The following is a 288,358-nucleotide window of genomic DNA, read 5'->3' as shown; positions in this document are numbered from 1 at the left end:
TTTTTATTATTTACAACGTTCATCTGACAGATTAGATCATGTGCTATTTTTATAGAGCAGGTTGTTACGGACGCAGGGGTACCTAATATGTTTACTTTTTTAAATTTATTTAAGTTTTCACAATAATATCATTTTTGAAACAAAAAAAATAATTTTGGTATCTCTATAGTCTGAGAGCCATATTTTTTTTATTTTTTTGGGCGATTGTCTTAGTTAGGGTCTCATTTTTTGCAGGATGAGATGACTGTTTTAATGGTATGATTTTGGGGTGCGAATACCTTTTTGATCGCTTGCTATTACACTTTTTGTGGTGTAAGGTGACAAAATTATGTATTTTTTTACACCATTTTTATTTCTTATTTTTACGTTGTTCACCTGAGGGGTTAGATCATTTGATATTTTTATAGAGCAGGTTCTTAAGGCGACGGCAATACCTAATATGTATACCTTTTTTTATTTATTAAGGTTTTACACAATAATATCATTTTTGAAACCAAAAAAACTTGTTTTAGTGTCTCCATAGTCTGAGAGCCATAGTTTTTTTTATTTTTTGGGCCATTGTCTCATGTAGGGGCTCATTTTTTGCGGGATGAGGCGACAGTTTGAATGGTACTATTTTGGCATACATACGACTTTTTTGACCACTTTTATTACCTTTTTTGGGAAGTAAGGTGGGCAAAATTTAAATTTTTATCATAGTTTTTATTTTTTATGCCGTTTACCGTGTGGGGAATGAAACATGACGGTTTTATAGATCAGGTCATTACGGACGCGATGATATATAACATGTGTAGGGAATTGTATTTTTTTATTTGTACTTTTTTTTTCACTTTTAAAAAAAAATTTTTTTTAGCCAGACCCACTTGGATCTTGAAGATCCAGTGGGACTGATGTCTGTATAATACAGTACAGTACAGTATATAGTGTACTGTACTGTATTTCATTTACACTTTGTCTGAACAGATCTCTGCCTTTAGCACAGATCTGTTCAGCACCATGGACAGCAGGATGCCTGAGAAGGCGTTCTGTTGCCATGGGAACCTTCCCCGTCTGCCACAACTGAGCAGATGGGAAAGGGGAGGGAGGGGGGTTCCCTCTGTGAACCCATCCTGTCCGGGGGCTGCAAAGGCACAGCAGCCCCCCGATGGGAGAGGGAGGGAGCTCCCTCCCTTGTTAACCTCTTCCATACAGCGGCATGGAAGGGGTTAAAACAGCTGACATCTGCACAGATGTCAGCCGTTTGAATCAGAGTGTCAGCAATGAGCTGACACTTTGATTCTACCGCTCGGTCATCCTGAGAATAAAAGGGGGGCGGGCGCGCGATCTTCCGCCCGCCTCCCTTTTATTCTGCTGTCCGCCTCCCGCACCGCCCGCAATCCTCCCCCCGCTGCGCCCGCAGGCACAAAAACACAGAGGGCTGCAGGAAGGGGGGTTAACTTTGAAATCCAGGCACTTTGAGGCTTCTGATCCCTGCGGTCACGGACCAACTGAATTGACCTGCGGTTTGTAGCGATCGGCAATGCGGGTGGGGGGGGTCACAGGACCCCCCTAGGCATTGTCACAGGGTTCCTGCTGAATGATTTCAACAGGCACCCCGTTCTGATCACTGCCGGCCGTGCGGCAGTGATCGGAAATACACAGGACGTACCGGTACGCCCTGTGTCCTTAAGTACCCGGACATCAGGGCGTACCTGTACGCCCTGTGTCCTTAAGGGGTTACTACAACTCCCACAATGCCCTGCTGTAAGCTGATAGCTGTAGGCTGTTCGGACATGCTGGGAGTTGTAGTTTTGCAACAGCTGGAGGGCCGCATGTTGAGCATGCCTGCTATAAACCACACAGCATTGTGGGAGAAACAACTATAAATAGGGAAAGTTAAATGACCACAATAGCAACACCTGGAGGTTAAGGGTGGGCCAGTACCAGAAACAACACAGACATCTATTGATCTACAAGGTAAACATGTCAAATTAAACCACGTTTTGCCAGTCTCAAAGATCTCCTGCCACTCACTGTCGCGTGGACATCCGTATGTCTCGGTACGTCCGTGACAACTCTTTACATGATAGAGCTTGCAACTCTGACACCCTCTTGACTGATGCAATTTCCACTAGAAATAAAACCTTCCAAACTTAGCAGTGCTTTTGAAAGAGGCCCAAATGGAGATTCAACCAGGGTCTTGAAGAGAATAGCCCGATTCTAGGCTGAAATAGGAGACTTAACTGATGGATTCGAATTGAGTAAAGCTTTAAAAAATCTCTAAAATGCATTATTGGACAATGCTCCATCTATGCAAGCATTGGCAGCCATGAAATCCATTCTTAGAGTGTTAGGTTTTAACCCAAACTAGAAACCTTCATGTAAAAACTGTAAATCTTCAGAAATATCAGGATTCCATACCATTCCGTTTCTTATCACACCAGACCTTAAACATTTTCTAAATTCTACCATACGCTTTATTAGTAGTCGCCATGCTGCCAGCATTGTTTTCACCAGCATATCTAACAAGCCCTTCCTCAGTTCTGAACCATAAGAGCGAGTCCTGTCCCAATTGTTGATGTAGCATATGGCGGAGATATTACCTGTTTGCACCACCACTGACTGGTTCTTGAGTATCCTGTAAATTAAGAGCTAGATATATAGATCCTAGCTCTATGATATTGGACCACAGATACTTCTCTTGTGGAAACCACTTCCCCTAAACCCAAAGAACGAAGAAGTGTGTTTCCCATCCGTTGTCAGAGTTACTGGAATAGCCAGAGCATCCGCCCTGTTCAATATTTCTCGGAATAAAGCCATCAAGAAAGATCTTCCCAAATTTCTGGCTTGATCATCACTAGACGAACCAAAATTGATAGATGCCAGTTTTATCCTGTAGGGATGATGTTTGCATTGTGCAGATGTGGGCTAATGCCCATGGTACAGCTTCTATAGATGAGGTCAGACATCCTAGAACTCTCCTAGTGGTCCTGACTGGCACTTGGTGATGGGACCTTAGATCTTAGATCTCACATCCACTTTGATTTCCTGGATCCACTCCTGTGGACAACCAGTTTCGAAAGTCTAACTAGAAACCTTCTAAATTTTGGGCTGTAGTTAGTGCCACGACTAACTTAGTAAAAACTCCAGTTGCTGATGATAAACAAAAGGAAAGGCACGTGAATTTAAGATGAGATACCATACCCTAGTGAGTGAAGGGTGTTATCGCAATTTATGTGATTCTCATCTCTTTGTGTGGTGCCAAATCAATTAGAAGTATAAGTATGCATATGCCATACTGCTTTCATAATGAGAGCAGACACACAAGTTGGTTTCATGGAAAGATCTTCTCATCCCACTGAGCAAGAGCACTTTATTCAAGTTACACTTACTTAAATAGCAGACATGACATCACAAAAGGGAGTAGTTTGCCAATTTTATCCCTGAGTTTCATTGGCACATTTAAAAATGGCAACCTAACTCCCCCTCCCCCAGTGACCTTAAGACAAAGAAATGCACATGATGCTCACACATCTGGTTTGCTGCCATCTTGTGGACAGAAAAGAGTAATACAGTACATATATATATATAGAGAAATAAAACCTCTCTCACAAGGGCTACCTGAGAAACCTGCGATGGGCACGTACTGATAAGCATCTCTGAAATCTATCTTGGCCATAAAATTGTCCTGCTGATGACTGTTTATGACAGAGCAGATATTTTCCATCTTTAATTCCTTCTAACAAGGTATTTGTTTAGATACGTCAGATCTATTATCAGCCTCTATCTCTCCTGTAGCTTTAGCACTGTATACACTCTTGAAAAAACTCCTGAAAATGTATTGGCAAGTGGTAAAGATTTTTCCGTGAAGTCCTGAAACAATTGACATATGAGGCTTTGTGAAGGGTTGATTCCTATTTGCCTTGGGGCAATTTCTTTATCCTGAGGGTGTAAACTTTCTGAATACAAGATTTTATCCATGTGTCTGATATAATCTCTGCACAATATGAGAAAAGGTTTTGTAATTGGATAGGGATTGGATAACCCCTTTAATGATGCTGTGATTCCACTGATGTGCACAAAACACAAGGTGAAAGCCAACATTCAAACACCATAGGAAGATGTCACACCTGTGCAGAGCTAAACCAATTCATTGAGATCTACACCAAAATGGCTACCTCCTGAGATGGAGACACTGCCTGCAGGCCTGAAGAAAATAACTCTGTGCTTAAAATTGCCAAACCAGCACTTCTCACAGTGACACATCCTGTTGCACACATTGATACTCTGCAGAGAACTCTTGCTGCCTATGAGAAACTCTCCAGGAACACTCTAGGATAAATCTCAACTCAATCCTCCCATGGGACACCCAATGGGGAAAAATAAACTCTGGAAAACACACTTCAGCTCTCTAACATGCATGTAACTCTGGAAAACACTTCCAGTTCTATAACATGCATGTAATTCTGGATAACACTTCCAGCTCTATAACATGCATGTAATTCTGTAAAACACTCCCAGCTATGAGAGTCAGGCTTTTTATATAGCTTAGCTACGACAGCCCTAGCCTTAATAACCATACTGGCCTTTACAGCAGCAGGAGCCTCTATATGTGTAAAACGGTTAGGGCAGCATTAAAGAGGACCTTTCACTTGTATAAACTATGTGAAGTGAGTATGCTGCCATATAGAGCTGCGCCCGGGGATCTCACTGCACTTACTATTATCCCTGGGCGCCGCTCCATTCTCCCAGGGTGTGAGCTGTGCGCTACGATTGGCCAGCGCTGCAGCCTAGGAGAAGGAGACGCCCACAGGACAAGGGAAGACCCGCCTACTATAACTTAAGGAGCAAAGGTATCGGAGCCTATAACGGGAGAACGGAGCGGCGCCCGGGGATAATAGTAAGTGCAGTGAGATCCCTGGGCGCCGCTCTATATGGCAGCATACTCAGTTCACATAGTTTATACAAGTGAAAGGTCCTCTTTAAAGCCCGCCCATTAGTGCCGGTGACATCACCGGGAACACTGCTAGGTGGAAGCCTCAGCCTAGCAGTGTCAAAATGTAAACATAAAAGCCCTTGCCCTGAAATTCTCTGATGCTTGTGTCAGAGGGACAACATATGGGAAGAAGAGGATATGTCCGGGTTCAGCTCTGATCCCGGAAAACCCCTTTAAAAACAATGGTGGAGGTGGTCAGTGAGCAGAACAATTATAATTTAAAGTGCAAGTGACTATTCGCCGGGCCTTGCTGAATATCCAGATGAGCGGTGAGGGTGCTCACTCCATCCTGTCATTAGACGCAGAAAAAGCGTTTGACAGGGTGGAGTGGGCATACCTCTGGAAAATAATGCGCGAGCTAAATTTGGGGGAAAAATTTATTAGATGGGTACAACTGCTTTACCAACATCCGAAAGTAAGGATTAAAATTAATGGAGAGACATCTGAATCAATAACATTGCAAAGGGGAACTAGGCAGGGGTGCCCTCTCTCCCCACTATTGTTTGCCATATTCTTTGAACCGTTGGCATGTAAGGTGCGATCAGATGATAACATCAGGGGGTTTGGGAGTAGGGGCGCTTCAGACAAAATGTGTTTATATGCGGATGATGTCCTGTTCTTTTTGGAAGGGGGGGCGACAACGGTTCCATACCTGATGGGAATTGTAAATCAGTTCGGCCAAATTTCTGGCTTTAGGGTGAATTGGATGAAATCGGTGCTGCTCCCAATCAGCTATGAAACCGGGAGAACGGATATTAATGTTAAAATACTAAAACCCACAGACGCGCTGGAATATCTTGGAATAAAAATTAGTGCGAGGATCCAGGAGTATATAGAACTTAATATTTCACCTCTGCTCAAAAGGGTTAAAAATAAAATAAGTATCTGGCAAAAATTACTGATAAGACAGGCAGATCGAATCGCCATTATCAAGATGATTTTGCTGCCGCAGATCCTTTATGTTACATCCTCCTGCCCTGTGTGGATAGGTGACCATCTTTTTAATGTATTCGAAGGATTGATAAATGATCTCATATGGGGAAAAAAAAGGGTCAGGCTTAAACAAAAATATTTATGGCTAGATGAAGAAGATGGTGGGCTGTCCGTTCCCTGCTTCAGAGGCTATTATTATACATCCCAGCTCCAGTGGTTGATGACAGAGGACGGCAGACTGCGTCATTTTCTAGTGGGCGAGTTTGCAGGTCTCCAATATAATATTTTTAGTGTCCTGGAAGCCGGGATATTAAAAATAAAGGGTAAGAAGTGCCCTATTAGTAATATGATGCACTTAACATGGGTGAACGTTAAAAAATTATTGGGTATAAATTATTCATTAAAGATTACCCCTATATGGGGGAATATAAACTTAGGCGAGTTTCAGAGGTTAGATGATTATGCATTTTGGGGAAAAAATGGTATTAAGTTTATTTCACAGATTAAGATAAAAGGAAAGCTTAGGACACTAGAAGAATTAAGGCTTAGTATAAAACTAGACACCCTCACACCTTTTAGATACTTTCGGTTAAAGCACGCATTTGACACCACTGAGAATTAAGAGTATTTAATTACCAAACAATCAGAATTTGTAGAATTTTGCTGTCTCAGTAACGGGACCAAAATATCAATATCACAGATATATAAAAAAAATCAAAAGGGGATTAGGGGGAGTGGTTAAGTTTAATAGTGAACGAAAATGGGCACTAGAAGTGGAACCTAACACGTTAGATTGGAGATGCATTTATAAAAGTATAAAAAGAAGCATAGTATCGAGTAACTTTCGACTGATACAGTTTTTTATTACCCATCGTACCTACATCACCCCCTGGGTGTTGAGTAGGATGTATAAAACAAGGGACTCTAGATGCTGGAAGTGTAGCATGGATAATGCGTATTTCACCCATTTGATCTGGTACTGCCCCCCTATTCAGGATTATTGGATTCAGGTTTTTCGGGAGCTGACCAGATCGACTGGGTGTTCCGCGCCACTGGAGATCTATATAGCGGTGCTCGGATATATCAGGAAAATAGGTCTCGACAGAGAAATTGAAATGAAATGGGCCAAAGGATTAATGTTGGCGCAGGTTGTAGTGGCTAGAGAGTGGGGGGCGGACACACCACCAAATATTGAAGAATGGAAGAACTTATGCGGGAGGGTGCATAGATATGAATATGCCTGTACCCAAAAATAAATAGGGAAAATAGAAATGAACAGTAGAAAAGAGGGGATTAAGGAGCAGGAAGGAAGTGGTAAATAAACAAATGAGATATGAGTGAAATCCCTGATATGAGATCATGAAATCAATTTCTTCTTTTTCTTTTCTTTTTTTGCAGTAACCATCAAGACAACCATGGGGGGGGGGAAGGGGGGGTTACATTTGCCTTTATATAGGTATGACATGAAAAAAGAAATAGGATTGGGATAGATTCCCGATGTTTAATGATAAGTGAGTAACAAATGTATGTGTATATTCAGGAAATATCATCAATTATGTCCTTTTGTATTATTGTCTATTTTCATGTTTTTTTGAATTTTTATATGCTGAAAGGGAAAAATAAAAATATTCTAAATAAAAAAAAAAAAAAGTGCAAATGTTTATAGCTAGAGATGAGCGAATTTATTGAAAATTTGATTCGGCTGGTTCGCCAAATTTTACCCAAAAATTTGCTTTGTGACGAATGACTTTGTCACGAAGTGCATTTTTTTGTAAGTAGTGGGTGGAATGAAAGGGGGCTGCGATAGCGCCGCCTCCGTCATTGTACCCCTTAGATGCTGCGTTCATACATGATCGCGGCATCTGATTGTCAAGTTTACAATAATTCAAACTTACAAAATCAAACTTACCACCTCCATTTGCTCGTGACAGATCGGCTGCCACCATCTTGCTTGCAGATCTCGTCCGAAAACCTGTGCGGCGCGAGATTACATCATCACGCGGCTGGCATGATGTGGAATCTTGCGCCGCACGCGATTTCGGCCGAGATCTTCAAGCAAGATGGAGACTGGCAGCCCGTCACGACTAAATGGAGGTGGTAAGTTTGAATTTTTTCATTTTTTATACTATTTCAGGTTTAATTCATTTGCTGACACAAAGCACGAGGGAATTCAGCTTCTAGGCGAATTGAATTTATCCTGAAATTCGCATAGAATTCCACTTTGTGGGATTCCATTCGCTCATCTCTATTTATAGCCAAGTCAGTAAGATTAAACAGATACACTGTGGTAATAAAATATAACTAGACCTGTGATGTACTCAAACCAGTAACAAAAAAAATATGGTAATGGATTGTAGAGTACAAAGGATTTGGTGCACGTAAATGCTGGAGAGTCCATGACAGTGTAACAAAAACAAATATACTACAATGGAGTAAAACATGCAGTAGCAAATATTACAGTATGTTACTGACCAGGAGGGTCAGTTCAAGACAAAACCACCACCGCGCCCCAAAACGCATTTCGTGGTCAGCTTCCTCAGGGGGTTCTGAGGTGGATGCATAATGGGGAAATATATACAGGTCCTTCTCAAAAAATTATCATTATTTTCTGTAATGTACTGATAAACATTAGACTTTCATATATTTTAGATTCATTACACACAACTGAAGTAGTTCAAGCCTTTTCTTGTTTTAATATTGATGATTTTGGCATACAGCTCCTGAAAACCCAAAATTCCTATCTCAAAAAATTTGTATATCATGAAAAGGTTCTCTAAACGAGCTATTAACCTAATCATCTGAATCAACTAATTAACTCTAAACACCTGCAAAAGATTCCTGAGGCTTTTAAAAACTCCCAGCCTGGTTCATTACTCAAAACCACAATCATGGGTAAGACTGCCGACCTGACTGCTGTCCAGAAGGCCATCATTGACACCCTCAAGCAAGAGGGTAAGACACAGAAAGAAATTTCTGAACGAATAGGCTGTTCCCAGAGTGCTGTATCAAGGCACCTCAGTGGGACGTCTGTGGGAAGGAAAAAGTGTGGCAGAAAATGCTGCACAACGAGAAGAGGTGACCGGACCCTGAGGAAGATTGTGGAGAAGGACCGATTCCAGACCTTGGGGGACCTGCGGAAGCAGTGGACTGAGTCTGGAGTAGAAACATCCAGAGCCACCGTGTACAGGCGTGTGCAGGAAATGGGCTACAGGTGCCGCATTCCCCAGGTCAAGCCACTTTTGAACCAGAAACAGCGGCAGAAGCGCCTGACCTGGGCTACAGAGAAGCAGCACTGGACTGTTGCTCAGTGGTCCAAAGTACTTTTTTCGGATGAAAGCAAATTTTGCATGTCATTCGGAAATCAAGGTGCCAGAGTCTGGAGGAAGACTGGGGAGAGGGAAATGCCAAAATGCCTGAAGTCCAGTGTCAAGTACCCACAGTCAGTGATGGTCTGGGGTGCCATGTCAGCTGCTGGTGTTGGTCCACTGTGTTTTATCAAGGGCAAGGGCAATGCAGCTAGCTATCAGGAGATTTTGGAGCACTTCATGCTTCCATCTGCTGAAAAGGTTTTTTCAGCACGACCTGGCACCTGCTCACAGTGCCAAAACCACTGGTAAATGGTTTACTGACCATGGTATTACTGTGCTCAATTGGCCTGCCAACTCTCCTGACCTTAACCCCATATAGAATCTGTGGGATATTGGGAAGAGAAAGTTGAGAGACGCAAGACCCAACACTCTGGATGAGCTTAAGGCCGCTATCGAAGCATCCTGGGCCTCCATAACACATTTCTGCAAAAGGATTCCCGACCAAGTATTGAGTGCATAACTGAACTTAATTATTTGAAGGTTGACTTTTTTTGTATTAAAAACACATGAGCTGTATGCCAAAATCATCAATATTAAAACAAGAAAAGGCTTGAACTACTTCAGTTGTGTGTAATGAATCTAAAATATATGAAAGTCTAATGTTTATCAGTACATTACAGAAAATAATGAACTTTATCACAATATGCTAATTTTTTGAGAAGGACCTGTATACCCAAAACATTAGGGCTAATTAATAAGGTGGGCTGTCCATTACAAAGTGGGACCAATGGGATAATAAGAATAGAATTTGGGGGCAATTGAACTAATGGTAGTCAGGGAAACATACCTGTACAGTAACTTTCAGATTGTTTTTTCCTATTTGATTTGTGTAGGTAATTTTCAAATTATTTGGGGAAAAATTGGTTCGGATGTTTATGTATTTGCTTTTGTTAATTATTTTCCCTAGATACATTCTGGATTTCCGTACCAGAGAAACCAATTGGCTGACACAGTTGACAAAGGTATTTAAGGACGCTACAAATGCCGGTGTGACCACCAAGCCTGATGTCATGGAGACACAGAAAATGCTGAAAAACATATAGAGAAGCAGGATGAAAACTTGGTAGAACAAGACAGCTTTAGAACAGTATTTTATCAAGAAATTAATTCCTAGAGGTCTTCGAGTCCAGGTATGCACCTCCTTTCCTCTTGATGACAACATTCTTAACAATATAACAAAATAATAGCAAAGACAGGTGCACTCTGCGGTCTTACTAAACCCTCAAACTGATTTTAAAATTGAGAGATTAGCCAACATGTCCTACGGTGTAAGACATGTCTGAGCCTGAGCACCGCGCCAGGGTTTCTCAAGTAGCTCGAGTCCTAACACTCACCTACCTGTGCCATGTGGGCAATACCAGGGGCCAGTGGGCAAATTACAGGAGCATGAGGCCGACTCACAAACAACTCACCAGTTACCTCCAGCATGTAACCATGCTAGCAATGGGAGGAGGGAGGAGTCTGCGAGTCCCACTCAAGACTGGCTGATATGGCCCAGGCCACGCAGGTGCACCTAAATGTAGCCTGTAGATGGAAAACAGGCACATTTAAATTGGAGTTTATAAACCTCCAGGCATCTCTATATATACAAACTGAAAAGAATGGCATGGTATTAAACAGGCAGGAATGATCAAACCCACATGCAGTTGTGCATATACAGTTCAGACCAAAAGTTTGGACACACCTTCTCATTCAAAGAGTTTTCTTTATTTTCATGACTATGAAGGCATCAAAACTATGAATTAACACATGTGGAATTATATACATAACAAACAAGTGTGAAAAAACTGAAAATATGTCATATTCTAGGTTCTTCAAAGTAGCCACCTTTTGCTTTGATTACTGCTTTGCACACTCTTGGCATTCTCTTGATCAAGAGGTAGTCCCCTGAAATGGTCTTCCAACAGTCTTGAAGGAGTTCCCAGAGATGCTTAGCACTTGTTGGCCCTTTTGCCTTCACTCTGCGGTCCAGCTCACCCCAAACCATCTTGATTGGGTTCAGGTCCGGTGACTGTGGAGGCCAGATCATCTGGTGCAGCACCCCATCACTCTCCTTCATGGTCAAATAGCCCTTACTTTCAAAGTTTTCCCAATTTTTCGGCTGACTGACTGACCTTCATTTCTTAAAGTAATGATGGCCACTCGTTTTTCTTTACTTAGCTGCTTTTTTCTTGCCATAATACAAATTCTAACAGTCTATTCAGTAGGACTATCAGCTGTGTATCCACCTGACTTCTCCTCAACGCAACTGATGGTCCCAACCCCATTTATAAGGCAAGAAATCCCACTTATTAAACCTGACAGGGCACACCTGTGAAGTGAAAACCATTTCAGGGGACTACCTCTTGAAGCTCATCAAGAGAATGCCAAGAGTGTGCAAAGCAGTAATCAAAGCAAAAGGTGGCTACTTTGAAGAACCTAGAATATGACATATTTTCAGTTGTTTCACACTTGTTTGTTATGTATATAATTCCACATGTGTTAATTCATAGTTTTGATGCCTTCAGTGTAAATCTACAATTTTCATAGTCATGAAAATAAAGAAAACTCTTTGAATGAGAAGGTGTGTCCAAACTTTTGGTCTGTACTGTATATACAGGGGAGCAAATCCTGCACTTGTGGCCCGTTGCTAATGACGATCCCCAGCAAAAATGCATAGAGTGGAGGATGCCCGCAGCGAACCACAAGTACCACAAGTTGCTTCTTGTGTAGGATGTCTATTGTGGTACTTGTGGTTCGCTGCGGGCATCCTCCACTGTATGCATTTTTGCTGGGGATCGTCATTAGCAACGGGCCACAAGTGCAGGATTTGCTCCCCTGTATATATATGCACAACTGCATGTGGGTTTGATCATTCCTGCCTGTTTAATACCAAGCCATTCTTTTCAGTTTGTATATATACGTAGTGTCCCACTAGGTAAATGTGGGGACTACACAAGGGTCAATTGGGCCACGTTGTTCTCCACCTCTGGTGGAACAGTGGCATTGTATTTTGCATCACATTTTAATGTGTATTGCTATGCTTTTATGTGCATATTTTCCCTGTTATCAGTGTATCAGGCCTGTTAGGGTGTAGTTCCACCTCCAAGACTGTAGAGGGAGCTAGGGAAACCCTAATATATATAGTCAGGTCCTGTTCAGGGAAAGAGGTCTGTGTGTAGAGTCAGAAGCAAGAAGACACCTTTAGCCAGAGAGAAGCTGAGGTGCAGGCTCTGACATGCAGCTAGACAGCCCAGGCTTCTAGTTGTCCCCAGAGGAAGAGTTACCTCCTGAAGAAACCTGCAGTTCCTACCAAGTACAGTACAGAGCAGAGCAGAAGTGTTTCCAGCCAGACAAGAGAGCTGAAGGGCAGAAGAGTCTATTCAATGCAAGGAGATATATATATACCTGAGGAAGTTTCTTTACCAAGGATAAAGCCAACAATAGGGCATACGGGCCTTGGGATCAAGACAGACAGGAGTTCTGAGGAATAGTGCACAGGATTTCTGAGGAAGAGTGCAGCCTGATCTGTGAGTGTTTTAACCCTCTGAGTATCTTGCAAGAACATTGTACCTGCCATTATTGTAATAGCCTGCTTGAGACTGCTTCTGTCATGTGGAACTGAACCTAAAGAACTGTAAATAGTTAATTGCTTCAGTAAACAAAAGTTTTGGTTCACTGCAAACTGTGTTCCTCACTTATTGTCACCGTGTGTCACCATTACCGGCACTGGCGTCACGAACTTAAAAGGGATCTTGCCACCGGCACATTAAACCTGCAACATCCAGGGCACCTCACCTAACACCGGCCTGGTCCCTATACACTGAGAGTGCCCCAGAGGACTTCTGTGCCAGCCTCTCCATCACTGCTGTATGCCTGCCCAGGCTCTCCTATAAACTGTGAGTAACCAAGAGCAACCCTCGTTTGCCTAATAACCGTGACCTCACCATCGCAATACCCTGTAGGGCTGTGTACTGCATATTTTTTCGTCACGAACAGGATGCGATCATTCCTACGCCATTGTGGAATATAAGCTGTGTGCTGTTATTGCCATAAAGTGATAAAGTGAAAAAATCTAGAATATTCGCGATTATGAATATATAGCACTATATTTTACATCTTTGCGAATTCTCGAAGTGCCGATATTCGCAATAAAAATTAGCGTTTAGAATATTTGGGATCAACACTAGAGTTGAGCGAACACCTGGATGTTCGGGTTCGAGAAGTTCGGCCGAACTTCCCGTAAATGTTCGGGTTCGGGATCCGAACCCGAACCGAACTTCGTCCTGAACCCGAACCCCTCTGAAGTCAATGGGGACCCGAACTTTTGGGCACTAAAATGGCTGTAAAACAGCCCAGGAAAGAGCTAGAGGGCTGCAAAAGGCAGCAACATGTAGGTAAATCCTGTGCAAACAAATGTGGATAGGGAAATGAATTAAAATTAAAATTAAAAAAATAAAAATGAACCAATATCAATTGGACAGAGGTCCCATAGCAGAGAATCTGGCTTCACGTCAGCAGAGAATCAGTCTCTTCATGCCATAGCGCATGAATCTGTCTTCATGTCATAGCAGAGAATCAGGCTTCACGTCACCCGCCACTGGAACAGGCCACTGTCACACATTTAGGCCCAGGCACCCAGGCAGAGGAGAGCGGTCCCCTAACAGAGAATCTGGCCTTATGTCAGCGCAGAATCTGTCTTCATGTCATAGCAGAGAATCAGGCTTCACGTCAGCCACCACTGGAACAGGCCACTGTCACACATTTAGGCCCAGGCACCCAGGCAGAGGAGAGCGGTCCCGTAACAGAGAATCTGGCCTTATGTCAGCGCAGAATCTGTATTCATGTCATAGCAGAGAATCAGGCTTCACGTCACCCACCACTGGAACAGGCCACTGTCACACATTTAGGCCCCGGCACCCAGACAGAGGAGAGGTTCATTCAACTTTGGGTTGCCCCGCAATATAATGGTAAAATGAAATTAAAAATAGTATTGAATGAGGAAGTGCCCTGGAGTAGAATAATATATTGTTAAGGGGAGGTAGTTAATATCTAATCTGCACAAGGGATGGACAGGTCCTGTGGGATCCATGCCTGGTTCATTTTTATGAACGTCAGCTTGTCCACATTGGCTGTAGACAGGCGGCTGCGTTTGTCTGTAATGACGCCCCCTGCCATGCTGAATACACGTTCAGACAAAACGCTGGCCGCCGGGCAGGCCAGCACCTCCAAGGCATAAAAGGCTAGCTCTGGCCACGTGGACAATTTGGAGACCCAGAAGTTGAATGGGGCCGAACCATCAGTCAGTACGTGGAGGGGTGTGCACACGTACTGTTCCACCATGTTAGTGAAATGTTGCCTCCTGCTAACACGTTCCGTATCAGGTGGTGGTGCACTTAGCTGTGGCGTGTTGACAAAACTTTTCCACATCTCTGCCATGCTAACCCTGCCCTCAGAGGAGCTGGGCGTGACACAGCTGCGTTGGCGACCTCTTGCTCCTCCTCTGCCTTCGCCTTGGGCTTCCACTGGTTCCCCTGTGACATTTGGGAATGCTCTCAGTAGCGCGTCTACCAACGTGCGCTTGTACTCGCACATCTTCCTATCACGCTCCAGTGTAGGAAGTAAGGTGGGCACATTGTCTTTCTACCGGGGATCCAGCAGTGTGGCAACCCAGTAGTCCGCACACGTTAAAATGTGGGCAACTCTGCTGTCGTTGCGCAGGCACTGCAGCATGTAGTCGCTCATGTGTGCCAGGCTGCCCAGAGGTAAGGACAAGCTGTCCTCTGTGGGAGGCGTATCGTCATCGTCCTGTGTTTCCCCCCAGCCACGCAACAGTGATGGGCCCGAGCTGCTTTGGGTGCCACCCCGCTGTGAACATGCTTCATCCTCATCCTCCTCCACCTCCTCCTCATCCTCGTCCTCCTCGTCCGCCAGTAGTGGGCCCTGTCTGGCCACATTTGTACCTGGCCTCTGGTGTTGCAAAAAACCTCCCTCTGAGTCACTTCGAAGAGACTGGCCTGAAAGTGCTAAAAATGACCCCTCTTCCTCCTCTTCCTCCTGGGCCACCTCCTCTTCCATCATCGCCCTAAGTGTTTTCTCAAGGAGACATAGAAGTGGTATTGTAACGCTGATAACGGCGTCATCGCCACTGGCCATGTTGGTAGAGTACTCGAAACAGCGCAACAGGGCACACAGGTCTCGCATGGAGGCCCAGTCATTGGTGGTGAAGTGGGTCTGATCCGCAGTGCGACTGACCCGTGCGTGCTGCAGCTGAAACTCCACTATGGCCTGCTGCTGCTCGCACAGTCTGTCCAGCATATGCAAGGTGGAGTTCCACCTGGTGGGCACGTCGCATATGAGGCGGTGAGCGGGAAGGCCGAAGTTACGCTGTAGCGCAGACAGGCAAGCAGCGGCAGGGTGTGAACGCCGGAAGCGCGAACAGACGGCCCGCACTTTATGCAGCAGCTCTGACATATCGGGGTAGTTGCGAATGAACTTCTGCACCACCAAATTCAGCACATGCGCCAGGCAAGGGATGTGCGTCAAACCGGCTAGTCCCAGAGCTGCAACGAGATTTCGCCCATTATCGCACACCACAAGGCCGGGCTTGAGGCTCACCGGCAGCAACCACTCGTCGGTCTGTTGTTCTATACCCCGCCACAACTCCTGTGCGGTGTGGGGCCTGTCCCCCAAACATATGAGTTTCAGAATGGCCTGCTGACGTTTACCCCGTGCTGTGCTGAAGTTGGTGGTGAAGGTGTGTGGCTGACTGGATGAGCAGGTGGAAGAAGAGGAGGAGGAAGCTGAGTAGGAGGAGGAGGAGACAGGAGGCAAAGAATGTTGCCCTGCGATCCTTGGCGGCGGAAGGACGTGCGCCAAATAGCTCTCCGCCTGGGGACCAGCCGCCACTACATTTACCTAGTGTGCAGTTAGGGAGATATAGCGTCCCTGGCCGTGCTTACTGATCCACGTATCTGTGGTTAGGTGGTCCTTGCCACAGATGGCGTTGCGCAGTGCACACTTGATTTTATCGGACACTTGTTTGTGCAGGGAAGGCACGCCTCTCTTGGAGAAGTAGTGGCGGCTGGGAACAACATACTGTGGGACAGCAAGTGACATGAGCTGTTTGAAGCTGTGTGTGTCCACCAGCCTAAATGACAGCATTTCATAGGCCAGTAGTTTAGAAATGCTGGCATTCAGGGCCAGGGATCGAGGGTGGCTAGGTGAGAATTTACGCTTTCTCTCAAATGTTTGTGAGATGGAGAGCTGAACGCTGCCGTGTGACATGGTGAGATGCTTGGTGACGCAGGTGGTGGTGTTGGTGGTACATCCCATGTTTGCTGGGCGGCAGGTGCCAACGTTCCTCCAGAGGCGGAGGAAGAGGCCGAGGCGGCGGCAGCAGCAGCAGAAGAGGCCGAGGCGGCAGCAGCAGAAGAGGTAGCAGGGGGAGCCTGAGTGACTTCCTTGTTTTTAAGGTGTTTACTCCACTGCAGTTCATGCTTTGCATGCAGGTGCCTGGTCATGCAGGTTGTGCTAAGGTTCAGAACGTTAATGCCTCGCTTCAGGCTCTGATGGCACAGCGTGCAAACCACTCGGGTCTTGTCGTCAACACATTGTTTGAAGAAGTGCCATGCCAGGGAACTCCTTGAAGCTGCCTTTGGGGTGCTCGGTCCCAGATGGCGGCGGTCAGTAGCAGGCGGAGTCTCTTGGCGGCGGGTGTTCTGATTTTGCCCACTGCTCCCTCTTTTGCTACGCTGTTGGCTCGGTCTCACCACTGCCTCTTCCTCCGAACTCTGAAAGTCAGTGGCACGACCTTCATTCCATGTGGGGTCTAGGACCTCATCGTCCCCTGCATCGTCTTCCACCCAGTCTTGATCCCTGACCTCCTGTTCAGTCTGCACACTGCAGAAAGACGCAGCAGTTGGCACCTGTGTTTCGTCATCATCAGAGACGTGCTGAGGTGGTATTCCCATGTCCTCATCATCAAGAAAAATAAGTGGTTGTGCGTTAGTGCATTCTATCTCTTCCACCCCTGGGGAAGGGCTAGGTGGATGCCCTTGGGAAACCCTGGCAGCAGAGTCTTCAAACAGCATAAGAGACTGCTGCATAACTTGAGGCTCAGACAGTTTCACTGATATGCATGGGGGTGATGTGACAGACCGATGGGCTTGGTTTTCATGCGCCATCTGTGCGCTTTCTGCAGAAGACTGGGTAGGAGATAATGTGAACGTGCTGGATCCACTGTCGGCCACCCAATTGACTAATGCCTGTACCTGCTCAGGCCTTACCATCCTTAGAACGGCATTGGGCCCCACCAAATATCGCTGTAAATTCTGCTGGCTACTGGGACCTGAGGTAGTTAGTTCACTAGGACGTGTGGCTGTGGCAGAACGGCCACGTCCTCTCCCAGCACCAGAGGGTCCACTAACACCACCACGACCATGTCCACGTCCGCGTCCGCGTCCCTTATTAGATGTTTTCCTCATTGTTCCCGTTCACCACAATTTTGAGAATGGCAAATTTGGGAATGCTTTTTCAACCCAGAACAAAAAGTCTGCTTTTACGGTCACTACAAATAACTTGACCAGCTAAAACTGTGCAGATTTGGTTGAATAGAGATGTGAGACCTGTTTTTTTTTTGCGCTGTGTGACAGTTATAGGTTTAATCACAGAATGACACTTCTATCAGCACGCTAGCGTGTGTCTTAGGTTTTTCTGAATGACACTATCAATACCTTCAATGTAAGATTTTCTTTTTGGGATAGATTTCAAGTAGGCCTCAAATACCACAAACTAGTTATTTTCAGAATGGCAAATTTGGGAATGCTTTTTCAACCCAGAACAAAAAGTCTGCTTTTACAGTCACTACAAATAACTTGACCAGCTAAAACTGTGCAGATTTGGTTGAATAGAGATGTGAGACCTGTTTTTTTTTGCGCTGTGTGACAGTTATAGGTTTAATCACAGAATGACACTTCTATCAGCACGCTAGCGTGTGTCTTAGGTTTTTCTGAATGACACTATCAATACCTTCAATGTAAGATTTTCTTTTTGGGATAGATTTCAAGTAGGCCTCAAATACCACAAACTAGTTATTTTCAGAATGGCAAATTTGGGAATGCTTTTTCAACCCAGAACAAAAAGTCTGCTTTTACGGTCACTACAAATAACTTGACCAGCTAAAACTGTGCAGATTTGGTTGAATAGAGATGTGAGACCTGTTTTTTTTTGCGCTGTGTGACAGTTATAGGTTTAATCACAGAATGACACTTCTATCAGCACGCTAGCGTGTGTCTTAGGTTTTTCTGAATGACACTATCAATACCTTCAATGTAAGATTTTCTTTTTGGGATAGATTTCAAGTAGGCCTCAAATACCACAAACTAGTTATTTTCAGAATGGCAAATTTGGGAATGCTTTTTCAACCCAGAACAAAAAGTCTGCTTTTATGGTCACTACAAATAACTTGACCAGCTAAAACTGTGCAGATTTGGTTGAATAGAGATGTGAGACCTGTTTTTTTTTGCGCTGTGTGACAGTTATAGGTTTAATCACAGAATGACACTTCTATCAGCACGCTAGCGTGTGTCTTAGGGTTTTCTGAATGACACTATCAATACCTTCAATGTAAGATTTTCTTTTTGGGATAGATTTCAAGTAGGCCTCAAATACCACAAACTAGTTATTTTCAGAATGGCAAATTTGGGAATGCTTTTTCAACCCAGAACAAAAAGTCTGCTTTTACGGTCACTACAAATAACTTGACCAGCTAAAACTGTGCAGATTTGGTTGAATAGAGATGTGAGACCTGTTTTTTTTTGCGCTGTGTGACAGTTATAGGTTTAATCACAGAATGACACTTCTATCAGCACGCTAGCGTGTGTCTTAGGTTTTTCTGAATGACACTATCAATACCTTCAATGTAAGATTTTCTTTTTGGGATAGATTTCAAGTAGGCCTCAAATACCACAAACTAGTTTTTTTCAGAATGGCAAATTTGGGAATGCTTTTTCAACCCAGAACAAAAAGTCTGCTTTTACGGTCACTACAAATAACTTGACCAGCTAAAACTGCAGATTTGGTTGAATAGAGATGTGAGACCTGTTTTTTTTTGCGCTGTGTGACAGTTATAGGTTTAATCACAGAATGACACTTCTATCAGCACGCTAGCGTGTGTCTTAGGTTTTTCTGAATGACACTATCAATACCTTCAATGTAAGATTTTCTTTTTGGGATAGATTTCAAGTAGGCCTCAAATACCACAAACTAGTTTTTTTCAGAATGGCAAATTTGGGAATGCTTTTTCAACCCAGAACAAAAAGTCTGCTTTTACGGTCACTACAAATAACTTGACCAGCTAAAACTGCAGATTTGGTTGAATAGAGATGTGAGACCTGTTTTTTTTTGCGCTGTGTGACAGTTATAGGTTTAATCACAGAATGACACTTCTATCAGCACGCTAGCGTGTGTCTTAGGTTTTTCTGAATGACACTATCAATACCTTCAATGTAAGATTTTCTTTTTGGGATAGATTTCAAGTAGGCCTCAAATACCACAAACTAGTTATTTTCAGAATGGCAAATTTGGGAATGCTTTTTCAACCCAGAACAAAAAGTCTGCTTTTACGGTCACTACAAATAACTTGACCAGCTAAAACTGTGCAGATTTGGTTGAATAGAGATGTGAGACCTGTTTTTTTTTGCGCTGTGTGACAGTTATAGGTTTAATCACAGAATGACACTTCTATCAGCACGCTAGCGTGTGTCTTAGGTTTTTCTGAATGACACTATCAATACCTTCAATGTAAGATTTTCTTTTTGGGATAGATTTCAAGTAGGCCTCAAATACCACAAACTAGTTATTTTCAGAATGGCAAATTTGGGAATGCTTTTTCAACCCAGAACAAAAAGTCTGCTTTTACGGTCACTACAAATAACTTGACCAGCTAAAACTGTGCAGATTTGGTTGAATAGAAATGTCAGGTCTATTTTTTAGGCGCTGGGTGACAGGCTCAACTTGCCCCTGATGTAATATATGGCCAAAAAATAACCACACTGTTGATGGTTAAATGCACTTGGGTGACACAGGCTCAGCCTGCAGCTGATGTAGTATATGGCCAAAAAATAATCAGACTGTTGATGGTTAAATGCACTTGGGTGACACAGTCTCAGCCTGCAGCTGATGTAGTATATGGCCAAAAAATAACCAGACTGTTGATGGTTAAATGCACTTCGGTGACACAGGCTTAGCCTGCAGCTGATGTAGGATATAGCACAAAATAACCACACTATCGATGGTTAAATACACTTGGTGATAGCTCGTGCTGGCGCACCACAAGTCACAAAATGGCCGCCGATCACCCCAGAAAAAAAGTGATCTAAAAACGCTCTGGGCAGCCTCAAAAAAGTGAGCAAGTCAATAATAGCACTTCAATGATCCACAGCTGCAGATCGATCACAGAATGAAGTCTTTTGGAGGAGTTAATCTGCCTAATCTCGCCCTAACGTCGCAGCTGCAACCTCTCCCTATACTGATCATAGCAGAGTGACGTGCGGCGCTACGTGACTCCAGCTTAAATAGAGGCTGGGTCACATGGTGCACTGGCCAATCACAGCCATGCCAATAGTAGGCATGGCTGTGATGGCCTCTTGGGCCAAGTAGTATGACGCTTGTTGATTGGCTGCTTTGCAGCCTTTCAAAAAGCGCCAAGAAAGCGCCGAACACCGAACCCGAACCCGGACTTTTACGAAAATGTTCGGGTTCGGGTCCGTGTCACGGACACCCCAAAATTCGGTACGAACCCGAACTATACAGTTCGGGTTCGCTCATCCCTAATCAACACTACTGTCTTCCGGAAAAGCATAAAGCACATGTTTGTGAAAAATGAAAATGTGACCTGAAAAACAAAGAAAAAAAAAGCCAAGAGTAACAAGATCTTTGGGGGGAGGGGGGGGGGAAATATTAGCATTTATAATGTTCCCCCCCTTCCCAAAGATCTTGTTGGTCACACACTGGCCCAGATTTACTAATCAAAATCTGTCTAAAAGTGGCACAAATTGGAGCAGTTACAGTAGTTGCACCAAGGGTTTCTACACTTTTTTCTTAGGCTACTTTCACATTAGCAGCAGCCTTCTCCGAAAGGCTGTTCCGGTGGGTGAACAGCCTGCCGGATCCGTGCTGCCGCTAGTGCACGCATGCTGCTGGAATACCGCTCCTGCCCCATTCACTATAATGGGGGCGGGCTGGAGGTTCGGCCGCACCACGGCCAACAAGCCGAGAGGCGGCGAGATGTTAACCTATAGGCCAGTAAGTTTAACATCTGTCATGGGTAAACTGTTTGAAGGTTTTCTAAGAGATGCTATGGAGTACCTCAATGAAAATAAGTGTATAACGTAGTTTCAGCATGGGTTTATGAAGGATCGGTCATACAGTCCTGATCAAAAGTTTAAGACCACTTGAAAAATGGCAAAAAATCATATTTTACATTGTTGGATCTTAACAAGGTTCCAAGTAGAGCTTCAACATGCAACAAGAAGAAATGAGAGTGAGACAAAACATTTTTTGAGCATTCAATTAATTGAAAATAACGATTAAACTGAAACAGGCTGTTTTTCAGCTGTTCCAAATTTTAGGACCACATGCCTCTAACCCCTTAAGGACTCGGCCCTATTTCACCTTACGGACTTGGCCATTTTTTGCAAATCTGACCAGTGTCACTTTAAGTGCTGACAATTTTAAAACGCTTTAACTTATCCAGGCCATTCTGAGATTGTTTTTTTGTCACATATTGTACTTCATGACACTGGTAAAATGAAGTAAAAAAAAAAATCCTTTTTATTTATAAAAAAAATACCAAATTTACCAAAAATTTGTAAAAAATTGCAAATTTCCAAGTTTCAATTTCTCTACTTCTATAATACATAGTAATACCTCCAAAGATAGTTATTACTTTACATTCCCCATATGTCTACTTCATGTTTGGATCATTTTGGGAATGATATTTTATTTTTTGGGGATGTTACAAGGCTTAGAAGTTTAGAAGCAAATCTTGAAATTTTTCAGAAATTTTCAAAAACCCAATTTTTAGGGACCAGTTCAGGTCTGAAGTCACTTTGCGAGGCTTATATAATAGAAACCACCCAAAAATTACTTCATTCTATAAACTACACCCCTCAAGGTATTGAAAACTGATTTTACAAACTTTGTTGACCCTTTAGGTGTTCCACAAGAATTAATGGAAAATAGAGATACAATTTCAAAATTTCACTTTTTTGGCAGATTTTCCATTTTAATAATTTTTTTCCAGTTACAAAGCAAGGGTTAACAGCCAAACCAAACTCAATATTTATGTCCCTGATTCTGTAGTTTACAGAAACACCCCATATGTGGTCGTAAACTACTGTACGGGCACACGGCAGGGCGCAGAAGGAAAGGAATGCCATACGGTTTTTGGAAGGCAGATTCTGCTAGACTGTTTTTTTTTACACCATGTCCCATTTGAAGCCCCCCTGATGCAACCCTAGAGTAGAAACTCCATAAAAATGACCCCATCTAAGAAACTAAACCCCTCAAGGTATTCAAAACAAATTTTACAAACGTTGTTAATCCTTTAGGTGTTCCACAAGAGTTATTGGCAAATGGAGATGAAATTTCAGAATTTAAATTTTTTGGCAAATTTTCCATTTTAATCCATTTTTCCCAGTAACAAAGCAAGGGTTAAGAGCCAAACAAAACTCAATATTTATGGCCCTGATTCTGTAGTTTACAGATACACCCCATATGTGGTCGTACGGGCACACGGCGGGGCGCAGAAGGAAAGGAATGCCATACGGTTTTTGGAAGGCAGATTTTGCTGGACTGGTTTTTTTGACACCATGTCCCATTTGAAGCCCCCCTGATGCACCCCTAGAGTAGAAACTCCCAAAAAATTGTCCCATTTTAGAAACTAAGGGATAGGGTGGCAGTATTGTTGGTACTAGTTTAGGGTACATATGATTTTTGGTTGCTCTATATTACACTTTTTGTGAGGCAAGATAACAAGAAATAGCTGTTTTGGCACCGTTTTTATTTTTTATTATTTACAACATTCATCTGGCAGGTTAGATCATGTGATATTTTTATAGACCAGGTTGTCACGGATGCGGCGATACCTAATATGTATACTTTTTTTTATTTATGTAAGTTCTACACAATAATTTCTTTTTTGAAGAAAAAAAATCATGTTTTATAGTGTTTCCATAGTCTGAGAGCCATATTTTTTTCAGTTTTTGGGCGATTACCTTGGGTAGGGTATGATTTTTGCGGGATGAGATGATGGTTTTATTGGCACTATTTTGGGGTGCGTGTGACTTTTTGATCGCTTGCTGTTGTACTTTTTGTGATGTAAGGTGACAAAAAATGGTTTATTTGGCACAGTTTTTATTTTTTACGGTGTTCATCTGAGGGGTTAGGTCATGTGATATGTTTATAGAGCCGGTTGATACGGACGCGGCGATACGTAATATGTATACTTATTTTTTTTTCCCTATTTTTTACCAATTTTTTTTAACTTTATTTGGGGAAAATGACGTTTTTGGTTATTTTTACTTGAAACTTTTCATTTTTGGGGGGCAAAACTTTATTTTTTCAACTTTTTTTTCACTTAATTTTTTGTCCCACTTTGGGACTTGAACTTTTTGGGGTCTAATCCTTTACAATGCATTCCAATACTTCTGTATTGGAATGCATTGGCTGTATGAGTAATACTGTGTGTATTACTCATACAGCTTCCGGCCTGTGAGATCCAGGGGGCTGGATCTCACAGGCTCTTCACCGGAAGGCAGAGCGATGACTTCCTTAGGCATCGCGCTGCCTTCCATGCCATGGGGTCCCCCCCACAGCCCCATGGGGACCCGATGGCACCGCCGACTACCGCCGCCCGCACAATAAAAAGCCGCAAACCGCAGGTCTGAATTGACCTGCGGTTTGTGGCGATCGCCAACACAGGGGGGTCACGGGACCCCCACGCGCATTTAGCCGTGGTGCCTGCTCAATGATTTGAGCAGGCACCGTGTTCCGATCACCGCCGGGCGGCGGTGATCGGAATTATAGATGACGTACCGGTACGTCATGGGTCCTTAAGGACTCGGGAAACATGCCGTACCGGTACGTCATGCATCCCTAAGGGGTTAAAGGCGATTCCAGGTGATATGGTGCATGATATTATCTATATCTGGGGTACAGGGCATTGTATTAGTTATGTTACAGTGTGGTACTATAGATTTATTATTGATTGTATATTGGTAGTGTACACCTGTGACATACTGAAAAAGTTAGAGTTCACTTGTCTCTTACAATGTGATTAAGAACAGCATGATTTGCTGCAGTGTGTACCTCTGTAATTTTGTGATTTGTGAGAGGGAAGGGGGTATGATATTTTATGTGGGCTAGTGGGATTTGTGTGCCATGGCTGCATTTCAGTATCAGTCTGGCCTGATTGAATGTTTCATGTGTGCAGTGCCATCACAGGCCACACGTTGACTACCTACTGTCCTGCCTCCAGTGCACTTTAAGCCTCCTGATGGGTAAATTTCTGCCTTTTGTTGGTCGCTGTAGTTTAGCTGTTTTTTCACCCTGCTTTTTGGTGATAAAAAGCAGGAAGAACCCAATCTAAAGTGTTTTTACTCCTTCAGGACCTCTGCCATACATGAACGGCAGTAGTCCAGGGTTTAAACATGTCACTCGCTCAGAAGCTGAGCAAGCGCTGTAGCTGCCGGGTATCTGCTTTTTTACAGAGCAGTCACCCAGAGGCAATGTACGAACATTCAACCCCTCTGATGCCATGGTCAACTTTCCTTAAAGGGGTTGTGGTAAGAACTGTCTTAGATTTCTGTTTAGGAGTATGGACTGCAGGAGAACATGCCTAATTTATGACGAGGCGTGCACTTCATCATAAACTAGGTGCATCCTCCAGAAGCACAGAGTCTTGATAAATCTCCCCAAAGATGTGCGATTTGTCTGGGCCTGGTCTGAGAGAGAGATCTTGACTAGCTACAGGAGTGGGGTTTGCACAGAAGGACAGGGTTGCAAAATAGTTGCTGGGGGGGGAGGCCCTCTACAAATATATGCTGTGGGCTGTTTTTGTATAGATGTTGTTTTTCTGAAAAATGACTATGTACCAATAGGTCCCTAAAATTTGGACTTCTACGATAGGTTTGCTCGGACCTGTGCCTAGAACTGTTCTTAATTCTCTATCGGATTGTAAAATGTGCTAGTGTCTTTTTAGTATACTGTACATTTCTTTTGTATACCCATCAAAGGTCCCAATGCCCCTGATTTTTGTTTCTTTTTTCTTTCCTTTAGATTCCAGAAGATCCTCACGTTTCATTGCTTTGGCTCTATTATAGGCCTTTTTTAAGGGATGACTAGGATAGCAACGTTCTCGGAACCTAGATAATAGTTCTCTACTCTCTAAAGCAGGCATTCTCAAACTGCGGCCCTCCAGTTGTTGTAAAACTACAACTCCCACAATGCCCTGCTGTAGGCTGATACCTGTAGGCTGTCCGGGCATGCTGGGAGTTGTAGTTTTGCAACAGCTGGAGGGCCGCAGTTTGAGGATGCCTGCTTTAAAGTAAAAGATTCCTCGTTTGAGCAATTTCGACGTGCTTTCAAATATTGTCCTGTTGGTATTCCTCTTTTTAGAGGAGGGGGATGCCACTTGATCAATGAAGGTAACTATTTGTTGATGTTGATCTCCTGTATATATCGGTACTTAATTTCCCATCTTTCAATGAGATTTTCAGATCTAAAAAAGAGATTTCATTTTTCTGTATCTCATATGTGTATTTCATACTGATTTTATTATTGTTCAAAACTTGTTTAATTTGTTTATAAAACCTTTCTTGAAATGTGAAATAATTGTGCTCTAAAATAAACTTCAAAAGTGATAAAACAAAAAATTGTATTGGTGAAAAGTGATGCTTTTCGTGTTAAAAAAATATTTGACCGCTTTTAATCCCAACTCGTGCTGTTATTACTGTACAAGGATTCAACGTCCAGGCTTGCTAGAAGTATGTTCTGGGAAAAGGTCATGTCATTGATTTTTAGTAATAGATCTTTAGTATCTTTTATATACAAGGGTAAAGAGGTGACAAAAGGTTTTATAACTTGATCTACATAATTGCTTATCCTCAGCGTTAAACTCTCATTTCCAGATACGATTGGTTTCCCTGGTATCGGTGTCTTCTTTTTATGTAACTTTGGGAGGGCATAAAAAGTCGGTACCGGTGGGTTTTAAATTTTTGAAAGGTGGATCTATCTTTGTTTCTAAGCCTTCATTTTCCCTCACCAGGATTTCCAAAGTCTCAATGCATTTATTCTCCTTCTCGTACATGTTTCTATAATCATGTTCAGAATGTAGGTGTGTTTTGTGAAGTGCCAATTTTCGTGCAAATAAATTAACATCCTTAATCCATGTAATTACTGGAAGGAGAAAAGTCACTATTATCACGTTCTCACCAACACCACAATGTGATAAGTTTACATGGATTAAGGATGTTAATTTATTTGCACGAAAAGGAGAATAAATGTATAGAAACTTTGGAAAGCCTAGTGAGGGAAAATGAAGGCCTAGAAACAAAGATAGATCCACCTTTCACAAATTTAAAACCCAAATCAAAAATGACACCTCCTTTTTCACAATATAAGTCCTCATGCACACAACCGTTTTTTTTTGTGGTCCGCAAGACGGATTTCCGTTGTTCCGTGATCCGTGACTGTTTTTTCTTCCGTGGGTCTTCTTTTATTTTTGGAGGATCCACGGACATGAAGGAAAAAGTCATTTTGGTGTCCGCCTGGCCGTGCGGAGCCGAACCGATCCGTCCTGACTTACAATGCAAGTAAATAAGAACGGATCCGTTTGACGTTGACACAATATGGTGCAATTGCAAACGGATCCGTCCCCCATTGACTTTCAATGTAAAGTCAGGAGTCCCTATTATACCATCGGATCAGAGTTTTCTCCAATCCGATGGTATATTTTAACTTGAAGCGTCCCCATCACCATGGGAACGCCTCTATGTTAGAATATACCATCGGATTTGAGTTAGATCGTGAAACTCAGATCCGACAGTATATTCTAACACAGAGGCGTTCCCATAGTGATGGGGACTCTTCAAGTTAGAATATACTGAGAACTGTGTAATAACTGCCCCCTGCTGCCTGGCAGCAGCCGATCTCTTACAGGGGGCTGTGATACGCACAAATAACCTCTCAGGTGCCGCACCTGAGGGGTTAATTGTGCGTATCATAGCCCCCTGTAAGAGATCAGGTGCTGCCAGGCAGGAGGGGGCAGACCCCCTCCCTCCCCAGTTTTAAATTCATTGGTGGCCGGTGCGGCCCCCCCTCCCTCCCTCCCCTGTATTTAACTCATTGGTGGCCAGTGCGGCCCCCCTCCCTCCCCTGCATTTAACTCATTGGTGGCCAGTGCGGCCCCCCTCCCTCCCTCCCCAGTATTATATTCATTGGTGGCCAGTGCGGCCTCCCCTCTCCCCCCCCTAATTAAAATCACATTCCCCCATCATTGGTGGCCAGTGCGGCCTCCCCTCTCCCCCCCTTAATTAAAATCACCTTCCCCCATCATTGGTGGCCAGTGCGGCCTCCCCTCTCCCCCCCTAATTAAAATCACCATCCCCCATCATTGGTGGCCAGTGCGGCCTCCCCTCTCCCCCCCCCTAATTAAAATCACCCCCCATCATTGGTGGCCAGTGCGGCCTCCCCTCTCCCCCCCCCCCTAATTAAAATCACCTTCCCCCACTTCATTAGTGGCAGCGGAGAGTTCCGATCGGAGTCCCAGTTTAATCGCTGGGGCTCCGATCGGTTACCATGGCAGCCAAGACGCTACTGCAGTCCTGGCTGCCATGGTTATTTAGCAATAGAAGCATTATACTTACCTGCGATGTCTGTGACCGGCCGGGCGCTCCTCCTACTGGTAAGTGGCAGGTCTGTGCGGCGCATTGCTTATAGCACAGACCTGTCATTTACCAGTAGGAGGAGCGCCCGGCCGGTCAGACATCAGAGGTAAGTATATTGCTTCTATTGCTAAGTAACCATGGCAGCCAGGACTGCAGTAGCGTCTTGGCTGCCATGTTAACCGATCGGAGCCCCAGCGATTAAACTGGGACTCCGATCAGAACTCTCCGCTGCCACCAATGATGGGGGAAGGTGATTTGAATTAGGGGGGGGTGATTTTAATTAGAGGGGGAGAGGGGAGGCCGCACTGGCCACCAATGATGGGGGGGTGATTTTAATTATGAGGGGGGAGAGGGGAGGCCGCACTGGCCACCAATGATGGGGGAAGGTGATTTTAATTAGGAGGGGGAGAGGGGAGGCCGCACTGGCCACCAATGATGGGGGAAGGTGATTTTAATTAGGGGGGGGAGAGGGGAGGCCGCACTGGCCACCAATGAATATAATACTGGGGAGGGAGGGGGGCTGCACTGGCCACCAATGAGTTAAATACAGGGGAGGGAGGAAGGGGGGCCGCACTGGCCACCAATGAGTTAAATACAGGGGAGGGAGGGGGGGCCGCACTGGCCACCAATGAATTTAAAACTGGGAGGGAGGGGGTCTGCCCCCTCCTGCCTGGCAGCACCTGATCTCTTACAGGGGGCTATGATACGCACAATTAACCCCTCAGGTGTGGCACCTGAGGGGTTAATTGTGCGGATCACAGCCCCCTGTAAGAGATCGGGTGCTGCCAGGCAGCAGGGGGCAGTCATGTACACAGTTCATAGTATATTCTAACTTGAAGCGTCCCCACCACCATGGGAACGCCTCTGTGTTAGAATATACTGTCGGATCTGAGTTTTCACAAAGTGAAAACTCAGATCTAAAAAGCTTTTATGCAGACGGATTAGCGGATCCGTCTGTGTGAAAGTAGCCTACGGACATGGATGACGGACGCGGATGACAATCTTGTGTGCATCCGTGTTTTTTCACGGACCCATTGACTTGAATGGGTCCATGAACCGTTGTCCGTCAAAAAAATAGGACAGGTCCTATTTTTTTGACGGACAGGAAACACGGATCATGGACGCGGATGTACAACGGTGCATTTTCCGAGTTTTCAACTGACCCATTGAAAGTCAATGGGTCCGCAGAAAATCACGGAAAACGGAACAACGGACACGGATGCACACAACGGTCGTGTGCATGAGGCCTAAAGGGACTGACACATTTGTAAACTTGGTCACACAAGATATACAAACAATGAAATTACAGAAAGACAGAATAAGATCTAATTTAGATATATCAGAAAGGGAGGCCCTGGAAAAGCTGAGAAAAAATGATGTGATTGTGATGAAACCTAGTGATAAAGGTGGGAATATTGTCATACAAGATAGACAGGATTATGTTGATATGGTCTTGAGATTATTGAACATATCAATTACTCTCAGGTAATGCCACTGAAAGATACTTATAAGAACTAAAACATCTATAGACAAATGCTAAAAGAGATAATCTGATTAGCAAAGATAAATATCAATATCTTTTTCATAAGAACCCACAGATACCGACTTTTTATGCTCTCCCAAAGGTACATAAAAAGAAAACACTGATACCAGGGAGACCAATCGTATCTAGAAATGAGAGTTTAACGCAGGGGATAAAAAATTATGTAGATCAAGTTATAAAACCTTTTGTCACCTCTTTACCCTTGTATATAAAAGATACTAAAGATCTATTACTAAAAATCAATGACATGACCTTTTCCCAGAACATACTTCTAGCAAGCCTGGACATTAAATCCTTGTACAGTAATATACAGCATGAGTTGGGATTAAAAGCGGTCAAATATTTTTTAGACACGAAAAGCATCACCTTTCACGAACACAATTTTTTTGTTTTATCACATTTGAAGTTTATTTTAGAGCACAATGATTTCACATTTCAAGTAAAGATTTATAAACAAATTAAAGGGACAGCAATGGTGGCGGTTTGTGCACCGACTTACGCAAATCTTTTTTTAGGGTGGTGAGAAAATCACATTGTTGTCACGGAGGAAATGTCGTCATATACCTGCCACATATTATATTGGGGCAGATATATAGACTCATCCTGTGTGAAGGAAACTGCACATTATTCCAGGAATTCGATCAAGTTTTGAACAATAATAAAATCGGTATGAAATACACATATGAGATACAGAAAAATTTAATCTCTTTTTTAGATCTGAAAATCTGATTGAAAGATGGGAAATTAAGTATCGATATATATAGGAAATATTTGAGAGCACGTCGAAATTGGAGAAATCATTTACTTTAGAGAGTAGAGAACTATTATCTAGGTTCCAAGAACGTGGCTATCTTAGTCATCCCTTAAAAAAGACCTTTAATAGAGCCAAAGCAATGAAATGTGAGGATCTTCTGGAATCTAAAGGAAAGAAAAAAGAAACAAAAATCAAGTGCATTGGGCCCTTTGATGGGTATACAAAAGAAATGTACAGTATACTAAAAAGACACTGGCACATTTTACAATCCGATAGGGAATTAAGAACAGTTCTCGTCACAGGTCTGAGCATAACCTATCGTAGAGGTCCAAATTTTAAGGACCTATTGGTACACAGTCATTTTTCAGAAAAACAACATCTATACAAAAACAGAAGGAATCTGCAAGAGGATCAATGCCCTGTGGGGATTGTTCCTTCTGTAAGTTTATTTTAAAGACCAAGTCCTTTGTGAATCCCAAGGATGGAAAGAGGTATGAGATAAAACCACTAATCACTTGCAGAACTCAGGGGGTAATCTATATAGCAAGATGTAGTTGCCCCAAACTGTATGTGGGAAAAACCATGCAAGAACTAAGAAGAAGAATATCAGGCCATCTTAGTGCTATTGAAACAAAAAAAGGACACATCAATAGCGAGACACATTAAATATTATTATTAAAAAAAATTCCACACTTTAAAATTCTGTGCAATTGAGAAGACATATCTAGGCCCAAGAGGGGAAACATAGATAAAAAAAAGACTGTTGCAAAATGAAGCCCGCTGGATCTATAAATTGAACACAATGAGCCCTATAGGACGGAATGAGGGCTATTCCTATTCAGCCTTCATAGAATAATCAGGGAGATTTCAATAATTCATCATCATAAATTGGAGATTCCTAAAAGTCTAAAATAAGCAAAGCCTAAAAACCTACATATATGAAAAACATATAAAAAGAGAAACAAACATTGTAGGATTTTGAGGGACATACTGTAAAAAAATATCTCCAACATAAAAATAGAAGAAAAAATAGGAAAGAATTTGGAAATCAATGATAGAAGGAGATATATACAGTGACTTGCATAAGTATTCACCCCCCTTGACTTTTTTTTCGTGTTTTGTTACATTACAGCCTTAAAGTATAACTGTCGTATTTTTTTTTTTTGGGAGTATTGGATTGTGGTGATTAATATCTCCTTGGTGGCCCTATTTCAACTTTTCACTGTGTATTCAATTACCCCTTAATTCCACATTTTTGTCCCCTGTACTGTCTACTTTTACCTGTGCTTAAAATAGGGTTGCTAGGCATAGTCCGTACTCTGTTGAAAAACGGAGGACGCAGAAGCACGCAGCGTGCAAGGTCAGAATACTGACAGCCAGGGACTGTAAGTAAATGATTAAAGCCAGGTCCTCCCCAGCAGCTGATAACAGTGCCTGGGCTGTGTGCACTTCTCCCTGTCCCTGCGCTTGGCAGACGCTCCCTCACTCAGCAGAGCTGGAGAAGTAGAGTTGAATCAGCGCACAACAGGAAAGGGAGATCTGCCATCTGCTCAGTGTATAAATGAAAGCAACATGTGGTAAGAGGACCCCTTTGTGATGCAGGAGATTAATCCTTTAGGGGGGAGGGCTCTGGTTACTGACTCTTTTGGGGGGCTATTGTTACTGGCTAGTGAGGGCAAGCGGGATTAGCCTCAGGGTGAGGGCAGTGGCGGCCATCTTAACTGAATAGTGAAATTGCAGTTTTATGCAGACTGGTTGCTAAGGGCTGAATCTTATTAAATATGGGGTAAGTCAGTTTAATAGTAACTGATTGTGGAATATCATGTTATTAGTAACTACATATATGAAAATTGAAAATAGGGTCTAAGTGTGACAGTTATCCTTTAAGTTCAATGTTTTGTTAATCTGAATTTTATGTGATGGATCAGAACACAATAGTCTAAGTTGGTGAAGTGAAATGATAAAAATATATAAATAAAACTATTGTTTAGAAATAGAAAACAGAAAATTGGCATGTGCGTATGTATTCACCCCCTTTGTTAGGAAGCCCATAAAAATCTCTGGTGCAACCAATTACCTTCAGAAGTCACATAATTAGTGAAATGATGTCCACCTGTGTGCAATCTAAATGTCACATGTTCTGTCATTACATATACACACCTTTTTTGAAAGGCCCCAGAGGCTGCAACACCTAAGCAAGAGGAATCACTAATCAAACACTGCCATGAAGACCAAGGAACTCTCCAAACAAGTAAGGGACAATATTGTTCAGAAGTTCAAGTCAGGGTTAGGTTATAAAAAAATATCCAAATCTTTGATGTTCCCCAGGAGCACCATCAAATCTATTATAACCAAATGGAAAGAACATGGCACAACAGCAAACCTGCCAAGAGACGGCCACCCACCAAAACCCATGGACCGGGCAAGGAGGGCATTAATCAGAGAGGCAGCACAGAGACCTAAGGTAACCCTGGAGGAGCTGCAGAGTTCCACAGCAGAGACTGGAGTATCTGTACATAGGACGACAATAAGCCGTACGCTCCATAGAGTTGGGTTTTATGGCAGAGTGGCCAGAAGAAAGCCATTACTTTCAGCTAAAAACAAAAAGGCACGTTGTGAGTTTGTGAAAAGGCATGTGGGAGACTCCCAAAATGTATGGAGGAAGGTGCTCTGGTCAGATAAGACTAAAATTTAACTTTTCGGCCATCAAAGAAAACGCTATGTCTGGCGAAAACCCAACATATCACATCACCCAAAGAACACCACCCCACAGTGAAACATGGTGGTGGCAGCATCATGCTGTGGGGATGTTTTTCAGCAGCCAGGACTGGGAAACTGGTCATAGTTGAAGAAAAGATGGATGGTGCTAAATACAGGTATATTCTTGAGCAAAACCTGTACCACTCTGTACGATACTCTGTAGGATTTCAGGCTAGGACAGAGGTTCACCTTCCAGCAGGACAATGACCCCAAACACACTGCTAAAGCAACACGAGTGGTTTAAGGGGAAGCATGTAAATGTGTTGGAATGGCCTAGTCAAAGGCCAGATCTCAATCCAATAGAAAATCAGTAGTCAGACTGAAAGATTGCTGTTCACAAGCGCAAACCATCCAACTTGAAGGAGCTGGAGCAGTTTTGCAAGAAGGAATGGGCAAAAATCCCAGTGGTAAGATGTGGCAAGCTCACAGAGACTTATCCAAAGCGACTTGGAGCTGTTATTGCCGCAAAAGATGGCTCTACAATGTATTGACTTTAGGGGAGTGAACAGTTATGCACATTGACTTTTTCTGTTATTTTTTCCTATTTGTTGTCTGCTTCACAATAATAATAAAAAAACATCTTCAAAGTTGCTGGCATGTTCTGTAAACAATCCATGTTAATTCTAAGTTGTGAGGCAACAAAATATGAAAAAGTCAAGGGAGTGAATACTTTTGCAAGACAATGTATATATATATATATATATACAGTACAGACCAAAAGTTTGGACACACCTTCTCATTCAAAGAGTTTTCTTTATTTTCATGACTTTGAAGGCATCAAAACTATGAATTAACACATGTGGAATTATATACATAACAAACAAGTGTGAAACAACTGAAAATATGTCATATTCTAGGTTCTTCAAAGTAGCCACCTTTTGCTTTGATTACTGCTTTGCACACTCTTGGCATTCTCTTGATGAGCTTCAAGAGGTAGTCCCCTGAAATGGTCTTCCAACAGTCTTGAAGGAGTTCCCAGAGATGCTTAGCACTTGTTGGCCCTTTTGCCTTCACTCTGCGGTTCAGCTCACCCCAAACCATCTCGATTGGGTTCAGGTCCGGTGACTGTGGAGGCCAGGTAATCTGGCGCAGCACCCCATCACTCTCCTTCATGGTCAAATAGCCCTTACTTTCAAAGTTTTCCCAATTTTTCGGCTGACTGACTGACCTTCATTTCTTAAAGTATTGATGGCCACTCGTTTTTCTTTACTTAGCTGCTTTTTTCTTGCCATAATACAAATTCTAACAGTCTATTCAGTAGGACTATCAGCTGTGTATCCACCTGACTTCTCCTCAACGCAACTGATGGTCCCAACCCCATTTATAAGGCAAGAAATCCCACTTATTAAACCTGACAGGGCACACCTGTGAAGTGAAAACCATTTCAGGGGACTACCTCTTGAATCTCATCAAGAGAATGCCAAGAGTGTGCAAAGCAGTAATCAAAGCAAAAGGTGGCTACTTTGAAGAACCTAGAATATGACATATTTTCAGTTGTTTCACACTTGTTTGTTATGTATATAATTCCACATGTGTGGATGCCATAGTTTTGATGCCTTCAGTGTTAATCTAGAATTTTCATAGTCATGAAAATAAAGAAAACTCTTTGAATGAGAAGGTGTGTCCAAACTTTTGGTCTGTACTGTATATATTTGGAAAAAAATTACCAGCAGCACCACCAAGCCAAAAAACAAGTAGAGAGGGTGCACTGTCCGAGTATGGTAACTGGTGCTTACCCACTAATACGAAATAAAGAAATCGGACTGCACTCCAGTTGAATCTTCAGTGAAAAAAGGATTTATTCACCCATAGGTGGCACAAGCGACGTTTCGGCTCGCATATGAGCCTTTCTCAAGCCGCTTGAGAAAGGCTCATATGCGAGCTGAAACGTTGCTTGTGCCACCTATGGGTGAATAAATCCTTTTTACACTGAAGATTCAACTGGAGTGCAGTCCGATTTCTTTATTTTTTATATATATATATATACACTGCTCAAAAAAATAAAGGGAACACAAAAATAACACATCCTAGATCTGAATTAATTAAATATTCTTCTGAAATACTTTGTTCTTTACATAGTTGAATGTGCTGACAACAAAATCACACACAAAAAAAATATGGAAATCAAATTTTTTTAACCCATGGAGGTCTGGATTTGGAGTCACCCTCAAAATTAAAGTGGAAAAACACACTACAGGCTGATCCAACTTTGATGTAATGTCCTTAAAACAAGTCAAAATGAGGCTCAGTAGTGTGTGTGGCCTCCACGTGCCTGTATGACCTCCCTACAATGCCTGTGCATGCTCCTGATGAGGTGGCAGACGGTCTCCTGAGGGATCTCCTCCCAGACCTGGACTAAAGCATCTGCCAACTCCTGGACAGTCTGTGGTGCAACGTGACGTTGGTGGATAGAGTGAGACGTGATGTCCCAGATGTGCTCAATTGGATTCAGGTCTGGGGAATGGGCGGGCCAGTCCATAGCATCAATGCCTTCGTCTTGCAGGAACTGCTGACACACTCCAGCCACGAGGTCTAGCATTGTCTTGCATTAGGAGGAACCCAGGGCCAACCGCACCAGCATATGGTCTCACAAGGGGTCTGAGGATCTCATCTCGGTACCTAATGGCAGTCAGGCTACCTCTGGCGAGCACATGGAGGGCTGTGCGGCCCTCCAAAGAAATGCCACCCCACACCATTACTGACCCAATACCAAACCGGTCATGCTGGAGGATGTTGCAGGCAGCAGAACGTTCTCCACAGCGTCTCCAGACTCTGTCACGTCTGTCACATGTGCTCAGTGTGAACCTGCTTTCATCTGTGAAGAGCACAGGGCACCAGTGGTGAATTTGCCAATCTTGGTGTTTTCTGGCAAATGCCAAACGTCCTTCACGGTGTTGGGCTGTAAGCACAACCCCCACCTGTGGACGTCGGGCCCTCATATCACCCTCATGGAGTCTGTTTCTGACCGTTTGAGCAGACACATGCACATTTGTGGCCTGCTGGAGGTCATTTTGCAGGGCTCTGGCAGTGCTCCTCCTGTTCCTCCTTGCACAAAGGCGGAGGTAGCGGTCCTGCTGCTGGGTTGTTGCCCTCCTACGGCCTCCTCCACGTCTCCTGGTGTACTGGCCTGTCTCCTGGTAGCGCCTCCATGCTCTGGACACTACGCTGACAGACACAGCAAACCTTCTTGCCACAGCTCGCATTGATGTGCCATCCTGGATAAGCTGCACTACCTGAGCCACTTGTGTGGGTTGTAGACTCCGTCTCATGCTACCACTAGAGTGAAAGCACTGTCAGCATTCAAAAGTGACCAAAACATCAGCCAGGAAGCATAGGAACTGAGAAGTGGTCAGGTCACCACCTGCAGAACCACTCCTTTATTGGGGGTGTCTTGCTAATTGCCTATAATTTCCACCTGTTGTCTATCCCATTTGCACAACAGCATGTGAAATTGATTGTCACTCAATGTTGTTTCCTAAGTGGACAGTTTGATTTCACAGAAGTGTGATTGACTTGGAGTTACATTGTGTTGTTTAAGTGTTCCCTTTATTTTTTTGAGCAGTGTATATATATATATATATATATATATATATATATATATATACCAAGGAAAAAAGGCGGCACTGGTACAAGATCAGTTGAAGTTAGGGTGCACGTCCCAAGGGGAATAGGCTTCTTACCCCAATGTATAAATCCAGAAAAACGGGCGGCACTCCAAGAGATAAAAGAAAGTGAACCTTTATTCACCCAGGTGGTGCAACGTTTCGGCTCTACACTTGAGCCTTTTTCAAGCAAAGATACAACTCAAATCACAACATTATATACAGGTGAAACAATTAGCATATCGACATGTGATCACACTCCACCCAGTGGGTGTGTTACAACTCATAACAATCAAATGTCAGCACAAAATGTAAACATCACAAAAAGACAGTAAATAAAGTGCAGATCAGTTAAGGAATGTATATAACATACATGTCATATATATGGTGACTGGAGGCACATGCCACAAATATCTGAACACGGATTGATCTGTCCGATCAGTGCAATATAATGTGATATATTGTATATACAGAAGGGAACGACGGAGATGAGGGGCGATCGAACAAACATACCAAGAGGGCGAGGTGGTTCCTGTCATGCCGCTGTTCGGCGTTGTTTACTATTCAGTGCGCAGACGTAGCGCAGCACCAATCAGGGATATGCAAGTCGCAGGCGTCCGGTGTCATCAGGCCAGGCTGCAGCGTCATCTCCCTCAGTCAAAACGTCTAGCCCCAGGCGCATGCTCAGTGGGGAGAAACCTGCTGACGGCGCCATCTTGCTTAAGGGAAAAGGATCACTATAACAAAGCATTCAGTGTAGTGCATCAGTCCCACATCATAACGGATATAGGCAACTCAGAAAGACAGAGGTCACCTGGTAACCAGGGTGTCCATCTGTATTTATCCAAGTGAAGCCCCATCCCGACCACGGAACCGCGGCCCATGCAGGGATACCACCAGGGTTACTGAGAGCCATCCTATCCGAGAGGGGTCTCCTCTTGTGGGCACACAGATGCCACAGAATGCAGATAGCGTATACATATCGTGTCGCCCAGGCTTGCTGTCTTGATCGACCAATCCCAAGGTGCTTGTAAAATTAAAAAACATACAAAATACACAGGGAAAAAAATACAACCATCATAAATAAAAAAACAAAAGGACGAGACGTCCAAAATAACCCTCTCCTATACGGTATGCCGCGATCACCCCAATCAGATCTGTCATTCCTCCTGTAGTGAAGTGTGAGTAATCTGTGTAGAGAACAGAAAAAAACATTATTATAATTTAAAGCAAGAAAAACATTTTTTGAGTTATATAACTCTCTTAGTGTATACACGTGACACCTACTGGCATCCATCGTGACTCAGGAGGCAAACCATCCCTACAGAACATCCCCAAAATTATACTCTACATTTAACCCATGGGGTTTCAGGCTGCCCAACCTGTGGATCCAGTTGAGCTCCCTACGCCTCAATGCCCTCGATCTGTCCCCGCCTCGTCTGGGCTGGGGAATATGGTCCACTATCCAGCATCTCAGGTCGCTCTCCCTATGTTTGAGTTCCGTAAAATGCTTGGACACAGGTAGGTCCAGCCGTTTTTTACGGATACTCAAGCGATGGTTATTTAGGCGTGTCTTAAGTTCAGTGGTCGTCTCGCCTACATATATCAAGTTGCATGGACAGGATAGTACATAGACAACGTGACTAGAGTCACAGGTTAGGTGAAATAAAATTTGGAAAGATACCCCAGTGCCAGGATGTATGAAATTCCTCCCCTTGCGGATGTATTTGCAGTTAACGCAATTGAGGCAGGGATAACAGCCCAAACCCAATTGCGCCAACGTGGTCTGTCTCAAGGATCCTTTTGAGCCAATATCCGCCTTGACTAACTGATCCTTCAAATTTCTGGATCGACGGTGGGAGAGAAGAGGTGGACGCTGAAATTCTGGGATGTCACCGAAGCATGAGCCTAGCAGGCCCCAATGCTTTTTTAGGATTCTATTAACTGAGGAACTATGCTCACCATATACAGAGATAAACGGAATCCTGTCCGCGTTGCGGACAGTTTTTCGTTTTGTCAGTAAATCCGCCCTTTCCAAATTGTGCACTCTGTTAATATGCTCTTTCAGCAATCGTTTGGGGTAGCCCCTATCCTGAAATTTCAGGGCCATGGAGCCCAAGGTCTCATCTAATTTAGTCTCATCCGACACTACTCGCTTGACCCTGAGAAACTGGGAGAAAGGCAATGATTGAATCATTTTCCTTGGATGGGAACTGTTGAAACAAAGCAAGGTATTAGTATCGGTGGGTTTCGTATACAATTCAGTATATAACACTCCTTCCTTGAGCACCACTTTGGTGTCCAAAAACTGGATCTCAGTCGTGGAGTGAATAAGGGTGAACTGCAGATCCGGATCATGGCTATTGAGAAAGCCATGGAAATCGACCAATTCAGCCTCAGAACCTGTCCACATGAGGAAGATGTCGTCGATGTATCGCCACCACCTCAGCACATGTCTGAAGTGGTGGGATAAAAAGACGACATCTTCCTCATAACAACGCATAAAGATATTTGCGTAGGTAGGGGCCACGTGAGACCCCATCGCCACGCCACGCTGCTGCAGATAGAATGTATCTCTGAACAGAAAGTAATTATACTGCAATATAATCTTGAGCAAATCAATGATGAATTCAGAGGCCTGCGGGGTATATGTGGACCCCATTAGCATTTTCTCCACTGCACGGATGCCCCTCTCATGCACTATTGAGGTGTATAGTGACGTAACATCGAATGATGCAAGTAATAATGGAGGCACCTGTGTTAAGTCAATGCCCTGAAGCTTGACAAGAAAATCAGATGTGTCTTGTATGTAAGAAGACGCACCTGTTGAAAAATCCCGCAGGACTTTGTCCAAGAAGATGGAAATGCCGCTGAAGATGGAGTCACTGCCCGAGACAATCGGACGTCCCGGGGGATCGATGAGGGTCTTGTGTATCTTGGGCAGCACATATAACACCGGAGTGACCGGATGTGCTACCTCAAGATAATCACAAAGACCCCCATCGATGATACCAGCGGTCATGGCCTCCCTCAGACATCTGCGTATGATATCAGTGATCTTGAATTTTGGATCCGAATCAAGGGCCCTGTAAACAAGCGGGTCCCCCAGTTGTCGCATAATCTCACTTACATACTTGTCAGTGTCCATCACTACGACCGCACCCCCCTTGTCCGCAGGTTTCAAGGTAAGGGTGGGGTCTGATCTGAGGGACTTGAGAGCCTCAATCTCAGAGGTGGTCAGATTGGGGTATCTGAAGTCCAGGTCACCACTGGAGGATGACCGGAGCTCAGAAATCCCCCGTCGGACAACACTGATATAGGCATCCACTGCTGGTTCATTGATAATTGGTACAAAATTGCTCCTTTGGAATAAGTTGAGAGACCCCATGGTGAATTCACTCATCTGGGGCTTAACAACTCTATCCTTTTTGTGAGACCATATTGTTAATTTAATACGGCGGAAGAAAGAAAATAAATTAGATTCCAACTCAAACCAATCTGTGCGTGAAGTGGGACAAAATGAAAACCCCTTTGAAAGAACACTCACTTGAGCAGGGGTTAACTCTTTGGAGGATAAGTTGACTACAGTCATTTTCTCCTCACTGTGTTCGTCTTGGTTACCATGGGTCGATTCTTGTTGCTCCGTAGTCTGCCTGGTCCTCCCGTGTCTACGGCCACCTCTCCTGATTCGTCGGTGCGTCTCTCCGGTATTTGTGGATTTAGGTCTAAAAAAGACTGCTTTTCATTTGAAGATGCCTGGGTCGTTTTCCTCCACCTCCTCACGTCTCGCTGTTGAGTATTGTGTTGTCTCTCAGTTTGCCAATTGTAGACATTTCCTTTTTTATAGTCCTCTGTGTCCCTGCACCACTTCGTTCTTTTACTCTCCTCCGATTCCAAAAAAAGCAGTCTTTTTTAGACCTAAATCCACAAATACCGGAGAGACGCACCGACGAATCAGGAGAGGTGGCCGTAGACACGGGAGGACCAGGCAGACTACGGAGCAACAAGAATCGACCCATGGTAACCAAGACGAACACAGTGAGGAGAAAATGACTGTAGTCAACTTATCCTCCAAAGAGTTAACCCCTGCTCAAGTGAGTGTTCTTTCAAAGGGGTTTTCATTTTGTCCCACTTCACGCACAGATTGGTTTGAGTTGGAATCTAATTTATTTTCTTTCTTCCGCCGTATTAAATTAACAATATGGTCTCACAAAAAGGATAGAGTTGTTAAGCCCCAGATGAGTGAATTCACCATGGGGTCTCTCAACTTATTCCAAAGGAGCAATTTTGTACCAATTATCAATGAACCAGCAGTGGATGCCTATATCAGTGTTGTCCGACGGGGGATTTCTGAGCTCCGGTCATCCTCCAGTGGTGACCTGGACTTCAGATACCCCAATCTGACCACCTCTGAGATTGAGGCTCTCAAGTCCCTCAGATCCGACCCCACCCTTACCTTGAAACCTGCGGACAAGGGGGGTGCGGTCGTAGTGATGGACACTGACAAGTATGTAAGTGAGATTATGCGACAACTGGGGGACCCGCTTGTTTACAGGGCCCTTGATTCGGATCCAAAATTCAAGATCACTGATATCATACGCAGATGTCTGAGGGAGGCCATGACCGCTGGTATCATCGATGGGGGTCTTTGTGATTATCTTGAGGTAGCACATCCGGTCACTCCGGTGTTATATGTGCTGCCCAAGATACACAAGACCCTCATCGATCCCCCGGGACGTCCGATTGTCTCGGGCAGTGACTCCATCTTCAGCGGCATTTCCATCTTCTTGGACAAAGTCCTGCGGGATTTTTCAACAGGTGCGTCTTCTTACATACAAGACACATCTGATTTTCTTGTCAAGCTTCAGGGCATTGACTTAACACAGGTGCCTCCATTATTACTTGCATCATTCGATGTTACGTCACTATACACCTCAATAGTGCATGAGAGGGGCATCCGTGCAGTGGAGAAAATGCTAATGGGGTCCACATATACCCCGCAGGCCTCTGAATTCATCATTGATTTGCTCAAGATTATATTGCAGTATAATTACTTTCTGTTCAGAGATACATTCTATCTGCAGCAGCGTGGCGTGGCGATGGGGTCTCACGTGGCCCCTACCTACGCAAATATCTTTATGCGTTGTTATGAGGAAGATGTCGTCTTTTTATCCCACCACTTCAGACATGTGCTGAGGTGGTGGCGATACATCGACGACATCTTCCTCATGTGGACAGGTTCTGAGGCTGAATTGGTCGATTTCCATGGCTTTCTCAATAGCCATGATCCGGATCTGCAGTTCACCCTTATTCACTCCACGACTGAGATCCAGTTTTTGGACACCAAAGTGGTGCTCAAGGAAGGAGTGTTATATACTGAATTGTATACGAAACCCACCGATACTAATACCTTGCTTTGTTTCAACAGTTCCCATCCAAGGAAAATGATTCAATCATTGCCTTTCTCCCAGTTTCTCAGGGTCAAGCGAGTAGTGTCGGATGAGACTAAATTAGATGAGACCTTGGGCTCCATGGCCCTGAAATTTCAGGATAGGGGCTACCCCAAACGATTGCTGAAAGAGCATATTAACAGAGTGCACAATTTGGAAAGGGCGGATTTACTGACAAAACGAAAAACTGTCCGCAACGCGGACAGGATTCCGTTTATCTCTGTATATGGTGAGCATAGTTCCTCAGTTAATAGAATCCTAAAAAAGCATTGGGGCCTGCTAGGCTCATGCTTCGGTGACATCCCAGAATTTCAGCGTCCACCTCTTCTCTCCTACCGTCGATCCAGAAATTTGAAGGATCAGTTAGTCAAGGCGGATATTGGCTCAAAAGGATCCTTGAGACAGACCACGTTGGCGCAATTGGGTTTGGGCTGTTATCCCTGCCTCAATTGCGTTAACTGCAAATACATCCGCAAGGGGAGGAATTTCATACATCCTGGCACTGGGGTATCTTTCCAAATTTTATTTCACCTAACCTGTGACTCTAGTCACGTTGTCTATGTACTATCCTGTCCATGCAACTTGATATATGTAGGCGAGACGACCACTGAACTTAAGACACGCCTAAATAACCATCGCTTGAGTATCCGTAAAAAACGGCTGGACCTACCTGTGTCCAAGCATTTTACGGAACTCAAACATAGGGAGAGCGACCTGAGATGCTGGATAGTGGACCATATTCCCCAGCCCAGACGAGGCGGGGACAGATCGAGGGCATTGAGGCGTAGGGAGCTCAACTGGATCCACAGGTTGGGCAGCCTGAAACCCCATGGGTTAAATGTAGAGTATAATTTTGGGGATGTTCTGTAGGGATGGTTTGCCTCCTGAGTCACGATGGATGCCAGTAGGTGTCACGTGTATACACTAAGAGAGTTATATAACTCAAAAAATGTTTTTCTTGCTTTAAATTATAATAATGTTTTTTTCTGTTCTCTACACAGATTACTCACACTTCACTACAGGAGGAATGACAGATCTGATTGGGGTGATCGCGGCATACCGTATAGGAGAGGGTTATTTTGGACGTCTCGTCCTTTTGTTTTTTTATTTATGATGGTTGTATTTTTTTCCCTGTGTATTTTGTATGTTTTTTAATTTTACAAGCACCTTGGGATTGGTCGATCAAGACAGCAAGCCTGGGCGACACGATATGTATACGCTATCTGCATTCTGTGGCATCTGTGTGCCCACAAGAGGAGACCCCTCTCGGATAGGATGGCTCTCAGTAACCCTGGTGGTATCCCTGCATGGGCCGCGGTTCCGTGGTCGGGATGGGGCTTCACTTGGATAAATACAGATGGACACCCTGGTTACCAGGTGACCTCTGTCTTTCTGAGTTGCCTATATCCGTTATGATGTGGGACTGATGCACTACACTGAATGCTTTGTTATAGTGATCCTTTTCCCTTAAGCAAGATGGCGCCGTCAGCAGGTTTCTCCCCACTGAGCATGCGCCTGGGGCTAGACGTTTTGACTGAGGGAGATGACGCTGCAGCCTGGCCTGATGACACCGGACGCCTGCGACTTGCATATCCCTGATTGGTGCTGCGCTACGTCTGCGCACTGAATAGTAAACAACGCCGAACAGCGGCATGACAGGAACCACCTCGCCCTCTTGGTATGTTTGTTCGATCGCCCCTCATCTCCGTCGTTCCCTTCTGTATATACAATATATCACATTATATTGCACTGATCGGACAGATCAATCCGTGTTCAGATATTTGTGGCATGTGCCTCCAGTCACCATATATATGACATGTATGTTATATACATTCCTTAACTGATCTGCACTTTATTTACTGTCTTTTTGTGATGTTTACATTTTGTGCTGACATTTGATTGTTATGAGTTGTAACACACCCACTGGGTGGAGTGTGATCACATGTCGATATGCTAATTGTTTCACCTGTATATAATGTTGTGATTTGAGTTGTATCTTTGCTTGAAAAAGGCTCAAGTGTAGAGCCGAAACGTTGCACCACCTGGGTGAATAAAGGTTCACTTTCTTTTATCTCTTGGAGTGCCGCCCGTTTTTCTGGATTTATGTATATATATATATATATATATAACATAGAAGATAATTTAGAAGTTGAGGAATTACTGTAACTAATAGAGAAATTTTTGAGGAATTATTGATTGAATAAATATATATAAAAAATCCTAAAATCACCTCATGATAAAATTTTTATACTCTTTCCAGTCATGAATTAATAATAAATAAAAAATATCATTTCATATATATCTGATAAAATGAATGTCCCAAACAAATGTGGGGATGGAATGATAAAAGAGTCCAAAGACATGCACATTAAATTGATAAGAAGAATGGACAAAGATAAAAAGCATGCGCAAGGTACCTTACAAAGGAATAATAAGCCTAAGTTCTAAGACATGTGTATAAGGAGGAGAGGAAAAGTGAAAAAGTCCGAAAACATGCGCTGAAACTTAAAAAGACATGAAAATTGGAGCACTCGGCATAGATGCTCCTAACCCCTGAAGACGCCACACAACTGGCGAAACATGTCAGGGGAGCCACTAGTTAGATCTTTTTAAATCACAAAGAACGTATGTGTTATAAAAGAGAGGAATTAGAGCAGATGATTAAATGTAGAATATAGATGTTTTGAGATAGGGTATATAGAGAAATCTCCAGTGAATTAATATCTCTAGCAAAATAAATACTACTAAGGCCACTTTCACACTTGTGGCAGAGTGATCCGGCAAGCAGTTCCGTCGCTGGCAAAACGTATGCCAACTGATGGCATTTGTAAGACTGATCAGGATCCTGATCAGTCTTAAAAATGCCTGATCAGTCAGAAAAATGCTTTGAAATGCCAGATTCGTCTTTCTGGTGTCATCCGGCAAAACGGATCCGGCATTTATTTTTTTAACCTTTATTTCGGTTTGCGCATGCACAGACTGGAAGGACGGGTCCGGCATTCCGGTATTTTGAATGCGGGATCCGGCACTAATACATTCCTATGGAGAAAAAAATGCCGGCATTCAGGCAAGTCTTCAGTTTTTTTTGGTCGGAGATAAAACCGTAGCATGCTGCGGTTTTATCTTTTGCCTGATCAGTCAAAATGACTGAACTGAAGACATCCTGATGCATCCTGAACGGATTACTCTCCATTCAGAATGCATGGGAATATACCTGATCAGTTCTTTTCCGGCATTGAGCCCTTTTGACAGAACTCAGTGCCGGAAAAGAAAAACGCTAGTGTGAAAGTACCCAAAGAGGGGACGATTGACCTATTTACAACAGACAATAATGTTGCAAAAGGAGAACAACTAATTGATAGACAAAGTGTTCTGAAAAAGAAACAAAGTTAATAGAGCTTCCAGGAGATTTACTAGTAAAATTAGGATATCTCTTTTAGTGTATAACTCAAATACATAACAGTTTAAAAATCTGTAGAAAAATAATAGATGGATATACCTACAGTGTACATACACAGAATATATATACTACTATCTCAAACATTCAGCAAAATATAAAAATAAAAAAACAAAAACACATATGAGCTTTGGATATTTTAATGTCACATTTAGGCTTTTTTAAAACATTAACACAAATAGTTTTATTTATTAGTATTTTTAAAGTGAAAAATAAAGGTTAAATTTTAGACAATAGGCTATAAACAGAATTAATATAGCCTATGGCTATTGAGACATGAGCATTTAAAATATTCTGGGCCAAAAAATGGGTCATTTTTTCAGGAATCAGAGGAAAATAGACTCAATCCTTCATCTTTTACAAATAAGCCACAATGGGGCTCGAATGAAGAACGTCAATGTCCTGTTGAGGATTCCGATGGTCGTCTGCAAAACACCAATTGGTGCAAATCTGGAAACTGTAAAACCATGCCAACATTGGAGGAAAGTTTATGCTGCCACGAGTACACCCAAATATCTTGATTATTGATAACCATCCCTTGTGTAACACTACATGAATTTTTTACCAGCAAAGTCATTGATTGCAATTAACTGGTTAAACTACAGTACGTAATTGAAAACGATGCCCAAATCACACAATGTGAATTCGAACTACATGAAAATCAGTAACAGTTTTTACATCTACTAAGTTTACTTACCAGCCTACTTTACTGCAAAATATGTCACCTTGTTCAATGTTTACTAATCAAGCACATAATTTTTTTTTAAATACAGTAAATAATTTGATGTTGGAATTGTGCCATGTGTAATTAGATGTCAATATAAATTATAATATTGTTGTATTGACTAATCTATAGTTTCATTTTTTTTATTATAATGAAAATAAACCGTGGGAGGAAATTCATGAAAAGCCACACTACCTGCGGCTGACTTCATCAGTTAATCTGCTGGCAGCCAAAGCTCATGATACCTGAATAAGCTCAACCGTCAAGCACCCCAGTCTGCCCTTGACCACGGCCCTGTCCACTCACTTTATGTAATAGTGGCGTGTGTGGGCTAAAACGTTAATGTGGTGTGTCTTTTGCATGTTCTTCAAAAGATGAGCCCCATTAACGCCAGATATCGGTTGTGAACATTTTATGAATCCTGCCCACTGTCTATTTATATAAAAAAAAATGTTATGTTACAACTTTTAAAAATTACAAATTTAATTTCATTGGACTTCATTAGTGAGTAAGCTTTTTAGTCAAGTTAATGACATGTTTACCATCATTGTTATGGTTCACCTCTCAGATTGTAAGACCAACTTTGGGTGTACGGTCTACTCGGACACCGTAATCGATTGCTTGTACCCACCTGCGCTGTAAATAAAATTTGCAACACCTTCTCTGACCCACATGGACAATATACTGGATTTCTTTGTTTTTCTCAAAACAGAGAACATGGAGCTCATAATTATAATTTTTAATATTTGGTTTATTTATTTTTTAAAAACAATAAAATGTATTTTTTTTCTTGAATGTAATACAGGTTTCTATTACATGGCTGTGTACACTATATTTTATTAATAACGCTACCATCTTCTATCACCATAAATAGAAGTCATACTGTAAAATAGACTCAATATTTTTCATATTCTCATATAACGATATATATAATATACAAAATCCAGAAATCACCATTGAAATGCTCATTTTCTCTTGAAAATTCTATAATATGTAGTATAAACAACACTCACTTTACAAACCCAAATTTCAATTCAATTTGAAATTGCTATCCAGATGTATGTACACCCTTTTTGTTTTAATAATATTTTCTGCTAAAAAAAATTGTACTTGAGTGCATATCACTTATATTTCATACTACATTTTATCGGTTGATGATATGTGTGTTGTTTATTCCTATTTATTATTATTTTTTATTGGACCTTTTTTGCGTGGATAAAGATATTATTTTCAAAGGAGCTGTTTTTAATTTATTTGAATTAAAACTAAAGCAAGAAATGACAACACAGGAAAAAGACTGTAAGATTTATTGAATTTTTGTGTAATATAACAAATGCATTAAATAACAATACAAATTTTAAAGAAATGAATGGTATAAAGGCTCTTTCATATTTGCATTTACATCTTTTCCAGCAGGGGAGCAGCCTGCCTGAGATGTTGTGATCTAGCAATCCCAAAAGCTAACTGACCAACGCCAGGCCAATTCACCATTATGGAGTCCTGTGGCGATCAGTCTGACACCCATGTAACCATTTCATTTTCCGTTATTCTGATCTGCCAGAATTTCAGAAAAAATAAAAAAATTTAAGGATTCTTAAAAAAAATAACTGATCTTGTGCATCAGTTATGCATATTTGACATCAGTTCAAGCCAATTCTGTCTCCGATCCATTTTTTCGATGTAAAAAAAAAAAAATTATGCATGCTTGAACCTTTTTTACCCATAAAAAAAAAAGGATCTCAGACTGTAATGGCTCAAAATGTGCATATCTTCGGATTTGAAGAACAGGAAATGAAACAGTGATGTGTACTGTCCCTAAACCATACCGAGATGAAACAGGATGAAAACCAGTGGACGCAGCAGTATTTGTCCAATCGATTTGTCAGAATATTAGCAGGGTTGATTGACAGCGGTCCCCATTATAGAGAATGGCATGAGACAGCGATGCGGTTTCTTCCAGCAATGACAGAATGCAGTCAAATCCAGCAGACTGTTCCCTTGGTAACAACCTCCCTGATTTTTGACCGCTGGTCTCAAACACACCTAAAACGAACAGTGCTTCTCAAACTCAAGAGAAAGTACAAACATGAACAGTAAATGTAGTTTTTTCATAGCAGACTATTTTATTCGAATTAGTAATATTCTAACAATAGCAACCTGTTATCAAATGTTCTTTAATAGTGTCGAAATTGGTGAAGTCCTTGGTATATCACAAATGAATGTTTTTTTCCCCTTTTTTGTCACATGGAAATTAAAATTTTAAAAGTATGAAACCTTTTAGTAGCTTAACCTAACAAAAAAAAAATTAAAAACTGAAAATGGGTTTGGTACTGTTAAATTAGTTTGTTTTTATCTGGTTTGGGGACAGAAGATATATTCGTTGGTAGCTCCGCAGCTTTAGGCCCCTTTCACACGGACAAGTTTTCCACGCGGGTGCAATGCGTGAGGTGAACGCATTGCAGCGGCACTGAATCCGGACCCATTTATTTCTATGGGGCTGTGCACATGAGCGGTGATTTTCACGCACCACTTGTGCGTTGCGTGAAAATCGCAGCAAGCTCTATATTGTGCGTTTTTCACGCAACGCAGGCCCCATAGAAGTGAATGGGGCTGCATGAAAATCGCAAGCATCCGCAAGCAAGAGTGGATGCGGTGCGATTTTCACGCATGGTTGCTAGGATGAAATTCTATTCACTGTATTATTTTCCCTTATAACATTGTTATAAGGGAAAATAATAGCATTCTTTAATACAGAATGCTTAGTATAAGGTCAATTGAGGGTTAAAAAAAAAAATTAACTCACCTCCTCCAATTGATCGCGTAGCTGCTGGTCTCCTGTTCTTTCTTCAGGACCTGTCAAAGGAACTGTGGAGACATCACTGTGCTCATCACATGATACATCACATGATCCATCACCATGGTGATGGACCATGTGATGAGCTCAGTGACGTCACCACAGGTCCTTTGACAGGTCCTGAAGAAAGAACAGGAGACCGGCAGCTACGCGATGAATTGATTAATTAATTAATTTATTTTTAGCCCTCAAGTGACCTTCTACTAAGCATTTTTCCCTTATAACCATATTATAAGGGAAAATAATAACATTTACAGAATTCTGAACCGGGTCTGGGTACCAAACATGCAGATTTTTCTCACGAGCATGCAAAACGCATTAAAACGCTTTGCTCTCGCGGGGAATAATCGCGCATGTTCCCACAACGCACCCGCATCTTTTCCCGCAACGCCCGTGTGAAACCAGCCTTAGGATGCCAAAAATGGATGAGTTATTTTCGGAGAAAATTCACAACATCTTCAAGAATCTCATTCATGAATTCCTGTGAGGTTGGCTTGTTGTCACGGTCGTGTTGTTGTTTGCCATGACACGTTAGCCATGCATGCTGGTTGCCTGGGGCAACGTGTTGTTTTTGCAGCATGTGTGTGCTTTACTCCTTTCTCATGGTTACTTCCTTTCTGGCTGGGTGTGGTCACTTGGAGCTATTTAGCCTGTGGCTGGTAGTCTGGGGTTAGTTGTACTCCAGATTCTGTTGGTGCTGGAGCTATGCTCCTGTCCTGGGTATTCCACCTGCCCATTCCTTGAGAGCCACCTTGTGGGACATCAATGTCTCCTCGTTTTGACCTTCCCTATTCTATGTGTGGTGTGGGTTATGTTCAGGGTTTGCGTTGTTATATCTAGATGCTCCATGTCTGGCCTGTCTTTGGTGTGTACGGTCCTGCATGGAATAGATGCTAGACTCTTCCCTGTCTGTCTGTGCCTTCGGTGAGAGGGCTCCAGGGTTCCCCGGAGGGGGAACAACCAGTCAGTGAGCAGCTCTGCCTGGGACCACCAGGCATCCTGTCTGCTTGGGGGTTCAGGCAGTTGCTGGTGAGTTGGTTCCTGTGTTTGTTGTTTTGTACTGAGTCCAGTACGGTGTTCCGGTACCAGTACATATGCATGGGTTCCAGTTCATCTTGGTGTGGACTGCTCGTGTGCCTTCCAGCAGCCATGGCAGATAAGTGACCAAGTATTCCGGTGTTCTTGGGTCAGTGGTTATTGTTGCCACTAGACTCTTACCTGCCCATCCAGTTTGCTTCTCTCTGTCATCTCTCTATGTGTCTTACTGTTGTGGTGTAATGTTCTAGGGGTCAGGTGGACCCACTGTAGGACATGACAGTAAGTTTTGTTGCTATACAAAAAAGGAAATGTGCTAGCACTGTCACGACCATGGTTGTGGTCGTGACTCCTTGGTTCGCATGCAGTTGTCAGCGGTTTGTTTTATGTTCTCAACCACAGGTGTGAGCTCCATATCTTGCCTCACGTGTGGTTGCCGTTGGCAACATAAGGTTGTTGGCAGTGGAGCGGCCTGAGCGCTTGCTAGGCGCTCGCTGTCACGGCATGCGGTTGCCTCTGTTAAAGTGTGGTTTTAGTGTTCATTTTCTATGTCTGGTGTGCACGAGGTTTATGTAGGTGTGCACTGTGACACTTCCCTTCACTTGTGGCTGCCCGTGGCAACGTGTGGTTTTGTGTACATGTGGTGGCAGTGTCTCGGCCTTCTGGCTGACTCCCAGGACAGGGTTGCCACGCATGTCGTTGCCTGCGGTAACAGCTGCAGTGTAATTGTTTATTGTACACTTCCCCTTTAAGTGACACTTACCTTGTTTGGTGATGGAAGGGTTAACCCCTTTCCTAGTGTGTGTGTGGGTGTGGCCGCTTGGGCTATTTAGCTTCCTGCTGGAAGGCAGTTGCCGAGAGGTACTTCAGCCATGCGTTTTGCTGGAGTCATCCTCCTGGTTCATATACCATCTTTCCAGTAAGGGCCACCCATGCGGTCATAAAAAGAATGTCTGATGTTAAGTTGATGTTTTTATGCTCTTGATATTTATTGCAGCTATGGATGTCCTGGTTACCTGTGTGTTTTGATGTGTGTGCTGTCTCCCTTGTGTTTGTGTGGACAGCGTATTTGAGCACGGGTTCCAGTCAGCAAGGCTGTGGCAGGTTAGTGTGGAACTGCTTGGTTCACCTGTCATATCCATATGTCTGTTTATGTTCCCCTTCTCTTTGCAGCTTGGCCAGTAAGACTCCTGTTCGTCCGTGCCTAGGAGGAACAGGTCGTCTTACCCTGCTCCTAGTTCAGGGCCACCCTGAGGGCTAGTAGGGACCCCAAGGTTCCGGAGTATGAGCCCTCCTACCATCAGGGTCGGCTCATACAGCTAGGAGTTAGGGTCAGAATTAGGGACGTGATAGGAGGTGACCTGCTCCCTAGTTCTGTCGTCCTGGCCGAGCAGCGACTACATCTTCTGTCATCGCACGGCTGAGGGTTTTCCCCATCCTCAGCCGTGACAAGCACACAGGTAAATCCACACGGTTGTTCATCTTTATTGGTCTTCAAAATAGAATCACGTACAGCATGTATCTACACCAACCACCATGGACGGTTAACATGTTTTGGACCTTACATGGTCCTTAGTCATAACCTGTTCAAAGTGAGTATCCACAGGAGTATATGTCTCCCCCCTCCCCCTCATTGGGTGGACAGGGTATAATTCTTTTTGGTCCGGTCGCTTGTTCGTTCATCTGGGAAGGAACAGGTCGTCCCTAGTCCTGACATTACTTCCAGTGATCATTAGGGTTAGTAGGGCCAGAGGTTCCTGTATATGAGCCCTCCTACCATCTGGGGTCACTCATACGGTTAGAAGTCAGGGCTAGGATTGGGTGGCATTAGGAGGTGACCTGCTCCCTGTCACCAGTGTCCAGGCCTAGTGTTTATTTCCGCATCCTTTCGGTATTCGGTGGGGAGTTTCCCCCCACTCCCCACCGTAACACTCGTACATAGCCTTCACCACCCATGCTTTACATCTCTTTGAAAATTCAACTCAATGTAAATTAGTGCCTTCAGGATCACATGCAGAGGTGGCATGTTTCAATACAGCCCTGACTTGATTCACATTTCTGTTGTGATCACGGGCAGCTAGTTGAGAACGTGCAATCATGGCGTAAATATAATAGTATATAATTCTTTTTGGACAATATTTTAGGCACACACTATGGAATATCTCGAGTTCACCTGTGTGACAGAAACAAGTCAGATGATTTAAATCTTTTAGGAGGCTTTTATTTTCTACAAAATTAGTAAGGAGATCCATAGCTGGTGAATCCTGTCAGCCACTTGGTGTTAGCTATTTTTTCTTTAGGAATGGTGGTTACTTTGTGGGTTCTGTCCATTAGTGTACATTGGTCATGGGATTCAGTAAAGATTTCCATCTCAGTATAAGCTGTTTACCATCTTCAACACAGGTTCGAGCTGACCACCACACATGGTTTTTCACTTCTTGTACCCAATGGGCTAAGATGGTATTTTATATCCTACTGATTATGACAAATGCCATACGTCCAACTGACGGTTCATCTGTGAATACTTTTCACAGATCAGCTTGCGTACAGACATATGTCGGTCTGTGGCAATAAGATATATGTCAATGCCCTGGTGTAAAAGGAAATCTACATTGTGTTGTAATCCAATTTTTTCAAGACCAACCAATGTTAGTGGGGGTAAACAAAAATGACCCAAGGTGTCCCCGGGACGGGTAAGGGACAGTGCCCACCCAATATAGCCACAGGGGATACACCAAAAGTATAACTCGGTAAAAGCTCCCGAGTGGAACAGCAGAAACAAATAGAAAGAGAGCTCATAGTACCAAAAATATATAAATTTTATTGGAACATATTAAAAATGACAAAAAATGAGTGAAGCTAGTACATAAAATGCCGTAAAGCAAGATGATGAGAGCGGAGAACAGAAAAGAGCGCCACCCTGGGAGGAAAAACACACGGATACAAAGATGAAAAAATATATGGTATATGATGATATAAAGCATGAGAAAAGAAAGTACTGGGTACAGTACCCAACCCATGAAATAAGTAGATGAATGATAAAACCATGAAGTGCCAGGTAAAGCAAGGTCAACTCATGCACCCCCAATGGCACAAAAATGCAAGCACATATAAGATGGAAGTATGTTGCATAGAAAGACCGAGTGCAAGTGAACAACAGGATCACATAGCCAGAGGGGGGCAGCAGGAGATCAGAGCTCACCTGAACAGACCGTGTGCAAAGAGACCCAGGGTGGCGCTACCCCAACACGCGTTTCGGTGTGCCTTCGTCAGGGGGTCTCCTGCTGCCCCCCTCTGGCTATGTGATCCTGTTGTTCACTTGCACTCGGTCTTTCTATGCAACATACTTCCATCTTATATGTGCTTGCATTTTTGTGCCATTGGGGGTGCATGAGTTGACCTTGCTTTACCTGGCACTTCATGGTTTTATCATTCATCTACTTATTTCATGAATGATAAAACATAAAATGGTGGATATATTTCTCTCTTGAGTATCTGTACTCTCACTTCAAGTTATTTAAGCACTTTATGATCTCTCTGAGAGGCATATCTGAGGTCTAACTAATAGCTCTGCTTCATCAACTTGGTTTGCAGTTTGCAGTATGCAATTGCTTATGATCTAGTATGAGCAGTTCGCAGTTTATATGCAATTTGTATGGAATCTGGTTTGTATGCTTGCAATTTGTATTTGCTATTAAATTTGCAATTGAATTTGGTGGAACTATTTTGGCCTCTTTGCTTCCATAAAAATACTGCTCTCAGTGGAGTGAATGTCTCTTCAGCTCCTGTGAATAATGATTCTAGCAGCTCCTGCTATGGGAATTCCCAGACAGGCTGTGTGTGAGGCTGGCTGTGATTGGTGAAAACTCTTGCTGTGTGAGAAGCTGGCTGTGATTGGTCTAGACTTCTGCCCAGCAACAACAGATTAACACTATGCTTTCTGTTGTTTCTGCTGTGTCACTGAGCTTACCTTACATTACAAAATGAATCTTAAAGGCATATTATCTTTTTCTGCTTCTGTGAACACAAAATATAACAGTTATATGACATCCAAAACATGATGCCACAGTAAATAACTCTGCTTTTTTCTTTAACACATAAACATAGGAACTGTATTAAGGTTATTGGCAAGTCTAGCTGTATACACATATAAGCTATACTAGCAACCTAGGACAGGTCTTAGCTGGCCAGCTACACTGGTTTGTAGGGCAACATAGTTACAGCTGTGGACATTGGATAAGACAGACACCATGAAGTGGAGGTTGTACAGTCGTGGCCAAGTTTTGAGAATGACACAAATATTAGTTTTCACAAAGTTTGCTGCTAAACTGCTTTTAGATCTTTGTTTCAGTTGTTTCTGTGATGCAGTGAAATATAATTACACGCACTTCATACGTTTCAAAGGCTTTTATCGACAATTACATGACATTTATGCAAAGAGTCAGTATTTGTAGTGTTGGCCCTTCTTTTTCAGGACCTCTGCAATTCGACTGGGCATGCTCTCAATCAACTTCTGGGCCAATTCCTGACTGATAGCAACCCATTCTTTCATAATCACTTCTTGGAGTTTGTCAGAATTAGTGGGTTTTTGTTTGTCCACCCGCCTCTTGAGGATTGACCACAAGTTCTCAATGGGATTAAGATCTGGGGAGTTTCCAGGCCATTGACCCAAAATGTCAACGTTTTAGTCCCCGAGCCACTTAGTTATCACTTTTGCCTTATGGCACGGTGCTCCATCGTGCTGGAAAATGCATTGTTCTTCACCAAACTGTTGTTGGATTGTTGGAAGAAGTTGCTGTTGGAGGGTGTTTTGGTACCATTCTTTATTCATGGCTGTGTTTTTGGGCAAAATTGTGAGTGAGCCCACTCCCTTGGATGAGAAGCAAACCCACACATGAATGGTCTCAGGATGCTTTACTGTTGGCATGACACAGGACTGATGGTAGCGCTCACCTTTTCTTCTCCGGACAAGCCTTTTTCCAGATGGCCCAAACAATCGGAAAGAGGCTTCATCAGAGAATATGACTTTGCCCCAGTCCTCAGCAGTCCATTCACCATACTTTCTGCAGAAGATCAATCTGTCCCTGATGTTTTTTTTGGAGAGAAGTGGCTTCTTTGCTGCCCTTCTTGACACCAGGCCATCTTCCAAAAGTCTTCGCCTCACTGTGCGTGAAGATGCGCTCACACCTGCCTGCTGCCATTCCTGAGCAAGCTCTGCACTGGTGGCACTCCGATCCCACAGCTGAATCCTCTTTAGGAGACAATCCTGGCGCTTGCTGGACTTTCTTGGACGCCCTGAAGCCTTCTTAACAAGAATTTAACCTATTTCCTTGAAGTTCTTGATGATCCTATAAATTGTTGATTGAGGTGCAATCTTAGTAGCCACAATATCCTTGCCTGTGAAGCCATTTTTATGCAATGCAATGATGGCTGCACGCGTTTCTTTGCAGGTCAACAAGGTTAACAATGGAAGAACAATGATTTCAAGCATCACCCTCCTTTTAACATGTCAAGTCTGCCATTTTAACCCAATCAGCCTGACATAATGATCTCCAGCCTTGTGCTCGTCAATATTCTCACCTGAGTTAACAAGACGATTGCTGAAATGATCTCAGCAGGTCCTTTAATGACAGCAATGAAATGCAGTGGAATTTGTTTTTGGGGATTAAGTTAATTTTCATGGCAAAGAAGGACTATGCAATTCATCTGATCACTCTTCATAGCATTCTGGAGTATATGCAAATTGCTATTATAAAAACTTAAGCAGCAACTTTTCCAATTTCCAATATTTATGTAATTCTCAAAACCTTTGGCCACGACTGTACTTCTCGACTTTTGTTGGTCACTGGTGTGAATTTGAACAACTAATTGGTCAGATGACATGATTGTTGTGCTTGTAGATGTCACACTGGTTTCTGTTGAGGCAGCGGCAGTAGTACAACATTTTCCTTTGTGGTATTGCCTCGTCCTGAGAAAGGCTCCTTTTTGTTTTCGTCTGAAAATTGCCTTACCAAAGCAGTTGTTGAATATATTATATTTGGCATGGATACATTTTGGGGGACAAGTTGGTAATAGGAAACTGAAGAGGTAATAGATGTGACTGTGATAGTGATTGTCATAGTGACTGTCATTATATTTTTTTGTGTTAGCTTGTGTTAGCAGTCACACAAAAGGAATCGTGTTTGTGGAGAGTGTGAATGTTTTATTGTATGCAGGCTAGTATTGGGCTGTGCAGCGGATTCAGAACTGTCTTGACAGACCGTTGGAAAAATAGTTAGGATGGCTTTTGCTAGCAATCTTCAACGGTCATCATGAGTGGCAGCATTATTTGCAAAATATAAGGAACACAGTTTATAGTTGTCATACAGTGTTGCTTTCAGGACTTTCTGAACCATTTGTTTAAGAGTATCGTTCTGATTGGCGAAGCCATTATGTTATTCTTTTCAAATCCCGTGGAAATGAATGGAGGATGACTGAATGGTCTTGTCTTTTGTGAGTGGTCTTGCAACCACGGACAAGACAGCATTCTGAATATAAGAATTTAAAGGGTTAGGAAAAAATAAGAGAATGTAACTGTAAAAAATTCCAGGCTATACACATCAAAAGACAACTTGTTCACACTAAAACAAAGTGCCCCACATGATAATATATATTTATAAGTAGGCTTAGCTATACTTCCCAAATTACCACAAGGTCACTTGTATCCATAAGTAGGTCCGGCTATACTCTGAAAATTACCACAAGGTCACATGTATCCATAAATAGGCCTGGCTATAGTCCCCACATGACCAGACCACAAGCCCACATGTATCCATAAGTAGGCCTGGCTATAGTCTCCAAAGTGCCCCACATGGTCACATGTATCCATAAGTAGGCCCAGCTATACACCCCAAATAACCACAAGGCCACTTACATCCATATATCGATCGGTGATCCGAGACACTTCATATATGAACTGCGTACCCATATATAATTCTTCCACTATGAAATAGCACTTAGAAATGAAAAACAACACAAAAAATAAAAAATAAAAATAAATATCAGAATCTAAGGATGTTCTATTATTAAAAATGTGCAATTATGATAAATATAGGGAAAGACAGTTGTGGGTGTATATATATAAGAGGATGATTTCGTAATAGTGGGTAGTTCTAACAAAATCGCACCAATGCCGCAGGAAGGAATGCGGTTTTTTGATAAGTGTATACAAGAGAATATGAATGGGAATACAGACAATTTTATGTATCAAAATGGAAGGCGATTGTGCTATTAATGTTTAATGTTTATGCAATTTTGTAGCTAGGATTTTGAAACATTAGCTTAAGAAAGGATGTGAGAGATCTTATTCATAAAAGAAATATAATTTGTACAATAAAGAGAATATATGGAGTAATCGGCAGTTTAAAATCCGCACCAGGTTTTGCGGAGCTAAAAAAAAAACACACAGCAGATGATGATAACCCAATTACTAATGGCTATATAAGGAGAGTCATATAGAAGAAACCGCAGCACTCTCCTGTCTTCAATTCAGTGGAATTTATTTCACCAGCAAAAAAATGCGACGTTTCGACCGTAAAGGTCTTTCTCAAGCAATTTTTTCCTATATAAGGAGAGTGAGAAGGGGGACAGATTACCACTGAGGAAGGGGTGATAACAAACCCCGAAACGCGTTTGGTGCAAAGACCCCCCTGATGGACACTGATACTATGTGCTGAAGAACCGCATATACCCGAATTTACCCTGATCAACTAAAGACCCGACGCGCATCTTAACAGGACTACAGCAGGAGTGCAACACGTGCACTTTCAAACAAAGTCCAGCGCGGAAGAAGGGAGCCAGTATACTCACCAAGCACCGGCTCTTATATTTACGGAGCGGCGCCTGGGAGTCAGAGAGGGGAACGGGATAAGTGCAACAAAGGTTCGAATATGATTATCGATTGTACCGGCACAGAAGCGGAGATTATCTAGGACACAGCCATCACAATCACAGCTGAACAGTGAGTACAGCGGGACGCCCACTACGAAATCACTGCAACTGACAGCTGTGTTTCGCTATTGTTTCTATTTGGAAGAGACTATTATTGCGGGGCCCATATACCGTAAAGGGACAGTCTCTCTGTATCACAATTGTACCGATTGGAGGGATATCCAGTAGGAGGACTTCCTTTCCCCAACCATCCAGGGGACAATTACCTTTTAGAACATTAGTTTTAGACATTTTAGTTTTAGCACCACGCAGCCCCATATATCCATAAATAGGCCTAGATATACTCTCCAAAATTCCCCACAAGCCCACATATATCCATAAGTAGACCCAGCTATACTCCCCAAATTACCACATGTAGGCCTGGAAGTGTCCCACATGGCCACATGTATCCATAAATAGGCCTGGCTATACTCCCCAAATGACCACAAGGCCACGTGTTTCCATAAGAAGGCCTGGCTATACTCCCCAAATGACCACAAGGCCACATATATCCATAAGCAGGTCCGGTTATAGTCCCCAAATGACCACATGGCCACATCTATCCATAAGTAGGCTTGGCTATACTCCCCAAATGACCACAAGACCATATGTATCCATAAGTAGGCCTGTCCATAGCCCCCAAAGTGCTCCACAGGGCCACATGCATCTATAAGTAGGCCTGGCTATACAGTGTAAAAAAGCATCATACTGTCACGGACGTACCGAGACATACGGACGTTCCCGCGACAGGTGGCAGGAGATCTGTGAGACTAACAACACGTGGTTTCATCTGACATGTTTTCCTTTTGGATCAAATGATGTCTGTGTTGATTCTGGTGCTTGCCACACCTTCTATCCCCAGGTGTTGCTATTGTGGTCATTTTACCTTCTCTATTTATTGTTGTTTCTTCCACTATGCTATGCGGTTTATAGCTTCTGTTAGACTTGTGGTTAGCTTGTGTTTGGTTCTCTGCTGAGTTCCTGGTTCTACCAAAGCTTCATTGAAGATAAGTGTTTCCGTTCCCTTTTGTATTTTGTTTTGATATATGTGTGTGTTGCCTTTCCCTGTTTGTTATTTGGCCTGAGGGAGACTCCTGTTCGTCCTTCCCTTTGGAGGAACAGGTAGACTCAGTCCTTATATTAGTTCCAGGGTCCTATAGGGTGAGATAGGATTCTAGGTGTCCGGTGTATAAACTTGCCTACCTTTGGGGCCTGTTCATACTGGTAGGCTGTCAGGACTGGAGTTAGGGTTCTCTCTAGGAGGTGTCCATCTTCCTTCCCTAGTTTCCAGGCTTTTTTCCGATATCCCCTTTCCCTCCTATGCTCGGTGTGGTATTTTCCTCCCACAAACGAGCATGACATTATAAATCGCCCAAACCGTCATTTTTGCTTGTTTCAGTACAGCCATCCTATTGCTGCACTGGATGTCTATGCAGGTAGCTGACCTCCGCACGACCGTCTCGCAGATCCAGAGACCACAGGCTGCTGGTCCTAGTGGTGGTGGTGGTTACCAGGCCTGTCTCGAGCCTAAAGTTGCCCACCCGGACAGATTCTCTGGGGAAATTGATCATTTCATTTTGTTTAGGGAGGCGTGCAAATTGTATTTTAGGCTACGTCCACACTCATCTGGGGATGAGAATCAGAGAGTTGGTGTCGTTATTTCGTTGCTTAAGGGGACGCTCAGTCATGGGCTTTTTCTCTGCTGACCGGATCGAAGTCTCTCCGGTCGGTGGATGAATTTTTCAAAGCTCTGGGTCTCATCTATAATGACCCGGATCGGACCTCCTGGCCGAGACCAAGCTACATAGCCTTCGTCACGGAGAGCGTTCTGCTGAGATCTATTTCTCTGAGTTTAGGAGGTGGGCTACGGATACTGAGTGGAACGATCCGGCTCTCCGTAATCAATTTTGTGAGGGATTATAAGAGAGGCTGAAGGACGCTTTGGCCTTTCATGAGAATCCTGAGTCTCTGGAAGTCACTATGTCTCTTGCAGTATGCATTGATAGATGCCTGAGAGAGAAATCTAGGGGCCCCCACTCTCAGGACGTACTTTTATTGGGCAGACTAGATGGGCCAAATGGTTCTTATCTGCCGACATATTCTATGTTTCTATGTACTATCACATAACGTATCGTATCGTCTTCCTCATGACACTTTGGGTGAAGATACTCCTGGGTTTATGTCTGGGGACAAACCCATGCAGTTAGGGGGAGCTACTCCCGGATCCACTTTTAAGCATTCTGGTCGTAGGAAGGGAGTGTGTTTTTTCTGCAGACAGAAAGGACATTTTATTCGATGTATGTCCTTGCATTCAGCCTCAAAAAGAAAAAAAAGGGAATGTTTAATTCCCATCTGACTCTTGGAGGGGTGGGAGGAGAGTCAGAAAATGTGTATTTGTCTTTGCCTGGTAGTACCTGATTTCTCCTGACTGCTGAGGTGGTGCGAGAGTCCAAGACTGTGGGGATTGAGGTGTTTATTAGTGTTGATCACGAATATTCGAATTTCAAATTTTTATCGCGAATATAGGTACTTCAAAAATTCGCAAATATTTCGAATATAGTGATATATATTCGGAATTTTGAATATGTGGTTTTTTTTTTAATCAGTACACATGATCCCTCCCTGCTTCTAGCTTGTGGGCCAATGAGAAGGCTGCAGTATATTTGACTTTGTTGTATGCAAATTTTTAAACTTACAACTATTAGACAAAGAAGATTATAGCACTATATTAGATAAATTGCTCTATATTCATTTTTTTTTTTATATTCGCTATATTGCTATAACTTCATTTTTTCTAATATTCGTAATATTCTAAAACAAGAATATATAGCAATATAGCGAATATTTGAAAAAAAAACGAATATAGAAGAATTTAGCTAATATAGTGCTATAATCTTCTTTGTCTAATAGTTGTAATTTTTTTCTCATCTGAAGTTCAGATTGGAAAAAAATGACAACTATAAAAAAAAGATTATAGCACTATATTAGCTAAATTGCTCTATATTAGTTTTTTTTTCGTATATTCGCTATATTGCTATATATTCTTGTTTTAGAATATTACGAATATTCGAAAAAACGAAGTTATAGCAATATAGCGAATATTCGAAAAAAAAAAAAGAATGTAGAGCAATTTAGCTTATATAGTGCTATAATCTTTTTTTTTTAATAGTTGTCATTTTTTTCCAGTCTGAACTTCAAATGAGAAAAAAATTACAACTATTAGACAAAGAAGATTATAGCACTATATTAACTAAATTGCTCTATATTCATTTTTTTTCGAATATTCGCTATATTGATATATATTCTTGTTTTAGAATATTACGAATATTCGAAAAAACAAAGTTATAGCAATATAGCGAATATTCGAAAAAAAAAAAAAACGGATATAGAGCAATTTAGCTACCGTATTTTTCGCCCTATAAGACGCACCGGCCCATAAGACGCACCTAGGTTTTTGAGGAGGGAAATAAGAAAAATAATATTTTGAACCAAAAGGTGTGCTTTTGGTGGGTTTTGAACTAATTGTGGTCTGTGGATGGCACACTGTTATGGGGGATCTGTGGATGGCGCACTGTTATGGGGGATCTGTGGGTGACGCACTGTTATGGGGGATCTGTGGGTGACACTTATGGGAGATCTGTGAGTGACACATATGGGGGATCTGTGGGTGACACATATGGGGGATCTGTGGGTGACACATATGGGGGATCAGTGGGTGACACTTATGGGGGATCTGTGGGTGACACTTATGGGGGATCTGTGGGTGACACTTATGGGGGATCTGTGGGTGACACTTATGGGGGATCTGTGGGTGACACTTATGGGGGATCTGTGGGTGGCTCTTGTTGGGGTCTCTGGATGGCACTGTTATGAGGATCTGTGTATGACAGTTATGGGGGGGATCTTTGGATGACACATATATAGCATCTTATGCTATGTGTCATCCACAGATCCCCTCCATAAGTGTCCCTGTGGTGAATGACCCTCAATACACGCTGGGGGCCGGCATCTGCTTTTATAATGACAGTGGGGCCCGTGCAGTGACTGTATTCTACTACACGGGCCCCGCTCACTGTATAATCCTATGTCTAATAGTTAATTGTATGTAATCACATAAGGAGCGCTGTGTATTACCGGTACTTACAACTACAAGCGCTCGCCTGCTCGGTAGGTAGCAGAGAGGAGGGAGGAGGGAGGAGGCAGGCCGGGAGGACGGACGCTGGCAGTGTGAGTCATACGTCATGCGCCCACGCCACCTGCTTCATTCATAAAGTGGGCGGCGCATGACGTATGACTCACACTGCCAGCGTCCGTCCTCCCGGCCTGCCTCCTCCCTCCTCTCTGCTACCTACCTAGCGGCGAGCGCTTGTAGTTGTAAGTACCGGTAAAACACAGCGCTCCTTATGTGATTACATACAATTAACTATTAGACATAGGATTATACAGTGAGCGGGGCCCGTGTAGTAGAATACAGTCACTGCACGGGCCCCGCTGTCATTATAAAAGCAGCCCCCAGTCCCGCCTCCCTCACAGCTGATACACCCGCCGCACGGCATCGCGGCGGGTGTATCATTGAAAACTCAGCAAAATCAGCAGAATTCGCCGTATAAGACGCACTGCTATTTTCCCCCCACTTTTGGGGGGGAAAAAGTGCGTCTTATACGGCGAAAAATACGGTAATATAGTGCTATAATCTTATTTGCCTAATAGTTGTAAGTTGAAAAATTCGCTATAAAATTTGCATTACGAAAATTTGCATGCTACACGGTCATTACCTTGTCGATTTTTAGAGTAAAAAAAATCGTAGAATATAACGAATATTCGAAATTACGACGAATATTCTACAAATTATCCGCGAAATATCGCGAATTTGAATATGACCCCTGCCGCTCATTACTAGTGTTTATCGACAGTGGGGCAGGGGTTAACCTGATTGATGCTCAGTTCGTCCGTATGCATGGGTTGTCTCCAAGTGCATTAGAGAATTTTTTTTTTTACATTTTTGCTATTGATTCTGCACCTCTAACTCAGAAGTGTTTATCTCAGATGGTGCAAAACATCCGATTAAGAGTGGGTGACTCATCAGGAATTCATCTCGTGTTTTGTGTTGGAGGGTCTCCCTGCTCCGTTGGTTCTGGGTTTACCGTGGTTAAGCAGACACAATCCAACCATCGATTTTGCAAGCTAGACAGATTCTGGATTGGGGTGATTATTGCGCTGACAATTGTCTGAATACATCTTTTTTTGCTCCAACCACTAAAACATTATCCTCTTTTATATTTGATTTTGCAGAAAGTGGATGCCAGGATTTACCTCCACATCGGGAATATGATTGTTCTATCAACCTTATTCCCGGAGCTAAATTGCCCAAATCTAGATAACCTTTTTGGACCCAAAAGAACGGCCATGAGAGTGTATATAACCGAGAGTTTGGCTAAAGGACACATAAGACCTTCCAAATCTCCAGTGGCAGCAGGGTTTTTCTTTGTTAAAAAAAAGGAAGGAACTCTTTCCGGGAGCTCATTCGGATTACTGTCCGTGATCCTTACCCCCTTCCTTTGATTCCTGATTTGTTTAACCAGATTGTCGATGCCAATGTGTTCTCCAAGCTGGACTTAAGGGGGGCATATAATCTAGTCAGGATCAAGGAAGGGGATGAATGGAAGACAGCTTTTAATACCCCAGAGGGTCACTTTGAGAACCTGGTCATGCCTTTTGGGTTGACCAATGCTCCTGCGGTTTTCCAGCATTTGGTGAATAACATTTTTCATCACCTGGTGGGGAGGTTTGTTGTCGTGTATTTGGATGACATACTAATTTATTCTCCAGACGTGGAGACTCATCAGGATCACTTTAGACAGGTATTACAGATCCTAAGAAATAATAAATTGTACGCAAAATTAGAGAAGTGTGTCTTTGCTGTACACGAGGTGCAATTCTTGGGCTACCTGCATCATCTTCAGGTTTTCAAATGGATCTAGAGAAAGTCCGTGCTGTATTGGACTGGGATCGACCCGAAAATCTGAAGGCTCTTATCCGGTTTTTGGGGTTCCCCAACTATTACCAAAAATGTATTCAGAACTATTCAACAGTGGTGAAACCCTTAACTGACATGACTAAGAAAGGATCGGATGTTTCAGTGTGGTCTGATTCTGCATTGTGAGCCTTTTCTTCCGTTAAGGAGTGCTTCTCTTCTGCCCCTATATTGGTGCAGCCGGATGTATCACAACCTTTCATTGTGTAAGATGACGGGTCCGAGGTGGGGATAGGAGAAGTTTTATCGCAGGGGCCCGTCACCTGATAAATGGCACCCATGTACATTTTTCTCTAAAAAAACTCTCTGCCGCAGAGAGAAATTGCGATGTTGGTAACAGAGAGTTTCTGCCCATTAAGTTGGCTTTTGAGGAGTGGTGTCATTGGGTGGAAGGGGTGATTCATCCGATCACGGTGTTCGCAGATCACAAAAATCTGGCTTACCCGTAGTCGGCTAAATAACTGAACCCAAGGCAGGCCAAATGGTCTATATTTTTCACCAGATACAATTTCATTGTCACTTATCGTCCTGGGGTTAAGAACATCAAGGCAGATGTCTTGTCTCATAGTTTTTCTGGAGGTGGTGATTTTGAAAATCCAAGTTTGATACTGTCGGAAGGGGTGGTGATATCCGCTCTATACCCTGACCCAGTGATGTAGGTGTTAGAGGCTTAGGGAGACGCACTGGAGTCTTGCCCCTCTAGCGAATGGTTTGTTCCATCAGTATTGCATCATAAGGACATCGGGACATCCTGGGGGTAGATCCACTGCTGACTTCATCTCTCGTAGATTCTGGTGGCTGGGGTTGCATAAGTGTGTTGAGGACTATGTGTCGGCCTGTAGTATCTGTGCACGAGCTAAGGTGACACATACTCGACCTTCTGGATCTCTCCTTCTGTTGTCCATCCCATGGACTCACTTGTCTACAGATTTTATTACTGATCTCTTTAGTTCATCTGGAAAGATAGTCATTCTGGTGGTAGTTGATCGTTTTAGTAAAATGGTGCACTTTATAGCTTTGCCTGGCCTACCTAATTCTAAAATACTTGCGCAAGTGTTTGTTGACAACATTGTGAAACTTCATGGCATTCCCTCTGACGTGGTCTCGGATCATGGGACTCAGTTGTGTCCAGATTCTGGAAGGCGTTCTGTACTTGGCTGGGGGTACAACTGTCTTTTTATTCTGCTTTTCATCCTCAGACTAATGGACAGACGGAGCGCACTAATCAGAGTCTGGAGACTTACTTAAGATGAGAACCAGGAGGATTGGGCCTCGTTTTTGTCTTTGGCAAAGTTTGCCATAAACAATCATAGACAGGAGTCCACTTGTAAGTCGCCGTTTTTTGGGGCATATGGGTTTCACCCACAATTTGGCACATTCTCTGATTCTGATACTTCTGGTATCCCTGAGGAGGAACGTTTTTCGTCATCATTGTCTTCTATATGGTGGAAAATTAATTTGATGAATATGGGCAACAATTATAAACATGTGGCTGACAGGAAACGTATGAATGGTCCAGACATAAGGTCATTTTGTGTGGCTGTCCACAAGAAATATTAAGTTGAAGGTTCGTTTTTTGGAAGTTGGGTCCAAGGTTTATTGGTGTCACGGCGGACGTGCACAGTATAAAAGATAATACACCAACCAGGCTCTGGACGAGAGACAGGGGAAGGGTCACCTCCTAGTTTATCCCTGACCTCTTTTGCAGCACTGCTCAGCCCACAGGCAGACCTTGAAGGTAGGTGTGCTGTGTCCTCCAGCCTGAACTGACAAAACCCTGAACTCCCTGGGATGGTGAAGTGGGGAGAAAGGAGCAGCCTGCTCGCACAGAACCTGGATGGGATAGATGACACCAATAACCAAACAAGAAATGACACTTATCTTCTGAGAGCAGGAACAGACAGCCAACCTTCCCTCCAAACTTCCCAGACCAAAATGATCAGTTTAATCCGCTCAGAGCACTTAGCTGGAGACCATTTAAACCAGAGGTCCTCAAACTACGGCCCGCGGGCCACATGCGGCCTGCCGAGGAATCTGATCCGGCCCGCCGGGTCTGTTTAACAGTTAACCTTTAAGCATGCTCAGGGCCTGCGCACCTCTGCTCTCCTCCTCTTGCGCCCTGGCTCCCTCCCTCCGATGTCAGCTCTGCTCCGGCGGTACGTGACTGCTCACTGACATCACTCGCCTGCTCCTCTCAGGCGACGCAGGTGACACTGGCGCGTGACCTACAGTGAGTGAGTTAGCGCCGCCGCCCGCCCGCTGTCTGCTTCTCATATCACCGCCCGGAGCAGAAAGAAGAAGCCTCAGGCTCAGGGACAGCCTGGACAACTGTGGGTGCGTCAGTGTGGCACTTAACATTTTAATATTAACAATGGGGAGACAGTGTGTGGTGGGCATTTTTTACAATGGGGGGGTGGCGGGGCCGATGCGGGGGACATGAAAATGGCGGCCACTTGTCTGTGGGGGACATGAAAATGGTGGCCACTGTGACAGTGAAAAAAAAAAAAAAAACGGGCAGTTAGCTGGGTTGGCATGCTCTCATTTCATACTCAAAGAGACTTGGATAACAAAATGCCAGTCTGCCTGTCAACAGGTCAGTCAGAGTGACACTTGGATAATGAAATATCAGGGTGCCAGTCTGCATTTCAATAGGTCAGAATCTGACCTATTGAAATGCAGACTTGCAGCCTGATATTTCATTATCCAAGTCTCTTTGGGAAACAATTGAGAGCATGCCAATCCAGCCAACTGCCAGTTTTCTTTCTTCCATGGGGCAACCATGATAATAAAATAGCATCCTACTTATATACGCATTTCCTTTTAGGCCCGTTATATAGGGAGAACCCCGTCCGTTATATAGGGAGAACCCCGTCAGGGACTGATCTTGTCTTCATAGAAAAGACTGCAAGAGGTAAGTGTCCACGTGGGGGGGCAGAGGCCTGTAAGTGGGGGTTCTGGTTTGGAATGGGTATATAAGCAGGAAGATCCTATTTTAGTGTCATGGTTGTCCCATGGAAAGGATCTTCCTGCTTATATAGCCATTCCAAACCAGAACGTCAACTGAAGTGTAAAATAGATTACTGATTAAAGGGGTCTCCTTGATAGAAATACTAAGATTTGATAAGCGTTTCCTTTTCAGTGTTCGGATTTAGAACGTTTCAATTTGGCCCGTTATATAGGGAGATATAACAGAAACCCATCAGGGACTGAGCTGGTCTGCATAGAAAAGCCTGCAAGAGGTAACTGTCCACACTGCCCCCATTGTCCTATAGGTGCAGGTCCCACCGCTGGGACCCGCACTGATATAGAGAACAGAGCCCCGAAAGTGAAGGAGGGCGCACTGCGCATAAGCAGCCGCCGTCCATTCATTTCTATGGGGCTGCCGAAAATAGGCGAGCGCTGGCTCGGCTATTTCCGCCAGCCTCATAGAAATGAATGGGAGCATGGGCAGTGCATGCGCAGTACACTCCCATTCACTTTCGGGGCTCCGTTCTCTATATAGGTGCGGGTCCCAGCAGTGGGACCTGCACCTAACGATATTCCCCTATTGTCCAAGATGGGAATACCCCTTTAAAAAATATAGTCCGGCCCTCCAATGGTCTGAGAGACAGTGAAGTGGCCCCCGGTTTAAAAAGTTTGAGGACCCCTGATTTAAACTAATGACTCCACCCAGTGCACCTGATGAGAGGCGGATCCAGCACGGCACCAAAACAAATACTAAACTCGTGCTGCTATCCTGGCCGACCTCTGCACATCGTCAGAATGGGGCATGACAATTGGTCCATATAAGATCACTGCCATTATTAATCCTGTAGCTTTTCGTCTTGAGCTTCCTCAGGCTCTGAAAATTCATAATGTGTTTCACAAATCTTTGTTGAAGAGATGTGTTGAACCTTTGGAGTCGTCCCCCTTGCCACCCGCTCCTGTCATGGTGGACGGCAGTTTGGAATTCCAGATCACCAAGATTATTGACTCTCGAGTTCTCCGTAGATCTCTTCAGTATCTTCACTGGAAGGGTTATGGACCAGAGGAGAGGATGTGGGTACCGGCATCTGACGTGAATGCCTGTCATTTGGCGAAAGCGTTTCACAGGTTTCATCTGGATAAGGTTGATCCTGGGTGCCCGGAGGTCACCCATAGAAGGGGGTACTGTCACGGACGTTCCCGTGACAGGTGGCAGGAGATTTGTGAGACTGGCAACACATGGTTTCATCTGACATATTTTCCTTTTGGATCAAATGACGTCTTGACGTGTTGTTTCTGGTGCTTGCCGCACCTTCTATCCCCAGGTGTTGCTACTGTGGTCATTTTACCTTCTCTATTTATTGTTGTTTCTCCCACTATGCTATGTGGTTTATAGCTTCTGTTTGACTTGTGGTTAGCTTGTGTTTGGTTCTCGGCTGAGATCCGGGTGCTACCAAAGCTTCATTGAAGATAAGTGCTTCTGTTCCCTTTTGTATTTTGTTTTGATAAATGTGTGTGTTGCCTTTCCCTGTTGTTTGTCATTAGGACTGAGGGAGACTCCTGTTTGTCCTTCCCTTTGGAGGAACAGGTACACTCAGTCCTGGCATTAGTTCCAGGGTCCTATAGGGTGAGATAGGATTCTAGGCATCTGGTGTATGAACGTGCCTACCTTTGGAACCTGTTCATACTGGTAGACTGTCATGACTGGAGTTAGGGTTTTCTCTAGGAGGTGTCCATCTTCCTTCCATAGTTTCCAGGCCTTATTCCGATACCCCCTTTCCCTCCTATGCTCGGTGTGGTGTTTTCCTCCCACACACGAGCATGACAGATACTCCCTAAGATGCTTCACATTCAACAACAATTTTTTTTTTATCACTACAGCATTAGAGACACTGTATCAATTATAATGCAAAGAAATGAAAGACCTGTTGCACAAACATAAGTACTAAAATGTTCCACCATCAAACATCCTGTGTACAGTACATTGTGAGGCAAGATGTTGAAACTGCATTATACAAGTAACTATTGTACTAATATTTTTTTGCCCCCCACACCCCACCACTTTTAGACCAGGACTACATGGCGACACTGTTCAAGTGACAGCTGTTGCGGCTAGGATCGCTGGGTAGCAGTAATTCCATGGAAATTAATGGGATTGTGCGGCAGTCGATCACAGCGATCCTGGCCGCAACAGCTATCTCGCGACCAGTGTCATTGTGTAGCCCTAGCCTTATGTGAAAGCCGGTCAATCAATGCCTCTTACCCCAAATGGGACAATACACATAGCAAAAACCTAAACGATTTTGCATACAAGCAGGGGCATAACTATAGGGGAAGCAGCTGCTTTGGAGCCAGAACTCAGAAGGGGCCCACCCAGGAGAACAACTAAAAGATTTTATTGTCAGGGCCCCCTCAACAGATTTATAAAATGACATTATATACAGTGACGCTATAGGAAATGGACGAAGCAGCTGCCAGGCCTCTTTTGAGAGAGAGCTCTTGACTGGCCACAGGAGTGGGGGTTGCACAGGCCCCATTCAAAAATATGCTGTGGGACCCATTCATTTCCAGTTACACCATTGCATACAAATATGTGATCATCATTGCTATAGTACCAATATACACATATATGTACTTATTATGGAAAATAAATAGAGATTTCTCATTTCAAGCCCATATACACTGACCTAAAGAATTATTAGGAACACCTGTTCTATTTCTCATTAATGCAATTATCTAGTCAACCAATCACATGGCAGTTGCTTCAATGCATTTAGGGGTGTGGTCCTGGTCAAGACAATCTCCTGAACTCCAAACTGAATGTCAGAATGGGAAAGAAAGGTGATTTAAGCAATTTTGAGCGTGGCATGGTTGTTGGTGCCAAACGGGCCGGTCTGAGTATTTCACAATCTGTTCAGTTACTGGGATTTTCATGCACAACCATTTCTAGGGTTTACAAAGAATGGTGTGAAAAGGGAAAAACATCCAGTATGCGGCAGTCCTGTGGGCAAAAATGCCTTGTGGATGCTAAAGGTCAGAGGAGAATGCGCCGACAGATTCAAGCTGATAGAAGAGCAACGTTGACTAAAATAACCACTCGTTACAACTGAGGTATGCAGCAAAGCATTTGTGAAGCCACAACACGCACAACCTTGAGGCGGATGGGCTACAACAGCAGAAGACCCCACCGGGTACCACTCATTTCCACTACAAATAGGAAAAAGAGCCTACAATTTGCACGAGCTCACCAAAATTGGACTGTTGAAGACTGGAAAAATGTTGCCTGGTCTGATAAGTCTCGATTTCTGTTGAGACATTGAAATGGTAGAGTCCGAATTTGGCGTAAACAGAATGAGAACATGTATCCATCCTCTGATGGCTACTTCCAGCAGGATAATGCACCATGTCACAAAGCTCGAATCATTTCAAATTGGTTTCTTGAACATGACAATGAGTTCACTGTACTAAAATGGCCCCCACAGTCACCAGATCTCAACCCAATAGAGCATCTTTGGGATGTGGTGGAACGGGAGCTTTGTGCCCTGGATGTGCATCCCTCAAATCTCCATCAACTGCAAGATGCTATCCTATCAATATGGGCCAACATTTCTAAAGAATGCTATCAGCACCTTGTTGAATCAATGCCACGTAGAATTAAGGCAGTTCTGAAGGCAAAAGAGGGTCCAACACCGTATTAGTATGGTGTTCCTAATAATTCTTTAGGTGAGTGTATATATCAAAGTTTCTTATAGTCACCTGTACTAATGATTTATGCAAAGCCTGTTGAAATGACAGTGATCATTTAAGAATTGTAAATTGAATTAGTAACCCCACCAAGGTTATGAAAGATTTTGGAGAAGTAATAAATTACAATCCCAAAATCATGGCTAAAGTATACTCAATCTTGCTAAATTAAAAGGTATTTTGGCAGCCAGGCAAGCTGAAGGAAAGCTGGGAATTATATCACTGTTCTGTTAATTATATGTAGCCAAGGCACTTTGTTGCATGGAGGAACATCAGTGTGTGAACACAGCAATAAGGCCCAGCTACATGGAACCATTTTCCACCACCAACAAACAATGATTTGAAAAACTGTTTAAGTATTTGATGGTCATTTCAAACCTTTGCAACTACTAAGGCTACTTTCACACCAGCGTTTCGGGGTCCGCCTGTGAGATCCATTTCAAGGCTCTCAAAAGCGGCCGCAAATGGATAAGTTCAGCCCCAATGCATTCTGAATGGATGCGGATTCGTTCAGAATGCATCAGTTTGGCTCTGTTCCGCCTCCATAACGCTCTGGAGGCGGACACCAAAACGCTGCTTGCAGCATTTTGGTGTCCGCCTGGCCGTGCGGAGCCAAACGGATCCGTCCTGACTTACAATGTAAGTGTCACGGAAGGTGTACAGCAAACTAGAAGACACAAAAGGAAGATCCGGCTGCCTGGATCCAAAACTAAGGAACCAAAGGGATAGCCCTGCAACAGACCTGGCTCTCTCCCTAAACTGCTCAGCCTATGCAAAATTCTCAATGGTAGAAGATCGCATATCCTCGTACCTCGACTGAATAACCCCTGAACACCCTATAATAGTGAGGGGACACGACCACCGGCTCCCTACACTTGATACGGAGGGAGTCAGGGTCTCCTGGGATCCAGCAAACAGGAAAATACAAATGAATAAACAAAACTTATCTGTAGAAGACTCAGTAGTAGCATCCAGCATGCATATACTCCAGGAAGTTGTATAAACCGCAAAGTGATGCAGTATGGGAAGGGATTTAAAGGGATGCAATCAGTGCAACTACATGACAGCTGAGAGAGGCTAACGAGATGAGAAAATGAAAGCAAAACAAAAGGAACCTCAAGGAGGAGGTTCTGAAGGAAGTCTGTCAGAGCTTCTCAGATGTCTAGTGGTGACAGTACCCCTCCTTCTACGAGTGGACTCCGGACACTCAGAGCCCATCTTCTCAGGATGGGACCTATGGAAAGCCCTGATGAGACGAGTGGCCTCAATGCCCGTCACTGGAACCCACATCCTCTCCTCAGGACCATAACCCTCCCAATGAACGAGGTACTGGAGAGAACCGCGGACAACACGAGAATCCACAATCCTAGAGACCCGAAATTCAAGATTACCATCAACCATAATCGGAGGAGGAGGCAAAGACGAGGGTACAATGGGTTGGACATAAGGTTTTAATAAGGACTTATGAAAAACATTATGGATCTTCCAAGTCTGAGGAAGATCAAGACGGTAGGCAACAGGATTGATGACGGACAAGATTTTGTAAGGCCCAATAAACTTAGGACCCAACTTCCAGGAGGGAACCTTCAATTTGATATTCTTAGTAGACAACCATACCAGATCACCAACATTCAGGTCCGGACCAGGCACACGTCTCTTATCCGCCACACGCTTATATCTCTCACTCATGCTCTTTAGATTATCCTGAATCTTATGCCAAATCGATGACAAAGATGAGGAGAATCTGTCCTCATCAGGTAAACCAGAAGACCCCTCTCCAGAGAATGTCCCAAACTGTGGATGAAACCCATATGCACCAAAAAATGGTGACTTATCAGAGGACTCCTGACGACAGTTATTTAAAGCAAACTCAGCAAGGGACAAAAAAGAACACCAATCCTCCTGATTCTCCGCCACAAAACAGCACAGATATGTCTCCAGATTCTGATTGACGCGATCTGTCTGACCATTCGACTGCGGGTGGAAAGCAGAAGAGAATGACAACTGAACCCCCAAGCGAGAACAGAAAGCCTTCCAGAATCTGGAAACAAACTGCGTGCCCCTATCAGAGACTATGTCTGAAGGAATACCATGCAATTTGACAATGTGATCAATAATTGCCTGCGCCAGCGTCTTAGCATTGGGCAAGCCAGGAAAAGGAATGAAATGCACCATTTTGCTAAAACGGTCCACCACCACCAGAATCACAGTCTTCCCCGAGGAACGAGGCAGGTCCGTAATGTAGTCCATGGACAGATGTGTCCAAGGACGGGAAGGAATGGGTAACGGAAGGAGAGGACCTGATGGCCGTGAATGAGGGACTTTGGCACGAGCGCAGGTCTCGCAGGCTGCCACAAAACCCTCAACTGACTTACGAAGCGCCGGCCACCAGAATCTCTGAGCGATGAGATCCACTGTGGCTCTTGCCCCCGGGTGCCCAGCAAGGACAGTATCGTGGTGCTCCTTAAAAATCCTGTGTCTTAAAGCGAGCGGCACAAACAACCTCCCAGGAGGACAAAGATCAGGAGCCTCTGACTGGGCTACCTGAACCTCTGCCTCCAATTCAGAATAAAGAGCAGAAACCACCACACCTTCAGCCAAAATGGGACCCGGGTCTTCAAAATTCCCACCTCCCGGAAAACAACGTGACAGGGCATCTGCCTTCACATTCTTAACCCCAGGGCGGAAGGTGACAACAAAATTAAACCTTGAAAAGAACAAAGACCATCTGGCCTGTCTCGGGTTCAGACGCTTGGCTGACTCCAAGTAGGCCAGATTCTTATGGTCAGTAAACACGGTAATAGGGTGTCTGGCTCCCTCTAGCCAATGGCGCCATTCTTCAAAAGCTAACTTGATGGCCAACAACTCCCTATCTCCCACATCGTAATTTCTCTCTGCGGAGGAGAGTTTCTTCGAGAAAAAGGCACACGGTCGCCATTTGGCAGGAGAGGGACCCTGAGACAAGATCGCACCCACACCCACCTCAGAAGCATCAACCTCAACTATGAAGGGTAGAGAAATATCAGGTTGTACCAAGATGGGAGCTGAAGCAAAACTCTCCTTGATATTAGAAAAGGTCTTACGCGCCTCTACCGAACAGGAGGAAAAATCTACCCCCTTTCTAGTCATATCAGTGAGTGGTTTAACAACAGACGAATAATTCAAAATAAACTTCCTGTAATAATTGGCAAAACCCAGAAAACGCATCAGCGCCTTCTGATTCTCAGGAAGCTCCCACTCAAGCACAGCGCGGACCTTCTCGGGGTCCATGCGAAAACCAGAAGCGGAGAGAAGAAACCCCAGAAATTGAATTTCTGGAACCGCAAACACACATTTTTCCAGTTTAGCGTACAATTTATTCTCCCGTAGGATGAGCAAGACCTGACGTAAATGTTCCTTATGAGTTTTGAAATCAGGAGAAAAAATCAAAATGTCATCCAGATACACTAATACAAATTTCCCCATTAAATGATAAAAAATGCTGTTCACAAAATGCTGAAAAACTGCTGGAGCATTCATCAAACCAAAAGGCATAACCAAATTCTCAAAATGGCCCTCAGGGGTATTGAAGGCCGTCTTCCATTCGTCTCCTTCTCTGACCCTGACCAGGTTGTATGCCCCTCTTAGATCCAATTTGGAAAAAACTTTAGCCCCCACAATCTGGTTAAACAGGTCCGGGATCAGAGGAAGCGGATAAGGGTCACGAATTGTGATACTGTTCAGCTCCCTGAAATCCAGACATGGTCTTAAAGAACCATCTTTTTTCTTAACAAAGAAAAAACCAGCGGCAACATGTGACTTCGAGGGTTGTACGTGTCCCTTTCTCAGACTCTCAGAGATATAAGCACGCATAGCGACCCTTTTAGGTTGGGAGAGATTGTATAAACGAGATTTAGGCAGCTCGGCGCCTGGGGTGAGATTAATAGGACAATCATACTCCCTGTGAGGGGGCAATTCCTGAACACCACTCTCAGAAAACACATCCGAAAATTCAGAGAGAAAAGATGGTACAGTCTTAGTAGAAACCTCTGAAACAGATGTCGTGAGGCAATTCTCTCTGCGAAAGTCACTTCAACCATTTATTTGTCTCGCTTGCCAATCAATGGTGGGGTTATGTTTAGTGAGCCAGGGTAGCCCCAACACTAGAGGAGTAGGCAACCCGTTTAGGACGAAACATGACACATCCTCAACATGAGTATCACTCACAATCAAACGGATATTGTGAACTATGCCCTTTAACGATTTCTGAGAAAGTGGAACGGAATCAATAGCAAAAACAGGTATATGCTTTCCCAACTTGCATACCTGGAAACCATGAGTTATAGCAAATTGATTATCAATAAGATTGACAGCTGCTCCACTTTCTACAAAAATCTCACAAAAAATATTCTTGCTCTCTAGCGCCACCCTGGCAGGTAGGACAAAACGGGAACTACAAGCAAACGGAAAACCTTCAATTTCCGCATCAACCTTGCCAATAGTAACAGATGGAACGTTTTTAGAGGATTTTTTTATTTTTGTTTCTTTATTACTGCCTGAATCTCCTAGAGGGACAAACATTTGCCAAATGATTTATACCTCCACAACAGAAACAAACCTTCCCATGAGAGCTGAATCCCCTATTGTCAGAGGCAAGCAAACCCAGCTGCATGGGCCCCTGCTCAGAAGGGATTGAGAGCGACCGAGACCCCTGTGCACTGAATGAGACCGCCGCACTGTCCTTGGACTGAGTATGACAGGAAGTAGTGATCTCTCCTCTCTCTCTAAGACGCCTGTCAATACGAACGGCCCGAGACATGGCAGAGTCCAAGGAGGTAGGTCTCTCATGAAAGGCAAATGCATCTTTCAATCCCTCTGAAAGACCATGGCAAAATTGACTTCGGAGTGCAGCATCATTCCAACCAGTATCAGCTGCCCATCTCCGAAATTCTGAGCAGTATATCTCTGCGGATTGTTTACCCTGGCATAAAAGACGTAGTCTAGACTCAGCCAGAGCAATACGATCCGGATCATCATATATCTGACCCAGGGCTAAAAAAAATTAATCCACTGAACGGAGGGGCCGTGCCCCCACCGGCAGCGAAAAAGCCCAAGACTGAGTGTTATCCCTGAGCAGCGAGATGATGATCCCCACCCTCCGCTCCTCATCACCAGAGGAATGGGGAAGTAAGCAAAAATTGAGTTTGCAAGCCTCTCTAAAATGAACAAAATTCTCACTACCCCCGGAGAACGTATCCGGAAGCGAGATCTTAGGCTCAGAACAAACTCCATGAACGCAAGCAGAAACTGTCACCTCAAACTGAGAGACAGTTTTCCGGAGATCTTCTACCTCCAGTGAAAGACCCTGCATGCGGTCAATCAAGGTTGAAACCGGATTCATACTTAAGGCGGTTTTGGCGGTTTATAATGTCACGGAAGGTGTACAGCAAACTAGAAGACACAAAAGGAAGATCCGGCTGCCTGGATCCAAAACTAAGGAACCAAAGGGATAGCCCTGCAACAGACCTGGCTCTCTCCCTAAACTGCTCAGCCTATGCAAAATTCTCAATGGTAGAAGATCGCATATCCTCGTACCTCGACTGAATAACCCCTGAACACCCTATAATAGTGAGGGGACACGACCACCGGCTCCCTACACTTGATACGGAGGGAGTCAGGGTCTCCTGGGATCCAGCAAACAGGAAAATACAAATGAATAAACAAAACTTATCTGTAGAAGACTCAGTAGTAGCATCCAGCATGCATATACTCCAGGAAGTTGTATAAACCGCAAAGTGATGCAGTATGGGAAGGGATTTAAAGGGATGCAATCAGTGCAACTACATGACAGCTGAGAGAGGCTAACGAGATGAAAAAATGAAAGCAAAACAAAAAGGAACCTAAAGGAGGAGGTTCTGAAGGAAGTCTGTCAGAGCTTCTCAGATGTCTGGTGGTGACAGTAAGGCCTCATGCACACGATCGTATTTTTTGGCGGTCCGCAAAAACGGGTTCCGTAGTTCCGTGATCCGTGTCCGTTTTTTCTTCCGTGGGTCTTCCTTGATTTTTGGAGGATCCACGGACATGAAAAGTGAAAAAAAAAACTAGGTCAAGTTTGCATTGAAAATGATAGGAAAAACGGAAACTGATCACGGACACGGATCACGGACGCGGATGACTATCTTGTGTGCATCCGTGATTTTTCACGGACCCATTGACTTGAATGGGTCCGTGAACCGTTGTCCGTGAAAAAAATAGGACAGGTCCTATTTTTTTCACGGACTGGAAAAACGGATCACGGACGCGGAAGCCAAACGGTGCATTTTCCGATTTTTCCACGGATCCATTGAAAGTCAATGGGTCCGCGAAAAAAAACGGAAAACGGAACAACGGCCGCGGATGCACACAACGGTCGTGTGCATGAGGCCTAAGTCAATGGGGACGGATCCGTTTGACGTTGACACAATATGGTGCAATTGCAAACGGATCCGTCCCCCATTGACTTTCAATGTAAAGTCAGCACAGATCCGTCTGACTAACAATTAGACTTAGACTTTTTTTTTTACATAGAATGCAGACGGATCTGTTCTGAACGGATACCATCGTTTGCATTTATAGGTGCGGATCCGTCTGTGCAGATACCAGACGGATCCGCACCTAACGCAGGTGTGAAAGTAGCCTTAGGCCTCATGCATACGACAGTTTTTTTTTGCGGTCTGCAAAACGGATTTCCGTTGTTCCGTGATCCGTGACCGTTTTTTCTTCCGTGGGTCTTCCTTGATTTTTGGAGGATCCACGGACATGAAAAGTGAAAAAAAAAACTAAGTCAAGTTTGCATTGAAAATGATAGGAAAAACGGACACGGATCACGGTCACGGATCACGGACGCGGATGACTATCTTGTGTGCATCCGTGATTTTTCACTGACCCATTGACTTGAATGGGTCCGTGAACCGTTGTCCGTGAAAAAAATAGGACAGGTCCTATTTTTTTCACGGACTGGAAAAACGGATCACGGACGCGGAAGCCAAACGGTGCATTTTTCCGATTTTTCCACTGACCCATTGAAAGTCAATGGGTCTGCGAAAAAAAACGGAAAACGGAACAATGGCCGCGGATGCACACAACGGTCGTGTGCATGAGGCTTTATGCGGTTGACAGTGATTATTTATGTATGCACAACTGATGTAGTACAGTGAGAACTTTTGATCTTTTGGCATGTTTAATTACCATTATGAGTGTACTAAGGCCTAAAACAGATGGAAAAAAGTTTTCCTCCATGGTACAGAAGAAATAAGGTAAACACAGTTGCAAATTAAAAAAGATGAATTTTACTCGACATACATGATATAACAAGCATGATATTTAAAACAGGTAACTGCCTTAGGTTACTGTCTCTCAATGAGGGAACAAGCTTAGTTAGAGGCAATAGGTTAATTTGGTGCATTGTCTCTTTAAGTGGCAAATTGCAAATAAAACTCAATGAGGGAAATTTATCAAGATTGGTGTATACATACGCCAGTCTTGATCTCCCTGCAATGGCGTGAGATGTGCCTAATTTATTAAGAGGCAGATGCCTCTTAATAAATTAGGCGCATCTCTGCCCTGCCATGTGCCAGTTGCTGAAGTCTACACCTGCTACAAGCCCCTCCCCTCTCACTAAGCCCCACCTCTTTTCTGAAGTGCTGAAAAACGTAAACAGTCACAAATTATAGTGCATATACGATGTGTGCCATAATCTGCGACTTGTTTACACCACTATTGGCATATATACATTGATAAATGTTTCCCAATGCCTTTAAAGTGGCTCTGTCACCAGGATCAACCGTATTAAACCAGACATACTGTCTGGTCGGGCTCATCATGCTGATTAAAATGATACCTTTCTTATGTCTGTATGCTAAACAGTTGCAGAGATATATGTGTTTTTATTTATATGCAAATGAACATGTCTCCAACTGGCACTGCCATGTTGCAGTGTCTTTGCCACTCTTCTCAGTTACAGTATGCCCTTCAAAACACACAGTATCACACACAGTCTGTCGCATAGTATTGTTTGCCCTCTCCTGGTAACAGGCCTGTGTCTTATGCTGCCTCATATCCTCTGGGATGCTGGGCTGCTCTGTGGCAATATCTATGCCCTGAGATGTTGTACTTATGATTATTACTAATGACCTCCACTGCTGGCTAGTTATACACAGGATTCATGCTGGTTTTTTCCAGCAGCAGCTTCCCAGCTCTGTCTCAGGCACTTCTGCATCTCAACATGTGTCTTGCCTTCACTTATCCTCAGAATAGATCATCAATATCAGATCAGTGTGGGTCCGATTTCCTGGCACCCTGCTGATCAGCTGTTTGAAAGGGTTGTGGCGCTCGTGCAGGTACTGCATCCTTTTCTCTATGCGATCTCATTTGTATCAGTGGTGCAGTGTAATTACAACTGTTCGTCCATTTCATTTGAATGGTAGAGGAAGGTATATTTACAATGCACTGCCTTTACAAGGGATACGGTGAGCAGTTAAATTGAAAAGGATGTAGCACTTGTATGAGGGCTGCAATCCCTTCAAATAGCTGATTGGCGGGAGTCAGATACCCTCTGATCTGATATTGAGGACCTATCCTGAGGATAGTTCATCAACATCATTCATCACACTGCACAACATTTGAGATAGGTAGAGTGGTCACCACAACTGGCTCAATGGTAACCCACTGCAACAGTGCTTTATACAAATTATACATGTTTTCTTGTAAAAGCAGGTGCACTTCATTTCAACTCTCTTAGGGCTTGTTCACACGACCGTGTGAAGCCCGTGCCCATGCTGTGGACCGCAAATTGCGGTCCGCAATGCACGGGCACCGTCCATGGGGCAGCTGCATGGGGATCGCAGACCCATTCCGCGATCCATCCGTTCCGCAAAAAGATAAAGCAAGTTCTATCTTTTTGTGGTGCGGAGGCACGGAACGGAACCCCAGAAAGCATTCCGTAGTGCTTCCGTAGTGTTCCGTTCTGTGCTTCCGTTCCACATCTCCGGATTTGTGGACCCATTGAAGTGAATGGATCCACATCCGTGATGCGGAATGCACACGGAACGGTGCACGTGTATTGCGGATCCGCAAATGCAGTCCACAATACGGCAACGGGCAGCACACGTTCGTGTGAATTAGCCCTTAGGCTCCGTTCACATGACTTTATTGAACTACAATTAACATATACGTTGGAAAAAAAAGGATGTAAACGTGTGGTACACTATGATTTTCCATCCTGCAAAGTTCAGCCAAAAAATGTATATGTTAATGTATACTTTTTTCACAATGAAACTCTATGGTGGATGCCACTGTATGGCATCTGTTAGAGGAATCTGTTTTACCTGTACGTTTTTTGTATACATCAAACGTAGAACAAAAACATGATGTGAACCCAGTCTTAGGGCTCGTGCACACGAACGTATATTCTTTCCGTTTCCCTTCCTTTTCTTTGCAGACCAAATGCAGAACAATTCACTTCAATGGGTTCGCAAAAACAACGGAAGGTACTCCGTGTGCATTCTGTTTCTGTATTTACGTTCCGCAAAAAAGTAGTGCATGTCCTATTATTGTCCGCAAATCAAGGTCCGAGGCTCCATTCAACTCAATGGGTCCGCAAAAAATACGGAACTCACACGGAACACATCTGTATGTCATCCGTATTTCATCCGTATTTTGTGGATCCATACTGTAGAAATGCTATGCCCAGCCCATATTGCTCATGTGTTTGGTGATTAATAAGTTACTGTTTTCGTTTCCGATCAAATACGGAAACCATACGGATATGTTTTGTGCAATAATGGAACGGAAAAGGACTTAAATCAGAGAAAAAAAACTCATATACGGAACAACGGATCCATGAAAAATTGAACGCAAAGCAACAACGGTCGTGTGCATGAGCCCTTAACATGTGCAGGAGGCCTTGATTTGGTTAATTAATGTACTTTCAGGTAGCGTCTGCTATTTGCTAGTTTAATTTAAACTTTGCTTCGGAAAAAAAATCACAGCACTCACCGAACTACAGGAAAAGAAAGATATAATGAAATAGCAACTCGAAAAGATGTTTCAAATTTATTGAATACAAACTATGGCATTATCCAGTTTCCATATGATGTAAGTCTTGCTTCACTGGACAAACCATAAGGGTACAGCCACATGATCAGGTTTCTGCATGCCGTTTTGGAAGCCAAAGTCAGGAGTGGATCAAGAAAGGAGAGAAATGATAAAGGACAGATATGACTTCTTCTTTTTTGGAATTCACTCTTGGTTTTGAATCTAAATAAGACTTTTGTCAAGAGATTTTCTAAATACCAAAATAATTTTGAGGAAGAAAACAATATTTAATCTCCCTAACCCAAGAAAGAATAAATGCATTTTTATAATGGGCTGATTAGATACAGGATTATCCCATCTGTTGTACAGGTCTACTAAAATAATATGCCGGCATCAAATGATGAAATCGAGTAACTAAAGACTTTCCCTAATTCAGCTGAAAGAAGCAGCATGTATATATCATTATGATTTCTTTCTGGTCCATTACATCTCTAGGAACTGCATGAAAACCGTGTCTGCTATTCTGCAGAGAAGCTAATATCCCACCTCATCCTAAGTACCAAATATTTAAGTCTGTGACAGTGACCTCTGCAGAGAAGCCAAGTATGAACTCAATCACTCATATGGTATAGGCAGCAATGAAGCATGTATAACTAAAATTATGAGGGATTAAATAGTCTTTATCTAGGCAAAAGTAGCATTCCATTGACTCTGATCAATCTGTAAGGGGAAGTGTTAAAAGAGTCCGCAAGATGTTTTCCTATAAAATTAGATATTAAACAATCCTGGCCACAAGGCATTCACATAACATGAGAAAATATGTTCCGTTCTCTAGAACCAAACATGTTGGTCCCTAGAAAACACATAACAGTTCCAGCCACAGCAACCCATAAAAGTGCTACAGTGCCTCACAACAGTCCAAATCATAGTGCATTCATAGCAGTGCCAGTGGTGCCCCTCAACTCTTAATTATGATTGGTTTAACAGCAGTGATATTCTCCTGCATGATAGACTGTGTCCTTTAAAGAAGTGATCCAACTAACATTTTTCTTCAGTGGTCCATTAGAAAGGTATGTATTATTTTTACTGCTGGTTGCATTTCTGAGTTATATATTTGTGAGCCTCAATGTCAGACCCATAGGAATAAAGAGAAAAACTGAGTTCTGGTCCACACATAAGATTATGTGTCAGTTGTAGAGTCAGAGTGCTGGTCACATGACACAGCTGAGGACCAGAAGGGAGGTTATAACTCACAAATACAGTGCCTGGTAAGAAATATACCTTCACTGCAGTTTACATCATGTACCATTCTACAGAATAGAGAATAAAAATGTTTGTGAGAGGGTTTCCTTAAACTAGCCATAGACATGAGATATTTTTCTGGAGATTCAGTTTTTTTAGTAGAGTTTGCAGTTATGTGTATGAAGAACCCAAGCATCAGATTGTCATCTCACAGTAAACTTAAGCCCCATTCACATCTCCATTAAGGAGATCTGGTTGCCTGATGTGGAGCAAATGAATACCGTTGCATGTCACGTGTTTTGTCAGGCCGAAACCTGGCATTATCGCCGAAAAGGGGATACCAATGAGAGATAAAACACAAAACCGGAACACAATATAATGCACAGTCTGTCACATAGTGTTGCTTGCTGCTCACCCTCTCCTGGTAACAGGCCTGTCTCTTATGCTGCCTCATATCCTCTGGGATGCTGGGCTGCTCTGTGGCAATATCTATGCCCTGAGATGTTGTACTCATGATTATTACTAATGACCTCTACTGCTGGCTAGCTATACACAGGATTCATGCTGGTTTTGTTTCCAGCAGCAGCTTCCCAGCTCAGTCTCAGTCTCGGGCACTTCTGCTTCTCAACATGTGTCTTGCCTTCACTCATCCTCAGAATAGGTCATCAATATCAGATCAGTGTGGGTCCGATTTCCTGGCACCCTGCTGAGGAAGCTGGAACGAAACACATGTCAGGGTCACTTGGAGGTGCCACTAGCCGGGTCTGTATTGTGTATATGTTGTGAATCATAGTTATCTAGGTGGGGGAGCCGCATGGTTGGATTTTGTATTTATTTATACTTGTTTCTCCATCCCACCTTTTCCACTACTTGCAATGCTATAACTTGATGTCTCGACGTGTTTTGTGCACTCTCCATGTGGTTGTGGTTGTCTTTGCCAATTTATGCATCTATTTATTTGTTTTATCGATTTCAATAAAGATATATTTTTGGATATATATTTTTGTATTATATTTTTGTATATGCTGAGTGCCTGGGTTTGTCCCATCTAGGTGCTATTAATGCCGGAAAGCAGCCAGAGCACTGCCGGAACTCATTGCAGTCAATAGTGATCTGGCGATGAAGTAAAGCTGTGATGGCTAACCTCTGGCACTCCAGCTGTGGTAAAGCTACGACTCCCAAGATGTACACTTGCTTAGCTGTTCTCAGAACTCCATAGAAATGAATGGAGCATGCTGAGAGTTGTAGTTCCACCATAGCTGGCGTGTCGAAGGTTAGCCATCACTGAAGTAGAGAATCCTGCAATGCCGGATCCTGCGAGATCCAGCAGGCTGCTCTGTGCCGGACACAGTCTGCACATAAATATCTTATGTCTGTAAAAATTAAAATGCCCATTTGCCCCAGAGCTATATTATGTCTATGGCCATATATATTCATATGTCCTGAATTGAAATGAGGGCCAACTAGAACATCAAGGCTTTTGTAACTGGGATTGTACATCCTGCTGCAATACTCAAGTCACAGCACTTGCTTTAAGTCATGAGCAAGATGAAAACTTCCTAGTTCTGTGTCATGGAGGGTGACGGACGGCTAGTGAGAACAGGAAGCGTGACAACTGTCTGTTACTTTCACTGTTATCTCTCTCTGTACAGCCTCTCCGACTGTCGCATATACTGTATAGGGGGCTTTTTTACTTCTAAAGTGGTGAGAAGAGGAGCAGTTTGCCATGTAACCCCAATCAGGTGTTCTTGACTTGAACGTTTGCCTGCATTTGTATTGTGGTTTGTGCCGGAGGCCTTGTTCAGCGCCTCCATTGTGTATTTAGTAAGATCCAACAAAAAGAATGGTGCTGCATGCATCATAGCAAAGGACAACTAATCCAGCAATGTGTTCTGCCAAGCACATGAACCACACAAACACACAATTCTAATCTCCCCATCTTTAGTGCAAAACTATATGAAAACTTCTTCAATGATTATTAGTATTAATAAAAATACAAATAACTAGTGTTGAGTGAATCAAAGTTAACAAAGTGGAATTCGATTCCAAACTTCAAGGAAAATTTGATTTGCAGCGAATCCGAATTTCGTGGCGATTCGAGGTATCGAATCAATTTTTTTTCTAAAATGACTGCTGCACATGTTACAAAGTGAAAGTAAGAAGCCTAGGAAGGAGGGATAACCCACAATGCCACACACACAAATTGCCTATCAGCAGCTAGCCAGCCCCTGTGATGTCACAGCCCTATATAAAGTCTCATCCTGCCCAGTGTCCTCCATTTTACTGTGATTAGGAAAGATTTCCTTTACAAAATATTACTATTGAGAAGTTCAGGGACAGCTAAGACATAGTGTAGGGATAAAATAGAGATGGTATCCACACTATGGGAGAGAGCAGAGGCTGATTGAACAGTGTAAAGCCTGGGTAATAGGAGCTATTCTATTACACCTTTCTGCACTAATTGGGGTTAAAAATCATTCTAATGCCACTGATTTTAGGTTGTTCACATTCTTTTATACATAAGTAAATCCATTTATCCTTGATTCTGTAATTAGGGTGAAATTGCGACCTGACACTACTGCTATTTTACCCTTACAGTTAATGTTAAAGTACAGTATGTCTGACAGACAGGTGCCAGGGCCTTCCAAGGGAATGGGCAGGGGCAAAAATGTTTGTGGAGTTGGCAGAAGTAGGACCAGAAAAAGGATGGGGTGGTAGCAGCAGTCGTGGCAATAGGCCAGGACTGCCAGTGTCATCCAAGAGATCATGCACATGAACTTTTTTTTTCCCACGTCCGCTCCGGGTTTTTTTTGCCGCCCGTATACGGAACCATTCACTTCAATGAGTCTGCAAAAAAAAACTAAAATTACTCCATGTGCATTCCATTTCCATATGTCCACATGGCCGTTTCGCAAAAAAGATAGAGCATGTCTTATTCTTGTCCGTTTTGCAGACAAGGATAGACATTGTTACAATGGATCCTTAAAAAAACGGATGCAAAACGGACGTCACATGGACATCATCCGTATTTTTTGCAGATTCATGTTTTGCGGACCCCAAAATACATACAGTCGTGTGCATGAGCCCTAAGAGTGATGCCTGTCATCTGCCTGTCATACTGACGCACAGTAACTGTCACCATCAGAAAGGACTAACTATGCATGTTGCTGCAATGCACAGTGATGTACACCGAGATACACGATCCCAGTAGCCGGGTAATCGCTAATTTTTAACGTGACAAATTAATTTGGATCGAATCAGATTTTAAAAAAAATAATTGGCGAATCATCTGAATCAAATTTTTGAAAACTTTGCTCATCACTAATAATAACCATTATCTTCATAAACATAGCAAAAAAATAATTTCTAACAACTTTTAACTAAGAACTTGTTGAACTTGTTGACTTGTTGATTTCTGTTCTCATTTCACCTAGATTTCAAGGTATAAAACCTAGGTCTGGCTCCAGGTTCATGTTTGCCCTTGGGCGATAAAGTATCAGTGGGCCCTCTTGGGATATTTTGCATTATGCACGTGGCAATGAAACTGCATGTATTATAGATGTTGCCAAATACAATAGACAAAGCATGCTACAGAGTGGATATATGTGAATCAGTCCTTGCGCCTACTTATTTTTTTTACCTACCCAGTGTTTTAGTCCCTCTGGTCTACTCACAGTTTTTACCATTTTTGCCTACATACACCTTTTTGATATTTTTTTTTTATAAAATTTTTTGCGGGGTATGTGGCCAAAAAACATAAATTTTTCATTGTGCACTTTTTTGTCCATATGTCTTTCACTTGTGATGCCATATGATACAGTGATACCAAAATGACACCAAATGGGGCCCATTTGAGTTAATGTGTCCCATCTGACACTGTACGGGTTCTTTGGGCCAGGGTGTCGGCAATTCCCGGTATTTTCATTGTTCTGCTCCCATGTTATAACGAGCAGAACAACTAAAAACAAAATGCAGATGTGAACCTTAGATTAAATAAGGCTCATAAGAAACATCCCTCCAACACAGATTTGGATCTACACTTAAATCCCTGAGTGATTGTAACAACATATGGGGGCCCCCTTTCTTTCCTAAAATCATATATCTTACTTGTTATATACTGCAGACTGGGAGAGGATTGCTGAGTTGGAGGCACATTGCCCCACTGTACTGCCGCACTTTATGCTTATGATGTCAATGTGCTGCCAGCCTCCTCTGACTAGCAGGTCAACAATAGTTCGAGTGGTTTTCGGACAGTTTCTGTTGCGCAGGGATGGGGTGAGCAGCTGCAACTCAGCTATTTATTTTATTTTATTTTGCAGTGAGGAAACGCATGCCTAGGGTATTTGGCACCTAGGGCGGATCCTTTCTATGCCACCCACCCCCTATACCAATACAGAAAAAAAACATATTTTTACATTTACATATCCCCCTGAGGCTCCCACATAGTATAATGACCCCCATACAGAATAATGATCCCAGTGCCCCCCACAAAGTATAGTAATCCCCAGTGCCTCGCCATACAGTATAATGACCCCCAGTGTCCCCCTGTCAGTATAATGACCACTCCGGTCAGCTCATCTCCCTGCGGTCCTTCTCTCCTCTGGCCCGATGCAGCAGTGAGACACATGTGTGTCATGACGTCACTGCAGGACTGGAGGACAGGAGTGCAGGGAGATGTGCTGCGGTTAGTGAATAAAAGGAGCGCTGGCTCCCCTGCGTTCCAGTAAGGAGCGCTTCCATCTGCATGTTGGGTCATTACGATTACAACGATAATACATTTATATACTTTTTCTTGTGTTTTAACCCCTTCAGGGCCCTGCCATTTTTCACCTTAAGAACCAGGCCATTTGTTGCAAATCTGACATGTGTCACTTTATGTGGTGATAACTTTTAAACGCTTTAACTTTTCCAAGCCATTCTGAGATTGTTTTATCGTCACATACTTCATGACAGTGGTAAAATTGAGTGAAAATATTTCATTTTTATTTATTAAAAAAATACCAAATTTACCAAAAAATTTTAAAAATTAGCAATTTTCTAAATTTCAATTTACTACTTTATGTTTGCATCATTTTGTAAATGACATTTTTTGGGACGTTAGAAGGCTTAGGCTACTTTCACACTCGCGTTTTGTGTGGATCCGTCATGGACGGATCTGTTCAGATAATACAACTGTCTGTATCCATTCAGAACGGATACGTTTGTATTATCTTTAACATTGAAAGTCAATGGAGGACGGATCTGTTTTCTATTGTGCCAGATTGTGTCAGAGAAACCGGATCCGTCCCTATTGACTTACATTGTGTGCGAGGACGGATCGGTTTGGCTGTTTGGCTCAGTATCATCAGCGTTTTAGTGTTCGTCTCCAAAGCAGAATGGAGACTGAACTGATGCATTCTGAGCGGATCCTTTTCCATTCAGAATGCATTAGAATGCAAACTGATCCGTTTTGGACCGCTTGTGAGAGCCTTGAACGGATCTCACAAACGGAAAGCCAAAATGCCAGTGTGAAAGTAGACTAAGAAGTTTAGAAGCAAATCTTGAAATGTTTCTGAAAATTTCCAAAACCCACTTTTTAAGGACCAGCTCAGGTCTGAAGTCACTTTGTGAGGATTACATAATAGAAACCACCCAAAAATGACCCCATTTTAGAAATGACAACCCTCAAGGTATTCAAAACTGATTTTACAAACTTTGTTAACCCTTTAGGTGTTCCACAAGAATTGATGGAAAATGGAGATGAAATTTCAGAATTTCACTTTTTTGGCAGATTTTCCATTTTAATAATTTTTTTCCGGTAGCAAAGCAAGGGTTAACAGCCAAACAAAACTCAATATTTATTGCCCTGATTCTGTAGTTTACAGAAACACCTCATATGTGGTCGTAAACTGCTGTACAGGCACAAGGCATTGCGCAGAAGGAAAGGAACACCATATAGTTTTTGGAAAGCAGATTTCACTGGGATCATTTTAAGTTGAAGACCCCCTGATGCACCCCTAGAGTAGAAACTCTAAAAAAGGGACCACATTTTGGAAACTACAGGATAAGGTGTCAGTTTTGTTGGTACCATTTTAGGGTACATATGATTTTGGTTGCTCTATATTACACTTTTTGTGAGGTAAGGTAACAAAAAATAGCTGTTTTGGCACTGTTTTTATTTTTGGTTTTTTACAATGTTTATCTGACTGGTTAGATCATATGCTATTTTTATAGAGCAGGTTGTTACGGAGGCGACAATACCAAATATGACAATTTTTTGGGTTATTTGTTTCAGTTTTACATAATAAAGCATTTTTTGGGCGACTGTCTAATGTAGGGGCTCATTTTTTGTGGGATGAGATGACGGTTTAATGGGTACTATTTTGAGGTGCGTTTGACTTTTTGATTGCTTGGTATTACACTTTTTATGATGTAAGGTGACAAAAAATGACTTTTTTGACACCGTTTTTATTTTTTACGGTGTTCATGTGTAAGGTCATGCGATGGCTTTTTTTACATCGTTTTTATTTAATTTTTTTTACTGTGTTCACTTGAGGGGTTAGGTCATGGTTGCTACAGACATGGCGATACCTAATGTCTACTTTTATTTATTTTTTTACTTTTGACACAATAAAAGCATTTTTTAAACAAAAAAATAATGTTTTAGTGTCTCCATGTTCTGAGAGCTATAGTTTTTTATGTTTTGCCCGATTGTTTTATGTAGGGGCTCATTTTTTGCGGGATGAGGTGATGGGGCATAGGCCTTTTTGAACGTTTGGTGTTGCACTTGTGATGTAAGGTGACAAAAAAATGGTTGTTTTAGCACGGGTTTCAGGTGAGGGGGTGGATCATGTGATATTTATAGAGCCTGTCGTTACGGATGCGGCAATACCTAATATGTCTGTTTTTCTTTCTATTTCTCTTTTTTTTTCAATTTTATGTTTTTTATTTTGGGAAAGGGGCTTTTTTTCTACTTGAAACTTTATTTTTTTTATTATGAAAAACACTTTTTATTTTTGTCCAACTCTGGGACTTCACCTTCTGGGGTACGATCCCCTCTGCAATGCATTACAATACAACCTGTATTGTAATGCATTGGCTGTCAGCTTTAATGCTGACAGCCTGCCTGTTAGACCCAGCATAAGGGGCTGGATCTCACAGGCTTCCGTAGAAGGCAAGCCCCGATGCCTATGGAAGGCACCTGTAGCCTCCGCAAACCCTCTGCATGCCGCGGTCAGCTTTGACCGTGGCATACAAGGGGTTAGTACGCCAGCATCAGTGTTTTCACCAATGCCGGCGTATGCAGCAGGGGCCCAGCTGTCAGTGACTGCCAGGTCCGTGTCGCTGATTGGGCGGGCGCAGCTTGTACATGTACGGCGCTGGTCCACCTGCGCCGTACTTAAGGGGTTAATACTAAAAAAATAAAAATATTGTAATTTTTTTTTCTTTTCATCACCATATTCTGACCCCTATAATTTTATGTCTACAGAGCTGTATGAGGGCTTATTTTTTGCAGGACGATCTGTAGCTTTTATTGACATTTTGTAGTGTGTCCGCTTATGGTGGATCCACTAGTCGGAGGGGAGGAAGAAGCTGTAGGTTTTCAATGAAACGTTGCAGCATTTCAGAGAAATATCTAGTTATTTGTAACCAGGGAACCTGCTGCTTAAGGTTTCCATTAAAAAGTACCTAAACTTAATTCAATAGTGTAGGTGATAATAGTGAACGTTGTAATATATTTTATTAAAGTGCCTGTTTCTACACTTATTCCCCCTTCCCTGCACTGATTACTATAGTCTGATACTTCTTTTGCATAGAATTGAGCATACTTTTTCTTTTCTAAAAGAAAACAATATCCCTGTGTGCGCCCCGTGGTCCAGCTGCAGCGGATCAAGGACCCATTCACTTTAATGGGTCCGCAATCTGGCCGTTCCACAAAAAGATAGGATATGTTCTATCTTTTTGTGGAATGGAAGTATGGGACAAAACCCCACGGAAGCACTCCGTAGTGCTTCCGTAAGGTTCCGTTTACTGCTTCCGTTCCGCATCTCCGGATTTGCGGACCCATTCAAGCGAATGGGTCCACATCCGTGATGCGGAATGCCCACGGAACGACACCCATTTATAGAGCATCCGCAAATGCGGTCCGCAATACGGCAACGGGGCGCACACGTTCGTGTGCAAGAGGCCTTAGCTGAATGTCCCAAGCCTGGTGTGAAAAGAACCTAACTCTCCAAAACATGTGCTTTATCAAGTTTTAAGGAATTTTAAAATATGCTCTTTTTTAAGCAATTTTTAAATATATGTCCTGAATCATGAATTGACAGAGGTGCTAATGATTCCCATTGTGAAATTCTGAGTTTCTCCATTTTTCAGGAAAGCAAAGAGAAACAGGAATGGTGAAATATTTTGGAAGCAACAGCTTATAGGGAAATGTTGCAACGAATGTCCTGTCTTAAGAAATCTCATTACTAGGTGTCATGTTGCTTAATTGCCACAGATCACAAGTCACCAGCACAAATAATCCCTTTATACAGTGGTGGATGGGATTTCATAGTCATTGGGGGTTACTTACAAAGACTAGCTTTTCACGCCGGTCTTTGTTTCCCCCTGCGCTGCTAGAGGATTTGATTATTTTAAGAAGAGCGCGCCTCGTCATAAATTAGGCACACTTCTATCTGTTCGCCAACATTTCCGCCTGTTTTCAGGACATCGTCCCGCCCTGCCACTCCTATATAGCGAGCACAGTGTAAAAACGCCAGTGCAACAAAATATTGTTGCACAGGTGTTAAAAAAATCGCTAAAGGGGTCTTGCGACTATTTTTACACTAAAAGCTGGCCTAAAAATGTTTGTAAGTGACCCCCATTGTTTCCTTCAAACTGTTGCACACTTGCAGAATACCTCACCTCTTCCCTCTTCTGCACCCTAAGGCCTCATGCACACGACTGTTGCTCTGGTCCGCATCCGAGCCGCAGTTTTTCCTGTCCGCATCCGTTGCTCCGTTCTGAGGCCCTGCAAAAAAAAATATAACATGTCCTATTCTTGTCCATTTTGCGGACAAGAATAGGCATTTCTACAATGGGCCGCCTGTTCCGTTCCGCAAATTGCAGAAGGCACACGGGCGGCTTCTGTGTTACGCGGATCGCAAAAAAAACGGAACGGTCATGTGTATGAGGCCTAAACATGTATGAAACAACAATGTGGAGGAGTTTAGCGAACTTCATGCTTGCGCAAAATTTGGGATCTTTTCCAAAAATTGGGCAGAGCAGGGCAGTAAGTGGAAAGTGTGGTGGTGCCCATAGCTGGCCACTGGTCAGGCATATTTACTATAATCTATGTCAGGAAACTAGCATACATCATGCCAGAAATGTACACCAGCTGTCGTGATGGCGTAGATTTCTGTTTTGACGCACTGACCTGCACATATGTGCCATAGTTATTAAGAGGCATGCGACCCTTAATAATTGTGGTGCAGCTGACGCCAGCAGGGAATAGATAAAGGCTGGAGTGCAATATGCTGGTCTTATAAATGTTCCCCTATGTGCCCCGTGGCTAATGCCATCCTCTTCTGCAATGTCGAACATAGAAAAACACTGGAGATGCTAAATGTATTCACGTTCACGGACAGTGTCGCTTTACGGTGTGTAGCATAATATCAGTGTATGTTAACTACAGAATCCATGGTGGAAATCCAAAGACTCATATTTCAGCTGTGGCTTTGCAGTTTGCATGCTTGGGATGGACCTGCGGATGCAGCGATATTGAAACGGTCTAATCTGCATATGACACCAGCTGCTATTTTGGCGCAAGAATGAACATGCTCATTCTTTTATTTTTCCACGACACGGATCTCCATTTAAATGGACAGTTATGTCAGGTGTTTTTTGCAGTGGATTTTGGCATGGAAAATGCTTTGTGAACATACTCTTAAACCTTATGCCTCATGCACACAACCGTGTACCGGCCATGCCCGTGCTGCGGACTAAAAATTGTGGTCCGCAATGCATGGGCATCGACTGTGTGCCCGCTGTCTGTGGACAAGGACCCATTCCCTTGAATGGGGTCCGCGATCTGCATCTGACGGTCTGCACCACAAAAAAGTACTGCACGGACAGAAAACCCAGGGAAGCACTTGATCCGTGCCTCCATTCCACATTGCACTGTATGTCCCAGATTGCGGACCCATTGAAGTGAATGGGTCCACATCCGTGATACAGTGCGCACACAGCCTGTGTCCATATATTGCGGACCTGCTTTTTGCAGCTCCTAAGTGCCTAGCTGAAAGTGAAAGTGAAAACAGCTTTCACTCCTGACTCGATTTCTAATGGCTATATCCTCTGATATAGTGGATATAATGCTGTGATTCTGGTATCGTTTGAAAGTTTGGAATACCATATTTCTAGTTGGTACTAATCCCAAGATATGAGCAGGTACAGCAGCCCTCCCCTCTTCAGTCTGGTTTGCTTTGGGCACTTGGAGCAGCAGAGTTAGGCCTATTGCACACGACCGTATGGCTTTTTCAGTGTTTTGCGATCCGTTTTTCACGGATCCGTTGTTCCGTTTTTTGTTTCCGTTGTGTTTCCGTTTCTGTTCCGTTTTTCCGTTCCGTTTTTCCGTATGGCATATACAGTATACAGTAATTACATAGATAAAATTGGGCTGGGCATAACATTTTCAATAGATGGTTCAGCAAAAAACGGAACGGAAACGGAAGACATACGGATGCATTTCCGTATGTGTTCCGTTTTTTTGCGGACCCATTGACTTGAATGGAGCCACGGACTGTGATTTGCGGGCAATAATAGGACATGTTCTATGTTAAAACGGAACGGAAAAACGGAAATACGGAAACGGAATGCATACGGAGTACATTCCGGTTTTTTTGTGGACCCATTGAAATGAATGGTTCCGTATACGAAACGCAAAAAACGGCCAGTAAACGGGGAAAAAAAACGTCCGTGTGCAATAGGCCTTAGGCACTTAGGAGCTGTTTTTCAGCAGAATAAAAGTGCTTTTCCTGGACATGGAATACAGACACAAAGTGCACACAGGTATGTCTGGAATGTGTCTGCAGTCTTCTGTGGGGCAGTGCTCTTAGTTATATTGGTGGAAATGATATTACAGACTCCCATTAAGCTAATTTTCTGAGCTTTGCTCCATCCAGGATTAATTTCTATATTTTTCGGAAACTCATCTATTCAGTTCTGTTCATAGTAACATGGTATAACGTTTCATGCATAGATCCGAAGAAAATGTGTTCCTGAATCTCCAATGGTAACAAACCCATAGTAACCACTAATACACCTTTAATTGGCGGTCACTAAGGGGCCTTAGGCTAGGCCACTGCTTTTTAAGGTGGCCTCATCTAAATGTTACACTTAGATTAGGCAGGGAATCGAAGAACAGGAGATAGCTGTCTTATGACATCCAGGCTCCTGCTCGAATGACCCAGAACAGCAGAATAGCCACGTTTAACCCCTTAGCTGCTGTGAACAACTGCTGCATCTAAGTGGTTAATAGGGATGGGGCTCCCTCTGTCACCCATTGGCATCCACACAAATGTGATTGAGGGGTGCCTTTACATGGCAGTCATGGGTCTAATGAAGGTCCCCAGGAAGGGTGGCAACTAGCTTCACCCCATAAAGCTGCACGTCCCAGGCCACGCCCACAACTCCGCTAAGTCATTGGCAGTAAAAGAAAAGAAAAAAGGAACTGGAAGATGGAAAGGTGAGCTGGGGGTAGGCTGGGAGTGCTTCTCTCCCCCTCAGTCAGCCACAGAGAGCCATGTCCGCCGGCTCCAGTGACTGCCTGGGAGTAACAAAAGCCTCAGTCAGTTTGTGGCTGCAGCTCACAGACAACACAATGCTGCAAAGCTACTGAAAGGGAGGACATCCATGCGTCTGTCCAGGCCCTGCGTCGGATGAGGACAGGGATCCAGAAAACCGGACTGTCTGGCCTAAAACGGGATGTCTGGCCACCCTATCCCCAGGTCAGCCTTCTGAGTATGCCTATTAGGCCATGTCTAGTTTTTTGTTTTCCACTGCATGATGCACTGTACTACATTTCGGGACAAAGTGATTAAAAACTAAAGGGTTGGTTCAGGCTTTAGTAGGTGATAACCTGTCTTCAGTGTAACCCATCGCTAGCTGATCAGCAGGGTCTGACGCCCCGCACCTCTGAAATTACACAACTCTGTTAACTTTGTAGCTTGTCACTGCCCTCCTGCCCCAACTGGTGATCGAGCTGCACCCCAACTACTGATCAGTGGGGGGGGGGTGCGGTGTCAGACCGCCGCTGATCAGCTAGTGATAGCCTATTATGAGGATAGACAATCACTAAGTGAAGCCTGGACAATCCCTGCAAATAAAATCCCTAAATGAAGAAAAAAAAATGAAAAAAAAAAATGACAGTTTTTTTTATAAAAAATATTTGGTATCATTTATCCCTCATGAAGAATGCAATAAAAAGCCAGAATTTGTGTTTTTTTTCTTATCTGGGACTGAAAAATGCAATAACACCATGGCGCCAAACTATGTCATGCCAGTTTTCTGACAGACGGGGAATATAAATGTCTCCTTATATATATATTTGGTATCCCTGTAATTGTACTGCCCCCACAGAGTAAAGTTATCATGTTATTTATGCCTGAATTTTAAAAGACAATGTGGGTATTGCTATTATTTTCAGTCCCCCTAGAAAGAGTTAATAAAAGTTGATGACAAATATGTTCCCCAAAATGGTGTCCTTAAAAACTACAACCAGTCCCACAAGGAACAGCCCTCATAGGCAACAATGGGAGAAAAATTAAAAGGTTTGGGCTCTTGAAAAGGGACAACGAGAAAAATGTTGAATATTGCTCACAAGCAGTCAATTCACATGCTGCAGATTTCTTTGTGGGGAGCCATGTGCTTGCCACAACCCAATTCATGTGAATGGAAGGGAGTTTCGGACATTGCTGGACAAATGTGGCGCATGTAAGGTCCACCTTGCAGCAGCAGGTCTCTCCATCTGTGTGTGCAGCAGCCAGCTCGCACTGCAGTCTGAGGTAACCAGGGGACCAGTGTCCGGCGCTCACAGGGAGGTGTGTTCTCAGCTGACAGCACATCGTCAGTCTCCGCTCAGCCGGCAGGTCGCCTTTTAAATGGAAGTGGCGGGCACGGGCAGATCAGTACGGGACATGCCAGGCTGCTGTCATGTTGCACTGGAATGAGGAAGTGGAGTGGAGAGGGGTGGGACTGAGACCTGAGCTCCATCCCGCGGCGCCTCTCAGAGCAGCACATGGAGGAGCAGCGGCAGGGGACTGGGAGAGCTGTCTACAGCCAGCCCGCGGCAGAGCAGGTAACGCGGCGCCGCGGAGGGGATGCCCTGCGCTCCACATCTGACTGCTAGAGTCTGTCTGTGGGGATGGGTGTATCCCCAGCCTAGTGCGCTGCTATAGCATGGGCTTATCCTGCCTGCACAACTTTTACTGCATGTGCAGGGAGTCACACAAGTGCAACATGTTCCCCAAATTGTATACCTCAGCACACCAACACTGCCTAGTGTACTGCAACTTTCTAATCTGTCTGTCTATCCATCCATCCATCTATCCATCAATCATCTATCTATCTAGCTCTCTATCTATCTATTACCTATCCATCCATCAATTAATTATCTATCTATCTATCTATCTTCTATCTATCTCTTTGTCTAATAATCGAATCATTTAATTATCTATCCAATATTTAGCTATATAATTATCTATCTATCATCTATTATCTATCATCTCTATCTATCTATCTATCTATCTATCTTCTATCTATCTATCTATCTATCTATCTATCTATCTATCTTCTATCTATCTATCTATCTATCTATCTATCTATCTATCTATCTATCTTCTATCTATCTCTGTCTAATAATCGAATCATTTAATTATCTATCCAATATTTAGCTATGTAATTACCTATCTATCTTGTAGTCACACACATAATGCTTCTACATATATAAAATAGTTTTTGTGCTAAAAGCAGACAGAAATATATCGCTGTCTATAGAAATATAATGGCACTGTACACACAAAGAATAATTTCACATTCCTTTTTATATCTACAAGTTGGAGGGGCTTTGGTGCCACCTTTTTCCTAGTTCTGAACTTGGTGTTTTTGAAAGTTTGTAGAAGTATATACTGTATGTATAACTATATATTAGTGATGAGCAGCATAGGCAATATTCAAATTCGCAATATTTCTTGAATTTTTCGCCACAAAGTCATTGTTTACTTGATTGCAAAAATCGCCGATGCAATATATTTGCGCTAAATTCGCGATTAGAATATTCAACACTATTCGCGAATACGAATATATAGCACTATATTCGAAATATTCGTGAATTCTCGAAGTGGCGATATTCGCGATTAAAATTTGTGATTCGAATATTCGCGCTCAACACTACTATATATATATATATATATGAAACACAAATATGGTTTACACTAGTGTGCACACGTGCTGATATACACGAGCACTGTACACGATTATGTATGTGTCTTATATACAGAGTTTTTTCCAATTCCTAACTTTATTCCAGTTAGTTTGTCCTGTTTTTCAGTAATTTCATTGACATTTTCAGATAATGTCCATGTTGTCCTGAATCCGATAAGATAAGCGTTAGCATTCACTGTCATTCCCAGATCGTTCCTAGTGTTCCTCTGTAAATAGACCTCTCCGCATGTCATTTGCTTATACACATAATTAGGTCAATTAATCTTAAAGTGATTATTTGACACTCTTCTACATGCGTTATTTCACCTGCTGACAAAACAAGCAGCAAATGCTATTTGGAGCAGGCATTACTACTTCTTACAAGTTTGTAGTTTACAATCCTGAAGGTAATTTGATGAGCGTGTAGATTAATTTCGGTTGCTTTATCATTTTGATTTGCACGTTGTTATCCTCCCCATAAATTCTTTTCTTACATTGTACACGTACAGTAACTTGTAGGGTTGTCTTAAGAAAGTTGCGATCTGATGATTTCAATATCGTTATCATTTCTCCCATTATCTTCACATTTTTCGTATGGAGGGGAAATGATAAGACAAGGTGACTTTTTGGCTGAAAAAGCGTTCTTTTCTTAGGAGTTATTCACAAGTGGGGATGCCAGTTCCGATATATTCTACCAGAAAAATCTTAAAAATAACATATTTACTTGCATACATTTATTTGCAGCTATACTAGAGCAATATGTGTGTAAAACCAATCTAGCAGGATAAGTAATATACCGTATGCAAAGCACAACAAAATAATATCATGACAAATAGAGAAATGGGGAACAGGGTGGTTTAAGGAAGTTGTGAAACGACGCTGGACAGATAAGAAAGTGCATTGAAATGAACTACAGAAACATACTGTGCTACTGGTCGTATATAGGAGCATCGCTGTCTTTACGGCTAAACCCAGGAACAGTGAATATTGTGGATCAGTTTTGTTTTTTTGTGACATTGAGGAGGAGACCTATTAGACCTTGATGAGTAAAGTTATAGTCTCTGTGTTTGCAGATGGTCGTCTGTCAGGGAGCAGGTCACTGAAGGGTATGCTCAAATATTCACCTACTTCTTAGGATTCATCATCGCAACAGCGTATGAAGTGAAATGTCTCACTTTTTTTTTCTTATACATTTACTAGATACAAAGTCAGACTGACCATAAATTTCCATAGTGTACCATCCTACAATATGAAACCATATAATGAAGCATAGTTTCCATGTACACTTAGCTTTCATCCACTTAACATATGTTCTTTCCGTGTCCGTTCTCAATGGGTCCGCAAAAAAAACAGAAGTTACTCTGCGTGCATTCCGTTTCCCTATGTCCGTATTCCCGTTCCGCAAAAAAAAAGAACATGTCCTATTACTGTCCGCATTACGGACAAGGATAGTAACTGTTCTATCAGGGGCCAGCTGTTCCGTTCCTCAAAATACGGAATGCACACGGCCGTCATCTGTATTTTTTGCGGATCCGTTTTTTGTGGACCGCAAAATACATACGGTCGTGTGCATGAGGCCTAAAAAAGATCATAGATATTATGCGTCAGAGGGTGTGGTGCCCCATCTAAATATCAGATTCCATATCTACCACCGGGGCACCTTGACTCTATTGTAAAGTTAGGAAAGTTTAGCAAGAGTGCTCATTTCTCTGAACTTCACATGGAATTGCTATTTCATTCAGTTTACTTTTATTATTTATGTATTACATATATTTATACAATATTTTCATATCAATGGGCTTCTTTACAGGTGTCAAGCTGTACCTTAGAAGAATTGTGTAAGAGACTATAGTAAGGATACAGCCACTTGGTCAGGTTTCTTGATGCAGTTTTGGAAGCCAAAACCTGGAGTGAATTCAAAAAAGAGGAGAAGTCATATATGTCCTCTATACTTTCTCTCCTTTCTTGGTCCACTCCTGATTTTGGCTTCAAATACTGCATGCAGAAACCTGACCGTGTGGCCGTACCCTAAGGCTGGGTTCAGACCTGAGCGTATTTGATATGCGCGTTTAACGCGCGTTTTTGTCGCACGTTTTTTGCAATAGTAAACGCGCGTTTGACGCGCGTTTGTGTGATTGACTGCAGTGTCCTATGGCCACAAACGCGCGTCAAAACGCCCCAAAGAAGCTCAAGAACTTGTTTGAGCGTAGGGCGTGAGCGTAGGGCGTTTTTCAGCGCGTTCAAACGCGCTGTAAAACGCTCAAGTGAGAACCAGGGCCATAGGGAAGCATTGGTTTTCATGTGTTGAGCGTTTTACAGCGCGTTTGAACGCGCTGTAAAACGCTCAAGTGTGAACCCAGCCTTATACTGTGATGATAATTGGTAGTATGGAGCTGTGCTAAAAATGAGACATGAAAACTTCCTTCTGGACGTTGGGAATGGGTGTCTGAATTGAGGGAATGTAGAGCAAGGACAGGGTACGGCCACACGGTCAGGTTTCTGCATGCAGTTTCCCGAGCCAAAACCAGGAGTGAAATCAAAAAAGAGAAGTCGTATCTGTCCTTAATACTTTATCTTGTTTATGGTCCACTCCGGATTTTGGGCTTTTAAAACTGCTTAAAAAACCTAAACATGTGGTCATAACCTAAGAAGAACATGGCATCATTAGATCTCTGAAGATCTTTGGACACATATGTGCCAAATTTCTAACACAAATGTGCCAAAAAGGTTGCCGTTTAATAGTAGATTCACTTATTAGTTTTTAACTGGATTTTCAGTACTTTTTTAGTTGTGGTTTTTGCACCTGTGTTTTTTTGCAAAACAAATACAAAAATTATCTGGGAAATACGAAATGCAGGACACACATGCATTATTTTTTTTGGCTGCAAGTGTTTTGTTTTTCAGTTTGGTGTCTTGCAGCATGTTGAGACAATGGCGCTTTACCATCCCCTTATCTGTAGGTTAAAAATGCCTGAGAGGATAAATAAAAGCGGCATCCAAATACCATAAAAACGCATGCAGTCTGCAAATAAAACACTAGTGGTGTTATGACTTTTTTTAGCAGAAAAAAATGCCAAAACAACTATGTGTCTTATAAAGGTTTTACACTTACCTTAATAGTTTTAAAATGAGTTAAAAAAAAGGTATCGGGCTAAAGGAGTTTTAAAGATGTAAAATATTAGTGTGAATATATGCCAGGCATTAAATGACATAAGACATAAAAAAGTGTCTAAAGTGCCAAATATATTATGCCACGTTCAGTTACATTCACTTGAATGGGGATGAGCTGTAATACATCAGACTGGTTTTCCTGGTCCTGGACGAGCATTTTAATATGACTTCATAGGTCATATATAGAATAAATATCAAATGAGTTTTAATAAATAACATTAAAACCTATTGGCCCACATTCACATAGTGAGTGCACCCAGATTTTGGTATAACTTGCTCCAAACTAGACACAGTTTGGCGCATATATGATTACAGAAATTATCTGCGCCTAGCCCAACAAGGCGGTGAGGCTTAAAGGGGCGCTCTAATATGCAGCATTTAGTACCCACATTCTGCCACACTTCTGGTGTCAAATCCTGTCTCAAAATAAGCCAACCAATATTTGGTATAGAGTCTGAGAAAAATGTCCATCTTTGCAGCCTGAGCCCCTGTGATAAATCCGGTGCAGGTCTGGACACCCTGCCTAAATTTATGTCATATTTAGGATTAGGATATCTGCTCCATTGAAATTGGGAAGAGATTTGGATGAACTACAATGCATCTATCCAGATGGATGCTGTTGCATTTTATTTGCAAACTAGGTACCGGCTGAGGTGCCATTTAATACTGTCCCAATAATGTCGAACCGTTATATTTCCTTGTATATTACACAGCCATATAGACATATAGGGAAGAACTAGTACTCCACTTTTACTGATCCAACTTTTACAAATGATTGTTTCTCAATGCACTATATAAACCATTAAATGGCTTCATTAAGGGAGAGTTCACATCACAGTTATTTGTCCGTTCTTCTGATCCATCAGAACGGAAAAAAAAAATGGATCCACTAAAAAAAAGTCATAGTTTATTTTACAGGATCCTGTTTTTTTGGTTCTTCTGACAGATCAGAAGAATAGAAAAATAACCGTGATGTGAACTCTCCCCAAGATGTACAACCTGTCCTGCAAAAAAAAAAAAATCCTTCATACGGCTGTGTGAGTAATAAAAAGTTATAACTCTTTGAAGGGAAAAACCCAAAAGTCTTCCCAAAAATGTCCTTGGTCCTTAAGAGATTAATATATTTCCATGATTTCCATGGATTATGTTCAACATAATCCATGGAATCCATGAATATGGTTCAGCATGGCAAGTTTGCTGCAGACAGTCGTGACTGTTCTGTACATCGGAATGTGGTTTGTATAAATCCACGCACATTTAGTTGAAGAATTTACTGCAGTAAATATGTTAGCACATCCTAATACTAAAATAAAATTACAGCTTCCCTAAATTGAGCTTTCAAAAAGTTAGGGAAGCTAAATTCTGTATAACTATAATATTAGAATTGCATTGTCACTACTACTACACACACCATGCCATATAAAAAAGAAAACAAATCATCAGGAGAAATAAAATGGCCGCCGTCCTATTAGTGCACAGAAAACCTGTCCTAATTACACAGGAGGACATGCTACTTCAGAGCAGTGAGCCAAAGAGCTGCCTCATCTTCTATGATCCTGAATACAGTTTAATATGATCTTCAGCTAAATCTCTGTAGAAATGGAGTTCATGAGGAGGTGTGAAGTACAGAGGGGAGGGTGGGGGTGATGTGGATAAGAAGCAGCAGCACTTGTTTGCATTCTCTATTACCACAGTCTGTCTTGTCTGTACTCTCTGTACTTCATGTCTCTTCATGAACTCCATTCCTACAGAGATTCAGCTGAAGATCATATTAAACTGAGGATGGGGCAGCTCTTTACTTCAGTGCTTGGAAGTAACTTGTCCTCCTGTATGATTAGGACAGGTTTTGTTTGTATTACTAGGATGGCGGCCATTTTGTTTCTCCTAATGATTGCTCCCTAAACAAAATGAGCAATTATAACTAATGAAAGGTATATGGGAATATATTTAAAATAAAGTAATTAAGTATTTTAATTTTCTAAATTCCCGGAGAACCCCTTTATAGGGCTTCTCTCATATCAGTATCAGATTGGTGGTGGTGGTGGGAATGGGGGGTCCGACAACTTGCACTCCCACTGATTAGCTGATTCACTTAAATGGGAGCTGAACTGCAGTACACTGGCTCCATCCACTGTTTGTTTTCAGCAGCTGCCGAAAACAGTTTATCGGTGGGGATATCAGGTGCTGAACCCCACTGATCTGAAATTGATGACCTTTACTAAGGATTAGCCATTGTATAAGGCCTCTTTCATACGAACGATATGAATTTACTCCGGATGCGTTCAGGGTGCGTTCAGTGAAACTTGCACCATTTTGCAAGCATGTTCAGTCAGTTTTGTCTGTGATTGCGTTCTCTTGTTCAGTTTTTTCAGCATGGGTGCAATCTATTTTGATGCGTTTTTCACGTGCGTGAAAAAAAAACTGAAGGTTTACATTACATACATCAGTGAAAAAGGAGAAAAATCTCTCTTTCAAGTAAAACTTAAAAGAAAAACTATGGGGTTCATTTATTAAGACTGGCGTTTTGGCGTAGAAAATGATGATTGGCGTGAGCGGGGAGAAGTTGCAGATTTGGTCTACAATCTGCACCAGAAATACCCCTAATCTAGGTGTATTTCTGTTTCATAAATGACCCCCTATATGTCTTTGGTATCAATGTAATTATACTCAACCAGAGAATAAAGTTATAATGTTGGGCCAGATTTATCATGACTCTGACAGCTCACTCCACTTTCACATATGGCTAAAGTCAGTTTTAGCCAAGTCAGATTTATGATCGGCCCTTTAAGACTGTAATAAATGTGGTTTGACGGTAGCAGTTTATCCGTCAGTAAACAGCTTTACAAAAGTCGCACATCTTTATGAAAAAGTCGCACGTTTTTACGAAAGTCGCATGGTCTATTAAAAAGTCTCATAAGATAAGCATGGTCCTCACTGGAGTGAAATTGCGCATTTTTTTGCGACTTTTTAAATAGTCCCAATAGTAAATCTGTCTAGAGATTCATTTACATAAGAAAACACGCCCACTTTCAGAAAACTGGCAAGCATAGTGCAGAGCAGAAAAAAGTTGCAAATTTGTGCGCAGTTTTAGCGTTTGGGACTTTTTTTGGGACTTTTTCACTCCATTATTCTGACCTGAGCTAATGATAAATCTGGCCCATAATGTTATTTCAAATTTAAAATGTAAAAACTCAGTGGTAGTCTTGCTATTTTTTTCCCATCGCCCTCAAAAAGAGTTAATAAGTAAGTTATTCAGTAAGTTATGTGTACCCCAAAATGGTTCCTTTCAAAAAAAAAAAAACTGCTAAGGCTCCTTTCACATGGGCGAGTATTCCGCTCGGATGCAATGCGTGAGGTGAACGCATTGCACCCGCACTGAATACCGACCCATTCATTTCTATGGGGCTGTTCAGATGAGCGGTGATTTTCACGCATCACTTATGCGTTGCGTGAAAATCGCAGCATGCTCTATATTCTGCGTTTTTCACGCAACGCAGGCCCCATAGAAGTGAATGGGGTTGCGTGAAAATCGCAAGCAAGTGCGGATGCGGTGCGATTTTCACGCACGATTGCTAGGAGACGATCGGGATGGAGACCCGATCATTATTATTTTCCCTTATAACATGGTTATAAGTAAAATAGGGCTGGAGGGGTTAAAAAAAAATAATAATAATTTAACTCACCTTAGTCCACTTGATCGCGATGCCGACATCTCCTTCTTCTGTCTACTTTGTTGAATAGGACCTGTGGTGAGCATTAAATACAGTTACAAGACCTTTGATGACGTCACTCCGGTCATCACATGGTACATCACATGATCTTTTACCATGTGATGGATCATGTGATGACCGGAGTGACGTCATCAAAGGTCCTGTAACTGTATTTAAAGCTCACCACAGGTCCTATTCAACAAAGGAGACAGAAGGAGATGCCGGGCCGCGATCAAGTGGACTAAGGTGAGTTAAATTATTATTTATTTATTTTTTTAACCCCTCCAGCGCTGTTTTACTTTGCATTCTGTATTCAGAAGGCTATTACTTTCCCTTATAACCATGCTATAAGGGAAAATAATACAATCTACAGAACATTGATCCCAAGCCCGAACTTCTGTGAAGAAGTTCGGGTTTGGGTACCAAACATGCGCGATTTTTCTCACGCGAGTGCAAAACGCATTACAATGTTTTGCACTCGCGCGGAAAAATTGCGGGTGTTCCCGCAACGCACTCGCACATTTTCCCGCAATGCCCGTGTGAAAGGGGCCTAAATCCACAGAAAAAAAAAAGGTTTTTTTAGCAATTGGAATGTGGAGATGAAAAAATAAATTGCTGTCACTAAGGTCCAAAACAGGTTGGTCACTAAGGGGTTAAAGGGATAATGCTGTCATCAAATTTTATTTTATTTTATTAACAACTTATATGTGAATTTTCTATGTAATTTTTGGGTGGTTGAAAGTCATATGATGTATTCTGCTTCCTGTCCTGGGTCTTAAACTTTCTCTTTGTTTGGACTTTTAGCACGGCAAACAGTCTCTCGGTTTTCCAGGACTTGGATAGTGATGGCCTATTCTTAGGATCAGTCATCAGTATTAGATGAGTGGGTCTGACACCCCCAACGATCATCTGTTTTAGGCAGCCATTGGCGTTGGAGACTATACAGTGGACGGATGGCTCCGTCCATTGTTTTTTGCTTTCTAGCGCCGCCATACTGCAGCTCAGGTTCCATTCACTGCAGAACATGAACAAAACCACTACACAGTTGATAGAACCTTGTATTTCTGGCTCCGTCCACTAGTTTTCGGTGCTGGTGGATTTCTGAATCAGCAGAGTGTTAGATCCCCACTGATCTGATATTTATGATCTAATCTGGTGATAGTCCATCAATATATAAGTACCAGAAAACCCCTTCAACTTATCAGTCAGGCACATAACTGCAACCAGAGAGGGAAGGGGCTAGTGACTCAGTGAGAGCATCACACATTACACATCACACAGCTATACAGGAGATCTTATCAATTCTGATGACTCCTATAGAAGGGAAATATTTTGTACTTAATTTTTAAAGGCATAGTACTGCCAAAATGAAGACGAAAAAACAGCCAAACATTCTACAAAATGTTTTCTATGAATATTGAGTTTAAAAATACCGCTTTCTGATGGTTGTCCCCTTAAAGTTTTATTGATTGATTTACTGATAAAAAAAATAAAATCACAATCATTGACATATTTTTTAATTTTGAGATTTCTGAATTGAATTAGATACACATAGTTATACATTATTTTTTGAATTTTAATCTTTAAAGTTTCAGTAAAGATCCTTTTGCAACACAGCACAGAGGATAAAAAGGCGAGGAGGCAAATGAGAACAGGAAATGGGGTTTTCCTGTTTATGTTACTGCTAGGTGTGAAGTGGAACGTTAAAGAAATTATTAAAGAAGAACTTTAAGGCCTTTTTCACATATAGATTGTGTTTGGGCAAAAACCGATGGTTTTACAATTGAGTTCAGTATGCACATTTTTCCCATCCGAATTGTATCTGGACTGTATGCGTTTTTAACGCAAGTGAAGTAAAACTGAAGAATAACAATCTACATCTAGTAACCAACAGTCAAAAACGCATTGCATCCGAGTATCTTCCACTTTTCACTCATTTTTATGGAGCATGAGCTGTGTGAAAAGCACGCAATATAGAACAGGCTGCGATTTATCCTGAATGCAGAGATCATGTGTGGAAAACGGTCAGTCTGGATGCTGTGTTTGCTTCACGCATCGCACCCGGATGGAAAACTCGCTTATGTGAAAGAGGCTTAAGACCTCTTTCACACGAGTGATACAGATTGTGTCAGGATCTGTTCCGAAAAAAATGATGTTTTGCAAGCAAGTTCAATCAGTCTTGTATACGATGGTGTTTATTGATTACGGTTTTTTCTGCGCAGATGCAATCAGTTTTTTATGCGTTTTTATAACGTGTGAAGAAAAACTCAGGAATGATACTCAACATCTCTTAAGCAACCATCAGTGATAAACGCATTGCATCCAGATGCCTTCTGTTTTTCACGGAAGGCCCATTCACTTCTATGGAGCCAGGGCTGCAAAAAAAAACGCACAATATAGAACATGGTGTCATTTTTCCTGAACACACAGATGATGCATGAAAAACGACGCTCATGTGAAATGATGGGTCAGGATTCAGTCCGGATGCTATACGTTTGCTACACGAATTGCATTCAGATGGAGAACTCACTTGTGTGAAAGAGCCATAAAAGGGGAAAACAATTCTCCTTGATGCCCCTTCCATTAACAATTATTAATGCAACAGAGGGTCTCTGCTGCTTCTCCCACTCATGGACTTCTGTTGCCAAACAACTGGACAATATTTGGGCTGAGAAGCAAACTGTTCGGTAACAACAGCAGAAAACGTATTTAGATTTAGGCCTGTTTCACACAGTCAGTGTATGGTCAGTATTTTGCATCAGTGTTTGGTCAGTATTTGTAAGCCAAAACAAGAAGTGGAACCTACAGAGAAAAGGTATAATAGAAATATTTGTGCCTCTTCTGTTTTGGACCAAATCCTAGTTTTGGCTTCTAAATACTAATGCAAAAATACTGGCCAAATACTGACCGTGTGAAAGAGGCCTTTGGCTATTATTTTATATTCACAATACTCAGGACTTCTCAATGTGAGACATAACTGACTGCCCTCAGCACATTACATGAGCAGGCTTTCAATTCAGCGGCCTCCATACAGTATATTGCTACATTTGCTCAACCTCTTTATCCCTTTGGCAACCTATGAAGTACGTTTAGAGCTCTGTCGCTAGGCAGTTAGCGCAGAAGACCCTAAATGTACAGCACAGGGTTGGTGAGGGTACAGGAGTTGTTCCTACACCATCCGCAGCTATATATTACAGCTGACAGTCTACTGCAGTGGATGGGATTGCAGATAACGCCTCTCCCAGCCACTTAACACGTCAGCAATCAGATAGACGGGGGGTTATTTCGACCTAACAGCAATGTGCTCATGGCTTTCAATGGCAGCTGGGGACCTTAAAGGGGTTTTCTAGGTTATAAATGATGACCTATCATGATAGATGACCTATCGGTTAATTGGGAAATAAAAATTGTATGGGTCTCATAATATGACAACACAAAACCAAATGATTTTTTAAGCAAGTGTTTTCATTGTAAAAAGTAGTAAAGCTGAATTGTATTGTGAATAGGAGTATTAAAACATAACATTTACTAGATCATTTAAAATAAATACCACTTGGTAAGAAACATCAACATCACTATTTGAGGTGAGACACAGCACTTGCATGGGACACTTCTCATGCTAAGGCTCGGATACGACTTACTACATATCCGGATTGAAAGTAGGAGGCTAAAACGATCTTCTTTCATTATCCCTGAATACTTCTGTGAAGTCCCCTGATGAGGTCTGGAGTCTAGGACCGAAACATGGCATGTAGGGCTTTGTAATTAGGGCTAAATATAGCACAAGGCCCATACTGAGGGACAGGATCGGTATGGGGTCGCCCCTGTCGGGGCGGGTGCTCCATGTGTGCTAGGCAGGTGCTCAAACAGCCCCTTACCCCTATATAGGTAGGAAAGACATAACAGGGTTGTATAGGAGTGCCATATTGCCTATAGACATCAGCACCTTGGTCACACTGGTTCCGGTTGTTCATCTATTACCTGAACCATCCTCCACAGGCCGTGGAATCCACGAGACCTGGTAAGATCCACCCTTTATTTACCTTTATGCTGTAGTGGAGGTGTATGTTTTTGATGTTTCTCACCAAGTGGTATTTATTTTAAATGATCTAGTAAATGTTATGTTTTAATACTCCTATTCACAATACAATTCAGCTTTATTTGGGTGTGAATATATACACAATTTTCACTTGTGTGTTGGTATAATTAATATTGTGTAAAAAGTAGTAAAACATGAAAAATATACATTTGGCATCACAGTAATTAAACTGACACTGAGTTTTTTATTTCTTTATAATGTATCCACAAATTATGGCAATGAAAGATATAAACCATCCCACAAAAACAAGCCTTAATACAGCAAAAAAATCGACAAAAATTATAATGTTATGACTCTGACTAATCCATATTTGTGGATACAAATAGGGGGGACATGGTGCAAGTATTACAGTTATTTTATTACTCACCTGGATTCAGATGGGGATGGTACTGGCATAAGAAACCACTGGAGAAACTTGATTGGAGGAGACAGCAACAGACGATCATGAGAAGGTACCTATAAAATAAAAGAAAAGACCATTACTGCGCACTGACGTAAGTGGCAGTGAAGAAACCCCCTCCTAACCCCCCCCCCCCCTCTTTTTTATCCCTTAGAAATGTAACGGTGCTGAGTATGGGGTAAAGTCGCCCTTGTGGGCGGACAAATTGTTGTTGTTGGTTATTCATACAGGGAGTGCAGAATTATTAGGCAAGTTGTATTTTTGAGGATTAATTTTATTATTGAACAACAACCATGTTCTCAATGAACCCAAAAAACTCATTAATATCAAAGCTGAATATTTTTGGAAGTAGTTTTTAGTTTGTTTTTAGTTTTAGCTATTTTAGGGGGATATCTGTGTGTGCAGGTGACTATTACTGTGAATAATTATTAGGCAACTTAACAAAAAACAAATATATACCCATTTCAATTATTTATTTTTACCAGTGAAACCAATATAACATCTCAACATTCACAAATATACATTTCTGACATTCAAAAACAAAACAAAAACAAATCAGTGACCAATATAGCCACCTTTCTTTGCAAGGACACTCAAAAGCCTGCCATCCATGGATTCTGTCAGTGTTTTGATCTGTTCACCATCAACATTGCGTGCAACAGCAACCACAGCCTCCCAGACACTGTTCAGAGAGGTGTACTGTTTTCCCTCCTTGTAAATCTCACATTTGATGATGGACCACAGGTTCTCAATGGGGTTCAGATCAGGTGAACAAGGAGGCCATGTCATTAGATTTTCTTCTTTTATACCCTTTCTTGCCAGCCACGCTGTGGAGTACTTGGACGCGTGTGATGAAGCATTGTCCTGCATGAAAATCATGTTTTTCTTGAAGGATGCAGACTTCTTCCTGTACCACTGCTTGAAGAAGGTGTCTTCCAGAAACTGGCAGTAGGACTGGGAGTTGAGCTTGACTCCATCCTCAACCCGAAAAGGCCCCACAAGCTCATCTTTGATGATACCAGCCCAAACCAGTACTCCACCTCCACCTTGCTGGCGTCTGAGTCGGACTGGAGCTCTCTGCCCTATCCAGCCACGGGCCCATCCATCTGGCCCATCAAGACTCACTCTCATTTCATCAGTCCATAAAACCTTAGAAAAATCAGTCTTGAGATATTTCTTGGCCCAGTCTTGACGTTTTAGCTTGTGTGTCTTGTTCAGTGGTGGTCGTCTTTCAGCCTTTCTTACCTTGGCCATGTCTCTGAGTATTGCACACCTTGTGCTTTTGGGCACTCCAGTGATGTTGCAGCTCTGAAATATGGCCAAACTGGTGGCAAGTGGCATCTTGGCAGCTGCACGCTTGACTTTTCTCAGTTCATGGGCAGTTATTTTGCGCCTTGGTTTTTCCACACGCTTCTTGCGACCCTGTTGACTATTTTGAATGAAACGCTTGATTGTTCGATGATCACGCTTCAGAAGCTTTGCAATTTTAAGAGTGCTGCATCCCTCTGCAAGATATCTCACTATTTTTGACTTTTCTGAGCCTGTCAAGTCCTTCTTTTGACCCATTTTGCCAAAGGAAAGGAAGTTGCCTAATAATTATGCACACCTAATATAGGGTGTTGATGTCATTAGACCACACCCCTTCTCATTACAGAGATGCACATCACCTAATATGCCTAATTGGTAGTAGGCTTTCGAGCCTATACAGCTTGGAGTAAGACAACATGCATAAAGAGGATGATATGGTCAAAATACTCATTTGCCTAATAATTCTGCACGCAGTGTATATATTAATGGTTTATGGTTTTAACAATGGAGTTTTAATGTAATAAGTACAGGTAACATTAGGCACTGTGGCCAATTATATTCCACTAATAAACTTTAATATTTCTTCAAGATGAGACTAATCTATTAATTAATGACAAAAAAGATAGGTTATAATTGGGTTATATGACACCATGAGCAGCGATGAAAAACCAACAAATTGGGTCCTCAAGACCCAAAATAGCTGCATGCTTATTTGTAAGAACCTGATCTATCATTCTGGTTTTGTCTTTGTTTTGTAGTAAATTGTGACTTTTCTGTCCTTTTACCTGTAAGACACATTTATCAGTAGTCTGGGACAGGCTAAAGTTATTTTTTACTCAGTTTAAGAAATCCAGCTGTTTGTGGGCATTCCTGTGGTGTATGTTGGTTTGTTGCCTTATTTATCATCGGGAAGCAAGTGAAGATAAGTCAAGTTGTGATAGTTTGCCTGTGTTAAAGGGGTTGTTCCATGACCCAGAGCCAAGCTTCAACTTGTCCCCTGTTGATAAAATCAAGGTCCACAATTTTCAAACCAGCTCCTGGATCTGAATACTTTTGTAATTGCATGTAATTAAACATTTAGCATAGCTACTAAGTTATTCAATAAAACGTATCTATATAGCGCCGCCTGCAGTTTGTTCTTTTTCTTATTTCTTTGTCCTTCTCACTGAGATGGCCGCACATGCTCAGTTTCATTTTTCAACCAGTCCTGAGCTGTGATAGGGAGAACATGGACACACCTCCTTAGCTTCAGCAGAAAAGACACTCCCCTTGAGCTGTCAGCTTGATATAAATCTAGCAGTGCAATGAATGGGGAGATCTCTGGATCCATGTGAGGTACAGGTCTCGTTCTAGCTTTGTTACAAAGATGTTGTCATGTACTATATGATATCTGATTTTCATATTTTACATTATTCAGGGGATAACCCCTGTAAGATCGTCATTTTCGATGCCGTCCCTAATAAAGCTCTAAGCTAGCGGTGGTTACGCCAAAGTTATGAAGAGGCCGGCGCCTCTTCTCTTGATACACCGCCAGTTCTTAATGTAAGCCAGCTTCCGAGCTGTCTTACATTTAGACCTTTTTCTATGCCTGAAACCAGCGTAGAATATGGTAAATGAGACTTATCTTTTAGTAATGGCATGAGTAGGGAGAAGTTGCAAATTACAGCGCAACTAGCTGTTGCGATGCAATCTGCACCTGAAATATGTCTAATACATTTAGCGTATTTCGGTTTAATAAATGACCCCTTTAGTCTTTATAGAATTACATTGTATGCTATTTTTCTCCAAATGTTTTGCTTTGTGAAACTTTGTGGACATTTTTCATGGTTATAGCTGGTCAATGAGCAAATAATATATAATCAGAGAAAAAAACTGTATCCTAACACTGAAATTAAAACTCTAACACTTGGTTGCAAAAGTACAGTAGAAATTCAAACACCTGTTGTAGGCATCCTTGCACATTTCTGAAGATAAACCTGCTATAAGGTGAGCAATATGCTAAACAGATATCACTTAAGTCTCAAGAAATATGTTCTTATTTCCTAGCCCATATTACAGCTGCTGAGTAAAACATTTCTATAAAGTGTTAATACATGCTCATTTACCACAATTGTGGTTGCAGTTCCAAGTTTTGTCACAGTTTCTATGGAAAACTGCAATAGCACGGTTCACCATGTAAGGCCTCATGCACGCGACCGTGACGTTTTTTGCGGTCAGCAAACGTGGATCCGCAAAAAACGGAAGCCGCCCGTGTGCCTTCGCAATTTACGGAACAGGCGGCCCATTGTAGAAATGCCTATTCTTGTCCGCAAAACGAACAAGAATAGGACATGCTATATTTTTTTTGCGGGGCCACGGAACAGAGCAACGGATGTGGACAGCACACGGAGTGCTGTCCGCATCTTTTGCGGCCCCATTGAAGTGAATGGGTCCACAACCGAGCCGCAAAAAATGCACCTCTTATGCGGACCACAACAACGGTCGTGTGCATGAGGCCTAAGACTGCGATTGTGGATTTAACATGTGGTACCATGATGACAGTGTTCGATTATTAATTTTTGCTCCAGTGAAGATAGCCGAGAAAAAGACAGACACTGGTCTCTGATATCCCCTGCGCTACTGGCTGATGCGCATAATTTATGATGAGGCATATAGTAGGCGCATCCTCTGGCAACAGTACTCTATGGCAGCTTGTAGATTTCTGTCTTCATTTACTCCAGAACAGAGGTGTAAATGCAAATAAATGTCTTGGGCCCCGCCCTTGCCATGCCCCCTTTTCATTAAGTAATGATGACGGAGTAGAAATGGCATTTGCAACACAGGGTTTTACGCCAGAAAAGTGTCATGGGGCAATGTTAAATTCCTCCCTTAGAGCTCATTCACACGGCTGTTGCTTGGTCATTCCCATATTGCGGCCCGCAAACAATATGCGGACACTGGCTGTGTGCACCATGCATCGCGGATGCGGACCCATTCACTTGAATGGGTCCGCAATCTGGAAGGTCGGTGTGGAACGGAGGCACGGAACCCCACCCGTGGGGTTTCTCTCTGTGCCTCTGCAGCTCAAAAGGACGAGGACAGATCACAGACCCCAGATTCTTCAAGTAGAATGGGTCTGGATCCGTCACAACAGCCGCACGGATTGTGCCCGTGCAGTGGGAATTGCAAATTGTGGACCCCAATGTACGGAATGGCCGTGCAACAGCCCTGTGCATGAGGCCTTAATGTAATAAACTTTTTTATGATTAGTAAGCCATCCACACTCTCTATTTCTTATTTATTTTTCTTTTTTGTCTATTATTTGAAAAAAAGAACAGGAGCCCTAAGAGGCTGCTCATACATGATGTAGTTTGAAACAAATAACATGTACAGGTGTGGTTTAGAAGTTACCGGTGGATCCTGCTACTGGACAGCATCATGAACGGGTACCCTAACAGCACAAAATAGGAATTAGGGGAGAGATTTATCAAACTGGTGTAAAGAAGAACTGGCTTAGTTGCCCATAGTAACCAATCAGATTTCACGTTTCATTTTCCAAAGGAGCTGTGAAAAATGAAAGGTGGAATCTAATTGGTTGCTATGGGCAACTAAGCCAGTTGTACTTTACATCAGTTTGATAAATCTCCCCCTTGGTTTTTACAAATGTCATTCATCTGGATTCTATGGGGGAGATTTATCAAACTGGTGTAAGGTAGAACTGTCTTAGTTGCCCATAGCAACCACTCAGATTCCACCTTTCATTTTCCAAAGGAGAAAAATGAAAGGTAGAATCTGATTGGTTTCTGTAGGCAACTAAGCCAGTTCTACCTTACACCAGTTTGATAAATCTCCCTCTATGTTTTTTCTAATGCACAACAAAGCAGTGGCAAAAACATTTTGCAAATATGGAGCCTCTCTTGTGCATGTGTTTGGTATTGAAGTTTAACCTCTTGGGGACACAGGGCGTACAGGTACGCCCTGATGTCCCGGTACGCCCTGTGTATTTCCGATCATCACCGCGCGGCGGGCGGTGATCAGAACAGAGTGCCTGCTGAAATCATTCAGCAGTCAGTCTGTGACAATGCCGAGGGGGGTCCTGTGACCCCCCCCGTATCGGCGATCGCAGCAAACCGCAGGTCAATTTGCTGCGTTTCCGGATTATTCGGGTCTCTAGTGACCCGATAACCCGGAATAGGATGGTGATCGGTGGTGTGATAATACACCACCAATCACCATCCTTAGATCCTGAGAGGGGATGGTGACATCGCCTCTCAGGATCGCTTCCGATTGGCTGGACAGGCGGCGGGTGTTAACTTCCCCCAGCTCTGCTCTCCTCCTCCACACTGCTTCCTGGAGTGAGAGAGCAGCCCATCGTCCAGCTCCTGAGCCCAGCACCCCCACTAAGCCACCATAGTGCCATCTGGCACTAAAAAGGTACCTAGGGACAGGTTAGGGAGAGCTTAGATTAGGCAGGGATACTCAGGGAAAGTTTAGGGGAAAAAAAAAAAACTTTGATTTTTGCATTACCCTGATCGGGTGTCTGGGGTCCACAGCACACTCAGCTGTGTAACCCTAGACCCCTCAGGGGTGCTGCAGATTGCCTCCCTGCCCCCCCCCACCCCCTCCACACACATTTTTTTTTGTGTGCCCTGACTGTGGCTGGCACTCTTAGTGTCCGGCCACTGTTAGCGCATCGCCCACCCCACCGCTGATCAGCTTCGGACCGCTGATCAGCAAGTTTAAATCTTTTTTATTTTATTTTTATTTTTTGGGGCTTTCTTTTTTTTTTATTTAGTTTTTTTTTTTCTGTTAGATTTAGGGTAAGTATGCGAGCACCCGTGCCCCCCCACACACGCACACTAAATAAAGTTTTCCACACACACACACTCCCCTATGGCCTGCCAGACGTTCTCGGCCGAGGAGGCATACGCCCTGCTTGCCTCCGACTACGAGAGCCCCAGTGAGGACGACCCCACTTTCCTCTTGTCATCTGCGTCCTCGTTATCATCTAGAGATGATGATGAGCCCCCAAGGCGGCGGAGACGCCACCAGGCGGAGCAAGGGGACCCCCATGCCAGGGACCCTGTGGCCCACACTAGTACGAGCAGCTCTGGGGCTCATACTAGTTTTCTAGCCCACCAGATAAGTCCACCTGAGCCCCCTACCAGTGATCTTGCATGGTGTACCCCAGAGGATTTTGAGCCAGTGATTCCTGATTTTGTTGGCCAACCAGGAATCCAGATTCCCACATTGGGCTTCACTGAATATGACTATTTTAGTTTTTTTTTTCAGTGACCACTTTGTGAATCTGATGGTGGAGCAAACGAACTTGTTCGCCCAACAGTTCATTGCTCAACACCCGGGCTCCTTTTTGGCTAGCTCCGGTGGCTGGACTCTGGTCAGTGCATTCGAGGTGAGGACATTTTGGGGCCTCGTGCTGCACATGGGCCTAGTCAAAAAACCCAGTGTAAGGCATTACTGGAGTGGGGACGTCCTCTACAAGACCCCACTCTACTGTATGGCCTTGACACGTTCCCGTTTTGATGCCATCTGGAAATGCCTAAATTATGCAGATAATGCAGCAAATTTTTGGAGGCCTATGTACCATATGTCGCTGTTGATGAGTCTCTCATTGCCTTCAAGGGGAGACTCATTTTCCGCCAGTATGTTCCCTCTAAGCGGGCGAGGTATGGCGTGAAGCTGTACAAACTTTGCGAGAGTACCTCAGGGTACACTTACAAGTTTTGTGTGTATGAGTGGCGAGTTTCCCGTATTTAACCCCCACTCTGGATGTTAGCGGGAAAGTCGTGTGGGACCTTATGCACCCACTGCTAGATAAGGGTTACCACCTGTACGTGGATAACTTTTATACTAGTATCCCCTTGTTCCAGTCCCTCGCCGCCAGATCCACGTCCACTTGTGGGACCGTGCGGAAAAATCAACGTGGCCTCCCTACCCACCCCCTCCAGGTACCTATCCCCAGGGGTGAGACCCGTGCCCTTACCAGTGGAAACCTGTTACTGGTCAGATATAAGGACAATAGGGATGTCCTTGTACTGTCCACAATTCACGGTAACGGCATCACCCCTGTCCCTGTGCAATGGTCCTCAAGCCCAATTGTATCGTGGACTACAGTTAGTATATCGGGGGAGTTGATCTCTCTGATCAAGTCCTCAAGCCATATAATGCCATGCGCAAAACCCAGGCATGGTACAAAAAAGTTGTGGTCTACTTGGTACAGGTTGCCTTGTACAACTCTTTTGTGCTGTCCCGGAGCGCTGGCAACACAGGGAAATTCCTGCAGTTCTATGAGGCAGTCCTCAAGGCCCTGATCTTTTCTGACCGAGAAAGAGCAGGCCGGAGTACCTCGGGAACTGGAGGCGCCCGGATCGTCCCTGGCCAACACTTTCCAGGTGTGGTCCCCCATACTGGAAAGAAGGGACAGTCCCCAAAAAAGTGCAGAGTGTGTCACAGGAGGGGGATACGGAAGGACACCACCACACAGTGTGACTAGCGCCCTGATCATCTGTCCTCTGCATTGACGGTTGCTTCAGGGGGAGAACAACACTTCCATGGAGTACTAAATTTATAATCCCCTTCCCCAATTTTAATTCTATTTGGCCACAGACAATCGCCCAGAAAAAAAAAAAAAAAAAAACTATGGCTCTCATGACCTAACTCCTCAGATGAACACAGTCAAAAAAATAAAAATAAAAATGGTGTAAAAAATGGCTTTTTTTACACCGTTTTTATTTTATTTTTTTGACTGTGTTCATCTGAGGGGTTAGGTCATGTGTTATTTTTATAGAGAAGATTCTTACGGACGCGGCAATACCTAATATGTCTACTTTTTAGCATTTATTTAGGTTTTACACTATAATATCCTTTTGTAAACGGAAAAAATATTTTTGTATCTCCATAGTCTGAGAGTCATTTTAATTTTTATTTTTTTTAGCCGATTGTCTTAAGTAGGGGCTCATTTTTTTGCGGGATGAGAGGACGGTTTTATTGGCAATATTTTGGGGTGTATATGACTTTTTGATCGCTTGCTATTGCACTTTCTGTGATGTAAGGTGACAATAAAAAATAGCATTTTTTTGTCACCTTACATCACAAAAAGTGTAATAGCAAGCAATCAAAAAGTCATATGCACCCCAAAATAGTGCCAATAAAACCGTCCTCTCATCCTGCAAATAATGAGCCCCTACTTAAGACAATAGGTTAAAAACTAAAAAAAAAAATGACTCTCAGACTATGGAGACACTAAAATGTTTTTCTTTTTTGTTTAAAAAAGGATATTATAGTGTAAAACCTAAATAAATTTAAAAAAGTAGACATATTATGTATTGCCGCGTCCATACGAATCTGCCCTATAAAAATAACACATGACCTAACCCCTCAAATGAACACAATAAAAAAAAAAAACGGTGTCAAAACAGCTATTTATTTCCGTTAACAAAGCAAGGGTTAACAGTCAAACAAAACTCTATATTTATTACCCTGATTCTGTAGTTTTGAGAAACACCCCATATGTGGTCGTAAAATTCTGTATGGCCAAACGGCAGGGCGCACAAGGAAAGGAGCGCCATATGGTTTTTGGAATGCAGATTTTACTGGACTGGTTTTTTGACACCATGTCCCATTTGAAGCCCCCCTGATGCACCCCTAGAGTAGAAACTCCATAAAAGTGACCCCATATAAGAAACTACCCCCTCAAGGTATTCAAAACTGATTTTACAAACTTTTTTTTTAACCCTTTAGGTGTTCCACGAGAGTTATTGGCAAATGGAGATGAAATTTCAGAATTTCCATTTTTTGTAACCTTGCCTCACAAAAATGTAATATAGAGCAACCAAAAATCATATGTACCCTAAAAATATCCCCTACTAAACTGCCACCTTATCCTGTAGTTTCCAAAATGGGGTCACTTTTTTGGGAGTTTCTACTCTAGGGGTGCCTCAGGGGGGCTTCAAATGGCACATGGTGTAAATAAACCAGTCCAGCAAAATCTGCCTTCCAGAAACCATATGGTGTTCCTTTCCTTCTGTGCCCTGCCGTGTGCCCGTACAGTAGTTTATGACCACATATGGGGTGTTTCTATAAACTACAGAATAAGGGCAATAAATATTGAGTTTTGTTTGGCTGTTAACCCTTGCTTTGTTACTGGAAAAAATTGATTAAAATGGAAAATTTGCCCAATAAATTTTATTCTGAAATTTAATCTTCATTTGCCAATAACTCTTGTGGAACACCTAAAGGGTTAATAAAGTTTGTAAAATCAGTTTTGGATACCTTGAGGGGTGTAGTTTCCAAAATGGGGTCACTTTTGTGGAGTTTCTACTCTAGAGGTGCATCAGGGGGGCTTCATATGGAACATGGTGTAAATAAACCAGTCTAGCAAAATCTGCCTTCCAGAAACCATATGGTGTTCCTTTCCTTCTGCGCCCTGCCGTGTGCCCGTACAGTAGTTTATGACCACATATGGGATGTTTCTATAAACTACAGAATCAGGGCAATAAATATTGAGTTTTGTTTGGCTGTTAACCCTTGCTTTGTTACTAGTAAAAATGGATTAAAATGGAAAATTTGCCCAAACATTGAAATCAGGGTTTGCGAGGTACTATTTCTCCTTGGGTACAGAGCGCCTTAGTCAGTGTGAGGAGACTTATAGGCCATACATGCTCCTCTGGAATTCTGGGAAGAAAAGGGAATGAATTCTGGGAAAGAATCCTTACTGAATAGATGCTTGCTTCCAGTACACTGTGCACCATCTTGATCTGTGAACCGTATTCAGAGAAATAACCCTTTTTATGTTATGCTAATGAGCCCCTTAGGCATTGCCATTGCACCCCGAGGTTCTGCTCCTTTTCCCTGGAGGAAATGCAGAGGCGGCGGGCGGTGCTGGGCTCCTTCACAGTGGGCGTGGCTGGGCTCCTGAAACTAGCCTCATTTGCATATATATAAAATAGTTTATTTGATTGAATAAAAGCACTCAGAGCTATGGGAAATGTATATTGTGGATTTGCTAGTGGCGATCTAGCAGCACATGTCCTCAGCTCTATAGGCTCAAACTAGCTGACAGAATCCCTATAAGACCAGTGTCTAAAACGCCAGTCTTAATAAATGGAATGGAGTGGTAGAGAGCAGGTACAGTCTTCAGACCCTTTCACTTTTTTCACATTTTGTTGTTTTTCTCCATCATTCTTCACTCAATACCGCATAATGACAAAGTGAAAACAGAATGTTCAAAATCTTTGCTAATTTATTGAAAAGGAAAAAACTAAATATTGCATTGACATAAGTATCCAGAGTTTCAGACCATTTACTTAGTACTTAGGCTGCTTTCACACTCGCGTTTGGTGCGGATCTGTCATGGATCTGCACAAACGCATCCGTTCAGATAATACAACCGCATGCATCCGTTCAGAACGGATTCGTTTTTATTATCTTTAATATAGCCAAAACGGATCCGTCTTGAACACCATTAAAAGTCAATGGGGGACGGATCCATTTTCTATTGTGCCATATTGTGTCAGTGAAAATGTATCCGTCCCCATTGACTTACATTTTGTGTCAGGACGGATCCGTTTGACTCAGTTTCGTCAGACGGACACCAAAGCGCTGCAAGCAGCGTTTTGGTGTCCACCTCCAAAGCAGAACGGAGCCAAACTGAGCCAAATTGATGCATTCTGAGCGGATCCTTATCCATTCAGAACGCATTAAGGGCAAAACTGATCTGTTTTCGACCGCTTGTGAGATCTCTGAACGGATCTCACAAATGGAAACCAAAATGCCAGTGTGTAAGTAGCCTTAGTTGAAGCACCTTTGGCAGCATTTACAGTCTCCAAGGATCTGGATTTGGGTACTTTCTGCCATTCTTCTCTGCAGATCCTATCTAGATCTGTCAGGTTGGATGTGGATTGTCGATGGACAGCCATGTTCAGTTCTCAGCAGAGATGTTCAATTAAAGTCAAGACTCTGGCTGGAGCACTCAATGATATTCAAAGTGCTGTCCCTATACTATTCTTGTGTTGTCCTTGCTGTGTGTGGGCCAATGTCTTGTTGGAAGGCAAATCTTTGGCCCAGTCTGAGGTTTAGAGCACTCAGGTTTTCATTAAGGGTATATCTGTGTTTGCTCCATTCAGCTTTCTCTCAACCCTTTCCAATCTCCCTGTCTCAGCCACTGAAAAACACCCCCTCAGCATGATGTTGCCATCTCTGTGCTTTACCATAGGGATAGTATTGGGCAGGTGATGAACATTGTATGGTTTCCTCTAGACATGACGTTTAAATTGAGGCCAAAGAGTTCATTTTTGGTTTCATCACACCAGAAAATCCTTTTTTTCCAGTCCAGGCAGGCTTTCATGTGGCTTTTACTGACGAGAAGTGGCTTCTTTGTGGCTCATCTGCCATAAAGTCCAGATTGGTGGAGTGCCACAGAGATAGTTGACCTACTGGAAGTTTCTCCCATCTACACAAAGGACCTTTGGATCTCAGCCAGAGTGACCATTGGGTTCTTGGTCACTTCTTTAACCAAGACCCTTCTCCAAATACTTAGTTTGGTAGTGTGGCCAGCTCTAGGAAGAGTGCTGGATGTTCCAAACTTTAAGAATTATGGAAACCCCAATGTTCTTGGGCTTTTGTACCCTTCCCAAGATCTGTGCCTCCACAGAATCCTGCCTTTGAGCTTCACAGACAGTTCTTTCCTCATCACGGCTTGGTTTTTCATATGTATTGTCATCTGTAAGACCCTATATAGACAGGGATGTTTATTACAAATCATGTCCAGTCACCTGAATATACCACAAGTAGACTCCAGTCAAGGTGCAGAAACATCTCAAAAATGATCAAGAGAAATGACAGGCCCCCCAGAGTTAAATTTCAGGTGTCACAGCAAAGGGTTTGAATACCTCTGTCCATGCAAAACTTTAGCTTTTCCTTTTTAATAAACTTTCAAAAGTTTCAAAAAAATTTTTTTCTCATTATGAGTGCAGAACTTGGTGGCTAGATTTTTACTCATGCTCCCACTGGTGGCCTGCCTAGTCTGTCCACACTTTACTGATTAGCAGATGCGGAAGTTAATACTTTGTTTGTGCCGAGCATAGAACCCTGATTCCCTGTATGTTAGTGAGTAGCAGACATATCTTTGTTGTTCGTCCTGGCCTGATGCCCCATGGATTTCCTGCTTGTCAAAGAAAAGTGCAATGCTGCCATTGCTTTTACTCCGGCACTGGAGATTGTGACTGGCAGTAGATGCCCTCCTCATTTCTCCTGATATCTGCCTACAAGTTACAGGGGACACAAGGTGTCTACAAGTTCCTCAGGTATCTGGTCCAGGATGTGATTGGTCAGTGCATGTGTCTCCAGTCCTCCGACACAAGCTGCCTGCTGCTATTAACACCAGAACCTCATCAAATTGTCTGTACTGTACACATTGACCTGCAGATTAGAGAGGAGAGATTGTGGCCACTGTGTTGCGTAGCGTATGGCATCAACTGCGTAGGGCAGTTTGTGTCCCTGACCATGTAATTGTGATGACTGACAAACAATGACTTTTACTACATAAATCTTACACTTGACCTTAAAAAATATATGGGATGGATATAAAGGGCACTACACTTATTGTCCACATTTGTGGTGTGCACATAAATACAGTCAATTGTTCTTTGTTATCATCTATTCCAAGCTGAGAAGAGGCTGAATGTAATGTTCAGTGATTAAGAAGGAAATGTTTGGCCTCTACCTTTCAACATGTGCAGTATTGCAGCTTCCCCACCCCAGTGCTTTATATTGTATTTAGAACCATCTAATATATAAAGCTGAGTGTATGTGTGTGTGTGTGTGTCTATGTATGTATGTCTGCTAAAGGAATCTGCACCATCGCATTTACAATCACGAAATTTGGCACATCAGGTGTCCAGGAAGGTTTTAGACCGGGTCTCAGCTCTCTAGCACGTACCGTTCCAGAGATATTCCCCAAAAATGCAAATATGTTACATCACATGACCTACATTAGCCAATAGAAGCCTGCAGGTCTTTCTCTTGATATCCCAACCTCATATCTCAACTGCCATACACACGGTCACATGTCCCTTATCAGCCAATAGAAGCTCGCAGGTCCTTAGTCTCCACATGCACACCGTTTTACTCCAGGTTTCCATAACAACCCAGCCATTTTTATTCATTGCTGCAGGTCAGCTTTAAAGGGGAAGGGTGCTGTGGATGACACTGTTAAGGGAGCGGAGTGCTATGGAGGTCACAGTTCAGGGGGCAGGTAGGGGTGGCCATTCAGGCCACCCTCAAAAGATGGACTTAAAAGCCCCGCCCTCAGGTCCCACTAAGCCACTCCCCCTCCCACTCCGCAGCATCAAAAAAATAAAGGTAAAAAATAAAAATCAACTTCTGTCAGCTGCAGGGGTGGGAGAGAGGGTGACAGTGCTGCTGTCTGAGAGTGAGCTGTTCAAAAGAACATCCCTGTGTCCATCCAGGCCCTGCACCGGACAGAGGACAGGGAGTCTGAAAGCCGGACTGTCCGGCCTAAAACCGGACGTCTGGACATCCTAGAGGCAGGCTGCTGTGGAGGTCACAGTTAAGGGGACGGTCTGCTATGGAGGTCAGTATTAAGGGGCAGATTGCTGTAGAGGCCACTGTTGAGGGGATGGAGTGGAAATCACAATATGCCGCATGCGTTTTATGTACATTATATATACTGATGCTTCACATTATGAATATGACTGATAGTGTGGTGCAGGCTGCTAAATTACTTATGTTTCATGCTTGGAGATCTTCATGGGGTCTAGACCAGATGTAGAAAAAAGGGAAAGAGACTGTCAGGTTTCTGCATGTAGATTTGGAAGCCAAACTTAGGAGTGGATCATAAAAAAGAGAGAATACAGGACAGATACAACCTCTCATTTTTTGAATTCACTCCTGTTTTTGACTTCCAAAACTGCATGCAGAAACATGGCCATGTGGCAGCATCCTGACTCCTATCAGAGAAGATGTCACCTATGACCACTAGATGTAATTGTTTGTGTTGGAGGAGTAGTTTAACCAGTTCCCAACTACCCATAGACTATAAACGTTTGGTGTTTGGGATGTATCTCTGATTGGATGTTTTAAAACATCCGTTCAGAGATGTCAGCTGCACTTCAGGGGTGCACTCACATGTGACGGATTTTTCCACCAGAAAATCCACAGCTGCAGATTTTTACAACGTTGCCGATTTTTTGGTTTGAATTATGGTACTGTATTGATTTTGTTGCATATTACCTGCATGAGAATACACTCAATTCAATGGAAAAATGATTCTTTAGTGGAAAATGCTGCTGAAAAATCTGGAAAAATCCACACATTCAGTATACTGTAATTGTGCGACCACTGGAGGTAGCCCAACGAGTGCTGTGTATAATGCAGTGTAATGCTATTTCCTAGGTCCAGTCCAGGTGATCATATGACCGCCAGGGACCAGGAGTCTGCATGTATAGTGCTTTACAACTTCTTTAGCGGCTTTATTCTCCCTGTGAGGCTACTTTCACACTAGCGTTTTAATTCCGCTATTGAGATCCATCATAGGATCTCAATAGCGGAAGAAAACGCTTCAGTTTTGTCCCCATTCATTGTCAGTGGGGACAAAACTGAACTGAATGAAACATTCCATTTGGTTTCGTCCCCATCGTGGACAGAATAACACTGCACGCAGCGTTTTTCTGTCCGCGATGTGCGGAGCAAGGCGGATCTGTCCTGACACACGATGTAAGTCAATGGGGATGGATAAGTTTTTTCTGACACAATAGAAAACGGATCCGTCCCCCATTGACTTTCAATGATGTTCATGACTGATCCATCTTTGCTATATAATACATAATACAATCGGATCTGTTCATGACGGATGCATGCGGTTGGACAGTCGTGGCCAAAAGTTTTGAGAATGACACAAATATTAGTTTTCACAAAGTTTGCTGCTAAACTGCTTTTAGATCTTTTTTTTCAGTTGTTTCTGTGATGTAGTGAAATATAATTACACGCACTTCATATGTTTCAAAGGCTTTTATCGACAATTACATGACATTTATGCAAAGAGTCAGTATTTGCAGTGTTGGCCCTTCTTTTTCAGGACCTCTGCAATTCGACTGGGCATGCTCTCAATCAACTTCTGGGCCAATTCCTGACTGATAGCAACCCATTCTTTCATAATCACTTCTTGGAGTTTGTCAGAATTAGTGGGTTTTTGTTTGTCCACCCGCCTCTTGAGGATTGACCACAAGTTCTCAATGGGATTAAGATCTGGGGAGTTTCCAGGCCATGGACCCAAAATGTCAACGTTTTGGTCCCCGAGCCACTTAGTTATCACTTTTGCCTTATGGCACGGTGCTCCATCGTGCTGGAAAATGCATTGTTCTTCACCAAACTGTTGTTAGATTGTTGGAAGAAGTTGCTGTTGGAGGGTGTTTTGGTACCATTCTTTATTCATTGCTGTGTTTTTGGGCAAAATTGTGAGTGAGCCACACTCCATTGGATGAGAAGCAACCCCACACATGAATGGTCTCAGGATGCTTTACTATTGGCATGACACAGGACTGATGGTAGCGCTCACCTTTTCTTCTCCGGACAAGCCTTTTTCCAGATGCCCCAAACAATCGGAAAGAGGCTTCATCGGAGAATATGACTTTGCCCCAGTCCTCAGCAGTCCATTCACCATACTTTCTGCAGAAGATCAATCTGTCCCTGATGTTTTTTTTGGAGAGAAGTGGCTTCTTGACACCAGGCCATCTTCCAAAAGTCTTCGCCTCACTGTGCGTGCAGATGCGCTCACACCTGCCTGCTGCCATTCCTGAGCAAGCTCTGCACTGGTGGCACTCCGATCCCGCAGCGGAATCCTCTTTTAGGAGACGATCCTGGCTCTTGCTGGACTTTCTTGGATGCCCTGAAGCCTTCTTAACAAGAATTGAACCTCTTTCCTTGAAGTTCTTGATGATCCTATAAATTGTTGATTGAGGTGCAATCTTAGTAGCCACAATATCCTTGCCTGTGAAGCCTTTTTTTATGCCACGCAATGATGGCTGCACGCGTTTCTTTGCAGGTCACCATGGTTAACAATGGAAGAACAATGATTTCAAGCATCACCCTCCTTTTAACATGTCAAGTCTGCCATTTTAACCCAATCAGCCTGACATAATGATCTCCAGCCTTGTGCTCGTCAACATTCTCACATGAGTTAACAAGACGATTACTGAAATGATCTCAGCAGGTCCTTTAATGACAGCAATGAAATGCAGTGGAAAGTTTTTTTTGGAATTAAGTTAATTTTCATGGCAAAGAAGGACTATGCAATTCATCAGATCACTCTTCATAACATTCTGGAGTATATGCAAATTGCTATTATAAAAACTTAAGAAGCAACTTTTCCAATTTCCAATATTTATGTAATTCTCAAAACTTTTGGCCATGACTGTATTATTCTAACAGAAGCGTTTTTGCAGATCCATGACAGATCTGCAAAAAATACTAGTGTGAAAGTAGTCTAACTGGGGCTACTATGTTAGCACCGCTTACAGGAGAAATCAGCAATAAAAATATAATACTGGTTAATGTCCCCCAAAGGTCTACTATCACCTTATGGGGGGCAAAAAGTGTAAAAAAGAAAAAAAAGTTTCAGGTATAAAAAAACTAAAACAAACACTTTCCCCTCATCAAGCCATTTATTGTAAATTATTATTGTAAAAACTAAAAACTAGACATATTAGGATATTAGGTATCGCCACGTCCATAATGACAAGTTCTATAAAAATATCACATTATCTAACCCCTCAGGTGAATGCTATAAAAAAAATTAAAATTTAAAACTATGCCAGAACAGCATTTAATTTGTCACTTCGACTCCCAAAAACATAATCTAAAGCGACTGAAAAGACGAATGTACATCAGAATGACACTAATGAAAACGTAAACTCTTCCTGCAGAAAAAAGAAATCCTCACACACTATTGCCAAAAATATGGCTTTCAGAAAATGGCGATACAAAAACAATTTAAAAGAATATGCTTTTATTATATAAAAGTAGCATAACAAAAAAACAACTATATAAAATTGGTATCTCTGTAATCGTACGGACAGCAGAAAAACATTTACATGTCATTTTTCTTGCACAGTGTACACCACAATACCATACCCAAAAAGCAATTGCAGAGTTGGGGGTTTGTGTAGAAAGGTAAGATGACATATGAATTAGTTTATTTGCAGAGAATTTTGAATACCTATTGGTGTTAACTTTTGTTAATGATCTTTGTACTGTAAATTTGTAAGCTTATTTTACCTGTGCAGTTTGTATGAAAGGGGATTTTGTCAGAAGTTTTGACCATGCAAAACTGTTGACAGCACTAGCTAGAGGCTGAGAGCAGTACAATCATACCTTTTGTGGTGCTTTTAGCAACACTAGGAATGTGAATAACATCTTTTATTCTGCCAGTGCAATTATTCTGTTCCTGCAAGTGCAATGATTCACAGCTTCACTATGACATGCTCTCTGCACTGAGCTGCTTCACAGAAACCGCTGTGCTCTGAGAAACAGCTGTAGCATCCAACCAGGAGACCAATACAGCTGTCGATTAGACGGTGAAGGCTGTGAAGTGCAGAGTGCTCTTAAGGAGCAAAATCTGGCAGAATAAAAGTTCATGTTCACTCTACACATGATAAAAAAATCCACAAAAGAAATGTGCTCTCCTACATTCTATGTCATGAGGCAGTTTAGCATTATTCCAATTCTTGTCACAAACTCTTGTTCATTTGTCTTATAAAGAGGCCTGGACCCTACATCAGGACCCCTTTTCATAGCCAGTCCATAGGCCTGCAGTGGTAACAGCAGGGAAAAGCATACCAAGAAGATTGCCGGCTGGCTTCATCATAAAAAGGCATTGTCATGATAAGTCAACCCCATTAGGTGTACACCCGCATGGAGAAAGTGGTAGTGTTCTCTATATTTAAAAAAACTGATTGCAAACTGATATTTTTCCTATCATGTTAGACAAATAAAAATATTATATTCTATTACTTTCCAATTGTTTTCAAATTGACTGATAGTTTATCTATCTAGCCCATTTGAAAGGTATACTAATAATGTACTAAGACTTTAAATACAAATTTTGCTAAAAGGGTACAGATAGCAGCCAAAAGACAAGACCAAAAACAGTGCATTGCTGTAATTACACATAGACGATTCTACTAGAAGCACAAGCATAAAAGGTGAATTATGTTTATGTATAAATAACAAATGGTGTAAATGTAGAGAGCAGAAAAGAAAGAGATAGTAAGGAGAAATAAGTGAAGAGAAAGAGATGAAACTTGCTGCTTTGTTCAAAAATTCTCTTAAATATTGGAATAAGTTGTTTGGGCATCTAGCTCCATCCACTTCTCTGTGTAGCCACCAGATGTGCACTCAAGACATCAGAGAATAACACCACCAAGGTCCTTAGCGCCAACCAAACTTTTTACTTGCTTTCTACCCAACTACCCTTAAGTCTACATTTCCCTTGTGTTTCCTACTACTTGCAGTTCAAGTCTTGAGAACATTACGTGTTGCAACAGAGGGGCAAGTGTTTCCTACTATTTGTTCCAAAGCTGTGGAGCCATCTGTTAAGTTAAACAGGAAGGTCTGGTTTGTCTCTCTCTCCCGGGCTTGTTTTGCTATTTTGGGAGATTTACTTCTCCCTAAGTAGAAGAAGGACAGTATGGTCTGATTATGGGACTCCTTATATGTTGAAGACAAGAGCTTCTGTTTTACCCATCTGCTACTGTTTGAGGTGTATTCATTATTAATAGAGGCAGCGACAGTTCCTGCTCAGATATGCAGCCTTGCCTGGGCAAATGAGACATTCTTCAGCAAATTGCTTTCGTTTTTGATTGCTGATTGTACGCGTGTCACCAAGCTGACTCAAGGTTCATCGATGCATGCTCAGTAAATTAAAAGGAACATAAGTATGGATCAGCCGAGAGAATGAATTCTGTGCCTACAATGACCCAAGGCCATTTAATTTTCTGCTTAATTTTGTTGCAGTCAGTTTGCATTTTGGGTTATTATGCAGTAGGAAATTAACAATAAATAACAAATTTGGTCCTCCTGTGTTACTAATGATATTTCTTTATACGTCTTTGTAATTCTATTTTTCATCTGAAAGGTTCAAGGTCTGTTCCTGTCTGATACCCAGGCAGGTATAGACGGAAACAAGAGTAAAGGAAGACTATTTTAATAATAATAGATTTTAGTGTATAGTCCATTTAAATAAATATTAACAGTCTTTAAAATTTAATTTACAGATAATCAGAGAAACATGGAAACAGATGAGGCACAGGATATGACCCAAATGTCAGGTGAGGTCAATTTAAAATTATGAGGAGACATTCAAACTGAACAGCATGAATCATATAAGATGTTTGATGTTGTACTGATAATAGGGAGATTTTATTCAGCAAAAGAATCTATCGGTTTGCCTCATACATCCATGGGATGACCCATAAACCACAGTTTCCTATAGGTATTTCAGTTTTTCACCCCATATAAAGTTTTTATTTTATAAAAGAACATTAGGACAAGTTTAAAGTTTGCATGAACACTAAAATATCTTGAGCAATGCATTGTCAATAGACAGGACAGATAGATTGAATTGATTGGAGTACTTGAAGGCATGTTTGGTGAAAACATTCCTTCAGAGGAATTTAAAGGGGTTGGCCACTGTTCCAGAGGATTTTTGATACTTGTACTTTTTACATGTCTGGGTCCCAGAAGCATTCCACTCTACACATGCATTATATAAGACTTACTATTTATATTCAGTAAGCTTCCGGTTCCTCCACGCTTATTAGGATCTGCTGTGCTTCTGTGGGCAAGTTCAGCACAATGACGACATCTTCCCTATGACATCATGGTGTGTGCTCCCAACAGCCAAGAAGAGGGCAATGGACTGTGTATAATTGTAAAAGGTAATCGCTTTCTAGTGCACATGTCCCTGAGTGGGACCTCTAGGGAGATGCGCTGGAAAGTATTGCATAGCATAGGAGACAGAGCGGACTGGACTTGATATTGCTGTTTCACCAATAAGTGGGTCAGGTGCATGCGCATTAGCACAAGGATATCTGGAATGAGATCTGGGAGGCTTTGTCACACATCGCACACATCTCCACATCATGTGGACAGATCAGGATTGCTGCTGGAGAAGTTGGGAATGCAGCGGAACACACAGTAGTTGTAATTGTACGTTTTATAGGATTTTTGTATAGTGCTAACTCCATATGCCTTTATATATGTATTACCAACTGTAATATATGATAATGGAAATTTTATGGCTTGGGGCTACTGTGAGCAGGGTAGCTCGCCATCATACAATTAGCTCTGAATCCTTCATAGTACAAGAGGGCACCTTAAAACATTGTGAGGCAATCTGTCGGGTGATTAGAGCCCAGACAGAAGTGGATTTTGCACCAACAAATTTCTGAAAAAGAAATGGAAAATAATGGCCAGGTAAAAACCTGTATCTAAATGCCATTGAGAGGTTTTGGAAATCTTTGAGACAGGCTATGCATTCTCAATTTAATTGATTTTAATACTGTCCTATCCTGAGGAGAGGCCATCAATATCTTATCATCAGCGGTCCGACAACCCGCACCTCTGCTGATCAGCTGTTTCAGAGTAGCTCCAGTGCTGGCAGTTGGCACTAGAACTACATTGTTTCGTGGATGGAGCTGATAGCTGCAATGCTACTCCAATTTGCTTCAATGGAATGTGGAAGGTATCCAGATAACTACCAATATTTTTCATTCGGCATACATTTTCCTGGTTTACGTCTCTATAGTCATCTACATTTTTCAGTAAAGCACAAAATGCTGCAATAATTATGAAAACTTTCAAGCAAGTAGTTGCATATTTGTGCATCAAACAAATAATTATTTGTTTTAAAAAAATTCTTTTAACATAGTTGGCAAAGTAATAAATAATAATATAACTTTCTTGAATTTTGCCCCAACATGGCTAAATGAAGCTGTGTATTTTCCAAGATGTACTTTTTATTAATGGCATTTTGGGGCAAGTATACCTAAGTATTTAGGGGGAGATTTATCAAAAGTGGTTCAAATTAAAACTGGTTTACTTGCCCATAGACCACAATCAGATTGATTCGTTCATTTTTCAAAGGAGCTCTGAAAAATGAAAGCCAGTTTTCCTTTGTACCACTTTTGATAAATCTCCTAGTTTTTATCACTAATCTGCTTAACTTTTATAAGATCAACTTCAAAAGGCCCTTTTACACAGGCAGATTATTGGAAATGAGCGTTCGTATGTCCTGTGTAAACATGGATCTACTGCCCAGAACCAATGGGGAAGAGTTATCAAAACTAATGTACGGAAAACTGGCTTAGTTGTCCATAGCAACCAATCAGATTCCACTTTTCATTTTTTCAAAGTTTGAAGGCTATGTACAACTTTCTGTGGCAACTTTTTTATGATTGCATTATACTCATTTTGGGCTAAAATCATTTTTTCAGTTGGTCTTTATTAAAAATATTGAGTCATTCTGTCACAAAGGTTTATTTTCACTTTGTGCTGGTCATCTAATAACCCTTATCTCTTATTTACTAAGAGGTCATAAACACTTATTAGTAAGATAAGAATTGAGCAACAATGAGTGTTTATAAGGTCAGAGCCATCAGTTGAGCTGCCTGATAGAAAAGAGTGAAAATTCATATCCTGCTCCTAGATAAAGTCCTGGCTGCACAAAGACAGTGGTTGATGTTTAGCTCAAAATTAATTCAATGCAATAATAAAAAAGTGCGCCAAAGGTGTACATAGCCTTTAACTAACCCGCCTTTCCCAATTTTGCTAAAATATATAAACAATAAAAAATATATAAACAATAAAAAATAAATAAACATATCAGGTATCGCCATGTTCTAAAATGTCTGAACTATTAAAACATTTTTTTTTAATTTCTGAACGCTGTAACAGAAAAGCCAATAAAAACAAGCAAATCACCATTATTTAGTCACCTTGTACCCCCAAAAAGTTGAATAAGGGCTCATACACATGACCGTATGTATTTTGCAGTCCGCAAAAAACGTATCCACAAAAAAAAACGGATGACATCTGTGTGCATTTCATATTTTGCGGAACGGAACAGCTGGCCCCTAATAGAACAGTCTTATCCTTGTCCGTAATGTGGACAATAATAGGAGATGTTCTAATGTTCTATTTTTTGGCGGAACGGAAATACGGACATATGGAAATGGAATGCACACGGGAGTAAATTCCTTTTTTTTTGCGGACCCATTGAAATGAATGGTTCCGCATATGGTCTGCAAAAAAAATGGATTGGACACGGAAAGAAAATGCATTCGTGTGAACATGCCCTAACAGTGATCAAAAATTTGTACAGGGAGTGCAGAATTATTAGGCAATGAGTATTTTGACCACATCATCCTCTTTATGCATGTTGTCTTACTTCAAGCTGTATAGGCTCGAAAGCCTACTACCAATTAAGCATATTAGGTGATGTGCATCTCTGTAATGAGAAGGGGTGTGGTCTAATGACATCAACACCCTATATTAGGTGTGCATAATTATTAGGCAACTTCCTTTCCTTTGGCAAAATGGGTCAAAAGAAGGACTTGACAGGCTCAGAAAAGTCAAAAATAGTGAGATATCTTGCAGAGGGATGCAGCACTCTTAAAATTGCAAAGCTTCTGAAGCGTGATCATCGAACAATCAAGCGTTTCATTCAAAATAGTCAACAGGGTCGCAAGAAGCGTGTGGAAAAACCAAGGCGCAAAATAACTGCCCATGAACTGAGAAAAGTCAAGCGTGCAGCTGCCAAGATGCCACTTGCCACCAGTTTGGCCATATTTCAGAGCTGCAACATCACTGGAGTGCCCAAAAGCACAAGGTGTGCAATACTCAGAGACATGGCCAAGGTAAGAAAGGCTGAAAGACGACCACCACTGAACAAGACACACAAGCTGAAACGTCAAGACTGGGCCAAGAAATTACTCAAGACTGATTTTTCTAAGGTTTTATGGACTGATGAAATGAGAGTGAGTCTTGATGGGCCAGATGGATGGGCCCGTGGCTGGATTGGTAAAGGGCAGAGAGCTCCAGTCCGACTCAGACGCCAGCAAGGTGGAGGTGGAGTACTGGTTTGGGCTGGTGTCATCAAAGATGAGCTTGTGGGGCCTTTTCGGGTTGAGGATGAAGTCAAGCTCAACTCCCAGTCCTACTGCCAGTTTCTGGAAGACACCTTCTTCAAGCAGTGGTACAGGAAGAAGTCTGCATCCTTCAAGAAAAACATGATTTTCATGCAGGACAATGCTCCATCACACGCGTCCAAGTACTCCACAGCGTGGCTGGCAAGAAAGGGTATAAAAGAAGAAATTCTAATGACATGGCCTCCTTGTTCACCTGATCTGAACCCCATTGAGAACCTGTGGTCCATCATCAAATGTGAGATTTACAAGGAGGGAAAACAGTACACCTCTCTGAACAGTGTCTGGGGGGCTGTGGTTGCTGCTGCACACAATGTTGATGGTGAACAGATCAAAACACTGACAGAATCCATGGATGGCAGGCTTTTGAGTGTCCTTGCAAAGAAAGGTGGCTATATTGGTCACTGATTTGTTTTTGTTTTGTTTTTGAATGTCAGAAATTTATATTTGTGAATGTTGAGATGTTATATTGGTTTCACTGGTAAAAATAAATAATTGAAATGGGTATATATTTGTTTTTTGTTAAGTTGCCTAATAATTATGCACAGTAATAGTCACCTGCACACACAGATATCCCCCTAAAATAGCTAAAACTAAAAACAAACTAAAAACTACTTCCAAAAATATTCAGCTTTGATATTAATGAGTTTTTTGGGTTCATTGAGAACATGGTTGTTGTTCAATAATAAAATTAATCCTCAAAAATACAACTTGCCTAATAATTCTGCACTCCCTGTATGTACCAATTAAAACTACAGTTTGTCCTACAAACGAAACCCCTCATACAGCTCAGTACACAGAAATGTAAAAAAAGTTATGGCGATGCAACCTTTTTTTTCAAAGGTTATTTTTTTTTAAAGTAATAAAACAAAATAAAAACTATACAAGTTTGGTATCAATGTCATCATATTCAGATGCATAATAAGGACATCATGTCATTTTTAGCACACGAACGCTGTAATGTAAAAATCTAAAAAACCATGGCGGAATTTATTTTTATTTTTTTTCAATTTTAAACCACAATTTTTTATTTTCAAATTTTCCAACACAAGACATGGTGAATTAAATGATGCCATTAAAAAAATAATGACGTTATGGCTATTGGAATGTGAGAAGGAAAAATCAAAAATGCAAAAATGAAAATAGTTTAGGTCCTTAAAGGGAACCTGTCACCTCTACTATGCTACCCTCACTGAGCTTTTCTAAATGTTCATTGTGTTACCCTAAACATATAATTTACACTTTTAATTTCATTTGCAGACGAATTCAATAAGTATTATGCATTTTTGTACTTCCCGCCTTTTATGCAAATTAACATAAGAGTCATATCTTACTTGTGTGACCAGAGAAGAGTCATATTTTCAAGCTCTGACACATCTCAGGTTAATTTGCATATGTATCAAATCGTTTTTTTTACACAATAAAAGCACACAGAGCTATGGGGACTGGGTATTGCGGATGTGCTAGCGGCCATCTAGCAACCCATGTCCTCAGCTCTATACCCAAAATCCACGAGCAAGTTTTCCGCGCGGGTGCAATGCGTAATGTGAACGCATAGCACCCGCACTGAATCCTGACCCATTCATTTCAATGGGTCTGTGTACATGAGCGTTTTTCTATATTCTGCCGTTTTTCACGCAGCCCTGGCCCCATAGAAGTGAATGGGGCTTCAGTGAAAAACGCATTGCATCCTGAAGCAAGTGCGGATGCGATGCGTTTTTCACTGATGGTTGCTAGGAGATGTTGTTTGTAAAACTTCAGTTTTTTATCACGTGTGATTTGCGCGTGAAAAACGCATCAAAACGCATTGCACTCGTGCGGAAAAAAATGAACTGAACACAATTGCAGACAAAACTGACTGAACTTGCTTGCAAAATGGTGCGAGTTTCATTGAACGCATCCGGAGCCAATCCATCACTCTCGTATGAAAGAGGCCTTAGGGGGACTTTTTTTTTATTATTGCATTGTACTTACTTTGAGCTAAAAATAATTTTTCCAATTGGTCTTAGGTTAGGGGCAGCACTGAAATATGTGGAGGGGATGGATTTTTCCTCTCTTTGTGGTTATTTACTTCTCATTCATTACATCTGTTCACATATAAGGCCGACACAGCTTTATTATATCAAAGGGGTTGTGCAGTGCTTCAATATTGATGACCAATGCTCAGGATAGGTCATCAATATCAGATTGGCGGGGGTCTGATTCCCGCTGATCAGTGGTTAAAGCAGCTGCTTCCGCTTTAAAATTACCTGTGTGTCATCTCCTTTGTATAGGTGGTACAGTGTAATTACAAAACAATCAGTTAAATGGAACTAGCATTTGTAATTACACTGCACCACTGCTGCAAAGGAGATGATGTGCTTATAGGTTTAAAGAAGAAGTAGCACTCGTACGAGCACCACTGCCCCTTCAAACAGCCGACTCCCAGGAGTCGGACCCCCACCAATCTGATATTGATAAGCTATCCTGAGGATAAGGCATCAATATTAAGCCACTGAACAACCCCTGTAAGAACAATAGGAAAAAAATATTTTAACCCCTTCCTGAGATCCGTCGTACATGTACGGTCTTTAAAGATGATCACCGCTCTGGAGCAGAGTGAGCGCCATAGCTTTTTGATACAGCAGGCACCCGCGGCTAATGTCCGCGATTGGAGTTAATGCCTACTGTCACTCAAATGTGACCACAGCATCTGAGAATGTTAAAAACTGGAAGCATGCACTCCTGTTTCAGGCGCGCTTTCCTGGAGACTGGGGAAAGAGCCCTGTTCAAATGAGCCGGAGGCTGTACTAGGCTTCGAAGCTGATTATTATTGTATCCCAGATCAGGATACTAGATGGAAGCAGCGAACTGTGATTTTGTGATTTCGATACAGAATAATGGAGCAATTTCCATTATTATATGTATAAGTTGCAATCTGATGATTGCAAGTTGTGGTCCACTTGGGGACCTAACAAAAAGTAAAAAAGTTTTGTAGAATATAAAAAAATATAAAAATGCAAATCACCCCTCTTTCCCCAAAATAAAAATAAATAAGCAATAAAAAAATAACAGCGTGGGCATCACTGCATGCGAAAACGCCCAAAATATTTTAAAAAGTTAGCCCATATGGTGAATGGCGTAAAAATAAAAATAAATTGCCAATTCACCATTTTTTCCCTCACTTTATCTCCCCAAAAAATCTAATAAAAAGTGATCAAAAAGTTGTATACACACCAAAATGTTATTGTCAAAAACTACAGATCGTCCCGCAAAAAATTAGCCCTCACACATCTCTGTAGGCATAAGTATAGATAAGATATGGGGTCGGAATATAAAATAAAATATTTTTTTCCAAAGTTGTTCTTTTTTTTTTTTTTGTATTAAAATGCAAGAAAAATGATACATATGTGATATGTATGACACCGGATTCATACTGTCCTGGAGAATAAGGAGCACAAGTCAGTTTTAATGCATAGTGCACGCCGTAAAAAAAAAGAAAAATACGTAAACCTGTGGTGGAATTGTGTTTTTTTTTTTTTTTTTCAATTCAATCCCATTTGGAATCTTTTTTTCCCACTACATCCTATGTAATATTAAATGGAGGCATAGAAAGTACAACTTGTTCCACAAAAAACAAGCCCTCATATGACTATGTGCAGTGAAAAATGTAAAAGTTATGGCTCTGGGAAGGCAGGGAGCAAAAAAATTAAATGAAAAATTGACACGTTTTAAGTGCAAAACTAAAAATATTATCAAAACATTGGTGCTAAATAATACACCAAGTTAAGCCATATACCCAAACTATACCCTCTTTTTACCTGCGTAAACTTCACCGGTATTTTCTGGCAGCCCTAGCTGGAGACAAAGGAGCAATTTAACGCTTTCCCGACCAGTGCCTTAATAGTACGGTGCTGGCAGGGTCCTTAAAGATGGTGCCCGCTACTGAGCGGAGTGGGTGCCATAGCCGCGGGTGGCCTGCTGTTTCTTATAGCAGACACCCGCGGCTAATGTCCGAAACCGGTAGTAATGGCGATCGCGGACATTTAACCCCTCAGATGCAGTGGTCAATCCTGACTACGGCATCTGAGCGCGCAAAACACTGAAAGCGCTCGCTTCCGGTGATGCTCCGCATCCCCCGTGCGGCGATCGGAGGAGCCAGAGATTGTGTGTAGCAGCCCCTGTCTTTGTGAATGACAGGAGGCTTCTGCATACTATTTCCTATAGACCCCTTGCCTGTAATAGGGCTCCATAGGAAACTAGTAATTTTCTCATAGACTCCAATGCTAGTGCATTGGGGTCTATGAGAATATAAATCTAATGGTTGCTTGTTATAGTTCCCTATGGGAACTATAAAAAAAAGTGTAAAAAAAAAAATTCAAATCACCCCCCTTTTCCCAAAATAAAAATAAAAGAACAAAATTTTTTTGAAAAATACACATCATGGGTGTTGCCATATGCAAAAATGCCCATAGTATAAAAATGCATTCCCCATACAGCCAAACGGAAAAAAGCGTCAAAATGGCAGATTCGCCGCTTTTGGTCGCTTTATTTTATAGAAACATAGAATATGTTGGCAGATAAGAACCATTTGGCCCATCTAGTCTGCCCAATATACTAAATACTATGGATAGCCCCTGGCCCTATCTTATATGAAGGATGGCCTTATGCCTATCCCATGCATGCTTAAACTCCTTCACTGTATCTGCAGCTACCACTTCTGCAGGAAGGCTATTCCATGCATCCACTATTCTCTCAGTAAAGTAATACTTCCTGATATTACATTTAAACCTTTGCCCCTCTAATTTAAAACTATGTCCTCTTGTAGCAGTTTTTCTTCTTTTAAATATCTTCTCCTCTTTTACCTTGTTGATTCCCTTTATGTATTTAAAAGTTTCTTATGTATTTAAAAGTTTCTATCATATCCCCTCTGTCTCGTCTTTCTTCCAAGCTATACATGTTAAGGTCCTTTAATCTTTCCTGGTAAGTTTTATGCTGCAATCCATGTACCAGTTTAGTAGCTCTTCTCTGAACTCTCTCCAAAGTATCAATATCCTTCTGGAGATATGGTCTCCAGTACTGAGCACAATACTCCAAATGAGGTCTCACTAGTGCTCTGTAGAGCGGCATGAGCTCCTCCCTCTTTCTACTGGTAATGCCTTTCCCTATACACCCAAGCATTCTGTTACCATTTCCTGCTGCTCTATGACATTGTCTGCCTACCTTTTAGTCTTCTGAAATAATGACCCATAAATCCCTTTCCTCAGATACTGAGGTTAGGACTGTATCACTGATTTTATATTCTGCTCTTGGGTTTTTACACCCCAGGTACATTATCTTATCTATTATCTTAAATTTTAGTTGCCAAATTTTTGACCATTCCTCTAGTTTTCCTAAATCCTTTTCCAATTGGTGTATCCCTCCAGGAACATCAACCCTGTTACAAATCTTTGTGTCATCAGGAAAAAGACACACCTTACCATCGAGGCCTTCTGCAATTTCACTGATAAAGATATTAAACAATATGGATCCCAGAACAGATCCCTGAGGTACCCCACTGGTAACAAGACAATGGTCTGAATATACTCCATTGACTACAACCCTCTGTTTCTGTCCCTTAGCCACTGCCTAATCCATTCAACAATATGGGAGTCCAAGCTCAAAGACTGCAATTTATTGATAAGCCTTCTATGTGGGACAGTATCAAAAGCCTTACTAAAGTCTAGATAAGTGATGTCTACTGCACCTCCGCCATCTATTATTTTAGTCACCCAATCAAAAAAAGCTATAAGATTAGTTTGACATGATCTCCCTGAAGTAAACCCATGCTGTCTTTCATCTTTCAATCCATGGGATTTTAAATGTTCCACAATCCTCTCCTTAAAGAGGACCTTTCACTAGAATAAAACATCTAAACTAACTATACAGACATGTAGAGCGGCGCCCAAGGATCTCCCTGCACTTACTGTTATACCTGGGCGCCGCTCCGTTTTCCCGTTATAGCCTCCGGTATCTTCATAGTTAGGCTCCACCCAGGGGAACCTCCAGGCGTCTCATTCTCCCATGCTGTAGCGCTGGCCAATCACAGCGCTCAGCTCATAGCCTGAGAGGCTTTTTTTTCTCTCAGGCTATGAGCTGAGCGCTGCGATTGGCCAGTGCTACAGCCTGGGAGAATGAGACGCCGGCAGGTTCCCCTGGGTGGAGCCTAACTATGAAGATACCGGAGCCTATACCGGGCGAACGGAGCGGCGCCCAGGTATAACAGTAAGTGCAGGGAGATCCCTGGGTGCCGCTCTCCATGTCTGTATAGTTAGTTTAGATGTTTTATTCTAGTGAAAGGTCCTCTTTAAGTATGGTTTCCATTAATTTCCCTACTATTGATGTCAGGCTTACTGGCCTATAGTTGCCTGATTCCTCCCTATTACCTTTCTTGTGAATGGGCAAAACATTTGCTAATTTCCAATCTTCTGGGACGACTTCTGTTACCAGTGATTGGTTAAATAAATCTGTTAATGGTTTTGCTAGTACACCGCTAAGCTCTTTTAATAGCTTTGGGTGTATCCCATCAGGCCCCTGTGACTTATTTGTATTAATTTTAGACAGCTGACTTAGAACATCATCCTCTGTAAAGACACATGCATCAAAAGATTCATTAGTCTTCCTTCCTAACTGAGGTCCTTTTCCTTCATTTTCCTTTGTAAAAACTGAACAGAAGTATTCATTAAGGCAGTCAGCTAGTTCTTTATCTTCTTCCATATACCGTATTTTTTTTCGCCCTATAAGACGCACTTCCCCCCTCCCCCCAAAAGTGGGAGATAAATGGCAGTGCGTCTTGTGGGGCGAATGCTGCTGTTTTTACACTGATACACCGCCGACCGCATGCTGCACAGCGCGGCCGGCGTGTTTATCAGTGTGCATCAGTGGGGAGAGAGGAGGGGCTGGGGGCCGGCCTCTAACTTTGTAATGGCAGCGGGGCCTCAGTCACTGTATTCTATTGCACCGGGCCCTGCTCACTGTACTAATCGTATCTACTGTAACTGCAGACTATAGATATGTTCGATCCAGCACTGAGCAGCCTATACTTACGATCATAGCAAGCTGGAGGCAGGAGGCTGGGCGGGCGGACGGGCGGGCACTGGCAGCATAACTTCCTACGTCATGTGCCTGCTCCGCCCACTTTATGAATGAAGCAGCGCAGGTACATGATGTAGTGAGTTACGCTGCCAGTGCCCACCCGCCCGCCCAGCCTCCTGCCTCCAGCCTGCTATGATCGTAAGTACAGGCTGCTCAGTGCTGGATCGAACATATCTATAGTTAAACATTGCCTGCCTGCAGTTACAGTAGATACGATTAGTACAGTGAGCGGAGCCCGGTGCAATAGAATACAATGACTGCACTGGGCCCCGCTGCCATTTAAAAACTAGTGTAGATGCCAGCCCCCACCCCCTGTATTGGGGGTTATTCATAGTGGCTGACACTGTTATGGGGGGATCTGTGGATGTCAAATAGCATAAGATGCTATTTATCTGTCACCCACAGATCCCCCCCATAGCAGTGTCATGCCATCCACAGATGCCCCCATAACAGTGTCAGCCACAGACCCCCATAACAGTGTCAGCCACAGACCCCCATAACAGTGCCATCCACAGACCCCCATAATAGTGTCATTCACAGGCTACCATTAGTTAAAAGCCCACCAAAAGCACACCTTTTGGTGACAATTTTTTTTCTTCTTATTTTCCTCCTCAAAATCCTAGGTGCGTCTTATGGGCCGGTGCGTCTTATAGGGCGAAAAATACGGTACCTTCCTTCTTTTGTTTTTAATTAGGTAATTCCTTGTTTTAATTTCCTTTTTTCATTTATGTATCTGAAGAATGTCTTCTCACCTTTTTTCACTGACTGAGCTAATTCCTCTTCTGCCTGTGCTTTAGAAGCTCCTATAACTTGCTTGGCCTCTCTCTGCCTAATCTTATAAACTTCCCTGTCATCCTCGTTTTTTCTATTTTTATAATTACTAAATGCTATATTTTAGTTTTTAATGATTTTGGCCACTTCTGCTGAGTACCACAGTGGTCTCTTCCTTTTTTTTGCTTTTACTGTCAAGCCTAATGCAATTATCTGTTGCCTTCAATAATGCCAATTTTAAGTAGTCCCATTTCTCCTAGACTCCATTGAAACTTTTCCAGTCTGATAGGGACTCGTATACCACTAATCTAATTTTAGAAAAGTCAGTTTTTCTAAAATCTAAAACTTTTGTTTTTGTGTGGTGTGACTCAGTCACTGTACTTATAGTAAACCACACTGACTGGTGATCACTAGATCCCAAGCTTTCCCCTACAGTAATATCAGATACCAAATTCCCATTTGTGAATACTAAATCTAAAATGGCCTCCTTCCGGGTTGCCTCCTCAACTACTTGTTGAAGAGATAATCCCAGTAGGGAATATCTGTACTCCTGGCAGAACTAGCTATTTTGGTTTTCCAGTTTACATCAGGAAGATTAAAGTCTCCCATAACGTCCCCTTTCAATGTCATTTTAGCTATATCCTCAACTAGTAGATCATCTAATTTTTTGACTTGGACAGGTGGTCTATATATCACACCTACACGAGTTACCTTATGAATATCAAGCTGCAAGGTAACCCAAACTGACTCTAAATTGGTCTCGCTAACTTGTATTAGATAAGATTGTATGCTATATTTCACATACAGGGCCACCTCTCCCCCTTTCTTGCCTTCTCTGTCTTTCCTACAGTGAATATAAAAAGTCTACACACCCCTGTTAAAATGTCAGGTTTCTGTGGTGTAAAAAAATGAGACAAAGATAAATCATTTCAGAACTTTTTCCACCTTTAATGTGACCTATAAACTGTACCACTCAATTGAAAAACAAACTGAAATCTTTTAGGTGGAGGGATGAAAACAAAACAAAAACTAAAATAATGTGGTTGCATAAGTGTGCACACCCTCTTATATCTGGGGATGTAGCTGTGTTCAGAATTAAGCAATCACATTCAAAATCATGTTAAATAGGAGTCAGCATACACCTGCCATCATTTAAAGTGCTTCTGATTAACCCCAAATAAAGTTCAGCTGCTCTAGTTGGTCTTTCCTGAAATTTTCTTAGTCGCATCCCACAGCAAAAGCCATGGTCCACAGAGAGCTTCCAAAGCATCAGAGGGATCTCATTGTTAAAAGGTATCAGTCAGGAGAAGGGTACAAAAGAATTTCTATGGCATTAGATATACCATGGAACACAGTGAAGACAGTCATCATCAGGTGGATAAAATATGGCACCACGGTGACATTACCAAGAACTGGACGTCCCTCCAAAATTTATGAAAAGACGAGAAGAAAACTGGTCTTGGAGGCTACCAAGAGGCCTACAGCAACATTAAAGGAGCTGCAGGAATATCTGGCAAGTACTGGCTGTGTGGTACATGTGACAACAATCTCACATATTCTTCATATGTTTGGGCTATGGGGTAGAGTGGCAAGACAAAAGCCTTTTCTTATGAAGAAAAACACCCAAGCCAGGCTACATTTTGCAGAAACACATCTGAAGTCTCCCAAAAGCATGTGGAAAAAGGTGTTATGGTCTGATAAAACCAAGGTTGAACTTTTTGGCCATAATTCCAAAAGATATGTTTGCCGCAAAAACAACACTGCACATCACCAAAAGAACACCATACCCACAGTGAAGCATGGTGGCGGCAGCATCGTGCTATGGGGCTGTTTTTCTTCAGCTGGAACTGGGGCCTTAGTTAAGCTAGAGGGAATTATGAACAGTTCCAAATACCAGTCAATATTGGCACAAAACCTTCAGGCTTCTGCTAGAAAGCTGAACATGAAGAGGAACTTCACGACCCAAAGCATACATCCAAATCAACAAAGGAATGGCTTCACCAGAAGAAGATTAAAGTTTTGGAATGGTCCAGCCAGAGCCCAGACCTGAATCCGATTGAAAATCTGAAGAGGGCTGTGCACAGGAGATGTCCTTGCAATCTGACACATTTGGAGTGTTTTTGCAAAGAAGAGTGGGCAAATCTTGCCAAGTCAAAATGTGCCATGCTGATAGACTCGTATGTTCACAGCATAGACGATTGCCTTCAGATGATACGAGATGTGCAGCACCTGAAACTACGGATACTGGAAGCCTGTGCTAGCATTTCTCCTGCGGTGTTGCTATCAGTGTGTGAAGAGTGGGAGAAGAGGGTTGCATTGACAATCCAAAACAATGGGCAGCACATTGAACACATTTTATAAGTGGTCAGAAACTTGTAAATAACTCATGAAAGAATAAAGTTACGTGAAAACCAAGCACACCATTGTTTTTCTTGTGACATTCCCAATAAGTTTGATGTGTCACATGACCCTCTTCCTATTGAAAAAACTAAAGTTGGATTCAAAATGGCCAACTTCAAAATGGCCGCCATGGTCATCACCCATCTTGAAAAGTTTCCCCCCTCACATATACTAATGTGCCACAAACAGGAAGTTAATATCACCAACCATTCCCATTTTATTAAGGTGTATCCATATAAATGGCCTACCCTGTAGTTCATTGATCTTATTCTCTAAACTGCGAGCATATTTTCTACAAAAAAATTAAATAAAAAGTGATCAAAAAGTCATACACACCCCAGAATCGAGCAACTAAGCCAGTTCTACTTTACACAGGTTTGATAAATGACCCCCTTCATGTTTTAGATGGAGAAACTGGTAAGATGTATTAATTGTTTGTATGAGCAACTGGAGTGGTGATTAAATGTTTGGAGATAAATATCTGTTGGAACAAAATTAACATTTATTCTAGTGTAAGATGTTAACGTTGTTAGGGTCCATTCACGCGTCCGTAGTGTATTGCGGATCCGCAATACACCCGGCCACCACCCCCATAGAACTGCCTATTAGGACATGTTCTATTTTTTTCCGGAGCCGCGGATCAGAAGTTCGGGGCCGCGCTCCGGAAATGCGGACAGCACACTGTGTGCTGTCCTCATCCATTCCTGCCCCACACCTATTCCGGATAATTGCGGAACGGGTGCGGACACATTCTACAGACGTGTTAATGGACCCTTAGGGTACTTTCACACTAGCGTTATTCTTTTCCGGTATTGAAATCCGGTAAAGGGTCTCAATACCGAAGAAAAACGTTTCCTTTTTGTCATAATGCATTCTGTATGGAAAGCAATCCGCTCAGTATGTATCACAATGTCTTCTTTTCCGTCCCTTGTACGGTATTTGACCAGACAAAATACAGCTGAATGCTGCAATATTTTTTCCAGCCAAAATCCCAGAACACTACCGCACTTGCCGGATCCGGTATCAAATGTTCCAGAAATTGCTGCATCGCCGGATCTAGTTTTCTGGTCTGCGCATGTGCAGTTCTTTCTAGCTTTAAAAAATTAAATACCGGATCCGTTATTCCGAATGATACCAGAAATACGGATCCGGTATTTCAATGAATAAGTCGTATCCAGGAAAAAAAAAGGATATCCGTTTGCATACGGATTCTTCTAACGCTAGTGTAAACTTTTATGTTATGATTTATTTAATATAGTTTTTAATTTCATGTCTGTGTATATTATTTTGATGACACCTGTTGCTAAGATTCTTTTCTGTACTTTTCTGTATTTGGCTGTAAACAATGTTACAAGTTTAGTAAAATAATGTATTCTTCATTTTGTATTGCATTCTGCTCTTTTGGTAACACAATTTAGACACAAAATACAAATACACTCATTGACATAAAAAAATAACACAGCCAGATAGAAATGTCAGATTGCTTCAAAACTCAGCATGCAGTTATGGAGTTATGGAGCAAGTGCTTCAATCCTGCCTTTGCTGTGAAGCAACACACTGCCCAACTGCTGGTGTGATGATCTGGGGAGCCTTTGCATATGGCCTCTTGCACACGACCGTATGTATTTTGCAGTCCGCAAAAAATACGGATGACATCCGTTTGCATTCCGTGTTTTACGGAACAGCTGGCCCCTAAAAGAACAGTACTATCCTTGTCAGTAATGTGGACAATAATAGGACATGTTCTATTTTTTTGCGGAACAGAAATACGGAAATGTAATGCAAATGCAAAATTTATTTTATTTGCAGACCCATTGAAATGAATGGTTCCGTATACGGTCCGCAAAAAAATGGAATGAAAACGGAATGAAAATACATTCGTGTGCAAGAGGCCTATGACAGTTGGTCACCCCTAGAAGAGATACGAGGGCCACATGTGTTCTATAACTACATTAACACATAGAAAGTGTTATTCATTTCAACATCTTCTTGGTGCATTATTTCTTTTGTCAATGAGTGTATATTCCTCTTCCTTGTTTTTTAGGTTTAAAACATGGTTATGGTTTATTTTCCCATAGAGTAAAAAAGTCACAAGGGGAAGGAGGAATGGTAATATTAAAAATAAATAAGCAAAACAAGCATTTATTTCCCCATGTGAAAACTGTAAAATACATACTGTAACAAAAGAAGAAATGAAAGTAGATTTTTTTGGATAAGAGCAGGCTACACTGAAGATAGGATAGTGGAATAATAGGCCAGTGTATTGGCCATGAAATATTACTATTACATTCTCAGTTTTTTTTTTTTTTTTAATAGAAGGCCATCTGTAGGCTACTAGGCAGATCAGAAAGTTGAGTGTATTAGCCACTGATTTACATCGAGACATTCATTCATGTCATCAGTGCTATAACTGGTACTTTTGAGTTGTGTTCAGTAGCTCCTGATACTATTCTGCACTAGTGATTCCAGAGATGTCATAGCTTGATACTAGGGTGAAAACCATACCACTGCTGGTTAAGGGCTCGTTCACACGAACGTGTGATGCCCGTTGCCATATTGCGGATGCGGACCCATTCATTTCAATGGGTTAGCAAATCCGGAGATGTGGAACGGAACACTACGAATTGCTTTCTGGGGTTCCATTCCGTGCTTCCGTACTGTAAAAAGATAGAACTTGCTGTATCTTTTTGCATAACGGAAGGATCGCGGACCTATTCAAGTGAATGGGTCTGCAATCCCCATGCGCCTGCCCCACAGACGGTGCCCGTGCATTGCGGACCGCAATTTGCGGACCACAACACGGGGACGGGCTTCACACGTTTGTGTAAACGAGCCCTGGCAGTAAGAGCCATCTCACAATGTCATAGATTCATAAAAATGTTGTCCTTTTTAGTTGACAGTGTAACTTAGCACCATCTGAATTTAAAAGTGGCTCACAAACTGTAAATGATCGGTGACATCAGCACATCATTAGTGCTAAGGTACCATTGTGAGAGGTTGATGCCCACCACTGTCAGTAAAGTTTTGACATTACAGTTGTCCTCAATGTTTCCCAAAGGCAAGAGTTCCAAGAGACAAGGTCATTTGCAATTTTATGTCCCATTAGTACAAAATAAAGATGCCCATGAATTGCAGTAATGCAGTGATTTTACCACAAATTACAGGCGACCATGGAGTACTAGCATGTGTGTTGATTTTAACACCTTCTCCAAGCAATTTGTACAAAATTGGAGGTGCAGCGAGCCTCTTAGGCCCCTTTCACACGAGCGAGTTTTCCGCGTGGGTGCAATGCGTGACATGAACGCATTGCACCCGCACTTAATACGGACCCATTCATTTCTATGGGGCTGTGCACACAAGCGGTGATTTTCACGCATCACTTGTGCGTTGAGTGAAAATCGCAGCATGTTCTATATTCTGCATTTTTCACGCAACGCAGGCCCCATAGAAGTGATTGGGGCTGCGTGAAAATTGCAAGCATCCGCAAGCAAGTGCGGACGCGGTGCGATTTTCACGCATGGTTGCTAGGAGATGATCGGGATGGGGACCCGATCATTATTATTTTACCTTATAACATGGTTATAAGGGAAAATAATAGCATTTTTAATACAGAATGCATAGTACAATAGGGCTGGAGGGGTTAAAAAAATTATATAACTCACCTAAATCCACTTGATCGCGCAGCCCGGCTTCTCTTCTGTCTTCTTCTTTGCTGTGCACAGGAAAAGGACCTCTGATGCGCTCATCACATGGTCCGTCACATGATCCATCACCATGGTAAAAGATCATGTGATGGACCATGTGATGAGCGCAGTGATGTCATCAAAGGTCCTATTCCTCAAAGAAGAAGACAGAAGAGAAGCCGGGCTGCGCGATCAAGTGGATTAAGGTGAGTTAAAAAAAAATTTAACCCCTCCAGCCCTATTGTACTATGCATTCTGTATTAAGAATACTATTATTTTCCCTTGCAACCATGTTATAAGGGAAAATAATAAAATCTACACAACACCGAATCCAAACCCGAACTTCTGTGAAGAAGTCCGGGTTCGGGTCTGGGTACCAAACATGCCGATTTTTCTCACGCGCGTGCAAAACGCATTACAATGTTTTGCACCCGCGCGGAAAAAACGCAAACATGGAACGCAATCGCAGTGAAAACTGACTTGTTTTAGTGTCAAAATCGCACCATTTCCCCTGAACGCATCCGGCCCCAATCCGCAACGCCCGTGTGAAAGGGGCCTTAGATTGGTGTAGAGGATGGGAGTGGTAGTAGCCCTGATAAATCGGTGTAATGGAAAGGTGGTTTAAAGAATCAGGCCAGAAGTAAAAGTATAAGGCTGGGTTCACACGAGCGTGTCCGGATTAGGTCCGGATGCGTCCCGGTGTGTTGCGGCAAACCCGCGCGAGTAGGAATGCAATTGCAGTCAGTTTTGACTGCAATTGCGTTCCGATGTTCAGTTTTTATCGCGCGGGTGCAATGTGTTCTGCACGCGCGTGATAAAAAACCGACTGTGGTACCCAGACCCGAACTTCTTCACAGAAGTTCAGGTTTGGGTTAGTTGTAGTGTAGATTGTATTATTTTCCCTTATAACATAGTTATAAGGGAAAATAATAGCATTCTGAATACAGAATGCTTAGTAAAATAGCGCTGGAGGGGTTAATAAAAATAAACAAATTAACTCACCTTCTCCTCTTGTTCGCGAAGTTCCCGGTATGATGAGTTGTGGGCTAAAGGACCTTTGGTGACGTCAGATCACATGCTCCAATCACATGGTACATCACCACGGTGATGGACCATGTGATTGGAGCATGTGATCTGACGTCACCAAGTGATCAGGCGTCACCAAAGGTCCTTTAGCCCACAACTCATCATACCGGGAACTTCTCGAACCAGAGGAGAAGGTGAGTTAATTTGTTTATTTTTTTTAACCCCTCCAGCGCTATTTAACTAAGCATTCTGTATTCAGAATGCTATTATTTTCCCTTATAACCATGTTATAAGGGAAAATAATACAGTGAATAGACTGTCACCTAGCAACCATGCGTGAAAATCACACCGCATCCGCACTTGCTTGCGGATGCTTGCGATTTTCACGCAACCCCATTCACTTCTATGGGGTCTGCGTTGCGTGAAAAACGCAGAATATAGAGCATGCTGCGATTTTCACGCAACGCACAAGTGATGCGTGAAAATCATCGCTCATCTGAACAGCCCCATTGAAATGAATGGGTCCGGATTCAGTGCGGGTGCAATGCGTTCACCTACCGCATTGCACCCGCGCGGAAATCTCGCCCGTGTGAACGCAGCCTTAGCCCTTTTTTACATGAGCGTGACGGATTAGATCCGGATGTGTTCAGGATGCCTTCAGGGAAACTCGCACCATTTTGCAAGCAAGTTCAGTCAGTTTTGTTTGCGATTGCGTTCAGTTGTTCAGTTTTTTCTGCGCGAGTGCAATGCGTTTTGGTGCGTTTTTCATGTGCGTGATAAAAAACTGAAGGTTTACAAACAACATCTCTTAGCAATCATCAGTGAAAAATGCATTGCATCTGCACTTGCTTCCGGATGTAATGCGTTTTTCATTGAAGCCCCATTCACTTCTATGGGACCAGGGCTGCGTGAAAAATGCAGTATATAGAAAAACACTCATGTACACAGACCCATTGAAATGAATAGGTCAGGATTCAGTGCAGGTGCTATGCGTTCACGTCACGCATTGCACCCGCGCGGAAAACTCGCTTGTGTGAAAGGGGCCTAAGGCCCCTTTCACACGGGCGAGATTTCCGCTCGGGTGCAATGCGTGACGTGAACGCATAGCACCCGCACTGAATCCTGACCCATTCATTTCAGTGGGTCTGTGTACATGAGCGTTGTTTTTCACGCATCAGTTCTGCGTTCCGTGAAAATCGCAGCATGTTCTATATTCTGCGTTTTTCACGCAGTCCTGGCCCCATAGAAGTGAATGGGGCTTCAATGAAAAACGCAAGCAAGTGCGGGTGCGATGCGTTTTACACTGAGGGTTGCTAAGAGATGTTGTTTGTAAACCTTCAGTTTTTTATCACGCACGTGAAAAACGCATCAAAACTGAACAACTGAATGCAATCGCAGACAAAACTGACTGAACTTGCTTGCAAAGTGGTGCGAGTTTCACTGAAAGCACCCTGAACGCATCCGGCCCCAAATCCGCAACGCCCGTGTGAAAGGGGCCTAAGGCCTCTTTCACACGGGCCTTGCGGGAAAATGTGCGGGTTTGTTACGGGAACACCCGCGATTTTTCCGCGCGAGTGCAAAACATTGTAATGCGGTTTGCACTCGCGTGAGAAAAATCACGCATGTTTGGTACCCAAACCCGAACTTCTTCACAGAAGTTCGGGCTTGGGATCGGTGTTCTGTAGATTGGATTATTTCCCCTTATAATGTGGTTATAAGGGAAAATAATAGCATTCTGAATACAGAATGCTTAGTAAAACAGCGCTGGAGGGGTTAAAAAATAAATAAATAATAATTTAACTCACCTTAGTCCACTTGATCGCGATGCCGGTATCTCCTTCTGTCTCCTTTGCTAAACAGGACCTGTGGTGAGCGTCCATTACAGGTCAAGGACCTTTGATGACCTCACTCCGGTCATCACATGATCCATCACCATGGTAAAAGATCATGTGATGGATCATGTGATGACCGGAGTGACGTCATCAAAGGTCCTGTTCCTGTATTTAATGCTCACCACAGGTCCTATTCAACAAAGGAGACAGAAGCAGATGCCGGGCTACGCGATCAAGTGGACTAAGGTGAGTTAAATTTTTTTTAAAATTTTTTAACCCCTCCAGCGCTGTTTTACTATGCATTCTGTATTCAGAATGCTATTATTTTCCCTTATAATCATGTTATAAGGGAAAATAATAATGATCGGGTCTCCATCCCGATCGTCTCCTAGCAACCGTGCGTGAAAATCGCAACGCATCCGCACTTGCTTGCGGATGCTTGCGATTTTCATGCAACCCCATTCACTTCTATAGGACCTGCGTTGCGTGAAAAACGCACAAAGAGGAGCATGCTGCGATTTTCACGCAACGCACAAGTGATGTGTGAAAATCACCGCTCATGTGAACAGCCCCATAGAAATGAATGGGTCAGTATTCAGTGCGGGTGCAATGCGTTCACCTCCCGCATCGCTTCCGCGTGGAATACTCGCTCGTGTGAAAGGGGCCTTAGTCTTGCTAAAGGTTTATTAAGAAAGATCCAACTGGGTGTTATCAAGGAATAATAGAGGAATCAGGTAAATGATGCTCCAAAATTATTGCACGAGGAATGCAAGTAGTTATTAAAAGTGACATGTTAGGAGAGGTGACAGGTCCTCTTTAAAGAGGACCTTTCATCTGGCAAAACATTGTGAACTAAGTGTCATGATCTGTACAGCGGCACCCTGGGATCTCACTGCACTTACTATTATCCCTGGGCACCGCTCCGTTCTCCTGCTATGCCCTCCGGTATGTTCGGTCACTTGGTTATAGTAGGCGGAGACTTAGGGGACTTGGTTATAGTAGGAGGAGACTGTCCTTGTTCTCCTGGGCGTCTCATTCTCCCAGGCTGTAGCTCTGGCCAATTGCAGCACAGAGCTCACAGTCTGGGTGTTTTTTTCTCCCAGGCTGTGAGCACTGCGCTGCGATTCGCCAGCGCTACAGCCTAGGAGAAGGAGACGCCCAGGAGAACAAGGGCAGTCTCCTCCTACTATAACTAAGTGACCGAACATACCGGAGGGCATAGCAGGAGAACGGAGCGGCGCCCAGGGATAATAGTAAGTGCAGTGAGATCCCTGGGCGCCGCTGTATATATCATGACACTTAGTTCACAATTATTTGGCAGATGAAAGGTCCTCTTTAAAGCTCTTACACTGTGGAGTCTGGCAGCTTGCTATAGCAGGTCTGTTTTGATTTCAAGTACAAGCATACTGTATCTAGGATATTAGCTTAATTTTCATCACTTTCTGAACTGAAGATATTTTTTTCTTTTTTGTACACAGTGTTTTTCTTTTTTCACATGTGAGTGTGTACACATAGATGTTATCTGCTCTTTTTTAAGTAAATTGTCAAAGCAAAATACTTATGCATATAGCATCACCACTTTTCAGAGGGTACTGTGACACAGTGAGAAGTTTTGTCTGGGAAAACAGGTATTTTCTTCCCAGCATGTGCTGCTGAGCTGATTTACAGCCAGGTGAGGTCAAATACAGGACCGGATTTTAAGTGCGAGGTCCGGGTTTTGGCAGCACCTGGCTGTCCTTAAATAGGCAACTGGGCTCAGAAGCGAGGTCTCTGTGTTGGGATCTGGGAGCCTTGTGTCTGGATGTAGGCTTGCTACCTGTTTGGCGTGAAAACAGGTTGGTGCTGCTATGGTCAAGGACTCTTTGAGGCAGAATTGCCGCATGGTGTGAATTAACACCGACACCGCAAGGTGACTTTTTGTTTAGGACTGCTTGTTTTGTCACTTGCTTAAAGTTTGAATAAAGCACTGAACTGCTCGATCCAAAGAACTTGTTGTTGCCTCTATACTGCGTCCGCTAATCCTGTATACCAGAGCGAAACCCCACAGTACATACAAGTGACAATAAAGCAGCGCAGCCCACGTTAACCTCATTTAGCTCACTCTGCCTGTTATGAAACTAATATCTGATGGTAACTGTTGAAGTTGTGAAATGAAAAGAAGTGTGATATATTTAACAGAACAATATCCGGCACTTCCATGGAACCAGAGGCAGAGATGTTATCTGTGGTATCTGGCACCCTATTGCCTGCAGTGAGCATCAGCTTATTTGAGTAGCCAGTAGAAGTTTGTTGCATTACAACCTGGAATAAATGTTTTATTTTTTTATTTTTTTGGGGGGTGGGAGGGGGGGGGGGTTGTACATTTAATTGACATAACATGCCTATCACTTTGAAAGTGCACAATATTTTTACAGTGACACAAAGAATAACTATTCACCCCCCTGAAAGTCAATACTTTGTGAAGCCACCTTTTGCAGCAATTACAGCTGCAAGTATCTTGGGTTATGTCTCTATTAGGTTAACACAACTAGGCCCAGAATTCTGTACTCATACCTTTCAGGCAAAACTGTTCCAAGTCCTTCAACAAGATGGGTTGCACTGGTGTACAGCAGTCTTCAAGTCACACAACAGATTTTCAACTGAGGTTTAGGCTGTGACTAGGCTATTTTAAAACATTTAGAGAGGTTCTCCGAGCTTTTAATATTGATGACCTATCCTCAGGATAGGTCAGGAATATCAGATCGCGGGGGTCCGACACCTGGCATCCCCGGTGATCAGCTGTATAAGGAGAAGACGCCCGGTGTGCATGTGCCGTCTACCTTCTCTCTTCCTGTCCGCTGCTGTGGTCCCATAGACATACAGCAGGAAGAGAGAAGGGAGATGGCATGTGCACACTGTGCGTGCCGTCTCTTCATACAGCCGAACTGTCGGGTGTTGGACCCCCGCCGATCTGATATTGATGATCTATCCAGGATAGGTCATCAATAGAAAAATCCAGAACAACCCCTTTAAAGGTAATCTGTCACCGGTTTTATGGTGTCCTAACTATAAAATGCTGGGTCACTTTGTTTAATTGCTCCAGTCATTTTGCTAAATTCTTGTGCTAAGCAGCTCCAGCGAATACCAACAAGTCCCCATATTCATGAGCTCCTGGCTCTCCCCGCCCACCTGCTGCTGATTCATATGGAGAAAACTGTCAATCAGAGGCAGGTGGGCGGGGAGAGCTGTGAGCTCATGAATATGGAGACTCATTGGCATGCGCTGGAGCTGTTAGAACCTAGCAGCATAAAACTGGTGACAGATTTTCTTTAAACGGACACATCCTTTAGAATTTTTTATTTTTTTCAGCAGTACTGAAAATTTAAAATTAAATGAAACTATTGTCATATTGTAGCAGTCAACATAAATGATAAGATCTTCTATATAGATATAGGTAATTCATTGTCATTTTAATTCATTTTACTGCTGCTGTGAGGAGAAGATTCTATCTGATGGCTACTCCTCATCATAATAGTAAGTGTAAAATTGGGGTAATAGTATGACAGCTCTATTGTTTTCTTAATAGGCCTGGATAAAAATGCTCACAGAGGAGCATGCATTGATTAGTGTTATATATGATGCTCTAGTTGAGTCACTAAAGGGTGGCTCCATCTGGTTGCAGTGATGGTCTCACTGGAAAAGTTAAGCAAGACTTTACAAAGGAAGGAGTCAAATAGCCAGAACAGAAAGTAGAATATGTGGAGTGACATGAAAAAAATTATAGCCATCCATTTAAGGCTCATTCAGACAACCGTATGTTTTTTGCGGTCCGTAGAAATGCGGATCCGTTTTTTTTGCGTACAGTTCAGTATGTTCAAAAAATTGAATGCATACGGAATGTGTTCCACATGCATTCCATTTTTGTGGATCCATAGACTTGAATGGGGCCACGGAGCCGAGTTTTATTTATCTTTCTTACAGCGCCACAGAACAGAACAACGAATGCGGACAGCGCATGGTGTGCTGTCCACATCTTTTGCAGTCCCATTAAAATGAATGGGTCCGCACCCGTTCCTCAAAAATTCGAAACGGGTGCAGAACAAAACATACGGCGATCTGAATGAGCCCTTATTTTTATAAAAAAAAACATTGCAAAATATGCTCATATAGGTTGTTAATGTCATAACAAAATGTTGATGGAAGTGTCCATTTGAGTATTATACACAGATCTGGTTGCTCCAGAAAACAACCACTCTACAACAATTCGGCACTCCAGCAATTGATGGTTCAAAGTGAACCTCTACTACATCCATATATAAAAAGGTGCTTCTTACAGCAGACACCATGTAAAAGCCCCGATGTCCTATTGCACTTTATATATTTGCCAGATTTATGCATTTTTATTTATATTCCTCTTTTGTATAGTCCCTAGAGCAAAAATTATTGTTTTGTACTTTGTGTCACTACTCCCATCTCTCTGAAATTTTAAAGGAATATTCAATTTAGAACAAGTCATATGGATAGGGGATAACGATTAGAGGATCTGACCCCAAAATGAATGGAGTGGCTGGTTGAGGATACATGCTGCTGTAAATAGAAGAATGGAGCTGTGTCAATCTAATTGTTATACCCTATCATGTGGATAGGGGATAACCTGTTGTAGTTGGAATACCCCTTTAAGCTCTAATGAACAGAGATTTCTAACCTTTTATCGTATGTTCTTTGTTTTGATTTTGTGCCATTTTGTATGATTACTGCTTACTTTCCTTGTGAAGTACTGTAGAATACTACAGAAACACCAGTTGTTAATGTTAAATACTTTTTGCCATTTTACAACACACCCACACCTTTTGTAAAAAGTGGGTGGGAAGAAATGAACTCTATGCAGCCGGATATAAAACTGGTGTAAATTATAACTAAACTCCTAAACACCTAGACCTAAACTTTAGTTCTGCAGCACGGACAGTCTGCACTTCTTAATAATTAATGTATTATAGCATGAGCTGTATATTTAGAGCCAAGGATGTGGGTGGACCCCATCGTTTGGGATCACAAAACCTTTCCTAAGATTTCTTTGGGAAAGGCTTACCCAATCTTACAGCATGGTTCCGATTCTGTACTAAATCTTTGATCATTTTATTTGTTGATATAGTTTACTTTCTTCATTTATATACAGGAAATCAAAGTCCTGCGGTAAGCGATGGCTTGGAAGATAGTGATGAACCCATGCCTATGCCTGAGGATCTTTCCACCAATGCAGGGTCACAACAGACTGCCAAGAGTGAGAAGTCTATTGGTGAGATATTTAATACGTTATTTGAATTTGCTATGATTATAAATTTGCAGGGTATGTTTACTTATTGTTACATTTATTGCATACCAATAGCATGTGCTGTAAATGTCTGATAGGTACACATCTCATCTCTGAAACCTGTTCCTGTCTGTAGAACAAGGACCCAAAGTGAATAGAGAGCAAGCCACACATGCTCAGCTATTTTTTAACGTTTCATAGCAGTGAATGTAGGGGATCCCATGCATGGTGCAGTGTGCTCTGCATTCACTTCGGGGCACCATTTTTGACATAGAAGGAGTTTTTTGTTTAAAAAATTATTTTTATTGGTTTTAAGACAACGAAATTGCACAATAGTCGATTGCCCCACCAGGGCAGCCATATAAAAATACAACTGACGCAGTACAATCCAAGGATGACATAGAAGGAGGCATCACAATAATAATACACAGCTAACTGCTGCACGAAGTACATTTTATATCAATTGTTTTTACTTCATTTGGTTCACCTTTATGGAGTTCAAAATGTTGCAGATTTACACAGTTCAGATATTGCCAAGATTCACATGATTCTAAGCTATCAAAATGATAATTGTAAATGTAGGAAAAGATCAAGGAAAAATTTGCTTCTATAGGGCTATGAATACCTTCTGTTTTAAGAATGTCTTTTAAGTATGCCAAAATGTTTTAAAAAAAAGGACCCCTACCAATACTGAGAATGAAGCGGATGATTTCCACTTAAATGCGGCTGTGCTGAAGTCCCCTGCACAGCCAATGACAGGTAACTCTGTGCTAAACAATCACTTTGGCCCCCTTTCTTAGGATTTATGGGGTCCCAGAGGTCAGATGCCCTGATTACAAAATTATGGCAGATCCTAATGATGTTATTGAGATGGCAATAACTCTAAACAAAATTATTTTTCTGTGGTGCTTTACACTAATTAATTCTGCGATGAACAACGAAGTTGGGGTGGTTTCACATTACATCTTTTTGCAAAAACCTGTGTCTTTAGAGGAAGTTTTTAGTCTTTTTGCAGCCTTCAGATGATACATGTTGATAAATAGTAAAATATAAAAGTTCTGTGGCATGCTATGATGGTTTCCTGCCTTTTTGTTTGTTTGTTTTTTGTCCATTGTAATTTTTTTTTCAAATTGCAACCTGCTGTGGCGTTTTTTCAGGCATTTTCCTTCCTATAGACTCTTCTGAAGGAAAAAAATGTGAAAAAAAATGTTTGGGCAGACGTACTAAGACTGTCCTTACAAATGCTTTAGTGTAAACTTAGTTGGCACAAAATGTGCCTAATATATTAAGAGGCTGAGGCCTTTTGAAAAGTTTCGAGAAGAGCTTTAAAAGCTTAATAAATGTGCTCTATTGTGAGATAATAAACGCCACCCCTAAAAAAATGCTTGTAAAAAAAAAACATACATTTCATGGCGTTTTTTTACAAGCCAAAAAAAAAGGCCAATGAAAAACCTACATTATTTTCTTACTAAACGTATAGTATTTTCTTACTAACACTGACTGTTGTAGGTGTAGAAAATTACCATCTAGCATTCAGATAGCACAATAGCAGTTAAAGGGCTTGTTGAGATGCTGGTGCATGCTGGGAGGGACAGTTGCCAGGCATATATCCTACTGTATAGGACATGTGCAGAATACTTGCCTCAGAAGCTAATTCCCCTCCTCCCATGTGCAGCAACATTCTGTCCATCCTAAACCACAGAAGCAGGGGAAGCGACTGCTATGGGGCCTGAACTCAGAAGGGGCTCACCCAGAAGGAGATTTTATTGTCAGAGCCCTCTCAACAGTATTATACAGTGACATTACAATATATACGTGTAGGAAACAGATGGAGCTGCTGCCTAGCCTGGTCTGGGAGAGCAATCTTGACTAGACAAATTAATGGGGGTTGCATGGGAGGGGGTTATTCAAAATTTTCTGTGGGGCACAGTTAGATCTAGTTACGCCACTGGCTGTAAACTTTTCTCTATCCACATCAGTCTATCGTCTCAGAATTGCAGCATGATGGGAGCTCTATGGTTGTCTTCCCATATTGATAACTGTGTTCTAAATAGGTTTTAACCGTCAAGCTTACGATGTGTACGTTTTTACCAATTTGAAACATATTAATTATATTGAAGATAATTGGTTTTCCCAACAGGATTGACAGAAATATTTCTCCGGAGAACACCAATTATATCAGATTTGAGTGAACACTCCTACTTATTTTTCAGTTTAAGGCCTAAAGCTCATGGTATTGTGATGGATCTTTGTTGCATGGGCCATAGTACAGGAACCATACAGTACATATTTGGATACAAACTTGTAATGTTCCTTTAGACTGCCATATCATGGCAGTGCTTCTACGGATGAATTTGGTGCAGTGCAAAGGCACCTTATAGCAGCATAAGGAGCACCTATGGCTCCATAATGTGGAACCATAAGGACTCTGTTCCACTGTACTGGTTCTGTGCACATGCCATTCCCAGTTCATTAAATGCACCAACAATAGTGGTATGATTAAAAACTGCACCTATATTGTGGTAAAGAAAATGGTAATGCTAATAGTTTCTCAGAAACCCACCCCATACACACACAAATGAAAATGAGAAATGTCTAGGCAAATATTAGTAAACTGTAGTGCATTTCATTGATTAGTTTCCACTTGACACATTTTTCATGGCTATATTTATTGTGTCTGCTGTAGCCTATATTTGGGATGGAAGGCTTATGCCTCTTACAAAGCTTGACATTTGCTTGTGATCCAGTCTTAGGTTTCCCATACAACGAAGCATATTTATTTGTGCACTCAAGGTGTTCCAAACACAGGATTGTCAGGTTTCTTTTTCATTCAGTTCCTCCAGTAACATAGCTACCATGCTAGACCTGACACCGCGTGAGGAAGGACTGGCTTTAAATGATATCAACTTCATGCTTGTTGAGTAGAAGAATGGTCTATGTAGCTGGAATTGAAGTCCTGCCTCTTACTTTTGTCTGATGTATAACCGATGCCTTTTTACTGATTGATACAATACCAAACTTCTCTTTTTACAATTTTTGAATTGCACCACAAAAAATATTTTAATATACCCTTATTCTAATGAATACTCTATTCTGAGTAAAAATGGTTGATTAATTTGAGCATTTGCTACCATTTAATATGCCACTATAACACCCAAAACTACACCACATTCAGAAAGACATGATTATATTTATAACTATGGACTGATGTATGGATTTAAGAAAAGTAATGGAAAATTTGAGTATGCATTTTCAATGTGGAAGGAAATTATTGTTTTTTATCATGAATTAGTAAGCAGGCTGGAAAGTAGCAGTGCAAATGTGGGTTTTTAGTACAGACAGTGACTGTTAAAGGAAGTCATCATTATCTCCTGGCTACATCGTTTATGACATCAACTCCAGAGTTTATCTAGCATAATCTTGCTGTGACTAACAAACAAGAAGCAAGCTAAGGAGAAGTATTTTAGTTGGGGAAGAAATTAGACTTGTTAAAATCTCCTTATTCCTTTCAGAGAGAAGCTTCATTTTTAATGATGAATTTGTGTTATTTAATTTGAGGCAAAAGCAGGCTTCTGCAAGACTACATCAGATCACTGTTGCTTTGCATAGGGCCACAAGAGCTCTTTTGCCCAAAAATGATCATCGAGAAGCATGGCTTCCTACCTGTCAGTAAAATATGTCATTTAATACAACCACAGTGAATGACATTTACAAAGGAAAATGTAAATGCAAATAATAAAACAGAAGAAACTCACCTCTAGGGTACACATGTTGGGCTCATCTACGTGTATGTTGGATCACACCTTAAGAGGTCAGGAGGAAAGTCACAAGTTAGGATTAAAACCAGTGCTTAGCTCTAATGGCTTATTCACATGTCCGTGTCTTACGGACATGTGCTGTTTGAATTCTTCACAGACAGCACACATATCCATTGATTTTAGTGTTTGTATTCACAAAACCTTGTTTCTCATGGGTCAGTGGAAAAACAAAGGAAGCATGCACTACTTTGGTCCGTGTTGCTCACCAGACGGAACCATAGAAGTCTACAGGTCGGTGAAAACCGGTGACAGAACACAGATGCAATCAGTCTTCTTTCAGTGGTGTGAGGGGAGTCGATTTGGAAGCCAAGTCAAACAGTTAGGCCTCTTTCACATGTCCATGATCTTATCCGTGACAAGATGGTCAGTGGTTCATCTGTGAAGATGTCTGGGAAGAATGCATGTTTTGTCCGTGTGTATGTTTTTTGCCCTCCATTTGTCATCCATATTCCACAGACACTGCTGGGCTGAGAAGTGATTTCCAGAGCATCTCCTATCAATGGTCTGTGAAAATCAGAACACAGATGCCACATTTAAGTCTCATTTATAAACTGCGACTTTGTCTCATCTCCATGCCAGGCAACCGCCCGATGTACTTTTACAGACATAGGCGTACACCACATTGCACTTGCGTCAGGGGTGTAGCTATAGCTATAGCAGCCACAGCACTTACTATGGGGCCCTGAGGTTGAGGGGGCCCAGTCAGGCGCAAGAACATCGTACCTTTTTAGGGGAATAACAGTATGGCGACTTTTTGCTATAATGTCGTTTTTCTGATATATGGAGCTATTATATATACTGGTAATTATTGCTACTTAAGCTGCTGTTTTAATTTTTTACACCTGATGGTAGGGGCACCATCTTATTTTGTTATGGGGCCCTATGAAGTATAGTTAACTAACTTGCACCAAATATAGTATTACTGTGCGCCATTTCATAAGTTTGGCGCAACTTCTCACAAAGCAAAGGCAGAATTAAAACTGACATCAAAACCGCCACAAATGATACATTTAGTAGGGCTTAATATTTTGAGCAAGTGCCCCCCTCAAATTCCTAGTTATTTTAAGCTTTTTCTTTTGGTATACTGCCATATACACACAATACACTACTGCTCTGATGTCCATGAATATCCAATTTTATAATTTTTATCACAAGGTATTTTCACAGCTATTGTGCTCTGCAGTATTTTCCTAGAGTGGCCTCATGTTTATCTCCTTGCTTTCTTCACACTGAAATGATATTGTCATCAGTTCACTCGTGCAGCATGTCCCTCACATCAGTAACCCTCTCCTGCGTCACCCCCCACATATATTGGACATCCGCTCTGCTCATTATTCCTTATGCAAAACACCACCAAGCCAGACAAATCAAAATCATATATACAGTGCTCCAAACACCTCAGATATATTTATAGGGAGAATTAAAACATAAGGAAATAACCCAGTGGGATTTCGACTAGAAATCGCAAAGTCCATCAAAAGTCACATGTATAAAAGGCTAATACATTAAAGGGCACATATTTACCCTCATACATTTCATTTGTAGAACATATTTGGTTTTTTTTACGCCAGAAAACTGTCATTAAAAGTGATAAATGTGGCGGGGAATTGCCATTTGTGTAAGGCTACTTTCACACTAGCGATTTTGCTGTATCCGACAGGGTTCAGCAAAAACGCTTCCGTTACTGATAATACAACCATCTGCATCCATAATGAACGGATCCGTTGTATTATCTGTAACATAGCCAAGACGTTTTCTATTGTGTCAGAGAAAACGGATCCGTTTTGCTCCGCATCCCATGAGGGAGAGAAAACTGCAGCGGTATGGGAATGCAACCAAACGGAACAGAATGCATTTTGGAACATTCCGTTCTGTTCAGTTACGCTTTGTCCCCATTCATTGTCAATGGGGAAGCATTTTTCTCCGGCATCCTATGACGGATCTCAATACTGGAAAAGAGAAACGCTAGTATGAAAGTAGCCTCAAAATGTTTGCGCAAGTGATGTTTAAAAAGTCGCAAACATGTAGTGGTATGTTTTACTGATAAAGCTACCCCTATGTCTGATAAACAAAAGAATCCTTAATCTTATTGTTAAGCATGGTAGTAAAGAGTGTTTTTCCATAAAAAACATTTATCACCTATCAGTGATCGTGGGGGAACCAACCATTGAGACCCTTAGTGACCATGGGAGCCCCCAAGTTTCCTGTCTGAATTGTGCACATGTTTCACCATTGCTCCATTCGCTTCTGTGCTGGAGATATATCCAAGTGCTATACGCTGTCATTTCCATGGAAATGCATTGAGCAGTGGTATCTTGTGGGTATTTGATAAATGTTCTTATGGGTAAACACGTTTGTGGTGATCCACAAATAGGCTCCAACTATAGGGCTGTGCCTCCGAGTTTGTTAGATAGTAATAAATGGTACCAGACAGGCCCACCAGCTGTCAACATTGGATTTGCAAGTCATGTAAATACACTGAAATTACAGATTAATTTACCTTCTTGTCAAATGGTGCTACTTAAAAAAAATCCTATATGTGATACTGTATATTAATAACATGTACACATCTACAGCATGTGGCATGCACGACCTGTGCACTGAAGATCCTGATACAAAAGCATCTGTTAGAAAGTGATCCTCTCTGCTGTTTTAAACCATTATATATATCTTCTTTACAGTTTACAGGCCTAGAAACAGTTAATCTGCTGAGAAGCAGATCATAAAAGATTGTTATTAGGTCCTGGGACATTCTGGATTTTTGCTTTAAATGCTAGATATCTTGCTGCATTGAGCTTTAGACAATTTATCATTACTAAGGTGTTTTTGCGTAATTCCATCAATGATTGGAGAATTTAAATGTTTTGTGTTTGCCACACTTTTCTTGGATATACTGTATGTATTCCCCTGATTGGTTGTGAGCTTCCAGGAGTGGTGAGCCTACCTGTTTGCCATATCCTACAGGATTCAGTGCTGATGATTTTGAGTATGTTTATTACTCAAAATGGGTGTTATTTTTGTGCAGTTTGCACTGGAACGAACATAGAGGAAGTTGCTCCAGTGTCTTTTGTGGCAGCTGACGTCTTCCGGCCCCCATAAAGCAGGAGATAAGGCTAGTTTCTCAAGGTTTCAACAGGAACTGAGTTTTATAAAAGACCACAGAATATCAGTATTATTCTCTCAGCCTAAATACATTTAAGGATTTCTTTGATGGCAAATGTTTCCACCTAAGAGCACAAAGCCATACAATAGTTCCTATGTAATAAAAAAAAGTTGTCATTAGCATAAAGTAAATGAAAATGAGATACACTAGCATGTTTGTATCTAGGAAGGAAGGCAGGGGTTGCAGTAGTCCTTGTACAGACGTCATAGATGCCCGTACAAGCAGTCTTACGCTTTTGCAAAGAGTCTTAAGCTTACTTCTACAAATTTGACTTTTTCTTGTTTCGGAGAGGTGCGTCACCAGGGTATGACCTGGCATGGGTGTCAGAGACCGATTGGACTCTACACAGGATGCGCTGAGGCACCAGTCCAGATCATTGCAGGAGGGCAGCAGGATGGCGATGCATTGCCATGGCAGCCGGGTGCATAACAAATGCCACCAGGCCTGCCATGACTGTATGTCTGTTAGGCTGTCCAACATGTATGGCCTGATTAGTTGCCCCTTAGGCCCCATTAACATGACCATATTTTTGCTCTCCATCCGATCCCCATTTTTTGCTGATTAGATGCAGACCTATTCATTTCAATGGGGCCGCCAAAAATGTGTATGTCTGTTCCACAATCCCGCAAAAAAGATAAAACATGTCCTATTTTTGTCCGTTTTGCAGACAAGAATATGCATTGTTACAATGGGTCCACAAAAAAACCCAGATTTGTTTGTCATGCCAGAACCCATGTAAAGATAACATGCTATTTAAAGCTTCCCACAAACAATGTATCAGAAATGCAAAATATAACAATGGAACTGCTATTTTTCCTATCCTCACCCCCTTCCCCAAAAAAATAAATAAACATTGGTACGTGAAAATTACACCTTGTTCCAAAAAACAAGCCACATGTTATAAGTTATGACTCTTGGAATGTGAGGATATAAAAAAAAACTAGTATTTTTGCATGAGATGTGCTATCTTTATGCAAAAGTAGTAAAAAACAAATAAAACTATGCATTTTTGATATAGCTGCAATCATAATAAACCGTAGAAAAGGTAACATGCTAGCTATGCCGCATGTTAAATGTGAATTTAAACTGCAGAAAACAAAGGTGGAATTGCTCTTCTTTTTTCCATTACCACCCCAAAGGGTAAAATCAATAATTTTCCTAATATGAAAATATATATATTTTTTTTATTGCCGAGCCCTTCTCTGCACGGGGAAGTCCTCTGTTAGTGCCAACACAGGCAATAATAAAGCTCCTTATTTGCAGCCAAAGGTAAGCAACTATGGAGCTTGGTGTTGCTAAGCAGGCTGCAACTGGCATCCAATTAATCATTTGGGCAGCCTGCCGGACCAGAGGACATACAACACAGTGCCAGTATGAGTTACGTTGTTGTGGAGGGGGATCCATTGGTGCCATATTTAATTTCTCAGCTGGTGGGGTAAGCAGCCTATTATAGTTATACCTCTTGGTTACTGCCAGTGATGTGGTGATCAGAGTAAAAGGTGGGCGGGCAGTAGTGGATGTTGGGCTGGGAACTGGGTATAATAAATCCTGGGTGCCTGGGATTAATAGACTGGACAGCTTGTTTGCTCACTGGTTAGTACTGGTGCCTTGCATCCCTGGGGTCCTAGGTACAAGTCCAACCAAGAACAACATTTGCTTGGAGTTTGTATGTTCTCCTTGTGTTTGCATGGGTTTCCTCTGGATACTCTGGTTTCCCCCACACTCCAAAGACATAGTGATAAGGAATTTAGATTGTGAACTCCAATGAGAAAAGCAAGTGATGGCTATGTCTATAAAGTGCTGAGGAATATGTTGGTGCCACGTAAGTATGTGAAATAAATAGACCCTGGGTGGGGTGAATGCAGAGCATTCAAGTGATAAAGTACATAGTGTGGGGTTTCGCTCTGGTAGATAGGGTAAGCGGACGCAATATAGAGGCAAAATACAAGTTCTTAACTCAAACTTGCGGCAGTTGCATAAAACAAGTCACTTTGCAGTCTTTGGTGTTAATTCACACACAATGGAAAGTTCATATTGCACAAGTCACCTGGTTGGCAGTTCTGCCTCCAGTAGTCCACAGCAGGCTTTAGGGGGCCTGTTCTCCCTGCACACGGGTCTCTGCCCTCCAGCACGCCACAAAACCTCAGATCCCAACACAGAGACCTCCTGAGCTCCACTGTGAAACTGAGGTAATCCTCTCCACCTGGCAGTGCTGGCTGGTTTTTATGCCTGGCAAAACCCAGCCTGGAACATGGGGAGTAGTCACCACCCAGCACTTTAAGAGCCATCCTGGATCAACTATTACAGCCATACTAAGTGTCAAACAGCAACTGCTGCTGACACATAAAAACGGCTCTTACTCCACCGAGGCCAGGAACCATGGTGACACGTATCTATCATCCACGATGATTCCTCATACACTCTTACAATAGTGAGACTGTGGATAATGGATAATCCTGTATAAATCCAATATGGTATATCTGACTTTGTACTTTATCATATGGCTATATCTATATCTGCGGACGGATCTCTGCTCTGCCGGACACCATTATAGTTAAAGGGGCCGACGGGCATTCAAGTACGGTCCGGCAATGCTAGATCCAGAGAGCTACAGCATGCTGATCCCTGCCTGAACAGCCTGCCAGAACTCTTAACACTAGTGTGAAACTAACCTAAAAGGACCATATTATTTTTAAAGAGGACCTTTCATGTTAGGTAGCATGTTAGGTAGGGCATAAAGCAGGGATCCTATAGTGCTTACTAATATTGCTGGGCGCCGCTCCGTTCACCCTCTGTGCCCTCCGGTATTTTCCCCGCTCAGTATGCTAATTATTAGCATCGGAACAGGGAAGAGGAGACGCCAGGTTTTCTCAATGGGCGTCTCCTTCTCCCTGGCTGTAGCGCTGTCCAATCACAGGGCAGAGCGTCAGTCAAGAAGACGCCCACTGAGAAAGACTCAGTCTCCTCCTCATCGTTCCGATACTCCTCATTATAATACAAGGGGGGTCTTTTGAAAAAAAAACAGCCATGGCATCAGTGAGAGCCGCCCTATAAGGTAACACCCTAATTAGACTTTTGCAAAACTGATGAAAGGTCTTCTTTAATAAAAAAATAAAATAAAAATACAACTAATTATTGCGTACTCCGGCCCAGATTTACTTTTAGCTACACTGGGTAGACATCTAGATAGAGAGTTTTTTAAATGTGTCATTATCTTAGTGGCTGAGGTTGTATGATAATTCTAGCACATCCATAAACTACCTGTCTAAAAGTTTACGCCAACTCTTAGTTGTCTTACTTTTTCAGATGTTTAAGATATATTTTGGTGTATTGAGTCGAGCGTGGTGAAAAAACAGTGTAAATAATGAGATGAGACATTTTAGTGCCAAAATGTGCCAAAATCTATAAAGTGGAAATTAAGCTATTACAAACATCTGCCTGCCATGGATGGTGAAGAACTTACCTTCTAAGGGTATGTTGACACATGGCAGATTTTCTGCATACATTTCTGCTGCCAAATCTGTTGCTTAAATCTGGGCAGAGTTGTTTCTGCCGATTGTTCATCATGTTTTTTTTAGACAGTCACAGAAATGTATTAAGTGTCTTAAAGTTTCACAGCACTTTGTGACAAATTTGTTACAAGGTGCACACCTTTTGATAAATTTGGGGCTTTTAGGTTGCCTGAATGTCAGGAAATTAAATTTAGCCCATGCTGTTATTTGTTATATTTCTTCTGAAGTCATATGAATACTCAATATCTGTATAAAAATTGGAAAGAACAGTGTTTCATAGGGTAAAGCTCCCCTTAGTCCAGGCACATTTTAAGACTTACCAGAATGGCTCTGCTGCTGCCACCTGCCCTCACTGGCATTCATGCCAGTATAGCAGTATCAGGGAAAAACCGGAAAAATAGGGATGTGTACAGCAGTGGCACAGCTGGTGAAATGGCACCTTAGAAAACTGGGTAGTTGTTAGATGTGTAAAACCAACGTGTTACAAGACTGCACTGGTCTCTTCCTCAGAGTATAACAAGAGACAGGTTCTTGAGCACATTTCAGTTCCTCTGTTTTTGGGAGCTAATAGGTGCACAAGAGAAAGCAAACTGAATGTGGACTCATTAGGCCTCCTGCACACGACCGTATGGCTTTTTCAGTGTTTCGCGGTCCTTTTTTCATGGATCCGTTGTGCCGTTTTTTGTTTCCGTTGTGTTTCCGTTTCTGTTCCGTTTTTCCGTTCTGTTTTTCCGTATGGCATATACAGTATACAGTAATTACATAGATAAAATTGGGCTGGGCATAACATTTTCCATAGATGGTTCCGCAAAAAACGGAACGGAAACAGAAGACATACAGATGCATTTCCGTATGTGTTCCGATTTTTTGCGGTCCCATTGACTTGAATGGAGCCACGGAACGTGATTTGCGGGCAATAATAGGACATGTTCTATCTTTAAACGGAACGGAAAAACGGAAATACGGAAACGGAATGCATACGGAGTACATTCCGTTTTTTTGCAGAACCATTGAAATGAATGGTTCCGTATACGGACCGTATACGGACCGCAAAAAACAGCCAGTAAACGGGGGGGGGGAAAACAGTTGTGTGCAGGGGGCCTTACTCCCAAGGTCAAATCCTAGCAGACCTAGGTGAAGGCACATCTGCCCTATGAACACATCCAGGAGCTCACAATGCAAATGGCTATAAAATATGGTAAAAGTATTCACTGTAGTGGTGTACCGCGTCCCAACTCTGCATTGTAATAAAAAAACACCTAATAATAATTGATTTTGTTCTGAAGTTCATAATTATGTTAATGTAGGATAAGTATTCAGATTCCTAAATTCTCTTCCCCATTTGTGTGGATTGCAGTACTGTTTGTCAAAATTCAAGTGCAGCTTTAATTATAACCATAGAGAAGTAGCATTTTTGCTGAACAGGGTCTAATGGACTAAAGCAACTATTTTACTTTTATTTTGCACCAGTGTTGATGCATCCCCCCATGTTAAAAAATGATTAAATTGATATTCCCATCTGAGACATTTATAGCATACCCACAGGATATGCCATGAATGTCTGATAGAGGTGATTCACTCCTCTGAGACCTGCAATTGTCTTCCAAAAAATGTAAAACTGTCACAAGTATCTTGCAAATCTATTAGGCCATATTCGCACACTCAGGATTCTGTCAGGGCAAGGCACAGACTCCTTACTTAAAGGGGTTCTCCGGTAATAAAAAAATGAAAATACTTAAATAATACTTTACTGTAAATATATTCCCAAATACCATTCATTAATTATAATGGCTCATTTTGTCTAGGGAGAAATCATTAGGAGAACTAAAATGGCCACCATCCTATTAGTACACCTGTACTAATCACACAGTAGGAGATGCAGTTCATGAACAGACATGAAGTACAGAGAGGAGGGTGGGATGTGTCTGATGAGTATGCAGTCTCTCTCCATTACCACAGCTCCACATTACCACAGTCTGTCCTGTCCATCCTCTCTGTACTTCATGTCTCTTCAACTCCATTCCTACAGAGATTCAGCTGAAGATCTTATCAGCTGTCTTCAGCAGTGCCATCTTAAGAGCATTATAGGCCCCCGGGCAATACAGTGCACTGGGGCCCTGTCTACACAATCACACACTAGAATAAAAATGCAAATTATCAATAAGGCGATATTTATTGGTACTTTCAACAAAATCAGTGTTTAATATAGGAATAATATATAGGGGGGGCACAAAGATACCACAGTCAAAAATGGGGGGGCAAAAACAAAATAAGTATATATAAATAAGATTACAAAATATGAGAGAATTGCGGTATGCAGGGATACATTTATAATAAAACTATTTACTTACAAAAGAAGCTGTTCAATCGTCTGCTGTGCCGTCCTCTGCTTGCTTCCGCGGATTCTTTCCCCTTCTTTCTGTCTCTCGTCAGTGCGCAGGCGCACTGTTATGGTGGATCTGTGGAAGACACACTGTTATGGGGGCATCTGTGGATGACAGTGTTATTATGCCTCTCATTAGCCCCCATATGCTGCCTCTCATCATTAGCCCCCATATGCTGCCTCTCATCATTAGCCCCCATATGCTGCCTCTCATCATTAGCCCCCATATGCTGCCTCTCATCATTAGCCCCCATATGCCTCATCATTAGCCCCCATATGCCTCATCATTAGCCCCCATATGCCTCTCCATTAGCCCCCATATGCCTCTCCATTAGCCCCCATATGCCTCTCCATTAGCCCCCATATGCCTCTCCATTAGCCCCCATATGCCTCTCCATTAGCCCCCATATGCCTCATTAGCCCCCATATGCCTCTCCATTAGCCCCCATATGCCTCTCCATTAGCCCCCATATGCCTCTCCATTAGCCCCCATATGCCTCTCCATTAGCCCCCATATGCCTCTCCATTAGCCCCCATATGCCTCTCCATTAGCCCCCATATGCCTCTCCATTAGCCCCCATATGCCTCATTAGCCCCCATATGCCTCTCCATTAGCCCCCATATGCCTCTCCATTAGCCCCCATATGCCTCTCCATTAGCCCCCATATGCCTCATTAGCCCCCATATGCCTCTCCATTAGCCCCCATATGCCTCTCCATTAGCCCCCATATGCCTCTCCATTAGCCCCCATATGCCTCTCCATTAGCCCCCATATGCCTCTCCATTAGCCCCCATATGCCTCATTAGCCCCCATATGCCTCTCCATTAGCCCCCATATGCCTCTCCATTAGCCCCCATATGCCTCTCCATTAGCCCCCATATGCCTCTCCATTAGCCCCCATATGCCTCTCCATTAGCCCCCATATGCCTCATTAGCCCCCATATGCCTCTCCATTAGCCCCCATATGCCTCTCCATTAGCCCCCATATGCCTCTCCATTAGCCCCCATATGCCTCATTAGCCCCCATATGCCTCTCCATTAGCCCCCATATGCCTCTCCATTAGCCCCCATATGCCTCTCCATTAGCCCCCATATGCCTCTCCATTAGACCCCATATGCCTCATTAGCCCCCATATGCCTCATTAGCCCCCATATGCCTCTCCATTAGCCCCCATATGCCTCTCCATTAGCCCCCATATGCCTCTCCATTAGCCCCCATATGCCTCTCCATTAGCCCCCATATGCCTCTCCATTAGCCCCCATATGCCTCTCCATTAGCCCCCATATGCCTCTCCATTAGCCCCCATATGCCTCTCCATTAGCCCCCATATGCCTCTCCATTAGCCCCCATATGCCTCTCCATTAGCCCCCATATGCCTCATTAGCCCCCATATGCCTCATTAGCCCCCATATGCCTCTCCATTAGCCCCCATATGCCTCTCCATTAGCCCCCATATGCCTCTCCATTAGCCCCCATATGCCTCTCCATTAGCCCCCATATGCCTCTCCATTAGCCCCCATATGCCTCTCCATTAGCCCCCATATGCCTCTCCATTAGCCCCCATATGCCTCTCCATTAGCCCCCATATGCCTCATTAGCCCCCATATGCCTCTCCATTAGCCCCCATATGCCTCTCCATTAGCCCCCCATATGCCTCTCTCCATTAGCCCCCCATATGCCTCTCTCCATTAGCCCCCCATATGCCTCTCTCCATTAGCCCCCCATATGCCTCTCTCCATTAGCCCCCCATATGCCTCTCTCCATTAGCCCCCCATATGCCTCTCCATTAGCCCCCTTATGCCCCCAGCAGCCACATTTTCTTATAAAATAAAAAATCACTTACCTCTCCTGCTCCTGGACGCCGCCTGCCTCTCCTCAGTCGACTCTGTGCTCTGAACTGGCGCGCACAGCGTGAGGTCACAGAGCGCCCTCACGCTGTGCGCAGCCCTGCACAGCCGACAGCCGAGGACCAGGAAGTGGTGAGTACAGAGCGTTCACCACTTCCTGGTCTCTCGGTTCTAATGAGCGCTTCCATAATGGAAGCGCTCATTAGTATTCAACTGGGGGATGACGGTTGGGAAGTTGGCTGGTGGGTTCACTGGGCAGGCGGGCCCCCAGGCAAGTGGGGCCCCCGGGCAACTGCCCAGCGTGCCCATTCGGAAAGACGGCCCTGGTCTTCAGGATCATAATCCCTGACAAGTAAGAGAGGAGGATGAGGCAGCTCTTTAGTTCAGTGTACTGAAGTAACTTGTCCTGCTTTATGATTAGGACAGGTTTTATGTGCACTAATATTATAATTCCCAGAGAACCCCTTTAAATTTTGCTCTGCCAACCTTTTCTAGCTAATGCATGGGAATTGGGTATTTTAGTGTGGGGGGGGGGGGGGAAACACGGGATAATAAATGACAATGGAGATAATAGCTTATCTTCAGCAAAAATTCGAGTGAACATACCCTCACCTTAAATAAATATATATTTTGAGTGGTCTGTTTTCAATTGACCAGTTTACACTAGTTGCATCAGGAAGTTTTTACAAGTGGCAGATTTTGTTGCAGAAAAGTTCTGCAACTGAAAATCAGTTCCATTCATCTGAATGGGGCTTGTAGAAATTTGTGTACTTCCCACCAAAAACAACCGCATTCAGGTAAATTGAAGTGATTTTTAGTTGCAGAAATTTTCTGCAAAATATGTTGTGTGTGTTGCATACTGGGCCTCAGCTGCAGTGTTAAATAGCTAAAGGGGTTGTCCAGTCTGGGTATTTATAGCATGTCTCTAGGATATGCCAACAATGTCAGATAGGTGTAGGTCCCACCACTGGTACCCACTCCTGTTTTCAGAATGGGCCCCTTAATGCCGGGAGAGCAGCTGCACATGTGCTGACATCCTCCTTTCTCCGATATAGGAGTTCTGAAAATAGCCAAGCAATGGCTCGGCTATTTCCGGCAGTCCCATAGCGGTGAATGGAGAGGTGGATGCACTTGTGTGGTTTGATTTATATTCAGCAGTATGTAACTTCCAAAAATAGTCGAGCCCGCTCACTCGGCTGTTTTCACAACTCTCATAGCAGTGAATGGAGAGCAAGCAGTGCAAGTGCTGTGTGTTCTGCTTTACTTTGGGGGCCTTGTTCTGGAGATAGGAGTGGGTTCCAGAGGTGGGACCGGCACCTATCTAACATTGATGGCATATTCTAGTGATATGATATGTCAATGTCCAAGATAGGAATACCAGTTTAAGGCCTCATGCACACGAACGTATTTTATTTCCGTGTCCGTTCCGTTTTTTTTGCGGACCGTATATGGAACCATTTATTTCAATGGGTCAAAAAAAACGGAAGTTACTCCGTGTGCATTCCGTTTCCATATGTCCGTATTTCCGTTCCGCAAAAAATAGAACATGTCCTATTATTGTCCGCATTACGGACAAGGATAGGACTGTTCTATTAGGGGCCAGCTGTTCCGGAATGCACACGGACGTCATTTGTATTTTTTGCGGACCGCAAAATACATACGGTCGTGTGCATGAGGCCTAAGACAAAGGTACAATTTTTGCCTCTTAAAATTCCTTTTTTTTATGCTATTTCTGTCCTAGACTTTTCATTTATTTGAAACATAAAAAGATGAGAAAGAACTGAATGTTTTCACTTCATGAAATGTGTCCATGTTCTCTGTTGTGTCACATTTTTTTTATATATCGCTTCCTTTTTGGTAACAAGGTTCGAATATAATGTAATGTTTTATATCTTGAGATATCTGACCTAAGTTTGTGCAGGTATTCATGTGATATAGTACTAACCACACCAGATGTCTAGAAGTTATAGTTTGGTTTGGCACTGTCCAGCTCAAAGTGTTGACAATGTTTTTACCTGTGCCTTCATATTGAGCAACTTTTCTACCTAATTCCGTCATAGAAGATATGTTGTTAATCTTTATTACTACCCTCAATTCCCATTCATGACAGATATGATTTTTTTTTATGCTGAGCAACAAACTTATAGGCTCTTCTACAAGCCTGTTAGTCTGCACAGAAATAGTTAACTAAGTAATCCAACATGGTAAGTGAGAGTCAACTGACATTGAGAAGAGTAAAAGGTAGTTCACAAATACAGTTCTACTTTACACCAGTTTAATAAATGACCCCATTAGTGTCTAGGAGCCACATCCCTTACAGAGACACAGCAATAAGGTAGCAGACCACAGCACGATCCCTATGTATGGGAGAAAAATAGAATACCATACCATCATTGGCAGTACCACAACAGCTATTAGACTAAATGTCAGGTTTTTTTTTAATCAGATCATTTTTATTAATGCCTTTTGATATATATCATTAAAGTACCTTTATACAATGAAGTACAAAATGTGTCTACACATTTTGTTCATATGATTACAGAGAATAATTTCCTTCAGATATTGAAAACAGTTACCATTATTACAGTGCCCTAAAGCCCAACTCCCAATATGTCCAAACTCCCTCCCCCCAGCCCCACTCTTCAGCATTGACCTACCGTTTAAGAGTTAACCAATATTGCTCAGCCATCGGTTCCAGAGGTTTTCAAATTTTTGAGGACAACCCCGCTTCAAGAAAACTATTTTCTCATACGTCAGCATCGTGTTTACTTTATTTCGGAACTCTTCCAATCCTGGGGGACATTCTTGAATCCAATGTAATGCTATAAGTTTCCTGGCTACATATAATAGCCTTCCCACTGCTATCCTATCTGTCTCATCCTTTCCAATCTCAGTCATATATCCCAAAATACATATTTTAGGCTCCTGAGGAACTCGGATTAATAACGTTTTGTGAATTAACTCTAGCACACCCATCCAGAAACTATCCAGTCTTGGGCACTGCCACATCATGTGTAATAAATCTGCTGGTTCCATCTGACATCTTGGACATTTTGCATCTGCTCTGATGCCAATATGATGTAAAAACACTGGGGTTTTGTAAACCCTATGTATGATAAATAATTGCGACAATTTCCCACTTTCACTCAGTGACGCTTTTGGTATGGCCTCTAGGATGTCATCCCAGTGTTCTTTGGGTATCTCACCTACATTGTTCTCCCACCCTCTCGTTCTTGACAGTGGATGTGCCTCCAGGAATTTATCTAAGAGCATTTGGTAAATTAGGAATATTAGTCCCCTTTTAACTCCTCTCCTGACCATTAACTGTAAGGAGGTATCCCTATGTATCACAACACTACTGTTTTAAACATAGCGTTAATTGCGTGCCTTATTTATTTTATACTTACACTGCGTGCAGAATTATTAGGCAAATGAGTATTTTGACCACATCATCCTCTTTATGCATGTTGTCTTACTCCAAGCTGTATAGGCTCGAAAGCCTACTACCAATTAAGCATATTAGGTGATGTGCATCTCTGTAATGAGAAGGGGTGTGGTCTAATGACATCAACACCCTATATTAGGTGTGCATAATTATTAGGCAACTTCCTTTCCTTTGGCAAAATGGGTCAAAAGAAGGACTTGATAGGCTCAGAAAAGTCAAAAATAGTGAGATATCTTGCAGAGGGATGCAGCACTCTTAAAATTGCAAAGCTTCTGAAGCGTGATCATCGAACAATCAAGCGTTTCATTCAAAATAGTCAACAGGGTCGCAAGAAGCGTGTGGAAAAACCAAGGCGCAAAATAACTGCCCATGAACTGAGAAAAGTCAAGCGTGCAGCTGCCAAGATGCCACTTGCCACCAGTTTGGCCATATTTCAGAGCTGCAACATCACTGGAGTGCCCAAAAGCACAAGGTGTGCAATACTCAGAGACATGGCCAAGGTAAGAAAGGCTGAAAGACGACCACCACTGAACAAGACACACAAGCTGAAACGTCAAGACTGGGCCAAGAAATATCTCAAGACTGATTTTTCTAAGGTTTTATGGACTGATGAAATGAGAGTGAGTCTTGATGGGCCAGATGGATGGGCCCGTGGCTGGATTGGTAAAGGGCAGAGAGCTCCAGTCCGACTCAGACGCCAGCAAGGTGGAGGTGGAGTACTGGTTTGGGCTGGTATCATCAAAGATGAGCTTGTGGGGCCTTTTCGGGTTGAGGATGGAGTCAAGCTCAACTCCCAGTCCTACTGCCAGTTTCTGGAAGACACCTTCTTCAAGCAGTGGTACAGAAAGAAGTCTGCATCCTTCAAGAAAAACATGATGTTCATGCAGGACAATGCTCCATCACACGCGTCCAAGTACTCCACAGCGTGGCTGGCAAGAAAGGGTATAAAAGAAGAAAATCTAATGACATGGCCTCCTTGTTCACCTCATCTGAACCCCATTGAGAACCTGTGGTCCATCATCAAATGTGAGATTTACAAGGAGGGAAAACAGTACACCTCTCTGAACAGTGTCTGGGAGGCTGTGGTTGCTGCTGCACGCAATGTTGATGGTGAACAGATCAAAACACTGACAGAATCCATGGATGGCAGGCTTTTGAGTGTCCTTGCAAAGAAAGGTGGCTATATTGGTCACTGATTTGTTTTTGTTTTGTTTTTGAATGTCAGAAATGTATATTTGTGAATGTTGAGATGTTATATTGGTTTCACTGGTAAAAATAAATAATTGAAATGGGTATATATTTGTTTTTTGTTAATTTGCCTAATAACTATGCACAGTAATAGTCACCTGCACACACAGATATCCCCCTAAAATAGCTAAAACTAAAAACAAACTAAAAACTACTTCCAAAAATATTCAGCTTTGATATTAATGAGTTTTTTGGGTTCATTGAGAACATGGTTGTTGTTCAATAATAAAATTAATCCTCAAAAATACAACTTGCCTAATAATTCTGCACTCCCTGTATTTAATTCTAGGGTGACCTCTTCTCCATACCAACTCCCTGAAAATGGAATTGATTTTCTGGAATCTATCTAGTGATATCCAAACCGGGGCATTGTGTAGGACATATAATAGTTGGGGCATCATGATCATTTTTAGGAGGTTAACTCTCCCCACCACCGACCGGAACAATTTACACCACGTCCTGGACTTGAGTCTAAACTTAGCAAGCAATGGTGCTAGATTCAGCTCCTAAAAGTCCTCCGGGACGGGGCGAGATATTAATCCCCAAATATTTAAGTTTTAACACAGGGAATATTGTTCTCTATAGCAGTTGTCGAGGAGATTTGACCGTCCAGAAACATAAGTGCCGACTTATGCCAGTTTATAGTCAAACCAGACAGCTCACCGAATCGGCCATTCAGCGACATGGTCTCCGACAGAGATGTCGGCGTATCCCCAAAAAACAGCAGAGTGTCATCTGCGTACATACAGATGTAGCTTAACTTTACAGATGTAGATTAACTTTAGTTTAGTTAACACATCTCATAAAGCATGAGTCTTAACCCTACTACATCCGTAGCTACTTTGTTATGGACTGATCCATATTGGAAGCCCTGTATCACTGGAGAGCTACGTATTGCTGCCGCAAGTGGTTCAATCGCTTTTGCAAACAATAAGGGGGGCAGTGGACACCCCTGACGGGTCCCTCTAGCTAACCTAAAGAATGAAGATACCCCCCATTAGTTCTAATGTGTGCTTCTGGATCTAAATATAGTGTTTGCACCCACTAAATAAAACACTGACCAAAGCCCATTGCGCGTAACGTACACCACAAAAATCCCCATTCCACACTATCGAATGCCTTAGCGGCGTCAAGTGATAAGATTGCCCTATCTCCCCCTTTGTCCACCCCAAACTGTAGGCTGGTGAAGACCCTACGTCTGTTAATAGAAGTGGATTTTTGGGGCATAAATCCCATCTGATCTGAGTGTATTATGGACAATATCACTTTGGATAGTCTCATCGCAAGGGCCTCGGTGAGTATCTTGACGTCCGCTGCAAGCAACGAAATAGGCCTATATGAGTCCGGTAATTTGGGATCCTTCCCCGGCTTAGGTATCACCACAATGAGTGCTTCCTGCATTGATTCAGGAAGAGAGCCCACTTCTAGGGAGTGCCGGAAAACCTTTATTAATTCAGGAAGCAACACCCCGCAAAACTTTTTATATACCTTGATCGGAAGACCATCGGTACCTGGAGCCTTATCATTTGCAATGGTATTTAATGCTGCATCTAATGCTTCCAAGCTTAATGGGGCGTTTAACATTTCTCTATCCACCATTGTTAATTTGGGTAGATCAATCCTGTCCAGAAATTCCACTATCTCTGCCTCTGAGCAGGAAGTCTTTAGATGTATACAGTATAAAGAGGAATAAAAGTTCTCCAAGACCTTCCCTGTACTTTTCCTACTCTGCCCTTGAGAGTTCACTAGTTCAGTGATGCAGGATGACCCCTGCTGGGCCTTACTGAAAGCTAATGCCCTACTTTTTCTCCTTCTGCGAAGAAGCGTTGTTTGTAAAATTGTCTCTTTCTGTCTGCCACTTGAAGCAAATGACATCTCAAATTTTCCTGCGCTTCCTTTAAGTGTATACTAGAGGTCGATGAGGGAGCTGAAAGAAATTTAGATTCAGCTTCCTTTACCTTTTCATGCATGCGGACATCCACTTCCCTAGAATGGGATTGATGCCTACAAATAGATTGGATCAATATCCCTGTTAAAAAGCCTTTCATAGCATCCCAAATAGTATGTATTGATGCCATATCTGCGTTAAAGGAAAAATATTCCCTCAATGCACCCCCAACGTCCTTCATATCGCCTAGAATTTGCAGCCAGAAAGCATTACACCTCTACATCTTCAGTCCCGACCTAGTACCAATAGACAAGGATAGTTACACCTTCAAAGGGGAGTGATCCAAAAGGGATCTAGGGAGGTATTCCGGGGAATGTATTAATGAAAACATGATGTTAGCTAGGGCCAAATCAATTCTCGATAGAGAGGAGTAAGTGGATGAATTGCATGAATAGCTGCGCTCCGCTGGGTGCTGTAATCTCCAAATATCTAACAAACCTACCTCTGTCATAATGTTATAAAGAGGAGATGATCCTGACTGTCTACCAATACTGAGCGCTCTACATCTATCCACCCCCTCGTCCGGCACATTATTAAAATCGCCTATTATCAACCAAGGAATCCCTGCATATTGAGCCAGGATATCTAATACAACTCTTAAGGGAACCATCGAGAATGGAGGGGGAATATATACCACCACCAAAATCATTCGCACTCCATCCACAGTACAATATAGACATATAAATCTCCCTTCAGAGTCCACATGTTCCCGCATGCATTCAAAAGAACACTTCTATGTATCAAGATGCTTACCCCTCTAGAATGCGAGGAGAATACAGCATGTGCCGAGAAGCCCACCCATGCCTTTTTTACAGTATGTAGTGCCTGCTTGGTTAAGTGGGTCTCTTGTAGACAGTATATAACTGGATGAAACCATGTCAAGTAAGTAAATATACTCTGGCGTTTCGTCGCATCGGCCATTCCCCTCATATTCCAGCTAATTATTTTAGTCATATGAGTCATTTCTAAATACTTTCCAGTAGTTATGCCTCATAGTAGCCTGAGTCCACTGGCCAATCAATCCCTGCACTACCCTTGGTAACTAGTCAATGCCGAAGTGTGTTGACCTCTCCCTCCCACCCCTTTTAACTCCCCAACTAGAAAACGTCAGGCAACGTGTCCAGTAATGAACCAGATAACCCGCCCAACCTGAGCGAACTCTCCCAAACATGCCCAACATAGTGTGCAGCATAGCCCAGCCCTGTGCCTAGAGTCTCTTGGTAAAGTCTCACATGTTACTCACGCTCCTGCTTCTAGGCTGCTGTTGGTACCTTTCAAGTGTAACTTTAAGTCCCATTCAGGTCTGCACCTCTGGAAACGTTATCCCCTTTCCCGCTGTACCGGATGAAATTAAACAGAACATGAAGGGAGAAGGGAATGAGACAAACCATATAAAAGGAGGGGACACCCCCAACAAGGGAAAAAAGCTGAACAAAATAGTAAAGCGACTCTTCCACCGGATCTTCTTATCTTCAGGTGCCAGCATCCTTTGTCTTCAGTTGGTTCTCGTGTGGATCCCGCCATTTCAAAGAAATGTGTGGTCCGTATGGCCGCCACCATCAGTTTCGCCGGGAACATCATGGAGTATGGAATTTGAAGAATCCGCAATCTCCTTTTGATATCCAGAAAACGAGCCCTTTTTTTCTGGAGTTCAGTGGAATAATCCAGAAAGAATGAAATCTGTACTTCATTATTAAGTCTGGATGATCACGTGTTTGTCTCAATATAGTGTATCTGTATTTGTAATGAAGTATTTTAGCAAGAATCGGACAGGGTGGTCTCCCTGGGGGGAGCGGTCTCGTGGGCACCCTGTGCGCCCATTCCACAGCATATATTGATGATAAGCCCTTGTCTTGGAACTTTTGCGATATTCACTTCTCAATATAGTCAGTAGCGTTTACTCCTTCCACATTTTCAGGGAAGCCCACATTTCTGATGTTGTTGCGTCGCGACAGAGCAGCAATATCACGAGCGGTCGTCTTGGCCGCCATTTTGAGAGGACTGGTTTCATCTTCGAGGCCAGACACCCTTTTTTCCACTTCAGTGGTTCTCTCTGCAATTTTATGTAAATCATTCCTTATGAGCAATAAATCTTCTCCTAAGCTCCCCATTTGCAAAGATAGGGATTTGAAAGTGGTGTTACAGTGTGCCACTGCCAACATAACATCTTTTAGAGTCAGTTCCTTCTCAGAAGAAACATGGCCTTCCCTGGCAGCCCTTGTTTGCTTACCAGGCGTTGTATGTGCACGGGCCCCATCATCTCTACTTTCTTCTTCCGAAGACCTCTCCCCTTCATCTGACGAGGAATCTGCTACCAACTCGTCTCTGTGCCTCTCCCTTCCCTCCTTTGAAGCGCAGACATATTTGCTGAGCCACGCAGCTATATCTCGACTCAGCCTGTCTTGTGGGTCCTCCCCTTCTTCTTCACCGGCACCATGTTGTAGCTGTATCTCACGCTCCGTTCTGGGCGCTGATTTTGCCTTCCTGGGCATTATTCTTTGCTCCAGAGGACTCCTTTCTGTTGCCCCGCAAGTCTCACCCCTCTGTTGCCGTTCCAGCAAGCGAAGTACAGGTACTGTGGAAGTGTTTGTCAGGATACCGGCAGGAGCGCTTAAATGTGCGTCTCAAACCATGCCACGTCAGGCCACGCCCACTTTAAATGTCAGTTTTAGTTCTTAATTGCCGGTTTTAAACTAAATAAATTTGCAGTGCATGGAACCCAATGATGCTGCTTAGCTCTGTGAACACTGTAAGAATCACAGGTAAAATCCAGCAGGGCAACGGTACTGAATTAATACCTTCAATAACCAAAGGCACTGCCTAAAAGATTGCCTAACAGTTTATTACTGTACTGAAGTACATTAATAAAGCTTAATCAAGAATTTATGGGTACCTCACAATAGTTTTATTTAAAAAAAAACATGACACATCCCCAAAAACAAGCTAACATATGGCTACATCAGTGGAAAACTAAAAACCATTTCAATTGCTCACGTAATCATTATGATGGCCAAAAGATGTCTACTTATGGAGAGGCTGTTGACTCTTGTTCCTACTATATCACAGCTGACCTAAAATTTTAAAAATATGTTTCTCCCAGAAAAAAATGGAAGTAGTAAAACATAACCAAGGTCAAGCCAAGAGATTTTTATGTGAAAACATAACTCACAACTTCACTGTATCCGAACCCAAACAAGTAATGCATCCTTTTAACCTAACTTAGTGGTCAAAAAAGTTTTTACTGGATCCGCACTGCCACTTTCTCTGGATATAAACAATTCTTTAGGAAATCAAAGTGGAAAAGGAATACTCTTGGGATTGAATTGCAGCGATTGATTGTTGAACCTGCGCTTACTTGGGATTTGAACTGAAATTACTGCAGAAAGATCTTCGTGCAAGTTTTCCTTCACCTCACTTGTATCCAGAGAAAGTGGCAACGGGGATCCGGTGAAAGAAAAGTGACTAGATAAAGGATTGTTTTGTTCTGAAAAAAAATTCTGAAAGATACAATTACCTGATTAACAAGTTTTTTGTACGGTGGCACCTTTACACAGGCAGATTATTGCTAACGAGTGTTCCTACAAATGCTTGTTAGCAATGATGTGCCCGATATTCAGGCAGTGAAAATGGGCCTTAAGGAAATGATAGTCGATATACCACCACAGGCGTGGTTTACCTCTGATTACTGTCTTGATGACTGACACTGTAGGGGGAGGTACTTTGATAATATGTATCTTTTTGGAGGCGCTAATTCCTGTGATTCTTTACATTTCTTTTATGTTATGTGGATGAGGTTATTCCCATGCTGTATATGATTTTTATGAAAACACAATAAATTATGTCTCTTAGAATGTCATGAAATAAAAATTATGAGGGAGATTTATGAAACTGTGTAAAAAAATAAATTGTCGTTGTTTTTGTTGGCCATAGCAACCAATCAAGGCACAGCTTTCCTTTTTCAAGAGCGCTGTAAGAAATGAAAGTTGCAATGTGACCGGTTGATATATGTAACAAAGACAGCTTTTCTTTAAGACAACTTCATAAATCATGCTGAGCCATAAAATAAAGATAACATGTTACTTATACTGCATGGTTAGAGGTGTATATTTAGAATACAAAAAAAAGATAGAAATGGCAGAATTGTGTTTTTTGTTTTTAATCCACCCCCCCCCCCAAATTTTTTTATAAAAGTTTATAACAGTTTATCAATAAGTTATATGCACTTAAAAATGACGGTATTGAAAAACCCATCCTGAAAAAAACAAGTCATTATACAGTTATATCTTAGGAACATGTCTCTCTTAACCCCTTAAGGACTCGGCCCTATTTCACCTTGTGGACTTGGCCATTTTTTGCAAATCTGACCAGTGTCACTTTAAGTGCTGATAACTTTAAAACGCTTTGACTTATCCATGCCATTCTGAGATAGTTTTTTCATCACATATTGTACTTCATGACACTGGTAAAATGAAGTCAATAAAATTCATTTTTATTTATAAAAAAAATACCAAATTTACCAAACATTTGTAAAAAATTGCAAATTTCCAAGTTTCAATTTCTCTAGTTCTATAGTACATAGTAATACCTCCAAAAATAGTTATTACTTTACATTCCCCATATGTCTACTTCATGTTTGGATCATTTTGGGAATGATATTTTATTTTTTGGGGATGTTACAAGGCTTAGAAGTTTAGATGCAAATCTTGAAATTTTTCAGAAATTTTCAAAAACCCAATTTTTAGGGACCAGTTCAGGTCTGAAGTCACTTTGCGAGGCTTACATGATAGAAACCACCCATTCTAGAAACTACACCCCTCAAGGTATTCAAAACTGATTTTAGAAACTTTGTTAACCCTTTAGGTGTTCCACAAGAATTAATGGAAAATAGAGATACAGTTTCAAGATTTCACTTTTTTGGAAGATTTTCCATTTTAATATTTTTTTTTACTTTTACAAAGCAAGGGTTAACAGCCAAACCAAACTCAATATTTATGGCCCTGATTCTGTAGTTTACAGAAACACCCCATATGTGGTCGTAAACTACTGTACGGGCACACGGCAGGGCGCAGAAGGAAAGCAATGCCATACGGTTTTTGGAAGGCAGATTTTGCTGGACTGTTTTTTTTTACACCATGTCCCATTTGAAGCCCCCCTGATGCACCCCTAGAGTAGAAACTCCATAAAATTGACCCCATCTAAGAAACTACACCCCTCAAGGTATTCAAAACCGATTTTACTTGCTTTATTAACCCTTTAGGTGTTCCACAAGAATTAATGGAAAATAGAGATACAATTTCAAAATTTCACTTTTTTGGCAGATTTTCCATTTTAATATATTTTTTACTTTTACAAAGCAAGGGTTAACAGCCAAACAAAACTCAATATTTATGGCCCTGATTCTGTAGTTTACAGAAACACCCCATATGTGGTCGTAAACTACTGTACGGCCACACGGCAGGGCGCAGAAGGAAAGGAATGCCATACGGTTTTTGGAAGGCAGATTTTGCTGGACTTTTTTTTTTGACACCATGTCCCATTTGAAGCCCCCCTGATGCACCCCTAGAGTAGAAACTCCATAAAATTGACCCCATCTAAGAAACTACACCCCTCAAGGTATTCAAAACCGATTTTACTTGCTTTATTAACCCTTTAGGTGTTCCACAAGAATTAATGGAAAATAGAGATACAATTTCAAAATTTCACTTTTTTGGCAGATTTTCCATTTTAATATATTTTTTACTTTTACAAAGCAAGGGTTAACAGCCAAACAAAACTCAATATTTATGGCCCTGATTCTGTAGTTTACAGAAACACCCCATATGTGGTCGTAAACTACTGTACGGCCACACGGCAGGGCGCAGAAGGAAAGGAATGCCATACGGTTTTTGGAAGGCAGATTTTGCTGGACTTTTTTTTTTGACACCATGTCCCATTTGAAGCCCCCCTGATGCACCCCTAGAGTAGAAACTCCAAAAAGTGGCCCCATTTTAAAAACTACGGGATAGGGTGGCAGTATTGTTGGTACTAGTTTAGGGTATGATTTTTGGTTATGGTTATGATTTTTGGTTGCTCTATATTACACTTTTTGTGAGGCAAGATAACAAGAAATAGCTGTTTTGGCACAGTTTTTATTTTTTGTTATTTACAACATTCATCTGACAGGTTAGATCATGTGACATTTTTATAGACCAGGTTGTCACGGATGCGGCGATACCTAATATGTATACTTTTTTTTTTATTTATGTACGTTTTACACAATGATTTCTTTTTTGAAGCAAAAAAAATAATGTTTTAGTGTTTCCATAGTCTGAGAGCCATAATTTTTTCAGTTTTTGGGCGATTACCTTGGTTAGGGTATGATTTTTGCGGCATGAGATGACGGTTTTATTGGCACTATTTTGGGGCGCGTGTGACTTTTTGATCGCTTGCTATTACACTTTTTGTGATGTAAGGTTACAAAAAATGGTTTATTTAGCACAGTTTTTATTTGAAATTTTTCACGGTGTTCATCTGAGGGGTGAGGACATGAGAAATTTTCATAGAGCCGGTCTATACGGACGCGGTGATACCTAATATGTATACATTTTTATTTATTTATGTAAGTTTTACACAATGTTTTCATTTTTGAAGAAAAAAAATAACATGTTTTAGTGTTTCCATAGTCTGAGAGCCATAATTTTTTCAGTTTTTGGGCGAATACCTTGGGTAGGGTATGACTTTTGAGGGATGAGAAGACTGTTTTATTGGCACTATTTTGGGGTGCGTGTGACTTTTTGATCGCTTGCTATTACACTTTTTGTGATGTAAGGTGACAAAAAGTGGTTTATTTAGCACAGTTTTTATTTTAAATTTTTTACGGTGTTCATCTGAGGGGTTAGGTCATGTGATATGTTTATAGAGCCGGTCGATACGGACGCAGCGATACCTAATATGTATACTTTTTTTTTTTTCCTATTTTCTACCAATTCTTTTTAACTTTATTTGGGGAAAATTAAGTTTTTGTTTATTTTTACTTGAAACTTTTAATTTTTTGGGGAAAACTTTATTTTTTCAACTTTTTTTTTCACTTTATTTTTTGTCCCACTTTGGGACTTGAACTTTTGGGGGTATATTCCTTTACAATGCATTCCAATACTTCTGTATTGGAATGCATTGGCTGTATGAGTAACACTGTGTGTATTACTCATACAGCTTCCGGGGCCTGTGAGATCCAGGGGGCTGGATCTCACAGGCTCTTCACAGGAAGGCAGCGCAGATGCCTCAGGAAGGCATTGAGCTGCCTTCCATGCTATCGGGTCCCCCCCACAGCCCCATGGGGACCCGATGGCACCACCGCCAGACCAGGTAAAAGCCGCAAACCGCAGGTCTGAATTGACATGCGGTTTGCGGCGATCGCCGACACGGGAGGGGGGGGGGGAAGGGGTCACTGGAGCCTCCAGCGCATTTAGCCGAGGTGATTTGAGCAGACACCTTGTTTCGATCACCGCCCGCAAGGCGGCGGTGATCGGAACAACACATGACGTACCGGTACGTCATGGGTCCTTAAGGACTCTGGATCCATGCCGTATCAGTACGTTATGGGTCCCTAAGGGGTTAAAGAAGCAACACAAAGAAAAAAGGATTATATAAAAATAGACTCCGTAATGAAGGGAGCTAAATCCTCTGGCACTTAATAAAGATGGCCTTGCGGTTCGCCCGGCGGTCGTTTTGCGGCGAACTTTGCGTGTTTGTGATTCGCCGAACATGCGAACATATAGAGATATTCGGGCCCACCATATTCTTTTACATTGTGAAGAACTTTGACCCATGACACATCCATCAGGTGGGACAGGACAGCCAATTAAGATGTTTCAGCACATGGACATGCCCCCTACCTACCCCTAAATAAACCCAATCTGGCCAGGGAGAGGTTGCTGTGTGGAGCAGGGACAGGCTGTTAGGGACACCAAACGCTAGCTGATAGAGCCACAAAAGTCCTTTTAAGCACTAGTATAGGTGTGCTATCGATATGTGTGATACACAGAGGGGTGCGATATACTTATACTTTTATAATGAGTCAAAAACACATAGATCTATATAGTGATCACCTGGAAGTCAGGGGGCTAGGGGCTTACTAGGCCCATTTTTATATAGGGTAAGGTTCCGGACGGGGTCGGGTGGTCTGTGGTTAGGCTATCATGGCCAGAATAGCACCCCCCTGTAGGGCAATATCAGCGACAGTTCTTTGCCCACCCTGTCCTTCAATACCACATCATCATCTGGCCCAAGGATAGATGTTTTTTGCTTTCCCTCCTGGATTCATGGATGTGCACTGGAACCCCCCGGATTGTGGTAGGACATATGGTTTCTGATTTGGTGCCGCCGAGCACCTGATTTAGTGCCGCCGAGCACTTGTTATTGCCTACCACATATATGCTTTTTGCTTAACTTTAATAATTAAATTTATTTTCATTTTGAGGGATATCTTTTCCATTCACACGTCTGCAAAATTGGTCTGCATCCATTCCGCAATTTTGCGGAACGGGTGCAGACCCATTAATTTTCAATGGGGACAGAATGTGCTGTCCGCATTTGCGGATCCGCACTTCCGCATCCGTGCTTCCGTTTCCTCAAAAAAATTGAATATGTCCTATTCTTGTCCGCAATTGCAGACAAGATTAGGCATTTTCTATTATAGTGCCGGCGATGTGCGGTCCGCAAATTGCGAAATGCACATTGCCGGTGTCCGTGTTTTGCGGATCCGCAAAACACTTACGGACGTGTGAATGGACATTATTAAAGGTTACGTTTTATCTTTATGTATATTCTAATGGATTGCCTTCCTTGTACAATGTTATAATATACTTTCTAACATAGAAAGTATATTATAGTGCATTTGTATTGTGCGGCAGTTGTGTGCGGTTCTGCTGCGATACTGCAGGTATATAGAGGGACAAGCGTTATTGGAACAAATAATTTCTACTGGTGTGATATACCAGTCGTCCCCCCAACTGATTGAAGCGGGGTGTTATATACCAATATACTTTCTTTACAGTGCATTTGCGCATGCGCGTATGCGAAAATTATATTGCCGATATTTCGCATTGAAAAAAATAATGAATGGAGATCGCAAATTCGAATAATACATCTGGTATGTCACTGTCCATGTTGTGGGACTATTTGTGCACTTCTAGTAATTATTTCTTGGCTGCAAATATGAGCTGAAGGATTTTAAGGTTCGCCTGCCATTAAAATAAATGGGACCCGCCGCGAACTTGCGGTTCACAAACATTTGATTGCGTTCGCGAACTGTCCCGGCAGATGTTCGTCCATCACTAGCACTGAAGTGATTAAAAAGAACCCCACTGAATTCACTTACAGTGGTGATAGCAGCATGAGCTAGATTAAAACTGACTTAAGATACTATTACACCACATATGTTATACAAATCACGATAAACGGATTGAAGATGTAGCAAAATTTTGCTTATTATACACATAGATAATCTTTTGTACTTGTGGTCGTTACTTGTTCGCTTTTAAATCGTTCTTTGTTATTACATGTAAAGATGGGGGACAGATGCTTGGTCAAAAGGCATGTATAAGATCGTTAGAAGTTAGACTCCATATTATACGAACAGATCTATTAAAGGGGTTGTCTCATAATAGACACTGGAGGCATATCGCTATATATTGAATTGAGCCCCGCAAGGTGGTGGCTGGAGGACTCCGGTCCGGCCACCACCAAGCTGGCTGCCCTTAGAAGTGAATGGGAGCGTACCGCGCATGTGCGGCCCCCGCTCCCATTTATTTCTATGGGGCTGACGGAAATAGCTGGCTCGGCTATTTTTGCCGGCCCCATAGAAAATGAATGGAGGGCGGCTGCGCATGTGCGGAACGCCCTCCTTCACTTTCAGGGCTCCATTCTCGATATAGGTGCGGGTCCCAGCGGGGGGACCCGCACCTATAAGACAATGGGGATATATTATAGCGATATGCCACTATTGTCTATGATGAGAAAACCCCTTTAACGAGGAGCAATAATTTTTTAGCATGCTGAAAGATCACAATGGACGAGAAACAAGCGATTTGTCGCTCGTCTTTGAATTATTCATACTTATTACAACACGTGATTCTCATTTATTTTTGCTCACATGCATGAGAATCTGTACAATATTCGCACTGTGTAATAGGGCTTTTAATTAAGGTACCAATATCTAGAAGAGTTTCCATTTCAGACTTGGGAATCAGGATAAACTAAGGGGCTCATGATGGAGGAACTAGTAAAAATTATTCAGAGAAGCTTGTTGCACTTTCTTGGCTGACAGTTGGGAATATATATGTCTGAGAGTCATGTTCCTGTTAATAATGAAAGTAGACAGTTCTGAAAAGTCTTCTAATGTGGTCACTGTCACTGCTCTGGCCCCAGTGTACACAGGCTGTGTGATAGTGAAGTCCTGTGTTAAGCTGAAAAAGGCCATTCTAGGTCTGCCACCCTGAGGTCCACTCTCTTGGTGTAGAAAGCTGGTCAGGGTCTTCCAGTGTTCTGACAGGAATGTCATAAGCACTTCTTGACGGCAGTACTTGGTAGCAAAGGCAAGACAGAGTAGGCCGTGTCAACGTGTTTTTTCAAAATCTTTGTACCTTTGAGAATTGTCATTTTTTTCTGAAGCCCTGCAAACATTGTACAGTGGTTGTGGATATGATTACTTCATTCATGCTAAACATATTTTGACCAAGGTTTTAAACCGCTGCTAAATTGATACTGATCAGCTAGATATATTCATATGAGAAAGCTGAAAATAAGAAAACACCCAAAAAATTAAATAAAAGCAGACATCCTATAGAGAGCTATTCCTTGTGTCTGCTTCCTTTTCTGTCACTTCTCCATAACTCTGCATTTCAGTTGGGCTGCCTAAGTGACTTATGCTTCCTCTTTTTCCCATATCCTATATTTCATTATTTGTGCTTGTTCCTCTTCATCTGTTTATACAAATAGGCCAGTGATGTGGAAACCCAGTTACAGGACATGCAAACCACAGTGTTTCAAAGTTTATTTTTTCTTGGCAGGGAAAGGGAAGCAAGGCATGCTATGAGAGTTAGAGCTCATCATTTCTTAGTCCCATTTTTCAGGTCATAATTTGTAATAATCTGAATTAGGCCTCATGCACACGACCCTTGTGTGCATCCGTGTCCGTTGTTCCGTTTTCCGTGATTTTCTGCGGACCCATTGACTTTCAATGGGTCCGTTGAAAACTCGGAAAATGCACCGTTGTTCGTCCGTGATCCGTGTTTCCTGTCCGTCAAAAAAATAGGACCTGTCCTATTTTTTTAACGGACAACGGTTCACGGAACCCATTCAAGTCAATGGGTCCGTGAAAAAACACGGATGCACACAAGATTGTCATCCGCGTCCGTGATCCGTGTCCGTAGGCTACTTTCACACAGACGGATCCGCAGATCCGTCTGCATAAAAGCTTTTTCAGATCTGAATTTTCACTTCGTGCCTCAGGTGCCACACCTGAGGGGTTAATTGTGCGTATCATAGCCCCCTGTAAGAGATCAGGTGCTGCCAGGCAGCAGGGGGCAGTCATGTACACAGTTCTTAGTATATTCTAACTTGAAGCGTCCCCATCACTATGGGAACGCCTCTGTGTTAGAATATACTGTCGGATCTGAGTTTTCACGATATAACTCAAATCCGATGGTATATTTTAACATAGAGGCGTTCCCATGGTGATGGGGACGCTTCAAGTTAAAATATACCATCGGATTGGAGAAAACTCCGATCCATGGTATAATAGGGACTCCTGACTTTACATTGAAAGTCAATGGGGGACGGATCCGTTTGCAATTGCACCATATTGTGTCAACGTCAAACGGATCCGTCCCTATTGACTTGCATTGTAAGTCTGGACGGATCCGTTTGGCTCCGCACGGCCAGGCGGACACCAAAACGACTTTTTTTTTACTTTCCTTCATGTCTGGTGATCCTCCAAAGATCACAGAAGACACACGGAAACGGAACAACGGAACCCCGTTTTGCGGACCGTGAAAAAATACTGTCGTGTGCATGAGGCCTAAGGATGGATATTGATCTGTTTGGCTGTCCTTCTAGTAGATGCATCTGTTATATTTATCCATTATGAACTATAGCTGCACATATTAAACAATCCCCTTTCCCCTCTTTTTTTCAGCTCCTTCCACTGACATTGACAAAGGGGCATTTCTTGATTAAGGTCTAAGTACCTCCAAGGCTATGATTGTGCTACACATTAAAAAAACACCCCCTAGAGACATGGCATGTACCCCTTGAGGTACTTGTATCAGACATTGAGAACCTAGGCCATAAACTATTCATTCACTCTTAGACCAGCAGAGAGAGATCATTTTAAGAAGCCATGTCATCTTCTTCCATTTGACAGGTTGTGCCCCATAAAATAATTTGATAGGCGCTATTGAGCCCAGAGAATCCACTTTTAACCCCTAAGTGACCGCCAATATACCATTTTACGGTGGTCACCAAGGGACCTTAGGCTCGGATGCCGCCTTCCTGCAGAAGCACCGATCCAGGCTGTTTAACACCTTAGATGCCACAGTCAATAGCAGCCGCGGCACCTAAGTGGTTTAGAAGGGGGGGCTCCCTCTGTCTTCCATCAACACCCTATGAATGAGTTTACAGGGTGCTGATGTATTTGCATGGCAGCATAGGGCATAACAAAGGCCCAGGCCTTCCTGCATTGTATCCATATCAGGCTAGGGCTCTCTGGTTCAGCCTTCTGGTAACTGTCAATATGGCACTGACAGTATAATACACTGTACTGCATAAGTGCATATTATAGAAGCGATCAAAAGATTGCCCGATAATATCACCTTGTGGTAAATAAACTTTTCTTTAAAAAAAAAATCTTAAACTTTTCTTACAAAATAGCTGTCTTATATTTAGACCATTTTCTAGGCCTGAGACAGACCTACCAGCCCATTCCCTTGCCCGCCCACACCATGCCCCCTTTTTTAGACCTGGTGTGAGTTGGGAGAAGGCGTAGATTGTGTACAATCTGCTTCAGAAATGCACCTAATTTAGGCATATTTCTGTTTCGATAAATGACCCCCTATAACTGGTCCCGCAAAAAACAAGCCCTCATATGGCTATATCGATGGAAAAAAAAAAAAAAACTACAGCTCTTGGAATACAACAGTGAAAAAATAATAATAATAATGACTTGGCCACTAAGGTCCAAAAGAGGGAGGTCACTAAGGAGTTAATAGCTAGCACTGTGAACTCATCAAGTGTGGCATTCTGCTGCGCACCTATAGTGCCACCATCAGTAAACCAGTTGGCACTGGAGCTCATTTTCTTGGGACTGTGAGATTTTCATGCTGCTTAGGCCTCATGCACACGACCGTTCAGTTTTTTGCGGTCCACAAACCGCGGATCCGCTAAAAAGGAAGCCGTCCGTGTGCCTTTCGCAGGTTGCGGTATTGAACGGGCGGCCCATTGTAGAAATGCCTATTCTTGTCCGCAAAACGGACAAGAATAGGACATGCTATATTTTTTTGCGGGGCCACGGAACGGAGCAATGGATGCGGACAGCACACGGAGTGCTGTCCGCATCTTTTGCGGCCCCATTGAAGTGAATGGGCCCGCACCCGAGCTGCAAAAAATGCGACTCGGATGCGGACCACAACAACTGTTGTGTGCATGAGGCCTTATATTACCGTTACGATATCTAATTGAGATGTGATGAAACAAGTGATTTTGGAAAAAAAAGGCTTAAAAGTAAAATGTATTGAGTAAAAGTGATGGCAAAGGATGGAAGTGCCAAATAAATCAGGACAATCAGCCTCATATCTCACTATATATCAGGCAGAGCATGCTTACATAGGTATCATGTGCAGAGGCATGAGAAGGACAGTAAAGCAACAGAAATAAATGTTCTCCTATTCCCTGCATTTAACCAGAAATATCTACTTCTCCTTTACGGTTCTTGTTCAGAAGAGCTGTTGTGAAAATAGGAATATCTTAGGACAGTGTGAGGAAGTGGAAACTATAGAAACAAGGAAAGTGCTGGATTTTGCAAGAATTGAGTAACTGTGTTTATCATGCAAGTGCCCCTAACTGCTGCTTATTTTCTTTGCATATATCCAAAAGATTGCAAATGAAGAATAATGTATTATTATGCTGCACACATATAATATCAGGGCAAAATAGTCCATGATACTTCATTTTATGTGTTACCAGCTACATTTGTCCAGAGAAAGGCCAGTTATGAAACTAACACTTTTAGTAGGTACTACTGATGATTTTGCATCTTTATATTACAAAATACAGTATTACCAACATGCCTTGTTTTATTGCACTGTACCGGATATTTAGAAGCAGTAAGAATAAACCTACCCACAAATACTGGTACTATACGTCTGAGCATTTTAATACAGTTTAAGGCCTCATCCACATAACTGCAAACCATGGATCTGCAAAATATGGATACCGGCCATATACATGCCACATTTTTTATTAGAACTGCCTATTCTTGTCCACAAAAAGGACACTTAATTTGTGGAATGGCCACATGGATATGGACAGTACACGGATGTCCAGCATTTTTTACGGACCAATAAAAATTATTGGGTCCATGTGCAAGCCGCAAAAAATGCAGATCAAAAGCGGACCCAAATAGTTGTGTGTATGAGGCCTTAAATACACGATCAACTTTATCATATGTGCATGACGCAAACTGCTTATGTCATGTAGATTGTAATCGCTACATTCATGTTGGGATTCAATGACGCTCTAGTTTTTGCACAGTTTTTAGTAGATATTTATGGTATTCTTCTAATCTGTAATAGGGAATAGTGGAATAACTATAGCAAGTCCAGAGGCTGAAAATGCCCCTTCATCACATAAGAGAACATGAGTACTGTGAACAGGTCGTTAGGAGTTGTAGTAATTGAGTGATATTGTAATAACGCCAAACAGGTCTATAAATACTTCACTTTTAGAACACGTGTATGAGATAGTTTACACAGTACTCATCCATGTTGCATCATGTATATAATTCTGAACCCAAATTCTACCATACCTTATCTTCAGCTAATGACTTCTGTTGTCCTCCCACATTCCCACAATGCACTGGTGTAACTCTGATGTGCACTCACCACATCAGGATGACAGCCAGTACACACATTGCCCCAGCAGGGACTCAGGGAACACATAAAATGGAACTGAAATAAGGAGAGCATGTAATATGAGCAGGAATGACTACCTCTGGCAATAAGCTATGGTGGACATTGTTGTGGCAAAATAAATAAATAAAAAATACCCCTTTAAATATCACTTAAAATTTCACATACAGTATTTCTGCATTATAACTGGTGGGGAATTTCTTCTCTCTAGATAGTGGCGGGTCCAAAAGTGGGACCTGCACCTATGGGACATTTATGGCATATCCTGTGGTTGTTAAAGTTAGATATAACCCTGTACACACTGTCATGAGACGCTTTACCAGGGTGGTTTGACAAAGTTGTGAATGCATTGGTTAAAAGGCATGGGAGTGTACAGAGATGGGACACTACCAGGTTGCTGCAGTGAGGACATGTCATTGGCAGCTGGCTGGTACAAACGTAGGAGGAGTCCACCAATTTGGTAATAACTGGAGATGTGCTGATGTTGGAATAAAACATATTGTGAGCTGTGTATTTTGTCTCTGAGTAGCTTAATCGGGTTTTCCGAGGCGTTAATACTGATGACCTACCCTTAGGATAGCTCATGAGTATCTGATCATGGGCGTCCAATGCCCAGGACCCCCACTGATCAGCTGTTTGAGAAGGCAGCAGCGCTCGTAGTAGTGGTGCGGCCTTCTCTCAGCTTTTCCTAGGCCAGTGATGTCACATTCATCGGTCACGTGGCCTAGGAGCAGCTCAGTCCCATTGAAGTGAATTGGGCTGAGAGCGATACCAAGCACAGCAGTTATACAATATAGGGCATTGTTTTTGGTGTTCACAGAGAAGGCCGCAGAACTCAAAGGAGTGCCGGTCCCTTCTCAGACAGCTGATCAATGGGGGTCCCAGTTGTCAGACCTCCACCAATCAGATACTGATGACCTATCCTGACGGTAGGTGATCAGTATTAAAGTCTTAGAAAAGCCATTAAGTGTGTTTTGGATAATTTTCTTGTACTGGTCTGTCTTTTATTTTTCAGTGTCTTCAATTTCAGTTTTTGGGTGCACTGTTTACCCTTACAGAGATGCCAGCTTGCATCCTATAGGTACCTATAGGTATTCCTTCTGGAGTAGCCTTTTCATTTACTGAATTTGGGACATTGGCATTCAGAATATGTTGATATTAGTAGGATTTTGACAAGGGGTTCCCAAATGTTTGAATATTTATCTGTCGGTCTATCTATCTTCTCTGAATAAAGTAATTGGTGGTGGGACAGATTTTGCCAGAGCTTGAAGCTATATCTCTAGTAGAATATTTACAGTATGGCCCTCTAATATGGCAGTACAATGTATAATATGTAAAGGATGATAGTATTCCTTTATTGATTTTACATACAGAACTATGAACAAAGCACTTCCCAGATGCACTTCTTGTGCATTTGTCACAATGAATGGTTTTGGATCTGTACATAGAATCTAACGTTACACAAAGGGAACCTGAGTAAACACATGACTCCGTTTTTTTGTTTTTTTCTGCATATATTTAAGGAACATTGCTATTCAACATCCATGTCAATTACATAACAACAGGTTGCTCCACCTTTAGCTGTAATATTTGTACTTCTGAATTTCCTATAGGTCGAGATTAGACTTACATCCATTGGCAATACATTTCACTATACTGTATGTTAAACCTCACAGTACATTCGATGCAATGGCCAAAAAGTTTTAACACAACATTCAAAGACATACAAGAAGAGCAATTCATCCATTGGGCCTAATCTATCTGAATTATGTTGTGCCAGACTGATAGCAAATTATAAGATGTTATTTAATGCAGCTATTAAAGTAGTAAAAGTGATGCAAAAAGTTATGAAGTTTTAGGAGCCAGTTGCCTTTTTACCTGGATAAGATGTGTGTTGTATAACATGGATTCAATGTTTTCAAATTATTCTGTATTATATTACATTTTGTTAAGTGAGTAGAAATCATTTACCATGACTCGGTGTGAAAAAATATTTTACTTTCTACGGCATTCTGCACTATTTCCAGTGCATGTTCCACATTGCGTTTGTAAAGTCAGGATCACTATGAGATACTTAGTTACACAAGCATCATGTTTTTCAAGGAAATCTTGGTTCATCAGCTCTCTGGGTGCGGTCATGGTGAATGTTTGTCCTATGGGAGATAGCTTATCATAACCCTACTGAAGTTCCCTGCCCAGCTTGGATCTCGCAGGATAAAAGTCTGGAACTGGAAGGATCATCAGTTTTCTGTATCAGTCAGGGCAGTGTTCAGAAAACATGCTACATTACATTTGAATGCAATAATTTATCAAAGTTGTTGAATTTAAAGTTGACTGCAAAGGGCCTTCTGATGTATGTTTTTCATAAATCATTATGGATCCTTTGCATAATTCAGGACGCTGTCTCCAAATGCATAGATATGTGAAAACTGCAACACAGACAGGGGACTCATACTGCTTTTTAGAAGCAGAATATGCTATGCAATGTATTTAGAAACAATATTATTGTGTGCAGGGGCCGATTGGTCATAAACCCTACAGGGACATTTCATGGTGGGCTGATGCACAGGGGGCCACCTCAGCCCTCCTCACAGCCGCTAGCTGTGGTAAATAATGATCTAACTCCTGAATTTAACTATATTGTTATCCTAAGGCCTCATGCACATTCATTTCAATGGGTCCGCAAAAAATGGTATATCCGTTCTATATCCCAGCAAAATAAATAAATAAATAGAGCATATCCTATTCTTGTCCGTTTTGCGAACAAGGATAGGCATTGTTACAATGGATCCGCAAAAAAACAGATGCAGTCATGTGAATGTAGCCTAAGGCAACTGGAGTAGGCCACCACAGAATGGCAGTTTTTGGGGAGGTACGTTGTGTGTACAGTATTTGGCTCTGCTGAGGTGGTATGTGCCATGGATAATGTGCCACAATATGTGTTGACCCTGCCTTCTGTGATTTTGGGCCCCACTACAAAATAGGGACACTTTTATTTTATTTTTTCCAGGGCCTCTTTAAAGGGTTTCTGTCACCCCACAAAACTAATTTTTATTTTTTTGGATAGTTATATTCCTTATAGCGCGATATAGTAGAATATAATAGTCTTACTTACTTTCATGCGGCCGTTTCTTTAGAAAACGAAGTTTTATAATATGTAAATCCGGTCTCTACCAGCAAGTAGGGCATCTACTTGCTGTTAGCCGCAGCAGAAAAACGCCCCCTCGCCGTGTTGATTGACAGGGCCAGCCGTGATCTCCTCCTCTGGCCGGCCCTGTCAGTATTTCAAAAATCGCGCGCCTCTGGTCATTCGGCGCAGGCGCTCTGAGATGAGGAGGCTCGTCTCCTCAGAACTCCCTCAGTGCGCCTGCGCCGATGACATCACCGAAAGAGAAGTTAAAGGGTTTCTGTCACCCCACAAAACTCATTTTTTTTTTTTTTTGGATAGTTATATTCCTTATAGCGCGATATAGGAGAATATAATAGTCTTACTTACTTTCATGCGGCCGATTCTTTAGAAAACGAAGTTTTATAATATGTAAATCCGGTCTCTACCAGCAAGTAGGGCATCTACTTGCTGTTAGCCGCAGCAGAAAAACGCCCCCTCGCCGTGTTGATTGACAGGGCCAGCCGTGATCTCCTCCTCTGGCCGGCCCTGTCAGTATTTCAAAAATCGCGCGCCTCTGGTCATTCGGCGCAGGCGCTCTGAGATGAGGAGGCTCGTCTCCTCAGAACTCCCTCAGAGCGCCTGCGCCGAATGACCAGAGGCGCGCGATTTTTGAAATACTGACAGGGCCGGCAGGAGGAGGAGATCGCGGCTGGCCCTGTCAATCAACACGGCGAGGGGGCGGTTTTCTGCTGCGGCTACCAGCAAGTAGAGGCCCTACTTGCTGGTAGAGCCCTGATTTACATATTATAAAACTTCGTTTTCTAAAGAATCGGCCGCATGAAAGTAAGTAAGACTATTATATTCTCCTATATCGCGCTATAAGGAATATAACTATCCAAAAAAAAAAAAAAATGAGTTTTGTGGGGTGACAGAAACCCTTTAAGTTCCCAGTCTGCCCCTGATTGTATGATTATTAATAGTTTTATATTTAATTGGTACACTTTAAGTATGGAGAATTTGGACAATGAAAGTATGAATATTTATCTTGGGGATGCTTAAAAATTATGAACATGTTTAGAGGTATACAAGCTCATGGACTGCATGACACTTTTATATGGTCAGTTATCTGTAAGCTAAAACCAGTAGTTGGTCCTAAACACTGAAGAGTTGCAAATCTTTCCATTATACTTTTAGGTTCCACTTCTAGTTTTGGCTTAAAAATACTTATGTCAAATACTGACCAAATACTGACCGTGTGAAAGTGGCCTAAAGCAGAAGTGGTTAGTTGCTAGTGAAGGATAGTTATGGGGAACTTAAAGGGGTTATTTCATGATTAATGTCAAAAAATAAAAATCAGGCGTCATATAGTATGTGAGAATCTCTTTCTAACAAAGCTAGAACTAGTTTTATACCTTACATGGATCCAGTGGTGCCACCCCCCCCCCCCTCCCTCATTGCTCCAGTTTGCTAGATTTATTTCAAGCTGGCAGCTCAGGCAGTATTTACTTTAGGGTCCATATGAAAGGGTCCGCATCATTCTGCAATTAGATAGAGGGCCGGCCATGTGCAGTTCGCAAAATGCGAAACGCACATGGCCGGTGTCTGTGTTTTGCGGACCGAAAAACACTTGTGGACGTGTGAATGGACCCTTATGCTGCAGCCCTCTCCATAACACAGCTCAGAGGGCCTGTCTTTGCAGCTGCAGCTCTCTCCCTGTAACTGTCACAGCTTCCAACAGTAGATCCGGCTGGTGACAGTTGAAGGACAGAATTGATCATATGCGTCCACCTCAGCGATGTTACTGTGGGATGTGGAGAAATAAGGAAAAGAATACATAGCAAGTTGGTGCTGTACAGATAGATTTTATTGAATTAACTCAGTGACTATGCTACATTTTTAATTACATGCAGTTGCAAAAATATTCTGATCCTGGTGCTGGTTTGACAACCCCTTTAATGACTGAGTCTGAGTACCTCCAAAACAGTGTATTAAAGGGAATGTGTCACCCCGATTTTGGACTATTATATGCTGTAATACATGAATAGTACTGCAGATATGGAGTCCAGATCACTAATTTTTATTTTACTACTGCCCCCCCCCCCGTTTCCTCAATGTCAGTGCTCAGAGCTCTGTTGAAATACATTGTAAAGACTGCTGTGCATGCATACATGTCTTTTCCATCATGTTAGAACAGCACAGTGGTCCAGGCTATGTATTTTAGTGCAGCTGTCACAAACTTATCTGTCCGGGCTCCAGTGGCGAGATCTCCAGTTTCGGCACAACTGTGCCGGGAGAGACACGCTGCCAAGCCATGCTGCTGATGTGACAGCATCCTTAGCAACAGGATGCAATGCCTTTTCTCCCCACAGTGGGCACGTGCTGGAGGAGACAAGTAGTGGGCTGATTGCTCAGCTGATCTATTCCTGTATACTGTGTTCTGACTAATGAAGCGCTGAGTCCTGACCTATCCGGTTCTCGGTGCTTTATTTAAACCTCTTCCTGCTTCCTGGCCATATACCAGTGCCAATCTCAGACTCACCAGCTGTGCTCCTGTGCTTTTTCGATTGCTCGTTCCTCTAACCCCCGCTTGTCTTCTGACCACCCTCTGTCTCTCATTTGGCACTGCGTTGTCAGTCTGGTTCTGATCTCGGCTTGTCTTCTGACCACTCTTTGTCTCTCATTTAGTAGTTCATAGTCTGTTTCTGCCCATTTACATACAACCCTGTTTTTGTGTTTTGTCTCTTGGTGTTTGTGAGTCTCTGCACCTTAGTAGTATATGGACTGTCGACCAGTTGCAGTCTTGCTACCTAGGGCTTGTACTGCAAGTAGGTAGGGAAAGGGGACTGGGTTATAGGTCAGGGCTCACTGTCCGTGTCTGTCCCTACCTACAGGCGTTACAGCAGCTTTGAGTCTTGACAGTGGAGGAACCAGGGGCAGAAGGAAAAAAAATGGTGATCTGAACTCCTTATCTGCAGTACTAATAATGTATTACTACAGATATTAGTCCAAAATCGGGGTGACAGATTCCCTTTAATATATGTGAGTCCAGGGGGGGACCTCCTGCCCGCGGGCTGCATACGACCTGTGGGATCTATTCATGTGGCCCCCGGCCCTCTGCCAGAGCATATAGTGAAAATGCTAATGACCACTTCCATTATGGAAGCGGTCATTAGCATGAGGGAGGCAAGGGAGGTGAGAACAGCACTGCACTGGCTGTCCTCACTTTCCCTGGTCTTCTTCTGGCCCCGCTCTGTGTCCTGATACATACAGCATCCGGACATAGTGCACACATACAGTATGTGTGCTGTCAGGTTACAGTACAGAACGGTGGGAAGAAGACCAGGGAGGGTAAGTGAATCTGCCAAGTGGCAGAGGTAAGTTTATTTATATTTTTATCATCTGATCTGAGGTCTGATTGGATGCTGGGGGGTCTGATAGGGGCTTATCTGATGCTGGGGGGTCTGATCTGAGGCTGGGGGGTCTGATGGGCGCTGATCTGAGGCTGGGGAGGGCCTGATGAGGGTCTGGTCTGAGGCTGGGGGGTCTGTTGAGGGCTGATCTGAGGCTAGGGAGGGTCTGATGGGGGCTGTTCTGAGGCTGGGAGGTCTGATGGGGGTGTGATCTGAGGGAGGTGGGTCTGATCTAAGGCTGGGGTGGGTCTGATCAAAGGCTGGGGAGGGTCTGATCTGAAACTTGGGGGTCTGATCTGAGGCTGGGGAGGGCCTGATGAGGGTCTGGTCTGAGGCTGGGGGGTCTGTTGAGGGCTGATCTGAGGCTAGGGAGGGTCTGATGGGGGCTGATCTGAGGCTGGGAGGTCTGATGGGGGTGTGATCTGAGGGAGGTGGGTCTGATCTAAGGCTGGGGTGGGTCTGATCAAAAACTGGGGAGGGTCTGATCTGAAACTTGGGGGTCTGATCTGAGGCTGGGGGGTCTGATATAAGGCTGAAATCTGATATGAGTCTGTGGGGTCTGATGAGGGCTGATCTGAGGCTAGCAAGGGTCTGATGTGGTCTGAGGCTGAGAGGTCTGATTGGAGTCTGGTCTGAGGCTGATGTAGACTGGGAGGTCTGATAGGAGGCTGATGGAGGTGGGGGGAAGATCTAAGACTGAGAAAGGGGGACAAAGGTAGGGACAGCTGGATGAACACCTCTCTGGACCCCCCCCCCCCCCCCCCCCCGGGTTTAGCTTGTCTGTCATTAATGCCAAATAAAGACTGCCATTAATGCCAAATTAGACTGCTGTGTGTGGTCAAAATGGTGCCTGTACTATATGTAATATATATAGTGCAGGTGCCATTTTGTGCTGCAAAGATTCAGCTCTCTAGATTATTTTTTTTTTTATTGAAGCACAATTTCTGTAACTTACCCCTAAGTTAGTTATACGTTTAACCAAATGTAGCAGTCAAATTTATAAGTTGAGAATTTTATAAGGCCCATGAGCGATGTTACAAATATCGAAATGGCCCTCAGCAGCAAAAAGGTTCCCCACCCCTGCCATAGTCCATCATATAACGAATTGTCTGGGTTGATCCAGGGAGTTATTCTGATGATTTTTTTTGCCTTCCCTGGATCAACTCTGCAGGATAACAGGCTGAACTGTGTGGTCTTTTTTCATCCTTACAAACTATGTTTTATGTGTTAGATTATCACATTTATGACTGACTTGGTGTTGCAGTATATGAAGTTCACAATCACATGTTGTTCACTTGTTGGGCAGTACAGTAACTCAGTGTTTAGCACTGTTGCCTCGCAGTTCTGGGTTCCTTGGTTCAAATCGAACCAAGGGTAACATCTGTATAGAGTTTGTATGTTCTCCCTAGGTTGGCATGGGTTTCCTTCAGGTACTGTACTCTAGTTTCCTTCTGCAATCCCAAAAATTGTGATAGGTTAATTTGGAATTCAGATTGTGAGTCGCAGTTGAGAATGATGGCAAACTCTGTGCAGATATGTGTGCTCTATATCAGTAGAAAATAAGAGCATCACCTAATATTCATGTCAGGTGATGAATTTCTATATAATATTTATCTGCCTTTAGGATTGATCAAGTATATTCATTATTGATAATAAAAAAATTCCTTCAAAACTATACACAAATATATTTTTGGTTGCATAAAACTTTGTTTTATAAAAAAAAAAAAAGATACAAAGGTGAGATGCATTTTTATGTTTCCTTGGTTACCTAGCTGAGCCTCGTACCAGTGGAAAAATGTAATTACTAATTCATGTTGTAATAACACATTGTACATAAGCTACATATCATGTATTACAAAAAGCAGACTTCTGTCTCACAAACCTTGAGTTGAGGGCATTCTAACTATGACAAACAGTATCACCACTTCAATGAGGTATTGATGGTGGTTTGTTCAACCCAGCATCCTGTTTGCCTTCTGTATTGCAGCTGTACGAGAGGTGGAGCGGTTTAGGGATTTACACGCTATCATTTTCAAAACTTTTTCCCGTAAGTATATTTTTACTGTACTGTGGCATGGTTAACATTCTGTGTGCATGCGGTATGTAGTGCACATTCAGTGTTTGGGGCACTTAATTGGTAATGTTTTCCATGCACTGCCATACATTTGTTTCTTGGAATTATTTTGGATTGCATCTTTTATATAATTTATGTATTACCATCATTGTAATGTTTTTGGCCATTTATTCTTTGGTTTGTATGTCTTTGACCTCTGCATGTCATATAAAAATATTTCTGGTATAAAAAGAAAAATCTGTTTGTGCTGTCTCATCCAGAAGGTAGCATTGTTGTGTCTCAAAGTAGCGTCATTAATAGTAATGACACAACTCCAGAACTGTACACAGATAAACTGTATAAACTTAAAGGGATTTTCCATATCACCTATCCACATCATTGGTGGCAAATGTATGAGCACTGGGACTCCCACCGATCATGAGAACAGGGGTCCTCCTGTTTGAATGGGGAGATGGTGCACACGCATGACTTATGTTACATTGACTTTTACGGCACTGCCAAGTACAGCACTCAGCTATCTCCATAGTAATAAATGGACCATCAGTGCACATGCACAACCACCGCTCCATTCATGCAGGGAGACAAAGGACCCCTGTTTTTGTGGTTGGTTGGTTTCAAGCGATTGCACTCCAACCCATCAGATCTAGGATAGGAGAGGACACATAAATCTTGGGACAAGCCGTTTAAAGACTGCAGCATGCTTTCCTTCAGGATTTTCTAGGATTTGCAATCATTTTATCCTCTATTGCAAATATTCTTTCAGGGCATGTTAAAGAGAAGCATTCCCATAGCTTGCAGGGTGTACGTACCTCTATTCGTAAATCTATTCATTATGCTACACTGCAATGCAAAATAAAGACGGGAGTCCAACAACTGCATTATTAAAATGACAATATTGGAATAATCTAGTGTGTGTTAATGGGGAAAGTATTTTAATTTTAATCAATTTAATTAACAAAAAATGTAATTGAAAATAACATGAAAATGTTGCCTTGAAAAGTTTTTCAATGGTCTAAACCCTTTTTGGGCTGGTTTTTAAAGATCGCACCCACTCGTGTGTGACCACGGCATCTAGAAACGCTAAAACTTGGAGCCGCATGTTTCACGGCGCGGGCCACCTTTCCCTAAGAAGGCATCCTGTATTATTAATAGGCTTAAGCCTGTATAAGACGTGCAGGTCGATTACTAGTATATTCCAATGCAGGCCTGCAGGTGGCAACACTGCACTGCAATATACTGAATTCAGTATTCTGTAATGCATAGATATGCAATACAAAATACAATCCAATGATTGCATGTTATAGTCACCTCGGGTGAATTAAAAAAAAGTAAAAAAATAAAATAAAGTTTTTGTAAAATATAAAAATATAGAAATATTCAAATCACCCCATTTCCCTAGAATAAAAAAGTAAATAAATAGACCAAAAATTAAACATCATTGGCATCACAATGTTAAAAACGCCCATACCTATGGCATCACCATGTTAAAAACGCCCATACCCAAATATTTATCCCATACGGCGAACAGCGTATGGACAATTAGCCATTTTTTTAATCAAAAAAAGTCACACACACACTCCAAAATGGTATCAATCAAAACTGCAGTTCATCCTGCAAAAATTGAGCCCTCACACAGCTCTGTAAACACAAGTATAAAAAAAGTTATGGGGGTCAGAATATGGTGATAAAAAGAAAAAAATGCATTTTTCCAAAGTTTTTTTTCAGTATTAAAATGCAAGAAAATTTTGATATATATGGTATCGCCATAATCTGGAGAATTAAGGTAACTGGTCAGTTTTACCACATAGGGAACGCCGTAAAATTAAAACCCATAAAACTGTGGCAGAATTGCGTTTAGTTTTTTTCCCACCCCATTTGAATTTTTTTTTACAGTATCTCCATACATTATATAGAATAGCAATTGGTGCCATTAAAAAGTACAACTTGTCCTGCAACAAACAAGCCCTCATACAGCTACATGAACGGAAAAATAAAAATGTTTTGGCTCAGAGAAGGCAGGGAGTGAAAACATAAACGGAAAATCACAGGGTCCTAAAGGGGGTTAAAAAGGGATTTTATTATGAGGAGTAGTGTCAATATATGGCCTTTTATTCTGCCAGGTTCTGCTCCTACAACTTCCCTGGAGGTGATACTTCACTGTGAAGTGCTCCCTGCATTGAACTGCTTCGTAGAGTCTCCTCTGAGTGACAGCTGCAACATCCAGCCTACTGCTGTCTCTCAGGACAAAGGGGAGGGACTGTGAACCAGCTGATTGTATAGAATACTTTACAGTGCAGCACCCCTCCTATACACACAGCAGATGTCTCATATACACACTACTCCTCATAATAAAAGCTTCGCATAAAGTATGTTTTTCCAGCTCTTCCTGGTGTTGTCAGTAGTTTTACATCTAAACTGCTGACAAACTCCCCCCTTTAAATCACATATAACGTCCGCTGCAGTTCTGTGGTACTGAGTTTTTGCTCCCTTCTTTGTCTCTTTTAGCTGGCAATATAAAAGTAGAGACCCACAGTGATGAGGAGAATGGACGTGCCTGTGAAATGAATGGAGAAGAGTGTGCAGAAGATTTACGCATGATTGATGCTGCTGGGGAGAAAATGAATGGCTCACTGAACGGACAAGGCACCAAAGCCTTAACAGGAGTTGGAGGTATTCGACTTCCTAACGGAAAACTAAAATGTGATATCTGTGGGATAATATGCATCGGCCCCAATGTGCTCATGGTACACAAAAGAAGCCACACTGGTAAGGCCTGGCATAGTTCTTTCTTTAAAGGCCGAAAATAGTTATGCGTCATGGCATGCTATAAATGTAGTGAACATGTGGCTTCATATAAGACAGTTGGCCAGTAACACAATGTAAACTATACACTTCCAAAACAGCTGTGACATCAGCATTGACAAGCATTGGCAGTCTGAATTACTGTCTGGGAGTTTATATATCTATTTTATAGAATAGTTATTCTGCACATAACCTTCATCTACATCTCACTTCCTGCAAAAAGCTGAAGCAAAAGATGTACTGTAAGCTACAACAACTATTTAGGTTTTTACATTTTATTTCTGGTACAGTTTACCTTTGCTCCATCCCAAAATGCCCTCTTTTGGCTTACCATATCCACCTCCCAAGATTGTATATTTCAAATGGATAATATATTCACTTTCAAACGTGTGCCAAAGATGGAATGGCCTGATAGCCTACTAAAATAATTTTTAAGCTTCCCATCTCAAGATTTGTGCTATAGGCCTGGTCAAGTTCAGAAAATAGGTGAGCATATTTACTTGCCTATTTGGAAAGAGCCACGAATGCGCAGCCACCTCTCTACCCACAGCACCCACAAGAGGAGGGTCGGGGATGGGACCTGCATCTAACAGGCCGTAAATGTTGAGATTCAGAAAACCTTTTAATATATCTGGGGAGTACTGAAACATCAGCTACTGCCCAAAGTAAGATTCTTTTACAACCTCCAAAGTCTTACTTTAATCAGCCTTGTCATAAACCTGACCATGATCTTAAAAATGTTTTTTGAAGACTTTTGGAGGCTGTAGAGGCCTGTTTCACATGTCAATGAATCACAGACGTGTGCTGTCCGTGTTCTCCACGGACAGAACACTTACCCATTGATTTTAATGTCAGTGATTTTCCATTGACCATGGAAACATGCATTACTTTGGTCCGTGATGCAGACCAAATACTCCCATTAAACGTAAGAGAGTAACATAGTTTATAATACTGAAAAAATACATATGTCCATCCAGTTCAGCCTGAACTCTATGGGTCAGTGAAAAAAATGTGCCATCTGTGCTCTGTAAGTGATTTTTACAGATCATTGGTAGTAGATTCTCTAGAAAATAATTTTCAGCCTAGCAGTGTTCGTGGAATACAGACAAACGGAGGGCAAAAAATGGACACACTAACCAAGCACGGACATCTTCATGAATGAACCACTGACCATTTTTTCATGGATGTCATCACAGACACAGAAGTATGAAAAAAGCCTAACACCAGCTGCTTTGAATGGTTGTTAATTTATCATTAATCCACAGGATTGGTGATACATTTTAGACCATTGGGTCCTGAGGCTAATATAATGGCTAAAATTGGAGAACCCAGTCTTGCACTTCCTCCCACCATGTGAAAGAGTTGTGCACAGCTGTGGCCAAGCATGCATGCTGCCTTACAAGTTGCTGTTGGAGGAATGGAAGAATCTGAGCCCATTGCTGTTTCCATATCTCCCTTTCTGTTTTTATAGATTTAATTTTTTTTTTCCAGAATACCTATTATTCGGCATTAAACACAACTATTTCCCAGTTAATTTTTCCATTTCCCAAATAATGATTATATTTCATTCTGTTAAAATAATTCCATTAAAATTAAGTAGCCTTATGTAAGAAATACACATTGATCTCATATTCTTTAACAACATTGTCCATGCCACTGCTGTTTTGGAGTTTAGTATACATTGCGTATCCATTGTGGGGCCTTACATACATTTCAGCACATACAAAATCACATTCCTATGTAATAAACTAAATTCTGCAGTGCACTACTTTACAAATATCCATGTAGTCACGCAAATGATGCTCAGGGGTGTACCTATAAACCACTAGAAAAAGTTGTTGAGATAGTACTTTATAATGAATATAAATTAATAGAACAAAATAAAGTCCCAAACTTGTTTGTAGGTCTTTTTATTGGATACAGCAACAGGAAGTGCTGCATACAGGACTGTTTACATGGTGAAAATAGGTCAGGGGAGTCCAGACTGAAAAAGTACAGCATGAGGAAGATGTACATTAGGAAATCAACTACATGAGCTTATCTGTTAAAAAAACATAGTCATCTTGGAAAAATCCTTTAAGGTTAATATTGAGAGGGGCTAAAATTGGAATTCCATGTCTCCATTGCATGTCTCCATTGCTTGACACACATTGGTTTGATTGAGTGGTATATAATTCCTTGTTTGTCAAGATGGGTATAATGTGATTAGTTACCAGGAGATTGATAGAGTGATCCTAGACATATGACACAGAACAGAAATATTCAGTTCTCTGTCCTACAATCTTCAACAAAATCTCTCGAATCAGAGTTTACCTTGGCAATTAGGGTAGGAAGATACTTTTAAAATGGCTGTCTTTCAGTGACTGCCTAAAGCATTCAGGTGCCATATGGCTACGTCACCACTGCAGCCTATAAACACATACTGGCGTGAGGACCAGTCCTAGAAATGGCAGAGGATTACTTGGTGAGTATCCGATCTTTTGTTATTTTATCAGAGAAACAACCCCTTTAAAGTTAAGAGCATTAAGTAGATATCATTATAAATTGTAAAGGAACTCTAAACATAAAAATGAATGATAAAAGGGTGATAAATTGGCCACACTATTTGTTAGTCTGCATTGCCGCATCCTCTATTCACTGCATAGTGTTCATTGAGTGATATGCACTAAACACAGAAGGCAGAGGCAGTAATAAGTTGGTTGTAATGAGTTAAATCATTCTTTACTGAACCTATCGTAGTATTAGTAGTAGTAGTACAAAGCAGCAAAAGTCATGTCTCAAAGTGTAGTAGATGCCGGTGGGGATAGTCCTTTCCACAGCGGTACATTTTCTTATGCCATAAATGAGAAAATGCCTTACTTTTGTTATCTTGCACGACTTGAATGGTTCTTGACCTTCTATAAAGTATGATCTCTTAACTTCATCGGTACTCTGGTAGTAGAGTTGCTCCTTTGGCAGTTGTGAACTCAGAGACAGGTTCTCTAGACTTGGGCCAGGTCTGCAGTACATGAATTGTATCATGGAGTCTTCAGCAGAATTAGACTAGAGAATGAGAGTATTCCTTTTGACAAGAGATAGTCCACATGTAGAAAACTGTTCTAAAGTACTGCATTATGTTAATTAATTGTAAAAATGATTACACATAAAGAAAATACCCAAGTAAGGGAGGGAATGGCAAACTTAGAATTCCACTCTAGGAAATTCTACATGTTCAAACACAAACATATCCTCATCTCTGTTGCATGCTTTTATTTGTGTTGTGGTGCTCATTTTTATGTGAACTTTGTTTGCATGGTTGTGTTAAAAGTATTCTGGATATTTAGTTATTTTACCGGTTATTTTTTGTCCGAACAATTTCATAGAAATGTATGTTCTTGTGATTTGCCACACTCTTCAAATGTTATCAGTGCATTTTCAGGTCATACTGTAAACAGATGTATAGGAGAAAGCACAATAAGTCACTCTACAAATCAAATCCTGATCATTCTTTTTATTATTTGACCTGATTTCATGCTTGGATCACAAGCTGTTAACCGTTTGCATTAATAAACAGGAAAAAATGAAATTATTTATCAATGCATAAAATAAAGTATCTGTTCACGCAATGTTTGTGGTCGCCATTTAAAATGAGGAATTTTGTTTCTAATTAATCAGCACCTTGATATGCCACACCTGTGAGGTGGGATGGATTATCTCGGCAAAGGAGAAGTGCTCACTAACACAGATTTTAGACAGAATTGTGAACAATATTTGAGAGTAATGGGTCTTTTGTGTATGTAGAAAATGTTTCAGATCTTTGAGTTCAGCTCATGCAAAATGGGAGCAAAACCGAAAGTGTTGTGTTCTATATTTTTGTTCAGTATATATTGTACTAGATTTTATGGTACGTATTTATGTAACATGACATATATCAGCCTACCTTAATAGATAAATATCTGAATAGTCAATGGTCAATGGACTCTGAGATCCAAACATACGGTATGTGAATGCACTATATAACTGGATTCATCAAATCAAAAATAATTCCTTCTTCAAATAACACATCAGTTCTGAATATACAGTAGTTTAAACGTATACTTGGCATACCCCCTCATATCCTAAGAGAATTAAGTAATGTAATAGACAGATCCTTAGTAATGTAATTATCACGGTCGGCGTGACTATCACATACGTGACACAGAGGGAGGGAACAAGGAAGGCCCTGCCCAAGTGAGAGGGAAGGTGGTGACCCCTGACTCACCTAGCGGCTGGCACCTGGCTGCCCTGACGTCCCTAGACGGGTTCCTCACCCGTACGCCGATCACGTGCCTAAAGCCCTGGCTTTCCCTAAGCTGAGCCCTAGATAGTGAACAGGGCGGTGGGAACACTAGTCCGCACCACTAGCTCTAAAGGAAAACACCAAGGGAAGGACAGACAATACAAACTCAACATATAATCCCAGGTGGGCGACAACAGGAGACAACAAGAAGCCCAACAGGGATCCGGAGGGTAGCACTCTGGAACGACAACCAGGATTCACAACTCCAGTGGGTCAGTATAGATGTCCAGGCAGGAAGCTCTATAACTGGCAACTAGAGAAGAGTGAGGGGAGAATATAAGGAGGTTGGGAGTGGCAGACAAGAAACAGCTGAGGAGGAGAAGCTACGGATCCTTGATTGAGACAAAAAGGATAGCAAGGCAAACACAGAAAATAATCACTAAGAAACAACGTGATCTTTAGATATAGAGCGCGCAGCCACCCGCTGCGACCTCCTGACCCCGGGTATAACGGAGTCATACGTGGCTCTTGATACCCTCGTGACAGTACCCCCCCTTTCACGAGGGGCCTCCGGACACTCAGGACCAGGTCTCTCCGGATGAGAGGCATGGAAAGCCTGAATTAACCTGTTGGCGTTTACCTCTGACGCTGGAACCCACATTCTCTCCTCGGGACCGTAACCCCTCCAATGCACCAGATACTGAAGAGAGCGGCGGACCCGATGAGAATCAACAATTCTGGCTATTTGAAACTCCAGATTACCATCCACAATAACAGGAGGAGGTGGCAGTGGTGATGGTTCTAGAGGTGGAACATACTTCTTGAGTAACGATTTATGGAAGACGTTATGGATCTTAAAAGTCTGAGGTAGCTCCAGGCGAAAAGCCACAGGGTTAATGACGGCTACTATTTTATAAGGACCAATGAACCTAGGGCCCAGTTTCCAAGAGGGAACCTTCAACTTAATATTCCTAGTAGACAACCACACATAGTCATTCACCCCTAGGTCCGGACCTGGCGACCGTTTCTTATCGGCCATGCATTTATATTTACCACTCATCTTTTTCAAGTTAACTTGCACCTTCTGCCATACCGAAGAAAGAGATGAAGAAAACTTTTCCTCTTCGGGAACCCCAGAAGACCCCCCCTCTTTGAAAGTACAAAATTGGGGATGAAAACCGTATGCACCAAGGAATGGTGACTTGCCAGTGGACTCCTGATAATGATTATTTATGGCAAACTCAGCTAACGGTAAATATGATGACCACAACTCTTGGTTTTCAGACACAAAACACCTTAAATATGTTTCTAGGTTTTGGTTGGTACGCTCAGTCTGTCCATTCGACTGAGGATGGAAAGCTGAGGAAAAGGACAAGTGTACCCCCAAACGGGAACAAAAAGCTTTCCAAAACTTAGAAATAAACTGGGTTCCCCGATCCGAAACCACATCGGAAGGGACCCTGTGAAGCTTCACGATTTCACTGATAAACACCTGAGCAAGAGTTTTAGCATTAGGAAGTGCGGGTAGCGCAATAAAGTGTACCATTTTGCTAAACCTGTCTACTACTACCAAAATAACTGTTTTACCCGCAGACAACGGTAAGTCAGTGATGAAATCCATTGACAGATGTGTCCATGGCCTATTGGGGATAAAAAGAGGCAATAAAGACCCTGCTGGACGTGTATGAGAGACTTTCGCGCGTGCACAAGTAGAGCAAGTAGACATGAAATCCATTACATCCTGACGCAACCTTGGCCACCAAAAACGACGAGATAATAGCTCCAAGGTTGCTTTACTACCCGGGTGCCCAGCAAGTGCCGAATTATGATGTTCTTTTAATAATTCAAGACGCAGGTTTAACGGTACAAACAATTTCTCTGAGGGGCAAGAGGCCGGGGCGTCCCCCTGGGCCTCTAACACCTTTCCCTCTAGAACAGAGTGTACAGCAGAGACAACCACTCCTCTTTGTAAAATAGGTACCGGATCACTAGCATTACCCCCTCCAGGGAAACTACGAGATAACGCGTCTGCCTTGGTATTTTTTGCCCCAGGACGATAGGTGATTACAAAGTTAAATCTGGTAAAGAATAGCGACCACCTAGCTTGTCTAGGGGTGAGACGCTTAGCCGATTCTAGGTACAGAAGGTTTTTGTGATCCGTAATCACCGTGACGGGGTGGATTGCTCCCTCTAAGAAGTGACGCCACTCTTCAAGCGCCAGCTTAATCGCCAACAGTTCCCTATTTCCAACATCATAGTTCTTCTCTGCAGAAGATAATTTTTTGGAAAAGAAAGCGCAAGGGCGCCATTTGCCAGGAGACGGACCCTGAGACAATACAGCCCCCACTCCCACCTCTGACGCATCTACCTCAACAATAAAAGGCTGGGAGACATCAGGTTGAATTAGAACAGGTGCCGAGGTAAACCTCTCTTTTAGAGAGGAAAATGCATCTTTAGCGGCGTCAGACCATTTAGAAAAATCAGTCCCCTTCCTAGTCATGTCGGTAAGGGGTTTAACGATCACTGAATAATTTTTAATGAACTTTCTATAGAAATTTGCGAAACCCAAAAACCGTTGTAGGGCTTTAAGGTTCTCAGGAAGATCCCAATCTAAAATTGCCTGGACCTTCCCAGGATCCATACGGAAACCTGAAGCAGATAATAGATATCCCAGGAACTGTATTTCCTGAACGGCGAAGACACATTTTTCAATTTTCGCATATAATTTATTTGTCCGTAGGACCTGCAGTACTTGCCTGACATGCACCTCATGTGTTTTCAGATCAGCCGAATAAATTAAGATATCATCTAGGTATATGACTACAAACCTGCCGATGAGATGACTAAAAATATCATTAACGAAATGTTGGAAGACAGCGGGGGCATTGGTCAGACCGAAAGGCATAACTAGATTTTCATAATGCCCCTCAGGGGTGTTAAAAGCTGTCTTCCACTCATCTCCTTCCCTGATACGAATCAGATTGTAGGCCCCCCTAAGATCAAGTTTGGAGAACCACCTAGCACCCGCAATCTGATTAAAAAGGTCAGGAATGAGAGGAAGAGGGTATGGGTCTCGGATGGTTATCTGGTTTAGCTCACGGAAATCTAGGCAAGGACGCAGGCCCCCATCTTTCTTTTTAACAAAGAAAAACCCTGCAGCCACGGGTGAAGAAGAGGGTCTGATGTGTCCCTTAGCCAGACTCTCGGAGATATAATCTTTCATGGCTTGTCTCTCGGGACCCGAAAGATTATACAACCTGGACTTGGGTAATTTTGCACCGGGAATCAGGTTAACCGGGCAATCATAAGGACGATGAGGTGGTAGCTTCTGACAACCCTTTTCAGAAAAAACGTCCTCAAAGTCCGAAATAAATGTAGGTAGGGAAGCTATGGAGGCGATTAAGCAATTGTTATTTAAGCAATTCTCTCTGCAATGCTCACTCCACTCCAATATCTCCCTGGCCTGCCAATCCACCACTGGATTGTGCGCTACCAACCAGGGAAGACCCAATACCACAGGAGAGGGAAGGCCCTCCAGAACGTAACATGAAAGACACTCATTATGGTGGTCCCCTACCCGAAGGTGTAAATTATGAACAATGTGGGTGAGGTTTCTCTGAGACAGAGGAGCCGAATCTATAGCGAATACGGGAATAGGTCTCTGCAGCGTACAGAGAGACAAACCCATAGTGCGGGCAAAATGGGCATCTATCAAATTTACCCCTGCTCCACTGTCTAGAAAAAAAGAAATAGACTCCGTCTTAACACCAAAAACAATAACCGCTGGTAACACAAATTGAGATGTTCGTATGGAGGAAACGTATACCCCCCGGCTGACATCCTCCGCACAGCCTGGGGTTAGTAGTTTTCCGACGGTCTTTTGTTTTTGAGAAAGGAGGGACAGACATTAATGAAATGACCCTTCCCCCCACAGAAAAAACAAGCCCCCCCCCCTACGGCGAACCTCAGGAGGACGGACCTGACGAGAAGTTCCGCCTAGCTGCATAGGCTCATCTAAGTCAGTACAGACTAATTGTTGCTTGGGAGAGGTAACCAATTGCTCAGGAATTTTCGATCTCTCCCTAAGACGCCTATCTATTCTGATAGAGAGGGACATAACAGCATCAAGGGAAAGGGGGGTCTCATACAGCGCCAGTGCATCCTTAACCCTTTCAGATAACCCAGAGCAGAACTGACTCCTGAGAGCCGGGTCGTTCCACTGAGTATCCGTAGCCCACCTACGGAACTCTGAGCAATATTCCTCTGCTGACCGATCTCCCTGTAGGAGTCTCCGTAACTTCGACTCAGCCAGGGCGACTCGGTCAGGGTCATCATATATGAGACCCAAAGCCCCAAAAAATCCCTCCACTGACCGGAGAGCCTGGGAACCAGGGGGTAACGAGAACGCCCAGGATTGTGGGTCCCCCTAAAGCAGGGAAATGACAATCCCAACCCGCTGTTCTTCATTACCTGAGGAGTAAGGGCGCAACTTAAAGTATAATTTGCAGGCCTCACGGTACGTCGCAAATTTGTCCCTTCCCCCAGAAAATCTGTCAGGAAGAACAACCTTGGGTTCTGTAACAACCTGGTTACCCATAGCAACCGCTGGCGGTGCGGTCTGCTGCATTTGCTGCTGTTGTTGGAGGACAGACGCCTTCAATCCTGCCACCTCCAAAGACAGGCCTTGAAGCTGTTTTGCCAAGGCAGCAATAGGATCCATATTGGATTCTAAGTAGAGAAAAAAAAATCAACAAAAAGAAATTTTTATTTTTTTTTTCTCAAAAAGTAAAGGCCAGTTATAATATCACGGTCGGCGTGACTATCACATATGTGACACAGAGGGAGGGAACAAGGAAGGCCCTGCCCAAGTGAGAGGGAAGGTGGTGACCCCTGACTCACCTAGCGGCTGGCACCTGGCTGCCCTGACGTCCCTAGACGGGTTCCTCACCCATACGCCGATCACGTGCCTAAAGCCCTGGCTTTCCCTAAGCTGAGCCCTAGATAGTGAACAGGGCGGTGGGAACACTAGTCCGCACCACTAGCTCTAAAGGAAAACACCAAGGGAAGGACAGACAATACAAACTCAACATATAATCCCAGGTGGGCGACAACAGGAGACAACAAGAAGCCCAACAGGGATCCGGAGGGTAGCACTCTGGAACGACAACCAGGATTCACAACTCCAGTGGGTCAGTATAGATGTCCAGGCAGGAAGCTCTATAACTGGCAACTAGAGAAGAGTGAGGGGAGAATATAAGGAGGTTGGGAGTGGCAGACAAGAAACAGCTGAGGAGGAGAAGCTACGGATCCCTGATTGAGACAAAAAGGATAGCAAGGCAAACACAGAAAACAATCACTAAGAAACAATGTGATCTTTAGATATAGAGCGCGCAGCCATCCGCTGCGACCTCCTGACCCCGGGTATAACGGAGTCAGACGTGGCTCTTGATACCCTCGTGACAGTAATAGACAGACCCTTATTTCTGATATTTAAGGACTCCATAATTACAGGGTCTGTTCCACAGGATTGGTGCTTAGCAAATGTGGTGGCAATATTCAAAAAGGGGTAAAAAAAAAAAAAAACTGAGCCTGGAAACTCTTGACTTCCTGGAATTTAATACTGTGCCACATAAAAAGTTAGTACATAAAATGAGAATGCTTGGACTGGGGGAAAATTTCTGTATGTGGGTAAGTAACTGGCACAGTGATAGAAAACAGGGTGGTTGTAAATGGTACACACTCAGATAGGGTCACTGTCATTAGTGGGGTACCAAAGGGTTCAGTATTGGGCCCTATTCTCTTCAATATATTTATTATATATTTATTGTAGAGGGGTTGCACAGTAAAATATTAATTTTTGCAGATAAAACTACCTAAGTAACTACTAACTAACCGATCGGTGGAGCCGGAGTTTTTGTACACACATAAACACATACATAAAAAATTAAAAACATCAAGGGCATCACTGCGTGCAAAAATGCCCATACTATTAAAATATAAAAATATTTATCGCAATTCGGATAAAATGGAAATGGCGAAATGTAAGAGTCAAAATGGCCAATTTGCCATTTTTGATCGCTTTACCTCCCACAAAAATTTAATAAAAAGTCATGCAACAAATGAGCCCTCACACAGCTCTGTGCACATAAAACTAAAAAAGCTTTAGGGGGCAGAATATGGTGATGCAAAGAAAAAATTATTGGGTCATTTATCAAACTGGCTTAGTTGCCCATAGCAACCAGTCATATTCCACCTTTCATTTTCCAAAAATGAAAGGTGGAATCTGATTGCTATGGGCATCTAAGCCAGTTCTACTTTACACCCGTTTGATAAATGACCCCATTAGTTTTTTCCAAAGTTTAAAAAAAAATGTTTTGTAGTATTAAAACACAAAAAAAATTATACATTTTAATCGTACTGACCCGGAGAATGAAAGTAACAGGTCAGTACAGTATTACTGCTAGGAAATGCTGTAAAAACAAAACTGTGACAAAAAACTGTGGCAGAATTGTGTTTTATTTTCATAATTCCACCCCTTTGGAATTTTCCCACTTCCCACTACATTGTGAGAAATTGTAAATGGTGCTGCAGTAAACGATAATTTTAGAAATCGAGTATTCTATCGATAATTTTTTACGATTAATCGAGTAATCTAATACGAAAAAATGAATTGCCCCCCGTGCCACCAGCTTGCCCCCCCGTGCCACCAGCTTGCCCCCAGTGCCACTAGCTTGCCCCCCAGTGTCACCAGCTTGCCCCCCAGTGTCACCAGCTGCCCCCCAGTGCCATCAGCTTGACCCCAGTGCCACCATCTGCCTCCAGTGCCACTAACTGTCCCCCAGTACCACCAGCCTGCCCCCCAGTGTCAGTAACTGCCCACCAGTGCCACCAACTTGCCCCCCAGTGCCACCATCACAATGTGTCAGGAAGAACTTGCAGCGCAGTGTGGGCCGGCGGGTGACCACAGAGCGGTAAGTAATAGCAAGCACTTCACTCCCACTTCGTGGTCACATGACACAAAGAATCCTCGATGCAAAAAATTTGCATCAAGGAATTTTTTGTGTCGAATTACTCGATTCAATCGAGTAATCGTTTCAGCCCTACCATTAAAAAGTTCATATTGTCCCACAAAAAACAAGCCCTCATATGTGAATGGAAAAATAAAAGAGTTATGGCTTTGGGGAGGCTGGGACTAAAAAAGGAAAACAAAATCGCCCATTTTTGAAGGGGCTAAACTGTGTAAAGTAATTAACACAAAAAAGGACAGTATACTGCTACACATTTTTAGTTAATAAACTTAACTGTAGCAACCAGTGTCAAGCAGCTGCTGCAAAGGCCAATAAGATAATGGGTTGCATCAAGAGAACATAGTCCTACCACTTTACAAATCACAAGTCAGACCACACATGGAGTACTGTGAACAATTCTGGGCTCCTGTGAACAAGTCAGACATAGCAGAGCTGGAGAGGGTTCAGAGAAGGGTGACTAAAGTAATAACTGGAATAGGTGGACTACAGTACCCAGAAATATTATCAAAATTAGGGTTATTTAGTTTAGAAAAAAGATGATGGAGGGGAGAGCTAATAACCATGTATAAATATATTAGGGGTCAGTACAGAGATCTCTACCATTATCTATTTATCCCCAGGACTGTGACCGCGACGAGGGGACATCCTCTGCATCTAGAGGAAAGAAGGTTTGTACACAAACATAGAAGAGGATTCTTTATGGTAAGAGCAGTGAGACTATGCAACTCTCTGCCTAAGGAGGTTTTGATGGTGAGGAGCCTGAATGTATTTCTGGAGTGTAATAATATTAGTTATAGTTACTAGAGATGGGTCGTTGATCCAGGGAGTTATTCTGATTGCCTGACTGGTGTTGGGAAATAATTTTTCCCACAAAATGAGGAAAATTGGCTTCTACATCATGACGGTTCTTTGCTGTTTTGTGGATCAACTCTGCAGGATAACAGACTGAACTGCATAGACAAATGTATTTTTTTGGCCTATGCTACTATGTAACCCATAAAAAGGTGTACTGTGTGAATATGAATAAGTCCTATGGCATCATGCACAAAGCCATATTACAGATATATAGTTAAATTTACATAGTTGGTAAGGTTGGAAAAAGACAGAGGTCCATTAAAGGGAACCTGTCACCAGGATTTTGTGTATAGAGCTGAGGACATGGGTTGCTAGATGGCCGCTAGCACATCTGCAATACCCAGTCCCCATAGCTCTGTGTGCTTTTACAAAATCCAGGTGACAGGTTCCCTTTAAGTCCAGCTTATAGTCTTTCAGTGTTGATCCAGAGGAAAGCAAAAAAAAAAACAATAAAAACCCAATGCAAATCGCCACATATTCATGGGGAAAAAATCCTTCCCGACTCCAAATATGGCAGTCACAATTAATCCCTGGATCAACATCCCATCTCCAGAAATCTAGTACTCATAACCTGCAATACTTTTCTATCCAAGAAGAGCATCCAGACCCTTCTTGAACTTTTTCAATGAATTGATGCTAACAAGCTCCTCTGAAAGAGTTTTATAATCTCATTCATTGCTCTTACAATAGAAAATCCCTGTTGATGGTAAAACCTTTTCTCTAGACATAGTTATGGGAGCCGGCCAAGATATATAAAGATCATCAGCAAGATCTTTGTCCTGTCCCTTAATGTATTTGTACATTGTAATTAGGTCTCCCCTAAACCTTTTTTTTCAGACTAAGCAATCCTAAATTTGTTAACCTGCCTTGTCGGTATTGCAATCCACCCATTTCCTTATTTACCTTGGTTGTCCTTTTTCACAATATTCCATCTATGTTCGGATTAGTGATTTCTACAGAGGCAAAACTATATTCTTGTGATAAGCAACTATGCCACTTTTGATGCATCCGTTATTTAATTTGCTTTGGCAGTAGCTGTCTGACATTGGTCATTAATGATAAAGATCACCTGTCAGCAGTATCATCGTTATTAATCCAGGTTTAGTATCTAGTAGAATTGACCCTGCTGATTAGAATGAAACCTGTCTTGTGAAAATCGGTTATAGCATTGCCAAGAAAAAAATATATATTTATTCTGTATGCAAATTAGACCTTCAGTGCACCTGGAGGTGCACCTCAGCTTTTCAGTGCTGACCATGCTCAGTGCCCTGAAGCCTTCATTTACAAAAAGAATGAAAGTTGGCCAGCATGGTGGTGTCATACGTCACTGCGCACGACATTTCATACGGGTGAGTATGATATTTTCTTTTACTGCCATTTCAGTGAAAATTGATTAGTTACCACGAAGCACAAGGAAATTTGGCCTTTTGGCAAATTTAATTTTCCCTGAAATTCGGATCAAAGTCCACTTCAGATACTTTGATTCGCTCAGCACTAGTCTTTGCCTTAAGCTTACTACCCAAGTCCCTGAAATCATGTCTAAAGATGTCTAGAGATTAACGAGTTTCCCTATATTCCTTTTGTGACCAATTTGGTAGAATCAGCCATCAGATTTAATTCTGTCTGAATAACTTTGGTTGTGTATCACACTCTGAGGTCTCCTAGGACTGTATCCAACTCCTCTCAAGCTCTTTAACGACAAGACAACAAGTAATGTCAGAGTGACAGCAACATATATGCTTATGGGTAAAGGGATGGTAACAAACTACATGGTTTGTTTGTTTTTAACCCCTTCCAGACCCTGCTAAAATGAGCAAATCTGACGTGTTACTTTATGTGGTAATAACTTTAGAATGCCTTCTTAAACTTTTTTTGTGACACATTGTACTTCATGTTATTGGTAAATTTGGGTCGATATGGTTTCTACCTTTATTTATTAGGAAAATCAAAAATTTACAGAATATTTTTAAAAAATTGCTATTTTGTAAATTTAAAGCTTTTAAGAGGGATAGTGATAAAAACAGTTATCAGTAAACATCCACCTTATGTCTACATTATGTTGGCATCATTTTGTAAATATCATTTTATTTTTTAGAACATTAAAAAGCTTAGAATTATAAAAGCTATTTTTTAAATTTTAAAGATAATTTCCAAAATTTACTTTAAGGACCAATTAAGTTTGAAGTGACTTTATGGGTGATATCTATGTAAGCCCCTCAATTGACCCCATTTTAGAAACTACACCTTCAAATTATTCAAAACTGCTTTATAAACTTTGTTAACCCTTTAAATGTTGCTCAATAATTAAAGGAAAATTAAGATAAAATTTAAAAATGTTACTTTTTTTGCAGATTTTCCATTAATCCGTTTTTTCCTGTAACATAGCAAAGGTTAACAGCAAAACAAATATTTATAACCCTGATTCTGCAGTTTACAGAAATACTCCATATGTGGTCGTAAACTGCTGTATGGGCACACCACAGGGCTCAGAACGGAAGGAGTGCCAAATGGTTTTTGGAAGGCAAATTTTGCTGGAATGGTTTTAGATGCCATGTCACATGGCACACCCTGAGGTACCCCTACAGTGAAACTCCCAAAAAGTGACCCCATTTTGGAAACTACCCTTAAGGAATTTACTGATTGCTCTGACCCCATAGGCATTTACATTTTTTTTTTAGAAACACTTGGTTTTGAAAATGATAAATTCAATTTTTAAAAAAAAATATTGCATTAGCTCCAGAATTTTTTTATTTCACAAGGGGTAACAGTAGAAAAACACCCCACAATGTGTTATGCATTTTCTTCTGAATACTGCAAGACCCTATATGTTCTTGTAAATTGCTGTATGGATTCACCACAGGGTTCTGAAGGGAAAGCACACCATATGGCTTTTGGAGGCCACATTTTGCTGGAATGGTTTTCGGGCACCATGTCACATTTGTAGAGACCTGAGGTATCCCTACAGTGGAATCCACCAAAAAGTGGAAACTACACCCTTCAAGGAATTTATTGAGGGCTGTAGTGAGATATTTGACCCCATAGAATTTATATAGAATTCAGAAACACTTGGCTTTGAAAATGAAAAATGATTTTTTCATTTTCACAAGGTTTAACAGAAGCGAAATTACCCCATAATTTTTACCCATTTTCTTCTGAATTCGCTAACACCCCATATGTGGTTGTAAATTGCTGCATGGGCACAGAGTTCAGAAGAGAAAGCACCATGTGCATTTGAGGCCTAGTTTGGTGATTTATATAGCACTGGCCGACAGCTACAGAAGCACTGAGGATAAATAAAAAAAGAAACCCTCTCAAGAAGTGACCCCCATTTTGGAAACCACACCACTCACAGAATTTAACAAGGGGTATAGTAAGTATTTTGAGCCTACATGTGTTTTACAAAAATTCATTCACCTGGTGTAATGGTGTAAAGTAAAAATCTTAATGTTTCCACAAATATGACATTTTGGTGCTCAATATGTTGTATCCATTGTGTGCCAGTGGGGAAAAGTAAGTCCTTTTATTATTATGCTGTGTTTGCTGGTGCCATATTATGGAGGTAATCACCCCCAGAACTGCATGGAGTCCGTACTGGTGACTCAGAGTGAACAAGAAAAGAAAAATCAGGTGGTCTCTAGGACCTTGGCGTGTTATTGCAGCCTCACCGGCAGTATATTAAAACTAATCTTTATTATTTTGCTACTAAAAAGAACATATAAGTCTAGGGATCAAACAATTAAAACTATCAGGAATTGGTCATACACGGGATGACAGTCTTTATTGCTCAAATGTCATTCACTTCTAAGCTAGTGTGACCCTAAAGGGTTAAAGCCGCGCACTCAGTGCCCACATGTATCAATTCAGAATCCCTATACGACCTTCCTGCCTAAAAACTGAAAGCCTGCTTCCCTACATGTTTCGCCGAGGTACCTGTGAGTTTCCCCTGAAGACGCCGAATCGCTCGGCGAAACATGTAGGGAAGCAGGCTTTCAGTTTTTAGGCAGGAAGGTCGTATAGGGATTCTGAATTGATACATGTGGGCACTGAGTGCGCGGCTTTAACCCTTTAGGGTCACACTAGCTTAGAAGTGAATCACATTTCAGCAATAAAGACTGTCATCCCGTGTATGACCAATTCCTGATAGCTTTAATTGTTTGATCCCTAGACTTATATGTTCTTTTTAGTAGCAAAATAATAAAGATTAGTTTTAATATACTGCCGGTGAGGCTGCAATAACACGCCAAGGTCCTAGAGACCACCTGATTTTTCTTTTCTTGTTCGATTTATTAGCGTGGCAACCTCCTGTGGGATCCATTTGTTTGTTAATAAAGATGAGAGTGAACAATGCTCATTTATGATCATTGCCCCACGTAAACATGAGGCTGATCGCCGATCAAACAAGCACTTATTTTATTTTATTTTTTGGGTGATCACATCTTTTATGCAGTACCTAAATTTTGTCAGAAGCACATCACTTTGTGTAACCAGAGAATGTGCTCCTGAAAAATTAAAGCTGTATGAGTACAAACAATCGTATTACAGCATGACACTTATTGAGCACCGATCAACATGCCGTATCATGGATAGGAGCTCATTAAGGGGCAGAAATCTGCATATGTAATGGAGCCCTTACTCTCATCTAGACAATGCACCATTCATTATTATTGGAGCTATTTTCAAAATCTGTATAGTCATGTGTATATTTTAAATGGTCTATCTTGTTGAAAAAAAGTTTAACTGCAGTTCTTGTGCAGCCCGTAATGTACTCAAACACCAAGAGGAGAGCCAGAACTGAAATAATACTATCATAATAATATATAATACTACAATATATACTTCAGTCTGCCAAGAAATTAAATTTTATTCTGGATCTTTGCATGTGTTGTTTCAAACCTTTTGCAAAATACATTCGTTTTCAAATGAAGCCCAATCAACATTACGTAATAATAATTTATTGATTTTTTCATTTATTTCATTATTGATAAATTTAGACATTAGTAAATCTATAAATTCAGATTTTGCTCAAATATGCTTAATTTGCATGAGATGCATGTGCTCTTCTGTTTGGAGAGGCAACTATGTTATAGAATAATGTAAAATTCTAGAAGTTATTGGAATCATCAAGTTTTAATGCACTGGTAAACACTTGTCAAATCTGAGGTTTCCTTCTAAGGTCTTCATGTAGCAATTCCTTTTGATCTCATTAATGTTAACTAATTCTTCATATCTGCTAAATATGAATCAAAAGGAGACTGGATGCACATGTTTCCAAGACACAGTATCAACATAATCATTTAACCGTACACCAGAGAACTGGAAGCCCAGTTAGATCACATACATCAGAATTTCAAACGTTTAGCGACCAAACAAACTATTTGTAAAGCAACAGGACTTTTTAAAATTTCCCTCCTGTCAGTCATAGGAGACTCATTCTTGCCTGTATCTTAATATGCTAGACTTCTGTATGTACACTTCCCAGAATCCTGCTTTAAATTAGCATTTCAGTTTGAATGAAAATATGGTATGGTGACAAAAATAGTGATGTACGGTAGTGCTATTTGATATTTAAAAAAAAATCATAAAATAGATAATTAATTATATATAATTAAAATTAGTAATTGTACTAATTAACCCATTAGTTAGATAGTTTTGTAGCCCATATAGGAAGGTATTAGACTGTGGCATCATCTAAGAACAGATTTTTGGACGAATGAGGACCTTACTGAATGCTATTCACTATGAATTTGAGTGTTGGTTCAATAGTAATTTGGAAAAATGATGGCACTTAGGTAAATATATAGAAAAAAAAACATTATTTTCCCACATTTTGGACTCCAAGGGCTCATGCTTATGCACGTGGATGTATAAAAAGGCACGTGGACGTATAAAACTGGCTGACCTGTTACATGTGCACTTGGCAGCTAAAGACATCTGTGTTGGTCCCATGTTCATATGTGCCCACATTGCTAAGAAAAGTGATGCTTTAATATATTCAAATGAGCCTCTAGGAGCAACGGGGGCATTATTCCCAAAGGATCAGCTCTCTCAGCAACTACTGCACCCTCTCCACTTTATTTGACAGGGCCAGGCATTATGATGTTTTCACTGCTTGGCCTTTCAATTAAAGTGCAGAGTCTGTAGGTGTAACGGCATCGCCCCCGTCGCGGCTAGAGGCTCATTTGCATATAACAAAACTTAATTTTTCTCAGCAATGGGGGCACATATGAACATGGGACCAACACAGATGCCTTCAGCTGCCAAGTGCACATGTAACAGGTCAGCCAGTGTCATAGGTACAAATCTGCTGACAGATGCCATGTAACCCTGAGTTATATGAAGCCATAATATAGCACCTATAGAGGTCTGTGGGGCCTTACTGTGCCTCTGTATCCTTCTAATTTCATACAAATACTCGCTGTGGCTTTTCTGTTAGGCCTATTTGCAATTAGGCAGAAATCAAATGTGGACATGCTTGAAGTATCCCCGCTTAGAAGTATTGCAGGAGGCCTTTCTGAACTTCCTTAGATTTTGTTGTTTGTTTAGCACTACCTGTTTAAATTATTAAAGCCGTTTCGTAAAATCATACCTTTTCCTGCATTACTTGACAGCAGGGTATAAGAGGGGTATGCCTATCTCAGACATTGATGGCATATCGTTAGGATACGCCATCAATGTCGGATAGGTGCGGATTTCCAGAACTAGGACCGCAAAGCAAAGGATAGCACACTGTGCATGCACAGGGTGTTCTCTGTTTACCTCTATGGTACTGCCGGAAATAGCTGAGTCAGCGCGTTTCTGTTTTCAGAACTCCCATAGTGGTGAACAGAGTGGGCCCGTGCTTGAGCGGCTGCTGTCCCTTCACTTCAAGTGGCCCATCCTGGAGATAGGAGTGAGTCTCAGAGATGGGACCCACCCCAATTTGACATTGGTGGTATATCTTAGCGATATGCCATCAATGTCTGAGGTGGGAATACCCCTTTAATGGCTGTGTTTTACTTTATAGTGCTTTGTTCACTTCTATAGACAACCACACTAGATGTACCCAAGTAAGAGCAGATATGGAGTGATCACCTCTACATGTTGCTAGGCAGCTGCCTAAACCCATTGGGGCATCGGTTAGAAAGCTGTGCCTATTTTGAGCAGATTCATTACAGAGCCTGAAGTGCTCACCTACTGAACAATTACAGTAAAAAACATCTTACATTGGTTGCCCATTAGTGAAAAGACGCTTATTTTGTTGGTGGAATCAGTTAAAAAGAAGATAATGGTTTTAGTCGCTAACATAGTTGAGTTGTAAACCAATTATTGAAACACGACCAACTGGACCAGAAAAAGCATAGTTTTAAGCTGCCTAAGGTCTAAACTAAAAAACTTTTTCCATGCAATTCCATAGTACAGTAGGTATAGGATTTGTAGCTTACAATGAAGACCCTCGCAACAAGAAGACTGTAGTAGTGCTAATTCATTGCCAATACTCATTGGGAAGGCTTTCACTTTTCTAAACATACAGTCATGGGCTATGAGTTTTGTGAGCTCTTGAGACTATTAATTCAAAACCCCATGATAATATCCTGCAAGGATAATGGATAATGTCCCTCAGCGCAGTGTTGCCTGCTCATTTTTATTTCACCCTCTCATTCTCCTCCCTGATTTGGCCGCTTAGGGACAGACAGGTAATGGAGAAGAAATTGAAAGGGAAAATACATGGGAAAATGTAAATGAAAAGAAGTTATTATAACTGCTATAATGAAGTGCCTTTCATTTAAATATAAGAATGTAACGCTGAAATGAACTTGTGATCCTGAAATGCATTTTTAATGAGTTCCCTTTTTATTTTTGCTGCTTCAGTAGCATATTTTAAAGACCCTTTGAAAAAAAAAAAGCTACATTTAAAAAAAAAAAAAACACCAAATGCCACAACATACAAAATTGGATATTGGTTTATTCCAAAACTGCTGATCAGGAAGAGTGGCTCTTCAACACAAAAATGTTGCAGTCACTTTATTTAAATGAGGTTGAATTTGCATTGTGATGTGCCATTCTGATTTAGAAAAAAAAATTAGATTTTCAGATCAAATTGACCCAGCCAGTGAAGCGTTAAGGAACTGGCAGGTCTAGTCTAAAAGCCTCATGTTCTATCAAACCTGCAGACGACGGAAGTCATACAGTGCTAGTGAGAAAACAACTTTCTTGCTGAAATCTTCCTCTTGTAACTGTGTTACATTTTTGTTCTCACATAAGTACAAAGAGTACATGATAGGTTGGTAGATAGATAGATTTGTTTTAGTAATCTACTTATATGCATAGTTACTTAATCTGTATATAATTTTGTTTTTCTTATCCCAGGAGAGCGACCTTTTCAATGCAACCAATGTGGTGCCTCATTTACCCAGAAAGGCAATCTCCTTCGCCACATCAAGTTACACTCTGGTGAAAAGCCCTTTAAGTGTCACTTGTGTAACTATGCATGCAGACGCAGAGATGCACTCACTGGTCATCTCAGGACGCATTCTGGTAAGAGGGCCTGATGTTCAGAGGAAGGAGGAAACAGCAGGCAACACCATTTGTGTGGTTATATGAAGTTAGAAGACTCAGTTCTATAACTTTAAAATAACTGAAGATGCTTGTGATTTCCTGTTGATAATTACGTTAAGAAGTGCGACTTTTATAGTTACCTATAAAATACAATTTAAACTATTAGAAACATTTACCAGCACATGTAGGAAAGGAACATTTACTAGCATACGTAAGCTTTAATTGTTTAGGCTGCAACTTAAAGGGAATCTATCACCACGATTCTGGATTATTGTCTGTAGTAATACATGAGTAGTACTGCACATAATTAGTCTGGATCAATATTTTTTTTATTTTCCTTCAGAATGGCCTAAAAAAAAATACTAATTTCCACCAATGCCGCACCACTCCCGTTCTGACGCTCCCCTGGTCCCTGCCAGCCTCTCTTGGCACACAGAAAATGCCCGTTCATTGACTGAGGTGGGTCAACACTGCATCCAGTAATTGGCAGAATAGCTGTTTCTGTTCTTTCAAAAGAGACCAGGAAACATGAACCAGTAGGGACCCAAGAAGCGCTGGGATGGGAGAAGTGGTGGATCGGCAGAGGTGAGCATGTCTTGTTTTTTATTTATTTTTATTTTTTAATGCCACTCTGAGCCTTTAAAAAATAAATAGCCTTTTTAACATGGAAAAAGAGGAATATGAAGTCTTACATGACCAGTTAACGCTTTGAACTATATTATCATGTTCACCTCAAACTCTGGTGGCATATCGCTAGGATATGCCATCGTTGTCAGATAGGAGTAAGTCCCAGAGGTGGGACCCGCACCTATCTCCAGAGTGCGACCCCCAAAGTGTATGGAAAACACCCCTCCATTTATTTCTGTGAGATTATAGAATAGTTGATCACTGGCTAGGTAATTTTGTGCAGCCCCATTAATTTCTATGGGACTATTTTTGGAACTCCTATAGAAGTGAATGGAGAGCTTGTGGCACATGCGCAGCGTGATTTCTGTCAATTTGGGGGCCTCATTCTAGAGATATGCTACCAATGTCTGAGATGATAAAAACCCCTTTAAAGAGGACCTTTCACTAGTTTAAAAACTAAAAACTAACTATATCAGTGGGCAGAGCGGCGCCCAGGGGTCCCCCTGCATATACTAGTATGTCTGGGCGCCGCTCCGTTCGCCCGGTATAGGCTCCGGTATCAGCAGCTCCCTCTGTTATACTGGGCGGAGTTTTTGTATTAGGGTTGTCCCTTGCTGCAGCGCTGGCCAATCGTAGCGCACAGCTCATAGCCTGGGAGTCCAGACATACTAGTAAGTGCAGGGGGACCCCTGGGCGCCGCTCTGCCCACTGATATAGTTAGTTTTTAAACTAGTGAAAGGTCCTCTTTAAGTAGCAATTCTATAATATAGAATAATGTGCAGTACAATGAACATTAATGAACAACTTAGAATACGGTATAATATATAATATTATAAAATAACCGTAACCTTAAATATTGTTTTGTTTTCAATAGGATAAGTAGTGTACTATACTTTTTATTTAACTTCTGATTTTGTGAGTTTCCCCTCTTAGAAACAAATCAAATATCTGTACACCGTATGTACAATGATAAGGCAAGTTGTATTTTTTGAGGATTCATTTTATTAATACAAAAATTAATACAACTACAAAACTGTCAAAAATGTTAATAAATCTCAAACATGAATATTTAAGAAAATAAAAGTGAGGTTTTGGCCTTCTTAGAAGAATGTCTATGTGTGCATAATTATTGGGCAACTATAGTGTACAGAATTATTATGTAACTAAATAAAAAAGGAAAATGTTCCTATCTCACTTATTTTCATCTGTTAAATTGAAAGTAATAAACAAACAACTCAAAATTTACAAATAAACATTTCTGACATTTCCCCGAAAATTTAAATATATCAGAGACCAATATAGTCCTCCTTAGCAGTCATAAGCCTTCCATCCATGGAGTTTGTCAGTTTCTTAATCTGTTGACGATCGACTTTTTGTGCAGAGCAACCATAGCCTCCCAGACACTGTTCAGAGAGGTGTACTGTTTCTCTTTACCGTAAATCTCCAGTTTAAGAAGGGTCCACAAGTTCTCAATAGGGTTTAGGTCAGGTGAGGAAGGGGGCCATATCATTATTCTTTCATCTTTAAGGCCTTTACTGGCTAGCCGGCCTTTACTGGCTAGCCGGCCTTTACTGGCTAGCCATGCAGTGGAGTACTTTGATGTATGCATAAAAAAAAACTCTTCAAAGATGCAGACTTTTTCCTGTACCACAGCTTGAAGATAGTCCCTTCTAAAAACTGGCAGTAGGTTTGGGAGTAGATTTGGAGTCCATCTTTAACATGAAAAGGTCCAGCTAGCTCATCTGCCGCCCATATCAGTGCCCCACCTCCACCTTGCTGGCTGATCCAGCCAAGGGCCCATCGATCTGGTCCGTCAAGAGTCACTCTCATCCCATCAGTCCATAAATCCTTTTAAAAATCTGTCTTCAGATATGTCTTGGCCCAGTCTTGATGTTTCAACTTATGTTTCTTGTTCAGTGGTGGTCGGGTTTCAGGCTTCCTTACCTTGGCCATGTCTCTGAGTACTGAACACCTTGTACTTCTGGGTACTCCAGGGAGGTTGCAGTTCTGGAATATGACAGCACTGGAGGATAATGGGTTCCTGGTGCTGCCACATTTCATTCTTCTCAAATCTTTTGGCATTTAATTTGCGTCTTTTTTCTCAACACGTCCCTTGCGACCCTGTTAAACTATTTGCAACAAACGTTTGATGGTTCTGTGATCACGCGCCTATACTTTAGCAATTTCAAGAGTGCTGCGTGTCTCTAAAAGACTTAACAATTTTTGACTTTTCAGAGACAGTTAAATCTCATTTCTGGCCCATTTTGCCAGTGGAAAACAAGCTGCCTAATAATTATAATAATTATGCACACCTTGATATAGCGTCTTGATCTCATTACGGCTGTATTAGATTAAACGATCTAGCAGATGATTGTCGGGAGGGAAGCATTCATTCCCGGCAATCGCCTGCTCATCAGTGGAGGAGACTGCTGCTTTTCCACTCTATGGGGAGGAGCAATCACTAATGCCATCGCTCGTCCCCATACTGACTAGTTGCTTGCAGCAAACAATGGTTTTTAAGCATGCTTAAAAATCACAATTGCCCGTTAAAAGAGCGTTATCAGGTAATCAGCGGCAGTATTACACTGCCAAATCATCTCTAATGTGTGTTCCTGCCAATGCTCCTTAAAGATGACAGGGCCAACAATTGGCCAGTCTAGTAAAGGCTCTTTTATTACACAAATACACATCACCTGATATCCTTTAATCCAATAAGTGTTAAAGTTTATACAGCTTGGAGTTTGAAAATATAATGATATGGTGTGCCTAATAATTGTGCACACAGTGTATACTGTACGTGTTTCATCAGAATAGCATATAACAGTTCTGTTACAATAAACAATATTGTTTTATATTTTTTTGGCTTACAGTAGGTAAACCACATAAGTGTGGCTATTGTGGCCGCAGTTACAAACAACGCAGCTCCTTGGAAGAACACAAAGAAAGATGTCATAACTACTTGCAAACTATGGGTCTGCAGAATAACATTTACTCAGGTAATTGACAAGTAAAGATTTAGCTAAATATTTTTTATTTCATTTCTGCTGTTTTGTTGATACAGTGAAACAGAATTATTAGTATGTCGCAGGTGTAAAACTTGAACAAGGCACATATTGTAGGGTTTCTGAAGGGTCCAACGTATGCCAAAAGTGTGTCCTTTTGGTTACTGTTTGGAGAATATACACAAGCATACCATAGTCAATTATGCTTTTCAATGAAGACTGATCACTCAAAAATGCGAGTCAATGTGTGAATCAGTCATAAATGTAGGAAGTCATTGTATCTCCATGCAGCAGAAATAGAAAATTCATTAGAAGGCTCAGCAGTCACGTCTCATTCCTGCTTACGTGACCGCTGAGGCCAGTGATTGACTGCAGCAGTCACATGAATAGGAAAGAGAATGTCAAAAGGTGAGTGAAGTTTGTTTTTTGTTTTTTTCATGTTCCTGTCTGCCACTTTTTTTTTTTTGCCAGACAACCCCTAAGGCTAAATATTGCAATGTTTAGGGAAACACACTATATTATTCTAATGCACCCCAAGCAACTCTGTCTAAAGTCCAATAGAGATTTTCTTTATGTACAGTCCCTGAGTGTCGGATTTGTGATATTGTTTTTATCATTTTGTTAGTGCCCTTCTGTGAGGGGTGAATTGAGATGAGACCCTCATACAGTACACTGTATGGGCCCCTTCCTCTTTATAGCTGATCATAGAGCTTTCTCCTTAGGTCTTTCTCATAGCTATGAATGTGTTCAGTTCATACGGGGAAAATAATAAACATTGGGAAAGCAACCGTGAACCATGTGCAATTGCACATATGGTATGCCCAGGGCTCATGCACACGAACGTGGTTTGGTTCCGCATCCTGGTCTCATTTTTTGCTGCTCAGATGCAGACCCATTCACTTCAATGGGGCCGCAAAAGATGTGAACAGAACTTTGTGTGCTGTCCGCATCCGTTGCTCCGTTCTGTGGCCCCACAAAAAAAAATAGAACATGTCCTATTCATGTCCATTTTGCGAACAACAATAGGCTTTTTTTTATAATGGTCTGCCCATTCCGTTCCACCAATTGCGGAACACACATGGGCGGCATCCTTGTGTTGCGGATCCCCAATTTGTGGACCGCAAAACACGGCACGGTCGTGTGAATGTGCCCTTAGGAGGGACTACTAAGGATGATCCACCCAGAATGGTTTTATCCTCATTAAATGTCAGGGTAAATCTCCAACCATTGGTGACCATTCACCTACATAGTGGATTGTTATAGAAATGCTTAACAGTGGGCATAAGGTTTATTTTGATGCAGCTGCCCAGACTGAATGTTACCCAGAATCCTGCAGCATTTATGATGATGAAGCTACTAATGTGGTCTATGTGGCTTGTATAGTTCAAACAAATGATTTCACCTGTTCAAGCTGTGTGGCAAAAATGCTGTGAACGGTAATTTGCCATTAGGCACACTACTATTTTTTGTGCATACAGATACTGTTGGATATCTGTAGTTAGTTGCATTATATTGAGCAGGCAGAGTTTTTTTCTGTTGTATTACTTGTACAGCCAGACAGAACAGAGGCCTTAATACATGTGCTCCTGTGTATCGCCAGGGTTTGGACAGTTTTTGTCGATAGACGATCTGTCATCATACTATGCTGTCATATGGACACAGGTTCGCTCTCCTCATAGTCAAAAAGGCACAATTTTTTTTTAACATTTGGCATAGTGAGTCAGTCAGTCACTTTAAGGGCAGCATAGTCTGATGAGTCCATTTTACATATTATTGTACGCTGTTAAAACAGCAAGTTTGGTAATCAGTGATGCTTGTGCAAAAACTAATATGCCTTCAAATTATAATATAATATATTATATATGTAGTTCACCTACTAGTTCTTTACTACGTAGTTGCCTGTATGCTATTTAAAGGTAACCTGTCACCTTGAAAATACAATGCAATCTGCAAGCAGCATGTTACAGAATACAAGAAGATGAGCAGATTGATATATATTTTTGTGGGAAAGAATTGAGTATACATTGTATTTCCTTCATTTTAATTCCTACTCATTCTGGGCTTTTAAGTCAAGGAGGAGTTCCTATCAGTGACTGACAGCCTTCCCTCTATAACTATGTATACAGAGATAGCTGTCAATCACTGATAGGACCGCCTCCTTGACTCCAGAATGAACAGGAAGTTATACTGAATCTTTTCCTACAAAATTAGACATCAATCTGCTCAGCTCCTCTTGGTCTATAATGTGCTGTCTGCAACTCAGACACCATGTTCAACGTGACAGGTTCCCTTTAATTCTTTGTGTAAGACTCTTTAAAGAGGTTGTGCTATCAGTAAATGTTCTATTTATATAATTCAGCATGAAAAATATGGTTACTTTTATACTGATAATCTTCTGTTACAAAGGCTTCAGTTTTGAGTTTCTCTCTTTACTTCATAATAAATACGCCCCCTAGTGATTAATCTGTATGTATAGCAATGTGCATGCCCACCAACTCATGCTCAGTTCCATCCTTCAGCCATCCTTCCATCCTTCAGCCATATCTACTGTTGTCTGTGAAGGTTCTCATTTATCCAGGTCATGGTATATCTGTAAAGAATAAATCAAGGCAACTGGACTTACTGTAGATTTCTTGAAAACGTTTCACTCGTTCTTCCAACGAGCTTTCTCAATTCTGAGTGACTGTACAAGAATTCTCTGGGAATAAATATGTAACTGAATCAACATCTGGTAATTATACCCAGCATGGGGTCAGAGGTCATTATACTTAGCATGGGGTCAAAGGTGTTGATTCCATTATCCTAATTACTGTCCTACTGTTAAAATCTGTGACCATTACAAGGAGAGGGCCGCAGCAGAAAGAACACACCCCCTTAGAAAGTGCACACCTCCTGACATGCCAACTTTAAATAAGTGTAGCAGAGTAATTGGAGCAATGAATGGGGCACTAACCCCTTTAAATGAACATTGTGACAAAACAGCAACTAAAACATGAAATGTTATTGTTGCTTCTCCTCTGCCTGCTTTGTTTCATTTTCAAATCTTAACTTTGATGCCTGCACACAATGCATACATTTCAGTTATGATTGATCATGTATAGTGTACATTATGTGTCAACAATGGTCTGCCACACATACATAAGTTTAACACGAGCATACGGCACATTTACCTTTAGTAGGTATAGCCATTTGTAGGCTAGTTTTAGCTAGCTTCTGCAAGTAGCTGCAAAGACTAATATATTCAAGGAAATACAGCAAGTTCAACTTCCTCAGGATGGATTCAAGAGAGTGTGATCACGTAAAACAGTTTCTTTTCCAGCCTCTAAGTAGACCTGAATACCACTGAAACTTGGCGGGAGAGTGCAGATGTATGTCTTGAAGTTTTAGGGAGCGTTATATGTCTAGAATTTAGTTAACTAGTTTCAGTGTCTGTGTCAATGAACTTACTCAACAATTTGCATAGAGAATAAACAGAGAAATAGGCCTCTATTTGAAATAGAAGGTCAGATCGTACCAAACCATAAAAGGGTACCAGACCCAAACTTCTGTTATTAAACTACCATCTTTATTGAAAATGCATGTTAAAATATATTAAAGCCACATTAGATACAGATAAAAGACAAGGAGGGTGAGCTCACATCTATAGTACAAACATATAGCAAAGAATCCAGTCAGCAATATAGTACAGGCGAGTGCCACACATCTCTCTCTGAAATACTAAATTAAGATCCCTACATCACCAGTACTGCAGCAAGGCTCATCCACCACACCCAATCCGTGTATCTACTGTGTGTGTTTAATGGGAATCTGTTTTCAGACAAATCTATTGTTAAACCTAGAACAATGCCTTGTAGGACTAACTCAGCTGAATGTAATAGTACCTTTCACTTTAGCAAACCATTGCTGCATTCTGGAGAAAAAGTACTGTATCTTTCGCCCTATAAGACACACCGGCCCATAAGACGCACCTAGGTTTTAGAGGAGGACAATAAGACCACCAGTCAGACCCTCAATGTTAATCAGACCACAGCTAACAGCCCCAATCAAACCCCCAGTGTTAATCAGACCCCAGCGTTAATAAGACCCCAACACAACCTCAGATCAGACCTCAGCTCAGACCCCAATGTGAATGACCTCCAATCAGACCTCAGATAAGGACCCCATGCCTCTCATCAGCCCCCAGCAGTCTCATATCAGCCCCCATTGCCTCATATCAACCCCCAGCAGCCCCATTTCCTCTCATATTAACTCCCAGCAGCGCCATTGCCTCTCATATTAGCCCCCAGTAGTCCCCATTGCCTCACATCAGCCCTCAGTAGCCCCAATTACTCTTATATTAGCCTCAAGTAGCCCTCATTTCAGCCCTCAGTAGCACCCATTGCCTCTCATATTGGCCCCTAGCAGCCCCCATTGCCTCATATCACCCCCCAGTAGCCCCCATTGCCTTCCTGCCGCCGGCTGTGATCTGATGTGCACAGTGTGAGGTCACACAGCACAGCCGAGGACCAGGAAGCGATGAGTACGAAGCCTTCACCGCCTCCTAGTCGGCCGGTACTAATGAGCGCTTCCATAATGGTAGCACTCATTATTATTCACCCCATAAGAGGCAGGGGCATTTTCCCCCCACTTTTTGGGGTGAAAAATACGGTACTTTTAATCCATATGCAAAGGAGTAGTTAAGGGGGTTATCCCATTATTAATGTATAAATGAAAATCATATATATGATATAGTACATGACAACATCGTTCTAACAAAGCTAGAACCGGGCCAGTACCTCACATGGGTCCAGAGATCTCCCCATTCATTGCTCCAGTTGTTATGCTATAATTATTTCAAGTTGTCATGGGTAGGGATAGTGTCCTTTCTCATAGTTGGAAGGATGGATCTGAGCATGTGCTTCCGTCTCAGTGAGCAAGAGAGAGAAATTAGAAAAAGAGCAAACAGCAGGTGGCGCTATACAGATAGATTTCACTAAATAACTCAGTAGCTATAAAACATTTTTTATTACATGCAATTACAAAAGTATTCAGATCCAGGTGCTGGTTTGGAAACTGTAGAATATTTTTGTGGGACGATCCCTTTAAGTGCACCAAGGATGAGCTCGAGCCAGTCTGTGCATCCTTGTTCCCTCTGCTTCCTCCCTCTCTCTCCATCTTGATTGACAGTATAGTCATCCCGCCTGGCCCTGTGGAGGTGCAAGAGTGCTCAGAGTGACTTGGGCTCGCCTTCTGTGCACTGAACTGCTAATTTGAATATGGATTAAATGCACAATTTCCACAGACTGCAGCAACAGATCACTAAGTGGAAGGTATCATAACATTCAGCTGAGCTAGCCCTATAAGACATTGGGGAGATTTATCGAGATGGACATTTCCTGTGAACCGGAGTGACATGCACCTACATTTATTAAGAGGCAGGTGCCACCTAATAAATTAGGCACATGTGTTTCCCTTCATGTGCTAGAAACTAAAGTTGTCATAGGTTTGAGCTATAATTTACGCCCGTAATTCCCGCAAGCTGCTGCGGCACTAACGCCTTCAGCTAAGCCCCACCCTTTTCTTGCTACTTTAGAAAAGTGGTGAGAAGCTCAAAAAGTCACAATTAAAGCATTGATAAATCTCCCCATGTGCCTGGTTTAACTGTGAATTTCCTGTTGACAGATTCCCTTTAAGGAAGTTGTCAGAAATTTTGATATTGATAGCCTATCCTCAGGATAGGTAACCAGTATCTGACTGGTGTGGTCCAACTCCCAGCACCACCATCGTTCAGCTGTTTGAAGAGGCTGTGGCATCTTCCCATGCCAGTGAAGTCACATGGCCTAAGTACAAATCAGTCCCATTCAAGTGAATAGTCCTGAGCTGAAATACAAAGCATACCGACTATACAATGTACTGCGCCGTGCTTGGTAAGCTGAGAGGTGGCCACAGCACTCACCAGTACGCCGCAGCCTCCTCAAACAGCTGATTGGTGGTGGTACTGAGTGTCAGACCTCAACCAATCAAATACTGATGACCTATCCTGAAGATAGGATCAGTATCAAAATCTTGGACAAGCCCTTTAATGTCTATTGCTAAAACACACAGTAAAGTCTAGTCCAGTCATGTTTTCCAGTATTTTTGGAAAATGACTGATCCTAGTTGCAACCTTATACTTACTGCCTATCCTTGCTGATTATGTATCTTAGTGATAGATATTACCCATATCCAACTATTATTTGCAGCTCTTAAAATAATTCACACGTCACTGACTTGTGTTTTTCTGTGAGCTGCATTTTGACAACCTTTATTTCCTTTAATTTTAGCAATAAAAGAAGAGACCGGTCACACTGAAATGGCAGAAGACCTATCTAAGCTTGGGTCTGAAAGATCCCTTGTTTTGGACAGACTTGCAAGTAATGTTGCCAAACGTAAGAGCTGTATGCCTCAGAAATTTGTTGGTAAGAGTTTGTAGCCCTAATCTGCCTTCATGTTATAGCTAAACCACACACCTAATGATTGGATTTGTTAGTTTAGGCTACTTTTACATCCGAGTTTTTAAACCTGGCAGGTATTTATGTCGGAAAGTGGCTAAATCCTATTGTAGTCAATGAGGATGCGGTGACGGACGGCCATATCTGACTATGCCAGGTACAATGAACCCCAACAGGCTGTTCCTCTTCTGGGGGCTTTAAAGTAGCCTTAAATGAAAACGAATCAGAAGGAATTTCCCCATATAAGATCACCAACATAATAAAATCAAGATCAAGAACTTTGCTCACTGTCTCTACAACTTCTCTTTAACCATTAGCATATCACTACTATGAGTATATAGTACCACAAACTGATTATATCAGATTATATCAGGTACATCTAATGAACAAACACTAATCCTTGTAGATGATTCAAGGAAATGGTAAAAAATTAGGTTAATATGGTTTAATTTTAAACAAAGGCAAATGACAATTAACTAAATTTCTATATTGGTGGCAGGCAAAATCACAGATGGAAACTGATTTATTGTTTGGAAAGGGTCAACTTAGCGAGCAACTAGTTGAATCTGTAGATTAGAATAATTTACATGAATTCACTAGAATTATGAGATTACTAATAAATTCTAATTTCTTCCAAATACCTAATTCTTTGACCTTCCTTTTGCCACTAAAACAGTTTCAGCTACTGTCAGAAATGCCTTTGCTAAAAAAAAAAAAAAAAATCACGGTATAAATTGTAATTTCTCTCTTGCTCTTGTGTACATTAAGGTGATCTGATCAACTTCCACCTTATAGGAGAGCACAAACAGGAGAATAAGAGTGCCAGGTGAAAACACTGCTCAAAAAGATGTTCTTGCTTTAATATGACACTTTAATAAGATAGACACATTTTTAACCCCTTCCAGCAGAAGCCAGTTTGGGCCAAATGACAGAACCCCATTATTTGAATTTAAGGTGACGTGTTAATGTGGTAATGACTTTAAAACACTTTTACATAGATTTCATGGCACATGGTCAGTGCTTTACATTTGTTTATTACCACAATATTTTGCTTGGGCATATAAAAATGAGAAATGATACTATAATAATGATCAATTAATGGTCTTATTTCATAGTTCATGAAAACTGGATCTTCTGGAGGTGGGTAGAGAAATAGAGGAATTTGAGTATAGACTGAAAACGTGCTTTGCTTGTAAGTGTGCAGTAGTCTGCTATACAATATATTTGAGGACCAATACTTGGCTTTTTTTTACAATGCTAAAGCTTAGAAATGTTGGTCTGCTCCATCATTAAATTTATTAGGGGATCAGTAACAAAAAGGAAAATAAAAATGATGGCCTCAAATCCTGTGGCATCAAATTTAAGGTCTGCGAGGAAGTGAAATCTGGCAATCTGGCATTAGGGGCTATAATTGTCTACATCTAGCCATTTCAGTTTGGGCAGAGCAGGACCTCTACAGCAATGACGGGTGATAGGGGGGGCGAGTCAAAGTCTCTTGGCTTGGATGAAAGCTTAAACTGTGCTTCACATTTACTGGCAGTGTCCGTGTCAGAGCATATTTTGTATTCATCCAAGCAGTGGCGTATGGTCACAAATCACAGATCCCAGTGAGGCTTAGGGTGATCTCTGGGTAGGTGACCAGTGGGATGAAATGGCTACTGAGCAGTGGGCTATCTAGATGTGGGAAACTGGAATGGTGGCGTCAGGCAATATTTTAGTGGGTCTGTGATCCCTGATTACTAAACACAGATCCCAATGAGACTTAGGGTGACCCCATTGGGGCGAAATTGCCACAGGGCAGTGGCAAATCTAGAGGTGGGAAATGGCGTACTGGGTCTGTCATAAATCTCTGGGTGGATGACCAGTGGAGTGAAATGGCAACTGGTCACCAATGTGTTTATTAATGAATGGGGGCAGATCAGGTTTGTTTTTCTTACTTTTTTTTCACTTTTCACAGGGCCTTTTCACAGGCGCTGCAGTGGCACACTAGAACCGACATGTACCTCAGATATATCAATATAAATAACAGAGGGGCCTAGACATACAATATGCAATGCCTACCCGAACCAACCCAATAGCCCCCATAAATGATAGCAAAATATTCTCATGCAATATATAATAAATCTTTATTAATACAAAAAAATTTTGTACAAGTTGAAAACAATATATATGGATCTCCTCACTCCTGATACCCCTGATAGAGGGAATCGCACAGGTACTAAGCTGAATATAATAATGATGTAAATATCCCTGGGTAAAACATGTATAAATCGCTCCCACAATGCACAGTGTGATTACGTGAAACTATCACTGTGCAAAAAGATAATAGTTGATGGTACAACTGAAATATCCTCACGATGAATGGGGGCCAATATCAGGCCGGAACCGTGTCCAGTCAAAAAATGACACAAAGTAGGTCAAAGGGTCCGCATATACAGTACAGACCAAAAGTTTGGACACACCTTCTCATTCAAAGAGTTTTCTTTATTTTCATGACTATGAAGGCATCAAAACTATGAATTAACACATGTGGAATTATATACATAACAAACAAGTGTGAAACAACTGAAAATGTCATATTCTAGGTTCTTCAAAGTAGCCACCTTTTGCTTTGATTACTGCTTTGCACACTCTTGGCATTCTTTTGATGAGCTTCAAGAGGTAGTCCCTTGAAATGGACTTCCAACAGTCTTGAAGGAGTTCCCAGAAATGCTTAGCACTTGTTGGCCCTTTTGCCTTCACTCTGCGGTCCAGCTCACCCCAAACCATCTCATTTGGGTTCAGGTCCGGTGACTGTGGAGGCCAGGTCATCTGGCGCAGCACCCCATCACTCTCCTTCATTGTCAAATAGCCCTTACTTTCAAAGTTTTCCCAATTTTTCGGCTGACTGACTGACCTTCATTTCTTAAAGTAATGATGGCCACTCGTTTTTTATTACTTAGCTGCTTTTTTCTTGCCATAATACCAATTCTAACAGTCTATTCAGTAGGACTATCAGCTGTGTATCCACCTGACTTCTCCTCAACGCAACTGATGGTCCCAACCCCATTTATAAGGCAAGAAATCCCACTTATTAAACCTGACAGGGCACACCTGTGAAGTGAAAACCATTTCAGGGGACTACCTCTTGAAGCTCATCAAGAGAATGCCAAGAGTGTGCAAAGCAGTAATCAAAGCAAAAGGTGGCTACTTTGAAGAACCTAGAATATGACATATTTTCAGTTGTTTCACACTTGTTTGTTATGTATATAATTCCACATGTGTTAATTCATAGTTTTGATGCCTTCAGTGTGAATCTACAATTTTCATAGTCATGAAAATAAAGAAAACTCTTTGAATGAGAAGGTGTGTCCAAACTTTTGGTCTGTACTGTAAGTGTGTATAAAAAGGGGCTTGTAATGACCGGCGACACGCACAGGGAGGGAAAAGGGAAAGCCCTGCCCAAGGGAGAGGGAAAGGTGGTGACCCCTGACTCACCTTGCGGCTGGCACCTGACTGCCCTGACATCCCTAGACGGGTTCCTCACCCGTGCGGCGATCACGTGCCTAAACCCTGGCTTTCCCTAAAATGAGCCCTAGATAGTGAACGGGCCGGTGGGATCGCTAGTCCGCACCACTCACACTAAGAGGGAAACACCAGGGACAGACAATACAGACAAACACATACACCCAGGTGGGCGACCACAGCAGACCATAAAGGTGTAACAGGGATCCGGAGGGTAGCGTTCTGGACCAACAACCAGAGAACGCAGCAACACAGCTCCAGAGGGTCAGAATAGATGTCCAGGCAGGAAGCTCTATATCTGGCAACCAGAGGAGTGTGAGAGGGGAATATAAGGAGGTTGGGAGTGCTGGACAAGGAACAGCTGAGGAGAAAGAGCTACGGATCCCTGAGTGAGCCAAAAGGGTTTGCAAAGCAAACCCAGAAAGCTACCACAAGGAAACAGCCCTATCTACATAGAGCGTGCAGCCAACCGCTGCGACTTCCTGACCCCGGATATAACGGAGTCAGGCGTGGTTCTAGACACCCTCGTGACAGGGCTGCAAGTGACCACAGCTGTTTTGTAGCAAAATCATTAGGATTTATGGACTATAAGAAGCGCGATGTGGCGTGGATGTCCAAACTTGGAACAATTTTTGGTGAAAACACCCTGGTAGATTCGGAGACAAGCAATGTGAAGGACCTGAAACTTAAAATTAGGGATCTGCTTAAAAAACGCACCAAGATCTGGTGGAATAAAGTGGCCCTTGAGAATTATCTAAAAAGAAACATCATCCCCAGGGGACTCAGGGTCCAGGTTTTCCCCACTTTGGAAACGGCAGATGCCACTTTTATTTCCAGATGGGAAGATTTACTGAATAAGTGTTCCACAACCCTGATCGAGCTCTTGATTGGGTCGACCGTAAGTCACTGGAGCAGATCAAGAAAGATGTAGATGGTGTGAGAGATAAATTGCAGGAGCTTCTTACTAAAGAGGAGCTTGAAGGCTTTGACAAGAAACTGGAAGAGGATCTCAGTGTTTGGGAGAAAAACATACAAGATTTGAAAGCTAGAAAGTTCCAGAGGGACTGGGCTGATTTCCAAAATAAAAAAAGTCTAACGCTGGCAACAGAAACGTGAGAGGAGTGGTTCTATAACTCCCTCCCTTCGTTTCAGAAGAGTAATGTGGAGATCATTTTTTAGGGGCACAGGGGGTGCTGGAAGATGGAGTAGAACGGGCAGGGCGCCCCTATGTGTCCAACACCCCCGTACCCAAAAGAGTCTGTGTATATATGCCGGGAGGTGCTTTAAGCCCAAACTTTCTTTTTCACACAGGATAAAAGGAGAATATCCCCCCACAATTTGCTACCTATTTTCTCCTGAATACAGTAACACCCCAATTGCAGTCGTAAACTGCTGTTTGGGGATACACCAGGGCTCAGAAGGGAAGGACCAGCATCTGGATTTTACAACATAGAATTTGCTGAAATGGTTTTTAAGAGTGATTACCTTTTTTTGTTGTTGACTGAGGTGTGTGGGGATTCATTTTTTGCAGGACAAGGTGTAGTTTTTCTTGGCACCATATTGGGGTACATTTGTCTTTCTGATCACTTTATATCTTATTTTTTGGGAGGTGAGGTCCCAAGAAAAGCTGTTTGGTGTATTTTTTTTTTTACGCTGTTCACTTGATGGAGTGATATTTTTATAGATCCGGTTGTTACTGACACGTTGATACCAGCGTTAAAATAAAAGCAGTTTTAGAAAAAAAAATCATGTTTATGTGTTGCCATTTTCTTAGAGCGATATTTTTTTAACATTTTCCTTGCTATGGTCTTGTGCTAGGGCTAATTTTTTGCGGGATCAGGTGACTTTTTCATTGGTACCATTTTGGGGTACATACAACTTTTTAAAAGCTTGATATTATGTTTTTTGGGAGGTGAGGTCACAAAAAAAGCTGTTTTGATGTAATGTTTGTATTTTGTTTACGGCATTCACCTGTGTATATTATGTGATATTTTTATAGAGCAGGTCATTACGGACACGGTGATACTACTGTAAATATGTCTATTTTCATACATGTGAAACTTTTATTTTTTTATTTTTATAAAACACTTTTATTTTTTATTTTACCCTTTGTGTCCTCCATAAGGTCGTACAAGACCTTTGGGGGACATTTAACACGACTTTTTTTTTTTGTTAATATTGATTTCTCCTGTAACTGGGGCTGACATAGTAGCCCCAATTACATGGGGAATACACTCCCCAGAGAGGCTGTACAGCAGTATACTATGCTGTACAGCCTCACTGCAGGGCTGATCGAGCTCTCAGGAAGACCTGACAGCTCCTGCACTCCCTTGGCCCCGGCGGTCACATGACATGCTGCATAGTGCTTCTATGCTGTATACACAGCGCTCATTCAGTGCTGTGTATACAGCGACCTAGAAGGAAGAGACACACAGGAATGGTCCCTGCCTTCTCTATGGGGTGCCCTGCTGTCACTGACAGTGGGCCCGCAGCACAGCAGCTGCTCGATTAGCATGCAGCTCCGATCTCTGAAAAGACCTTCTTAAACGTCCATTCAGAGATAATTCCTACCACCCCAAAACGTTTATAGTCTATGGGTGGTTGGGAAGTGGTTAAAGGTATTAAACAATTGTTTAGGTTTGCGGAAAAGAGACGATATAAGAGTAGCGAAGTATTCCTGTTTAGAAGAGGCGAATGCAGAGTTGAAGTTCATTTTGGTGTTTTTTCCTCCAAAAACTCTGGCAACAAAAAAAAACTTTGAAAAATGCTTGCGATGCATGGCAGATTTTTAGCTTGCAACACATTGATTAATCTGGCTTAGGGTACTTTCACACTAGCGTTAAAGTTTTCCGGTATTGAGTTCCGTCCTAGGGGCTCAATACCGGAAAAAAACACTTCAGTTTTGTCCCCATTCATTGTCAATGGGGACAAAACTGAACAGAACAGAATGCTCCAAAATGCATTCCGTTCCGTTTAGTTGCATTCCCAGATCGGAAAGCAAACCGCAACATGTTGTATTTTGCTTTCTGTCCTGGGAAAAACTGAAAAACTGATCCGTCATGACCCCGAATGCAAGTCTATGGCACATTCAGCCACAATAGAAAACAGATCCGTCCTCCATTGACTTTCAATGGAGTACATGACGGATCTGTTTTGGTAATGTTAAAAAAAAAGTTAAAGATAATACAACCGGATCCATTCATAACGGATGCAGATGGTTGTATTATCAGTAACTGAAGCGTTTTTGCTGAACCCTGCCAGATCCAGCAAAAACACTAGAGTGAAAGTAGCCTTAATGTGCATATCCTAACCTAATAGCAGTTGTTAGGCATTGTGCACATAGTAAACATAAATCTAAATAATATTATACTGCAACGCTCAACAATGTTCAGATAAATGTAGATAAAACAGACTTCTATGAGACAACTCCTAGGGATATTCTGTGACCAGTTCTCCCAAACACTGCTCACACCAACTTCTGGTCTTTCACTTCCTCTAACTTCTGAGCGTCTCATTGGCAGTGTATGTCGGGAAGATTTCCCAATATATACCTCAGTCAAAAGTCTCCAACATATGCTACTGTATTGTCATACAGTGTTATATATCACTCAGCTGGTCTCTGGAAAAAAAAAGTATACTGCATGTGGCCTACTCTTTAGAAAAGCAGATTGCTGTGCTCTTTTATACACTTTAATTAAAATTATGCAGAGACATTCCCCCAGACAGAAGCCAAAAGGACAATCGTTTGGCTTCTTCAGGTTAAAGGGGTTGTCTGGGTCGCACAGGGCAAAGACATTTTCAGGAGTTCTGGTGACGAACCGGGCTCTCCTTAGTGTTGCCAGGCGGAGGGTTCCGCCCAGCAGTGAGCCCGGTGACATCACCGGCACTGATGGGTGGGCTTTAGCCTGTAAAACAGCTAGGGCAGCGCTAAAGCCGGCCCACCAGAGCCGATGACGTCACCGAATACACTGCTGGGTGTAAGCCTCCTCCTGGCAGTGTGTTATTGTAAATAAAAGAGCCATTGCCCTGCGCAATCTAGCGCAGGGCAAGGGAGTGCATCAGAGTATGACATGCTCTGATGCTAACATTAGAAGGGCTGCCTGGCTGAAAATATGGGTATGTCCGGGTTCAGCTCTGAACCCAGACAACCCCTTTAATGGAGGCCTTTGATACATTTGATATACATGCTGCCAGCTTTCCCAGTGTTCCAGCCTACCTTCAAAAAGGAGGCTGGAATGCAATGTGCATAGAGTCTTAACTACTTAATAAGTTGTCCACTTTGAATTTTACTGGACGTAAGGGCTAATGCCAATGAAAGTCTTTTTTTCCCCAACAGGACAGGATTCAATCCCATCCTTGGCTCTTGTATGAAACTCCATGTGCAAGAATAGGATGGATATTTAAATATGTGACTAATGCTTTAGGCTAGGGCAACCACTACTCTAGATTCGCCAAAAATCCAACCCTGCTGTTGCACTGTGGATTTCACTGTGACCCATTCATAATTTCTATGGCTGTCTTACTATACTGCAATCCTTTGTCGCACCATAGCTGTCATGCTCAAGACTGCAGTGTAGTCCTAGCCTAAAGTTTATATATATATATATATATATATATATATACTCACCTAAAGAATTATTAGGAACACCATACTAATATGGTGTTGGACCCCCTTTTGCCTTCAGAACTGCCTTAATTCTACGTGGCATTGATTCAACAAGGTGCTGATAGCATTCTTTAGAAATGTTGGCCCATATTGATAGGATAGCATCTTGCAATTGATGGAGATTTGAGGGATGCACATCCAGGGCACGAAGCTCCCGTTCCACCACATCCCATAGATGCTCTATTGGGTTGAGATCTGGTGACTGTGGGGGCCATTTTAGTACAGTGAACTCATTGTCATGTTCAAGAAACCAATTTGAAATGATTCGAGCTTTGTGACATGGTGCATTATCCTGCTGGAAGTAGCCATCAGAGGATGGATACATGTTCTCATTCTGTTTACGCCAAATTCGGACTCTACCATTTGAATGTCTCAACAGAAATCGAGACTCATCGGACCAGGCAACATTTTTCCAGTCTTCAACAGTCCAATTTTGGTGAGCTCGTGCAAATTGTAGCCTCTTTTTCCTATTTGTAGTGGAGATGAGTGGTACCCAGTGGGGTCTTCTGCTGTTGTAGCCCATCCGCCTCAAGGTTGTGCGTGTTGTGGCTTCACAAATGCTTTGCTGCATACCTCGGTTGTAACGAGTGGTTATTTCAGTCAACGTTGCTCTTCTATCAGCTTAAATCAGTCGGCCCATTCTCCTCTGACCTCTAGCATCCACAAGGCATTTTTGCCCACAGGACTGCCGCATACTGGATGTTTTTCCCTTTTCACACCATTCTTTGTAAACCCTAGAAATGGTTGTGCGTGAAAATCCCAGTAACTGAGCAGATTGTGAAATACTCAGACCAGCCCGTCTGGCACCAACAACCATGCCACGCTCAAAATTGCTTAAATCCCCTTTCTTTCCCATTCTGACATTCAGTTTGGAGTTCAGGAGAATGTCTTGACCAGGACCACACCCCTAAATGCATTGAAGCAACTGCCATGTGATTGGTTGACTAGATAATTGCATTAATGAGAAATAGAACAGGTGTTCCTAATAATTCTTTAGGTGAGTGTGTGTATATATATATATATATATATATATATATATATATATATACACACACTAATTAATACAAAGTAGACATTTTTTTATTTTATTTTTATCAGATTGCCACCAAGGAAACATTTCTAGAAAAAATGTATTCTGGCATAAAGCAGATCACAGTGAAGGCACATGCATGTGCTTTTGAAAAAAAATCCATGAGCAGATATGTGAACATTTTACGTAGACATACGTAAAAAACCTCCCAGCATTTATAGCTCTGCTCAGCTAGCGGTTTATATTCAGCCTTGGTAACCACATAACCAGCCCAGTATTTCCCAGCACACATGAACCCAAGAGTTTCCTGTCTCGTCTAATTTTGCTGGTCTGGTTATATGTAGTTCAGCTCCTTTAGCAAGCAAACACAGTTTAGGAAGCCACAAAAGTAAAGCGTTTAAACACCTAAATGTGTCATATTCTTGTTTTGTCTTAAAGTAAACTGGAAAAACTATATTGTGTGTTCTTTTACTAGAACATGTAAAGAATATATTACCCACAGTGTAACGCAACTGTATTCAGCGATACTGAGAACTGCATTCAGCAGATTCACACAAAGCATTCTTGTGTAGTTTAAATGCAGTCTTTTTCTTGCTAAAGTACTTTTCTGTTTTGCATCGATTTAAAGGGGTTTTCTGAGACTTAAATACTGATGGTGGGGGTCTGATACCCAGTACCCCTGCTGATCAGCTGTTTCAGAAGGCAGCCGCATTTAGCTTTCCTTAGGCCTAGTGATGACACGTTCATCGGTCACATGGCCTAGCTGCAGCTCAGCCCAATTCACTCCTATGTACAGCGCTGTGCTTGGTGAGCAGGGAGAAGGCTGTGGCGCTACCGGGAGCTCCGGTGTATTTTTAAACAGCTACTACAGACTGATACTAAACAGATACTAAGGACCTAACTGTAGGATAAGTCATCAGTATTTATGTCTCCGAAAATCCTTTTAAGGTTAATAGGATTTTCTTGGAGGTAAATATTGATGGCCTCTCATTTGTTTAATCAGTGGAGGCCGACGTCCAGGTCCCCTGTTAATCAGCAGAAGGAAAGGTCTGGGGTAGTCCTTCTGTTTACATAGGCACAACAGCAGGTCCATATGTACAGCTGTACTTGGATATGCTGCTCATCCCATTAACTTGAAAGTCCTTAACTACAATACCAAGTACAATCACCTGACTGGACAAGACACGGCGCAATGGCCTCTTTGTTGTGCTTGTCTACCTGTCGCAGCATAGGTGATAAATGTTAGATTGCTGAGGATCCATCCATTGACCTCTAGACCAAGGAGTTCCCAAATGGCCTCCCTGATTGGAGCAGTAGTGAGCATGTCAGTCTACTGTTCCATTCAGGTCTATAAAAGTAAAGTCTTGCACACTACCTCTCCACTTAGAAAGGGGACTCAGAAACCTTTTATTCTCACGATCTTTGGGGGTCCCAATGGTTAGATCCCCAACAATCTGAAATTTATCACCTCCTGTGGTGATATTTTTTGCAGAATATCTCCATTTAAATTAGATATTATGTGAATTCACCTAATTTTTTTACAGACTATTCAAGGCCAGAGCTCAGGCAGAGAATGTTGTTATGTTGATCTAAAAGTACATCTTAACTATATACTAAGATAGAGCTCCAAAATAAAATGAAAACAAAAAACTTTATTTAAATCTCTGATAAAAAAAAACTGTGTTTAAGGGCTGCTTATATTAGATGCAAAATTAAGAAAACCCAATACATCCCCAATCTTGCACATACACCTTATTCAAATCTGGTGTAGTTATTTTGGTTATCGCTGTGCTTTGAGGGCACGGGATGTTCGGCACACCCGACTAGAGTGTAGCCTAACATCTGAGTATGCTCACTTCTGATCACCTGTGCCTAAACTTGGCACACTTGAATCAATAGGCAACAAAGGTTTGCTACTTATAACAGGAACATCCTGTGCTACATCCCTATTACAAAGCCCTCACTGCACATAGGAAATTAGTTATATACGGTAAGTAGCCTATCAGCTTCATACTCAATGCGTTTCCTTGCTGGGCACACGCCAGTAATTCATCAGCAGTAGGCGCAAAGAAAGGGACAAAATAATAAATCATGTAGATGCTGCATGCCACTGATGTGTTGCATGCAGCTAGTGTAGCCACCGGCACTATGATGGCTGTAGCGCGGCCGCCGTGTGCCGCTCGTTATAAGCACAAAGCCACTCCCTCCAGGCAGAGTCATACAGCAGAACATCCAACTGGACGAGGAGGTGTGTACCAATCGTCCTCCCCTTGCTGTCTTTGTAAACGCTAGATGCCCGAGGGTAAAAACAGATGTGAAAATTATATAGTGAACAAAAACTGCGGCTGTGAAATGTCATCCTAGGGGCATGGTGCCATAATGCGTCAGGTATCAAATCAGTTTAAGCATTCACCACCTACATTGATAGAAGCAAACCCTTATATCACCGTCTTAGTTAATTGATCTAAAAGTGGTTCAACTGCAAACTTCAGGCCTATTATTCTACAGATAATTTCACTTTTTCATGTAAACCTAAGGGTGTTAAGTATATTCTTTTATTGCAGATGTATGTAAAATGATAATTAGTTTCCCCATGGATCAAAATAATAATAATAAAAGAATGACATTGATTTATTCTTGAGAAGAGACATCCAGGGAGGAACATGACTAACCTATACAAATACATAAATGAACTGAACAAAAAATATGCTGAAAAGTTGTTCCATGTAAAATTCCCTCAAAAGACAAGGGGACATTGTCTCCAACTGGAGAAGAAAAAGTTCAGTCTCCAGAGGCGTCAAGGCATCTTTACTGTAAGAACTGTGAATCTGTGGAATAGTCTACCTGAGGACGTGGTCACAGCAGGGACAGTGGACAGTTTTAAAAAGGGTTTAGATGAATTCTTAAAAGTAAATGACATTAATGCTTATGAAAATGTGTAGAAATCTGGATCTTACTCTCTTTTTGGAAATGTGCACCCCCTACTACCCCTTGGTTGAACCTGATGGACTTGTCTTTTTTCAACCATATTAACTATGTACCTATGTAAGCTGTAGCTGGTTAGTGCTCAGTTAGCATAAAGCCATATCTTCCTCCACCCACACAGCCAAATTTTATAGTGACCAAGCACTGTATATTCAGGACTTGATGCTGGACTTTAATCCAGAGCTCTGTACATATACAGTAGGGGGTTAAAGCTCATGCTATGAGGATAAGACAAAAGCAGTTTATTACAGCTTCTACCTTCCCATTTATGAGATACATAGCACCCAATGAGTGCTATGCAGTGAGTATAGGAAGCAGATATGCCACCACTTCTATTGGACCCTGTAATCACATCGATGGGTTTCTAGCAGACCTAGATTAGCAGTGCATGTGTACAGTGGCCCTACAAGGGCAGTTTTCCCCTGTAACTTGGTGTCTTTTCGATGCTCCAGTTACAGTGCAAAGTAAAATAATGTTTCAGTGTCCCAAGAAGTCTTTTAATGACCTCTTAGGGTCATAGTATGTGCCAAAATATATTAAAAAAAATAAATAAATTATAAAATATAAATAACAGAACAATTAAAAACACTCACGCCCCTATTCACACAAAATTATACATAGTATATTTCACAATGACTGCCACAAAATAGAGAACCTATTTTAATAATTTGTTTTGGTGTCAGTTTGCATATTTAAAGAATAACACTGGATCGTCACTCCTTCTTTCCCCAGCCTCACCTGCTCCTCTGTGGTCCCAGGATGTAAACTTCCCGTTTGAAGCCCCTGCAACCAATTGTATAAAAAAAATAGAGCATGTCCTATTCTTGTCCGTTTTGCGGACAAGGATAGGCGTTATTACAATGAATCCGCAAAAAAAACTGATCTGCTAAAAATACGGATGACAAACAGAAGTCATCCGGTTTTTTTTGCGGACCGCAAACCATACGTTCGTGTGCATGTAGCCTTAGACCCAGTACTTTGCATAGTTATTTTTATGATAGTGAAACATGTTTTTCAGAAATTATGAGTATACCTTGTTTTGATAATAAAACTACATATATTAAACCAAGTAATGCAAGTACATACACTTTAAGTAAATACTGAAAATTGTGTGTTATCGTTTTTAAAGATAAAACTCTTATGCTTTCTTTTTTAAATGTGCATTGTAAACATATGAACAATGACAAATATATGACACATTTTTAAACCATAATATGCTAAATATAATGTACATACAAAACTAATTGAATGTTGTTTTCCTTAGGTGAGAAACGTCTGTCAGATCTACCATATGATTCCAACAGTAATTTTGAGAAGGAGCACGACATCATGCAGACACATGTAATGGATCAGGCAATCAATAATGCAATTACATACTTAGGAGCAGAATCCTTGCGTCCACTGGTTCAGACACCACCGGGTGGACCTGAAGTGGTTCCAGCTATTAGCACAATGTATGCCCTACACAAACCACATGCTGATGTCACATCCCACAACAATCAGGCAGCCCATGAAAGTGCAGTGGAAAACCTGCTGTTACTTTCACAGGTTAAATCCATTTCTTCTGAGAAAGAAGTTTCTCCAAGTAACAGCTGTCAAGATTCCACAGACACTGAAAGCAACAATGAGGAGCGGGGAGGACTTATTTATCTGACCAGTCACATAGCACCTCATACCAGAAATGGTCTGTCTGTCAAAGAAAACAAGCCATTTGATGTCTATAGAGCTGCCAATGAGAATTCTCAAGATGCTTTCAAAGTTATCAGCAGTAATGGTGAGGCAATAAAAGTCCACAAGTGTGAGCACTGTCGAGTTCTCTTCTTGGATCACGTGATGTACACCATCCACATGGGCTGTCATGGTTTCCGTGATCCATTTGAATGCAACATGTGTGGCTACCAGAGCCAAGATAGATATGAGTTTTCATCACATATTACCCGCGGTGAACACCGTTTCAACATGGGTTAAGCCGAACTCTATTCTGCCATGATTTTTATGTTCATTTCAAAAAGCACAAATGTTTTGCAAGATGAGAATTTTCAAGAAACTTCTATGAACCCAAGAATGCATATAGAGACATAGCAACAAACAATTTAACTACTTTTGTCATTAAGGCAGCGTGCATTTTTATAAGATTTTTATTGTTACTGTAACATGGTGCTGCATTTTTGAGCATCGGGTTTTTGGAGATCTTTTGAAAAGTGTTTTATTAAGAAACATAGAACTTGCACCATTGTAAGTAGCTAGAGTCCATTGTACACGTCTACTCTATATATATAAATATATATGGAACTAAAAGAGAGTTCTTGGGCATTCCTAAGCAGGATAAAGAGTCCTTATTCTTCACACCAATCTTGACGTATATAATTCATGTTACTCTTTATGCAATAGCATACAGGCATGGGAACTGTTAATAACAATAAGACTAGTTCCCTTGTAAATTTTTACTTAATTGTAGAATTAATTATAGAACATAATACTTATTTAAGGCAAATTACAATATTGCAGTATATAATGGCCAGAAATATTAGGTTATTGATATTTGCATTTCTTTATAAAACTGACAGTAGCATACTACATAATTGTATAATATGGGCTTATTTATAGCTTCTGGTGGAAACTTTTCTTTTATTGTTTTCACAAGCTTTATTACCATTTTGTATGTGTCTAAAATTCTGACTACCAGCAGTAGAGTGTTATAACTACATTCTTGTACATAATCACACACGACCCGTACAATGTATAGAGCTTGAAGAGCCAGATTATTCATAGGGGTATATGTATACTAGAGGTATATGTATACTAGGGGTATATGTTTACTAGGGGTTTATGTATATATTTCACTATTTTAGAAACTAACATAGATAAAACTTTGACCATGATTGATAACTTCACAAACAAGCATAACATATACAGTACAGACCAAAAGTTTGGACACACCTTCTCATTCAAAGAGTTTTCTTTATTTTCATGACTATGAAAATTGTAGATTCACACTGAAGGCATCAAAACTATGGCATCCACACATGTGGAATTATATACATAACAAACAAGTGTGAAACAACTGAAAATATGTCATATTCTAGGTTCTTCAAAGTAGCCACCTTTTGCTTTGATTACTGCTTTGCACACTCTTGATGAGCTTCAAGAGGTACTCCCCTAAAATGGTTTTCACTTCACAGGTGTGCCCTGTCAGGTTTAATAAGTGGGATTTCTTGCCTTATAAATGGGGTTGTGACCATCAGTTGCGTTGAGGAGAAGTCAGGTGGATACACAGCTGATAGTCCTACTGAATAGACTGTAAGAATTAGTATTATGGCAAGAAAAAAGCAGCTAAGTAAAGAAAAACGAGTGGCCATCATTACTTTAAGAAATGAAGGTCAGTCAGTCAGCCGAAAAATTGGGAAAACTTTGAAAGTAAGGGCTATTTGACCATGAAGGAGAGTGATGGGGTGCTGCGCCAGATGACCTGGCCTCCACAGTCACCGGACCTGAACCCAATCGAGATGGTTTGGGGTGAGCTGGACCGCAGAGTGAAGGCAAAAGGGCCAACAAGTGCTAAGCATCTCTGGGAACTCCTTCAAGACTGTTGGAAGACCATTTCAGGTGACTACCTCTTGAAGCTCATCAAGAGAATGCCAAGAGTGTGCAAAGCAGTAATCAAAGCAAAAGGTGGCTACTTTGAAGAACCTAGAATATGACATATTTTCAGTTGTTTCACACTTGTTTGTTATGTATATAATTCCACATGTGTTAATTCATAGTTTGGATGCCTTCATAGTCATGAAAATAAAGAAAACTCTTTGAATGAGAAAGTGTGTCCAAACCTTTGGTCTGTACTGTATATACACTGCTCAAAAAAATAAAGGGAACACAAAAATAACACATCCTAGATCTGAGTTAATTAAATATTCTTCTGAAATACTTTGTTCTTTACATAGTTGAATGTGCTGACAACAAAATCACACAAAAATAAAAAAATGGAAATCAAATTTTTCAACCCATGGAGGTCTGAATTTGGAGTCACACTCAAAATTAAAGTGGAAAAACACACTACAGGCTGATCCAACTTTGATGTAATGTCCTTAAAACAAGTCAAAATGAGTCTCAGTAGTGTGTGTGGCCTCCACGTGCCTGTATGACCTCCCTACAACGCCTGTCCATGCTTCTGATGAGGTGGCGGACGGTCTCCTGAGGGATCTCCTCCCAGACCTGGACTAAAGCATCTGCCAACTCCTGGACAGTCTGTGGTGCAACGTGACGTTGGTGGATAGAGCGAGACATGATGTCCCAGATGTGCTCAATTGGATTCAGGTCTGGGGAACGGGTGGGCCAGTCCATAGCATCAATGCCTTCGTCTTGCAGGAACTGCTGACACACTCCAGCCACATGAGGTCTAGCATTGTCTTGCATTAGGAGGAACCCAGGGCCAACCGCACCAGCATATGGTCTCACAAGGGGTCTGAGGATCTCATCTTGGTACCTAATGGCAGTCAGGCTACCTCTGGCGAGCACATGGAGGGCTGTGCGGCCCTCCAAAGAAATGCCACCCCACACCATTACTGACCCAATGCCAAACCGGTCATGCTGGAGGATGTTGCAGGCAGCAGAACGTTCTCCACGGCGTCTCCAGACTCTGTCACGTCTGTCACATGTGCTCAGTGTGAACCTGCTTTCATCTGTGAAGAGCACAGGGCGCCAGTGGCGAATTTGCCAATCTTGGTGTTCTCTGGCAAATGCCAAACGTCCTGCACGGTGTTGGGCTGTAAGCACAACCCCCACCTGTGGACGTCGGGCCCTCATATCACCCTCATGGAGTCTGTTTCTGACCGTTTGAGCAGACACATGCACATTTGTGGCCTGCTGGAGGTCATTTTGCAGGGCTCTGGCAGTGCTCCTCCTGTTCCTCCTTGCACAAAGGCGGAGGTAGTGGTCCTGCTGCTGGGTTGTTGCCCTCCTACGGCCTCCTCCACGTCTCCTGATGTACTGGCCTGTCTCCTGGTAGCGCCTTCATGCTCTGGACACTACGCTGACAGACACAGCAATCCTTCTTGCCACAGCTTGCATTGATGTGCCATCCTGGATAAGCTGCACTACCTGAGCCACTTGTGTGGGTTGTAGACTCCGTCTCATGCTACCACGGAGCATTCAAAAGTGACCAAAACATCAGCCAGGAAGCATAGGAACTGAGAAGTGGTCTGTGGTCACCACCTGCAGAACCAATCCTTTATTGGGGGTGTCTTGCTAATTGCCTATAATTTCCACCTGTTGTCTATCCCATTTGCACAACAGCATGTGAAATTGATTGTCACTTGGAGTTACATTGTGTTGTTTAAGTGTTCCCTTTATTTTTTTGAGCAGTGTATGTATATATATATATATATATACACACACACACATACACACTGAAGATAATTGGCAATATAAACTTAAATTGTTACAAACATGTCAATACATTTTGCATAAATCAATACAGGTGAATATAAAAAACTTGGTAATATATTTTATCAAATGCCTTTTCTCCCTCTAGCAGCTCATTTACCCTCCCTCTGCCCTGTCCTTAGACACCTATAGACAGCATATAATCTGATCCTTCGGTGAGCTCACAGTCTGTCTAGACTCTCAAGATGGATTTAGCAAAGAATGTTAGTTTAGGAGGGAGAGAAAAATTGTTATAAAATATATTTCAAAGTTTCTTTTATTCACCTGTACTACTAATATATGCAAAGTTTGCTGAAAAGTTAGGTTTATTCATAGGCTGTGTTCACATCTACATTTTGACTTCTGTTATACATTGCAAACTGCAGTGCTTAAGCCATTGCTCAGCAGACATCACGGCATCTGATGAACCTCATTGATTGATGATTTATATTTAGGTATGCAGATGTAGCCAACATTTTAATAGGAAATGGCACTGTATGCAACACTCTTTTACCAGTTAAAAACTATGGAATGTGTGACGGAGGTGACTAAAGGAGCCTCCAGCACAGATGTGAATGCTGATTAAACTCAGTGGAAGAGTTAGGCCCCCTTCACACGGGCGTCGCGGGTGAGGTCCGGATGCGATGCAGGTGCATTCAGGGAAAATTGTGCAAATAGGCATGCAATTTCAGTCAGTTTTGACTGTGATTACGTTCTGTTCAGTTTTTTCCGCGCGAGTGCAATGCATTTTGAATGCATGGATGGTTTTTTTTTTCGGACTTTAAAAAAGAAGATGGAAAAATGCCATAGCTTCATGCTGCATTTTTTAAAACTTCATGTTGCATATAAAAAAAAAAAGTGTGCTGCATTTCCCACAGAGTTTCAGCTAAACTCCAGAGCTAGCATTTTGAAACAATGAACACAGATACAAAAAATGCAACTAAAATAGAAAACGTGATGAAAACATCGCAAAATACAACACTTAGGGTTCCTGCACATGGTGCAGATTATGCACTGTGTTTCTGCGCAGAAAAAATGCAGCATAGTACAGTACCAACAAAGTGAATATGATTAGAAAAATCTCATGTACACTTAGCTTTTTTTTTTGGGTGTGGATCTTGACCTGCTGTGTTAATTTTGAAATCTGAAGGATGTCAATTGTTGTTGCATTTTCTGTGTGGATTTCACCCTTTTTAATTGTAGGGTGAGATGTGCAGCAAAACCACAATAAAAAAAAAAAAACACATCAACATGCCAACGCCACAATAAATAAAGTGGCTTTATGTGTGGTTTGGTGCAGATTTCTTGCAGATTTTCCACATACAAATTTGCATTGTGTGCTTGTACCTGTAGGGTCCATGCACACAAGGATATTACAGCTCCAGGTAGGAGTCGCATATTTAAAGGGGTTATGTGATCCCGTGCGGCTGGCATTTCCAAGATGCCAGCTTGGGATTACAACCTGCAGCGCATGTGTGAGTCTGAATCTCTCCATAAAGATTTAGACTTGTGCATGTGCTGCGGGTTCTAATCCCAGGCGGGGATCACGTGCTGGCTGGATAACCCTTTATAGCAGGTGACAGTGTAAAATGTTGTCATGCAAGATTTCAAAAGCTTGTCTGTATCTTACAGGATCTGATTCTGTTCTTGGCACTAAATAGATGTAAATATCCATGGAGCTGTAATATGCTTGTGTGGAAAAGGGCTCAAAGAAAAACTCTGGTCATTACACTATTTTACAGTGCTAAAAAAACTCACCATAGGACACATGTACTGATGATGCTTCAATGGAAATATATAAACGACTTAGGTGTTAGTCATGTCCCATTATGTATATCCCAATTTCCATTTTATATATGGTATTCTGAGTGGAGCTTAGAGATTATAGCCAAATATTGGGGAAAACATTTCCTGCAGTGGCAAAAATAGTATATGGAAATTGGAAACAGCAACAAGCTAATACACTTTAAAAACCATATTGCAACAGCGAATAAAGTGGACACAAAGATCTTGCAAGCTACAGATTATTATGTAAGGGGCACAAATCTAGTCCTTTCCAAAATTTTATTGTTTTTATTTATTAAAGTGTAATTGCCGTTATTTTTTTTCCCTAATATGTAGGTTCAATGACAGGGAACATTTTTGTAATATACTTTATTTAGGGAAAACGTTTATTTATGGTAGAAAACTTGGGCTGAAATGTCCCTTAGCAGCGCTCTTTCAAATGATTAAACGGCACTTACACTTTAAGCAATCAATGTACCTTAACTTTTGGGATAGTTAGGGCATACTTTTAGTCTTTCTTTAGCAATATAGGTTCCTTGTGAAATGAAAACTTTTTATTAACCAAAAAATAAATGCACAATCCACTGTTTTGATAGATTTATAGTAGCCTTTTCGGGTATTATATTTGGGAACATCACTGTGGCAGTACTATATTGCTGTATGTATAGGGTCCTTAAATAGTGTCATTTTTACGTTATTCAAAGTTATTAAGTGTGTTACAAAAAATAAACAGCAGGAAAAAGCAGAATCCAACCACCGGATGAAACACATGGAGTAACTTTATTTCATCTTCAAAGTATCCAGATAGGAAAGCGGACACACAGTGACACTATAGCTAGCTTGTGATGTGTTTCAAGTCGAAACCCCCACTCTTAGTCTTTATTAAGAGTGGGGCATAGTCTTTATTAAAAAATAAACCATCATCGTTTAGAAATCAGATCCCATTCACACCATATCTGTCCTCATATACGGTAAAATATATCTCCCAACATATACTGTATACCAACAAGCCCATAGTCTTTAATGGCCAAATGTATGCCAAGCCAAGATGGTGGTTTTTTCACTTGAGTCTGGCCAGGATTCATTGGCAGCCTCAATTGTATTGAAAAGCACAACTGAGATTTTCAATATATTTACAGCATTCTGTGAGGCACACGTTTTTAAAGGCAGTCCATGGCAGATATATGCAGATGTAAGAGCACCGTGTTTTTTTAAATGTCTTTATTTGCACTCATTGACCATAAAATAGTGCATTAAGAAGGAATTGTCGGAATCAAATGAAACTTTCTGTGTGTGAATGTACTGATGATATATGCAAGTGATTACAATATTAGAGTGAAATGATACGTTAATTGGGGAAAACTGTACAATTGAAAGGAGGCTCTAGGCCCCTGTTGGGCTGAATCTAGCCTGGATACCAGATGAGATACGGTGGGAATGGTTCTGTACGGTATCCTGTGGCACATTTGTCCACAGATGTTACAGCTGGGCCTGTAGATCCTGCAAACTGGTAAGTTGTCAAAGCTGGCATCCCAGGTGGTACCACAAATGCTTAATTGGTGATAAATCTGGCGACTGAGAAGAACAAGGAGGTGCTGCGTCTGGGCCAGCCGGAGCCTGATTGCAGTGTGTGTGCCCTCATGTAACCACAACTCCCAGCACCTGCTAATAGGTCAGAATGGCCTGGATGAGGGGCAGTTGTCAAAATGACTATCCTGCTTCTTTCAGTCCAATGAAGTCCCCCCCGCCACCTCAAAGTCTGTCAACTGGGCATAATGTTTTTGAGTAGGTCATAAAGGCATGTTAAGCAGGCCCACCACCTAAACTACTATTACAATGTGCTGCCTATTACTATGGATATGACTTGTTTATTGATTATGATGCAGGATTATACTTATACTACAGTATGTTACTAAGTGCATGGAGTGCATTTTTTTTTTCTCAGCTAAAAAAGCGGTGTCCCAAACGTGAACCGAACAGATGCCATTATAGTCAGTTATGTGTTGAATTTGGCAATTTTGTTATTTTTGTTCTGCACCTATAGCGGAGTAGAACAGTGGAAATTAAAATGCTGATGGGAATGTGCCCCAAGAAAGGTTTTTGAAATAACCACAGTCTTCTAACTTACATTTTATTAGAATTTCCTATCATGTAGCAATATGGTTTTCCCATGTGATAAGTCTGAGGCAGAATGCTAGAAGAGCATGCTGATGTAATAGTGGTATTATGCACTGTCACACTCCATTGTACTTTACTATCTTTCCACAAAGTAGGCTAGTTAAGGCTAATTTCACACAAGCGAGTTTTCCCTCGGGATGTGATACGTGTAGTGAACACATACCATCCGGACTAAATCCTGACCTATTCACTTCAATGGGTCTGTGCACGTAAGCATTTTCTTTTTGATGCATCATCTCTGCTTGATGAGTTTTAAAAAACATCGAAACCCTCCCATATGGTTAGGTTGAGCTCATGTATATCTATATAATGTCCTTAAACTGCTCAGTTTCAGATGTGAAATAGGCAAGAATCCTATATCTGCTCCATCTCTCCTCCTACAACTATGAGCAGAAAATGTGGTTCTAAAGTAGAGCTGAACCTTTTTATACACAAATGTATGTGCCTCTTCTTGACTAAGTGCAGGTGCTGCCATCATCCCAGGCGGACTATGTTGGAGCTAGACATGCATCAGCACCTGCAGCGAGGTCGAAGAAGTACAACCGTCATATATTTGTGTAAGAGCATATGTGCTCTGCATCCCCTTTGTGAACTCATATCTTTCTGTTTTATATTGTTTCTTTCTTGCTCAAGTAAAGGTAATTACAAGATTCATTGGCTTCTAAGCTGGTACACATTCAGTCTATATTATTTGACAAAACAATTCACACAGATATTGAAGCCTAGTGTTATATGTCAGCGACAGTAGCTGATTTTTGTTTTGTATATCATCACCTCCTGTAGTTATACTCACATTTTAAGAATAAATCTAGAAATATAAGATATATTGTAGAATGTTACCAACTTCACTTCTGGAAAGACTGCTAGGGCATACTGGACATAAAGAAACATTTGTAAAATATTATTTATTTGCTATCTTTCACATGTTTGTACCACTTTTATAAATATTCTTTTTTTTATTTATGTGTATGGATGAAATCAGTAACAATTTACAGTATTTTGAATTCGATAGTTTACATAGGATGTCTGTGATTAGAACTAAGGGTCTGTTTTTTTTTTCTCCTTCTAAAGCCTCTTTCACACGTCAGTGTTTTGGTCAGTGATTTCCACCAGTGACTATGAGCCAAAACCAGGAGTGGAGCCTCCACAGACATAAGGTATAAGGGAAAGATCTGCACCTGTTGTGTGTTTAGAGTCGCACCTGGTTTTGGCTCAAAATCACTGATAGGAATCACTGACCGAACACTGATGTGTGAATGAGGCATAAGGCTACCTGCACATGTGGATTATGTGCGTTTTATCTAAACAGACTTCCTTGGTGAAATCTACAGCATGTTGATTGTTTCTGCGGATTTTTAGTGCAGATGAGGATGAGATGGAGGCAAAACTGCATCAAAATCTGCGAGCACGTGCGGATTTTGGGGCAAAAATGCAGAGATATCTCCACAAAAATCCAGCCCCCTGTGTGCAGGTAGCCTAAAAAAAAACCAGAATCTTGTCTCTAAGTTGTGTCTGGTACTGCAGCTGAGGCTCGGTCAAGTAAATGGAACTGAGCTGCAGTTCCAGACACATCACAGTTTGCAGACGCTTCTTTATAATCCCAAGCAGCCCCTAGAACAGTGGTTTGGAGGGAACTCCTTGCTGCACCAACGTGAACAAACAGGGTAGACTTTTTACACTTCTGTGATCACCTTTCTATTTTATACCTTTCCAGTAACTAAATAAATTGTTTGTTTGATCCAGAATTTGTATATGTGTTACTGTGTATTGCAATTTCATGAGCAAATATTACTTATGAATGTCAGGGGCAGACTGGGAAATTAAAGTGGGCCTGGAAAAAAAAATAAAAGTGGCTTCATGTTCCAGGTTGGTCCAAACTGACAGACAGTGGGGCACCAAAAGATGACAGGGACAACAGATGTAGGCAGGGTCAGTAATACCATAGCGCAGAAAAATCTACCGCCCCAGCAGAACCTTATACCACAGTGTTAGCAAGGCAGCAGAATATACTGGCCACAGTATTCAACTGTATCACAGTCCTGAGGAGGGCACCTGCCGCCACTGGCCAGGTACATAGTAGAGAACCGGATTGTTATGTACCACACTGGCGGCCATGAGGAGAGCTTAGCCCACCCAGGTATCGGCCCACCAGGAAATTTCCCTGTAGGGTCTATGGCTAGTCCGCCACTGAAGAATGTACTGCATAAAAATTCTTTATAGACTAGTCTGTAAGGACCTGAAGCAGGTAACGTCCCTGAAAGGTAAGTGTATAACAGTTATTTTTAGCTATATGTAACTTATGCTGCAGTTTTTAAAAATGTAAGAGCAGACATTTAATGGTATATTTTTATTGCTTTGTCAAGTGGAATTTTGCACATTAAAATAGCATACAGCCAAAAATTTGGTTATGGATCTCGCTGACAACTGGCAGTTCCTATTAACACTTTTAACAAGAAAACGCACGACTATAAGGCCTTTTTTACACAAGCAAGTTTTCCTGCCGGCTGCGATGCGTGTTGTGAATGGACAGCATCTGCACTGAATCCTAACCCATTCATTTCCATGGTTCTATGTACACAAGCACCTCTATGTTCAGGAAAAATAATATTTTCTATATTTTTCATGCACTCCTGGCCACATAGAAATTAATAGTGCCTGCATGAAAAACAGAAGGCATTGGGATGCAATGTGTTTTTCACTGATGGTTGCTGGGAGATGTCGAGTGTCGAGTGTCACAGACAAAACTGATCAAGTCCCATTCAGAAGTACATATGGCCGTCGTGCCCTTGTTGTGGACCTCAATACACAGGCACCGGCCGTGTGAACTCATGGCCCCACTGACTTGATTGGGTCTGCGATCTGCAAGATACGGCAAAAGATAGGACATGTTCTGTCTTTTGCAGTGCGGAGGGTTTCTGTGGGCGTCTGATCCTTGCCTCTGCTATGCAAAAGATAGAACATGTCCTATCTTTTGCCATATTTTGTGGATCACGGACCCATTCAAGTCAGTGGGTCCGCACCGCAGTACGGAGTTCACACGGCTGGTCCCTGTGTATTGCAGACTGCAACACGGGCACTGTGCCCACACAGTCATGTGAATGAGCCTTAAACTGTGTGCAAAACCATCAGTTTTGTTTGTGAACAGACCATGACTCATTCCATATCTCTCATGGGAAACAAGGCCAATGCCCCTTAGATGCCAGTAAGCTCAATAAACAAGTACTTTTTTTTATTGCAAACAAAAAATGCACATGAAGAAGCTGTATTAAATTTGAAGTAAGTCCTTGTCAGATGAGATGATCCGGGGCACATCTTGTTTTTTGTAATGTGCATATTGAAATGTCACCTTTAGTGGAACATATAACAATTTCTACATGGAAATACATGTGGAATAGGATGACATACTGTACTATGCTGTGGGTTCTGCTGTAGATCACTGGAGCCAACGCCTTTTTGTCTTAGGAGTAAAATGAGTATGGCTTTTGCAGTTATGAATGTGTCCCCAATCAAGCAACCAACAGAGTGGGTGTATGTCCTAAAGGTTGAGCAAGACAGCTTAATCAGTGAAAAGCAAGCTGCTTTGGATGAGGCCAAACAGATGGCAAAACGGGAAGCAGATGTGACTGCAGCTTCTCCCCATGCATAACTGGGAACCAGCCAGTTGGTCAGGAAATTTGCATAGCAAGGGATAATTTTAAAACCTGCGAGTTCTGAATGGATCTGGCAATTTTCACTTCTTCTTTCCTCCTCTTTTAACCTTACGGCTCACTTCAGGCAAAGACGTCTTGCACAGTAATTTTAAGAAAACTTATGAGTTTTAAAGATTTCCCCACTATGTCACATGTGACACTTACCACTTGCCTGCTGATCAGCTGAATACCTGGAACAGGTCAATGAGTTGTGCAATTTCCCAGAGTGTCATTATCTAGACCAGAAATGCCCAACCTGCGGCCCACCGGCATGCCTGGACAACCTACAGCTATTAAGTCATGCTGGGAGTTGTAGTTTTGCAACAGCTGGAGGGCCGCAGGTTGGGCATCCCTGATCTAGATAAGTCGGTATATGGACTAGAGAGTCTTCATATACTTTACACAATTCATGCAGATTCAGAGCATTTGTACATGATACTCAAAGTCTCCCAAATAAGTACACTTCTATCATATATATATATATAATCAATCTACTCAGCTCCTCCTGCTCTATAACACTCTGCCTGCAGCTCAGACACCATGTTCAATGTGAGAGTTTCCCTTTAAATCACGTTTTTCATTACAGACAGAATAACAATGACAGATATGACCTATGTACAGGATCCACCATTCACAATAGGCGACTGCCACAGCTTATCTAATCCTTCCTTGTACAATCGCAGGTCACAGAGCATGCCTAGAAAACACTCCCATAGTCTCTCCAATTAGCCCCCTTCACTATATCTCTCTGACCCATGGAGACTGCTGAAAAGCAGATCTATAAATGCTGTTAACTGCAGCTCAGGCAAGACAGCAGCCCCCATAATCACGTTCAGGAAACAGAATTACAAAATCTACAATCAGAAAATAAAAAACAGATTGGATCAAAGCATCTACATTACTATCTGGTTTTATTTGGCAGAAAAAAATTACAGGTGACACATTCCCTTTAACCTTTTAGGACATACTAAGTTAATGCAAAAGAGCCATTCTTCTCGAAATTGTATATAATTTTAATAGTAGCTGTACAACAATCTGGGTTTCCTGATATCAGCTGATTACTGGGGTTCCCTATAGTCCTTCTCCTGTATCTGGCCTAACGGCCATGGATGCATCTCCCAGCTACAACTACCTTCCCCAGGCAGCACATCTAGCCTGTATTCTGCAGCTTATTTTCACATCCAGATAATTGTGTAATACTGCTGCCAATCACCCAATGAACAAGCAAACGTTTCTTCTTCAGGTAACTGGAATCTTTAAGCAGATTTCAAAGTCCTCATTTGCCGGCAGCAGATTATGCTGTGTATTCATGATTTGCTGCCGGCAAATAGTGATTCAGTATGGGGACGAGCAATGGCATTAGCAATCGCTCCTCCCCATACTTTGCATGAAATAGCAGCACTCTCCTCGAAGATCTGCAGGCGTAATATAAGCTTGACAGTAGCTCCTCCTGTGTTAATGCTCCGGCATAATCTGGCAGCACATTTTTCTCTACGTCTCACTGGATGATGCTGCTGGTGACATCATCTAGTCTGCATAAGACCATTTCATCAGTGGCATGAGTAGGAAGCAAGGACTCCAATAAAAGATCACAATGGCCCTTATGCTGCCATGCTGAATGCTATGGCCCTTATGCTGCCATCAACTGAATGCTATGTCTAGGCCCTTCTCTCCTCTGGTTCTGTAGCTGTTGCATGAGCCGAGTCTAGGGCGTGCATGCCATTGCGAGAGGCTAAACTCAAGAGACTTGTCAAAATAGCTGAAGGAGAAGCTTGCTTCTGAGAATCCTGTCCATGGGAGACACTATGTCCGAGACATTTTAGTCAACAGTCTCTGTTATCATGGAAGCGCCCCATGAAAACAGACCACAAAAGGGTGTGGCTTATCCTTGCTTGAATAAAAAAGGGGTGTTTCTGTGTTAGTTGTTTGGTTATCCAAGTCACAATCATAGACAACACAATCTAAGTAAACTAATAGCACACACAGTTGTATCATTCATATTGGCAGATTGAGTAAACATCCACAATGCAGGGGAAAAAAGTAAGAAGCCCTTGGATTTAATAACTTGATCCAATTTTGGATCATCCTTCCCTGCAAATCTGTTACTTGGATGACTAGCGTGTACACTCTTCAGGTCATGTCACAGCATCTCGATAAAGTTAAGGTAAGGACTCTGACTTGGGCATTCCAAAACACACCTTCTTTTCAACCATTCTTTATGTGATTTACTTGTGTGCTTTGTGTCATATGTTTATCCTGTTCCATCACTCAACATCAGGGGTGGACTGGGAACTGGAAAAAATACTAAGGCTCCTTTCACACGGGCGAGATTTCGTTGCACCGCATTTCATTAAACGCATTGCACCCGCACTGAATCCGGACCCATTCATTTCTATGGGGCTGTGCACACGAGCAGTGATTTTCACGCATCACTTGTGCGTTGCGTTAAAAACTCAGCATGCTCCTCTTTGTGCGTTTTCCACGCAACGCAGGCCTCATAGAAGTGAATGGGGCTGCGTGAAAATCGCAAGCAAGTGCGGATGCTGTGCGATTTTCACGCACGGTTGCTAGGAGACGATCGGGATGGAGACCCTATCATTATTATTTTCCCTTATAACATGGTTATAAGGGAAAATAATAGCATTCTTAATACAGAATGCTTAGTACAATAGGGCTGGAGGGGTTAAAAAAAATAAAATAAAATTATTTAACTCACCTTAATCCACTTGTTCGTGTAGCCCAGCTTCTCTTCTGTCTTCATCTTTGCTGTGCACAGGAAAAGGACCTGTGGTGACGTCACTACGCTCATCGCATGGTCCGTCACATGATCCATCACCATGGTAAACGATCATGTGATGGACCATGTGATGAGCGCAGTGACGTCATCAAAGCTCCTATTCCTCAAAGAAGAAGACAGAAGAGAAGTCGGGCTGCGCAAACAAGTGGATTAAAGCGAGTTTATTTTTATTTTATTTTTTTAACCCCTCCAGCCCTATTGTACTATGCATTTTGTATTAAGAATGCTATTATTTTCCCTTATAACCATGTTATAAGGGAAAATAATACAATCTACACAACCTTGAACCCAAACCTGAACTTCTGTGAAGAAGTTCGGGTCTGGGTACCACATTCAGTTTTTTATCACGCGCGTGCAAAACGCATTGCACCCGCACGATAAAAACTGAACAACGGAACGCAATCGCAATTGGGTGGTTTGCCGCATTGCACGCGGGACGCCTCCGGAGCCAAAACGTGACACCCGTGTGAAAGAGGCCTAAAAGTGACCTTGTTTTGTAGTTGGGTCCAAATTGATGGAAGGCAGGGCCTGTAATACCATATTGTGGCACATTATAGCACCCCAACAGAGCCAAATACTACAGTCCATCACAAAATACTGCCCCAGCAGCACAAAATACATACCCAAAAACTTCCACTGCCTGGCCATGAGGAAGGCTCAGGCGGCACACTGGGCATCGACCCACGGGGAAATTTATCTGTAATGTCTAAAGCCAATCAGCCCTTGCCCAATATCTCTTCAGCTTGAGGCCACAAACTGCTACTCTCGTGTTTCCTGAAATTTTTTTTTGATGCCTTGGCCACTAAATGAACTCCCAGAAAGTGAGATTCAGCTAAATAAAAACAGCCTTGGACAGAGTGGTGGATAGGGTGATGATGGTAGTCACTCTCCCAATTACAGTAGATGGAGGTGGGGGGTCACAGTAACTTTAGTAAACCAGATTCTCTTTATGTAGCAATCAAAAGCAAACAATACATTTCAGGCTGAAAAGGTTCATTCATCAGATTCAGTAACACTTTAGTGCAAGTAAGACACTTAAACTATAATCGCGCCAAAAACACATATGGGAGGAGCGCAAAGAGTAATATAATATACTGAGAGGGAGGCGCTCTTATAGCTTTCTTACTTGCACTAAAGAAAGTATTGCTGAACCTGACGAAGGGGACCTTTCAGGCCCGAAACACGTCGTTCACTTTTGATAAAGAGAATCCTGATTTACTAAAGTTACTGTAACCCTCAACTTCCGCCTACTGCATTGCGCAACACCACTTTTTTTTTTACATTGGACCATTACTACATGGTTATATCAGGCCCAGACTTGGGACCAGAACCAGTGCAGCCCTTTGGTGGCACCATTTTAGTCCTATAAAAGTGTTGTGCCTCCAATTTGCAATCATCTTACATCTATTAGCACATCAGTATATTTTTCAAAGCAAAACAAATACACAAGGTACATTTTGAGCTGTATTATTATTATATCTAGTACACACATATGTAAAGTTCATTTTGATCAAAGTGTGCGAGACCATCTGCACCCAGTCCTTTTTTGACCAGGAGGTGAAAGCGCCCACTGTGCAGTGCTAAACCAATCCTGTGATCCTTTCATTCTCAGAATCATCAGGTGCCTGGCAGTGACATATCCTAGCTGTATGTCATCACTTTTTGTGATTGGAAAACTCCTTTAAATCCACATACAATAATGGCATTTTGTGGTCTAATATATAGGAGCAAGTAGCTTATGAAACACATGATCCATCCAAACTAATAAAAAAAAAAGTCACAGGTAGGGGCATCACTAGGCCAAACCATCTGGGGCATGGATGCCAGCTGTTTTTTCCAAGGCTGGAACATAGTGGCTGCCGCACATACAACAGTATTGCCATCCTCAGGACAACAATACAGGTTGCGGGACACGGAAGACAATGGCTCTCATTCTGGCTGTTCACTTCCATGGGCCACAGGCTGCTAGGCAGTAAAATGGTGCTGGCAGACATGAAGCAATGACATCATTGTGACCACCTACTTTGGGTCTCAGATGGCACAATGATGTCATTGTGAACTCTTGTGCCAGGATGCAGGCAGCGCAATTACATCATTGCTACTGCCTCCACTGGGATACAAGCAACTCAGGATGTAGGCCTGAAGAGGCTTGTGGTCTGCATGGCAGACAGTGGCATGGATTCAAGAAAGTATTTTTTTTCTTTGTCCTTTTGAGGGAACATACGAACGGGAGAACTGCAGATGGCCATTATTACTACTGTGGCTACTATATTAGGGCGTTATTACTACTGGGGGCACTTATAGGGGGCCTTACCACTACTGGGTTCACTGTGGGGGCATTATAATTATTGGGCACCAAATGGAGTACTGCTACTAACAGAGGCACTCTATGGGAGCATTATCACTACTGGGGCACCTTAGGGAGCATGATTACTAAATGAGGGCACTCTGGAAGAGAATTACTACAATTGGGGAGACAGCATTATATGGAAGCATTATTTCTGCAATATAGTATCTGGGAGAATTGGAGAGCATAACGGGCACAGAATTGGGGTAGCAGCAGGATAACACTGTTGAGGCACCATGGGTGAGAGGGTGATCGAAAAGTGAGGAACCTAAGATGTCTGTGTGGCGAACTCTGCAGAGATGAGATATCTCTGAAAGTAGTCAATATGGTGGCCTGGGCCAAATAGAGAAGAGAAAGACAGAATTTAATCCAATGTCCATCCTAGCATGTCTTTACCACTAGGAAAGGGGCAGAGGAGTTTTGGATCCAGAATTTTGCACTTATGCATTAAGCTTAGGCCCAAAATCTTTTGAGACCATAGTAACATCCCTGGTCACCGGCTAATTCCAGGATTCCTAAAAGTAGTAAATCAGTTTTAATAGCAATCTTCAGAAAGTAGAGCAAATACTCTAGACTAAGTTATCTTTATTAACCCCTTAGTGACCAGCCTGTTTTGGGCCTCACTGACCAAGCATTTGTCTTTCTTTTTTTATTGTTGCGTTCCAAAAACTATAACTTTTTTATTTTTCCGTCAATATAGCTTTGTGAGGTCTTGTTTTTTGCAGAACAAGTTGTAGTTTTTAATGGTGCCATTTTGGAGTACACATAACATTCTGATGAACTTTTATCAACTCTTTCTGGGAGGGAGATGGGAAAAACTGCAATACTGCCACATGTTATAAATTCTATAGCATAAATTTTTCGGTATAAATAACAATATCTTTATTCTCTGGGTCAGTACAATTACAGTGATACCAAATACATGAAAAAAATGTTTTTTCAGTTTTACTACTTTTGTTCAATAAAAAGGAATAAAATCTTATTGCATCACCGCTTCCCAAGACCTATAACTTTTTTTTATTTTTATTTCTATGGAGCTGTGTGAGGGCTTGATTTTTGCGGGAAGACTTGTAGTTTTCATTAGTATAATTTTGGAGTAAATGACGCTTTTTAATCGCTTGTTATTAGGTTTTTTTCAGTGGCAACTAAGTATAAATAAGCGATTCTGTAATTTTTTTTTTTTGCGGCATGATATTTATGTAGTGCAAGTCATTTTTTTTCGCATTTTTTTTTCAATGAAAAGCATATTTTTTATGGAAAAAAGCATATTTTATTTTTTACCACATAATAGTCCCACAAGGGGACTACAACAGACAATATTCATATTGATTTTAAAATGCAAAGAACTTTACTAAGATTGACCAGAATCTAGTCAAGGCTGGTCTGGGGCGGATGGGAGACAGAGGGAGGCCACTCCCTCTGTCAGTGTTTTACATGTGGCAGGCGCCATTGCCCGTGGCATGTAAAGCGTTAAACAGCCCGGATTGGCACTCCTGTCGGTTTGGGCTGTTAGAGCAGGTCCACGGCTCTCATGTCAGAGCTGGGTCCCCGCGGACCCTTGCAGAGCTTAGACTGGCCCGCAGTGAAAAAGCGTCGGCCCAGCCTGAGGCCCCTTAGTGACCGCCGTAAAAACACGTATGGGTGGTCACTAAGTGGTTAAGAAGCCTTAATAGTCTGATACGGGTTCTGCCCTGTGATGCCTCCCTTGTCCACCTCCAACCCCTTCCTACCTTCTTTCTAGATCTTTAATTCTTCTTTCTTGTAGGGTTTATATCACCACTTATTAACATATCCCTATCACTGAACAATTTGAGGAGTAATCATACTACGTAGTAACCTGACAATACTGTCTCAGTGATTTCATTGTGAAACGCTTTTGGCAATTTTTAATGATATAGTATGTATCAACATTGCTGGTTTTGAGATGACCTCACTTTAGTTGTTTTCCGTTTACTGTACTGTTGAAAACTTAATAAAAAGATATTTAGAAAGAAGCTTTAATAGATATTGAACTGGATGTATAGATATTAGCAGTAGTCACTAGTATCTTTAACACTGGATATATCTTTATACATTAGTGTTCCTTTAAAAGCAGTTGCATTCCTGTAGTTGAGGTTTCCAAAAACATTCACTGAAACAGGGAACTAGCAGCAAGGCCCCTGCCTGACAAATTTTGAGGCTTCATTGCTCAACATCTCAACCGTTGGGAACAGAATTAAGGAAACCAAAAGTTTCCTAATAAGAATTCTTCCGGCAGTTGCAAAACAGATTCAGTTTCCAAGGCTCAAAAAGAAGTCACTCCACATTTTCTGGCAAATATAGAGAGAGGTTGTTGGCTTCTGCAGCTGTTCTGCATAATGTACAACCTTATTAATGTATAATCCATGTAAATGTGTCAACAGTGAGATGTTTGGAAATCAATCAATACATTCCTAACTTTAAATCAGCTCCTAATTAAATGTACCACACAGCTATAAAGTTGGAGTACAGGCCATTGTGTACCAGCATTTGATGACACTGAGTGCAATTTGAGCATTTTAGACTGGCCGAATCTCTGTCAGTTCATTGTTAATGTGCGTTCGAAGTAACGCTCGTTAGAGATGATCCAGCAGTCTAATACTGCCACCGATTGCAGTTGAGTTTTAAGAATGCTTAAAAATCATTGTTTGCTGGCGGCACATCATGCTGTCTAATCGTGATCTGCTGCCGGCAAACTAGACAGCATGTGTCACACCTGTGACAGGTGTTAGAAGGTCTAAAAGACTGGCTGCACATGAGTGATCTGACAGCCTCTTTTGGTTTCACTTTGTCTGGGTGTTGCTGGTATGTCCACACCTCCTGTTCAGGTGTGGATCATGTGACCTTTACCTCCCCCTATTTAGTCTGACTTGACTCATCACTCCTTGCTCTGGATAGATTCATTTGGTTTTGAAAGTCCTGTTCATCCATCATCCTCAGAAGTTAAGTGTTCCACTTGTGTTTTGTATTCCCCCCGGTTGTTTACTAGGCCTCAGCGAGACGCTCGTTCCTTCACCAGGGAAGGAACGAATTTCTCTCTGCCCTATCATTACCTTTTGGGCATCCGAGGGTCACCAGGGTTTTCTAAGTTACTGTGTATGGGCATCTCTACCATCGAGAGGTGCTCATACAGATAGAAGTTAGGGCAAGGAGCAGGGTTTTATAGGTGGTGACCCTTTTCGTTCCCTAGCGGTGAGGCCTAGTGTCTTTCCCCTTCCTTCTTGTTGTCTTTTGATGTTCTCCCCTACTACATCCATGACAGCATGGGGACAAGGGATGGCATAACAATCGCTCCTCTAAGCTGTGGAGGAGATAACTGCATGTAATAGCAGCGATCTCCTCCGCTAGCAAGCAGGCGATTGCCAGGAAGAAATGCTTCCTTCCTGACAATCGTCTGCAGAATTGGGCTAATACAGCTTTTAATCTTCTCACTCTCCTAGGCCGGGTTCATACCTGTGCTTGTGAACTCCGCCAAGGAATACGGTCACTGTACTCGGCGTATATATGCCAGCTTTCAGCCAGACAAAAAATACTACATGCAGCATTTTTTGTCCGGCCGAAAGCTGGCATATATAACAGAAAGTGGACAGATTACAGTCAGATCCCATTATAGTGAATGGGGATCAGACGGTGCATGGTAGTATCCAGCTATGTCGGATATGGTGCAGATGTGAACCTGGCCCTAGAAGAAATAAAAAAAATTAAAAAAAAAAGACACCTTCCCCAAACTAATCTGATTAGTAAGAGGGATTATAACATCAACAAAAGTTTCTTTATTCCCACCCGCTCAGGATCACTGGACGTTGTACAAGGTGAGAGATAACAGTAGCAGGCTGTCACTTGCAGCCCCCTCCTTTACAAACACACAGAACCAAGATTTAAAGGTTTTCATGCTGCTTCCTGATTTCAAGCAAGTCCAGCACCAAAAATATTCCACCGATTATAATCATGGATTTAATATGATAGTAACAACCAGGTGCGGATTAAGTGCATGGTAGGCTTGGGCTGTCTACCCAACGTGGGCCCCTGCCTCCATTTTATTTTATTTTTTTCTGTATAAAGAGGCTGCGGTGATTCGTGAGCGACTCAGTCTCTTCCTAGGCCATATGACATCACATTCATCTAGGACACAGCAGCACACCGTGCTACAGAATAAAAAATACCCAGGCCAAAACTAAAAAATTTAGGAGACAAAAAATGAATTAACACGTGGAATTATATACATAACAAACAAGTGTGAAACAACTGAAAATATGTCATATTCTAGGTTCTTCAAAAGTAGCCACCTTTTGCTTTGATTACTGCTTTGCACACGCTTGGCATTCTCTTGATGAGCTTTAAGAGGTAGTCCCCTGAAATGGTCTTCCAACAGTCTTGAAGGAGTTCCCAGAGATGCTTAGCACTTGTTGGCCCTTTTGCCTTTACTCTGCGGTCCAGCTCACCCCAAACCATCTCGATTGGGTTCAGGTCCGGTGACTGTGGAGGCCAGGTCTTCTGGCGCAGCACCCCATCACTCTCCTTCATGGTCAAATAGCCCTTACTTTCAAAGTTTTCCCAATTTTTCGGCTGACTGACTGACCTTAATTTCTTAAAGTAATGATGGCCACTCGTTTTTCTTTACTTAGCTGCTTTTTTCTTGCCATAATACCAATTCTAACAGTCTATTCAGTAGTGTATCCACCTGACTTCTCCTCAACGCAACCGATGGTCCCAACCCCATTTATAAGAAATCCCACTTATTAAACCTGACAGGGCACACCTGTGAAGTGAAAACCATTTCAGGGGACTACCTCTTGAAGCTCATCAAGAGAATGCCAAGAGTGTGCAAAGCAGTAATCAAAGCAAAAGGTGGTTACTTTGAAGAACCTAGAATATGACATATTTTCAGTTGTTTCACACTTGTTTGTTATGTATATAATTCCACATGTGTTAATTCATAGTTTTGATGCCTACAGTGTGAATCTACAATTTTCATAGTCATGAAAATAAAGAAAACTCTTTGAATGAGAAGGTGTGTCCAAACTTTTGGTCTGTACTAATATATATATATATATATATATATAAAAAAAATATAATAAAAAAGACTTGGGGGAGAATAAAGCTCCACATACCTTTTACATACAGTCATGTAGACCTCTTTCCTCTTCTCTTCCGTTTGATCTAGAACACCATGACAAATTCTTTCAGCCGCAGCTCGCCTCTACAGAGTTTGTTACTCAGACACATTAGATTTCTCAATTTTTCCATCAACCTCCCCATCCTGGTGTCCCGACAATGTCATCCTGCTGCCTCTCCCAATACTGTGCCCGTGGTGCTCCCCAATGCCTCAGGTACTATACTGCTGAAAAAATAATGACCCCAGTATACATAATTGGGGTCATTTATCAAACTGGTGTAAAGTAAAACTGTCTTAGTTGCCGATAACAACCAATCAGATTTCACCTTTCATTTTCCAAAGGAGCTGTCAAAAATGAAAGGTGGAATATGATTGGTTGCTATGGGCCAGCAATTATAATGTCCCCTAGAGTGCTCCCAGTAATAATAATAACACCCTATATTGTGCTCCAGGTAATAATGACTGTATAATGTCCCCAAAAATAATGTCCCTTAACCACCTCCTGACCGCCGTACGCAGCGACGCGTCCTGGAGGTGGTTGATTGATTCCGCCTGGACGCGCCGGCGCGTCCTCTCGCGAGACGCGAGATTTCCTGTGAACGCGCGCACACAGGCGCGCGCGTTAACAGGATCGGAAGGTAAGCGAGTGGATCTCCAGCCTGCCAGCGGCGATCGTTCGCTGGCAGGCTGGAGATGTGATTTTTTTAACCCCTAACAGGTATATTAGACGCTGTTTTGATAACAGCGTCTAATATACCTGCTACCTGGTCCTCTGGTGGTCCCTTTTGTTTGGATCGACCACCAGAGGACACAGATAGCTCAGCAATATGTAGCACCAAGCACTACACTACACCCCCCCCCTGTCACTTATTAACCACTTATTGATTACCCCCCTGTCATTGATCACCCCCCTGTAAAGCTCCAGACGTCCGCATGATTTTTACGGATCCACTGATAGATGGATCCGATCCGCAAAACTCATACGGACGTCTGAATGGAGCCTTATAGGGGGGTGATCAATGACAGGGGGGTGATCACCCCATATAGACTCTCTGATCACCCCCCTGTCATTGATCACCCTCCTGTAAGGCTCCATTCAGACATTTTTTTGGCCCAAGTTAGCGGAAATATATTTTTTTTTTCTTACAAAGTCTCATATTCCACTAACTTGTGTCAAAAAATAAAATCTCACATGAACTCACCATACCCCTCACGGAATCCAAATGCGTAAAATTTTTTAGACATTTATATTCCAGACTTCTTCTCACGCTTTAGGGCCCCTAGAATGCCAGGGCAGTATAAATACCCCACATGTGACCCCATTTCGGAAAGAAGACACCCCAAGGTATTCCGTGAGGGGCATATTGAGTCCATGAAAGATTGAAATTTTTGTCCCAAGTTAGCGGAAAGGGAGAATTTGTGAGAAATAAATAGATAAATCAATTTCTGCTAACTTGTGCCAAAAAAAAAAAATTCTATGAACTCGCCATGCCCCTCATTGAATACCTTGGGGTGTCTTCTTTCCAAAATGGGGTCACATGTGGGGTATTTATACTGCCCTGGCATTCTAGGGGCCCTAAAGCGTGAGAAGAAGTCTGGGATCCAAATGTCTAAAAATGCCCTCATAAAATGAATGTGGGCCCCTTTGCGCATCTAGGCTGCAAAAAAGTGTCACACATGTGGTATCGCCGTACTCAGGAGAAGTTGGGCAATGTGTTTTGGGGTGTCATTTTACATATACCCATGCTGGGTGAGATAAATATCTTGGTCAAATGCCAACTTTGTATAAAAAAAATGGGAAAAGTTGTCTTTTGCCGAGATATTTCTCTCACCCAGCATGAGTATATGTAAAAAGACACCCCAAAACACATTGCCCAACTTCTCCTGAATACGGCGATACCACATGTGTGACACTTTTTTGCAGCCTAGGGGGGCAAAGGGGCCCACATTCCAAATAGCACCTTTAGGATTTCACAGGTCATTTACCTACTTACCACACATTAGGGCCCCTGGAAAATGCCAGGGCAGTATAACTACCCCACAAGTGACCCCATTTTGGAAAGAAGACACCCCAAGGTATTCCGTGAGGGGCATGGCGAGTTCCTAGAATTTTATATTTTTTGTCACAAGTTAGCGGAAAATGATGTTTTGTTTTTTTTTCTTTTACGAAGTCTCATATTCCACTAACTTGTGACAAAAAATAAAAACTTCCATGAACTCACTATGCCCATCACGAAATACCTTGGGGTGTCTTCTTTCCAAAATGGGGTCACTTGTGGGGTAGTTATACTGCCCTGGCATTCTAGGGGCCCAAATGTGTGGTAAGAAGTTTGAAATCAAAATGTGTAAAAAATGACCGGTGAAATCCGAAAGGTGCTCTTTGGAATATGGGCCCCTTTGCCCACCTAGGCTGCAAAAAAGTGTCACACATGTGGTATCTCCGTACTCAGGAGAAGTTGGGGAATGTGTTTTGGGGTGTCATTTTACATATACCCATGCTGGGTGAGAGAAATATCTTGGCAAAAGACAACTTTTCCCATTTTTTTATACAAAGTTGGCATTTGACCAAGATATTTATCTCACCCAGCATGGGTTTATGTAAAATGACACCCCAAAACACATTCCCCAACTTCTCCTGAATACGGAGATACCAGATGTGTGACACTTTTTTGCAGTCTAGGTGGGCAAAGGGGCCCACATTCCAAAGAGAACCTTTCGGATTTCACCGGCCATTTTTTACAGAATTTGATTTCAAACTTCTTACCACACATTTGGGCCCCTAGAATGCCAGGGCAGTATAACTACCCCACAAGTGACCCCATTTTAGAAAGAAGACACCCCAAGGTATTCGCTGATGGGCATAGTGAGTTCATGGAAGTTTTTATTTTTTGTCACAAGTTAGTGGAATATGAGACTTTGTAAGAAAAAAAAAAACAAAATCATCATTTTCCGCTAACTTGTGACAAAAAATAAAAAGTTCTATGAACTCACTATGCCCATCAGCGAATACCTTAGGGTGTCTACTTTCCGAAATGGGGTCATTTGTGGGGTGTTTGTACTGTCTGGCCATTGTAGAACCTCAGGAAACATGACAGGTGCTCAGAAAGTCAGAGCTGCTTCAAAAAGCGGAAATTCACATTTTTGTACCATAGTTTGTAAACGCTATAACTTTTACCCAAACCATTTTTTTTTTTACCCAAACATTTTTTTTTTATCAAAGACATGTAGAACAATAAATTTAGAGCAAAATTTCTATATGGATGTTGTTTTTTTTTGCAAAATTTTACAACTGAAAGTGAAAAATGTCATTTTTTGGCAAAAAAAATCGTTAAATTTCGATTAATAACAAAAAAAGTAAAAATGTCAGCAGCAATGAAATACCACCAAATGAAAACTCTATTAGTGAGAAGAAAAGGAGGTAAAATTCATTTAGGTGGTAAGTTGCATGACCGAGCAATAAACGGTGAAAGTAGTGTAGGTCAGAAGTGTAAAAAGTGGCCTGGTCTTTCAGGGTGTTTAAGCTATGGGGGCTGAGGTGGATAATATGTCCCTGTAATTTGCCCCGACACAGACCCCATATAGTAATCTGGACACACATAGTAATTTCCCCCCACACTGCCCCCATGTGGTAGTTTGCTCCCACACGTAGTAGTTTGCCCCACACTACCCCCATGCAGTACTTTGCTCCCAAATTGGCCCCGATATAGTAATTTGCCCCTACTATTCCTTCACTAATATGTCCTCGTGTGCCCCCCCCCAGTAATGTCCCCCAAAGTTGGCACACTCAAAAAACAAAAAACTCATAAAAAACTAAAAGATAATACTCACCTGTGTCCAGGCGCTCACTCACTGATGGTATGGGCCCGGATGATGAGGCAGGCGCGCAAACATCTCTGTGCTGCGTCCCGACACAGGCCCACAATTACGTCATCACACCTGCCTGCGCTGGGACTTTATTACAGCATAGGCCTCAGGCCTACTAGGCCTGAAGCCTATGGCGATGATCGGCGGCGGAAACAATGCGTTCCTATGCCCTGCCGCAGTATGTGGGAGTTTGGGTTGGTGTTGGGCCCTCCAGCGATGAGGGGCCGGGGCTGCTGACCCAAACGCCCCCATTATAATCTGCCATTGGCAACAACTTGGCAGTAAAAGGGTTTAAGAGAATGTATCACCTAAATGTTTTACTAACTAAAAGCAGATACTGAAACAAATTTATTAATCAGATTTTACTGTCCCATTGTAGATTGTCATATTTTCTGTACATGATTATGGAGGTAGCCTTCTTACTTGAGCTGCTGCTATGCTAGCAGATGTTCAAAAATAAGCTTTACAGCCACATGGGTTACCCCCCAGAATGGAGCATTTAAAAAAATACAACTCATCCTGCAAAAAACAAGCCCCCAGTGCTGACAGCAAATAAAGGAGTGATGGCTCTTGGATTATGGTGGTAGAAAAAAAGGGCAAATTTTTAAGGAGTTAATATTAGTCTTTAATCACCCATTACTTTGCAGAGGCAGATATGCCATGTTAAAACTAGTGCATTGAGACTCTTAAATGAGGCTCCGCAGTATTTTTTGTAGCTGGTCTCCCCAAGATCTGCTATTGTTTTGTTTGAGTAGTCTCCTAAGCATTGCTCCTGGTTAGCCCCCGAAAAAGCTGACTGTGGATGGATAACTGGTTTAGGAATTTTCTCTTGTGACATCTTTAAGACTTGTAACAGAGCTGGGATTTGACATAGGGGCCCCTTAATATGGTAGATTTGGTGATCTCTAAAATGGGGACACCCCTTTGCTTGGTTTTCCTTCCCTGGAGGGATATCTGACTTTCATTGTGTTAAAGGGTTTCTGTCACCCCGCAAAACTCTTTTTTTTTTTTTGGATAGTTAGATTCCTCATAGTGCGATATAGGAGAATATAATGCTCTTACTTACTTTCATGCGGCCGATTCTTTATAAAACGAACTTTTATAATATGTAAATGAGGGCTCTACCAGCAAGTAGGGCGTCTACTTGCTGGTAGCTGCTGCAGAAATCCGCCCCCTCGCCGTGTTGATTGACAGGGCCAGCCGTGATCTCCTCCTCCGGCCGGCCCTGTCAGTAATTCAAAAATCGCGCACCTCGCGTCATTCGGCGCAGGCGCTCTGAGATGAGGAGGCTCGTCTCCTCAGCACTCCCTCAGTGCGCCTGCGCCGATGACGTCTTCTCTTTCGGTGATGTCATCGGCGCAGGCGCACTGAGGGAGTGCTGAGGATACGAGCCTCCTCATCTCAGAGCGCCTGCGCCGAATGACCAGAGGCGCGCGATTTTTGAATTACTGACAGGGCCAGCCGGAGGAGGAGATCACGGCTGGCCCTGTCAATCAACACGGCGAGGGGGCGGATTTCTGCAGCAGCTACCAGCAAGTAGACGCCCTACTTGCTGGTAGAGCCCTCATTTACATATTATAAAAGTTCGTTTTATAAAGAATCGGCCGCATGAAAGTAAGTAAGAGCATTATATTCTCCTATATCGCACTATGAAGAATCTAACTATCCAAAAAAAAAAAAATGACTTTTGCGGGGTGACAGAAACCCTTTAAAGACCCATAACTGGGGCTACACAGTTATTTTGCATAATACATGTTAAAATTAATACAATTGATCTTGAAAAAAGTAAAAAATAAAAAATAAAATACTGGAAGACCATGAGGAGAGAAACTAAAGGGCATTACCAGATAATTTTAAGTGATCGTCTCTACTGTCAAAGGTAGCCTTCCATTTGTCACCTTTATCTGATCAAGTGATTTGCTTGATACGGATTCAGTTTAGAACAGTTGGTAGGAACATTGATCTAATCAAATAGAATTGAATGGATTGACAAGCACAGACAATTCGCGAAGCATGAGATAGAGATTGTGTGCAGAAGACCAATCAATGACAGAGAATACAGGGAGTGCAGAATTATTAGGCAAGTTGTATTTTTGAGGATTAATTTTATTATTGAACAACAACCATGTTCTCAATGAACCCAAAAAACTCATTAATATCAAAGCTGAATATTTTTGGAAGTAGTTTTTAGTTTGTTTTTAGTTTTTTAGCTATTTTAGGGGGATATCTGTGTGTGCAGGTGACTATTACTGTGCATAATTATTAGGCAACTTAACAAAAAACAAATATATACCCATTTCAATTATTTATTTTTTCCAGTGAAACCAATATAACATCTCAACATTCACAAATATACATTTCTGACATTCAAAAACAAAACAAAAACAAATCAGTGACCAATATAGCCACCTTTCTTTGCAAGGACACTCAAAAGCCTGCCATCCATGGATTCTGTCAGTGTTTTGATCTGTTCACCATCAACATTGCGTGCAGCAGCAACCACAGCCTCCCAGACACTGTTCAGAGAGGTGTACTGTTTTCCCTCCTTGTAAATCTCACATTTGATGATGGACCACAGGTTCTCAATGGGGTTCAGATGAGGTGAACAAGGAGGCCATGTCATTAGATTTTCTTCTTTTATACCCTTTCTTGCCAGCCACGCTGTGGAGTACTTGGACGCGTGTGATGGAGCATTGTCCTGCATGAAAATCATGTTTTTCTTGAAGGATGCAGACTTCTTCCTGTACCACTGCTTGAAGAAGGTGTCTTCCAGAAACTGGCAGTAGGACTGGGAGTTGAGCTTGACTCCATCCTCAACCCGAAAAGGCCCCACAAGCTCATCTTTGATGATACCAGCCCAAACCAGTACTCCACCTCCACCTTGCTGGCGTCTGAGTCGGACTGGAGCTCTCTGCCCTTTACCAATCCAGCCACGGGCCCATCCATCTGGCCCATCAAGACTCACTCTCATTTCATCAGTCCATAAAACCTTAGAAAAATCAGTCTTGAGATATTTCTTGGCCCAGTCTTGACGTTTCAGCTTGTGTGTCTTGTTCAGTGGTGGTCGTCTTTCAGCCTTTCTTACCTTGGCCATGTCTCTGAGTATTGCACACCTTGTGCTTTTGGGCACTCCAGTGATGTTGCAGCTCTGAAATATGGCCAAACTGGTGGCAAGTGGCATCTTGGCAGCTGCACGCTTGACTTTTCTCAGTTCATGGGCAGTTATTTTGCGCCTTGGTTTTTCCACACGCTTCTTGCGACCCTGTTGACTATTTTGAATGAAACGCTTGATTGTTCGATGATCACGCTTCAGAAGCTTTGCAATTTTAAGAGTGCTGCATCCCTCTGCAAGATATCTCACTATTTTTGACTTTTCTGAGCCTGTCAAGTCCTTCTTTTGACCCATTTTGCCAAAGGAAAGGAAGTTGCCTAATAATTATGCACACCTAATATAGGGTGTTGATGTCATTAGACCACACCCCTTCTCATTACAGAGATGCACATCACCTAATATGCTTAATTGGTAGTAGGCTTTCGAGCCTATACAGCTTGGAGTAAGACAACATGCATAAAGAGGATGATGTGGTCAAAATACTCATTTGCCTAATAATTCTGCACGCAGTGTACACATGCAACCATATAATCAGAATATGGAAGTGGTAGACTGCAGAAGTACTAAAAAGCAAAGTGTAAGAGTTTTAAAGGGGGTTTCCTGGATTTTGCTACTGATGACCTATAGTAACATAGTACATAAGGCCGAAAAAAGACATTTGTCCATCCAGTTGGGCCTGTCTTGCAAGTTGATCCAGAGGAAGGCAAAAAAAAAAACTGAGGTAGAAGCAAATTTTCCCCACTTTAGGGGAATAAAAAATTCCTTCCCGACTCCAATCAGGCAATCAGAATAACTCCCTGGATCAACGACCCCTCTCTAGTAGCCATAGCCTGTAATATTATTACACTCCAGAAATACATCCAGGCCCCTCTTGAATTCCTTTATTGTACTCACCATCACCACCTCCTCAGGCAGAGAGTTCCATAGTCTCACTGCTCTTACCGTAAAGAATCCTTTTCTATGTTTGTGTACAAACCTTCTTTCTTCCAGACGCAGAGGATGTCCCCTCATCACAGTCCTGGGGATAAATAGATGATGGGATAGATCTCTGCACTGACCCCTGATATATTTATACATAGTAATCTCCCCTCAGTCGTCTTTTTTCTAAAGTGAATAACCTAAATTTTGATAATCTTTCAGGGTACTTTAGTTGCCCTCCTCTGGACCCTCTCCAGCTCTGCTATGTCTACCTTGTTCACAGGAGCCCAGAACTGTACACAGTACTCCATGTGTGGTCTGACCAGTGATTTGTAAAGTAGTAGGAATATGTTCTCATCACGGGCATCTATGCCCCTTTTGATGCAATCCATTATCTTATTGGCCTTGGCAGCAGCTGCCTGACACTGGTTTTTGCAGCTTAGTTTGCGGTTTATTAAAATTCCTAGATCCTTTTCCATGTCAGTGTTACCGAGTGTTTTACCATTTAGTAAGTACGGGTGACTTGCATTATTCCTTCCCATGTGCATAACTTTACATTTGTCAGTGTTAAACCTCATCTGCCACTTATCTGCCCAAGCCTCCAATCTATCCAGATCCCTCTGTAGCTGTATACTGTCCTCTTCAGTGTAAATTACTTTACACAGTTTAGTGTCATCTGCGAAAATTTATATTTTACTATGCAAACCTTCTACAAGATCATTAATATATTGGAGAATAGGGCCCAATACTGACCCCTGAGGTACCCCACTAGTGGCAGTGACCCAATCTGAATGTGTACCGTTAATAACCACCCTCTGTTTTCTATCACTCAGCCAGTTACTTACCCACATACAGACGTTTTCTCCCAGTCCAAGCATTCTCATTTTATATTTTAACCTTTTATGTGGTACAGTGTCAAATGCTTTGGAGAAGTCCAGATATTTACGACATCCATTGATTCGCCGCTGTCAAGTCTAGAACTTACCTCCTCATAGAAACTGATAAAATTAGTTTGGCATGACCGATCCCTCATGAAGCCATGCTGATATGGCGTTATTTGCTTATTTCCGTTGAGATGCTCTAAGATAGCATCTCTTAGAAAACCTTCAAACAGTTTACCCACAACAGATGTTAAACTTACCGGCCTATAGTTTCCAGGCTCTGTTTTTGGACCCTTTTTGAATATTGCCACCACATTTGCCATGCGCCAATCCTGTGGGACATTCCCTGTCAGTATAGAGTCCGCAAATATGAGAAATAAGGGTCTGGCTATGACATTACTTAATTCCCTTAGGATACGGGGGTGTATGCCATCCGGTCCTGGCGATTTGTCTATTTTAATCTTTTTAACCACCTCCGGACCGCCTAACGCAGGATCGCGTTCCGGAGGTGGCAGCGCTGCGCACAGTCACGCATATATGCGTCATCTCGCGAGACTTCCTGTGAGCGCGCGCTCACAGGAACGGAAGGTAAGAGTTGATCTCCAGCCTGCCAGCGGCGATCGTTCGCTGGCAGGCTGGAGATGTGTTTTTTTTAACCCCTAACAGGTATATTAGACACTGTTTTGATAACAGCGTCTAATATACCTGCTACCTGGTCCTCTGGTGGTCCCCTTTGTTTGGATCGACCACCAGAGGACACAGGTAGCTCAGTAAAGTAGCACCAAGCACCACTACACTACACTACACCCCCCCCCCGTCACTTATTAAACCCTTATTAGCCCCTGATCACCCCTGATCACCCCATATAGACTCCCTGATCACCCCCCTGTCATTGATTACCCCCCTGTCATTGATCAACCCCCTGTAAAGCTCCATTCAGACGTCCGCATGATTTTTACGGATCCACTGATAGATGGATCGGATCCGCAAAACGCATCCGAACGTCTGAATGAAGCCTTACAGGGGCGTGATCAATGACTGTGGTGATCACCCCATATAGACTCCCTGATCACCCCCCTGTAAAGCTCCATTCAGATGTCCGCATGATTTTTACGGATGCACTGATAGATGGATCGGATCCGCAAAACGCATACGGACGTCTGAATGAAGCCTTACAGGGGCGTGATCAATGACTGTGGTTATCACCCCATATAGACTCCCTGATCACCCCCCTGTCATTGATTACCCCCCTGTAAAGCTCCATTCAGATGTCCGCATGATTTTTACGGATGCACTGATAGATGGATCGGATCCGCAAAACGCATACGGATGTCTGAATGAAGCCTTACAGGGGCGTGATCATGACTGTGGTCATCACCCCATATAGACTCCCTGATCACCCCCCTGTCATTGATTACACCCCTGTCATTGATCAACCCCCTGTAAAGCTCCATTCAGATGTCCGCATGATTTTTACGGATGCACTGATAGATGGATCGGATCCGCAAAACGCATACGGACGTCTGAATGAAGCCTTACAGGGGCGTGATCAATGACTGTGGTTATCACCCCATATAGACTCCCTGATCACCCCCCTGTCATTGATTACACCCCTGTCATTGATCAACCCCCTGTAAAGCTCCATTCAGATGTTTGCATGATTTTTACGGATCCACTGATAGATGGATCGGATCCGCAAAACACATACAGGCGTCTCCCTGGAGCCTTCCAGGGGGGGTGATCAATGACTGTGGTTATCACCCCATATAGACTCCCTGATCACCCCCCTGTCATTGATTACCCCCTGTAAAGCTCCATTCAGATGTCCGCATGATTTTTACGGATGCACTGATAGATGGATCGGATCCGCAAAACGCATACGGACGTCTGAATGAAGCCTTACAGGGGCGTGATCAATGACTGTGGTCATCACCCCATATAGACTCCCTGATCACCCCCCTGTCATTGATTACACCCCTGTCATTGATCAACCCCCTGTAAAGCTCCATTCAGATGTCCGCATGATTTTTACGGATGCACTGATAGATGGATCGGATCCTCAAAACGCATACGGACGTCTGAATGAAGCCTTACAGGGGCGTGATCAATGACTGTGGTTATCACCCCATATAGACTCCCTGATCACCCCCCTGTCATTGATTACACCCCTGTCATTGATCAACCCCCTGTAAAGCTCCATTCAGATGTTTGCATGATTTTTACGGATCCACTGATAGATGGATCGGATCCGCAAAACACATACAGGCGTCTCCCTGGAGCCTTCCAGGGGGGGTGATCAATGACTGTGGTTATCACCCCATATAGACTCCCTGATCACCCCCCTGTCATTGATTACCCCCCTGTAAAGCTCCATTCAGATGTCCGCATGATTTTTACGGATGCACTGATAGATGGATCGGATCCGCAAAACGCATACGGACGTCTGAATGAAGCCTTACACGGGCGTGATCAATGACTGTGGTTATCACCCCATATAGACTCCCTGATCACCCCCCTGTCATTGATCACCCCCCCTGTCATTGATCACCCCCCCTGTCATTGATCACCCCCCCTGTCATTGATCACCCCCCCTGTCATTGATCACCCCCCTGTCATTGATCACCCTCTGTAAGGCTCCATTCAGACATTTTTTTGGCCCAAGTTAGCGGAATTATTTTTTTTTTTTCTTACAAAGTCTCATATTCCACTAACTTGTGTCAAAAAATAAAATCTCACATTAACTCACCATACCCCTCACGGAATCCAAATGCGTAAAATTTTTTAGACATTTATATTCCAGACTTCTTCTCACGCTTTAGGGCCCCTAGAATGCCAGGGCAGTATAAATACCCCACATGTGACCCCATTTCGGAAAGAAGACACCCCCAGGTATTCCGTGAGGGGCATATTGAGTCCATGAAAGATTGAAATTTTTGTCCCAAGTTAGCGGAACGGGAGACTTTGTGAGAAAAAAATTAAAAATATCAATTTCCGCTAACTTGTGCCAAAAAAAAAAAAATTTCTATGAACTCGCCATGCCCCTCATTGAATACCTTGGGGTGTCTTCTTTCCAAAATGGGGTCACATGTGGGGTATTTATACTGCCCTGGCATTCTAGGGGCCCCAAAGCGTGAGAAGAAGTCTGGTATCCAAATGTCTAAAAATGCCCTCCTAAAAGGAATTTGGGCACCTTTGCGCATCTAGGCTGCAAAAAAGTGTCACACATCTGGTATCGCCGTACTCAGGAGAAGTTGGGGAATGTGTTTTGGGGTGTCATTTTACATATACCCATGCTGGGTGAGAGAAATATCTTGGTCAAATGCCAACTTTGTATAAAAAAATGGGAAAAGTTATCTTGGCAAAAGACTTTTCCCATTTTTTTATACAAAGTTGGCATTTGACCAAGATCTTTATCTCACCCAGCATGGGTATATGTAAAAAGACACCCCAAAACACATTCCTCAACTTCTCCTGAATACAGAGATACCAGATGTGTGACACTTTTTTGCAGCCTAGGTGGGCAAAGGGGCCCATATTCCAAAGAGCACCTTTCGGATTTCACAGGTCATTTTTTACAGAATTTGATTTCAAACTCCTTACCACACATTTGGGCCCCTAGAATGCCAGGGCAGTATAACTACCCCACAAGTGACCCCATTTTGGAAAGAAGAGACCCAAAGGTATTTCGTGATGGGCATAGTGAGTTCATAGAAGTTTTTTATTTTTTGTCACAAGTTAGTGGAATATGAGAAAAAAATCATAATTTTCCGCTAACTTGTGACAAAAAATAAAAAGTTCTATGAACTCACTATGCCCATCAGCGAATACCTTAGGGTGTGTACTTTCCGAAATGGGGTCATTCGTGGGGTGTTTCTACTGTCTGGCCATTGTAGAACCTCAGGAAACATGACAGGTGCTCAGAAAGTCAGAGCTGCTTCAAAAAGCGGAAATTCACATTTTTGTACCATAGTTTGTAAACGCTATAACTTTTACCCAAAGCATTTTTTTTTTACCCAAACATTTTTTTTTTATCAAAGACATGTAGAACAATAAATTTAGAGCAAAATTTATATATGGATCTCGTTTTTTTTGCAAAATTTTACAACCGAAAGTGAAAAATGTCATTTTTTTGCAAAAAAAATCGTTAAATTTCGATTAATAACAAAAAAAGTAAAAATGTCAGCAGCAATGAAATACCACCAAATGAAAGCTCTATAAGGCTACTTTCACACTAGCGTTCGGGTGTCCGCTCGTGCGCACCGTTTGAAGGGGCTCACGAGCGGCCCCGAACGCATCCGTCTGGCCCCAATGCATTCTCAGTGGAGGCGGATCCACTGAGAATGCATCCGCCTGCCAGCGCTCAGCCTCCGCTCCGCTCAGTGAGCGGACACCTGAACGCTGCTTGCAGCGTTCGGGTGTCCGCCTGGCCGTGCGGAGGCGAGCGGATCCGTCCAGACTTACAATGTACGTTCTGAACGGATGCGAACGTCTGCATTATCGGAGCGGATCCGTCTGATGAAACATCAGACGGATCCGCTCCGAACGCTAGTGTGAAAGTAGCCTTAGTGAGAAGAAAAGGAGGTAAAATTCATTTGGGTGGTAAGTTGCATGACCGAGCAATAAACGGTGAAAGTAGTGTAGGTCAGAAGTGTAAAAAGTGGCCTGGTCTTTCAGGGTGTTTAAGCTATGGGGGCTGAGGTGGTTAAGTCGCTGTTGTACATCTTCCTGGGTCAGACAGGACACTTTTAATAGGGAATTTATTTTTACATTCAGCATTTCATCTGACAGTTTATTTTCCTCAGTGAATACATTGGAGAAAAAAATATTTAACAGCTTTGCTTTCTAATCGTCGCTCTCTGCGACTCCCCCCTCATTACTCTTTAAAAGGGCCGACACCTTCAGATTTATACTTTTTAACATTTATATACAGTTGTGTTCAAAATGATTCAACCCCCACTAAAATTTAGTGTTTTGGCCAGTTTGACATTGATTTTGATCATTTCAGTCATCTTGTTTACAATTAAATCAAAGAGGCACTTGTAAGTCAGACAAATATAACATAACATTTATAATGAAATAACCACAAATGTATTTTCTGTGCTCACATCATTATCAGTTTTATTCAACCCCCAAGTGACATTCAATCTTAGTACAACATCCTTTTCCAGTTATAACAGCTTTTAAACGTGAAGCATAGCTTGACACAACTGTCTTGCAGCGATCTACGGGTATCTTCGCCCATTCTTCATGGGCAAAAGCCTCCAGTTCAGTCACATTCTTAGGCTTGCGCGCTGCAACTGCTTTCTTTAAGTCCCACCAGAGGTTCTCAATCGGATTTAAGTCTGGTGACTGCGATGGCCACTTCAAAATGTTCCAGCCTTTAATCTGCAACCATGCTCTAGTGGACTTGGAGGTATGCTTGGGATCATTGTCCTGTTGAAAGGTCCAACGTCTCCCAAGCCTCAGGTTTGTGACGGACTGCATCACATTTTCATCCAATATCTCCTGGTACTGAAGAGAATTCATGGTACCTTGCACACGCTGAAGCTTCCCTGTACCTGTAGAAGCAAAACAGCCCCAAAGCATGATTGACCCCCCCACCATGCTTCACAGTAGGCAAGGTGTTCTTTTCTTCATAGGCCTCGTTCTTCCTCCTCCAAACATAGCGTTGATCCATGGGTCCAAACAGTTCTAATTTTGTTTCATCAGTCCACAGAACACTATCCCAAAACTTTTGTGGTTTGTCCACATGACTTTTGGCATACTGCAGTCGACTCTTCTTATTCTTTGGAGACAGCAAGGGGGTGCGCCTGGGAGTTCTGGCATGGAGGCCTTCATTACGCAGTGTGCACCTTATTGTCTGAGCTGAAACTTCAGTACCCACATCTGACAAATCTTTTTTCAGTTGCTCAGCAGTCACACGGGGACTTTTCTCCACTTTGCGCTTCAGGTAGCGCACAGCAGTCGAAGTCAGCATCTTCTTTCTGCCACGACCAGGTAGCGTTTCAACAGTGCCCTTTGCCTTGAATTTGCAAATGATGCTTCCTATGGTGTCTCTTGGTATGTTTAACTACTTTGCAGTCTTCTTATAGCCATTGCCCTTGCCCTAGAAATCACCTCTTCTCTTGTCTTCCTGGACCATTCTCTTGACTTCACCATGTTTGTAAACACACCAGTAAATGTCTAGAAGGAGCTGAGTATCACAGTCCTTTTAAATCTGCCTAATTGGTGCTTATTATGCTTGATTGCTGCTCCTTGACATCCACAGGTGTTTTCAATACCTGATTGAAAACACTTGAATGAACCTCTGTTCTTAAGAGTGGTAGTCTTTAAGGGGTTGAATAATTGTGTCAATGAAGAAATCACAAAAAAAACATTTAATACTGTATTACAAAAACAATTGATGTCATTTTAGTTGCATTTGGTTCTTTAAAAAGTCCTTGTAAGATTTCATTCTGAACACAATTACAAATGTACACTAAATTCCCTAAAACACTTTACAGCATTGGGGGTTGAATAATTTTGAACACAACTGTAATTGAAGAACATTTTAGGGTTAGTTTTACTCTTTGGCAATTAATCTCTCGATCTCTAGTTTGGCCCCTTTTATTTGATTTTTACATGTTCTATTTTTTTCCTTATAGTTTTTTAGTGCTGCCTCGCTACCCTCCTCTTTTTATTTATTTATATGCTTTTTTTTTTGTCATTTATTGCTTTCTTTACAGTTCTATTTATCCACATTGGTTTCTTTTTGTTCCTTAACCTTTTATTCCCATACGGTATCTACCTCTCACATTGAGATTTTAGGATGCTTTTAAAGATATCCCATTTTGTGGCTGTATTTTTATTTTTGAGGACTTTGTCCCATTTAGTTAGGCCTATGGCCTATCTTAGTTGGCTAAATTTTGCATTTTTGAAGTTTGGTATTTTTGTTCCTCCCTGTAGAAACGCTCTTTTGAATGATAATTGGAAGGTTATTACTTTATGGTCACTATTTCCCAGGTGTCCCTCAACCTGCACTGTTGTTGTGTCAGGCCTATTGGTTAATACTAAGTCCAGTATGTCCGTCCCTCTAGTCGGGTCCTGAACCAGTTGGGAAAGGTAATAGTCTTTGGTTATTGCCAAGAACCTGTTTCCTTTATGGGATGTACAGCTTTCAGTTTCCCAGTCTATATCTGGGTAGTTGAAGTCCCCCATAATAACCACCTCATTATGATTTGCTGCCTTGTCTCTCGTTTAGTAGTAGATTTTCTGTGGACTCTGGTATTTATAGTAAACTCCTATTAGTAATTTAATATTGTTTTTAGCATCATGTATTTCTACCCACAGTGACTCCACATGTTCATGTCCCTCACTTATATCTTCCCGGAGTGTGGGCTTTAGACAGGACTTTACATAAAAGCAGACCCCTCCCCCTCTCCGGTTTTGACGATCCTTTCTAAACAGACTGTAACCTTGTACATTAACTGCCCAGTCATAGCTATCATCCAGCCATGTCTCAGTTATTCCCACTATGTCATAGTCCTCCGCACACATCACTAATTCCAGTTCACCAGTTTTATTGGTCAGGCTTCTGGCATTAGTATACATACTATTGAGAGGTTTATGTATATTTTTTACCCTACACCTTTCCTTCTGAACTGTTCTAGTCCCTCCTTCCATTTCTCCCCCAGTCCCACAACCTTGCCTCCGGTCTCTATCTGCACTAATTCTTCCCCATTGAGGTGCAGCCCGTCCCTACGATAGAGCCTGTAGTCGATAGAGAAGTCGGCCCAGTTCTCCAGAAACCCAAACCCCTCCTTCCTACACCAGTTCTTGAGCCACTTGTTAATCTCCCGCTGCCTTTCTTGTGTGGCCCGTGGTACAGGCAGTATTTCGGAATAAACTACGTTTGAGGTCCTTGCCCTAAGCTTTTGACCCAAGTCCCTGAAATAATTTTTAAGGACTCTCCACCTACCTTTAACTTTGTCATTGGTTCCGATATGGACCATAACCGCTGGATCTTCTCCAGCCCCTCCCAGTAATCTGTCAACCCGATCCGCATTTTGTTGAACTCTAGCGCCAGGAAGACAGCACACTGTTCGGTGATCACGGTCTTTGTGACAGATTGCCCTATCTGTTCCCCTAATAATGGAGTCTCCCACTACCAGCACCTGTCTGCATTGCCCTGCTCTCCTGCTTACTGGAGCTGACATTCCCCTGACTGGCAGAGGAAGTGTCCGGCTGCAGCAGTGCCGTCCCTGAACTGACATCCCCCTCATCTGCCAAACGTGCAAACTTGTTGGGGTGTGTCAGATCAGGGCTAGCCTCCCTGGCACTCTTCCCTCTACCCCACTTTCTAACTGTTACCCAGCTAACTACCTTACTTTCCTCAGCCTCCTCTCTGTCAACCTCCCCCTCATCTACCCCAAAGAGTGCTTGCTCGGTGAGAAGCAAACTCTTTTGCAAATTGTCAATGCCTCTCAGTGTTGCAACTTGCCCGTTTAGAGACTCGATTTTCTATTCCAAACTGGTAATTTGCTCACATCTTGAACAAAGATATACACCCTCGAACGGCTGTTCCAGGACTGCATACATGCAAGATGTGCACTGGACTGCGTTGTCAATTGTGCAACACATACTAAATGGGGATTACACGACAAAAGCGAAAAATACAATATAATGTAGTAATAAGAAACTGGCTAATTGCAGTCCCCCACTGAAGTCCCTGAATCTAAAGTCACTTAATCTTAAGTCACACACTTACACAACCAAACACTTAATCAACCATGCATCGCAGTCAAACTCGCGTTATCTATCTGCTTTTATAAATATAAATGAAGCTCACTACACCAGCCTGTTTTTTTCCCCTCTTGACTCCTCAGGATAGGTCATCAGTATCCGATCAGTGGGGGTCTGATACCCGGAACCCCTGCCGATCAGCTGTTTGAGAAGGCACTGGTGCTCCTGTGAGCACCATGGCCTTCTCTCTGCTTACCAAGTACACTGTGTAGCAGCTCTGCTTGGTATCGCGCTCAGCCCCATTTCACAAAGGTAAAGGTAGTTTGTAGTGTAAAAAGTTACTCTAAAAGATATAGCAAGAAAAGTTTCCAAGAATTTGTTAGCAGTTCCAGAATCTGAAAATGCCTAATTTGAAAGTCAAGCACTTTCAACATTTAATGAAATTCGGTAAAAAAAAAAAAATCTCAGAAACAAGTCACAGCTATCTCCCCATGTTCACTCAGGCACTTGGTGCTTTAGTAGGATAAGTTTTTCATAAATATATGTGTTCCTTGAAACAACGAGGGACATTTACTAAACGCTTTACACCACTATTGTTGGCAAAAAAAGTCACATATTAAGGTGCATACCATATGTGCACTATAATTTGTGACTTTGTAGCTCTGTAGCTGGCGTAGACTTTAGAATCTGGCACACGACAAAGCAGAGATGCACCCAATTTATTTAGATGTATTTGCCTCTTAATAAATTTGTCACATCTCACGCCAGAGCAGGAAAATCAAGCCAGTCTTGATAAATGGGCTGTCTTTTTGAAAGCTAGAAAAGACCTTTACAAACTGCATAGGTTCTTTAATTATGACTCTATAACATACTCTACAGCAAACATCACTGTCCCTTTAAAAAGGAAGAGCATGTGGGACAGGAAACAGGATGTGGTTGTTTCATGAAGATATCGCAGACCCTGGGAGCAGTGGTGGTCACTAATGCAGGAGAGGTTGACAACACCTGGAAGTAGATTGACATCATGTCACTGTAAACTACCACCCTTCAACAGCCCCTGGGTAACCAACCTACCGTCAAGTGATAATTTTAGAAAAAGGAAAACTGAACATGAAAATTAAAATAAATAAATGTTTTGCCAAGGAAATTTACATAGCTCATCAAGATTAAAGGGGTTAATAGTGATACAATAGAAATACAATTCTTAAATGGGTTCTCTGATTTGAAAAATCCCTTTTTGATAGAAGAGTCCTTTGACAATAAGTCTATTGCAAAGTATCTTCTTACTGTAAACCCATAACAATCAGGTGTAACTGGGCAGTACGTGTTCTGTTTTCCTGCAGTACCATGACAGGGGAAACTAAAGGATTATACTGTGCCTATTTAAATCACTAGGCAGCAGGAAAGACATATCCATAGTAAGATACAGTATACTCTTTTTACCTGCTCTTTTCCTCTGGTCAAGGGACAAGAATCCTGAACAAGGGGCCAGTGGTATAACTATAGGGTTGTAGTGGTGACAGTTGCAACTTGGCCCTCACGCTGGGGTCCCCTGATCCCTCAGGTTGATTGTACTTCTTTGGTCTCCTTTCTGATCCATCATAAATCTTTTGGTGCACTGAGATTTTAAGGCCCTATTAGACTGCACAATTTTGGGCCAATTATCAGGGATACGAACGCTTCTAACCAATAATTGGCCCATATAATCAAGCAGCCAAACAACCAGCAAAAGCTTGTTCATCGGCATCTTTTCTCAGGTTGAAAGATGCCTGATAATCTATAGAAGAGAATGAGAGAGAGGAGCAACTGCAGTAGAAATTGTACATCGGAGTGTGTAATCAGCCCAGGCAAACGAGCGCCAATTGAAGATCATCCATCGGCGCTCGCACTGCCTGAAGATCGGGCAGTGTAATACCACCTTTAGTGTGGAGGAGACAGAGGATGAAGGTTTATGGATGTATAGAATGCTGTACATTCCCCACTGTCAGAAAGGATATGAATAACCTTGTTCTGGCAAAGTAGAGGTATGCCATCAAGAAAGGGAGGCTATGGAGAAGACAGCAGATGGGCAGCTGCAAAGGTTACCATTAGTGAGACTCCTGGGCTGTACAGAGGATTACATTGTGCCTCCACCACTACCTTTCAATAGTGTAGGAGTATATAATAACTCATGTGAGGTCCATATCAGGACCTACAGCCCAAGTAGATTAAAGTTAGCTGTTTATGCAATAGCTGAGCTCAGAAAGCAAGTGCATGCATAGAACTATACAAAATGCATAACGTGGCCTCTTCCTCTGTCAAACATCTTAGTTGCTGCAGTCACCATGTGGGAAGCAGACAGCGCCAATCAGAGAAGACGTAACTGCACTGTAATCACTGGCTGCTAGTATTGTATTCATCACTTAGGAGACCCAGCGATGCTGCTAAAAAGATGCCGATGGGCTGCAGCTCCTGCACGTTGCTTTTTGCAACACAGAGTGTTTAAAATAGGGGCGGGCAGAGAAAAACCATAGCTCTGCTACTTGCCACAACTCAAAAGGCTGACTGGAGGTACTGAGAGCTTTTTCAGCTCTGGTCAATAAGCACGTGGTCCCAATGAAGAAGGTAAGATGGTGCAGAGTACAGCCATGGTGGGTACATACATGAAGGACATGGAACAGGAGGGCGCAGGTATCAACAAAGAGAGAAATTGAGTCCTATATATAGAAGCTCAAAGAGGTATATAAAAGGATTGTGAGGCGTGTAGCAAGATTTGCTGGCACTGGGTCAGAG

General features: G+C 42.1%; 1 protein-coding gene across 8 annotated transcripts; it reads left to right on the top strand.

The window, feature by feature from the left end:
* Positions 1-95,501: 95,501 nt before the first annotated feature.
* Positions 95,502-250,906, top strand: IKZF1 (IKAROS family zinc finger 1). 8 transcript variants are annotated; one of them, XM_040431834.1, is made up of 10 exons: positions 95,502-95,707; positions 127,810-127,863; positions 153,720-153,839; positions 198,891-198,950; positions 201,483-201,647; positions 222,267-222,434; positions 225,953-226,078; positions 232,387-232,521; positions 246,004-247,654; positions 250,101-250,906. In XM_040431834.1, exons 1-9 carry the CDS (start codon positions 95,563-95,565, stop codon positions 246,705-246,707), a joined length of 1,677 nt encoding a protein of 558 aa, XP_040287768.1. In that variant the 5' UTR covers positions 95,502-95,562; the 3' UTR covers positions 246,708-247,654; positions 250,101-250,906. The 8 variants fall into 8 exon arrangements, with proteins under 8 accessions (XP_040287768.1, XP_040287766.1, XP_040287765.1 ...); XM_040431832.1 differs by having other exon boundaries at positions 201,483-201,743; positions 232,387-232,491; XM_040431831.1 differs by having other exon boundaries at positions 201,483-201,743.
* Positions 250,907-288,358: the final 37,452 nt, after the last annotated feature.

Source organism: Bufo bufo, chromosome 5 (genome assembly GCF_905171765.1).
Source record: "Bufo bufo chromosome 5, aBufBuf1.1, whole genome shotgun sequence".
NCBI lineage: Eukaryota > Metazoa > Chordata > Amphibia > Anura > Bufonidae > Bufo > Bufo bufo.
This window is presented reverse-complemented; position numbering and strand designations above follow the sequence as displayed.

What these genes read in the sequence shown, in the direction of transcription:
- IKZF1 (XM_040431831.1), top strand. Translation starts at nt 95,563, where the DNA reads ATGTTGCACTGGAATGAGGAAGTGGAGTGGAGAGGGGTGGGACTGAGA. An exon ending in CATTTTCAAAACTTTTTCCC is followed by an intron (nt 198,951 to 201,482) that starts GTAAGTATATTT and finishes TGTCTCTTTTAG; the next exon opens with CTGGCAATATAAAAGTAGAG. An exon ending in GCAGAATAACATTTACTCAG is followed by an intron (nt 226,079 to 232,386) that starts GTAATTGACAAG and finishes CTTTAATTTTAG; the next exon opens with CAATAAAAGAAGAGACCGGT.